This window comes from Salmo salar, chromosome 20, assembly GCF_965601325.2.
Source record: "Salmo salar chromosome 20, fSalSal1, whole genome shotgun sequence".
NCBI classification, from domain to species: domain Eukaryota; kingdom Metazoa; phylum Chordata; class Actinopteri; order Salmoniformes; family Salmonidae; genus Salmo; species Salmo salar.
Genome location: NC_138310.1, coordinates 80,101,481 through 80,389,838, shown reverse-complemented (window position 1 = coordinate 80,389,838; position 288,358 = coordinate 80,101,481). Strand labels below are relative to the sequence as shown.

General features: G+C 48.6%; 1 protein-coding gene and 1 pseudogene across 1 annotated transcript; one reads left to right on the top strand and one right to left on the bottom strand.

Moving 5' to 3' along the window:
• Positions 1–65,768: 65,768 nt before the first annotated feature.
• On the bottom strand, positions 65,769–80,706 carry LOC106581370 (T-lymphocyte activation antigen CD86). The gene is made up of 8 exons (XM_014163387.3): positions 80,479–80,706; positions 77,933–77,964; positions 77,399–77,442; positions 76,163–76,474; positions 75,523–75,804; positions 70,358–70,495; positions 67,052–67,079; positions 65,769–66,905 (listed from the first exon to the last, which is right to left on the bottom strand). The coding sequence occupies exons 1-8, from the start codon at positions 80,485–80,487 to the stop codon at positions 66,869–66,871; spliced, it is 882 nt and encodes a 293-aa protein (XP_014018862.1). The 5' UTR covers positions 80,488–80,706; the 3' UTR covers positions 65,769–66,868.
• A 27,372-nt stretch (positions 80,707–108,078) lies between these two features.
• Positions 108,079–247,168, top strand: LOC106593383 (cytoplasmic dynein 2 heavy chain 1-like; annotated as a pseudogene).
• Positions 247,169–288,358: the final 41,190 nt, after the last annotated feature.

The window sequence follows — 288,358 nt, the reverse complement described above, 5'->3', positions numbered from 1 at the left end:
CTGACATGGTTACTGAGGACATCCTAATGGCCCTGGATACTGACATGGTTACTGAGAAGGACATCCTAATGGTCCTGGATACTGACATGGTTACTGAGAAGGACATCCTAAGGGTCTTGGATACTGACATGGTTAATGAGGACATCCTAATGGCCCTGGATACTGACATGGTTACTGAGATGGACATCCTAATGGTCCTGGATACTGACATGGTTACTGAGAAGGACATCCTAATGGCCCTGGATACTGACATGGTTACTGAGAAGGACATCCTAATGGCCCTGGATACTGACATGGTTACTGAGAAGAACATCCTAATGGCCCTGGATACTGACATGGTTACTGAGAAGGACATCCTAATGGTCCTGGATACTGACATGGTTACTGAGGACATCCTAATGGCCCTGGATACTGACATGGTTACTGAGATGGACATCCTAATGGCCCTGGATACTGACATGGTTACTAAGGACATCCTGATGGCCCTGGATACTGACATGGTTACTGAGAAGGACATCCTAATGGTACTGGATACTGACATGGTTACTGAGGACATCCTAATGACCCTGGATACTGACATGGTTACTGAGAAGGACATCCTAATGGTCCTGGATACTGACATGGTTACTGAGAAGGACATCCTAATGGTCCTGGATACTGACATGGTTACTGAGGACATCCTAATGGTTCTGGATACTGACATGGTTACTGAGGACATCCTAATGGCCCTGGATACTGACATTGTTACTGAGAAGGACATCCTAATGGCCCTGGATACTGACATGGTTACTGAGAAGGACATCCTAATGACCCTGGATACTGACAAGGATATCCTATTGGTCCTGGATACTGACATGGTTACTGAGGACATCCTAATGGTCCTGGATACTGACATGGTTACTGAGGACATCCTAATGACCCTGGATACTGACATGGTTACTGAGAAGGACATCCTAATGGTCCTGGATACTGACATGGTTACTGAGAAGGACATCCTAATGGCCCTGGATACTGACATGGTTACTGAGGACATCCTAATGGTCCTGGATACTGACATGGTTACTGAGGAGGACATCCTAATGGCCCTGGATACTGACATGGTTACTTAGGACATCCTAATGGCCCTGGATACTGCCATGGTTACTGAGAAGGACATCCTAATGGTCCTGGATACTGACATGGTTACTGAGAAGGACATCCTAATGGCCCTGGCTACTGACATGGTTACTGAGAAGGACATCCTAATGGTCCTGGACACTGACATGGTTACTGAGGACATCCTAATGGTCCTGGATACTGACATGGTTACTGAGAAGGACATCCTAATGGTCCTGGATACTGACATGGTTACTGGGAAGGACATCCTAATGGTCCTGGATACTGACATGGTTACTGAGAAGGACATCCTAATGGCCCTGGATACTGACATGGTTACTGAGGAAAATCCTAATGGCCCTGGATACTGACATGGTTACTGAGAAGGACATCCTAATGGCCCTGGATACCGACATGGTTACTGAGGACATCCTAATGACCCTGGATACTGACATGGTTACTGAGAAGGACATCCTAATGGTCCTGGATACTGACATGGTTACTGAAGAAATCCTAATGGTCCTGGATACTGACATGGTTACTGAGGACATCCTAATGACCCTGGATACTGACATGGTTACTGAGAGGGACATCCTAATGGTCCTGGATACTGACATGGTTACTGAGAATGACATCCTAATGGCCCTGGATACTGACATGGTTACTGAGGACATCCTAATGGCCCTGGATACTGACATGGTTACTGAGAAGGACATCCTAATGGTCCTGGATACTGACATGGTTACTGAGAAGGACATCCTAATGGCCCTGGATACTGACATGGTTACTGAGAAGGACATCCTAATGGTCCTGGATACTGACATGGTTACTGAGAAGGACATCCTAATGGCCCTGGATACTGACATGGTTACTGAGAAGGACATCCTAATGGTCCTGGATACTGACATGGTTACTGAGGACATCCTAATGGCCCTGGATACTGACATGGTTACTGAGGACATCCTAATGGCCCTGGATACTGAGATGGTTACTGAGAAGGACATCCTAATGGCCCTGGATACTGACATGGTTACTGAGGACATCCTAATGACCCTGGATACTGACATGGTTACTGAGAAGAACATCCTAATGCTCCTGGATACTGACATGGTTACTGAGAAGGACATCCTAATGGTCCTGGATACTGACATGGTTACTGAGGACATCCTAATGACCCTGGATACTGACATGGTTACTGAGAAGGACATCCTAATGGTCCTGGATACTGACATGGTTACTGAGGACATCCTAATGGGCCTGGATACTGACATGGTTACTAAGGACATCCTAATGGCCCTGGATACTGACATGGTTACTGAGAAGGACATCCTAATGGTCCTGGATACTGACATGGTTACTGAGAAGGACATCCTAATGGTCCTGGATACTGACATGGTTACTGTGAAGGACATCCTAATGACCCTGGATACTGACATGGTTACTGAGAAGGACATCCTAATGGTCCTGGATACTGACATGGTTACTGAGAAGGACATCCTAATGGCCCTGGATACTGACATGGTTACTGAGAAGGACATCCTAATGGCCCTGGATACTGACATGGTTACTGAGAAGGACATCCTAATGCTCCTGGATACTGACATGGTTACTGAGAAGGACATCCTAATGGCCCTGGATACTGACATGGTTACTGAGAAGGACATCCTAATGGCCCTGGATACTGACATGGTTACTGAGAAGAACATCCTAATGGCCCTGGATACTGACATGGTTATTGAGGACATCCTAATGGCCTTGGATACTGACATGGTTACTGAGAAGGACATCCTAATGATCCTGGATACTGACATGGTTAATGAGGACATCTTAATGGTCCCGGATACTGACATGGTTACTGAGAAGGACATCCTAATGGTCCTGGATACTGACATGGTTACTGAGAAGAACATCCTAATGGCCCTGGATACTGACATGGTTACTGAGAAGGACATCCTAATGGTCCTGGATACTGAAATGGTTACTGAGGACATCCTAATGGTCCTGGATACTGACATGGTTACTGAGAAGGACATCCTAATGGCCCTGGATACTGACATGGTTACTGAGGACATCCTAATGGTCCTGGATACTGACATGGTTACTGAGAAGGACATCCTAATGGCCCTGGATACTGACATGGTTACTGAGAAGGACATCCTAATGACCCTGGATACTGACATGGTTACTGAGAAGGACATCCTAATGGTCCTGGATACTGACATGGTTACTGAGAAGGACATCCTAATGGTCCTGGATACTGACATGGTTACTGAGAAGGACATCCTAAGGGTCTTGGATACTGACATGGTTAATGAGGACATCCTAATGGCCCTGGATACTGACATGGTTACTGAGATGGACATCCTAATGGCCCTGGATACTGACATGGTTACTAAGGACATCCTGATGGCCCTGGATACTGACATGGTTACTGAGGACATCCTAATGGTCCTGGATACTGACATGGTTACTGAGGACATCCTAATGGCCCTGGATACTGACATGGTTACTGAGAAGGACATCCTAATGGTCCTGGATACTGACATGGTTACTGAGAAGGACATCCTGATGGCCCTGGATACTGACATGGTTACTGAGAAGGACATCCTAATGGCCCTGGATACTGACATGGTTACTGAGAAGGACATCCTAATGACCCTGGATACTGACATGGTTACTGAGAAGGACATCCTAATGGCCCTGGATACTGACATGGTTTCTGAGAAGGACATCCTAATGGTCCTGGATACTGACATGGTTACTGAGAAGGACATCCTAATGGCCCTGGATACTGACATGGTTACTGAGAAGGACATCCTAATGACCCTGGATACTGACATGGTTACTGAGAAGGACATCCTAATGGTCCTGGATACTGACATGGTTACTGAGAAGGACATCCTAATGGCCCTGGATACTGACATGGTTACTGATAAGGACATCCTAATGACCCTGGATACTGACATGGTTACTGAGAAGGACATTCTAATGGTCCTGGATACTGACATGGTTACTGAGAAGCACATTCTAATGGTCCTGGATACTGACATGGTTACTGAGAAGGACATCCTAATGACCCTGGATACTGACATGGTTACTGAGAAGGACATCCTAATGGTCCTGGATACTGACATGGTTACTGAGAAGGACATCCTAATGGCCCTGGATACTGACATGGTTACTGAGAATGACATCCTAATGGCCCTGGATACTGCCATGGTTACTGAGAATGACATCCTAATGGTCCTGGATACTGACATGGTTACTGAGAAGGACGTCCTAATGACCCTGGATACTGACATGGTTACTGAGAAGGACATCCTAATGACCCTGGATACTGACATGGTTACTGAGAAGGACATCCTAATGACCCTGGATACTGACATGGTTACTGAGAAGGACATCCTAATGGTCCTGGATACTGACATGGTTACTGAGGACATCCTAATGACCCTGGATACTGACATGGTTACTGAGAAGGACATCCTAATGGCCCTGGATACTGACATGGTTACTGAGAAGGACATCCTGATGGCCCTGGATACTGACATGGTTACTGAGAAGGACATCCTAATGGCCCTGGATACTGACATGGTTACTGAGAAGGACATCCTAATGGTCCTGGATACTGACATGGTTACTGAGAAGGACATCCTAATGGCCCTGGATACTGACATGGTTACTGAGGACATCCTAATGGTCCTGGATACTGACATGGTTACTGAGAAGGACATCCTAATGGCCCTGGATACTGACATGGTTACTGATAAGGACATCCTAATGGCCCTGGATACTGACATGGTTACTGAGAAGGACGTCCTAATGACCCTGGATACTGACATGGTTACTGAGAAGGACATCCTAATGGCCCTGGATACTGACATGGTTACTGAGAAGGACATCCTGATGGCCCTGGATACTGACATGGTTACTGAGAAGGACATCCTAATGGCCCTGGATACTGACATGGTTACTGAGAAGGACATCCTAATGGTCCTGGATACTGACATGGTTACTGAGAAGGACATCCTAATGGCCCTGGATACTGACATGGTTACTGAGGACATCCTAATGGTCCTGGATACTGACATGGTTACTGAGAAGGACATCCTAATGGCCCTGGATACTGACATGGTTACTGATAAGGACATCCTAATGGCCCTGGATACTGACATGGTTACTGAGAAGGACATCCTAATGACCCTGGATACTGACATGGTTACTGAGAAGGACATCCTAATGGTCCTGGATACTGACATGGTTACTGAGAAGCACATTCTAATGGTCCTGGATACTGACATGGTTACTGAGAAGGACATCCTAATGACCCTGGATACTGACATGGTTACTGAGAAGGACATCCTAATGGTCCTGGATACTGACATGGTTACTGAGAAGGACATCCTAATGGCCCTGGATACTGACATGGTTACTGAGAAGGACATCCTAATGGCCCTGGATACTGACATGGTTACTGAGAATGACATCCTAATGGCCCTGGATACTGCCATGGTTACTGAGAAGGACATCCTAATGGTCCTGGATACTGACATGGTTACTGAGGACATCCTAATGACCCTGGATACTGACATGGTTACTGAGAAGGACATCCTAATGGCCCTGGATACTGACATGATTACTGAGAAGGACATCCTAATGGTCCTGGATACTGACATGGTTACTGAGAAGAACATCCTAATGGCCCTGGATACTGACATGGTTACTGAGAAGGACATCCTAATGGCCCTGGATACTGACATGGTTACTGAGAAGGACATCCTAATGGTCCTGGATACTGACATGGTTACTGAGGACATCCTAATGGCCCTGGATACTGACATGGTTACTGAGAAGGACATCCTAATGCTCCTGGATACTGACATGGTTACTGAGGACATCCTAATGGCCCTGGATACTGACATGGTTACTGAGGACATCCTAATGTTCCTGGATACTGACATGGTTACTGAGGACATCCTAATGGCCCTGGATACTGACATGGTTACTGAGATGGACATCCTAATGGCCCTGGATACTGACATGGTTACTAAGGACATCCTGATGGCCCTGGATACTGACATGGTTACTGAGAAGGACATCCTAATGGTACTGGATACTGACATGGTTACTGAGGACATCCTAATGACCCTGGATACTGACATGGTTACTGAGAAGGACATCCTAATGGTCCTGGATACTGACATGGTTACTGAGAAGGACATCCTAATGGCCCTGGATACTGACATGGTTACTGAGGACATCCTAATGGTCCTGGATACTGACATGGTTACTGAGAAGGACATCCTAATGGCCCTGGATACTGACATGGTTACTGAGAAGGACATCCTAATGGCCCTGGATACTGACATGGTTACTGAGGACATCCTAATGGTTCTGGATACTGACATGGTTACTGAGGACATCCTAATGGCCCTGGATACTGACATTGTTACTGAGAAGGACATCCTAATGGCCCTGGATACTGACATGGTTACTGAGAAGGACATCCTAATGACCCTGGATACTGACAAGGACATCCAATTGGTCCTGGATACTGACATGGTTACTGAGGACATCCTAATGGTCCTGGATACTGACATGGTTACTGAGGACATCCTAATGACCCTGGATACTGACATGGTTACTGAGAAGGACATCCTAATGGTCCTGGATACTGACATGGTTACTGAGAAGGACATCCTATTGGCCCTGGATACTGACATGGTTATTGAGGACATCCTAATGGTCCTGGATACTGACATGGTTACTGAGAAGGACATCCTAATGGCCCTGGATACTGACATGGTTACTTAGGACATCCTAATGGTCCTGGATACTGATATGGTTACTGAGAAGGACATCCTAATGGCCCTGGCTACTGACATGGTTACTGAGAAGGACATCCTAATGGTCCTGGACACTGACATGGTTACTGAGGACATCCTAATGGTCCTGGATACTGACATGGTTACTGAGAAGGACATCCTAATGGTCCTGGATACTGACATGGTTACTGGGAAGGACATCCTAATGGTCCTGGATACTGACATAGTTACTGAGAAGGACATCCTAATGACCCTGGATACTGACATGGTTACTGAGGAACATCCTAATGGCCCTGGATACTGACATGGTTACTGAGAAGGACATCCTAATGGCCCTGGATACTGACACGGTTACTGAGAGGGACATCCTAATGGTCCTGGATACTGACATGGTTACTGAGAAGGACATCCTAATGGCCCTGGATACTGACATGGTTACTGAGAAGGACATCCTAATGGCCCTGGATACTGACATGGTTACTGAGGACATCCTAATGGTTCTGGATACTGACATGGTTACTGAGGACATCCTAATGGCCCTGGATACTGACATTGTTACTGAGAAGGACATCCTAATGGCCCTGGATACTGACATGGTTACTGAGAAGGACATCCTAATGACCCTGGATACTGACAAGGACATCCAATTGGTCCTGGATACTGACATGGTTACTGAGGACATCCTAATGGTCCTGGATACTGACATGGTTACTGAGGACATCCTAATGACCCTGGATACTGACATGGTTACTGAGAAGGACATCCTAATGGTCCTGGATACTGACATGGTTACTGAGAAGGACATCCTATTGGCCCTGGATACTGACATGGTTATTGAGGACATCCTAATGGTCCTGGATACTGACATGGTTACTGAGAAGGACATCCTAATGGCCCTGGATACTGACATGGTTACTTAGGACATCCTAATGGTCCTGGATACTGATATGGTTACTGAGAAGGACATCCTAATGGCCCTGGCTACTGACATGGTTACTGAGAAGGACATCCTAATGGTCCTGGACACTGACATGGTTACTGAGGACATCCTAATGGTCCTGGATACTGACATGGTTACTGAGAAGGACATCCTAATGGTCCTGGATACTGACATGGTTACTGGGAAGGACATCCTAATGGTCCTGGATACTGACATAGTTACTGAGAAGGACATCCTAATGACCCTGGATACTGACATGGTTACTGAGGAACATCCTAATGGCCCTGGATACTGACATGGTTACTGAGAAGGACATCCTAATGGCCCTGGATACTGACACGGTTACTGAGAAGGACATCCTAATGGCCCTGGATACCGACATGGTTACTGAGAAGGACATCCTAATGGTCCTGGATACTGACATGGTTACTGAGGACATCCTAATGGTCCTGGATACTGACATGGTTACTGAGGACATCCTAATGACCCTGGATACTGACATGGTTACTGAGAGGGACATCCTAATGGTCCTGGATACTGACATGGTTACTGAGAATGACATCCTAATGGCCCTGGATACTGACATGGTTACTGAGGACATCCTAATGGCCCTGGATACTGACATGGTTACTGAGAAGGACATCCTAATGGCCCTGGATACCGACATGGTTACTGAGAAGGACATCCTAATGGTCCTGGATACTGACATGGTTACTGAGGACATCCTAATGACCCTGGATACTGACATGGTTACTGAGAAGGACATCCTAATGGTCCTGGATACTGACATGGTTACTGAAGAAATCCTAATGGTCCTGGATACTGACATGGTTACTGAGGACATCCTAATGACCCTGGATACTGACATGGTTACTGAGAGGGAAATCCTAACGGTCCTGGATACTGACATGGTTACTGAGAAGGACATCCTAATGGCCCTGGATACTGACATGGTTACTGAGGACATCCTAATGGTCCTGGATACTGACATGGTTACTGAGAAGGACATCCTAATGGTCCTGGATACTGACATGGTTACTGAGGACATCCTAATGGCCCTGGATACTGATATGGTTACTGAGATGGACATCCTAATGGTCCTGGATACTGACATGGTTACTGAGAAGGACATCCTAATGGCCCTGGATACTGACATGGTTACTGAGGACATCCTAATGGTCCTGGATACTGACATGGTTACTGAGAAGGACATCCTAATGGTCCTGGATACTGACATGGTTACTGAGGACATCCTAATGGCCCTGGATACTGATATGGTTACTGAGATGGACATCCTAATGGCCCTGGATACTGACATGGTTACTAAGGACATCCTGTTGGCCCTGGATACTGACATGGTTACTGAGAAGGACATCCTAATGGTCCTGGATACTGACATGGTTACTGAGGACATCCTAATGACCCTGGATACTGACATGGTTACTGAGAAGGAGATCCTAATGCTCCTGGATACTGACATGGTTACTGAGAAGGACATCCTAATGGTCCTGGATACTGACATGGTTACTGAGGACATCCTAATGGTCCTGGATACTGACATGGTTACTGAGGACATCCTAATGACCCTGGATACTGACATGGTTACTGAGAAGGACATCCTAATGGCCCTGGATACTGACATGGTTACTGAGAAGGACATCCTAATGGCCCTGGATACTGACATGGTTACTGAGGACATCCTAATGGTCCTGGATACTGACATGGTTACTGAGAAGGACATCCTAATGGCCCTGGATACTGACATGGTTACTTAGGACATCCTAATGGTCCTGGATACTGACAAGGACATCCTAATGGTCCTGGACACTGACATGGTTACTGAGGACATCCTAATGGTCCTGGATACTGACATGGTTACTGAGAAGGACATCCTAATGGTCCTGGATACTGACATGGTTACTGGGAAGGACATCCTAATGGTCCTGGATACTGACATGGTTACTGAGAAGGACATCCTAATGACCCTGGATACTGACATGGTTACTGAGGAACATCCTAATGGCCCTGGATACTGACATGGTTACTGAGAAGGACATCCTAATGGCCCTGGATACTGACATGGTTACTGAGAAGGACATCCTAATGGTCCTGGATACTGACATGGTTACTGAAGAAATCCTAATGGTCCTGGATACTGACATGGTTACTGAGGACATCCTAATGACCCTGGATACTGACATGGTTACTGAGAGGGACATCCTAATGGTCCTGGATACTGACATGGTTACTGAGAATGACATCCTAATGGCCCTGGATACTGACATGGTTACTGAGGACATCCTAATGGCCCTGGATACTGACATGGTTACTGAGAAGGACATCCTAATGGCCCTGGATACCGACATGGTTACTGAGAAGGACATCCTAATGGTCCTGGATACTGACATGGTTACTGAAGAAATCCTAATGGTCCTGGATACTGACATGGTTACTGAGGACATCCTAATGACCCTGGATACTGACATGGTTACTGAGAGGGACATCCTAATGGTCCTGGATACTGACATGGTTACTGAGAATGACATCCTAATGGCCCTGGATACTGACATGGTTACTGAGGACATCCTAATGGCCCTGGATACTGACATGGTTACTGAGAAGGACATCCTAATGGCCCTGGATACCGACATGGTTACTGAGAAGGACATCCTAATGGTCCTGGATACTGACATGGTTACTGAGGACATCCTAATGACCCTGGATACTGACATGGTTACTGAGAAGGACATCCTAATGGCCCTGGATACTGACATGGTTACTTAGGACATCCTAATGGTCCTGGATACTGATATGGTTACTGAGAAGGACATCCTAATGGCCCTGGATACTGACATGGTTACTGAGAATGACATCCTAATGGCCCTGGATACTGACATGGTTACTGAGGACATCCTAATGGCCCTGGATACTGACATGGTTACTGAGAAGGACATCCTAATGGCCCTGGATACCGACATGGTTACTGAGAAGGACATCCTAATGGTCCTGGATACTGACATGGTTACTGAGGACATCCTAATGACCCTGGATACTGACATGGTTACTGAGAAGGACATCCTAATGGTCCTGGATACTGACATGGTTACTGAAGAAATCCTAATGGTCCTGGATACTGACATGGTTACTGAGGACATCCTAATGACCCTGGATACTGACATGGTTACTGAGAGGGAAATCCTAACGGTCCTGGATACTGACATGGTTACTGAGAAGGACATCCTAATGGCCCTGGATACTGACATGGTTACTGAGGACATCCTAATGGTCCTGGATACTGACATGGTTACTGAGAAGGACATCCTAATGGTCCTGGATACTGACATGGTTACTGAGGACATCCTAATGGCCCTGGATACTGATATGGTTACTGAGATGGACATCCTAATGGTCCTGGATACTGACATGGTTACTGAGAAGGACATCCTAATGGCCCTGGATACTGACATAGTTACTGAGAAGGACATCCTAATGACCCTGGATACTGACATGGTTACTGAGGAACATCCTAATGGCCCTGGATACTGACATGGTTACTGAGAAGGACATCCTAATGGCCCTGGATACTGACACGGTTACTGAGAGGGACATCCTAATGGTCCTGGATACTGACATGGTTACTGAGAAGGACATCCTAATGGCCCTGGATACTGACATGGTTACTGAGAAGGACATCCTAATGGCCCTGGATACTGACATGGTTACTGAGGACATCCTAATGGTTCTGGATACTGACATGGTTACTGAGGACATCCTAATGGCCCTGGATACTGACATTGTTACTGAGAAGGACATCCTAATGGCCCTGGATACTGACATGGTTACTGAGAAGGACATCCTAATGACCCTGGATACTGACAAGGACATCCAATTGGTCCTGGATACTGACATGGTTACTGAGGACATCCTAATGGTCCTGGATACTGACATGGTTACTGAGGACATCCTAATGACCCTGGATACTGACATGGTTACTGAGAAGGACATCCTAATGGTCCTGGATACTGACATGGTTACTGAGAAGGACATCCTATTGGCCCTGGATACTGACATGGTTATTGAGGACATCCTAATGGTCCTGGATACTGACATGGTTACTGAGAAGGACATCCTAATGGCCCTGGATACTGACATGGTTACTTAGGACATCCTAATGGTCCTGGATACTGATATGGTTACTGAGAAGGACATCCTAATGGCCCTGGCTACTGACATGGTTACTGAGAAGGACATCCTAATGGTCCTGGACACTGACATGGTTACTGAGGACATCCTAATGGTCCTGGATACTGACATGGTTACTGAGAAGGACATCCTAATGGTCCTGGATACTGACATGGTTACTGGGAAGGACATCCTAATGGTCCTGGATACTGACATAGTTACTGAGAAGGACATCCTAATGACCCTGGATACTGACATGGTTACTGAGGAACATCCTAATGGCCCTGGATACTGACATGGTTACTGAGAAGGACATCCTAATGGCCCTGGATACTGACACGGTTACTGAGAAGGACATCCTAATGGCCCTGGATACCGACATGGTTACTGAGAAGGACATCCTAATGGTCCTGGATACTGACATGGTTACTGAGGACATCCTAATGGTCCTGGATACTGACATGGTTACTGAGGACATCCTAATGACCCTGGATACTGACATGGTTACTGAGAGGGACATCCTAATGGTCCTGGATACTGACATGGTTACTGAGAATGACATCCTAATGGCCCTGGATACTGACATGGTTACTGAGGACATCCTAATGGCCCTGGATACTGACATGGTTACTGAGAAGGACATCCTAATGGCCCTGGATACCGACATGGTTACTGAGAAGGACATCCTAATGGTCCTGGATACTGACATGGTTACTGAGGACATCCTAATGACCCTGGATACTGACATGGTTACTGAGAAGGACATCCTAATGGTCCTGGATACTGACATGGTTACTGAAGAAATCCTAATGGTCCTGGATACTGACATGGTTACTGAGGACATCCTAATGACCCTGGATACTGACATGGTTACTGAGAGGGAAATCCTAACGGTCCTGGATACTGACATGGTTACTGAGAAGGACATCCTAATGGCCCTGGATACTGACATGGTTACTGAGGACATCCTAATGGTCCTGGATACTGACATGGTTACTGAGAAGGACATCCTAATGGTCCTGGATACTGACATGGTTACTGAGGACATCCTAATGGCCCTGGATACTGATATGGTTACTGAGATGGACATCCTAATGGTCCTGGATACTGACATGGTTACTGAGAAGGACATCCTAATGGCCCTGGATACTGACATGGTTACTGAGGACATCCTAATGGTCCTGGATACTGACATGGTTACTGAGAAGGACATCCTAATGGTCCTGGATACTGACATGGTTACTGAGGACATCCTAATGGCCCTGGATACTGATATGGTTACTGAGATGGACATCCTAATGGCCCTGGATACTGACATGGTTACTAAGGACATCCTGTTGGCCCTGGATACTGACATGGTTACTGAGAAGGACATCCTAATGGTCCTGGATACTGACATGGTTACTGAGGACATCCTAATGACCCTGGATACTGACATGGTTACTGAGAAGGAGATCCTAATGCTCCTGGATACTGACATGGTTACTGAGAAGGACATCCTAATGGTCCTGGATACTGACATGGTTACTGAGGACATCCTAATGGTCCTGGATACTGACATGGTTACTGAGGACATCCTAATGACCCTGGATACTGACATGGTTACTGAGAAGGACATCCTAATGGCCCTGGATACTGACATGGTTACTGAGAAGGACATCCTAATGGCCCTGGATACTGACATGGTTACTGAGGACATCCTAATGGTCCTGGATACTGACATGGTTACTGAGAAGGACATCCTAATGGCCCTGGATACTGACATGGTTACTTAGGACATCCTAATGGTCCTGGATACTGACAAGGACATCCTAATGGTCCTGGACACTGACATGGTTACTGAGGACATCCTAATGGTCCTGGATACTGACATGGTTACTGAGAAGGACATCCTAATGGTCCTGGATACTGACATGGTTACTGGGAAGGACATCCTAATGGTCCTGGATACTGACATGGTTACTGAGAAGGACATCCTAATGACCCTGGATACTGACATGGTTACTGAGGAACATCCTAATGGCCCTGGATACTGACATGGTTACTGAGAAGGACATCCTAATGGCCCTGGATACTGACATGGTTACTGAGAAGGACATCCTAATGGTCCTGGATACTGACATGGTTACTGAAGAAATCCTAATGGTCCTGGATACTGACATGGTTACTGAGGACATCCTAATGACCCTGGATACTGACATGGTTACTGAGAGGGACATCCTAATGGTCCTGGATACTGACATGGTTACTGAGAATGACATCCTAATGGCCCTGGATACTGACATGGTTACTGAGGACATCCTAATGGCCCTGGATACTGACATGGTTACTGAGAAGGACATCCTAATGGCCCTGGATACCGACATGGTTACTGAGAAGGACATCCTAATGGTCCTGGATACTGACATGGTTACTGAAGAAATCCTAATGGTCCTGGATACTGACATGGTTACTGAGGACATCCTAATGACCCTGGATACTGACATGGTTACTGAGAGGGACATCCTAATGGTCCTGGATACTGACATGGTTACTGAGAATGACATCCTAATGGCCCTGGATACTGACATGGTTACTGAGGACATCCTAATGGCCCTGGATACTGACATGGTTACTGAGAAGGACATCCTAATGGCCCTGGATACCGACATGGTTACTGAGAAGGACATCCTAATGGTCCTGGATACTGACATGGTTACTGAGGACATCCTAATGACCCTGGATACTGACATGGTTACTGAGAAGGACATCCTAATGGCCCTGGATACTGACATGGTTACTTAGGACATCCTAATGGTCCTGGATACTGATATGGTTACTGAGAAGGACATCCTAATGGCCCTGGATACTGACATGGTTACTGAGAATGACATCCTAATGGCCCTGGATACTGACATGGTTACTGAGGACATCCTAATGGCCCTGGATACTGACATGGTTACTGAGAAGGACATCCTAATGGCCCTGGATACCGACATGGTTACTGAGAAGGACATCCTAATGGTCCTGGATACTGACATGGTTACTGAGGACATCCTAATGACCCTGGATACTGACATGGTTACTGAGAAGGACATCCTAATGGTCCTGGATACTGACATGGTTACTGAAGAAATCCTAATGGTCCTGGATACTGACATGGTTACTGAGGACATCCTAATGACCCTGGATACTGACATGGTTACTGAGAGGGAAATCCTAACGGTCCTGGATACTGACATGGTTACTGAGAAGGACATCCTAATGGCCCTGGATACTGACATGGTTACTGAGGACATCCTAATGGTCCTGGATACTGACATGGTTACTGAGAAGGACATCCTAATGGTCCTGGATACTGACATGGTTACTGAGGACATCCTAATGGCCCTGGATACTGATATGGTTACTGAGATGGACATCCTAATGGTCCTGGATACTGACATGGTTACTGAGAAGGACATCCTAATGGCCCTGGATACTGACATGGTTACTGAGGACATCCTAATGGTCCTGGATACTGATATGGTTACTGAGAAGGACATCCTAATGGTCCTGGATACTGACATGGTTACTGAGGACATCCTAATGGCCCTGGATACTGATATGGTTACTGAGATGGACATCCTAATGGCCCTGGATACTGACATGGTTACTAAGGACATCCTGTTGGCCCTGGATACTGACATGGTTACTGAGAAGGACATCCTAATGGTCCTGGATACTGACATGGTTACTGAGGACATCCTAATGACCCTGGATACTGACATGGTTACTGAGAAGGAGATCCTAATGCTCCTGGATACTGACATGGTTACTGAGAAGGACATCCTAATGGTCCTGGATACTGACATGGTTACTGAGGACATCCTAATGGTCCTGGATACTGACATGGTTACTGAGGACATCCTAATGACCCTGGATACTGACATGGTTACTGAGAAGGACATCCTAATGGCCCTGGATACTGACATGGTTACTGAGAAGGACATCCTAATGGCCCTGGATACTGACATGGTTACTGAGGACATCCTAATGGTCCTGGATACTGACATGGTTACTGAGAAGGACATCCTAATGGCCCTGGATACTGACATGGTTACTTAGGACATCCTAATGGTCCTGGATACTGACAAGGACATCCTAATGGTCCTGGACACTGACATGGTTACTGAGGACATCCTAATGGTCCTGGATACTGACATGGTTACTGAGAAGGACATCCTAATGGTCCTGGATACTGACATGGTTACTGGGAAGGACATCCTAATGGTCCTGGATACTGACATGGTTACTGACAAGGACATCCTAATGACCCTGGATACTGACATGGTTACTGAGGAACATCCTAATGGCCCTGGATACTGACATGGTTACTGAGAAGGACATCCTAATGGCCCTGGATACTGACATGGTTACTGAGAAGGACATCCTAATGGTCCTGGATACTGACATGGTTACTGAGAGGAAATCCTAATGGTCCTGGATACTGACATGGTTACTGAGGACATCCTAATGACCCTGGATACTGACATGGTTACTGAGAGGGACATCCTAATGGTCCTGGATACTGACATGGTTACTGAGAATGACATCCTAATGGCCCTGGATACTGACATGGTTACTGAGGACATCCTAATGGCCCTGGATACTGACATGGTTACTGAGAAGGACATCCTAATGGCCCTGGATACCGACATGGTTACTGAGAAGGACATCCTAATGGTCCTGGATACTGACATGGTTACTGAGGACATCCTAATGGTCCTGGATACTGACATGGTTACTGAGGACATCCTAATGGCCCTGGATACTGACATGGTTACTGAGAGGGACATCCTAATGGTCCTGGATACTGACATGGTTACTGAGAATGACATCCTAATGGCCCTGGATACTGACATGGTTACTGAGGACATCCTAATGGCCCTGGATACTGACATGGTTACTGAGAAGGACATCCTAATGGCCCTGGATACCGACATGGTTACTGAGAAGGACATCCTAATGGTCCTGGATACTGACATGGTTACTGAGGACATCCTAATGACCCTGGATACTGACATGGTTACTGAGAAGGACATCCTAATGGTCCTGGATACTGACATGGTTACTGAAGAAATCCTAATGGTCCTGGATACTGACATGGTTACTGAGGACATCCTAATGACCCTGGATACTGACATGGTTACTGAGAGGGAAATCCTAACGGTCCTGGATACTGACATGGTTACTGAGAAGGACATCCTAATGGCCCTGGATACTGACATGGTTACTGAGGACATCCTAATGGTCCTGGATACTGACATGGTTACTGAGAAGGACATCCTAATGGTCCTGGATACTGACATGGTTACTGAGGACATCCTAATGGCCCTGGATACTGATATGGTTACTGAGATGGACATCCTAATGGTCCTGGATACTGACATGGTTACTGAGAAGGACATCCTAATGGCCCTGGATACTGACATGGTTACTGAGGACATCCTAATGGTCCTGGATACTGACATGGTTACTGAGAAGGACATCCTAATGGTCCTGGATACTGACATGGTTACTGAGGACATCCTAATGGCCCTGGATACTGATATGGTTACTGAGATGGACATCCTAATGGCCCTGGATACTGACATGGTTACTAAGGACATCCTGTTGGCCCTGGATACTGACATGGTTACTGAGAAGGACATCCTAATGGTCCTGGATACTGACATGGTTACTGAGGACATCCTAATGACCCTGGATACTGACATGGTTACTGAGAAGGAGATCCTAATGCTCCTGGATACTGACATGGTTACTGAGAAGGACATCCTAATGGTCCTGGATACTGACATGGTTACTGAGGACATCCTAATGGTCCTGGATACTGACATGGTTACTGAGGACATCCTAATGACCCTGGATACTGACATGGTTACTGAGAAGGACATCCTAATGGCCCTGGATACTGACATGGTTACTGAGAAGGACATCCTAATGGCCCTGGATACTGACATGGTTACTGAGGACATCCTAATGGTCCTGGATACTGACATGGTTACTGAGAAGGACATCCTAATGGCCCTGGATACTGACATGGTTACTTAGGACATCCTAATGGTCCTGGATACTGACAAGGACATCCTAATGGTCCTGGACACTGACATGGTTACTGAGGACATCCTAATGGTCCTGGATACTGACATGGTTACTGAGAAGGACATCCTAATGGTCCTGGATACTGACATGGTTACTGGGAAGGACATCCTAATGGTCCTGGATACTGACATGGTTACTGAGAAGGACATCCTAATGACCCTGGATACTGACATGGTTACTGAGGAACATCCTAATGGCCCTGGATACTGACATGGTTACTGAGAAGGACATCCTAATGGCCCTGGATACTGACATGGTTACTGAGAAGGACATCCTAATGGTCCTGGATACTGACATGGTTACTGAAGAAATCCTAATGGTCCTGGATACTGACATGGTTACTGAGGACATCCTAATGACCCTGGATACTGACATGGTTACTGAGAGGGACATCCTAATGGTCCTGGATACTGACATGGTTACTGAGAATGACATCCTAATGGCCCTGGATACTGACATGGTTACTGAGGACATCCTAATGGCCCTGGATACTGACATGGTTACTGAGAAGGACATCCTAATGGCCCTGGATACCGACATGGTTACTGAGAAGGACATCCTAATGGTCCTGGATACTGACATGGTTACTGAAGAAATCCTAATGGTCCTGGATACTGACATGGTTACTGAGGACATCCTAATGACCCTGGATACTGACATGGTTACTGAGAGGGACATCCTAATGGTCCTGGATACTGACATGGTTACTGAGAATGACATCCTAATGGCCCTGGATACTGACATGGTTACTGAGGACATCCTAATGGCCCTGGATACTGACATGGTTACTGAGAAGGACATCCTAATGGCCCTGGATACCGACATGGTTACTGAGAAGGACATCCTAATGGTCCTGGATACTGACATGGTTACTGAGGACATCCTAATGACCCTGGATACTGACATGGTTACTGAGAAGGACATCCTAATGGCCCTGGATACTGACATGGTTACTTAGGACATCCTAATGGTCCTGGATACTGATATGGTTACTGAGAAGGACATCCTAATGGCCCTGGATACTGACATGGTTACTGAGAATGACATCCTAATGGCCCTGGATACTGACATGGTTACTGAGGACATCCTAATGGCCCTGGATACTGACATGGTTACTGAGAAGGACATCCTAATGGCCCTGGATACCGACATGGTTACTGAGAAGGACATCCTAATGGTCCTGGATACTGACATGGTTACTGAGGACATCCTAATGACCCTGGATACTGACATGGTTACTGAGAAGGACATCCTAATGGTCCTGGATACTGACATGGTTACTGAAGAAATCCTAATGGTCCTGGATACTGACATGGTTACTGAGGACATCCTAATGACCCTGGATACTGACATGGTTACTGAGAGGGAAATCCTAACGGTCCTGGATACTGACATGGTTACTGAGAAGGACATCCTAATGGCCCTGGATACTGACATGGTTACTGAGGACATCCTAATGGTCCTGGATACTGACATGGTTACTGAGAAGGACATCCTAATGGTCCTGGATACTGACATGGTTACTGAGGACATCCTAATGGCCCTGGATACTGATATGGTTACTGAGATGGACATCCTAATGGTCCTGGATACTGACATGGTTACTGAGAAGGACATCCTAATGGCCCTGGATACTGACATGGTTACTGAGGACATCCTAATGGTCCTGGATACTGATATGGTTACTGAGAAGGACATCCTAATGGTCCTGGATACTGACATGGTTACTGAGGACATCCTAATGGCCCTGGATACTGATATGGTTACTGAGATGGACATCCTAATGGCCCTGGATACTGACATGGTTACTAAGGACATCCTGTTGGCCCTGGATACTGACATGGTTACTGAGAAGGACATCCTAATGGTCCTGGATACTGACATGGTTACTGAGGACATCCTAATGACCCTGGATACTGACATGGTTACTGAGAAGGAGATCCTAATGCTCCTGGATACTGACATGGTTACTGAGAAGGACATCCTAATGGTCCTGGATACTGACATGGTTACTGAGGACATCCTAATGGTCCTGGATACTGACATGGTTACTGAGGACATCCTAATGACCCTGGATACTGACATGGTTACTGAGAAGGACATCCTAATGGCCCTGGATACTGACATGGTTACTGAGAAGGACATCCTAATGGCCCTGGATACTGACATGGTTACTGAGGACATCCTAATGGTCCTGGATACTGACATGGTTACTGAGAAGGACATCCTAATGGCCCTGGATACTGACATGGTTACTTAGGACATCCTAATGGTCCTGGATACTGACAAGGACATCCTAATGGTCCTGGACACTGACATGGTTACTGAGGACATCCTAATGGTCCTGGATACTGACATGGTTACTGAGAAGGACATCCTAATGGTCCTGGATACTGACATGGTTACTGGGAAGGACATCCTAATGGTCCTGGATACTGACATGGTTACTGACAAGGACATCCTAATGACCCTGGATACTGACATGGTTACTGAGGAACATCCTAATGGCCCTGGATACTGACATGGTTACTGAGAAGGACATCCTAATGGCCCTGGATACTGACATGGTTACTGAGAAGGACATCCTAATGGTCCTGGATACTGACATGGTTACTGAAGAAATCCTAATGGTCCTGGATACTGACATGGTTACTGAGGACATCCTAATGACCCTGGATACTGACATGGTTACTGAGAGGGACATCCTAATGGTCCTGGATACTGACATGGTTACTGAGAATGACATCCTAATGGCCCTGGATACTGACATGGTTACTGAGGACATCCTAATGGCCCTGGATACTGACATGGTTACTGAGAAGGACATCCTAATGGCCCTGGATACCGACATGGTTACTGAGAAGGACATCCTAATGGTCCTGGATACTGACATGGTTACTGAAGAAATCCTAATGGTCCTGGATACTGACATGGTTACTGAGGACATCCTAATGACCCTGGATACTGACATGGTTACTGAGAGGGACATCCTAATGGTCCTGGATACTGACATGGTTACTGAGAATGACATCCTAATGGCCCTGGATACTGACATGGTTACTGAGGACATCCTAATGGCCCTGGATACTGACATGGTTACTGAGAAGGACATCCCAATGGCCCTGGATACCGACATGGTTACTGAGAAGGACATCCTAATGGTCCTGGATACTGACATGGTTACTGAGGACATCCTAATGACCCTGGATACTGACATGGTTACTGAGAAGGACATCCTAATGGTCCTGGATACTGACATGGTTACTGAAGAAATCCTAATGGTCCTGGATACTGACATGGTTACTGAGGACATCCTAATGACCCTGGATACTGACATGGCTACTGAGAGGGAAATCCTAACGGTCCTGGATACTGACATGGTTACTGAGAAGGACATCCTAATGGCCCTGGATACTGACATGGTTACTGAGGACATCCTAATGGTCCTGGATACTGACATGGTTACTGAGAAGGACATCCTAATGGTCCTGGATACTGACATGGTTACTGAGGACATCCTAATGGCCCTGGATACTGATATGGTTACTGAGATGGACATCCTAATGGTCCTGGATACTGACATGGTTACTGAGAAGGACATCCTAATGGCCCTGGATACTGACATGGTTACTGAGGACATCCTAATGGTCCTGGATACTGACATGGTTACTGAGAAGGACATCCTAATGGTCCTGGATACTGACATGGTTACTGAGGACATCCTAATGGCCCTGGATACTGATATGGTTACTGAGATGGACATCCTAATGGCCCTGGATACTGACATGGTTACTAAGGACATCCTGTTGGCCCTGGATACTGACATGGTTACTGAGAAGGACATCCTAATGGTCCTGGATACTGACATGGTTACTGAGGACATCCTAATGACCCTGGATACTGACATGGTTACTGAGAAGGAGATCCTAATGCTCCTGGATACTGACATGGTTACTGAGAAGGACATCCTAATGGTCCTGGATACTGACATGGTTACTGAGGACATCCTAATGGTCCTGGATACTGACATGGTTACTGAGGACATCCTAATGACCCTGGATACTGACATGGTTACTGAGAAGGACATCCTAATGGCCCTGGATACTGACATGGTTACTGAGAAGGAAATCCTAATGGCCATGGATACTGACATGGTTACTGAGGACATCCTAATGGTCCTGGATACTGACATGGTTACTGAGAAGGACATCCTAATGGTCCTTGATACTGACATGGTTACTGAGAAGGTCATCCTAATGGCCCTGGATACTGACATGGTTACTGAGGACATCCTAATGGTCCTGGATACTGACATGGTTACTGAGAAGGACATCCTAATGGCCCTGGATACTGACATGGTTACTGAGAAGGACATCCTAATGGTCCTGGATAATGACATGGTTACTTAGGACATCCTAATGGTCCTGGAAACTGATATGGTTACTGAGAAGGACATCCTAATGGCCCTGGCTACTGACATGGTTACTGAGAAGGACATCCTAATGGTCCTGGACACTGACATGGTTACTGAGGACATCCTAATGGTCCTGGATACTGACATGGTTACTGAGAAGGACATCCTAATGGTCCTGGATACTGACATGGTTACTGGGAAGGACATCCTAATGGTCCTGGATACTGACATGGTTACTGAGAAGGACATCCTAATGACCCTGGATACTGACATGGTTACTGAGGAACATCCTAATGGTCCTGGATACTGACATGGTTACTGAGAAGGACATCCTAATGGCCCTGGATACCGACATGGTTACTGAGAAGGACATCCTAATGGTCCTGGATACTGACATGGTTACTGAGGACATCCTAATGACCCTGGATACTGACATGGTTACTGAGAAGGACATCCTAATGGTCCTGGAAACTGACATGGTTACTGAAGAAATCCTAATGGTCCTGGATACTGACATGGTTACTGAGGACATCCTAATGACCCTGGATACTGACATGGTTACTGAGAGGGACATCCTAATGGTCCTGGATACTGACATGGTTACTGAGAATGACATCCTAATGGCCCTGGATACTGACATGGTTACTGAGGACATCCTAATGGCCCTGGATACTGACATGGTTACTGAGAAGGACATCCTAATGGCCCTGGATACCGACATGGATACTGAGAAGGACATCCTAATGGTCCTGGATACTGACATGGTTACTGAGGACATCCTAATGACCCTGGATACTGACATGGTTACTGAGAAGGACATCCTAATGGTCCTGGATACTGACATGGTTACTGAAGAAATCCTAATGGTCCTGGATACTGACATGGTTACTGAGGACATCCTAATGACCCTGGATACTGACATGGTTACTGAGAGGGAAATCCTAACGGTCCTGGATACTGACATGGTTACTGAGAAGGACATCCTAATGGCCCTGGATACTGACATGGTTACTGAGGACATCCTAATGGTCCTGGATACTGACATGGTTACTGAGAAGGACATCCTAATGGTCCTGGATACTGACATGGTTACTGAGGACATCCTAATGGCCCTGGATACTGATATGGTTACTGAGATGGACATCCTAATGGTCCTGGATACTGACATGGTTACTGAGAAAGACATCCTAATGGCCCTGGATACTGACATGGTTACTGAGGACATCCTAATGGTCCTGGATACTGACATGGTTACTGAGAAGGACATCCTAATGGTCCTGGATACTGACATGGTTACTGAGAAGGACATCCTAATGGCCCTGGATACTGATATGGTTACTGAGATGGACATCCTAATGGCCCTGGATACTGACATGGTTACTAAGGACATCCTGTTGGCCCTGGATACTGACATGGTTACTGAGAAGGACATCCTAATGGTCCTGGATACTGACATGGTTACTGAGGACATCCTAATGACCCTGGATACTGACATGGTTACTGAGAAGGAGATCCTAATGCTCCTGGATACTGACATGGTTACTGAGAAGGACATCCTAATGGTTCTGGATACTGACATGGTTACTGAGGACATCCTAATGGTCCTGGATACTGACATGGTTACTGAGGACATCCTAATGGCCCTGGATACTGACATGGTTACTGAGAAGGACATCCTAATGGTCCTGGATACTGACTTGGTTACTGAGAAGGACATCCTAATGGCCCTGGATACTGACATGGTTACTGAGAAGGACATCCTAATGGTCCTGGATAATGACATGGTTACTGAGGACATCCTAATGGTCCTGGATACTGACATGGTTACTGAGAAGGACATCCTAATGGTCCTGGATACTGACATGGTTACTGAGATGGACATCCTAATGGTCCTGGATACTGACATGGTTACTGAGAAGGACATCCTAATGGTCCTGGATACTGACGTGGTTACTGAAGACATCCTAATGGTCCTGGATACTGACATGGTTACTGAGAAGGACATCCTAATGGCCCTGGATACTGACATGGTTACTGAGAAGGACATCCTAATGGTCCTGGATACTGACGTGGTTACTGAGGACATCCTAATGGTCCTGGATACTGACATGGTTACTGAGAAGGACATCCTAATGGCCCTGGATACTGACATGGTTACTGAGAAGGACATCCTAATGGTCCTGGATACTGACATGGTTACTGAGAAGGACATCCTAATGGCCCTGGATACTGACATGGTTACTGAGAAGGACATCCTAATGGTCCTGGATACTGACATGGTTACTGAGGACATCCTAATGGTCCTGGATACTGACATGGTTACTGAGGACATCCTAATGGTCCTGGATACTGACATGGTTACTGAGAAGGACATGCTAATGGTCCTGGATACTGACATGGTTACTGAGAAGGACATCCTAATGCTCCTGGATACTGACATGGTTACTGAGGACATCCTAATGGCCCTGGATACTGACATGGTTACTGAGGACATCCTAATGGCCCTGGATACTGACATGGTTACTGAGAAGGACATCCTAATGGTCCTGGATACTGACATGATTACTGAGAAGGACATCCTAATGGCCCTGGATACTGACATGGTTACTGAGGACATCCTAATGACCCTGGATACTGACATGGTTACTGAGAAGGACATCCTAATGGTCCTGGATACTGACATGGTTACTGAGAAGGACATCCTAATGCTCCTGGATACTGACATGGTTACTGAGAAGGACATCCTAATGGTCCTGGATACTGACATGGTTACTGAGGACATCCTAATGACCCTGGATAATGACATGGTTACTGAGAAGGACATCCTAATGGTCCTGGATACTGACATGGTTACTGAGGACATCCTAATGGCCCTGGATACTGACATGGTTACTAAGGACATCCTAATGGCCCTGGATACTGACATGGTTACTGAGAAGGACATCCTAATGGTCCTGGATACAGACATGGTTACTGAGAAGGACATCCTAATGGTCCTGGATACTGACATGGTTACTGTGAAGGACATCCTAATGACCCTGGATACTGACATGGTTACTGAGAAGGACATCCTAATGGTCCTGGATACAGACATGGTTACTGAGAAGGACATCCTAATGGCCCTGGATACTGACATGGTTACTGAGAAGGACATCCTAATGGCCCTGGATACTGACATGGTTACTGAGGACATCCTAATGGCCCTGGATACTGACATAGTTACTGAGAAGGACATCCTAATGGTCCTGGATACTGACATGGTTACTGAGAAGGACATCCTAATGGCCCTGGATACTGACATGGTTACTGAGAAGAGACATCCTAATGACCCTGGATACTGACATGGTTACTGAGAAGGACATCCTAATGGTCCTGGATACAGACATGGTTACTGAGAAGGACATCCTAATGGCCCTGGATACTGACATGGTTACTGAGAAGGACATCCTAATGGCCCTGGATACTGACATGGTTACTGAGGACATCCTAATGGCCCTGGATACTGACATAGTTACTGAGAAGGACATCCTAATGGTCCTGGATACTGACATGGTTACTGAGAAGGACATCCTAATGGCCCTGGATACTGACATGGTTACTGAGAAGAACATCCTAATGGCCCTGGATACTGACATGGTTACTGAGAAGAACATCCTAATGGCCCTGGATACTGACATGGTTACTGAGAAGGACATCCTAATGGTCCTGGATACTGAAATGGTTACTGAGAAGGACATCCTAATGGTCCTGGATAGTGACATGGTTACTGAGAAGGACATCCTAATGGTCCTGGATACTGACATGGTTACTGAGAAGGACATCCTAATGGTCCTGGATGCTGACGTGGTTACTGAAGACATCCTAATGGTCCTGGATACTGACATGGTTACTGAGAAGGACATCCTAATGGCCCTGGATACTGACATGGTTACTGAGAAGGACATCCTAATGGTCCTGGATACTGACATGGTTACTGAGGACATCCTAATGGTCCTGGATACTGACATGGTTACTGAGGACATCCTAATGGTCCTGGATAGTGACATGGTTACTGAGAAGGACATCCTAATGGCCCTGGATACTGACATGGTTACTGAGAAGGACATCCTAATGGCCCTGGATACTGACATGGTTACTGAGAAGAACATCCTAATGGCCCTGGATACTGACATGGTTACTGAGAAGGACATCCTAATGACCCTGGATACTGACATGGTTACTGAGAAGGACATCCTAATGGTCCTGGATACTGACATGGTTACTGAGAAGGACATCCTAATGGCCCTGGATACTGACATGGTTACTGAGAAGGACATCCTAATGGCCCTGGATACTGACATGGTTACTGAGGACATCCTAATGGCCCTGGATTCTGACGTGGTTACTGAGGACATCCTAATGGTCCTGGATACTGACATGGTTACTGAGAAGGACATGCTAATGGTCCTGGATACTGACATGGTTACTGAAAAGGACATCCTAATGGCCCTGGATACTGACATGGTTACTGAGGACATCCTAATGGCCCTGGATTCTGACGTGGTTACTGAGGACATCCTAATGGTCCTGGATACTGACATGGTTACTGAGAAGGACATGCTAATGGTCCTGGATACTGACATGGTTACTGAGAAGGACATCCTAATGGTCCTGGATACTGACATGGTTACTGAGGACATCCTAATGGCCCTGGATACTGACATGGTTACTGAGGACATCCTAATGGCCCTGGATACTGACATGGTTACTGAGAAGGACATCCTAATTGTCCTGGATACTGACATGGTTACTGAGAAGGACATCCTAATTGCCCTGGATACTGACATGGTTACTGAGAAGGTCATCCTAATGGTCCTGGATAATGACATGGTTACTGAGAAGGACATCCTAATGCTCCTGGATACTGACATGGTTACTGAGAAGGACATCCTAATGGTCCTGGACACTGACATGGTTACTGAGAAGGACATCCTAATGGCCCTGGATACTGACATGGTTACTGAGAAGGACATCCTAATGGTCCTGGATACTGACATGGTTAATGAGGACATCCGAATGGTCCTGGATACTGACATGGTTACTGAGGACATCCTAATGGCCCTGGATACTGACATGGTTACTGAGATGGACATCCTAATGGCCCTGGATACTGACATGGTTACTAAGGACATCCTGATGGCCCTGGATACTGACATGGTTACTGAGAAGGACATCCTAATGGTCCTGGATACTGACATGGTTACTGAGGACATCCTAATGGTCCTGGATACTGACATGGTTACTGAGAAGGACATCCTAATGGTCCTGGATACTGACATGGTTACTGAGGACATCCTAATGGTCCTGGATACTGACATGGTTACTGAGAAGCACATCCTAATGGTCCTGGATACTGACATGGTAACTGAGGACATCCTAATGGCCCTGGATACTGACATGGTTACTGAGGACATCCTAATGGCCCTGGATACTGACATGGTTACTGAGAAAGACATCCTAATGGCCCTGGATACTGACATGGTTACTGAGAAGGACATCCTAATGGCCCTGGATACTGACATGGTTACTGAGAAGGACATCCTAATGGCCCTGGATACTGACATGGTTACTGAGAAGCACATTCTAATGGTCCTGGATACTGACATGGTTACTGAGAAGGACATCCTAATGACCCTGGATACTGACATGGTTACTGAGAAACACATCCTAATGGCCCTGGATACTGACATGGTTACTGAGAAGGACATCCTAATGGTCCTGGATACTGACATGGTTACTGAGAAGGACATCCTAATGGCCCTGGATACTGACATGGTTACTGAGAAGGACATCCTAATGGTCCTGGATACTGACATGGTTACTGAGGACATCCTAATGGCCCTGGATACTGACATGGTTACTGAGAAGGACATCCTAATGGTCCTGGATACTGACATGGTTACTGAGAAGGACATCCTAATGGCCCTGGATACTGACATGGTTACTGAGGACATCCTAATGGCCCTGGATACTGACATGGTTACTGAGAAGGACATCCTAATGGTCCTGGATACTGACATGGTTACTAAGGACATCCTAATGGCCCTGGATACTGACATGGTTACTGAGAAGGACATCCTAATGGCCCTGGATACTGACATGGTTACTGAGGACATCCTAATGACCCTGGATACTGACATGGTTACTGAGAAGGACATCCTAATGCTCCTCCAAAATTGCTCCTCCAATAAGGTAGTTGCGACATATTTCCTATAACTTGCTTACTTACCATTATTTTACTCCTACATTTCTAATTTCTCTTTGGTGTACTCCCATGACATAAAAGTAGCCAGCTGACATTGAGCAGCAGTTAGACAGTTCTATGTGTCAGTGATTATTGTGGATATTTTAGAATCTCTTTTTCACTCTAGGCTTAATGTGATGTAAGGTAGTTCAATCATGACAAATTCAGTGTGTGTTCTGTATAAGTTTTATACCAATGTGCAGTGTCTGTGTGTGTGTTCTGCAGCCTTTTTAAAGTAGTACTGCAATGGTGGTCAATGGTTGTGATGCAGCTAGGTGGCTGTATTAGGGTCTGGTCATGTGTGTACATGTGTGCATTAGCAGGGAGGTCATGGTGGAGTATATGGGGGCCGGTTCTGGTGGGCTGGTCTGGATCAATGTCCAGGGCCGTTTTTTACTCCCAGTCCGTCCCTGGATGGGACTACCAGCTTTTTGTAACCTAGATGGCAACCAGTGGGTCCGTATCCTCTATATCATGTTTCTTGTAGGATGACAATGTCTGTATTTCTGATTTCTTTAGTGAGTCAATGTTCCTGCTCTTTAGGCCAAAGGCAGATGACCTCAGGCCTTGGATATTCCAGGATGAGATAGTGAAGGCTTTGTGTTCCATAAAGTGTCCAATGTTGTTGGTCGTGTGGTTTGGTCTCAGACCAGTAAGAGTGAGCAGAGTCTGCTGAGCATCTGGTACATGCCATTGGCTTGGGCTAGTGTAAGAGGGGGGGTTGGGCCTGTTTGCCCGCTCACGGCCTGGGAGTATGTGTGACTTCCATGTTGAGGCCCTCTTTGCGGGAGTGGGGGGCATGGGGTGAGCAGGAGGGGCATAGGTCTGATCTGAGGGGGCCTAAATGGGGTGTGGCCATGGTTGACTTTGGGGTAGTGTTGATTGGTTGGGGGTTTGGAGGGGGGAGGTTGGGGTCCCTCAGTTCTGGGAGAGTGTCTTGCTGGTCCGGGAGTCTGTTGATTTGTTGCTCCTGTGTGAAGACTTGGGGCTGTGTTTGAGGGCGATGTCCTTTAGGGTCTGGGTGAAGTTGGGTACTGCTGCCTCCCTCTCTCTCTCTCTTTCCCTGTCTCTCCCTCTCCCTGTCTCTCTCTCTCCCTGTATCTCCCTCTCCCTGTCCATCTCTCTATCCCTGTCTCTCCCTCTCCCTCTCCCTGTCTCTCTCTCTCCCTGTATCTCCCTCTCCCTGTCCCTCTCTCTATCCCTGTCTCTCCCTCTCCCTGTCTCTCTCTGTCCCTGTATCTCCCTCTCCCTGTCCCTCTCTCTATCCCTGTCTCTCCCTCTCCCTGTCTCTCTCTCTCCCTGTATCTCCCTCTCCCTGTCCCTCTCTCTCTCCCTGTATCTCTCCCTCTCTCTCTCACACTTATTACAAAATCACAGATTGTATGCATGCACGCACGTACACAAGCGCATGCATGCACACACACACACACACACACACACACACACACACACACACACACACACACACACACACACACACACACACACACACACACACACACACACACACACACACACACACACACACACACACAATGAGGCTCTCTGACATGTCTGTGCCATTCCTCCTGTTCTTATCTGTTTCCTGATCTAAACTCTCTCCAGCCCTGCTGTCAATCACCCAGCCTCCCTTCTGGGCTCCACACGTCCCAACAAACCACGCTGCCATTGGCCCAATGCCACCACTGGCTTCTTTTACAGGTGGGACCCCTGGTGTCTACTGTGTTCAACCTGCTAACACAGACAGAGAGTGCGAGACACAGACAGACAGACAGACAGACAGACAGACAGACAGACAGACAGACAGACAGACAGACAGACAGACAGACAGACAGACAGACAGACAGACAGACAGACAGACAGACAGACAGACAGACAGACAGACATTGAGTGTGTCTACACCACCACAACATGTGTGTTGATCAGAACAGCCTGTAACTCATGAACAGCGTGTTTGAGTTAAGAGCTGCCCTCAGAGTGCTAAGGTCCTGTGAGTGAGAGATACTAGACTGTAGACGTAAGCCACCTCTATATGACTGATCGGGTTTGTGTGTGTGTGTGTGTGTGTGTGTGTGTGTGTGTGTGTGTGTGTGTGTGTGTGTGTGTGTGTGTGTGTGTGTGTGTGTGTGTGTGTGTGTGTGTGTGTGTGTGTGTGTGTGTGTGTGTGTGGGGGGGGAGTAGTCTCACTACTATGAAAGTTCCTAACATTAGAAGATAATTTTTTTCATGTCAGTGTCGTAACAGTGTGTTTATATAACACAAAACAGAGAGTTTATTCTGAAGTCAGCAAGGGAATGAGGTTGTGTGTATAATACGTATGTTTGCATCTGTGTGTATGTGTGTGTGGTAGTGTTTAACTATTCTTGTGGGGACCAGAAGTCCCCACAAGAATAGTAAACAAACAAAAATTGTTCAGTTGGTCCAAGGTCAAATGCTATTTGTATGGGGTTTAGGGTTAAGGTTAGAATTAGTATTAGGGTTAGAATTAGGTTTACGGTTAGGGTAGGGTTAGGTTTAGGGTTAGGGTTAAGGTTAGGTTTTTGGGTTAGGGTTAGGGTAATTTTATGGGTTAGGGTTAGGTTTAGGGTTAAGGTTAGGTTTTTGGGTTAGGGTTAGGGTAATTTTATGGGTTAGGGTTAGGTTTAGGGTTAAGGTTAGGTTTTTGGGTTAGGGTTAGGGTAAGATTATGGGTTAGGGTTAGGTTTAGGGGTTAGGGAAAAATTTGAATGGGACTGAATTGTGTGTCCCCACAAGGGTACATGTACGTGCGTGCATGTGTGTGTGTTTGTGTGTGCGTGTGCGTGAGTGAGCAGGGCTCTGTGTATAGAAGGTTTTATGAGGCTCATAAGGATGAGTCAATTTCACGGTGAGATATACTGTGCTTATATAAACAGGATGAACAAGAGACCCTCTCTCTCTCTTTCTCTCGCTCTCTCTGTGTCTATCACTCTCTCTCTCGCGCTCACGCATGCCCACATTGTCATTGAAGCTAAATCATGCTGGGAAACGGAGTTAAAGCTGTAATTGACACATGAGGGAGAGGTGATAAGGGAGAGAAGGGCAGGGGGAAGGAGTATTGTAGGTTGGAGGGAGAGAAGGGCAGGGGTAGGGTAGGTTGGAGGGAGGGAGGGAGAGAACGGCAGGAGTAGGGTAGGTTGGAGGGAGAGAAGGGCAGGAGTAGGGCAGGTTGGAGGGAGAGAAGGGCAGGAGTAGGGTAGGTTGGAGGGAGAGAAGGGCAGGAGTAGGGTAGGTTGGAGGGAGAGAAGGGCAGGGGTAGGGTAGGTTGGAGGGAGAGAAGGGCAGGAGTAGGGCAGGTTGGAGGGAGAGAAGGGCAGGGGTAGGGCAGGTTGGGGGGAGAGAAGGGCAGGAGTAGGGCAGGTTGGGGGGAGAGAAGGGCAGGAGTAGGGCAGGTTGGAGGGAGAGAAGGGCAGGAGTAGGGCAGGTTGGGGGGAGAGAAGGGCAGGGGTAGGGCAGGTTGGAGGGAGAGAAGGGCAGGAGTATTGTAGGTTGGGAGGAGGGAGAGAAGAACAGGAGTAGGGTAGGTTGGAGGGAGGGAGGGAGAGAAGGGCAGGAGTAGGGCAGGTTGGGGGGAGAGAAGGGCAGGAGTAGGGTAGGTTGGAGGGAGAGAAGGGCAGGAGTATTGTAGGTTGGGAGGAGGGAGAGAAGAACAGGAGTAGGGTAGGTTGGAGGGAGGGAGGGAGAGAAGGGCAGGAGTAGGGCAGGTTGGGGGGAGAGAAGGGCAGGGGTAGGGTAGGTTGGAGGGAGAGAAGGGCAGGAGTAGGGTAGGTTGGAGGGAGAGAAGGGCAGGAGTAGGGTAGGTTGGAGGGAGAGAAGGGCAAGGGTAGGGTAGGTTGGAGGGAGAGAAGGGCAGGAGTAGGGTAGGTTGGAGGGAGGGAGAGAAGGGCAGGAGTAGGGTAGGTTGGAGGGAGGGAGAGAAGGGCAGGAGTAGGGCAGGTTGGAGGGAGAGAAGGGCAGGAGTAGGGCAGGTTGGAGGGAGAGAAGGGCAGGAGTAGGGTAGGTTGGAGGGAGGGAGAGAAGTACAGGAGTAGGGTAGGTTGGAGGGAGGGAGAGAAGGGCAGGAGTAGGGTAGGTTGGAGGGAGGGAGAGAAGGGCAGGAGTAGGGTAGGTTGGAGGGAGAGAACGGCAGGAGTAGGGTAGGTTGGAGGGAGAGAAGGGCAGGAGTAGGGTAGGTTGGATGGAGAGAATGGCAGGAGTAGGGTAGGTTGGAGGGAGGGAGAGAAGGACAGGAGTAGGGTAGGTTGGAGGGAGGGAGAGAAGGGCAGGAGTAGGGTAGGTTGGGGGGAGAGAAGGGCAGGAGTAGGGTAGGTTGGAGGGAGAGAAGAACAGGAGTAGGGTAGGTTGGAGGGAGAGAAGGGCAGGAGTAGGGTAGGTTGGGGGGAGAGAAGAACAGGAGTAGGGTAGGTTGGAGGGAGGGAGAGAAGGGCAGGAGTAGGGTAGGTTGGGGGGAGAGAAGGGCAGGAGTAGGGTAGGTTGGGGGAGAGAAGTGCAGGAGTAGGGTAGGTTGGAGGGAGGGAGGGAGAGAAAGGCAGGAGTAGGGTAGGTAGGAGGGAGGGAGGGAGAGAAGGGCAGGGGGCAGGAGAAGGGTAGATTTATTTAACTAGGCAGGTCAATTAAGAAAATATTATTATTTACAATGACGGCCTACGAAGAGGTAAAAGGTCTCCTGCGGGGACAGGGAATGGAATCAAAAAAAATAAGAACAAAACACACATCACGACAAGAGAGACACCACAACACTACATAAAGAGTGACACCACAACACTACATAAAGAGTGACACCACAACACTACTTAAAGAGAGACACCAAAACACTACATAGAGACACCACAACACCACATGGAGAAACCACAACATTACATGAAGAGTAACACCACAACAACACATAGAGACGACGTAACACTAAATACAGACACCACAACACTACATACAGACACCACAACACTACATAGAGACACCACAACACGACATAAAGAGAGAAACCACAACACTACATAAAGAGAGACACCACAACACGACATAAAGAGAGACACCAAAACACGACATAAAGAGAGACACCAAAACACAACAACATAAGGATAGACACCGCAACACTCCAAAAAGAGAGACACCACCATGCCACATAAAGAGAGACACCACAGCACTAGATGAAGAGAGACACCACAACACTACATGGATGAACCAGAACACTACATAAAGAGAGACACCACAACACTACATGGATGAACCAGAACACTACATAAAGAGAGACACCACAACACTACATGGATGAACCAGAACACTACATAAAGAGAGACACCACAACACTACATGGATGAACCAGAACACTACATAAAGGGAGACACCACAACACTACATGGATGAACCAGAACACTACATAAAGAGAGACACCACAACACTACATGGATGAACCAGAACACTACATAAAGAGAGACACCACAACACTACATGGATGAACCAGAACACTACATAAAGAGAGACACCACAACACTACATGGATGAACCAGAACACTACATAAAGAGAGACACCACAGCACTAGATGAAGAGAGACACCACAACACTACATGGATGAACCAGAACACTACATAAAGAGAGACACCACAACACTACATGGATGAACCAGAACACTACATAAAGAGAGACACCACAACACTACATGGATGAACCAGAACACTACATAAAGAGAGACACCACAACACTACATGGATGAACCAGAACACTACATAAAGGGAGACACCACAACACTACATGGATGAACCAGAACACTACATAAAGAGAGACACCACAACACTACATGGATGAACCAGAACACTACATAAAGGGAGACACCACAACACTACATGGATGAACCAGAACACTACATAAAGAGAGACACCACAACACTACATGGATGAACCAGAACACTACATAAAGGGAGACACCACAACACTACATGGATGAACCAGAACACTACATAAAGAGAGACACCACAACACTACATGGATGAACCAGAACACTACATAAAGAGAGACACCACAACACTACATGGATGAACCAGAACACTACATGAAGCTAGCTAGCTAACGAAGAACAACAAAGAATATCTAGTTAACAGAAGAAAAGAAAGAGAAAATCAGGACAGAAGAAAAAGGATATCAAAGTGAAACAGTTCTCTAAAGACACAGGAGACAATAATACAAGAAACAACACTTCTGTAGCTTGTCAACTATGTGTCTGTCTATCCCTGTTCTCTCCTCTCTGCACAGGCCATACAAACGCTTCACACCGCGTGGCCGCTGCCACTCTAACCTGGTGGTCCCAGCGCGCACGACCCACGTGGAGTTCCAGGTCTCCGGCAGCCTCTGGAACTGCCGGTCTGCAGCCAACAAGGCTGAGTTCATCTCAGCCTATGCTACCCTCCAGTCCCTAGACTTCCTGGCGCTGACGGAAACATGGATTACCACAGATAACACTGCTACTCCTACTGCTCTCTCTTCGTCTGCCCACGTGTTCTCGCATACCCCTAGAGCATCGAGCCAGCGGGGTGGTGGCACTGGAATCCTCATCTCTCCCAAGTGGACATTCTCTCTTTCTCCCCTGACCCATCTGTCTATCTCCTCATTTGAATTCCATGCTGTCACAGTTACCAGCCCTTTCAAGCTTAACATCCTTATCATTTATCGCCCTCCAGGTTCCCTTGGAGAGTTCATCAATGAGCTTGACGCCTTGATAAGTTCCTTTCCTGAGGATGGCTCACCTCTCACAGTTCTGGGTGACTTTAACCTCCCCACGTCTACCTTTGACTCATTCCTCTCTGCCTCCTTCTTTCCACTCCTCTCCTCTTTTGACCTCACCCTCTCACCTTCCCCCCCTACTCACAAGGCAGGCAATACGCTTGACCTCATCTTTACTAGATGCTGTTCTTCCACTAATCTCATTGCAACTCCCCTCCAAATCTCCGACCACTACCTTGTATCCTTTTCCCTCTTGCTCTCATCCAACACTTCTCACTCTGCCCCTATTCGGATGGTATTGCGCCGTCCCAACCTTCGCTCTCTCTCTCCCGCTACTCTCTCCTCTTCCATCCTATCATCTCTTCCCTCTGCTCAAACCTTCTCCAACCTATCTCCTGATTTTGCCTCCTCAACCCTCCTCTCCTCCCTTTCTGCATCCTTTGATTTTCTCTGTCCCCTATCCTCCAGGCCGGCTCGGTCCTCCCCTCCTGCTCCGTGGCTCGACGACTCACTACGAGCTCACAGAACAAGGCTCCGGGCAGCCGAGCGGAAATGGAGGAAAACTCGCCTCCCTGCGGACCTGGCATCCTTTCACTCACTCCTCTCTACATTCTCCTCTTCTGTCTCTGCTGCTAAAGCCACTTTCTACCACTCTAAATTCCAAGCATCTGCCTCTAACCCTAGGAAGCTCTTTGCTACCTTCTCCTCCCTCCTGAATCCTCCTCCCCCTCCCCCCCCTCCTCCCTCTCTGCAGATGACTTCGTCAACCATTTTGAAAAGAAGGTTGACGATATCCGATCCTCGTTTGCTAAGTCAAACGACACCGCTGGTCCTGCTCACACTGCCCTACCCTGTGCTTTGACCTCTTTCTCCCCTCTCTCTCCAGATGAAATCTCGCGTCTTGTGACGGCCGGCCGCCCAACAACCTGCCCACTTGACCCTATCCCCTCCTCTCTTCTCCAGACCATTTCCGGAGACCTTCTCCCCTTCCTCACCTCGCTCATCAACTCATCCTTGACCGCTGGCTACGTCCCTTCCGTCTTCAAGAGAGCGAGAGTTGCACCCCTTCTGAAAAAACCTACACTCGATCCCTCCGATGTCAACAACTACAGACCAGTATCCCTTCTTTCTTTTCTCTCCAAAACTCTTGAACGTGCCGTCCTTGGCCAGCTCTCCTGCTATCTCTCTCAGAATGACCTTCTTGATCCTAATCAGTCAGGTTTCAAGACTGGGCATTCAACTGAGACTGCTCTTCTCTGTGTCACGGAGGCTCTCCGCACTGCTAAAGCTAACTCTATCTCCTCTGCTCTCATCCTTCTAGACCTATCTGCTGCCTTTGATACTGTGAACCATCAGATCCTCCTCTCCACCCTCTCCGAGTTGGGCATCTCCGGCGCGGCCCACGCTTGGATTGCGTCCTACCTGACAGGTCGCTCCTACCAGGTGGCATGGCGAGAATCTGTCTCCGCACCATGCGCTCTCACCACTGGTGTCCCCCAGGGCTCTGTTCTAGGCCCTCTCCTATTCTCGCTATACACCAAGTCACTTGGCTCTGTCATATCCTCACATGGTCTCTCCTATCATTGCTATGCAGACGACACACAATTAATCTTCTCCTTTCCCCCTTCTGATAACCAGGCGGCGAATCGCATCTCTGCATGTCTGTCAGACATATCAGTGTGGATGACGGATCACCAGCTCAAGCTGAACCTTGGCAAGACGGAGCTGCTCTTCCTCCCGGGGAAGGACTGCCCGTTCCATGATCTCGCCATCACGGTTGACAACTCCCTTGTGTCCTCCTCCCAGAGTGCTAAGAACCTTGGCGTGATCCTGGACAACACCCTGTCGTTCTCCACTAACATCAAGGCGGTGACCCGATCCTGTAGGTTCATGCTCTACAACATTCGCAGAGTATGACCCTGCCTCACACAGGAAGCGGCGCAGGTCCTAATCCAGGCACTTGTCATCTCCCGTCTGGATTACTGCAACTCGCTGTTGGCTGGGCTCCCTGCCTGTGCCATTAAACCCCTACAACTCATCCAGAACGCCGCAGCCCGTCTGGTGTTCAACCTTCCCAAGTTCTCTCACGTCACCCCGCTCCTCCGCTCTCTCCACTGGCTTCCAGTTGAAGCTCGCATCCGCTACAAGACCATGGTGATTGCCTACGGAGCTGTGAAGGGAACGGCACCTCCATACCTTCAGGCTCTGATCAGGCCCTACACCCAAACAAGGGCACTGCGTTCATCCACCACTGGCCTGCTGGCCCCCCTACCTCTGAGGAAGCACAGTTCCCGCTCAGCCCAGTCAAAACTGTTCGCTGCTCTGGCACCCCAATGGTGGAACAAGCTCCCTCACGACGCCAGGACAGCGGAGTCAATCACCACCTTCCGGAGACACCTGAAACCCCACCTCTTTAAGGAATACCTAGGATAGGATAAAGTAATCCTTCTAACCCCCCCCCCCCCCCCCCCCCCCTTAAAAGATGTAGATGCACTATTGTAAAGTGGTTGTTCCACTGGATATCATAAGGTGAATGCACCATTTTGTAAGTCGCTCTGGATAAGAGCGTCTGCTAAATGACTTAAATGTAAATGTAAATGTATAAAGGGAGACACCACAACACTACATGGATGAACCAGAACACTACATAAAGAGAGACACCACAACACTACATGGATGAACCAGAACACTACATAAAGAGAGACACCACAACACTACATGGATGAACCAGAACACTACATAAAGGGAGACACCACAACACTACATGGATGAACCAGAACACTACATAAAGGGAGACATCACAACACTACATGGATGAACCAGAACACTACATAAAGGGAGACACCACAACACTACATGGATGAACCAGAACACTACATAAAGGGAGACACCACAACACTACATGGATGAACCAGAACACTACATAAAGAGAGACACCACAACACTACATGGATGAACCAGAACACTACATAAAGAGAGACACCACAACACTACATGGATGAACCAGAACACTACATAAAGAGAGACACCACAACACTACATGGATGAACCAGAACACTACATAAAGAGAGACACCACAACACTACATGGATGAACCAGAACACTACATAAAGGGAGACACCACAACACTACATGGATGAACCAGAACACTACATAAAGAGAGACACCACAACACTACATGGATGAACCAGAACACTACATAAAGAGAGACACCACAACACTACATGGATGAACCAGAACACTACATAAAGAGAGACACCACAACACTACATGGATGAACCAGAACACTACATAAAGAGAGACACCACAACACTACATGGATGAACCAGAACACTACATAAAGAGAGACACCACAACACTACATGGATGAACCAGAACACTACATAAAGAGAGACACCACAACACTACATGGATGAACCAGAACACTACATAAAGGGAGACACCACAACACTACATGGATGAACCAGAACACTACATAAAGAGAGACACCACAACACTACATGGATGAACCAGAACACTACATAAAGGGAGACACCACAACACTACATGGATGAACCAGAACACTACATAAAGAGAGACACCACAACACTACATGGATGAACCAGAACACTACATAAAGGGAGACACCACAACACTACATGGATGAACCAGAACACTACATAAAGAGAGACACCACAACACTACATGGATGAACCAGAACACTACATAAAGAGAGACACCACAACACTACATGGATGAACCAGAACACTACATAAAGAGAGACACCACAACACTACATGGATGAACCAGAACACTACATAAAGAGAGACACCACAACACTACATGGATGAACCAGAACACTACATAAAGAGAGACACCACAACACTACATGGATGAACCAGAACACTACATAAAGGGAGACACCACAACACTACATGGATGAACCAGAACACTACATAAAGGGAGACACCACAACACTACATGGATGAACCAGAACACTACATAAAGAGAGACACCACAACACTACATGGATGAACCAGAACACTACATAAAGAGAGACACCACAACACTACATGGATGAACCAGAACACTACATAAAGAGAGACACCACAACACTACATGGATGAACCAGAACACTACATAAAGGGAGACACCACAACACTACATAAAGAGAGACACCACAACACTGTTTAAACAGAGACACCACAACACTCCGTAATGAGAGATACCACTACGCTACATAAAGGGAGACACTACAACATTCAGACATCAAAACACTACATACAGACACCACAACTCTACACAAAGAGAGACACCACAACACTACATGAAGAGAGTCACCGAAACACTACATAAAGAGAGGCACTTCAGCACTACATATATAGAGACACCACAACACTACACAAAGTAAGACACCACAACACTACGTAAAGAGTGACACCACAACCCTGCATAAATAGAGACACCACAACATTACATACAGACACCACAACTCTACATAAAGAGAGACAACGCTATACGAAGAGAGTCAATGCAAAACTACATAAAGGGAGACACCACAACACTACATAAAGAGAGAAACCACAGCACTACAAAGAAATAGACACCACAACACTACATAAAGAGAGAAACCACAGCACTACAAAGAAATAGACACCACTACACTACATAAAGTATGACACCACAACACTACATAAAGAGAGAAACCACAGCGCTACAAAGAAATAGACACCACAACAATACATAAAGAGAGAAACCACAACTCTACATAAAAAGAGAAACCAAAACACTTTGTAAATAGAGACACCACATCACTACATAAAGAGGTAAACCATAACACTCCATAAGGAGAGACACCACAACACTACATTCAGAGAGAAACTTCAGCACTACATATATAGAGACAACACAGCACTACATAAAGAGAGACACCACAACTCTACATAAAGAGAGAACAAAACACATAAATAGAGACACCACAACACTACATAAAGAGAGGCAACAAAACACTACGTAAAGAGAGACACTGAAACACTACATATATAGAGACACCACACCATTACATACAGACACCACAACATTACATAAAGAGAGAAACCAAAACACTACACAGACACCACAACACTTCATAAACAGAGACAGCACAGCTCTACATAAAAAGAGACACCACAACAATACATCAAGTGAGACACCACAACACTACAGAGAGACACCACAACACTACAGAAAGAGAGACACCACAACACTACATACAGACACCACTACACTACAGAGAGACACCACAACACTACAGAAAGAGAGACACCACAAACACTCCATAATTAAAGACACCACAAACACTCCATAATTAGAGACACCACAACACTACATAAACAGAGACACCACAACACTACACTACAGAGAGACACTACAACACTACATAAAGAGAGACACCACAAACACTCCATAATTAGAGACACCACAACACTACGTAAAAAGAGACACCACAACACTACATAAACAGAAACACCACAACACTACAGAAAGAGAGACACCACAAACACTCCATAATTAGAGACACCACAAACACTCCATAATTAGAGACACCACAACACTACATAAACAGAGACACCACAACACTACATAAAGAGACACACCAAAACACTACTTAACCTCTATGGGCTACTCAACAGCCAGTGTAATCCCGTGGCGCGTTATTCAAATACCTCAAAAATGCAAAAACTTCAATTTTTCAAACATATGACTATTTTACACCATTTTAAAGACAAGACTCTCGTTAATCTAACCACACTGTCCGATTTCAAAAAGGCTTTACAACGAAAGCAAAACATTAGATTATGTCAGCAGAGTACCCAGCCAGAAATAATCAGACACCCATTTTTCAAGCTAGCATATAATGTCACAAAAACCCAGAAGACAGCTAAATGCAGCACTAACCTTTGATGATCTTCATCAGATGACACACCTAGGACATTATGTTATACAATACATGCATGTTTTGTTCAATGAAGTTCATATTTATATCAAAAAACAGCTTTTTACATTAGCATGTGACATTCAGAACTAGCATACCCCACGCAAACTTCCGGTGAATTTACTAAATTACTCACGATAAACGTTCACAAAAAGCATAACAATTATTTTAAGAATTATAGATACAGAACTCCTCTATGCACTCGATATGTCCGATTTTAAAATAGCTTTTCGGTGAAAGCACATTTTGCAATATTCTAAGTAGATAGCCCGGCATCACAGGGCTAGCTATTTAGACACCCAGCAAGTTTAGCACTCACCAAAGTCAGATTTACCATAAAAAAAATGTATTACCTTTGCTGTTCTTCGTCAGAATGCACTCCCAGGACTTCTACTTCAATAACAAATGTTGGTTTAGTCCCAAATAATCCATAGTTATATCCAAATAGCGGCGTTTTGTTCGTGCGTTCAAGACACTATCCGAAAGGGTAAATAAGGGTTACGAGCATGGCGCATTTTGTGACAAAAAAAATCTAAATATTCCATTACCGTACTTCGAAGCATGTCAACCGCTGTTTAAAATCAATTTTTATGCCATTTTTCTCGTAAAAAAGCGATAATATTCCAACCGGGAATCTGCATTTAGGTAAACAGATGAAAGAAAATAAAGCATGGGGTCGACTCGGGCACGCGCCTAAGCCCATAGTACTCTGATTGGCAACTTGCCAAAAGCGATAATGTGTTTCAGCCAGAGGCTGCCTCGATATCGTTCAGCTTTTTCCCGGGCTCTGAGAGCCTATGGGAGCCGTAGGAAGTGTCACGTTAGAGCAAAGATCCTCAGTCTTCAATAAAAAGAGCCAAGATGAACAACAACTTGTCAGACAGGCCACTTCCCATATAGAACTCTCTCAGGTTTTTGCCTGCCATATGAGTTCTGTTATACTCACAGACACCATTCAAACAGTTTTAGAAACTTTAGGGTGTTTTCTATCCAAAGCCAATAATTATATGCATATTCTAGTTACTGGGCAGGAGTAGTAACCAGATTAAATCGGGTACGTTGTTTATCCGGCCGTGTCAATACTGCCCCCTAGCCCTAACAGGTTTTTTAAAGAGTTGCACCACAACACTCCATATATAGAGACACCACGACACTACATACAGACACCCCTAAAATACCTAAAAAGAGACACCTAAACACTACATAAAGAGACACCACAACACTACTTACATAGACACACCAAAACACTAAATAAAAAGAGACACCAAAACACTACATAAAGGGAGACACCACAACATTTAGACATCAAAACACGACATACAGACACCACTAAAACTACATAAAGAGAGACACCACAACACTACATGAAGAGAGTCACCGAAACGCTACATAAAGAGAGGCACTTCAGCACTACATGTATAGAGACACAACAACACTACACAAAGTAAGACACCACAACACTACATGATGAGAGTAACCACAACACTACATAAAGAGAGAAACTTCAGCACTACATGTATAGAGACACCACAACACTACTTAAAGTAAGACACCACAAAATTACATAAAGAGAGACACCACGACACTACTTACAGACACCACAACACTACATACAGACACCCCTAAAATACCTAATAAGAGACACCTAAACACTACATAAAGAGACACCACAACACTACTTACATAGAGACACCACAACATTTAGACATCAAAACACGACATACAGACACCACTAAAACTACATCAAGAGAGGCACTTCAGCACTACATGTATAGAGACACCACAACACAACACAAAATAAGACACCACAACACTACATAAAGAGTGACACCACAACACTGCATAAATAGAGACACCACGACACTACATAGAGACACAACAACACTACATAGAGACACCACTACACTACATAAAGAGAGACAACACTACACGAAGAGAGTCACTGCCACACTACATAAAGAGAGACACAACAACACTACACAGAAACACCAAAACACTACATAAAGAGAGACACAACAACACTACATAGAGACACCACAACACTACATAAAAAGAGACACCACAACACTACATAAAGTAAGACACCACAACAATACATAAAAAGAGACACCACAACAATACATAAAAAGAGACACCACAACACTACATAAAAAGAGACACCACAACACTACATAAAAAGAGACACCACAACACTACATAAAGTAAGACACCACAACAATACATAAAAAGAGACACCACAACACTACATAAAAAGAGACACCACAACACTACATAAAAAGAGACACCACAACAATACATAATGAGAGAAACCACAACACTACATAAAGAGAGACACCACAACAATACATAATGAGAGAAACCACAACAATACATAAAGAGAGACACCACAACAATACATAAAGAGAGACACCACAACACTACATAGAGAGAGACACCACAACACTACATAGAGAGAGACACCACAACACTAAATAAAGTAAGACACCACAACAATACATAAAGAGAGACACCACAACACAACTTCAATAGAAACACCAAAACACTACATAAAGGGAGACACCACAACACCACATGCAGACATCACAAAACTACATAAAGACACAACAACACTACATAAAGAGAGAAACTTCAGCACTACATATATAGAGGCACCACAACACTAGATGAAGAGATACACCACAACACTACATGGAGGAACCAGAACACTACATAAAGAGAGACACCACAACACTACATAAAGACACCACTACACTACATAAAGAGACACACCACCACATTCAGACATCAAAACACTACATACAGACACCACAAAACTATATAAAGAGAGACACCACAACACTACATAAAGAGAGTCACCGAAACACTACATAAAGAGAGTCACCGAAACACTACATAAAGAGAAACCAAAATTCTACATAAAGGGAGACACCACAACACTACATAAAGAAAGACACCACAACACTACATAAAGAGAGACACCACAACACTACATAAAGATAAACACCACAACACCACATGCAGACATCACAAAACAACATAAAGACACCACTACACTACATAAAGTATGACACCACAAAAATACATAAAGAAAGACACCACTACATTACGTAAATAGAGACACCACAACGCTACATAAAGAGAGACACCACAACGCTACATAAAGAGAGACACCACAACACTACGTAAAGAGTTACACCATAACACTCCATATATAAAGACATCACAACATTACATACAGACACAACAACATTACATAAAGTGAGACACCACTACATACAGACACCACTACACTACCGAAAGAGAGACACCACAACACTACATAAAAAGAGACACCACAACGCTACATCAAGTAAAAACCACAACACTACATAAATATAGACACCACAACACTACATAAATATAGACACCACAATACTACATAAAGTAAGACACCACAACAATACACAAATGTAGACACCACAACACTACATATAGTAAGACACCACAACAATATATAAAGAGAGACACCACAACACTACATAAATATAGACACCACAACACAACATAAATATAGACACCACAACACTACATAAATATAGACACCACAATAATACATAAAGTAAGACACCACAACAATACACAAATGTAGACACCACAACACTACATATAGTAAGACACCACAACAATATATAAAGAGAGACACCACAACACTACATAAAGAGAGACACTGCAACACTACATAAATATAGACACCACAACACTACATGGAATAACCACAACACTACATAAAGAGAGACACTGCAACACTACATAAATATAGACACCACAACACTACATGGAATAACCACAACACTACATAAAGAGAGACACCACAACACTACAGAAGGAGAGACACCACAACACTCCATAAAGAGATACTCCATAAGGAGAGACACCACAAATCTAAATAAAGAGAGACACCACAAAACTACATAAATAGAGACACCACAACACTATATAAAGTTATACAACACTACATAATGAGAGACACCAAAACACTACGTAACACCACAACACTCTTTATGTATAGACACCACAAATTGACATACAGACACCGAAACATTACATAATGAGAGACACCACACCACTGCATAAAGAGAGATACCACTACACTATTTAAATAGAGACACCACAACACTACATGAAGAGAGACACCACAGCACTACATATAGTGAGACACCACAACACTACATAAAGTGAGACACCACAACACTACATAAAGTGAGACACCACAACACTACATAAAGAGATACACCACAACACTACGTAAAGAGACATCTCAACACTACATAAAGTGAGACACCACAACACTACATAAAGAGATACACCACAATACTACATAAAGAGACATCTCAATACTACATAAAGAGAGACACCACAACAGTGCATAAAGTGAGACCTAAGACAACACAACTTGGCAGCAACACAACATGACAACAACATGGTAACAACAAAACATGGCAGCAGCACATGGTAGGAGCACAAGCATGTTGCAAACATTGTTAAGCACAGACAACAGCACAAAGGGCAGGAAGGTAGAGACAACAAAACATCACGAGAAGCAGCCACAAGTGTCAGTAAGAGTGTTAATGATTGAGTCTTTGAATGTAGAGATGAAGATGAAACTGTCCAGTTTGAGTGTTTGTTGCAGCTCGTTCCAGTTGCTAGCTGCAGTGAAATGAAAAGAGGAGCGACCCAGGGATGTGTGTGCTTTGGGGACCTTTAACAGAATGTGACTGGCAGAACGGGTGTTGTATGTGGAGGATGAGGGCTGCAGTAGGTATCTCAGATAGGGGGGAGTGAGGCCTAAGAGGGTTTTATAAATAAGCATCAACCAGTGGGTCTTACGCCGGGTCTAAAGAGATGGCAATTTTACAGAGGAATATAGAGTGCAGTGATGTTTCCTATAAGGAGCATTGGTGGCAAATCTGATGGCCAAATGGTAAAGAACATTTTGCTGCTCGAGAGCACCCTTACCTGCCGATCTATAAATGATGTCTCCGTAATCTAGCTAACATGGGTAGGAGGGTCATCTGAAACAGGGTTAGTTTGGCAGCTGGGGTGAAGAGGAACGATTACAATAGAGGAAACCAGGTCTAGATTTAACCTTAGCCTGCATCTTGGATATGTGCTGAGACAAGGACAGTGTACTGTCTAGTCATCTCCCAAGTACTTGTATGAGGTGACTACCTCTAAACCCTTATTTTGGCCCACACACCTGTTGAAAGGACAGTCTCTGCGACAGTGTGAGTGAGTCTGTGCTTCTTCCTGGTCCGTCTCATTGTTCTGGTGTATTCTGGTCTGTCTCAGTATTCTGGTCTGTCTCATTGTTCTGGTGTATCCTGGTCTGTCTCATTGTTCTGGTGTATTCTTGTCCGTCAGTATTCTGGTGTATCCTGGTCTGTCTGTGTTCTGGTGTATCCTGGTCTGTCTGTGTTCTGGTGTATCCTGGTCTGTCTCATTGTTCTGGTGTATCCTGGTCTGTCTGTGTTCTGGTGTATCCTGGTCTGTCTCATTGTTCTGGTGTATTCTGGTCTGTCTGTGTTCTGGTGTATCCTGGCTGGAGGTCAGTCACAAGTTGTAACCAAGGAGAACACCATAACATGAGCAATACCACATACTGTACTGTGGACCTGGGAAGAGCTCTGAAATGGGAGCACACACACACACCAGCTAAGGAGGGGGACTGGATGTGAGTCACAACAAGGCTCACCAGCCCTCGTGATCAGCAGCAGAGAGGTACATTTAGCCTGGGGAAGGAGTTGGGGCCTGTGGGTGTCAGGTGTCTGTTCTGAGGAGGTGTGGGGGATAAGGAATATAACTCCTAAAAGCTGCTCAGCCCCCGCATTCCCCATCTCTCTACCACATGTAGAGTAAGGGATAGTCTTTAACTGATCACTTCCAAACATATCTGACATAGTCCCAGTGGTAACTAGATGAGTGTGTCCAGGCTGGTGTCCATGTCCCTATAGTCCCAGTGGTAACTAGATGAGTTTGTCCAGGCTGGTGTCCATGGCCCTAATGTCCCAGTGGTAACTAGATGAGTGTGTCCAGGCTGGTGTCCATGTCCCTATAGTCCCAGTGGTAACTAAATGACTGTGTCCAGGCTGGTGTCCATGTCCCTATGGTAACTAGATGAGTGTGTCCAGGCTGGTGTCCATGTCCCTATGGTAACTAGATGAGTGTGTCCAGGCTGGTGTCCATGTCCCTATGGTAACTAGATGAGTGTGTCCAGGCTGGTGTCCATGGACCTATAGTCTCAGTGGTAACTAGATGAGTGTGTCCAAGCTGGTGTCCATGGCCCTAAAGTCCCAGTGGTAACTAGATGAGTGTGTCCAAGCTGGTGTCCATGGCCCTAAAGTCCCAGTGGTAACTAGATGAGTGTTTCCAGGCTGGTGTCCATGTCCCTATGGTCCCAGTGGTAACGAGGTGAGTGTGTCCAGGCTGGTGTCCATGGCCCTGTCGTCCCAGTAGTAACTAGATGAGTCCGTGGTGTGCTGGTGTCCATGGTCCTATCGTCCCAGTAGTAACTAGATGAGTCCGTGGTGTGCTGGTGTCCATGGCCCTATCGTCCCAGTAGTAACTGGATGAGTCCGTGGTGTGCTGGTGTCCATGGACCTATCGTCCCAGTAGTAACTGGATGAGTCCGTGGTGTGCTGGTGTCCATGGCCCTATCGTCCAGTAGTAACTAGATGAGTCCGTGGTGTGCTGGTGTCCATGGACCTATCATCCGAGTGGTAACTAGATGAGTCCGTGGTGTGCTGGTGTCCATGGCCCTATCGTCCAGTAGTAACTAGATGAGTCCGTGGTGTGCTGGTGTCCATGGCCCTATCGTCCGAGTGGTAACTAGATGAGTCCGTGGTGTGCTGGTGTCCATGGCCCTATCGTCCAGTAGTAACTGGATGAGTCCGTGGTGTGCTGGTGTCCATGGCCCTATCGTCCAGTAGTAACTAGATGAGTCCGTGGTGTGCTGGTGTCCATGGCCCTATCGTCCAGTAGTAACTAGATGAGTCCGTGGTGTGCTGGTGTCCATGGCCCTATCGTCCAGTAGTAACTAGATGAGTCCGTGGTGTGCTGGTGTCCATGGCCCTATCGTCCAGTAGTAACTAGATGAGTCCGTGGTGTGCTGGTGTCCATGGCCCTATCGTCCAGTAGTAACTAGATGAGTCCGTGGTGTGCTGGTGTCCATGGCCCTATCGTCCCAGTAGTAACTGGATGAGTCCGTGGTGTGCTGGTGTCCATGGCCCTATCGTCCAGTAGTAACTAGATGAGTCCGTGGTGTGCTGGTGTCCATGGCCCTATCGTCCGAGTGGTAACTAGATGAGTCCGTGGTGTGCTGGTGTCCATGGCCCTATCGTCCCAGTAGTAACTAGATGAGTCCGTGGTGTGCTGGTGTCCATGGCCCTATCTTCCAGTAGTAACTAGATGAGTCCGTGGTGTGCTGGTGTCCATGGCCCTATCGTCCAGTAGTAACTAGATGAGTCCGTGGTGTGCTGGTGTCCATGGTCCTACGGGAGCTCTGTTTGATGTATTCATGTATTGATATTTGGCTGACAGCTCAGAATGATTAGACTGCCTGCTATCATTAGGTCAAAGGGATGTCTAACCATTAGGGTGCGTCTTTCCCTGGCAACGCACAACACATCGGTGTGTGTGTATCTGTGTGTACCGTACATTTATACTTGTTCTGACAGTAAATGTAAAGGTCAGGTCTTAGCAGTGTTATTAATAAACAAGGAGATGTGACTCTTATCAACAACTCCTCTGGTTTCCAACATCACACAGACATTGAATCTCCACGCATGACTGTGGGGTTGTCCCAAAGGGTATGTCTGAGAATCTTTGATTGGAAATTTTAGCCCCTCAGCGGTATTCCCATTTGAGTATTCAGATTCTATCTTCATCTCCCTACCCCCCACCTCACCTCTACTCAGATGTGTGTATGCCCTCCTCCCTCCCCCACCTCAGTAGAAAGGTCAAAGGTTAGAAGCCAAAGTGGTGATAAGTACTTCCAAGTCATCTCTATCTCCAAGGGTCAGAATTGTCTTATAGAAACTGTAACATCACTGTTCCTAAAATGGCTGAAACAAATAATCAGTTCAATCATTGTAAGTTCAGTTTACCCAGCTCACTCTTTCTCTCTGTCTATCTTTCCTTCTCTCTGTCTTCAACTCTCTCCTTACTAACACACAAGTATCACATGTACTGTATGTATGTTGTGAAATGCATGGATCTATTTTTAGAGGAATAGAGAACCTTCCCTGATGCTGATCAGATATCAGCCCTGCCCTGAATCAATCTTTTGTCTCCAAGCACAGGGTCTCTCAGCCCTAAACTAATTTAGTTGACATTTGGTATTTGGTATTTTATTAGGATTCACATTAGCTGTTGCGAAAGCAGCAGCTACTCTTCCTGGGGTTCACACAAAACATGAAACATGACATAATACAGTAGATTAATACACAAGAACAGCTCAAGGACAGAACTACATCAATTTAAAAAAGGCACACGTAGCCTACATATCAATACCTTGACACCAGTGCCCCCCACATTGACTCTGTACCGGTTCCCCCTGTATATAGCCCCGCTATTGGTATTTACTGCTGCTCTTTAATTATTTGTTATTCTTATCTCTTACTTTTTGGGGGGTATTTTATGTAAGGTCTATCTATATGTATGTAAGGTCTACACCTGTTGTATTCGGGTATGTGACAAACACAATTTGATTTGATTTAAAATACATTCACACAAACTATCTAGGTCAAATATAGGCGTTGTGCTGTGAGGTGTTGCTTTATCTGTTTTTTGAAACCAGGTTTGATGTTCATTTGAGCAATATGAGATGGAAGGGAGCTCCATGCAATAATGGCTCTTTATAATACTGTACGCTTTCTTGAATTTGTTCTGGATATGGGGACTGTGAAAATACCCCTGGTGGCATGTCTGGTGGGGTAAGTGTGTGTGTCAGAGCTGTGTGTAAGTGGACTACACAAACAATTTGGGATTATCAACATAATTAATGTTTGTTATAAAAAGAAGAAGTGATGCAGTCAGTCTCTCCTCAAGTCTTAGCCAAGAGACACTGACATGCATAGTATTTATATTAACCCTCTGATTACAATGAAGACCAAGACGTGCCACTCTGTTCTGGGCCAGCTGCAGCTTAACTTGGTCTTTCCTTGCAGCACTCAAGCACACGACTGATCAATAATCAAGATAAGGCAAAACTAGAGCCTGCCAGAATTGCTCTTTGGAGTGTGGTGTCAAAAAAGCAAAGTATCTCTTTATTACGGACAGACCTCTCTCCCCACCTTTACAACCATTGAATCCATATGTTTTTATCATGACAGTTTACAATCTAAGGTAACGCCAAGTAATTTAGTGTCCTCAACTTGTTCAACAGCCACAGCATTCATTACTAGATTCAGCTGAGGTGTAGAACTTAAGGAATGATTTGGACCAAATACAATGCTCTTAGTTTTAGAGATGTTCAGGACCAGTTTATTACTGGCCACCCATTCCAAAACAGACTTCAACTCTTTGCTAAGGACTTCATTGACTTAATTATCTGTGTTTGCTGATGTGTATATGGTTGAATAATCAGCATACACACATGCTTTGTTTAATGCCAGTGGTAGGTCAATGGTAAAAATATAAAAGAGTAGAGGGTCTAGAGAGCTGCCCTGCGGAACAACACACTTTACGTGTTTGACATTAGAGAAGCTTCCATTAAAGAAAACCATCTTAGTTCTGTTAGATAGATAGCTCTGAATCCACAATACGGCAGAGGTTGAAAATCCATAACACATATGTTTTCTCAACGGCAGGTTATGGTCAATAATATCAAAGACTGCACTGAACAGCACAGCTCCAACAATCTTCTTACTATCAATTTCTTCCAACCAATCAATCATCAGTCATGTGTGTCAGTGCAATACATGTTGAGTGCCCTTCACTATAAGCATGCTACGAGTTTGTTGTTAATTTGTTTACAGAGAAGTAACATTGTATTTGGTCAAACACTATTTTTTCCAGCAGTTTTCTAAGAGCTGATAGAACCAGTAAAGGCCGCTTTACCACTCTTGAGTAGCGGAATGACTTTGGCTTCCCTCCAGGCTTGAGGACAACGCCTTTCCTCTAAACTCAGATTAAAGATGTGACAGATAGGAGTGGCTATAGATTCAGCTACCATCCTCAGTAGCTTTCCATCCAAGTTGTCAATGCCAGGAGGTTTGTTATTATTGATCGATAACAATAATTGTTCAACCTCTCCCACACTAACTTGACATAATTCAAACTTGCAATGCTTTTTTATGCATGAGTACAATGGCTCACTGTTCGTTGTTGGCATTTGCTGCCTAAGTTTGCCCACTTTGCCAATGAAGTAATCATTAAAATAATTGGCAACCTCACATGATTTTGTGATTAAAAGGATTCACTGCTTTTTTTCTTCTTCCAGTTGTCACCTAAAAACACTTCAATAACACTTGACAATAACTTGACCACTTCAATGGATATTTCTTACTTGGAGAAATCAGCTAGCTCCACCCTCAACTTCCGGACTTGTCTCCGTGCTGCTGTGCAGTTTGTTGCTACTTGGCTACCTGCCAAACTTTGAGTTTTTTACTATTAATACATTTACCAACATCTTCATTTTTTCCTCGCTCAAATTTTTTCATTCAACTTTTTAACCCTGGAAGCTTTATCTGGATATGGTTATACAGGATCTCCACCAGCCCAAAAAGCTAAGTAGTAACATTATGCCATCCAATTGCAGCCTCTGTACTCATAATATGCCGGAAATGTATCGCCTTATGGTGAGGATAGCCGAGCTGCAAGCCCAGCTTCAGATGTAATCATTAGGCAAGGGAAATTTAAGTGTAGGAAAGGATGAAACAGTGTCTGTGCCACCAATAAGTAAAGATAGTAGTATAAATACCCCCGCACCTGCAGCCGGACAATTTTCTCATGGCTACTGGAAAGAAATGCTGTCGGCATGCTCAACTGGAGTCGCTCATTCAGCCGACAGAAACTTTAAAATGGTTCTACCCATCAATCAACGAGTCGGAGTCAGAGGCCGAGCATTCTCAGGCCTCTCTTCCACCCGTTACGGGGTCTGATCTGATGAAGCCTCTTGCCATTAGCTCTGACAAATTGAAAACCCTAGTCATTGGCAAATCCATTACCCACAAAAATAATCATCCAGCTATCATACACTGTGTACCAGGGGGCAGGGCTCCTGACGTAAAGGCTAATCTGGAGATGGTGCTGGCTAAAACTGGTGTAGAGTGTAGAGAGTAAAGGGATATTGTTATCGACGTCGGCACCAACGATGTTAGGATGAAACAGTCAGAGGTCACCAAGTGCAACATAGCTTCAGTGTGTAAATTAGCTACAAAGATGTGTCGGCATTTAGTAATTGTCTCTGGCCTCCTCCCAGTAAGGGGGAGTGATGAGCTCTACAGCAGTCTCACAACTCAATCACTGGCTGAAATTTTTTTTTTTGCCCGTCCCAAAAGATAGAATTTGCCAGATAATTTTCCCTCTTTCTGGGACTCACCCACAAACAGGACCAAGCCTGGCCTGCTGAGGAGTGACATACTCCATCCTAGCTGGGTGCTCTCATCTTATCTATCAACATAGACAGGGCTCTAACTCCTCTAGCTCCACAATGAGATAAGGTGCAGGCCAAGCAGCAGGCTGTTAGCCAGCCTGCCAGCTTAGTGGAGTCTGTGACTAGCACAGTCAGTGTAGTCATTTCAGCTATCCCCATTGAGACAGTGTCTGTGCCTCGATCTAGGTTGAGTAGAACTAAAGATGGCGGTGTTTGCTTTAGAAATCTCACTGGAATAAAGACCTCCTCCCTTATTGAAAGAGACAGGCTGTATGAAATGACGCCGACAGAGATGGTCGCCTCACTTCCCGTTCTTAGGAAACTATGCAGTATTTTCTTTTTTTATGTATTATTTCTTACACTGTTACCCCAGGCAATGTCAATTTACCAACATTACGACCAGGAATATGACTATCCCGAGGCGGATCCTCTGTTTGGACAACCACCCAGGACAATGGATCTGATCCCAGTCGGCGACCCAAAACAACGGCGCTGCAGAAGGCTCCGCAGATGTGCACATCGCTCACCACTCCCGAGTATACTACTCGCCAATGTCCAGTCTCTTGACAAGGTAGATAAAATTCGAGCAAGGGTTACCTTCCAGAGAGACATCAGAGATTGTAACATTCTCTGTTTCCCGGAAACATGGCTCTCTCGGGAAATGTTGTCGGTACAGCCACCAGGCTTCTCCATGCATCACGCCGATAGAGATAAACACCTCTCTGGGAAGGGTAAGAGCAGGGGTGTATTCTTTATGATTAACAACGCATGGTGCAATCATAACAACATACAAGTTCTCAAGTCATTCTGTTCACCCGACCTAGAATTCCTTACAATCAAATGCCGGCCATTTTACCTACCAAGAGAATTCTCGTCAGTTACAGTGGTTCCTCCTTTAAAAGTTGCGAGCTTGCACAGCGGGATTTAGAGGTACCCAGTGTCATGGCTTCATTGCTCCAGACCACCATAAGGGGGTGTTAGAGCACTCATTATGCATTTGGGTCCCAAGGTTTTTATATGACCAATCATGTCGAGTGGTTCCAATGTAAGTTATGTAAGTTGTTATAACATCATAACGAGTCAAGCAAAAAAATTACAATTGAAAGGAATATATGTTAGTTAATGTAGAGACAAACGTTTGTGCATATTTTTTTGTCATAAAGTTAATTTATGAAAATCGCTATTTAGCAAGTTCTGACTAGCTAACATTAGCCAGCTAGCTCATGTTAGGAGAATGAATTTGTAATTCGTGTTGTTTAATGTTTTAGGGACTCCTGAGAAAACCAGCAAACCAGGCTGTCGTCTTGTGAAACAGTGGATGTAAAGAATCTAGCTAGCTAAAGTATTTACTGAAAATTGAATGTACAATTGTGTAAGCTTGCCTTGCAATGCAGCTGAAGTAACATAGCTAGCTAACTATTTACTTGCTTATTATGTAGTGTAGGATAAAAATAACTGTATGCCTATGGATGTGCAGCTAGCTACAGTATGTAGCCGATCTGTGTATGGACCCTAAAACATTAGGTTCTGAACTAATATTCATACCAATCTATGAACCTCAGCTATCACAGTTGTTGTATCAACTTCAAGTCTGAATGGCATTAATGAAGCCTATGGATAGAGTAGAATATAATAACTTTATTGTACCAAGGTTGTAAGTCCTATATACACATGTACTGTTGTTATTACCACACATGAGATTCCCACATGTACTCTTCCTTGGCAAATAAAGGTGCGGTTCAGGTATGAATCTCTGAGACATTCTTTTTCAGTCATATCAAACTCCATTATTTGAATGATGCTGTGTCTGCATGTATGTTTTACATTTATACACTTCAACAGTGTTTACCACTCCTGCTCCTGGGACATCAAGGATTACACATTGTAACTATGCAATAGACTAGAAACATTATTGATTTGTAACTCATATATACAGAAAAAAACATTGGATATCTAACTCCCTTCATCTGCATTAATCTGAGGACACAGGGTAGTATTTCAATGAGATACTTAATTTCAACCAGTCGAGAATGTGAAACGCTTCATTGAAAGAACTTCATTATCCAGGTGTTAAATGCGTAATTGCATTATAATTATGAGAATTGTAATATTATAAATACAAGGTCAAACTGTACCTCAATGCACATATGGTGTGCATTATAAAACGAGGAAGAAAGACGAGGTGGGGAGAGAGGTGTAGAAGACAAAGGGAAAGAGGTAAGAACAGCGGCAGACAGCATATGATTCATGAATTACAGTGCTACCCTTATTCTCTCAGTTCATCACAATTGCGGTGTCTCCTAACCGGCCTTGGGCCCCCAGTTGGCCCGAAGGTTATCTTAAGAGCGGGTGAGGTGGAGATGACGGGACCGGCTTCCTCTCTCACATCAAAACATACCTGCAGACGAGAGAGCTTTATTAAGCCTTGTTTTTTTTATTCTAACACAGTCAGTCATCTTAAATCAGGAGGTGAAATGCAAAACTGACCTTGGATCATTAACTCTGGGACTACTACATCTCTGTCTGTAAGTGAATGTAAAGCATCTCTTTAGTAATACTTCCTGTTGACCCGACCAAGTGACATCACCTATGATCATGCTGTGCCCTCTGTCAGCCAGTTCAGATGTGGGAGGGGTTCACCAAAACAGCTGATATAACCTAGAGGATTTAGGGAGAAGGGGAAGAGGGGTGAAGTGAAGAAGAGAGACTTATTGTGTGTGTGTGGTCTCACCTGGTGTCCACACTAAGTGGCTACAGAGTACTTTATGCTGAAAAACAGACAAATGAGGAGAAACAATAGAAGATAATGTCAATAGAAGATACTGTATGTGACGCAGACACCTAACGGAGTGTACCTGAAACATTTAAATATAGAGGGCTATGTGTCTCACCACTTGATTATTGCAAGGCTAACCCCCAGGGAAATTATGACTTGGCAGCAACAGATAGTCTAGTGAAATGGCTGTGTTTATGTGGTGTAAATCTGAAAATTAGCAGCTGACATCTTAAGGTTTTTTTAATTAATGCATGTGAGACAGGTTCCATGTACAACAAGACAGTCAGAGATAGAGAAAAAGAACACAGAAGAGTTTAATTACCTCTGGTTATGGACACTTTTTGCCAGCAGTAAAGCTTTCACGGCCTGTTCCTCGGACAGTAACATCTGCCAATATCTACATTTTCAACCCCTTGGTCAGCTCTCTCTTAAAGTAAAGAAAACAGCTTATTTTTTTATAGATATGGAAACAATAACTGAGATATGACCGTTCAATCTAAAGCAGCAGATGTCATTTTTAGGATACGTCAATACAGCCCAGTGCTGATTACCTGAGATGCCATCTTCGTAGGTGTCCAGTTTGACATCCTTTGTGTCGAAAAAAAAGTTGCTTTCAGAACAATAATTTTTGATTGAAAATAAAAAAGGTTTTGCTCTCGACAAAAAGGCACAAATGTACCTCCATAGCATATAACAATTTGCCTGTGAATAACCACACCTTCATATAAACGTGCTACTGTGTGCCGAATTCTTGATGCACAACCGAAGATGCTGCCATATCCTGCCAGCACGCCCACAAGCGAGCCACTCAGGAGCAGAATGATGACGCGTGGAAGAGGGAAAAGAATGAGATGGGAACAGCAATTTGTTGCAAGTTGAGGAGGGCTAATAGCTGAACAATGGACTATTCAACCTTTACTAAAGAATAGTCTGATAGCCGAGCTAGGTGTGAACCCCCCCCCCCCCCCCCCCGTCCTATCACAGACCAGATTTGCCCTAACGACCAAGGGGTACTCAATGTAATAAAGTAATGACTTTTCAAATAACTTACCTTACACGTTATGTTAGTTGACAATTTGTTAGCTATGCTGTCCTTACGAACCACATAGCATATCATTACAGCAGTATGTACCGGTATGTTAACTAGCTACCTAACGTTAGTAGTTATACATCAAACTTGCCAGTATATTAACAATAGGCTATCTAACTACCCAACGTTTATTGACTTGATTACTCTCGTCATTCTTAGCTTAGCTAAATGGTATAGTCGTTGTGCTTTCTCAATGGACATTCGGGTGCTTTCGTAAATTCGCTCTGGCTTTCTATAGGCTGGACAATAGAACGAGTCAAAATTCACCCAAGGCTGAAAAACGGCTTAAGAACATTGGCTAAACTGGAATACTAGCGTGAGCCCATTGCAAAGGAATGGAATTGAACGTTCACAGAGCCTGTTTTGACTGGAGTGATGCTTAGAATTCCATTAAAATGTATCCCTTTTTATTTTACCACTACAATCTGCTCGTTGGACGAAACTGGAAAAAAACTACTTGTGTAGAAATTAAACATCTGCACCTCGATGGTGTCAACTGTGCTTATGTCTGCGTAATGAAAAAGTAGGGTCTAGCGATCGATGACAAACGTGCTCGCTGCCCAGACTTACATAATTACAAAGAGGATATTTTCCTGATTAAAAGGGTGCCCATGTAACAGTTTTGCTTCCGTCCCTCTCCTCGCCCCTACCTGGCTCGAACCGGGAACCCTCTGCACACGTAGACAACAGCCACCCTCGAAGCATCATTACCCATCGCTCCTCAAAAGATGCGGCCCTTGCAGAGCAAGGGGAACAACTACTTCAAGGTCTCAGAACGAATGATGTAAACGATTGAAACACTATTAGCACGCACTCCACTAACTAGCTAGCCTTTTCACAATGGTTACGCACGACTTGAAAAAAATCAAAATATACACATTGTGAGATATTGGGCGAAATAGACAGATATGCCTATATCTCCCCCATTGGAAACGATGGGAAGACCGCAGAGTTCCAATATTATATTTGTTGTTTACATTTTGTTGTTTACATTTTAACTATAAAACAACGTGAGCAGGTTCATTGCCAACAATAGCGAAGCAGGCTCTGTGACAGAACAATAAGCTGGGAATAGAATGTTTGGAAGGCGAGTTGGTGCCACGGTGCTCAATAGAAATAATAGGAGCTGGCAAGGTGAAAAATGCACTAAAATAAGACCTGTTTTTTCGCGATTACTTCAGAACGACAGCAAGCAGCTAGGAAATATGGTTATATTATGAAACTGGGCTCCATGGCGGGTGCAATGAACTAGTTTTTATCAGAAAATAACGTTGTTAAAAAATGTATGTGTCCAGCCTAATATCTACACGGATTTCAGAGCACTCTCGTCTGAGTGTACCAAAGCGCAGAATAATTACTTTACGAGCGCTCAACACCCGTTGAATATGGCCGGTGTCAGTAAACGTTGGAAAAAAGTAATTCCATTAAATTGTTTCCAGCAGCACATTTACAGTCACTAACTCTCTGGTTAATACAAAAAATGCCTTACCAGCTCTGCTAGGGCGAGTAAAATGGTCATAGTGGTATCATATGTTTCTGGAAGTAGCTAGCCAACGTTAGCTTGGGTGCTTGACTGCCGTTGTAAGGCCAGAATGCTCACATCAACCCTACTCCTCGGCCCGAACATCCAGTGTGCACTCCGAAAGCGAAGCGGTCTGAATTTACTCTGAATGGAAATACCATAATATTATTCAAATGAATTAAGCCACATTTCTTAAAATCAATCCCATATACTATGTTATTGCAAAAAAGGTTTTAAATTCTCTGGTAATGCCAATACAGAATACTATCAAATGCTTCTCAAAGATGCCCTTTAGTGGTCAAACTAGCAATAACTTGCAGTAACAGAAGAAATGGCTGAGAATTAAATGGCATGCCACAGAATGCTGCAGCAGCACGCAGGGTGTGCCGTAGTATGACAACTTTTAAAGGAAGAACCACTGTATAGTCACAGATGTGTACATTCCTCCTCAAGTGAACACCAAGACAGCCCTCAAGGAACTTCACTGGACTCTATGTAAACTGGAAGCCATATATCCGGAGGCTGCATTTATTGTAGCTGGGGATTTTAACAAAGCAAATTTGAGAACAAGGCTACCTAAATTCTATCAGCATATTGATTGTACGACTTGCAGGGCTGGTACTCTCGATCACTGCTACTCTAACTTCCGCGATGCATACGAAGTCCTCCCCCGCCTTCCCTTCGGCAAATCCGAACACAGCGCCATCTTGCTCGTATGTCTTATTGGCAGAAACTCAAACAGGATCTACTAATGACGAGAACTATTCAACGCTGGTCTGACCAATTGAAAGTCACGCTTCAAGATTGTTTTGATCATGCCAACTTGAATATGTTCCGGGCAGCCTCAGAGAACAACATCGACCTATACGCTGACTCGGTGAGTGAGTTTATAAAGAAGTGCATTGGAGATGTTGTACTCACTGTGACTATTAAAACCTACCCTAACCAGAAACCGTTGAAGGATGGCAGCATTTGTGCAAAACTCAAAGCGCGATCCACCGCATTTAACCATGGAAAGAGGTCTGGAAATATGGCTGAATTTAAACAGTGTAGTTATTCCCTCCGCAAGGCAATCAAACAAGCGAAATGCCGGTACAGGGAAAAGGTGGAGTTGCAATTCAACGGCTCAGACACGAGACATATGTGGCAGGGTCTACAAGAAATCACGTACTACAAAAACAAAAACAGGCACGTCATGGACACCGACGTAACGCTTCCAGACAAATTAAACACCTTCTTTGCCCGCTTTGAGGATAATACAGTGCCACCGTCGCGGCTCACTAACAAAGACTGTGTCCCGCTCTCCTTCTCCATGGCTGAAGTGAGTAAAATATTTTAACTTGTTAACCCTCGCAAGGCTGCTGGCCCAGACGGCATCCCTAGCCGTGTCCTCAGTGCATGCACAGACCAGCTGGCTGGTGTGTTTACGGACATATTAAATCGCTCCTTATCCCAGTCTGTTGTCCCCATATACTCAAGATGGCTACCATTGTTCCTGTACCCAAAAAAGGCTAAGAAAACTGAACTAAATGACTACCGCCCCGTAGCACTTACTTCTGTCATCATGAAGTGCTTTGAGAGTCAAGGATCATATCACCACTACCTTACCGGCTACCCTAGACCCACTTCAGTTTGCATACCACCTAAACAGGTCCAACAGATGACACAATCGCCATCACACTGCACACTGCCCTATCACATCTGGACAAAAATAATACATATGTAAGAATGCTGTTCATTGACTACAGCTCAGCATTCAACACCATAGTACCCTCCAAGCTCATCATCAAGCTGGAGGCCCTGGGTCTCAACCCCGCCCTGTGCAACTGGGTCCTGGTAGGAAACAACATCTCCACTTCACTTACCCGCAACACCCCACAAGGGTGTGTGCTCAGCCATCTCCTGTACTCCCTGTTCACCCATGACTGCGTGGCCATGCACGCCTCCAACTCAATCATCAAGTTTGCAGACGACACAACAGTAGTGGGCCTGATCACCAACAATGATGAGACAGTCTACAGGGAGGAGGTGAGGGCACTCGGAGTGTGGTGTCAGGAAAACAACCGCTCACTCAACGTCAACAAAACAAAGGAGATGATTGTGGACTTCAGGAAACCTCAAAGGAAGTACCCCCTTATCCACATCGAAGGGAAAGCAGTGGAGAATTCCTGGGCGTACACTTGACAGACAAACTGAAATGGTCCACCCACACAGACAGTGTGGTGACGAAGGCTCAACAGCGCCTCTTCAACCTCAGGAGGCAGAAGAAATTTGGCTTGTCACCCCAAACCCTGACAAACTTTTACAGATGCACAATCAAGAGCATCCTGTCAGGCTGTTACGGCAACTGCACCGCTCTCAACTGCAAGGCTCTCCAGAGGGTGGTGCGGTCTGCACAACGCATCACAGGGGGCAAACTACTTGCCCTCCATGACACCTACAGCATCCGATGTCACAGGAAGGCCAAAAAGATCATCAAGGACAACAACCACCAGAGCCACTGCCTGTTCACCCCGCTATCATCCAGAAGGCGAGGTCAGTACAGGTGCATCAAAGCTCAGACTGTCACAGGTGTCGTTGGGTAGAGATGACCAAAACGCAGCAGGAATGTGGATGCTCATCTTGATTATTTATTAAATAAAGTGAACACCAAAAACGAAGAACGACAGTTTAACTGGCTAAAGTAACAGATAACTACCCACAAAAACCCCAGGTGAAAACAAGCTCCTAATATATGACTCACAATCAGGAACAATGACGTACAGCTGTTCCTGATCGGGAGCCACACAAACGACACAGAAATAGACAGACTAGAAAACCATAGAAAACCAACACTAGAACATATACTCAAACCTCAGACTACATAAACCAAACACCCCTTTAATAACACACACAACCCCAACCATACAAAACAAATACCCTTCTGCCACGTCCTGACCAAATTATAATACAATTACTCCCTCTGCTGGTCAGGACATGACACGGACAGAGAGATTGAAAAACAGCTTCTATCTCAAGGCCATCAGACTGCTAAGCAGCAATCACTAACGCAGAGAGGCTGATGCCTACATTGAGACCCAATCACTGGACACTTTAAGAAATGGATCACTAGTCACTTTAAACAATGCCATTTTAAATAATGGTACTTTAATAATGTTTACATATCTTACATTACTCATATCATATCTATATACTGTATTTTATACCATCTATTGCACATTGCCTATGCCGCTCGGCCATCGCTCATCCATGTACTTATTTGTACATATTCTCTTTCACCACTTTTGATTTGTGTTTACTAGGTACTTGTTGGGGAATTTTTAGATTACTTGTTAGATTTTACTGCACTGTCGTAACTAGAAGCACAAGCATTTCGCTACACTCTCATTAACATCTGCTAACCATGACCAATACAATTAGATTTGATTTTGATTTGATTTGATATCTCACTTCTCAAAATAGGGCAACTTAATCTTTGATCCCTCACTTCCAAGGCAGTCATGGTCAATAAACAAATCACTAATAATGTCTTAACTTCTCTAGGGTAGGGGGCAGTATTTTGACGTCCGGATGAAAGGCGTGCCCGTAGTAAACTGCCTGCTACTCAGGCTCAGAAGGTAGGATATGCATATTATTAGTAGATTTGGATAGAAAACACTCTGAAGTTTCTAAAACTGTTTGAAGGATGTCTGTGAGTATAACAGAACTCATATGGCAGGCAAAAACCTGAGAAAAATCCAACGAGGAAGTGTGGAAATCTGAGGTTTGTCGTTCTTCAAGTAAAGCCTTTTTGAAATCGGACAATGTGGTTGGATTAATGAGAAGTGTATCTTTAAAATGGGATATAATAGTTGTATGTTTGAGAAATTTGAGTTATGAGATTTTTGTTGTTTTGAATTTGCCGCCCTGCTATATCACTGGCTGTTGAATAGTGTGTCCCGCGGGTGGGACGCTAGCGTCCAACATACCCCAGAGAGGTTAACTGAAACATGGCTCAAGCCTGATGAATTTACTGTGTTAAATGAGGCCTCTCCTCCTGGTTACACTAATGACCATATCCCCTGTGCATCCCGCAAAAGTGGAGGTGTCGCTAACATTTACGACAGCAAATTTCATTTTACAAAAAGAAAATGACTGAGCTGTCTCTGCCTGACTGGCTCCCCTCTTCTGCTGGGATTCTCTGCCTCTGACCCTGAGTCACTGGCTTACTAATGCTCCTTTATGCCGTCCCTAGGATGGGTGCGTCACGTGAGTGGGTTGAGTCACAGACGGGATCTACCTGTACAGTCTGGCTTGTGCAGTGGAGGAGATGTTATCCTGCCTGGTCGGTCCTGTTCGGAGGTATCGTTGGACGGGACCACAGTGTCCCCTGACCCACCCCTGTCTCAGCCTTCAGTATCTATGCTGCAATTGTCTATGTGCTGGCTATGTGCTGGCTGGGTTTCTGTACAGCACTTTGTGACATCTGCTTTTGAAAAAAGGGCTTTTAAAATACATCTGATTAGTTTGATTGATACAGTAAGATGTTCTCTAAGCATTACAGGATATGGCTTCCTCAACACCTCCCCCATAAGCATTCCTGTCTCTTCTATAGATGTTATATCCTTGTATTGCTACTGCTGTATCATCAAATTAATTATTTATGTGACTCTCAGAAATTGATAATATATGGATAATGGATAATGGATAATATATGAATGTTATCTGATTTGAGCAAGTTACTAATTTAATTAACCTTACTCCTAAGGCTACATATATTAATATGGCCTATTTTCAGCCATTTCCTGGGTAGCTTATCAGAGATAGACATAATATGGAAAAGAGCAAACAAAGCAAAATTAAAAATGTATATATTCATTCAAACTTTTCAAAATAACACATTTTCCAAAACAACAAACCAAGCCCTCCCTCGTTCCGCATTCAACAGGAAATGGTGTGATATTAGCGTCACAAAGGCAGGTCTAATGATTCTGAAGTGGAATAATCTTATTATTATCCAGCCACAGCAGACTGGAGCAGAGGTTGCCTCTATCTAAATGAAAACAGACAGTAAGCTGTGCCAGCTCAGTGGTCTGTAGATGTGTGTAAAATGGAAGGATTTTTCATGGGCTCCACCATCATTACATCAGCTTCCTTCTGACTCCTCTAACTATGCCTGCATGTCTGCAGAAGCAGGCCAAACTGGTTAATTTACTAGTGTTTATGGTTAAACTCAGTTAAACATGGTGTGTGTCTACCAGGAGGATGAGTGGAGGCACTCTGTCTCTATTTCTTTTGTTCTGGTTAGACCAAGGAGGGAGGGAGAGGAAGGAGGGAGGGCAGGAAGGAGGGAAGGAGGGAGAGGAAGGGCAGGCAGGCAGGAGGTAGAGGAAGGAGAGAGGGAGGGCAGGAGGGAGGGTACGGAGGGAGGGAGTTACATTTCTAAAGTCTAAGCAGGTTGGCGTAATTCTGCTGTTTAATGTAGGAGTAGGGTAAAGATAGAGGGAGATGAGAGAAGGGGGTGGGAGCGAGAGAGAAAAAAAAGAGTTATGGAGATGTGGTTTCTCCCTACTGTGTGAGTTGGCTCTGGTCTCAAGGTTTGTGTAAACAATAAGTGGTGTCAGAGTATGCAGACCAGACAGCTCTCTTGTCCCAATACACATGGAAACTATATCTGCTGATTGGAGGCAGTACATTTTGTTCTCTTCTCCTTCCTCTCCTCTCCCATCTTCCCCTTATCTCTTAAATCCTCTCAGAGGCAATCAGGCAAGCTGATTGCAGTAGAGACAAATGTGGAAGAAATGGCATCGAACACAGTGGATCTACACATACAGTAAAACATCCTAAGCATGGATAAGACTGGTTTCTTGGTGATAGCGGATTTACCAATAATAATAATGGTCTCTTCAGTCAGTAGAGTGGCTCAGCATAAATCTGTGGTGAGACTGATATCTGCTGGTGAACACTGATACTGCAATTTGGTGTTGGGGAGTTATACCAATAACAAGGGTTGGGAGTAACTGATTACATGTAATTAGTTACATGTAATCTGACTACAGAAAACAGACGGTAATCAGATACGTTACCAGCTAAAATGTTGTGTAATCAGATTAGATTCTTTTGAAAAACTAGAAAGGATGTTTGCGAAAAAATACATTGATACCTTTGTGTTCTCGATGACATTCAATTCAACATTGAAAAGTGGCGCAGTGTAAGTTTGTTCCACCTGATCGAGTCTGACCATAAGTCAGAGACCCCTATGATGACATACCAAATGCGTTTAATGGATCCTTTTTGCCTTCTATTGGAAGAGTGTCAAACTCATTCCATAGAGTGCCTAGTGTTACGCGGAGTGGAACAGGGGAACCCAAGAGCAGACTCAGACGAGGAGATTGGGATGAAGTAACCAAGGTATTTATTAACATACAGGGGGAAGATGGAGTGCAGGCCAGGTGAAGCTTGGGCAGGTTGCAGGAAACCAGGTGCGGAGGCTGAGAGGGGTTGGAACAGGGTAAGCAGGTCCGGAGGTGGAATCCAAGGGAGCAGTAGAGTGGAGAATCCAGGACAGAGTAGCAGGATGACGTGACGTGGGACTGGAGATAGGAACCAGAGTCAGATCAGGCAGAACTGTAGCAGAGAGGAAACCAGCGTCAGGCAAGGGAAAACAGGCACAACAGGACCTAAACAGCTAGAAACAGACTGAGTGAGCAGTGATTACAATCTGACAGTGTGGAAGTGGCAGGGCTGAGTATTTGTAGAGCTCTTGATTATGGAACAGGTTGCAGCTGGTAGGGATCTGCTCTGACTCCAGCACACCTGTCTCTGCCCACACACACAGAGGGATAGAGCACTGGGGGAGTGGAGGCAGGTCAATGAGACACAGGATGAGCAGTAGAGGGTGTGGCAGGAGCAGATGTAACACCTAGTGTCTGCAGGTTTGAGTTTTTTTACCTTTCAATTAAGACCTATACAACCAGGTGTGGGGTTCCTTACTAATTAGTGACCTTAATTCATCAATCAAGTACTGTACAAGGGAGGAGCAAAAACCCACAGACACTCTGCCCTGTGTGGAATGAGTTTGACACCTGTGTTCTAATGCCTCTTAAGGGAAAAGTAATCCAAATGTAACTGAAAGTAATCAGAATACGTTACTGAGTTTGGGTAAACCAAAAGTTATGTAACTGATTTAGAAAATGGAAACGATTTAGAAAATTCAAAAATATTTGTTAACAGCTTTATCACTTTAATTATATCGAAGCAGAGAAAATACAATATGCACTAGTATAAAGTCGAAAGACATAATTTAACACAAATAACTTATTCATAACTGATGAAAAATAGGATACAAATATTATGTAGCCTTCAAGATTATTTTACATGAGAACAACTTAACATGTCATATAAATATGTAGCATACATATCAAAGATTCACCATTTTGTTTTATCCAGAAATAATCAGTAAAAAATGTTTTATTCATCATCCGTCTTTTGCTGTCTCACTGAACAACCAGCAAATGTTATGTAGTTCCTTAAAACCAGTTCATACTGGCAGTAACATGTGGGGTGGACTCAGTCTTACTGGTAGATGCAGGTATAGAAACTGGAATATAAAATCTTCTCCTGACGGACACATTCACTTCCCCAGTTCATCAGCTCAAATGTACTTCACAAAGCCCTTTTAACATTAGCAAAAACAGCAAGCAATACAGAGGCAGATAATGAAAAACTCCCCAGAAGGCAGGAACCTAGGAAAAACCTAGAGAGGAACCAGGCCCCAAGTCGTGGCCATGTCTGTACTGCGTAAGCTGTGGTTAATACACAGATAGCTTCACAGTTACACAGTTTACAATTGCACATGAGTCAGTTGAATACAGTCAACCCCTGATAAGTGCACGTTAGATAAGTGTACACTCTGTTTAAGTGCAGGTTATTAGTCTTAATCCACATGTATGTTGAATTATACACATTTCCCTGGATAACGCCATGCCTTACAATAGTGCACACATTGAGGACAGTCATTGCATGTCTAGTTCTTCATTGGAACTCAGTCATTTGAACATACTGGTTAAATATTTATACAACTCCCAGTCTTCATCAACATCATGAAAACACCTCTCATGTCCAGCCTGTCCTCCAGCGTGGAGAGGAAAGTTAACCTCAATTTCAACGACGACAAGTCCAGGCAATATTTAGGTCACCTCAGTGATCCCTTCCCCTGGTCCCAACAGAAGGCAGCACTTCAGATTTATAGATATCATATCAATAAAATAACCGTCCATATTCTGTGTTCCAAATGTACAACGTTACAGACTCCAAGTTCCATTAAGAATCTGGGTTCCTACAGGTGAGCTGTGCTCTTCTGTGAAGTAGGAAGAAAGAGAAGAGGAATGAAAAAGTAGATTTTAACAAAACAAACATTTTGTCCAGGTCAGCTGCAGAGGTTATATACACCAAAGTCAAGTTTTTGATCTTGTCTTTGTCTGAGTTTGAGTGAAACATACTCACTCGGCTGGCCTTGCTGCTTCCTCCCCATCTGGAAACACATAATGTATTTATACATGTTGTATTTTTGATATTACCTTTATTTTAACAGGGAAGACATATTGAGAACCAGGTCTCTTTTACATACACACCCTGAATATACACATTATACCTAAACTAATTATATATATATAATATATATATATATATATATACACACACACACACACAACTGGTCAAAAGTTTTAAAACACATACTCATTCAAGGGTTTTTCTTCATAAAATAAATACATTGTAGAATATTAGTGAAGACATCAAAACTATGAAATAACACTTATGGAATCATGTAGTAAACAAAAAAGTGTTAAACAAATCAAAATGTATTTGAGATTTCAGATTCTTCAAATAGCCACCCTTTGCTTTGATAACAGCTTTGCACACTCTTGGCATTCTCTCAACCGGCTTCATGAAGTAGTCACCTGGAATGCATTTCATTTAACAGGTGTGCCTTGTTAAATGTTAATTTGTGTAATTTCTTTCCTTCTTAATGCGTTTGAGCCAATCAGTTGTGTTGTGACAAGGTAGGGGTGTTATACAGACTACAGCTGTATTTTGTAAAATACCAAGTCTATATTATGGCAAGAACAGCTCAAATAAGCAAAGATAAATGACAGTCCATCATTACTTCAAGACATGAAGGTCAGCCAATCTGGAACATTTCAAGAACTTTTGAAAGTTTATTCAAGTTCAGTCGTAAAAACCATCAACCGCTATGGTGAAACTGGCTCTCATGAGGACCACCACAGAAAAGGAAGACCCAGAGTTACCTCTGCTGCAGAGGATAAGTTCGTTAGAGTTACCAGCCTCAAAAATAGCAGCCAGATAAATGCTTCATAGAGTTCAAGTAACAGACACATCAACATCAACTGTTCAGAGGAGACTGCGTGAATCAGGCCTTCATGGTTGAATTGCTGCAAAGAAACCACTACTAAAGGACACCAATAAGAAGAAGAGACTTGCTTGGGCCAAGAAACACGAGCAATGGACATTAGACTGGTGTAAATCTGTCAATTGGTCTGAAGAGTCCATATTTGCGATTTTTGGTTCCAACTACTGTGTTTTTGTGAGATGAAGAGTAGGTGAACGGATGATCTCTGCATGTGTGGTTCCCACCGTGAAGCATGGAGGAGGAGGTGTGATAGTGGGGGTGCTTTGCTGGTGACACTGTCTGTGATTTATTTAGAATTCAAGGCACACTTAACCAGCATGGCTGCTACAGCATTCTGAGGCAATGTGTCGTCTCAACTGGTTTGCGCTTAGTGGGACTATCATTTTGTTTTCAACTGGACAATGACCCAACACACCTCCAGGCTGTGTAAGGGCTATTTGACCAAGAAGGAGAGTGATGGAGTGTTGGATCAGATGACCTGGCCTCCACAATCACCCGACCTCAACCCAATTGAGATGGTTTGGGATGAGTTGGACCGCAGATTTAAGGAAAAGCAGCCAACTAGCGCTCAGCATACATATGTGGAAACTCCTTCAAAACTGTTGGAAAAGCATTTCAGGTGAAGCTGGTTGAGAGAATGCCAAGAGTGTGCAAAGCTGTCATAGGCGAAGGGTGGCTACTTTTAAGAATCTAAAATATATTTTGATTTGTTTAACACTTTTTGGGGTATTACATGATTCCATATGTGTTATTTCATAGTTTTGATAGTAAAAATAAAGAAAAGCCCTTGAATGAGTAGGTGTGTCCAAACCTTTGACTGGTACTGTATATATGTATATATGTATATATGTATATATGTATATATATATATTATATATATATATATATATATATACACAAACACAGTCATGGGAAGCACAGATAAAACATCACAAATCACCCAGAGAAACAGTTAAATTCTTTCACAAATAAGTCCCCAATCAATACTTTAAGTTGTCCAAACTGTACCAGAACATCAAGATGAAATGTATTTTGAATTTTTTTCCAGAAATATGGTTAATCAAAACTAAAAGCAGATTTACCTAGCTCGGTGGAGACCTTAGGAAGCTCAAGAGTTAACCAATCCTGTGAGCAGATTAGGCAACTCAGCTATCTATACTCGAACAGCAAATTTAGATAAGACGGAAGTTTATGAAGTCAGGCCTTGTAAACAAAACGGAGTAATGTAGAGATCTACGGGTCTTTAGCAAAGTCCAGCCAACCTTTTGATACAGGATGCAGTGATGAATATCAAAACTGCCACCTGTAACAAAACGAAGGGCACTGTGGTAGATGGCATCCAAAGGTTTAAGAGTAGTAGCAGCTGTACTTTGATAAATAATATCACTATTATCAAGAACAGATAAAAATATAGACTGAATAATCTGCTTAGAGAAAAGGCACAATCTGTTTCTGTAGAAAAAGGTAACTTTAAATCTTGTTTTACAGCTCATCTATATGTTTTTTAAATGTCAAATCCATATAAATAAAGTTCCTATGTATTTATATGCTGGAATCCGTTTGGTTGGAGAACCATACTTTATTTTGTTTTGCCCGTATTAAGCACAAGTTTTAAATCAGCAATGGATTCCTGCGTAGCTCTAAAATCTGATTCTAGTTGACACAGCCAGTCAGGGAAGTAGCATACATAATACTATCATCCGCATAGATCCGTATACTTCCGGGGCGGCAGCATAGCCTAGTGGTTAGAGCGTTGGACTAGTAACTGAAAAGTTGCAAGATTTAATCCACAAGCCGACAAGGTGCAAATCTGAAAAATTGAAAATAAGAATTTGTTCTTAACTGACTTGCCTTGTTAAATAAATATAGATGTAGTTTAATGTTTAACAGATTGACCAATGGTGTTTATGTAAATACTAAAGAGAACAGGTCCCAAAATCAATCGCTGTTGTAAACCTTTAAGCGCTTCAAGAAAATCAGATTTAACCCCATCAATCACGTTGGCCTGAGTTCTGTCACTAAGTTCTGTCACTAAGATAATCATGAAACCATGAACAGGCATCAGAGCTCAGGCCTATTGAGGACAACTTATTTAATAAAATGGCAAGAACAACAGTATCAACATCTTTTGACAGGTCCACAAACAAAGCAGCACATTTGATTTTAGTGTCTAAAGCACTGACAAGATTATTAACAACGAACGTGGTTGCTGTAATAGTGCTCTGCCCAGGCCTACTGTAAACCCTGATTGGTTTACATTCAGAATACATTTCTCAGATAAAAAAAAGAGCAATGTGATGATGTATAGCAGGTATTTCTATTTTATCGGTCACATTTCCAAGGGCCAATACTGTGTTTTTACACTATTGTAGGTGAGTTACCTTGATCAACTCTGGCTGTCCGAGCCTTCCTTTCCTTGAAGACAAACAGCCCAGTCAGCAGGAAACACAGCAGAGCAATAGTACCAGCCACAACGGCAGAGGTCACATAAACATCAGGAGAGACTGTCTGAGGCCAGCCTATAGTAGATGAAGAGAATAACATGTTGGTTTTCATTTTAAATTGCTTGACATAAATTTATAAAGTTACACATTTCAAGGAAATCCACATCCAAAACGATCTTTTGGTATTTGTTTCATTAGTCCATTGTTGATATAACTTGTGGACTTGTTTACATGCTGTTGTGCGGTTTGTTGCTAACGTTTCTTTGCTACCTGCCAACTTTATGGTTTTTACTTTTTAATTACCGTTTTATATTTTTCCCCTCGCTCTAATTTTTCATTCAAGTTTTTCACCCCGGACATGTTTCTACACGACCTCCACCAGCCGAAGCTAAGTAGTAACATTAACATTATGCCTTCTAATTGCAGTCGTTGTACTCATAATATACAGGAGAACGATCGCCTTATGGCGAGGATAGCTGTGCTGCCAGCCCAGCTTCAGACGCAATCGTTAGGCAAGGGTCATTTAAGTGTAGGAAAGGATAAAACAGCGTCTGTGCCACCAATAAGTACAGATCGTAGTATAAATCCCCTCGCACAGTCCCCACAGCCCCACGATTTTCTCATGGCTTCTGGAAGGAAATGCTGTAGGAATGCTCAACCGGTGTCGCTCATTCAGCCGACAGAGACTTTCAACCAGCAACGAGTCGGAGTCAGAGTCCGAGTCTTCTCTGGTCTCTCCTCCACCCATTACGGGGTCTGAGACGCCGAAGCCTCCCGCCATTAGCTCTGACAAATTGAAAACCCTAGTCATTGGCGACTCCATTACCCGCAGTATTAGACTGGTACACAGTGATCATACACTGTGTACCAGGGGGCAGGGCTACCGACGTGAAGGCTAATCTGAAGATTATGCTAAGGCTAAAACTGGCGAGAGTAGAGAGTATAGGGATATTGTTATCCACGTCGGCACCAAAAATGTTAGGATGAAACAGTCAGAGGTCACCAAGCGCAACATAGCTTCAGCGTGTCAATTAGCTAGAAAGATGTGTTGGCATTTAGGAATTGTCTTTGGCCCCCTCCCAGTGAGTGATAAGCTCTACATCAGAGTCTCACAACTCAATCGCTGGTTGAAATCTGTTTTCTGCCCCTCCCAAAAGATAGAATTTGTAGATAATTGGCCCTCTTTCTGGGACTCTCCCACAAGCAAGCCCAAGCCTGGCCTGCTGAGGAGTGACGGACTCCATCCTAGCTGGAGGGGTGTTCTCATCTTATCTATGAACATAGACAGGACTCTAACTCCTCTAGCTCCACAATGAAATATTGTGCAGGCCAGGCACCAGGCTGTTAGCCACACTGCCAACTTAGTGGAGTCTGCCACTAGCATAGTTACTGTAGTCAGCTCAGCTATCCCCATTGAGACCGTGTCTGTGCCTCGATCTAGGTTGGGCAAAACTTAACATGGCGGTGTTCGCCTTAGCAATCTCACTGGAATAAAGACCTCCATTCCTGTCATTATTGAAAGGGATTGTGTTCTCACATCTCAAAATAGGGCTTCTTAATGTTAGATCCCTCACAAGGCAGTTATAGTCAATGAACTAATCACTGATAATAATCTTGATGTGATTGGCCTGACTGAAACATGGCTTAAGCCTGATGAATTTACTGTCTTAAATGAGGCCTCTCCTCCTGGTTACACTAGTGACCATATCCCCCGCGCATCCCACAAAGGAGGTGTTGCTAACATTTCCGATAGCAAATTTCAATTTACAAAAAAATAAATGACTACGTTTTCATATTTTGAGCTTCTAGTCATGAAATCTATGCTGCCAACTCAATCACTTTTTATATCTACTGTTTACAGGCTTCCTAGGCCGTATGCAGCGTTCCTCACCGAGTTCCTTGAATTCCTATCGCGACCTTGTAGTCATGGCAAATAATATTCACATTTTTGGTGACTTTAATATTCACATGGAAAAGTTCACAGACCCACTCCAAAAGGCTTTTGGAGCCATAATCAACGCAATGGGTTTTGTCCAACATTTCTCCAGACCTACTCACTGCCACAGTAATACTCTGGACCTAGTTTTGTCCCGTGGAATGAATAAATATTTGGGATCTTAATGTTTTTCCTCGTAATCCTGGACTATTGGACCACCATTTTATTACGTTCGCAATTGCAACAAATAATCTGCTTAGACCTCAACCAAGGATCATCAAAAGCCGTGCTATAAATTCTCGGACAACCCAGAGATTCCTAGATGCCCTTCCAGACTCCCTCCACCTACCCAAGAATGTCAGAGTACAAAAATCGGCAATCCACCCAACTGAGGAACTCATTTTAACCTTGCGTAATACCCTAGATGCAGTCACACCCCTAAAATCAAATAACATTTTTCATAAGAAACTAGCTCCCTGGTATACAGAAAATACCCGAGCCCTGAAGAAAGCTTCCAGAAAATTGGAATGGAAATGGCACTACACCAAACAGGAAGTCTTCCGACTAGCTTGGAAAGACAGTACCGTGCAGTATCAGAGCCCTCACTGCTGCTTGAACATCCTATTTTTCCAACTTAACTGAGGAGAATAAGAACAATCCAAAAGAAACTATGTATACTGTCACCAAGCTAACTAAAAGCAGCATTACCCAAGAGCGGATGGCTTTCACTTAAGCAGTGATCAATTCATGAACTTCTTTGACAAAAATATCATGATCATTAGAAAGCAAAACTCCTCTTTAGATCTGCATATTTCTCCAAAGCTCAGTTGTTCTCAGTCTGCACAACACTGCCAGGACCTAGGATCAAGGGAGACACTCAAGTTTTTTAATACTATATCTCTTGACCCATTGATGAAAATAGTCTTGGCCTCTAAAACTTCAAGCTGCATATTGGACCCTATTCCAACTAATCTACTGAAAGAGCTGCTTCCTGTGCTTGGCCCTCCTATGTTGAACATAATAAATGCCTCCCTATCTACCGGATGTGTACCAAACTCACTAAAAGGCAAATGTTTTACTTTCATACTCGGACAAAACAGAGATGCTAGTTCTAGGTTCCAAGAAACAAAGAGATCTTCTGTTAGATCTGACAATTAATCTTGATATTGTACAGGCATCTCAAATAAAACTGTGAAGGACCTCAGCGTTACTCTGGACCCTGATCTCTCTTTTGATGAACATATCAAAAATATTTCAAGGACAGCTTTTTTCCATCTTCGTAACATTGCAAAAATCTGAAACCCTGTCCAAAAATTATGCAGAAAAATGTATCCATGCTTTTGTCACTTCTAGATTAGACTACTGTAATGCTCTACTTTCCAGCTACCTGGATAAAGCACTAAATAAACTTCAGTTAGTGCTAAACACAGCTGCTAGAATCTTGACTAGAACCCAAAAATGTGATCATATTACTCCAATGCTAGAATCTCTACACTGGCTTCGTGTTAAGGCTAGGGCTGATGTCAAGGTGTTACTGCTAACCTACAAAGCATTACATTGGCTTGATCCTATCCATCTTTCCGATTTGGTCCTGCCGTACATACCTACACGTACGCTACAGTCACAAGACGCAGGCCTCTTTACTGTCCCTAGAATATAAGCAAACAGCTGGAGGCAGGACTTTCTCTTATAAAGCTCAATTTTTATGGAATGGTCTGCCTATCCATGTGAGAGACGCAGACTCCGTCTCGACCTTTAAGTCTTTATTGAAGACTCATCTCTTCTGTAGGTCCTATGATTGAGTGTAGTCTGGCCCAGGGGTGTGAAGGTGAACGGAAAGGCACTGGAGCGATGAACCGCCAATGCTGTCTCTGCCTGGCTGGTTCCCCTCTCTCCACTGGGATTCTCTGCCTCTAACCCTATTACGGGGGCTGAGTCACTGGCTTACTGGTACTCTTCCATGCTGTCCCTAGGAGGGGTGCGTCACTTGAGTGGGTTGAGTCACTGCCGTGATCTTCCTGTCCGGGTTGACGCCGTGGAGGAGATCTTTGTGGGCTATACCCGGCCTGATTGAAGATATCCCTCTAGTGGTGTGGGGGCTGTGCTTTGGCAAAGTGGGTGGGGTTGTATCCTGCCTGTTTTGCCCTGTCCAGGGGTACCGTCGGACAGGGCCACAGTGTCTCCATTATTTATGCTGTAAAAGTTTATTTGTCGGCGGGCAAGGGTCAGTCTGTTATAGTTGGAGTGTTTCTCCTGTCTTATCCGGTGTCCTGTGTTAATTTAAGTATGCTCCCTCTAATTCTCTCTCCCCTTTTCTCTCTTTCTCCTCCTCTCTCTCTTTTCTCTCTGGACCTGAGCCCTAGGACCATGACTCAGGACTACCTGGCTTGATGACTCCTTGCTGTCCCCAGTCCACCTGGTCATGCTGTTGCTCCAGTTTCAACTGTTCTGCCTGCGGTTATGGAAAACAGCAGGTCCGGGACATGGTAGCACTTCCAGTGAACAGGTCAGGGCTGTTCACTGGGCGTGCTACCTTGTCCCGGACCTGTTGTTTTGGACTCCCTCTATGCCACACCTGCTGTCTCTATCTCTGAATGATTTACTCCTTTTCATTTACTCCTGAGGTGCTGACCTGTTGCAGCCTCCACAACCACTGTGATTATTATTATCATCTGACCCTGATGGTCATCTATGAACGTTTGAATATCTTGGCCATTTTCTGTTATAATCTCCACCCGGCACAGCCAGAAGAGGACTGGCCACCCCTCACAGCCTGGTTCCTCTCTAGGTTTCTTCCTAGGTTCCGGCCATTCTAGGGAGTTTTTCGTAGCCACTGTGCTTCTACATCTGCATTGCTTGCTGTTTGGGATTTTAGGCTGGGTTTCTGTACAGCACTTTGTGATATCGGCTGATGTAAAAAGGGCTTTATAAATACATTTGATTGACATACTGTAGTCCCAAAATGTTTTGCTTGTCAGCAATCAAGTTCCCAAGTTATGTAACTTTCAAAACACAGACGTCATCCCCGTATGATGCATTTTGCATCGTACATTATGTGATGCAAAATGCATCATAAGGGGATGACTTCTGTATTTGAGATAGTTTATGTTTTTGTGGAGTTTTCCATAAGGACAAAGTGATAGAGACACACTGTCTCAGTACTCACAGACAGTGTGTTCCTGTGAGAGGGCACCCCCTACAGCACAGCTGAGGTTCAGCCGGAGTCCGGAGGAGCAGTTGACGGATATGGAACGGACGACAGAGTACAGCATAGAGACCGGGTCTCTTTCCCCATCATTGCTGTTAATTTCTCTCCAGTGGCTCTGGTTCAGAGGAGGGTTTGTGCTCCACTCAATGTCCCTACGAGGGTAACCACTGTCGGAGGAACACGAAACCAAGCAACTGCCATTGTCACAGGCCACCGTTACAATGGGGATGCTGTAGTTGGCTGTAGAGGGGGAGAGATAGAGATAAAGAGGGAGGAGAGTGGAAAGAAAAGAGACAATGCTGTTATGGACCAATAAGAAGGGATTTTATGTTATCTTAGTTTTACTTCCTGAAAACACAAAGGGCAAAGAAACACTCTCTCTCTCAGAGCTGAGAAAGCCTGTCTAAGCGACAGCTTTCTTTTTGTATTTTATTTTTAGTGAAAGTATCTATGGTTTGGGCTTTTACAAGCACATATCTGACAGCACAAAAAATATGTTCTCTTTCATCCAGAATGCCATGTTTCACATGTGGGAGAATAAAATAGAAAAATGAATTAAACAAACATGGAAAGAGAGTTTGAACTGAGGTAATGTTACCTGTCACATTGAGCCGGATGTTCTCCTGTTTCTGCTTGGTTTGGTATTGAATGTGACACTCATACAGCCCCTCATCTGACAGCAATATATTCCACAGCTTCATTGTTCGCTGTATGTGGTCTACATACGTACGGTTAGTGTACTCCTTAGGGTCTAAGGGCTTATTCGAATGGTAGCCATTAATGAACTGGGAATCATTTCCATTGGAACCAGGTCTCTGTACATACATGAAGACCAGATGGTTCTCCCAGGGGTCTGAGGCACAGGGGATAGTCACAGCCCCGCCCACCTCTCCTATCACCATGGTGACATCTGAGAGAGAGGGAGAGAGGTCAAGGGAGGGATATGCCAGAGAGTTAGGTTGTGGTGTTGTGTGGGTGTGAGGGTAGACATTAGGCAGGGTCTTTTTTGGTGACTTCTGTATTTCAGTTTCACTTCCCAATCTAGCTGACACTTTTGCCCTTTTCTCTCATCCATCTGGTAGATTCCCTTCTACTGAATAGAATACATCATGGTTCAGATACTCTTACTACAAATCAAATCTCATAGAGACAACATACACAAATACACACATACAATGAGTGTACAAAACATTAAGGACACCTTCCTAATATTGAGTTGCCATCAGAACAGCCTCAATTCGTCGGGGCATGAACTCTACAAAGTGTCGAAGCATTCCACAGGGATGCTGGCCCATGTTAACTCCAATGCTTCCCACAGTTGTGTCAGGTAGACTGGATGTCCTTTGGGTGGTGGACCATTCTTGATACACACTGGAAATTGTTGAGCACGAAAATCCCAGGAGCGTTGCAGTTCTTGACAAAAACTGGCACCTACTACCATACCACCGTTCAAAGGCACTTAAATATTTTGTCTTCCCCATTCACCCTCTGAATGCCACACATACACTATCCATGTCTCAATTGCCTCAAGGCTTAAAAAATCCTTCTTTAACCTGGCTCCTCCCCTTCATCTACACTGATTGGTGGATTTAACAAGTGACATCAATAAGGGACATAGCTTTCACCCGGATTCTCCTGGTCAGTCTATGTCATGGAAAGAACAGGTGTTCCTAATGTTTTGTGCACTCAGTGTACATGTAGACACACATGAAGGCCGGCACACACAAACTCAGCCACACATCTTCAACAGTAAAGGTCTGAAAAGATAAAGTCATGGCAGGTAATGGCTTGTTTGTTATGATGTCATGTTTATTTCACTTGGCTCGCCACTTACCTTTACTTCGAAGAAACGGCAGCGATACCAGGAAGAGGACACACCTGTTGGAAACCATAACAGTACAATCAGCCGAGTTCTGTTAGGTGAGATCACTGTTAGTATTACAGTAGCATTCCTATTGTATAATTACATATTAGTCATTTAATAGGATATTTCTTATACTTATTTCCTATTCCCATGAATATTACTGTCCTTTAATTATTGCCACAAAATCCTCTAAGTATGAGACTCCAGCTTTCAGGAAGGTATACTGTACCTGGAAAGCTATAGCACTCAAAGAACAGAAATGATTTCCATTTAATTGGAGTCCCACAGCAGCATGCTCTCTATCAGATACCATCACCACACACACACACACCAATGTAAACAAAGGTGTGAAGAATCCTGACTCTACATAGTGGATAGCAATAACGATGTATGTAAATGAAATTCTATGCAAGTAACCAAGATTTAGAGATATAAATATAGCTCAGTGCACAATCCCGCCATATTAATAATGATCACTCAGTATAATAAGTGAGCGCACCTTACCGAAGTAGCCATCGCACACACATCCCATAGACCTGTAGAAAACACACACACTGTAAGGTCTGTCGTCAGGAATGGACCAAGGCACAGCGGGAATGTGGATACTCATATTTTTAATAAACACGAGTAAAGCATCCACAGGGAAAAAAACTATAAACACAACAGGAACAGTTTTGCAGGCACACAAAACGCAGTGCAAAAACAACTACCCACAACCCCAAAGAAAAACACACATTACTATATAGGACTCCCAATCAAAGGCAACTCAACACACCTGCCTTCAATTGGGAGTCCAACAACCAACTCACACGTAACACAAAATCTCTGCCACGTCCTGACCAAAACTAATACAATTGCTCCCTCTGCTGGTCAGGACGTGACACACACACACACACACACATTAGATCAAACAGCAGCACTCACAACCAATGATCAGCTTTCATACGATCAGATTTATATCATGATGAACACGTTCAGCAATAATGCAGAGTTTTCTTATTAATCCTCAGATAATATGGAGATTTAAAAAAGACGGTATTAAGAAAAATCTTCATTCTATATTTATCATAAAAACAAAATGAATGGGCATTGGGAGAAATTCTGTCTCCGTGGTTAATTGTTTTCTAATATTCAGTCAAGAAAACCCTAAGGGAAATCCCAAGACAAGGGGGTTACTTCAGGAAACGCATTGTTCTCTTTGGGCTACAAGTAGGCAATAAGCACATAATGCTAATGTGTGGGTAGGCCTATGCTCAGAGCCCAGTTTTTCAAAAGTGATCCATGTGGATTTCAGCTATGAGATAGGATTAAATGCATAGAAATAGAATGAATAGAACGGGTTGGTGCTGTACTAGTGCCTCAAGATATTTGTGGTTATGGTTAATGATTCATCTCAGGGATAGGTGGTTAAGGATCGATGCTCAGAGTTGTGGGTTTGACTGACTTAGTGTCAATCTGAAGAAAATCAGTCAAACAATTCCATTACTCAGTTGTGTGTCTTTAAAACATTCTCTTGCAAGTAAGGATTTTATTATGCGTTAACTACTTGAGAATAAAGACATACAACTATTGCATCGATGGAATATGACAGGCCAGAGGAGGGATATGTGCGGGGACAGACTGAGGGAACTACGTAGCTTGTCAGATAAGTTTCTAATTAATAAGCCAAGGGGAATCTCCAGAAATATAGAGCCCCATTGTTATGGTATCAGCTTGTAGGATGAGTTTCATTAATACAGGTTACAGTATCATCAATAGTACAACTGTGTAAATACAAGTGCAGAAAACTAAATATATTGCTAGGTGGTTTCGAGCCCTGAATGCTGATTGGCTGAAAGCCGTGGTTTATCACGGTATGACAATACATGTATTTGTACTGCTCTAATTACATTGGTAACCAGTTCATAACAGCAATAAGTCACCTCGGGGGTTTGTGGTAGTTGGCCAATATACCACGGCTAAGGGCTGTATCCAGGAACTCCGCGTTGCGTTGTGCTTAAGAACAGCCCTTGGCCGTGGTAGATTGGCGCATAACATAAGCATACACGTGTTTACATTCATGGTCCACTGAGCATGTTGCAGACAGTAGTCTCACACCTATAGCCATTCTGACACAGCTCCTTTTATTATGTTGCAGTAAGAGTGAGTCAGAAAGGAGTAGCACTAGAAACGTGCTAAGGGGAAGTTCAAGTTCATATTCAGTGTGCTACTCATATCGCAGTCAACAGAAACTGAAATCCATGGACTTATTATCAAAAGTCGTATTTTTATTTAACTAGGCAAATCAGGTATAAACAAATTATTATTTACAATAACGGCCTACCCTGGCCAAACCCGGGCAACGTTGGACCAATTGTGCGCCGCCCTATGGGACTCCCGATCACGGCCGAATCTGATACAGCCTTTATCAAAACACAAGAGGTTAGAATTTAAGAGTAATCTGACCATATCTAGGTGGAATCCACTGTGTGTAAATGTTTGACTTATCTACGTGATTGACAATGTTTGCAAATAAGCAATTGCTAAAAATATATGATGCACTGTCCATGCAACAATATTATTTTTATTTAAACCACTTTGACAGAGATGATGATAAACGTTTATTTAAAATATATCATATGAAAATATGGCTGTGTTTACACAGGAAGCCCAATTGTGCCAATAACTGGTCTTTTGGCCAATCAGATCAGATCTTTTGCCAATACTTGTAATTTTCTGTCACCTTTGTCTGTAATCTATATCTCTCCAGATACTACTATCAACCCAAGAGAATGAATCAAATCTCTACAGCTATTGCTTAGGTTAATAACCCCGAAACACCAACAGCCTCCATTCATTTAATGATATGATTTACAGTTGTCTGTCTCAGTAAGCAAAACTGAATACCATCTATTCTATTGCATTGTTTAATTAATATGCTTCACCTTAACCAGTGTTGTATTCTCTAAGTAAGGCTACAACAACACTAGTACATCCAAGCCAGTCTGGAAGAGCTGCACATATTTGTAACAGCTTATAAAGCCTACAATGGTGAAAAAAGGCATTCTTACCACGTCCATGCTTTGCCTTTCTTAACAGCCGTAATTGAGTGTGAAGTCGGAGAGATTGGTGTGTGAAGTATTCTCAGCACACGCATGCAGTTCTTCATTCCAAAGCATGCTGGAGGGTGTGGACAGGGGAAGTCGTTTCGCTTTTGTAGATTAATAACCTTTACTACTATGGCAACGTGAGTCATGTTATCAGGATTTGGTCCCTCACCACAGCAGTGTTTGTTCGTAGTTGTGTGTGTGTGTGTGTGTGTGTGTGTGTGTGTGTGTGTGTGTGTGTGTGTGTGTGTGTGTGTGTGTGTGTGTGTGTGTGTGTGTGTGTGTGTGTGTGTCAATGATATATATAAACCCTAGATTACAGAAGCTATGTATTGGCCATTGAGAGTGTTTGAAGCCACCGGTCGGCCATATTGGTCCTCCCTAGTAGAAATAGTCCTCCAAATAAATGAATGGAATTCCACAGTATTTAAATTAAATGTTTCAAGGCCAAAATAACAAGTATTTAAGGATATTTTATTGTTGTAGTGGGGACAGTAACATTATTAATAAAAAAGATAAACTTTTTATTTTTAGCTCACATATAATTTAAAGGTATGCATTAAAGTGCCTGAAATCGAATAAATGTCAAAAACGAATGTAGACATTAATAAATGACTTTCCATAGCTTCCAAAACCAGCTTTTTTGTTTTTACAACTGAGGAGGAGTACCAAGATGGCTGCCTGCTGGCTTCAATACAGCACCCCGTCAGTCACCTAAGGTTTATACACATCATTGTTGTGTGTGCTGAGGGGGTGGGGGTCAGTTAATGTCACAGACAATTGAGACTCTCACTTCCTTATAATTATATGTCACCTAAACTCTACAATAGTCTGAACGCAGTAGTTCGAACTGCAATGGTTATTCGAGAACACAACAACATTAGTGAGAAATGGAACACTGTATCCATGGTGTCCCTGATGAAGGGCGATTCAGAATGGAGAATGTTTTTTGAGCCAGTGGTGTTGCAGGGACACATGTATGTCCCTGGGAATGTCCTGGGGTTTCCTGATTTCCTGTCCTGATGTCAAAGAGAAATGCATGCGCGGCCTCAACATATCCTACTAATATAGAGAAACACTCTTTTCACGCCACTTTGATACCGAAGTGACTTTTCAAGTCAAATCACATTTTATTGGTCACACACACGTATTTAACAGATGTTATTGCGGGTGTAGCAAAATGCTTGTGCTTCTAGTTCCGTCAGTGCAGCAATATCTAACAAGTAATATCTAACAATTTAACAACAAATACCTAATACACACACATCTAAGTAAATTACGGGAATTAAGAATGTATAAATATATGGAAGAACAATGTCAGAGTGTCATACACTAAGATACAGTAGAATAGTATAGAATACAGTATATACATATGAGATGAGTAATGCAGGATATGTAAACATGATTAAAGTGACTAGAGTTCCATTCATTAAAGTGGCCAATGATTTCAGGTCTGTGTATGTAGGCAGCAGCCTCTCTGTGCTAGTGATGACTATTTAACAGTCTCTCTGTCCCCGCTTTGATGCACCTCGCCTTCTGGATGATAGCGGGATAAACAGGCAGTCGCTCGGGTGGTTGTTGTCCTTGATGATTCTTTTGGCCTTCCTGTGACATCGGGTGCTGTAGGTGTCCTGGAGGGCAGGTAGTTTGCCCCTGGTGATGCGTTGTGCTGACTGCTCCACCCTCTGGAGAGCCCTGTGGTTGTGGGCGATGCAGTTGCCGTATCAGGTGGTGATATAGCCTGACATGATGCTGGACTAAACTTTTTAGTAGCAGGTTAGGAGAACTTACGCAGCAGGTTAGAATAATTAATGTTGCAGGTTAGGAGACTGAGGTTAAGGTTAGGAAAAATGCTCTCCTAACCTGCTACGAAAATGACTTTGTATAGACGTGGCGTGAAAAGACTGTGACCTACCTAATATACTGGTTCCACCCTTATCTGGAATAATCAGTGAAGTGAGTAATTCTCTCTGTGGGCTGAAGAAGTGTAGCTTATTTAGTGGAATGATTCTTCTGCTTGGTAGAATTTGAGTCATGTAGATTTTCAGTGTTGCTCCAGCAATAAAACATTCCAAAGACACAACGTTTGGGTGCTGCATACAGCCATACCCCAGCCAGGTGGGTACCAACAGCAGTCTCTGCACCCAGGTCTCAGCTGTAAGCACACATACCCAAGATCTCACACCCCCAAACCAAAACAAATCCCTAACTACTAAAGAATTGTGTCAAGGGTGGGACCTCCTCCTCTCCTCTGTTCACCCCCACCCCTTTTCATTTCCTCCCATCCATTCAGGCAAGAGATACCTGATGATCAGATCAGACCATGCTGACACGGTATGCACCATGAGGGGTAATCTGAGACATGGATAAAGAACATGGTACCACACAAACAGAGGTGTGAGAAACCTCAGTACAAACTTACACACACACACACACACACACACACACACACACACACACACACACACACACACACACACACACACACACACACACACACACACACACACACACACGTTAAAGGAAGTGTGGAGGAGTTCTTACACTGTGGCCGAGGTGTGTGGGAGGAGGTATGAAATAACCAGAAGAATAACTTCAAAAGAAAACAAGCCGTTTCCAATAAAAGGAGGGGATTCTGGCAATCTATTTTTTTAATGGGATTCCCTCAACTTTCAAAAACATTTTAAAAGGAGAAACGGCTCTACTGCTGCCCTCTCTTTGAACATACTGTTACAGTGAATTCGGAAAGTATTCAGACCCGTGACATTTTCCACATTTTGTTACTCTCCAAATACAGGTGTGCCAAGCTTGTAGCATCATTTCCATCCCTAACTATAACATTTTCCGACAAGATAGAATTGCCAAAGGGGGCGGAGTTGCAATCTACTGCAGAGATAGCCTGCAGAGTTCTGTCTTACTATCCAGGTCTGTACCCAAAATTTTTGCGTCTACTTTTAAAAATCCACCTTTCCAAAAACAAGTCTCTCACCGTTGCCGCTTTGCTATAGACCACCCTCTGTCCCCAGCTGTGCCCTGGACACCATATGTGAATTGATTTCCCCCATCTATCTTCAGAGCTCGTGCTGCTAGGTGACCTAAACTGGGACATGCTTAACACCCCGGCCATCCTACAATCTAAGCTTGATGCCCTCAATCTCAATCAAATTATCAATGAACCTACCAGGTACAACCCTAAATCCGTAAACACGGGCACCCTCATAGATTTCATCCTAACCAACTTGCCCTCCAAATACACCTCTGCTGTTTTCAACCAAGATCTCAGCGATCACTGCCTCATTGCCTGCATCTGTAATGGGTCTGCGGTCAAACGACCACCCCTCATCACTGTCAAACGCTTCATTAAAAAATTCAGCGAGCATGCCTTTCTAATCAACTTGGCCCGGGTATCCTGGAAGGATATTGACCTCATTCCGATCAGTAGAGGATTCCTGGTTATTCTTCAAAAGCGCCTTCCTCACCGTCTTAAATAATCATGCCCCATTCAAAAAATGTAGAACCAGGAACAGATATAGCCCTTGTTTCACTCCAGACCTGACTACCATTGACCAGCACAAAAACATCCTGTGGCGTACTGCATTAGCATCGAATAGCCCCCGTGATATGCAACTTTTCAGGGAAGTTAGGAACCAATATACACAGGCAGTTAGGAAAGCTAAGGCTAGCTTTTTCAACCAGAAATGTTCATCCTGTAGCACAAACTCAAAAAAGTTCTGGGACACTGTAAAGTCCATGGAGAATAAGAGCACCTAATCCCAGCTGCCCACTGCATTGAGGCTAGGAAACTCTGTCACCTCCGATAAATCCACTATAAATGAGAATTTCAATAAGCATTTTTCTACGGCTGGCCATGCTTTCCACCTGGCTACCCCTACCCTGGTCAACTGCCCTGCACCCCCCACAGCAACTCGCCCAAGCCTCCTCCATTTCTCCTTCACCCAAATCCAGATAGCTGATGTTTTGAAAGAGCTGAAAAATCTGGACCCCTACAAATCAGCTGGGCTAGACAATCTGGACTCTCTCTTTCTAAAATTATCTGCCGAAATTGTTGCAACCCCTATTACCAGCCTGTTCAACCTCTCTTTAAAAATTGTCTGAGAGTCCCAAAGATTGGAAAGCTGCCGCGATCATCCCCCTCTTCAAAGGGGGAGACACTCTAGACCCAACCTGCTATAGACATATCTATCCTACCCTGCCTTTCTAAGGTCTTCGAAAGCCAAGTTAACAAACAGATTACCGACCATTTCGATTCCCACCGTGCCTTCTCCGCTATGCAATATGGCTTCAGAGCTGGTCATGGGTGCACCTCAGACACGCTAAAGGTCTTAAATGATGTCATAACCGCCATCGATACGAGATTACTGTGCAGCCGTATTCATCGACCTGGCCAAGGCTTTCAACTCTGTCATTCACCACATTCTTATCGGCAGACTCAACAGCCTTGCTTTCTCAAATGACTGCCTCGCCTGGTTCACCAACTACTTCTCTGATAGAGTTCAGTGGGGGTGCCACAGGGTTCAATTCTTGGGCTGACTCTCTTCTCTGTATACATCAATGATGTCGCTCTTGCTGCGGGTGATTCTCTGATCCACCTCTATGCAGACGACACCATTCTGTATACTTCTAGCCCTTCTTTGGACACTGTGTTAAGTTTTAACTAACCTCCAGACGAGCTTCAATGCCAAAAAACTCTCCTTCCGTGGCCTCCAACTGCTCTTAAATGCAAGTAAAACTAAATGCATGCTCTTCAACCGATCGCTGCCCACACCTGCCCGCCCGTCCAGCATCACTACTCTGGACAGTTCTGACTTAGAATATGTCGACAACTACAAATACCTAGGTGTCTGGTTAGACTGTAAACTTTCCTTTGAGAATCACATTAAGCATCTCCAATCCAAAATGAAATCTAGAATCAGCTTTCCTATTTCACAACAAAGCATCTTTCACTCATGCTGCCAAACATACCCTCATAAAACTGACCATCCTACCCATCCTCAACTTCGGCGATGTCATTTACAAAATAGCGTCCAACACTCTACTCAACAAATTGGATGCAGTCTATCACAGTGCCATCTGTTTTGTCACCAAAGTCCCATATTCTACCCACCACTGCGACCTGTACGCTCTCGTTGGTTGGCCCTCGCTTCATACTCGTCGCCAAACCCACTGGCTCCAGGTCATCTACAAGTCTTTGCTAGATAAAGCCCCGTCTTATCTCAGCACACTGGTCACCATAGCAGCACCCACCCATAGCACGCGCTCCAGCAGGTATATCTCACGGGTCACCCCCAAAGCCAATTCCTCCTTTGGCAGCCTTTCCTTCCAGTTCTCTGCTGCCAACTAAAATCATGTGATGCTATAATCAAGGCATTGCATATTGTCAATCTTTCTGAGATATTTATTAAATATTATATTCTAAACTGAACAAAAATATAAATGCAGAAATTTTACATACGCACAAAAAGTTTATTTTGCTAAAGTGTCTACAAGTTTGTTAACTTCTCTAGGGCCAGTGGGACGATTTCGTCCCACCTACGTAACAGCCAGTGGAATCCCGTGGCGTGTTATTCAAATACCTTAGAAATGCTATTACTTCAATTTCTCAAACATATGACTATTTTACAACACATGCATGTTTTGTTCAATCAAGTTCATATTTATATCAAAAACCAGCTTTTTACATTAGCATGTGACGTTCAGAACTAGCATACCCCCCGCAAACTTCCGGTGAATTTACTAAATTACTCACGATAAACGTTCACAAAAAACATAACAATTATTTTAAGAATTATAGATACAGAACTCCTCTATGCACTCGCTATGTCCGATTTTAAAATAGCTTTTCGGTGAAAGCACATTTTGCAATATTCTAAGTAGATAGCCCGGCATCACAGGGCTAGCTATTTAGACACCCACCAAGTTTAGCCCTCACCAAAGTCAGATTTACTATAAGAAAATTTTTATTTCCTTTGCTGTTCTTCGTCAGAATGCACTCCCAGGACTTCTACTTCAATAACAAATGTTGGTTTGGTTCAAAATAATCCATAGTTATATCCAAATAGCGGCGTTTTGTTCGTGCGTTCAAGACACTATCCGAAAGGGTAAAGAAGGGTGATGCGCCCGACGCGTTTCGTGACAAAAAAAATCTAAATATTCCATTACCGTACTTTGAAGCATGTCAACCGCTGTTTAAAATCAATTTTTATGCAATTTTTCTCAGAAAAAAGCGATAATATTCCGACAGGGAATCTGTGTTTTAGTACAAAGAGAGAGAAAATAAAAACATGGGGTCGCCTCGTGCACGCGCCTCAGTCTCATAGTACTCTGACCGACCACTATCCAAACGCGCTAATGTTTTCAGCCAGGGGCTGCCTCGACATCATTCAGCTTTTTCCTGGGTTCTGAGAGCCTATGGGAGCCGTAGGAAGTGTCACGTTACAGCAAAGATCCTAAATTTTCAATAAAAAGAGTCAAGAAGATCAAGGAATGGTCAGAGAGGGCACTTCCTGTACAGAATCTTCTCAGGTTTTTGCCTGCCATATGAGTTCTGTTATACTCACAGACACCATTCAAACAGTTTTAGAAACTTTAGGGTGTTTTCTATCCAAAGCCAATAATTATATGCATATTCTAGTTTCTGGGCAGTAGTAATAACCAGATTAAATACTGCCCCCTAGCCCTAACAGGTTAACATCCCTGTTAGTGAGTATTTCTCCTTTGCCAAGATAATCCATCCACCTGAAAGGTGTGGCATTTCAAGAAGCTGATTAAACAGCATGGTCGTAACACAGGTAGAACTTGTGCTGGGGACAATAAAAGGCAACTTCAAAATGTGCAGTTTTGTCACACAACGCCACAGATGTGTGAAGATGAGTGAGCATGCAATTGGAATGCTGACTACAGGAATGTCTGGCATCATCTCTGTTGATGATGCCCAAAAAAGATATAGATGTACTATTGTAAAGTGGTTGTTCCACTGGATATCATAAGGTGAATGCACCAATTTGTAAGTCGCTCTGGATAAGAGCGTCTGCTAAATGACGTAAATGTAAATGTAAAATTGCATGTTTATTTCTCTACAATAAACATGCAATGTTGTTTTAGAAAATTTGGCAGTATGTCCAAACGGCCTCACAACCACAGACCACGAGTATGGCGTCGTGTGGGTGAGCTGTTTGCTGATTAGTGAACATTGTGAACAGAGTGCCCAATGGTGGTGGTGGGGTAATGGTATGGGCAGGCATCGTCCATGGCCTTCACGCTCACCAGATATGAGCATGTTGTGGATGATCTGAATCTACGTGTACGAGAGCGTGTTCCAGTTCCTGCCAATGTCCAGCAACTTCGCACAGCCAAAAGACAGTACTGTGCAGCCGTCTTCATCGACCTGGCCAAGGCTATTGACTCTGTCAATCACCGTATTCTTATCGGCAGACTCAACAGCCTTGCTTTCTCAAATGACTGCCTCGCCTGGTTCACCAACTACTTCTCAGACAGAGTTCAGTATGTCAAATCGGAGGGCCTTTTGTCCTGACCTCTGGCAGTCTCAATGGGGGTACCACAGGGTTCAATTCTCGGACTGACTCTTTTCTCTGTATATATCAACGATGTCGCTCTTGCTGCGGGTGACTCCCTGATCCACCTCTACGCAGACAATACTATTCTGTATACATCTGTCCCTTCTTTGGACACTGTGTTAAAACCTCTCTTGGATATGTGGGACGCTAGCGTCCCACCCCGCCAACAGCCATTGAAATAGCAGGGCGCCAAATTCAAACAACAAAAATAAATAAAATTCCTCAAACATACAAGTATTATACACTATTTTAAAGATGAACTTATCATAAATCCAACCACAGTGTGCGATTTCAAAAAGGCTTTACGGAGAAAGCATACCTTGCGATTATGTTAGGTCAGCGCCTAATCACAAGAAAACATACAGCCATTTTCCAGCCAAAGAGAGGAGTCACAAAAAGCAGAAATAGAGATAAAATACCTAGGTGTCTGGCTAGACTGTAAACTCTCCTTCCACACCCAAAATTAAATCTATAATCGGCTTCCTATTTAGCAAAAAAGCCTCCTTCGCTCACGCAGCCAAACATACCCTCGTAAAACTGACTATCCTACCGATCCTCGACTTCGGCGATGACATCTACAAAATAGCCTCCAACACTCTACTCTGCGAACTGGATGCAGTCTACCACAGTGCCATCCGTTTTGTCACCAAAGCCCCATTCACCACCCACCACTGCAACCTGTATGCTCTCGTCGGCTGGCCCTCGCTACATATTTATCGACAGACCCACTGGCTCCTGGTTATCTATAAGTCTTTGCTAGGTAAAGCTCCACCTTATCTCAGCTCACTGGTCACGATAACAACACCCACCCGTAGCGCGCGCTCCAGCATGTATATCTCACTGGTCGTCCCCAAAGCCAACACCTTCTTTGGCTGCCTTCCTTCCAGTTCTCTGCAGCCAATGACTGGAATGAATTGCAAAAATCGCTGAAGCTGGAGACTTATATTTCCCTCACTAACTTTAAACATCAGCTATCTGAGCAGCTAACCGATCGCTGCGGCTGTACATAGCCCATCTGTAAATAGCCCATCCAATCTACCTACCTCATCCCCATATTGTTTTCATTTACTTTTCTGCTCTTTTGCACACCAGTATTTATACTTGCACATCATCATCTGCACATCAATCACTCCAGTGTTAATTTGCTAAATTGTAATTACTTCGCTACTATGGCCTATTTATTGCCTTACCTCCTCACACCATTTGCACCCACTCTATACAGATTTTCTTTTTTCTATTGTGTTATTGACTGTACCCTTGTTTATTCCATGTGCAACTCTATGTTGTTGTTTGTGTTGCACTGCTTTGCTTTATCTTGGCCATATCACAGTTGTAAATAGCCTACCTGGTTAAATAAAGGTGAAATATTTCTATTTTTTTTAAATACAAAAATTGAGGAGAAGTGGGACAACATTCCACAGGCCACAATCAACAGCCTGATCAACTCTATGCAAAGGGGATGTGTTGCGCTGCGTGAGGCAAATTGTGGTCACACCAGACACTGACTTGTTTTCTGATATACGGTCATACTTAAAAAAAAAAGTATCTGTGACCAACAGATGCATATCTGATGCATATATCCCATAGATTAGGGTCTCATTAATGTATTTCAATTGAATGATTTCGTAATATGAAATGTACTCAGTAAAATCATTGAAATTGTTGCATGTTGCGATTATATATTTGTTCAGTATTCATTTCCCGGTGGAATAGGTGTTATGGGTCAATGAAGTTGAAATTATGATGAAGTGAAGTTTAGCAGGGTTGTGTCTGTTGCATAGCAACATTTGTGGAGAACACACAGTACCTTTATAGAACAGGTGAATGTTGAAACAATTTTGCCATAATTTTATCCCTTTGGATGGCAAATCATTTTATGTGATAGTAATATTAACTAATTTCTAAGTAAAGTGTATTCTTTGTCTCATAAATATATAAATCCCCATTATTTTGGCTACCATGGCTGGAAGAGATATCAGTAACTTTGAAAGAGGGGTCTCAAAGGAGCATAGGGATTTAAAGGGCGTGTGTGTGTGTTACTTCAGGTAACTGCCAAAACAAAGGAAACACCAACATAAAGTGTCTTAATAGGACGTTGGGCCACGAGCCACCAGAACAGGCTTAATGCGCCTAGGCATAGATTCTAAAATACCAGAGAAATAAAGCAGGCACGATTGGGTAGGCTCTTAACAGCCAATACTGTTGGGGAGAGTTTGCTGGGGCACATAAATTGCTCAGATGCCCCTCACTTTGTGGGTGCAGCAGGCATATCTGGTACGCATATTTTAATATGCTGCAATGGCCTTTGGAGCGTAATATGCATTAATATGTTGTATAAACCTACTTCAGTGGTCGTATTGATGATTTTGAAGTAATTCAAATGTATTGTGTTGTGCAATCCCATGATGCTTTGTACAATTTGAAACTTACACTAATAGCAGTTGGCCTATAGATCTGTCTGGATGTCATCATGCTACAGTAACTAAACTATTTCCATTACTGATGAGAATATCTTCTTCCAGCCATGTTTATTGAGGTTTCTGAAACAGATTTTCCTTGTTAATGTAAAGTGCATGCCATTCAGCATACATAATACACATTGTGGATTAGTTGTTCATTTCCCATGGCGCTGTAAGGTTATCAGGAAAAAGAGCACTTACTGTATCCTACATACCAGGTAAAGGCTTTTCTTATCTGGTACTGATAAAACAATCCTAGATTATAATTGAAATGTAATGTATTTAATTACTGCCCTTTTCCATATGTTTGCCCAAGTGTATGTGTTTGTGTGTGCCTGTGTGCATCTTTGCAAAGTACTAAACCAAAGAAAATGATGATTGACATCTTCCATGCTTTCCATGATACAGTACGGAGAGGAATATATCTTACACTTTGAAGCCTGAAGCGTGTGTCTACAGCTATGTTTGATTTATAATGTTTGTTAACAAGGGTGATATTGCCCTATACACTATTGTTTGTCTTGGCATGTTGCTCTGGCAACTGTGGTGGTTTATTTCTTTACTATCAAATGAGGAGAAACAAACTTATCACACAAGTCAGAGTTATAATTAAACTAAATCTTTAATAATAAGAGCTTTGCAATAGCAATGACTTGTCAACGATTCACAATTTCTAATGATCCGTTGAGAGTGATAGAACAAAAGTACAAAGGTCTTTTATAGCCAAGATACACCACTTTCAACCTACATGACAAACAACAGATACATAGAATGTGTCACAAGGTTAAGACTCCAAACTAGAACCATCTCTGCCTGGTACGGTTATATAGCAGAACCATTAACTCATGTTCTCTGGAACGCTCTTTGGGTTTTATCACCCAAAGACATCATAAATCTCCTGTCAGTGTTATCTCATAGAGGCCCATCCTCAGAACACACACACAATAGTTAACAGAATACTCTATTCTGTCGAATAAAACAACCATTATTATGCAATACAAGCATTATAACATAATCTTGCAATTTCCATGACACAACCCAAGATAGTAGACCCAATAGAAATGGAATGCTTTAACAGCACACCAGCAACTCACATTCTTCCCATTATCCCCGAACTACCTGTAACCATTCATTAAGATTATTTTGAAGTTAATACGAACAGTAATGTCTGTTGACTGTGTTGTTTGTATAAAGAATAGATGTACTGACATGGCCGACTTAAATGCAGAGACCTATTTTCCTGGGGTGCGTTCATTACACAGGTTCTGTTGTAAATGGAAGCAAACAGCAAAAGAACCAAACGGAGAGGGACCTACATGGATTTGTTCAATAGAAACTATAATTTTTGTTGCAAAATGTTTTCCCGTTTGAAGTAAATGGTTTGCGCTGCAAAACGTTTTGCAACAGAAAATGCATAATGAATGCACCCCAGGATAATTGCAGTATGACCTTGTGCTTAGGGTCAACTGAAAAGCACAGTAGTGTGGAAGACACCCCTTGCATTTTCTTCTCTGCCAATTACAGTACATACTGTATGCCTAATAGTTGAATTGAATCCTATGTCTGTAGCCAGCAACAAGCTGTGCTGTGTAGTGTAAGACATGAGGCTAGGGCCCATGTGACATGCCTGGATTATAACCTTTATTTAAAGCTTTTTCAGCAAACTGTCCTCTTTATTTTTATGTCAGATGGTGTCAGCGCTATCCTCAGATGATATGAAAGTTTCTCAAAGGAGCCATGAGTGTACCTTGGCGTGAAATTGTGCTGGTGTTAGTATTGTTTATTGTAGGCTAGGCCTAAAAAAGAAACGTCCTCTCACTGTCAACTGCATTTATTTTCAGCAAACTTAACATGTGTAAATATGTGTATGAACATAACAAGATTCAACAACTGAGACATAAACTGAACAATTTCCTAGGAGCATGTGACTAACAGAAATTGAATAATGTGTCCCTAAACAAAGGGGGGGGGGGGGTAAATATCAAAAGTAACAGTCAGTATCTGGTGTGGCCACCAGCTGCATTCAGTACTGCAGTGGTGCATCTCCTCCTCATGGACTGCACCAGATTTGCCAGTTCTTGCTGTGAGATGTTACCCCACTCTTCCACCAAGGCACCTGCAAGTTCCCGGACATTTCTGGGGGGAATGGCCCTAGCCCTCACCCTCAGATCCAACAGTGCTCAATGGGATTGAGATCCGGGCTCTTCACTGGTCATGGTCGAACACTGACATTCCTGTCTTGCAGGAAATCACGCACAGAACAAGCAGTATGGCTGGTGGCATTGTCATTCTGGAGGGTCATGTCAGGATGAGCCTGCAGGAAGGGTACCACATGAGGGAGGAGGATGTCTTACCTGTAACGCACAGCATTGAGATTGCCTGCAATGACAACAAGCTCAGTCCGATGATGCTGTGACACACCGCCCCAGACCATGACGGACCCTCCACCTCCAAATCGATCCCGCTCCAGAGTACAGGCCTCGGTGTAACGCTCATTCCTTCGACGACGAACGTGAATCCGACCATCACCCCCGGTGAGACAAAACCGCGACTCGTCAGTGAAGAGCACTTTTTGCCAGTCCTGTCTGGTCCAGTGACGGTGGGTTTGTGCCCATAGGCGACGTTGTTGCCAGTGATCTGGTGAGGACCTGCCTTACAACAGGCCTACAAGCCCTCAATCCAGCCTCTCGCAGCCTATTGCGAAAGGTGTGAGCTTTGATGGAGTTTTATCATAAACTGAAAGTACAGCTATCATGCTTGTAAACAAATTATAGTGTTCAAAAACCACATTGATAGATTCAGATTAATTTAACTGACGAAAATACTGTTGTTGAGGTCAGTTCCATATTTTGGGACGTTAGAGGTCAGCATGTGGGAGAAGTGGGAGCTCAGGATGATAGAGCAGTTTCCCACAAGTGGATTTTTCCCAGTCGTATGTGGTAAATTCCCACTTTTCACTTCCTTACAAATTCAGCACATTGTCACATTCATGTCATGTCGAAAACATGTCAGAAACCGAGTTAAATTGAACTTAAGTTATTTGTGTATAGCTTCCAATTGGTTGATTCGGATACTTCCCAAGTGGGAAACCCGGGTATCAAGTCGGAGTAAGCAAGTCGGAAATTTTGGGGTTTCTAACATGACACTTATAACACTTATCCAATTTTTCTGTGAATAATTTTACATTATGTTTTTGGTTGTTGGATCAGTTTGGCTTGTCTCGGTAGGAGGAGGCGGAGCTAAAGCTACAAAAAGGCTGTGTAGACTCACGGTAGACCAGACCATGAGAAGAAACCCTGTGTGTGTGTGTGTGTGTGTGTGTGTGTGTGTGTGTGTGTGTGTGTCATCAACGATTTTGGAATATACTGACAGTAGCATGCTACTGTATGGAAGCTTAATGGGCCTAAACACAGTTAAAGACCAAGTTCATGCCTAGCCTAATGTGTTTGTAATTTTTCATTTTGTTTTGTCCTGCGGTAATACCTGGAACTCCACATTTTGAGGAGTGAAATAAACCAATGGTGACTTCGTACCACTGCCTCCATGCTTTTAAGCCTCCTACCTACTGGGCCAACCTTACAGGCAACAAGAAAATTATCAAACTTTACATTTGAAATATTACAGCTCTTTTTCCTATCAAGTATGCATGCCATTATCAATCATGCTTAAGTAGGAGGGTTGAAATGGTTATTCCATCAAACTTTACTAGAATAGTACACAACGCAGAACATTCAGGTTAAGGGTCAGTGGCCCAAGCCCACAAACAGGAATGTTCCAAGTTCAGACAGAAGGGGAAATCAGATTGCTATGATTTCTAGGAACTTTACTTTTGGTTTATATTTTCATTTGTTGTGCTACTAGTACTGCCCATTGATGTTAAGTAGGCAGCTACAGTAGCTGGAAGTTATTAACATATTATTTCATTGAATGTATTTCATTTGATCTGGGTGCCTACATCACCTGCTAACACCCTCCTGTTCTCCTCAGTCTGTGAAAAACACAGAGAGAAAGAACAACTTGTCAGATGGTGCATTGAAGACTGATGTGTTCCTGTCCTGACTTTTTATAATGCCATTGTAGAAACCCCCCCAAAAGACAGCAGTGGTGTCGCTCTTCATTTCTTGGTTATTCTGTGGTTCATATAAAGACCGCTACAGATTGGTGCCGTGACCCGGATCAACAGATCAGCTGCAGCGTATCGCCAGGGGATCCTTACACAGAACTGGATTGACATCACACGTTTAGAATATTTCAGGGCAAGGTGAACGTTGTACAATACATATAAAGACCGCTACAGATCTCACCCTCATCTTGATATGAAAATTCACAATTCACATTAACCTGTTAGGGCTAGGGGGCAGTATTGACACGGCTGGATAAAAAACATACCCGATTTAATCTGGTTACCACTCCTACCCAGTAACTAGAATATGCATATACTTATTACATATGGATAGAAAACACCCTAAAGTTTCTAAAACTGTTTGAATGGTGTCTGTGAGTATAACAGAACTCAAATGGCAGGTCAAAACCTGAGAGATTCCTTTACAGGAAGTGGCCTGTCTGACCATTTCTTGAACTTCTTTTCCATCTCTATCTTTTACTAAGGATCTCTGCTCTAACGTGACACTTCCCACGTCTTCCATAGGCGCTCAGAGCCCGGGAAAAAACAGAACGTCGTCATTCCAGCCCCAGGCTGAAACACATTATCGCCTTTCTCAAGTGGCCGATCAAGGGACTCTGGGCTTATGCGCGTGACCCGACCGCCCCCGCCTTTGTGATTTTTTCCTCTGTTTGCCGAAAAGGAGATTCCCTGTCGGAATATTATCGCTTTTCTACGAGAAAAATGGCGTAAAAATTGATTTTAAACAGCGGTTGACATGCTTTGAAGTACGGTAATGGAATATTTAGAATTTTATTGTCACGAATTGCGCCATGCGCGCGACACTTCTTTACCATTTCGGATAGTGTCTGGAACGCACGAACAAAACGCCGCTATTCGGATATAACGATGGATTATTTTGGGCCAAACCAACATTTGTTATTGAAGTAGCAGTCCTAGGTGTGCATTCTGACGAAGACAACAAAAGGTAATCAAACTTTTATAATAGTAAATATGATTATGGTGAGTGCTAAACTTGCCGGGTGTCTAAATAGCGAGCCCGTGATGCCTGGGCTATGTACTTAGAATATTGCAAAATGTGCTTTCACCAAAAAGCTATTTTAAAATCGGACATATCGAGTGCATAGAGGAGGTCTGTATCTATAATTCTTAAAATAATTGTTATGCTTTTTGTGAACGTTTATCGTGAGTAATTTAGTAAAATGTTAGCGAATTCCCCGGAAGTTTGCGGGGGGTATGCTAGTTCTGAACGTCACATGCTAATGTAAAAAGCTGGTTTTTGATATAAATATGAACTTGATTGAACAAAACATGCATGTATTGTATAACATAATGTCCTAGGGTTGTCATCTGATGAAGATCATCAAAGGTGAGTGCTGCATTTAGCTGTCTTCTGGGTTTTGGTGACATTATATGCTGGCTTGAAAAATGGGTGTCTGATTATTTCTGGCTTGGTACTCTGCTGACATAATCTAATGTTTTGCTTTCGTTGTAAAGCCTTTTTGAAATCGGACATCGGACGCAAGCGTCCCACCTAGCCCATAGAGGATAAAGCCTGCAAATCATGCAAATATTTAGCTACAGATTGATACACCAGATAACAGGATTTAACCAAATATCTTTGGTATCCATTGCTGGGCGTTACAGGTTATGTGCTGTTTGGTGTAGAATCCCCCCCCACTACAGACCATTCTGGACTTTGACGCTCATCCTCCCACTCCATATCATCAGAACTGACACCCATATTCTTCGTTTTCAACACAGCTCTTTCTTCTCCAACCTTTTCTCCATTTCCTCCATTTCGTCCACACTACTCGCCGCCATTACGACTGTCAGCAGACCCTCCACGTGCTTCTTTTCGCTGCACTTTCCAAGCTCTTCATACTGTGAAATCGATATGAAATAGCTAAGTAACTAACTTCTTTGAGACAAATTTAGCAACACACGAACATAGCATGAACAAATTATTCCAACAATACAAGTTTCACATCAAACAAACTTTGTAGCCATCTTGTTCGACCTGTACGGAGCCAACGTAGCCCAACTTCTCAAAATCAGTCCAGCAATGTGTTTGCCGCAAGCTTGTCTATTTCAAATATTCTCTCATTGATCGAGACAGGTGAGTGTCATCATGACATGCGACACCTTGGAGAGGAGCCACCTGTCTCAATCAATGAGAGAGGATTTGAAATAGACATGATGGGAGCGTACATATTGTTGGATCACTTCATTGATCTAAACATTCATTTATTTTAATAACGCAAACGCCCCACCTGCAACAGGACCCAGATCGAGAACGAACACATTATCGCCAAGTTAAGGTTGGTGGAAAATACTCTGTGCTACACCAAACAGTACCTAACCCGGAACTCCAAGAAATGGATAAGGTTGGTCGATTTAACCCAAAATCTTTGGTTAAATCACATTATCTGGTATCTGTAGATAGCAAATATTATGATTATTATTACCATTAATATTTATCCTGCTGCCAGCCACTTCTACCCGTTCTATTACCTATTTAGATTTTTATATTATTATTACCATTGGCATTGTCACAGTATCCAACGAAGGTGGCGCCCCTCCTCGGTCGGGCAGCGCTCGGCGGTCGTCGTCGCCGGCCTATTAGCTGCCACCGATCTATGTTTCTGTGTCTTTTGGTTTTGTCTGTCTATCCCGCACCTGTTTCGTGTCTGTCATTAGTGGGGGGTTATTTAGTGTGTATTTTCAGTTTGGGTTCTCGTGCGGGATTGTTTATTGTCCACTCAGGACAGTTGTGTGTATGTGTGTATGTGTGTGTGTGTGTGTGTGTGTGTGTGTGTGTGGCCTGTTTCGCTGGCCTGTGTCAGATTTATTGCCGGGCTGCGCCACGTGCGCTTTTTTTCTCGTGTTTATTTTGGGAATGTGTTTTCCCTGGCGGACTTTCTTGAGCGCCCTGTGCCTTTCGGCTATTGTGTTTTTTCCCGTGGCATTAAAACACTGATGCTCCGGCCCTCTGTCTCCTGCGCCTGATTCCACATCTCCACTGGTCCTAGAATTCCGTGACAGGCATTTATCCTGCTACTAGTAACTTTTACCCCTGTTTACATGTACAGTGTCTTCGGAAAGTATTCAGACCCCTTGACTTTTTCCACATTTTGTTACGTTAAATAGTTTTTTTCCCTCATCAATCTGCACACAATACCCCATAATGACAAAGCAAAAACAGGTTTTTAGAAAACTTTACTCAGTATTTTGTTGAAGCAACTTTTTCAGCGATTACAGCCTCGAGTCTTCTTGTGTATCGTCCTTTTATTATCCATTCACAGTGTGTTCTTGTCCTTAAACGTCTTTTTAAAATGTGTGTGATACTGCAACAAATTTCCCCCAAGGGGACAATAAAGGCAGTAAAGTAGAGTGTTCCGGCCCAGATTGACCTCATCAGCCATCTGCTCAGCCATCAGCCATCTGCTCAGCCATCAGCCATCTGACAATGAATCATATCATTGTCATCAGGAAGGGGTGTGTGTGTGTGTATTGACTGTCTCATCCGCCTGTGTGTATCAGGACTACAGTGGTCTGGCTGGTGTGTCAGGCTAACACTGTGGAGCTGGTGGAGGTGAGCAGAGACAGCCTGGATGAAGTATGGAGGCAGAATGACCAAGAACCCTTTCCTGAGACACACATGCTCAGACTCATGGATGTCATTGGTATGCCACACACACACACACACACACACACACACACACACACACACACACACACACACACACACACACACACACACACACACACACACACACACACACACACACACACACACACACACACCCTCTTTGTCCAGTTGGTTTATTATGGTGGTGTTATTGCATTCTTTCAGATGGCCTCCTATGTGTTTCTGACTGCGTGTTTATGTGTGTCAGGTGGTGCGCTGGGCAGGTACGGTGCGCTGGGCAGGTACGGTGCGCTGGGCAGGTACGGTGCGCTGGGCAGGTACGGTGCGCTGGGCAGGTACGGTGCGCTGGGCAGGTACGGTGCGCTGGGCAGGTACAGTGCGCTGGGCAGGTACAGTGCGCTGGGCAGGTACAGTGCGCTGGGCAGGTACGGTGCGCTGGGCAGATACGGTGCGCTGGGCAGATACGGTGCGCAAGAAGCTGATGGGTTTTAAACTTCTTATGGACCCGTTCCTGTCTGTGAGTGATAGCCTGAGAGTGGGCGTGGTCATCTGTGAGCAGTGGGTGTCTGCCTGTGAGTACCTGAGTGTACCGGTGTGGAAGAGATACACCCCTTAACCATGGAATGGAGAAAGCAGCGCCCCCGGGCCCTGCACAGCCTGGCTCAGAGAGTGGACAAGATACACCAGCTGTCAGTCATTCTCAGTGTCATTAACATCATTGTCACAAGTAAATGACTCTCTCTTTCTGAACTCCCTCTTTATATATCCTTTTGGCTGTCACTACACCCCACTTCCCTTTTTTCTTATGTGAGAATGTTCTTGATATGCTATCCTGTGGTTTCTGATGACACTTTACCATATGAGTTAATGACGTGTGTACACTGTCTATTCTATCCTGTGGTTACTGATGACACTTTACCATATGAGTTAATGACGTGTGTACACTGTCTATTCTATCCTGTGGTTACTGATGACACTTTACCATATGAGTTAATGAAGTGTGTACACTGTCTATTCTATCCTGTGGTTACTGATGACACTTTACCATATGAGTTAATGAAGTGTGTACACTGTCTATTCTATCCTGTGGTTACTGATGACACTTTACCATATGAGTTAATGACGTGTGTACACTGTCTATTCTATCCTGTGGTTACTGATGACACTTTACCATATGAGTTAATGAAGTGTGTACACTGTCTATTCTATCCTGTGGTTACTGATGACACTTTACCATATGAGTTAATGACGTGTGTACACTGTCTATTCTATCTTGTGGTTACTGATGACACTTTACCATATGAGTTAATGACGTGTGTACACTGTCTACTCTATCCTGTGGTTACTGATGACACTTTACCATATGAGTTAATGAAGTGTGTACACTGTCTAGTCTAACCTGTGGTTACTGATGAAACTTTACCATCTGACTTAATCAAATCCAATCAAATCAACTGTTAGTCACATGTGCCAAATACAACCTGTGTAGACCTTACAGTGAAATGCTTACTTACAAGCCCTTAACCAACAATGCAGTTTTAAGAAGAAAAAAAATACATCAGTAAAATAACAGTAGTGGGGCTATATACAGAGTGTACCGGTACAGAATCAATGTGGAGGCTATATATAGGGGGACCGGTAAAGTGTCAATGTGGAGGCTATATACAGGGGGTACCGGTACAGAGTCAATGTGGAGGCTATATACAGAGGGTACCGGTACAGAGTCAATGTGGAGGCTATACACAGGTGGTACCTGTACAGAGTCAATGTGGAGGCTATATACAGGGGGACCGGTAAAGTGTCAATGTGGAGGCTATATACAGGGGGTACCGGTACAGAGTCAATGTGGAGGCTATATACAGAGGGTACCGGTACAGAGTCAATGTGGAGGCTATACACAGGTGGTACCTGTACAGAGTCAATGTGGAGGCTATATACAGAGGGTACCGGTACAGAGTCAATGTGGAGGCTATACACAGGTGGTACCTGTACAGAGTCAATGTGGAGGCTATATACAGAGGGTACCGGTAAAGAGTCAATATGGAGGCTACATACAGGGGGTACCGGTACAGAGCCAACTTTATTCACCCACTGGGTCAAACAGCTGTTTTAAACACAAAACATATTCACACAAGCACTGGTATTTAACCCTTTCTCCCTGTGGCTCAGTTGGTAGAGCATGGTGTTTGCAACGCCAGCATGGTGTGTGCAACGCCAGGGTTGTGGGTTCGATTCCCACGGGGGGCCAGTACAAAATAAAATGTATGAAAATGTATGCATTCACTACTGTAAGTCGCTCTGGATAAGAGCGTCTGCTAAATGACAAAAATGTAAAATGTAAAAATGCTGAGCCCCTCCTAACACAACTGTACAGCTAATACACCTATTTTACTAACCATAAGATTAGTGATATATGTTCTTCCTCACTTCATATAACTCAAATGTATACATGCAAATCTCCCAGTGACACCAATCAGTGGAGGCTGCTGACGGGAGGACGGCTGATAATAATACCTGGAATGGAGTCAATGGAATGGCATCAACCACATGGAAACCATGGAAACCACATGTTTGATACTATTCCATTGACTCCATTCCAGGTATTATTATCAGCCGTCCTCCCCTCAGCAGCCTCCACTGACACCAGTGAATGATTGTTGATGTATCTTGTGTGCAGGGGCTTTCCGGCAGTTTAGTTCACATTACAGAGCAACTGTCACATACCTTTTCTCTTTCTCTTTTGTTCTATTTTCTTTGTTCTTGACTTTCCTGTCCCTCTCCCTCCCCATTACTCCCCCTGTTCTCCCCCCTCCAGGTCATACCCAGGACATAGGCAGTTTTGTGACTAAGGCCATGGAGACATCCTCTCGTCCAGAGAGTATTGACTAGATAGGAGAGGCCAAAGCTAGACAGCCAGATACAGGCCCGCAAACCAGAAGTAAGCATCTCACTCTGATGGACTCAATCAATGCTTTAACGTCCTGAACAGTCATAACTACCAGGAAGTTTAAAAAGTCAGGTTTAGTGGGCGGGGAGCTTACATTTATGAGCATGCCTTGACTTACAGCTCTTTGAAATGCCTATGTCAAGCAACCTGGTTGCAGTGACCAGTGTTGCTGTAAAATCATCTCAAGCTAATTTGGTCATACACAAAGCAACTCAAACAATATTGAAAACGCATACATTTTATATGCGTTGAACCGCATCACAAGATAATTCCCAAAACGGGAGATGAATAAAAAAATGAAAAATGAAAAATAATATATATATATATATATATATATATATATATATATATTTTCAATGTGTATATATATATATATATATATATATATATATATATATTTTTTTTTTACATAGACACAGATGAAGACCTGGCTAGCCACTATAGCTAACACCAGACACAGATGAAGACCTGGCTAGCCACTATAGCTAACACCAGACACAGATGAAGACCTGGCTAGCCACTATAGCTAACACCAGACACAGATGAAGACCTGGCTAGCCACTATAGCTAACACCAGACACAGATGAAGACCTGGCTAGCCACTATAGCTAACACCAGATACAGATGAAGACCTGGCTAGCCACTATAGCTAACACCAGACACAGATGAAGACCTGGCTAGCCACTAACTAGCTAACACCAGACACAGATGAAGACCTGGCTAGCCACTAACTAGCTAACACCAGACACAGATGAAGACCTGGCTAGCCACTATAGCTAACACCAGACACAGATGAAGACCTGGCTAGCCACTATAGCTAACACCAGACACAGATGAAGACCTGGCTAGCCACTATAGCTAACACCAGACACAGATGAAGACCTGGCTAGCCACTATAGCTAACACCAGACACAGATGAAGACCTGGCTAGCCACTATAGCTAAAACCAGATACAGATGAAGACCTGGCTAGCCACTAACTAGCTAACACCAGACACAGACGAAGACCTGGCTAGCCACTAACTAGCTAACACCAGACACAGATGAAGACCTGGCTAGCCACTAACTAGATAACACCAGACACAGATGAAGACCTGGCTAGCCACTATAGCTAACACCAGACACAGATGAAGACCTGGCTAGCCACTAACTAGCTAACACCAGACACAGATGAAGACCTGGCTAGCCACTATAGCTAACACCAGACACAGATGAAGACCTGGCTAGCCACTAATTAGCTAACACCAGACACAGATGAAGACCTGGCTAGCCACTATAGCTAACACCAGACACAGATGAAGACCTGGCTAGCCACTATAGCTAACACTAGACACAGATGAAATGGGAAACATATAAGTATCTTTGCCATAGATGAATAGGGTAAACTTTTAATTATATTTGCTGACACAACAGTCACATTTTGGCACCAGTAGAGTAGCTATCTAGCTGTATAAACCCCGCCCCTCTGTAAACACACCTTCCCTATCATTGGTTACAAGGTGTTACTTTTTTAAATTAGGGAAAGAGAATATCATGTTACATTGGTGTATTAAAATGAGAGGTAAGGTGATCTTGTTCCCTTAAAACCTCTAGGGGCTATGTGGGACGCTAGCGTGCCACCCGTGGTGCACCCTATCAACAGCAGGTGCATTTCAAGAGCGGCAAATTTGAAACCAAATAAATGTCAAAATTTTCAAACATACAACTATCTTACACCCTTTGAAAGATAAACATCTCCTTAATCTAACCACGTTGTCCGATTTCAAAAAGGTTTTACGGCGAAAGCATAAAGTTAGATTATGTTAGGAGAGTACATTGACAATAGCTGTGTGTAATGTTTTGTCAATTCAAAGACAGGCGTCACCAAAACCATAAAACCAGCTAAAATGATGCACTAACCTTTAACAATCTCCATCAGATGACACTCCTAGGACATTATGTTAGACAATAAATGCATTTTTAGTTCTATCAAGTTCATATTTATATCCAAAAACAGCGGTTTACTATGGCGTTGATGTTCAGGAAATCGTTTCCCTCCAATAACCGGCAGTCAAGTCAGCACCACAAATTAAATAATTAAAATTAGAAAACATTGGTAAAATATTATATTGTCATTTAAAGAATTATAGATTTACATCTCTTGAACGCAATCAACTTGCCAGATTTAAAAATAACCTTACTGGGAAATCACACTTTGCAATAATCTGTGCACAAACGGCCATGTTGGAGAGATCTAAAATCGAAAATACTATGTAAATAATCCATTACCTTTGATTCTCTTCATCAGATGTCACTTCCAGGAATCCCAGGTCCATAACGAATGTAGTTTTGTTCAAAAAAGCTCATCATTTATGTCCAAAAAGCTCCGTGTTCTTAGCACATGATCTAAGCCAGCCGGACTTCTCGTCATGAACGAGGGGAAAAAATATATTTACGTTCGTTCAAACATGTCAAACGTTGTATAGCATAAATCATTAGTGCCTTTTTTAACCAGAACATGAATAATATTCAAGGTGGACGAATGCATTCTCTTTTATAACGTATTGGAACGAGGGTACCCAACATGACCTCGCGCCAGAGTCTAATGGGCCATCACCGTTCCATGGCTCTTGTTCGGTCAGATCTCACAGTAAAAGACTCAAAACACTTTGTAAAGGCTGGTGACATCTAGTGGAAGCAATAGGAAGTGCCAAAACATTAATCAACCCCTGTGTGTTTCAATGGCATAGGCTTAAAGGTAATTCAACACATCAGGTATCCACTTCCTGTCAGAAAATGTCTCAGGGTTTTGCCTGCCAAATGAGTTCTGTTATACTCACAGACACCATTCAAACAGTTTTAGAAACTTTAGGGTGTTTTCTATCCATATATAATAAGTATATGCATATTCTAGTTACTGGGTAGGATTAGTAACCAGATTAAATCGGGTATGTTTTTTTATCCAGCCGTGAAAATACTGCCCCCTAGCCCCAACAGGTTAATAATGAATCCAAGTGTTTGACATGAGGGGGACCAGTAACTTTATGATCAAACTTTATCAACGTGGAAGAAATAATCATTTGTCATACTTTGGTCATACTTTGAACTGGTTTCCTTCAAATATTCTAACATTTTCATTAAAAACATGATTTTGACTGCTCATGACCTCTAACATAAAATTTGTACTACCACAGTTCTGTAACGTTGCCTTGTATTTGTATTTATTATGGATCCCAATTAGCTGCTGCCTTGGCAAAATTAAGGCAGTTTATACAATTTTAAAAACATAATACATTCACAGACCGTGTGCCCTCAGACCCCTACACCACCACTACCACATATATACAGTACAAAATCCATGTGAACGTGTGTGTATAGTGCGTATGCTATCGTGTGTGTGTGTGTGTGTGTGTGTGTGTGTGTATGCATGTGTCTTTGCCTATGTTTGTGTTGCTTCACAGTCCCAGCTGTTCCATAAGGTGGTTTTTAATCTGGTTTTGACATCTAATTTTACTGCTTTCATGAGTTACTTGATGTGGAATATTGCTCCATGTAGTCATGGCTCTATTTAGTACTGTGCACCTTCCATAGTCTGTTCTGGACTTGGGGATTGTGAAGAGACCTCTTGTGGCATGTCTTGTGGGATATGCATGGGTGTTTGAGATGTGCGCCAGTTGTTCAAACAGACAGCTCAGTGCTTTCTCATAAATACAAGCAGTGATGAAGTAAATCTCTCCTCCACTTTGAGCCAGGAGAGATTGACATGCATATTATTAATATTAGCTCTCTGTGTACATCCAAGGGCCAGCCGTGCTGCCCTGTTCTGAACCAATTGCAATTTTCCTGAGTCCTTTTTTGTGGCACCTGACCACACAACTGAACAGTAGTCCAGGTGCGACAAAACTAGGGCCTGTAGGACCTGCCTTGTTGACAGTGCTGTCAAGAAGGTAGAGCAGCACCTTATCATGGACATGCGTCTACCCATCTTAGCTACTGTTGTATCAATATGTATTGACCATGACAGTTTACATTCCAGGCTTACTCCAAGCAGTTTAGTCACCTCAACTTGCTAATTTCCACATTATTTATTACAAGATTTAGTTGAGGTTTAGGGTTTATTGAATGATTTGTATCAAATACAATGCTTTTTGTTTTAGAAATATTTAGGACTAACTTATTCCTTGCCACCCACTCTGAAACTAACTGCAACTCTTTGTTAAGTGTTGCAGTCATTTCAGTCGCCGTAGTAGCTGACATGAATAGTGTTGAGTCATCCGCATACATAGACACTCTGGCTTTCCTCATAGCCAGTGGCAATTCATTAGTAACAATTGACAAAAGTAAAAGGACCTAGATAGCTGCCTTGGGGAAATCCTGATTCTACCTGGATTATGTTGGAGAGGCTTCCATTAAAGAACACCCTGATCTGTTTCACCTGTCCTTGTTATTGTCTCCACCCCCTCCATGTGTCACTTGTTTTCCCCAGTGTATTTATCCCTGTGTTTCCTGTCTTTCTGTGACAGTTGTGGCGGATGAATCAGAATTAGTTGGGTAACATAGATTATTAAGATGTTTTATTTGCATAATATGCTTATGTGAGATACTTGTCATTAGAATGTAACACTTTGGATAATGAATGTTGGCAGTTGCACTTTTCCCTTAGCTGGGGCTCAGTCACTTGGGGCCCAGAGAGGGGAGAGGTCAGGCTTGTCTTTTACATGTCCCTGGTGCTATGCAGAATATCAGAAAGGGAAGAGGACAGGATGGAACATTGTCTGCATATGTGAATGTGTCTTTACCTATTCTTAAACCATGTGAAGGGATGGCGTGATTAATGGGGAACCAATTACTTGTCTCCACAATGTCTGTGCTCAAGTCACTCCCCTCAGTGAGCTTGTCCAGGAATCGGATCAAGAGGGGTTTACTTGAGATGGGAGTATCTAGAGTTGACAATTGATATATGCCATTGGATGAGTTGGTGTTTTTGTACTATGAAGTACCAGGAACGAGATTAGAACATCGTCTTGGGGACCAAACTGAACGATAATTTATAGCGAATGTAATCTGGCTAAGGGATACTCCTTTCTCAAATATAAAGTCCCTTTGTGAACTGTTTCTAAGATCTGTGGTTCGTCATGTAGGTTGTGAGGGGTGTATCTTGGCTATAAAAGATCTTTGTACTTTTGTGTAGTCACTTTTCAATGGTTCATTAGAGATAGCGCATCACTGAAAGTCAAGGGCTTTTGCAATGCTCTTATTATTAAAGATGTAGTTTAAGTATAACTCTGACTGGTGTGTGAAGTTTGTAACTCTCCTCATTTGGTAATGCAGAAATTAGCCACCACACATTTCGTCTTGTATGTTTCCAAGTCAACCTGCATTTTTCCCATTCGCTTCTTGCCCACTAAACCTTTCCCTAACCCTTCTTGCATTCTCCTTTTTCAAGTCCTCCCGGTTTTGACCCTTGTCCGTTTCTGGACTTTGTACCTGCCTGCCTGACCATTCTGCCTGCCTTGACCATGAGCCTGTCTGCCACTCTGTACCTCCTGGACTCTGATCTGGTTTTTACCTTTTTGCCTGTCCACGACCATTCTCTTGCCTACCCCGTTGAATTAATAAACATTGTAAGACTCCAACCATGTGCCTCCTGTGTCTGCATCTGGGTCTCGCCTTGTGCCTTGATACACCCTCTGTGTTCTGTTAGACAGGTAACTCTTTATCCACAACATAGGAAGGGGTGTAAAGCCATAAGACAAGTTTGCCAGCAGCAGACTATGATCGATAATGTCAAAGGCCGCACTGAAGTCTAACAAAACAGCCCCCACAATCTTTTTATCATTCATTTCTCTCAGGCAATCCTCAGTCATTTGTGTAAGTGCTGTGCTTGTTGATGACCTTAGTGTTGCTTTGATGTTTGTGTGATGTTCCATATATCCAGCCCCAGTTCTGTAATGTTGTCTGAGCGTTGCTGTAATGTTTGTGTGATGTTGTGTTGTGTAGATCCTGCCCCAGTTCCAGGCGGTTCCAGAACCTTCTGCTGAGGGCTTAGCAGGAGGAGGTCTGGACTCTCTGTCCTCCCTCAGGGCCAAGTAGGACAAACTAGAGCTGATGACGGAGAGCCACCAGCTGATGATCAAAGAGCAGGTACACACACAGAGTGCAAACGCACACTTTTGCAAACACTCTTGCACAAACACACACACATAAACACAGATGCTTATTCCCTCATTCCCCCGTTTCTCTCTCTCCTCTAGGTGTAGATGATGCTCGCTGGGACCAGTAATGCTGAGAGTTGTATCCAGGCCTACAGGCTGGAGCTGGACAGGTTCAGGGCTCATTGGGACCAGCTGAAGCCCAGAGACTAGATCATAGAGACGGGAGACCAAGCAGCCCTGCTGGCCTCTGTCCAAACCATCAGAGACAAGAGACAGGAGTTCCAGGAGCTGGAGGTCACACGCACACGCCTGCTGTAGGTTACACACACATACACCAAGTCAACTGTAGTTTCAATCCTTCAGTTTTCTGTGTACTAATGACTGTTTTCACTTGAAGTTGGAGGCTCCAGACTTCTCCCTGGCAGAGGAGACCATCAGAGACATGGAGGAGTACGGCCAGATGTGTTCTCTGTATGAGAACTGGCAGGAGGACTTCTTTGAGAAGGCCAAGGAGGACTAGATCATATTCAGGTTAGGAGTTTGACATCAGAGAGGTGTCAGGAAAGGTTTAGTGGTTGAATAAACAATGTGCATGTGTGTTTTCAGGAGTAAGACCTACGTGTTTGAGGAGTTCCTGTTCGCGTGACAGGAAAGAATGAGGAAGCTTGAGCAGCACACCAGCATGTCTGTCAAACTACAGAGAGAAGTTGACAAGGTGAGGGGTAGAAAGAGAGAGAGAAAGGTGGAGGATAACCTCCTCTGTCTGTTAACATGTATTCTGTCTATCTGTGTGTATATCAATCACTCAATCACATTTATGTATAACACCCTTTTTACATCAGGAGATGCCTAAAACCCCAAACAGCAAACAATGAAGATGTAGAAGCACGGTGGCTAGTAAAAACTCCCTAGAAAGAAAGGAACCTAGGAAGAAACCTAGAGAGGAACCAGGCTCTGAGGAGTAGCTGTTTTACCTAGTGTTACCGTGTGTGTGTCCAGGTGAGCCTGTGGGAGGTGCGTCTGTCTGATCTAGATGAGTACCTGGTCAGTCTGAATGCCATCCAGAGGCGCTGGGTCTACCTGGAGCCCTTCGTCGGACAGGGGGCTCTGCCCAGGGAACAAGCCCGTTTCAAATGAATCGACGAGGGCTTCAGGCACGCCTGTCCCTGTGTGTGGTTATATTTTTTCTGGTCCATGGTCCATGTTGCACTGTGTGTTTGTGTGTGTGTGTGTGTGTCAGTCATTCAGGTCCATTATGGCTGACATCCAGAGAGACAGCATGGTGACATCTCTGAGCTCTCGGGTCGGTGTCAGAAACTCCCCCATCACCATCTTAGACCAGCTCCAGCGCTGCCTGAAATCCCTCATCGAGTTTCTAGAAGTACCAAACAATCAACTACCAATCAGGAATCAGTAAATTAACACCAATAAATCTTTACCTAAATGGACAACTTTCACCTAGATTCAGCTGGTCAGTCTATGTAATGGAAAGAGCAGGTGTTCATAATGTTTTGTACACTCAGTGTAGAAGTGTATGTCTCTATCCCTTATAGGAGAAGCATTCTGTATTGCTGTGGTTTTACCTGCTGGAGATTCTGGGCCAGGCCACAAATGCCACTGTCATACAGTCACACCTCAAGAAGCTGTTCGTTGATACACACACACAAACACACACACTCTGTCACGATGGTCGTAAGAACTGGACCAAGGCACAGAGTACGTAGCGTTTCACATCTTTATTATAAAGTAAAACTTCAGCAAAATACAAAACAATAAACGAACAAACGAAACATGACGTTCTGGAGTGCTCACAGGCAACTACACGAAAACAAAACAAGATCCCACAAAAGTGTGGAAATGGCTGCCTAAATATGATCCCCAATCAGAGACAACAATAAACAGCTGCCTCTGATTGGGAACCATACCAGGCCAACATAGAAATAGAACAACCTAGATTACCCACCCTAGTCACACCCAGACCAAATCAACATAGAGAATAAAAGGCTCTCTATGGTCAGGGCGTGACACATACACACACAAACACACACACACACACACACACACACACACACACACACACACACACACACACACACACACACACACACACACACACACACACACACACACACACACACACACACACACACACACACACACACACACACACACACCCAAATCCCATTGTCATAGAGTAACAAATATAGAAGGTGTCCTCTGATGAAACTGATGTGTTTGTAATGACAGTGAATATACTGTAACTGTGTTCTCTGTAGGCACCAACATTGTGGACTTGCGTTCTCTAGAGGGAGAGGTGATCCCCCTCAGGAACCTCATTCACATCTCCAACAGCATAAAGGTAGGGGGGTGGAGGAGACACTGGGCAGGAGTAGAAGGTAGGGGGGTGGAGGGGTTAAGGGGCAGGAGTAGAAGGTAGGGGGGTGGAGGGGTCAAGGGGCAGGAGTACAAGGTAAGGGGTGGAGGGGTCAAGGGGCAGTAGTAGAAAGTATGTGGGTAGAGGGGTCAAGGGCCAGGAGTAGAAGGTATGGGGTGGAGGGGTCAAGGGGCAGTAGTAGAAAGTAGGGGGGTGGAGGGGTTAAGGGGCAGGAGTAGAAGGTAGGGGGGTGGAGGGGTTAAGGGGCAGGAGTAGAAGGTAGGGGGGTGGAGGGGTTAAGGCGCAGGAGTAAAAGGTATGGGGGTGGAGGGGTCAAGGGGCAGGAGTAGAAGGTAGGGGGGTGGAGGGGTCAAGGGGCAGGAGTAGAAGGTAGGGGGGTGGAGGGGTCAAGGGGCAGGAGTAGAAGGTAGGGGGGTGGAGGGGTTAAGTGGCAGGAGAAGAAGGTAGGGGGTGGAGGGGTTAAGGGGCAAGAGTAGAAGGTAGGGGGGTGGAGGGGTCAAGGTCCAGGAGTAGAAGGTAGGGGGGTGGAGGGGTCAAGGAGCAGGAGTAGAAGGTAGGGGGGTGGAGGGGTCAAGGGGCAGGAGTAGAAGGTAGGGGGGTGGAGGGGTTAAGTGGCAGGAGTAGAAGGTAGGGGGTGGAGGGGTTAAGGGGCAAGAGTAGAAGGTAGGGGGGTGGAGGGGTTAAGGCGCAGGAGTAAAAGGTATGGGGGTGGAGGGGTCAAGGGGCAGGAGTAGAAGGTAGGGGGGTGGAGGGGTCAAGGGGCAGGAGTAGAAGGTAGGGGGGTGGAGGGGTCAAGGGGCAGGAGTAGAAGGTAGGGGGGTGGAGGGGTTAAGTGGCAGGAGTAGAAGGTAGGGGGTGGAGGGGTTAAGGGGCAAGAGTAGAAGGTAGGGGGGTGGAGGGGTCAAGGTCCAGGAGTAGAAGGTAGGGGGGTGGAGGGGTCAAGGAGCAGGAGTAGAAGGTAGGGGGGTGGAGGGGTCAAGGGCCAGGAGTTTAAAGTAGGAGGTGGAATGGTCAAGGGCCAGGAGTAGAAAGTAGGGGGTGGAGGGGTTAAGGGGCAGGAGTAGAAGGTAGGGGGTGGAGGAGTCAAGGGGCAGGAGTAGAAGGTAGGGGGTGGAGGGGTTAAGGGGCAGGAGTATAAGGTAGGGGGTGGAGGGGTTAAGGGGCAGGAGTAGAAGGTAGGGGGGTGGAGGGGTCAAGGGGCAGGAGTAGAAGGTAGGGGTGGAGGGGTCAAGGGGCAAGAGTAGACGGTAGGGGGGTGGAGGGGTTAAGGGGCAGGAGTAGAAGGTAGGGGGGTGGAGGGGTTAAGGGGCAGGAGTAGAAGGAAGGGGGTGGAGGGGTCAAGGGCCAGGAGTAGAAGGTAGGGGGGTGGAGGGGTCAAGGGGCAGGAGTAGAAGGTAGGGTGGTGGAGGGGTTAAGGGGCAGGAGTAGAAGGTTGGGGGCTGGAGGGGTTAAGGGGCAGGAGTAGAAGGTAGGGGGTGGAGGGGTTAAGGGGCAGGAGTAGAAGGTAGGGGGGTGGAGGGGTCAAGGGGCAGGAGTAGAAGGTAGGGGGGTGGAGGGGTCAAGGGGCAGGAGTAAAAGGTAGGGGGGTGGAGGGGTCATCGGGCATGAGTAGAAGGTAGGGGGGTGGAGGGGTCAAGGGACAGGAGTAGAAGGTAGGGGGGTGGAGGGGTTAAGGGGCAGGAGTAGAAGGAAGGGGGGTGGAGGGGTCAAGGGTCAGGAGTAGAAGGTAGGGGGGTGAAGGGGTCAAGGGTCAGGAGTAGAAAGTAGGAGGTGGAAGGGTCAAAGTCCAGGAGTAGAAGGTATGGGGTGGAGGGGTTAAGGTGCAGGAGTAAAAGGTAGGGGGGTGGAGGGGTCAAGGGGCAGGAGTAGAAGGTAGGGAGGTGGAGGGGTCAAGGGGCAGGAGTAGAAGGTAGGGGGGTGGAGGGGTCAAGGGGCATGAGTAGAAGGTAGGGGGGTGGAGGGGTTAAGGGGCAGGAGTAGAAGGTAGGGGGGTGGAGGGGTTAAGGTGCAAGAGTAGAAGGTAGGGGGTGGAGGGGTCAAGGGCCAGGAGTAGAAGGTAGGGGGGTGGAGGGGTCAAGGGGCAGGAGTAGAAGGTAGGGGGATGGAGGGGTTAAGGGGCAGGAGTAGAAGGTAGGGGGGTGGAGGGGTTAAGGTGCAAGAGTAGAAGGCAGGGGGTGGAGGGGTCAAGGGCCACGAGTAGAAGGTAGGGGGGTGGAGGGGTCAAGGGGCAGGAGTAGAAGGTAGGGGGGTGGAGGGGTTAAGGGGCAGGAGTAGAAGGTAGGGGGGTGGAGGGGTTAAGGTGCAAGAGTAGAAGGTAGGGGGTGGAGGGGTCAAGGGCCAGGAGTAGAAGGAAGGGAGGTGGAGGGGTTAAGGAGCAGGAGTAGAAGGTAGGGGGGTGGAGGGGTCAAGGGGCAGGAGTAGAAGGTAGGGGGGTGGAGGGGTCAAGGGGCAGGAGTAGAAGGTAGGGGGGTGGAGGGGTCAAGGGCCAGGAGTAGAAGGTAGGGGGTTGGAGGGGTCAAGGGGCAGGAGTAGAAGGTAGGGGGGTGGAGGGGTTATGGGGCAGGAGTAGAAGGTAGGGGGGTGGAGGGGTTAAGGTGCAAGAGTAGAAAGTAAGGGGGTGGAGGGGTCAAGTGCCAGGAGTAGAAGGTAGGGGGGTGGAAGGGTCAAGTGCAAGGAGTAGAAAGTAATAGGTGGAGGGGTCAAGGGCCAGGAGTAGAAGGTAGGGGGGTGGAGGGGTCAAGGGGCAGGAGTAGAAGGTAGGGGGGTGGAGGGGTCAAGGGGCAGGAGTAGAAGGTAGGGGGATGGAGGGGTCAAGGGCCAGGAGTAGAAGGTAGGGGGTTGGAGGGGTCATGGGGCAGGAGTAGAAGGTAGGGGGGTGGAGGGGTTAAGGGGCAGGAGTAGAAGGAAGGGGGTGGAGGGGTCAAGGGCCAGGAGTAGAAGGTAGGGGGGTGGAGGGGTTAAGGGGCAGGAGTAGAAGGTAGGGGGGTGGAGGGGTTAAGGTGCAAGAGTAGAAAGTAGGGAAGTGGAGGGGTCAAGTGCCAGGAGTAGAAGGTAGGGGGGGTGGAAGGGTCAAGTGCAAGGAGTAGAAAGTAGGAGGTGGAGGGGTCAAGGGCCAGGAGTAGAAGGTAGGGGGGTGGAGGGGTCAAGGGGCAGGAGTAGAAGGTAGGGGAGTGGAGGGGTCAAGGGCCAGGAGTTTAAAGTAGGAGGTGGAAGGGTCAAGGGCCAGGAGTAGAAGGTAGGGGGGTGGAGGGGTTAAGGGGCAGGAGTAGAAGGTAGGGGTGGAGGGGTTAAGGGGCAGGAGTATAAGGTAGGGGGTGGAGGGGTTAAGGGGCAGGAGTAGAAGGTAGGGGGGTGGAAGGGTTAAGGGGCAAGAGTAGAAGGTAGGGGGGTGGAGGGGTCAAGGGCAGGAGTAGAAGGTAGGGGGGTGGAGGGGTCAAGGGCCCGAAGTTTAAAGTAGGAGGTGGAAGGGTCAAGGGCCAGGAGTAGAAGGTAGGGGGTGGAGGGGTTAAGGGTCAGGAGTAGAAGGAAGGGGGGTGGAAGTGTCAAGGGCCAGGAGTAGAAGGTAGGGGGGTGGAGGGGTTAAGGGGCAAGGAGTAGAAAGTAGGAGGTGGATGGGTCAAGGGCCAGGAGTAGAAGGTAGGGAGGTGGAAGGGTCAAGGGCCAGGAGTAGAAAGTAGGAGGTGGAAGGGTCAAAGTCCAGGAGTAGAAGGTATGGGGTGGAGGGGTTAAGGGGCAGGAGTAAAAGGTAGGGGGGTGGAGGGGTCAAGGGGCAGGCGTAGAAGGTAGGGAGGTGGAGGGGTTAAGGAGCAGGAGTAGAAGGTAGGGGGGTGGAGGTGTCAAGGGCCAGGAGTAGAAGGTAGGGGGGTGGAGGGGTTAAGGGGCAAGGAGTAGAAAGTAGGAAGTGGATGGGTCAAGGGCCAGGAGTAGAAGGTAGGGAGGTGGAAGGGTCAAGGGCCAGGAGTAGAAAGTAGGAGGTGGAAGGGTCAAAGTCCAGGAGTAGAAGGTATGGGGTGGAGGGGTTAAGGGGCAGGAGTAAAAGGTAGGGGGGTGGAGGGGTCAAGGGGCAGGCGTAGAAGGTAGGGAGGTGGAGGGGTCAAGGGCCAGGAGTAGAAGGTAGGGGGGTGGAGGGGTCAAGGGGCAGGAGTAGAAGGTAGGGGAGTGGAGGGGTCAAGGGCCAGGAGTTTAAAGTAGGAGGTGGAAGGGTCAAGGGCCAGGAGTAGAAGGTAGGGGGGTGGAGGGGTTAAGGGGCAGGAGTAGAAGGTAGGGGTGGAGGGGTTAAGGGGCAGGAGTATAAGGTAGGGGGTGGAGGGGTTAAGGGGCAGGAGTAGAAGGTAGGGGGGTGGAAGGGTTAAGGGGCAAGAGTAGAAGGTAGGGGGGTGGAGGGGTCAAGGGCAGGAGTAGAAGGTAGGGGGGTGGAGGGGTCAAGGGCCCGAAGTTTAAAGTAGGAGGTGGAAGGGTCAAGGGCCAGGAGTAGAAGGTAGGGGGTGGAGGGGTTAAGGGTCAGGAGTAGAAGGAAGGGGGGTGGAAGTGTCAAGGGCCAGGAGTAGAAGGTAGGGGGGTGGAGGGGTTAAGGGGCAAGGAGTAGAAAGTAGGAGGTGGATGGGTCAAGGGCCAGGAGTAGAAGGTAGGGAGGTGGAAGGGTCAAGGGCCAGGAGTAGAAAGTAGGAGGTGGAAGGGTCAAAGTCCAGGAGTAGAAGGTATGGGGTGGAGGGGTTAAGGGGCAGGAGTAAAAGGTAGGGGGGTGGAGGGGTCAAGGGGCAGGCGTAGAAGGTAGGGAGGTGGAGGGGTTAAGGAGCAGGAGTAGAAGGTAGGGGGGTGGAGGTGTCAAGGGCCAGGAGTAGAAGGTAGGGGGGTGGAGGGGTTAAGGGGCAAGGAGTAGAAAGTAGGAAGTGGATGGGTCAAGGGCCAGGAGTAGAAGGTAGGGAGGTGGAAGGGTCAAGGGCCAGGAGTAGAAAGTAGGAGGTGGAAGGGTCAAAGTCCAGGAGTAGAAGGTATGGGGTGGAGGGGTTAAGGGGCAGGAGTAAAAGGTAGGGGGGTGGAGGGGTCAAGGGGCAGGCGTAGAAGGTAGGGAGGTGGAGGGGTTAAGGAGCAGGAGTAGAAGGTAGGGGGGTGGAGGGGTCAAGGGGCAGGAGTAGAAGGTAGGGGGGTGGAGGGGTCAAGAGGCAGGAGTAGAAGGTAGGGGGGTGGAGGGGTCAAGGGCCAGGAGTAGAAGGTAGGGGGGTGGAGGGGTCAAGGGGCAGGAGTAGAAGGTAGGGGGGTGGAGGGGTTAAGGGGCAGGAGTAGAAGGTAGGGGGGTGGAAGGGTTAAGGGGCAAGAGTAGAAGGTAGGGGGGTGGAGGGGTCAAAGGCCAGGAGTAGAAGGTAGGGGGGTGGAGGGGTCAATGGGCAGGAGTAGAAGGTAGGGGGGTGGAGGGTTCAAGGGCCCGAAGTTTAAAGTAGGAGGTGGAAGGGTCAAGGGCCAGGAGTAGAAGGTAGGGGGTGGAGGGGTTAAGGGTCAGGAGTAGAAGGAAGGTGGGTGGAGGTGTCAAGGGCCAGGAGTAGAAGGTAGGGGGGTGGAGGGGTTAAGGGGCAGGAGTAGAAGGTAGGGGGGTGGAGGGGTTAAGGTGCAAGAGTAGAAGGAAGGGGGTGGAGGGGTCAAGGGCCACGAGTAGAAGGTAGGGGGGTGGAGGGGTCAAGGGGCAGGAGTAGAAGGTAGGGGGGTGGAGGGGTCAAGGGGCAGGAGTAAAAGGTAGAGGGGTGGAGGGGTCATCGGGCAGGAGTAGAAGGTAGGGGGGTGGAGGGGTCAAGGGACAGGAGTAGAAGGTAGGGGGGTGGAGGGGTTAAGGGGCAGGAGTAGAAGGAAGGGGGGTGGAGGGGTCAAGGGTCAGGAGTAGAAGGTAGGGGGGTGAAGGGGTCAAGGGTCAGGAGTAGAAAGTAGGAGGTGGAAGGGTCAAAGTCCAGGAGTAGAAGGTATGGGGTGGAGGGGTTAAGGGGCAGGAGTAAAAGGTACGGGGGTGGAGGGGTCAAGGGGCAGGAGTAGAAGGTAGGGAGGTGGAGGGGTTAAGGAGCAGGAGTAGAAGGTAGGGGGGTGGAGGGGTCAAGGGGCAGGAGTAGAAGGTAGGGGGGTGGAGGGGTCAAGAGGCAGGAGTAGAAGGTAGGGGGGTGGAGGGGTCAAGGGCCAGGAGTAGAAGGTAGGGGGCTGGAGGGGTCAAGGGGCAGGAGTAGAAGGTAGGGGGGTGGAGGGGTTAAAGGGCAGGAGTAGAAGGTAGGGGGGTGGAAGGGTTAAGGGGCAAGAGTAGAAGGTAGGGGTGTGGAGGGGTCAAGGGCCGGGAGTAGAAGGTAGGGGGGTGGAGGGGTCAATGGGCAGGAGTAGAAGGTAGGGGGGTGGAGGGGTCAAGGGCCCGAAGTTTAAAGTAGGAGGTGGAAGGGTCAAGGGCCAGGAGTAGAAGGTAAGGGGTGGAGGGGTTAAGGGTCAGGAGTAGAAGGAAGGGGGGTGGAGGTGTCAAGGGCCAGGAGTAGAAGGTAGGGGGGTGGAGGGGTTAAGGGGCAAGGAGTAGAAAGTAGGAGGTGGAGGGGTCAAGGGCCAGGAGTAGAAGGTAGGGAGGTGGAAGGGTCAAGGGCCAGGAGTAGAAGGTAGGGGGGTGGAGGGTTCAAGGGCCAGGAGTAGAAGTTAGGGGGGTGGAGGGGTCAAGGGGCAGGAGTAGAAGGTAGGGGGGTGGAGGGGTTAAGGGGCAGGAGTAGAAGGTAGGGGGGTGGAGGGGTTAAGGTGCAAGAGTAGAAGGAAGGGGGTGGAGGGGTCAAGGGCCACGAGTAGAAGGTAGGGGGGTGGAGGGGTCAAGGGGCAGGAGTAGAAGGTAGGGGGGTGGAGGGGTCAAGAGGCAGGAGTAAAAGGTAGAGGGGTGGAGGGGTTATCGGGCAGGAGTAGAAGGTAGGGGGGTGGAGGGGTCAAGGGACAGGAGTAGAAGGTAGGGGGGTGGAGGGGTTAAGGGGCAGGAGTATAAGGTAGGGGGGTGGAGGGGTCAAGGGGCAGGAGTAGAAGGTAGGGGTGGAGGGGTCAAGGGGCAAGAGTAGACGGTAGTGGGGTGGAGGGGTTAAGGGGCAGGAGTAGAAGGTAGGGGGGTGGAGGGGTTAAGGGGCAGGAGTAGAAGGTTGGGGGCTGGAGGGGTTAAGGGGCAGGAGTAGAAGGTAGCGGGTGGAGGGGTTAAGGGGCAGGAGTAGAAGGTAGGGGGGTGGAGGTGTCAAGGGGCAGGAGTAGAAGGTAGGGGGGTGGAGGGGTCAAGGGGCAGGAGTAAAAGGTAGGGGGGTGGAGGGGTCATCGGGCAGGAGTAGAAGGTAGGGGGGTGGAGGGGTCAAGGGACAGGAGTAGAAGGTAGGGGGGTGGAGGGGTTAAGGGGCAGGAGTAGAAGGAAGGGGGGTGGAGGGGTCAAGGGTCAGGAGTAGAAGGTAGGGGGGTGAAGGGGTCAAGGGTCAGGAGTAGAAAGTAGGAGGTGGAAGGGTCAAAGTCCAGGAGTAGAAGGTATGGGGTGGAGGGGTTAAGGGGCAGGAGTAAAAGGTACGGGGGTGGAGGGGTCAAGGGGCAGGAGTAGAAGGTAGGGAGGTGGAGGGGTTAAGGAGCAGGAGTAGAAGGTAGGGGGGTGGAGGGGTCAAGGGGCAGGAGTAGAAGGTAGGGGGGTGGAGGGGTCAAGAGGCAGGAGTAGAAGGTAGGGGGGTGGAGGGGTCAAGGGCCAGGAGTAGAAGGTAGGGGGCTGGAGGGGTCAAGGGGCAGGAGTAGAAGGTAGGGGGGTGGAGGGGTTAAGGGGCAGGAGTAGAAGGTAGGGGGGTGGAAGGGTTAAGGGGCAAGAGTAGAAGGTAGGGGTGTGGAGGGGTCAAGGGCCGGGAGTAGAAGGTAGGGGGGTGGAGGGGTCAATGGGCAGGAGTAGAAGGTAGGGGGGTGGAGGGGTCAAGGGCCCGAAGTTTAAAGTAGGAGGTGGAAGGGTCAAGGGCCAGGAGTAGAAGGTAGGGGGTGGAGGGGTTAAGGGTCAGGAGTAGAAGGAAGGGGGGTGGAGGTGTCAAGGGCCAGGAGTAGAAGGTAGGGGGGTGGAGGGGTTAAGGGGCAAGGAGTAGAAAGTAGGAGGTGGAGGGGTCAAGGGCCAGGAGTAGAAGGTAGGGAGGTGGAAGGGTCAAGGGCCAGGAGTAGAAGGTAGGGGGGTGGAGGGGTCAAGGGCCAGGAGTAGAAGTTAGGGGGGTGGAGGGGTCAAGGGGCAGGAGTAGAAGGTAGGGGGGTGGAGGGGTTAAGGGGCAGGAGTAGAAGGTAGGGGGGTGGAGGGGTTAAGGTGCAAGAGTAGAAGGAAGGGGGTGGAGGGGTCAAGGGCCACGAGTAGAAGGTAGGGGGGTGGAGGGGTCAAGGGGCAGGAGTAGAAGGTAGGGGGGTGGAGGGGTCAAGAGGCAGGAGTAAAAGGTAGAGGGGTGGAGGGGTTATCGGGCAGGAGTAGAAGGTAGGGGGGTGGAGGGGTCAAGGGACAGGAGTAGAAGGTAGGGGGGTGGAGGGGTTAAGGGGCAGGAGTATAAGGTAGGGGGGTGGAGGGGTCAAGGGGCAGGAGTAGAAGGTAGGGGTGGAGGGGTCAAGGGGCAAGAGTAGACGGTAGTGGGGTGGAGGGGTTAAGGGGCAGGAGTAGAAGGTAGGGGGGTGGAGGGGTTAAGGGGCAGGAGTAGAAGGTTGGGGGCTGGAGGGGTTAAGGGGCAGGAGTAGAAGGTAGCGGGTGGAGGGGTTAAGGGGCAGGAGTAGAAGGTAGGGGGGTGGAGGTGTCAAGGGGCAGGAGTAGAAGGTAGGGGGGTGGAGGGGTCAAGGGGCAGGAGTAAAAGGTAGGGGGGTGGAGGGGTCATCGGGCAGGAGTAGAAGGTAGGGGGGTGGAGGGGTCAAGGGACAGGAGTAGAAGGTAGGGGGGTGGAGGGGTTAAGGGGCAGGAGTAGAAGGAAGGGGGGTGGAGGGGTCAAGGGTCAGGAGTAGAAGGTAGGGGGGTGAAGGGGTCAAGGGTCAGGAGTAGAAAGTAGGAGGTGGAAGGGTCAAAGTCCAGGAGTAGAAGGTATGGGGTGGAGGGGTTAAGGGGCAGTAGTAAAAGGTAGGGGGGTGGAGGGGTCAAGGGGCAGGAGTAGAAGGTAGGGAGGTGGAGGGGTTAAGGAGCAGGAGTAGAAGGTAGGGGGGTGGAGGGGTCAAGGGGCAGGAGTAGAAGGTAGGGGGGTGGAGGGGTCAAGAGGCAGGAGTAGAAGGTAGGGGGGTGGAGGGGTCAAGGGCCAGGAGTAGAAGGTAGGGGGGTGGAGGGGTCAAGGGGCAGGAGTAGAAGGTAGGGGGGTGGAGGGGTTAAGGGGAAGGAGTAGAAGGTAGGGGGGTGGAGGGGTTAAGGTGCAAGAGTAGAAGGTAGGGGGTGGAGGGGTCAAGGGCCAGGAGTAGAAGGTAGGGGGGTGGAGGTGTCAAGGGGCAGGAGTAGAAGGTAGGGGGGTGGAGGGGTTAAGGGGCAGGAGTAGAAGGTAGGGGGGTGGAGGGGTTAAGGTGCAAGAGTAGAAGGAAGGGGGTGGAGGGGTCAAGGGCCACGAGTAGAAGGTAGGGGGGTGGAGGGGTCAAGGGGCAGGAGTAGAAGATAGGGGGGTGGAGGGGTTAAGGTGCAGGAGTAGAAGGTAGGGGGGTGGAGGGGTTAAGGTGCAAGAGTAGAAGGTAGGGGGTGGAGGGGTCAAGGGCCAGGAGTAGAAGGAAGGGAGGTGGAGGGGTTAAGGAGCAGGAGTAGAAGGTAGGGGGGTGGAGGGGTCAAGGGGCAGGAGTAGAAGGTAGGGGGGTGGAGGGGTCAAGGGGCAGGAGTAGAAGGTAGGGGGATGGAGGGGTCAAGGGCCAGGAGTAGAAGGTAGGGGGTTGAAGGGGTCATGGGGCAGGAGTAGAAGGTAGGGGGGTGGAGGGGTTAAGGGGCAGGAGTAGAAGGAAGGGGGTGGAGGGGTCAAGGGCCAGGAGTAGAAGGTAGGGGGGTGGAGGGGTTAAGGGGCAGGAGTAGAAGGTAGGGGGGTGGAGGGGTTAAGGTGCAAGAGTAGAAAGTAGGGGGGGTGGAGGGGTCAAGTGCCAGGAGTAGAAGGTAGGGGGGGTGGAAGGGTCAAGTGCAAGGAGTAGAAAGTAGGAGGTGGAGGGGTCAAGGGCCAGGAGTAGAAGGTAGGGGGGTGGAGGGGTCAAGGGGCAGGAGTAGAAGGTAGGGGAGTGGAGGGGTCAAGGGCCAGGAGTTTAAAGTAGGAGGTGGAAGGGTCAAGGGCCAGGAGTAGAAGGTAGGGGGGTGGAGGGGTTAAGGGGCAGGAGTAGAAGGTAGGGGTGGAGGGGTTAAGGGGCAGGAGTATAAGGTAGGGGGGTGGAGGGGTCAAGGGGCAGGAGTAGAAGGTAGGGGTGGAGGGGTCAAGGGGCAAGAGTAGACGGTAGTGGGGTGGAGGGGTTAAGGGGCAGGAGTAGAAGGTAGGGGGGTGGAGGGGTTAAGGGGCAGGAGTAGAAGGTTGGGGGCTGGAGGGGTTAAGGGGCAGGAGTAGAAGGTAGCGGGTGGAGGGGTTAAGGGGCAGGAGTAGAAGGTAGGGGGGTGGAGGGGTCAAGGGGCAGGAGTAGAAGGTAGGGGGGTGGAGGGGTCAAGGGGCAGGAGTAAAAGGTAGGGGGGTGGAGGGGTCAACGGGCAGGAGTAGAAGGTAGGGGGGTGGAGGGGTCAAGGGACAGGAGTAGAAGGTAGGGGGGTGGAGGGGTTAAGGGGCAGGAGTAGAAGGAAGGGGGGTGGAGGGGTCAAGGGTCAGGAGTAGAAGGTAGGGGGGTGAAGGGGTCAAGGGTCAGGAGTAGAAAGTAGGAGGTGGAAGGGTCAAAGTCCAGGAGTAGAAGGTATGGGGTGGAGGGGTTAAGGGGCAGGAGTAAAAGGTAGGGGGGTGGAGGGGTCAAGGGGCAGGAGTAGAAGGTAGGGAGGTGGAGGGGTTAAGGAGCAGGAGTAGAAGGTAGGGGGGTGGAGGGGTCAAGGGGCAGGAGTAGAAGGTAGGGGGGTGGAGGGGTCAAGAGGCAGGAGTAGAAGGTAGGGGGGTGGAGGGGTCAAGGGCCAGGAGTAGAAGGTAGGGGGGTGGAGGGGTCAAGGGGCAGGAGTAGAAGGTAGGGGGGTGGAGGGGTTAAGGGGAAGGAGTAGAAGGTAGGGGGGTGGAGGGGTTAAGGTGCAAGAGTAGAAGGTAGGGGGTGGAGGGGTCAAGGGCCAGGAGTAGAAGGTAGGGGGGTGGAGGTGTCAAGGGGCAGGAGTAGAAGGTAGGGGGGTGGAGGGGTTAAGGGGCAGGAGTAGAAGGTAGGGGGGTGGAGGGGTTAAGGTGCAAGAGTAGAAGGAAGGGGGTGGAGGGGTCAAGGGCCACGAGTAGAAGGTAGGGGGGTGGAGGGGTCAAGGGGCAGGAGTAGAAGATAGGGGGGTGGAGGGGTTAAGGTGCAGGAGTAGAAGGTAGGGGGGTGGAGGGGTTAAGGTGCAAGAGTAGAAGGTAGGGGGTGGAGGGGTCAAGGGCCAGGAGTAGAAGGAAGGGAGGTGGAGGGGTTAAGGAGCAGGAGTAGAAGGTAGGGGGGTGGAGGGGTCAAGGGGCAGGAGTAGAAGGTAGGGGGGTGGAGGGGTCAAGGGGCAGGAGTAGAAGGTAGGGGGATGGAGGGGTCAAGGGCCAGGAGTAGAAGGTAGGGGGTTGAAGGGGTCATGGGGCAGGAGTAGAAGGTAGGGGGGTGGAGGGGTTAAGGGGCAGGAGTAGAAGGAAGGGGGTGGAGGGGTCAAGGGCCAGGAGTAGAAGGTAGGGGGGTGGAGGGGTTAAGGGGCAGGAGTAGAAGGTAGGGGGGTGGAGGGGTTAAGGTGCAATAGTAGAAAGTAGGGGGGTGGAGGGGTCAAGTGCCAGGAGTAGAAGGTAGGGGGGGTGGAAGGGTCAAGTGCAAGGAGTAGAAAGTAGGAGGTGGAGGGGTCAAGGGCCAGGAGTAGAAGGTAGGGGGGTGGAGGGGTCAAGGGGCAGGAGTAGAAGGTAGGGGAGTGGAGGGGTCAAGGGCCAGGAGTTTAAAGTAGGAGGTGGAAGGGTCAAGGGCCAGGAGTAGAAGGTAGGGGGGTGGAGGGGTTAAGGGGCAGGAGTAGAAGGTAGGGGTGGAGGGGTTAAGGGGCAGGAGTATAAGGTAGGGGGGTGGAGGGGTCAAGGGGCAGGAGTAGAAGGTAGGGGTGGAGGGGTCAAGGGGCAAGAGTAGACGGTAGTGGGGTGGAGGGGTTAAGGGGCAGGAGTAGAAGGTAGGGGGGTGGAGGGGTTAAGGGGCAGGAGTAGAAGGTTGGGGGCTGGAGGGGTTAAGGGGCAGGAGTAGAAGGTAGCGGGTGGAGGGGTTAAGGGGCAGGAGTAGAAGGTAGGGGGGTGGAGGGGTCAAGGGGCAGGAGTAGAAGGTAGGGGGGTGGAGGGGTCAAGGGGCAGGAGTAAAAGGTAGGGGGGTGGAGGGGTCAACGGGCAGGAGTAGAAGGTAGGGGGGTGGAGGGGTCAAGGGACAGGAGTAGAAGGTAGGGGGGTGGAGGGGTTAAGGGGCAGGAGTAGAAGGAAGGGGGGTGGAGGGGTCAAGGGTCAGGAGTAGAAGGTAGGGGGGTGAAGGGGTCAAGGGTCAGGAGTAGAAAGTAGGAGGTGGAAGGGTCAAAGTCCAGGAGTAGAAGGTATGGGGTGGAGGGGTTAAGGGGCAGGAGTAAAAGGTAGGGGGGTGGAGGGGTCAAGGGGCAGGAGTAGAAGGTAGGGAGGTGGAGGGGTTAAGGAGCAGGAGTAGAAGGTAGGGGGGTGGAGGGGTCAAGGGGCAGGAGTAGAAGGTAGGGGGGTGGAGGGGTCAAGAGGCAGGAGTAGAAGGTAGGGGGGTGGAGGGGTCAAGGGCCAGGAGTAGAAGGTAGGGGGGTGGAGGGGTCAAGGGGCAGGAGTAGAAGGTAGGGGGGTGGAGGGGTTAAGGGGAAGGAGTAGAAGGTAGGGGGGTGGAGGGGTTAAGGTGCAAGAGTAGAAGGTAGGGGGTGGAGGGGTCAAGGGCCAGGAGTAGAAGGTAGGGGGGTGGAGGTGTCAAGGGGCAGGAGTAGAAGGTAGGGGGGTGGAGGGGTTAAAGGGCAGGAGTAGAAGGTAGGGGGGTGGAGGGGTTAAGGTGCAAGAGTAGAAGGAAGGGGGTGGAGGGGTCAAGGGCCACGAGTAGAAGGTAGGGGGGTGGAGGGGTCAAGGGGCAGGAGTAGAAGATAGGGGGGTGGAGGGGTTAAGGTGCAGGAGTAGAAGGTAGGGGGGTGGAGGGGTTAAGGTGCAAGAGTAGAAGGTAGGGGGTGGAGGGGTCAAGGGCCAGGAGTAGAAGGAAGGGAGGTGGAGGGGTTAAGGAGCAGGAGTAGAAGGTAGGGTGGTGGAGGGGTCAAGGGGCAGGAGTAGAAGGTAGGGGGGTGGAGGGGTCAAGGGGCAGGAGTAGAAGGTAGGGGGATGGAGGGGTCAAGGGCCAGGAGTAGAAGGTAGGGGGTTGGAGGGGTCATGGGGCAGGAGTAGAAGGTATGGGGGTGGAGGGGTTAAGGTGCAAGAGTAGAAAGTAGGGGGGTGGAGGGGTCAAGTGCCAGGAGTAGAAGGAAGGGAGGTGGAGGGGTTAAGGAGCAGGAGTAGAAGGTAGGGGGGTGGAGGGGTCAAGGGGCAGGAGTAGAAGGTAGGGGGGTGGAGGGGTCAAGGGGCAGGAGTAGAAGGTAGGGGGATGGAGGGGTCAAGGGCCAGGAGTAGAAGGTAGGGGGGTGGAGGGGTTAAGGGGCAGGAGTAGAAGGTAGGGGGGTGGAGGGGTTAAGGTGCAAGAGTAGAAAGTAGGGGGGTGGAGGGGTCAAGTGCCAGGAGTAGAAGGTAGGGGGGGTGGAAGGGTCAAGTGCAAGGAGTAGAAAGTAGGAGGTGGAGGGGTCAAGGGCCAGGAGTAGAAGGTAGGGGGGTGGAGGGGTCAAGGGGCAGGAGTAGAAGGTAGGGGAGTGGAGGGGTCAAGGGCCAGGAGTTTAAAGTAGGAGGTGGAAGGGTCAAGGGCCAGGAGTAGAAGGTAGGGGGGTGGAGGGGTTAAGGGGCAGGAGTAGAAGGTAGGGGTGGAGGGGTTAAGGGGCAGGAGTATAAGGTAGGGGGTGGAGGGGTTAAGGGGCAGGAGTAGAAGGTAGGGGGGTGGAGGGGTCAAGGGGCAGGAATAGAAGGTAGGGAGTTGGAGGGGTTAAGGAGCAGGGGTAGAAGGTAGGGGGGGGAGTGGTCAAGGGGCAGGAGTAGAAGGTAAGGGGGGGAAGGGGTCGAAGGGCAGGAGTAGAAGGTAGGGGGGTGGAGGGGTCAAGGGGCAGGAGTGGAAGGTAGGGGGGTGGAGGGGTCAAGGGACAGGAGTAGAAGGTAGGGGGGTGGAGGGGTCAAGGGGCAGGGGTAGAAGGTAGGAGGGTGGAGGGGTTAAGGGGCAGGAGTAGAAGGTAGGGGGTGGAGGGGTTAAGGGTCAGGAGTAGAAGGAAGGGGGGTGGAGGTGTCAAGGGCCAGGAGTAGAAGGTAGGGGGTGGAGGGGTCAAGGGGCAGGGGTAGAAGGTAGGAGGGTGGAGGGGTTAAGGGGCAGGAGTAGAAGGTAGGGGGGTGGAAGGGTTAAGGGGCAAGAGTAGAAGGTAGGGGGGTGGAGGGGTCAAGGGCAGGAGTAGAAGGTAGGGGGGTGGAGGGGTCAAGGGCCCGAAGTTTAAAGTAGGAGGTGGAAGGGTCAAGGGCCAGGAGTAGAAGGTAGGGGGTGGAGGGGTTAAGGGTCAGGAGTAGAAGGAAGGGGGGTGGAGGTGTCAAGGGCCAGGAGTAGAAGGTAGGGGGGTGGAGGGGTTAAGGGGCAAGGAGTAGAAAGTAGGAGGTGGATGGGTCAAGGGCCAGGAGTAGAAGGTAGGGAGGTGGAAGGGTCAAGGGCCAGGAGTAGAAGGTAGGGGGGTGGAGGGGTCAAGGGCCAGGAGTAGAAGGTTGGGGGGTGGAGGGGTCAAGGGGCAGGAGTAGAAGGTAGGGGGGTGGAGGGGTTAAGGGGCAGGAGTAGAAGGTAGGGAGGTGGAGGGGTTAAGGTGCAAGAGTAGAAGGAAGGGGGTGGAGGGGTCAAGGGCCACGAGTAGAAGGTAGGGGGGTGGAGGGGTCAAGGGGCAGGAGTAGAAGGTAGGGGGGTGGAGGGGTTAAGGGGCAGGAGTAGAAGGTAGGGGGGTGGAGGGGTCATCGGGCAGGAGTAGAAGGTAGGGGGGTGGAGGGGTCAAGAGGCAGGAGTAGAAGGTAGGGGGGTGGAGGGGTCAAGGGCCAGGAGTAGAAGGTAGGGGGGTGGAGGGGTCAAGGGGCAGGAGTAGAAGGTAGGGGGGTGGAGGGGTTAAGGGGCAGGAGTAGAAGGTAGGGGGGTGGAAGGGTTAAGGGGCAAGAGTAGAAGGTAGGGGGGTGGAGGGGTCAAGGGCCAGGAGTAGAAGGTAGGGGGGTGGAGGGGTCAATGGGCAGGAGTAGAAGGTAGTGGGGTGGAGGGGTCAAGGGCCCGAAGTTTAAAGTAGGAGGTGGAAGGGTCAAGGGCCAGGAGTAGAAGGTAGGGGGTGGAGGGGTTAAGGGTCAGGAGCAGAAGGAAGGGGGGTGGAGGTGTCAAGGGCCAGGAGTAGAAGGTAGGGGGGTGGAGGGGTTAAGGGGCAAGGAGTAGAAAGTAGGAGGTGGAGGGGTCAAGGGCCAGGAGTAGAAGGTAGGGGGGTGGAGGGGTCAATGGGCAGGAGTAGAAGGTAGGGGGGTGGAGGGGTCAAGGGCCCGAAGTTTAAAGTAGGAGGTGGAAGGGTCAAGGGCCAGGAGTAGAAGGTAGGGGGTGGAGGGGTTAAGGGTCAGGAGTAGAAGGAAGGGGGGTGGAGGTGTCAAGGGCCAGGAGTAGAAGGTAGGGGGGTGGAGGGGTTAAGGGCCAAGGAGTAGAAAGTAGGGGGGTGGAGGGGTCAAGGGCCAGGAGTAGAAGTTAGGGGGGCGGAGGGGTCAAGGGGCAGGAGTAGAAGGTAGGGGGGTGGAGGGGTTAAGGTGCAAGAGTAGAAGGAAGGGGGTGGAGGGGTCAAGGGTCAGGAGTAGAAGGTAGGGGGGTGAAGGGGTCAAGGGTCAGGAGTAGAAAGTAGGAGGTGGAAGGGTCAAAGTCCAGGAGTAGAAGGTATGGGGTGGAGGGGTTAAGGGGCAGGAGTAAAAGGTAGGGGGTGGAGGGGTCAAGGGGCAGGAGTAGAAGGTAGGGAGGTGGAGGGGTTAAGGAGCAGGAGTAGAAGGTAGGGGGGTGGAGGGGTCAAGGGGCAGGAGTAGAACGTAGGGGGGTGGAGGGGTCAAGAGGCAGGAGTAGAAGGTAGGGGGGTGGAGGGGTCAAGGGCCAGGAGTAGAAGGTAGGGGGGTGGAGGGGTCAAGGGGCAGGAGTAGAAGGTAGGGGGGTGGAGGGGTTAAGGGGCAGGAGTAGAATGTAGGGGGGTGGAGGGGTTAAGGTGCAAGAGTAGAAGGTAGGGGGTGGAGGGGTCAAGGGCCAGGAGTAGAAGGTAGGGGGGTGGAGGGGTCAAGGGGCAGGAGTAGAAGGTAGGGGGGTGGAGGGGTCAAGGGCCCGAAGTTTAAAGTAGGAGGTGGAAGGGTCAAGGGCCAGGAGTAGAAGGTAGGGGGTGGAGGGGTTAAGGGTCAGGAGTAGAAGGAAGGGGGGTGGAGGTGTCAAGGGCCAGGAGTAGAAGGTAGGGGGGTGGAGGGGTCAAGGGGCAAGGAGTAGAAGGTAGGGGGCTGGAGGGGTCAAGGGCCAGGAGTAGAAGGTAGGGGGGCGGAGGGGTCAAGGGGCAGGAGTAGAAGGTAGGGGGGTGGAGGGGTTAAGGGGCAGGAGTAGAAGGAAGGGGGTGGAGGGGTCAAGGGCCAGGAGTAGAAGGTAGGGGGGGTGGAGGGGTCAAGGGGCAGGAGTAGAAGGTAGGGGGGTGGAGGGGTCAAGGGGCACGAGTAAAATGTAGAGGGGTGGAGGGGTTATCGGGCAGGAGTAGAAGGTAGGGGGGTGGAGGGGTCAAGGGACAGGAGTAGAAGGTAGAGGGGTGGAGGGGTTAAGGGGCAGGAGTAGAAGGAAGGGGGGTGGAGGGGTCAAGGGTCAGGAGTAGAAGGTAGGGGGGTGAAGGGGTCAAGGGTCAGGAGTAGAAAGTAGGAGGTGGAAGGGTCAAAGTCCAGGAGTAGAAGGTATGGGGTGGAGGGGTTAAGGGGCAGGAGTAAAAGGTAGGGGGGTGGAGGGGTCAAGGGGCAGGAGTAGAAGGTAGGGAGGTGGAGGGGTTAAGGAGCAGGAGTAGAAGGTAGGGGGGTGGAGGGGTCAAGGGGCAGGAGTAGAACGTAGGGGGGTGGAGGGGTCAAGAGGCAGGAGTAGAAGGTAGGGGGGTGGAGGGGTCAAGGGCCAGGAGTAGAAGGTAGGGGGGTGGAGGGGTCAAGGGGCAGGAGTAGAAGGTAGGGGGGTGGAGGGGTTAAGGGGCAGGAGTAGAAGGTAGGGGGGTGGAGGGGTTAAGGGGCAAGAGTAGAAGGTAGGGGGTGGAGGGGTCAAGGGCCAGGAGTAGAAGGTAGGGGGGTGGAGGGGTCAAGGGGCAGGAGTAGAAGGTAGGGGGGTGGAGGGGTTAAGGGGCAGGAGTAGAAGGTAGGGGGGTGGAGGGGTTAAGGTGCAAGAGTAGAAGGAAGGGGGTGGAGGGGTCAAGGGCCACGAGTAGAAGGTAGGGGGGTGAGAGGGGTCAAGGGGCAGGAGTAGAAGGTAGGGAGGTGGAGGGGTTAAGGAGCAGGGGTAGAAGGTAGGGGGGTGGAGGGGTCAAGGGGCAGGAGTGGAAGGTAGGGGGGTGGAGGGGTCAAGAGGCAGGAGTAGAAGGTAGGGGGGTGGAGGGGTCAAGGGCCAGGAGTAGAAGGTAGGGGGGTGGAAGGGTTTAAGGGGCAGGAGTAGAAGGTAGGGGGGTGGAGGGGTCAAGGGCCAGGAGTAGAAGGTAGGGGGGTGGAGGGGTCAAGGGCCCGAAGTTTAAAGTAGGAGGTGGAAGGGTCAAGGGGTGCCAGGAGTAGAAGGTAGGGGGTGGAGGGGTTAAGGGTCAGGAGTAGAAGGAAGGGGGGTGGAGGTGTCAAGGGCCAGGAGTAGAAGGTAGGGGGGTGGAGGGGTTAAGGGGCAAGGAGTAGAAAGTAGGATGTGGATGGGTCAAGGGCCAGGAGTAGAAGGTAGGGAGGTGGAAGAGTCAAGGGCCAGGAGTAGAAGGTAGGGGGGTGGAGGGGTCAAGGGCCAGGAGTAGAAGGTTGGGGGGTGGAGGGGTCAAGGGGCAGGAGTAGAAGGTAGGGGGGTGGAGGGGTCAAGGTGCAAGGAGTAGAAGGTAGGGGGTGGAGGGGTCAAGGGCCAGGAGTAGAAGGTAGGGGGGTGGAGGGGTCAAGGGGCAGGAGTAGAAGGTAGGGGGGTGGAGGGGTTAAGGGGCAGGAGTAGAAGGTAGGGGGGTGGAGGGGTCATCGGGCAGGAGTAGAAGGTAGGGGGGTGGAGGGGTCAAGGGGCAGGAGTAGAAGGTAGGGGGGTGGAGGGGTTAAGGGGCAGGAGTAGAAGGTAGGGGGGTGGAGGGGTCAAGGGGCAGGAGTAGAAGGTAGGGGGGTGAAGGGGTCAAGGGTCAGGAGTAGAAAGTAGGAGGTGGAAGGGTCAAAGTCCAGGAGTAGAAGGTATGGGGTGGAGGGGTTAAGGGGCAGGAGTAAAAGGTAGGGGGGTGGAGGGGTCAAGGGGCAGGAATTAGAAGGTAGGGAGGTGGAGGGGTTAAGGAGCAGGAGTAGAAGGTAGGGGGGTGGAGGGGTCAAGGGGCAGGAGTAGAAGGTAGGGGGGTGGAGGGGTCAAGAGGCAGGAGTAGAAGGTAGGGGGGTGGAGGGGTCAAGGGCCAGGAGTAGAAGGTAGGGGGGTGGAGGGGTCAAGGGGCAGGAGTAGAAGGTAGGGGGGTGGAGGGGTTAAGGGGCAGGAGTAGAAGGTAGGGGGGTGGAAGGGTTAAGGGGCAAGAGTAGAAGGTAGGGGGGTGGAGGGGTCAAGGGCCAGGAGTAGAAGGTAGGGGGGTGGAGGGGTCAATGGGCAGGAGTAGAAGGTAGGGGGGTGGAGGGGTCAAGGGCCCCGAAGTTTAAAGTAGGAGGTGGAAGGGTCAAGGGCCAGGAGTAGAAGGTAGGGGGTGGAGGGGTTAAGGGTCAGGAGTAGAAGGAAGGGGGGTGGAGGTGTCAAGGGCCAGGAGTAGAAGGTAGGGGGGTGGAGGGGTTAAGGGGCAAGGAGTAGAAAGTAGGAGGTGGAGGGGTCAAGGGCCAGGAGTAGAAGGTAGGGAGGTGGAAGGGTCAAGGGCCAGGAGTAGAAGGTAGGGGGGTGGAGGGGTCAAGGGCCAGGAGTAGAAGGTAGGGGGGTGGAGGGGTCAAGGGGCAGGAGTAGAAGGTAGGGGGGTGGAGGGGTTAAGGGGCAGGAGTAGAAGGTAGGGGGGTGGAGGGGTTAAGGTGCAAGAGTAGAAGGAAGGGGGTGGAGGGGTCAAGGGCCACGAGTAGAAGGTAGGGGGGTGGAGGGGTCAAGGGGCAGGAGTAGAAGGTAGGGGGGTGGAGGGTTCAAGGGGCAGGAGTAAAAGGTAGAGGGGTGGAGGGGTCATCGGGCAGGAGTAGAAGGTAGGGGGTGGAGGGGTCAAGGGACAGGAGTAGAAGGTAGGGGGGTGGAGGGGTTAAGGGGCAGGAGTAGAAGGAAGGGGGGGTGGAGGGGTCAAGGGTCAGGAGTAGAAGGTAGGGGGGGTGAAGGGGTCAAGGGTCAGGAGTAGAAAGTAGGAGGTGGAAGGGTCAAAGTCCAGGAGTAGAAGGTATGGGGTGGAGGGGTTAAGGGGGCAGGAGTAAAAGGTAGGGGGGTGGAGAGGTCAAGGGGCAGGAGTAGAAGGTAGGGAGGTGGAGGGGTTAAGGAGCAGGAGTAGAAGGTAGGGGGGTGGAGGGGTCAAGGGGCACGAGTAAAAGGTAGAGGGGTGGAGGGGTTATCGGGCAGGAGTAGAAGGTAGGGGTGTGGTGGGGTCAAGGGACAGGAGTAGAAGGTAGGGGGGTGGAGGGGTTAAGGGGCAAGGAGTAGAAGGTAGGGGGGTGGAGGGGTCAAGGGCCAGGAGTAGAAGGTAGGGGGGTGGAAGGGGTCAAGGGCCAGGAGTAGAAAGTAGGAGGTGGAAGGGTCAAAGTCCAGGAGTAGAAGGTATGGGGTGGAGGGGTTAAGGGGCAGGAGTAAAAGGTAGGGGGGGTGGAGGGGTCAAGGGGCAGGCGTAGAAGGTAGGGGGGGTGGAGGGGTCAAGGGGCAGGAGTAGAAGGTAGGGGGGTGGAGGGGTCAAGAGGTCAGGAGTAGAAGGTAGGGGGGTGGAGGGGTCAAGGGCCAGGAGTAGAAGGTAGGGGGGTGGAGGGGTCAAGGGGCAGGAGTAGAAGGTAGGGGGGTGGAGGGGTTAAGGGGCAGGAGTAGAATGTAGGGGGGTGGAGGGGTTAAGGTGCAAGAGTAGAAGGTAGGGGGTGGAGGGGTCAAGGGCCAGGAGTAGAAGGTAGGGGGGTGGAGGGGTCAAGGGGCAGGAGTAGAAGGTAGGGGGGTGGAGGGGTTAAGGGGCAGGAGTAGAAGGTAGGGAGGTGGAGGGGTTAAGGAGCAGGAGTAGAAGGTAGGGGGGTGGAGGGGTCAAGGGGCAGGAGTAGAAGGTAGGGGGGTGGAGGGGTAAAGAGGCAGGAGTAGAAGGTAGGGGGGTGGAGGGGTCAAGGGCCAGGAGTAGAAGGTAGGGGGGTGGAGGGGTCAAGGGGCAGGAGTAGAAGGTAGGGGTGTGGAGGGGTTAAGGGGCAGGAGTAGAAGGTAGGGGGGTGGAAGGGTTAAGGGGCAAGAGTAGAAGGTAGGGGGGTGGAGGGGGTCAAGGGCCAGGAGTAGAAGGTAGGGGGGTGGAGGGGTCAATGGGCAGGAGTAGAAGGTAGGGGGTTGGAGGGGTCAAGGGCCCGAAGTTTAAAGTAGGAGGTGGAAGGGTCAAGGGCCAGGAGTAGAAGGTAGGGGGTGGAGGGGTTAAGGGTCAGGAGTAGAAGGAAGGGGGGTGGACGGTGTCAAGGGCCAGGAGTAGAAGGTAGGGGGGTGGAGGGGTTAAGGGGCAAGGAGTAGAAAGTAGGAGGTGGAGGGGTCAAGGGCCAGGAGTAGAAGGTAGGGGGGTGGAGGGGTCAATGGGCAGGAGTAGAAGGTAGGGGGGTGGAGGGGTCAAGGGCCAGGAGTAGAAGGTAGGGGAGTGGAGGGGTTAAGGGGCAAGGAGTAGAAAGTAGGAGGTGGAGGGGTCAAGGGCCAGGAGTAGAAGGTAGGGGGGTGGAGGGGTCAATGGGCAGGAGTAGAAGGTAGGGGGTGGAGGGGTCAAGGGCCCGAAGTTTAAAGTAGGAGGTGGAAGGGTCAAGGGCCAGGAGTAGAAGGTAGGGGGTGGAGGGGTTAAGGGTCAGGAGTAGAAGGAAGGGGGGTGGAGGTGTCAAGGGCCAGGAGTAGAAGGTAGGGGGGTGGAGGGGTTAAGGGGCAAGGAGTAGAAAGTAGGAGGTGGAGGGGTCAAGGGCCAGGAGTAGAAGGTAGGGAGGTGGAAGGGTCAAGGGCCAGGAGTAGAAGGTAGGGGGGTGGAGGGGTCAAGGGCCAGGAGTAGAAGGTAGGGGGGTGGAGGGGTCAAGGGGCAGGAGTAGAAGGTAGGGGGGTGGAGGGGTTAAGGGGCAGGAGTAGAAGGTAGGGGGGTGGAGGGGTTAAGGTGCAAGAGTAGAAGGAAGGGGGTGGAGGGGTCAAGGGCCACGAGTAGAAGGTAGGGGGGTGGAGGGGTCAAGGGGCAGGAGTAGAAGGTAGGGGGGGTGGAGGGGTCAAGGGGCAGGAGTAAAAGGTAGAGGGGTGGAGGGGTCATCGGGCAGGAGTAGAAGGTAGGGGGGTGGAGGGGTTAAGGTGCAGGAGTAGAAGGAAGGGGGGGTGGAGGGGTCAAGGGTCAGGAGTAGAAGGTAGGGGGGTGAAGGGGGTCAAGGGTCAGGAGTAGAAAGTAGGAGGTGGAAGGGTCAAAGTCCAGGAGTAGAAGGTATGGGGTGGAGGGGTTAAGGGGCAGGAGTAAAAGGTAGGGGGGTGGAGGGGTCAAGGGGCAGGAGTAGAAGGTAGGGAGGTGGAGGGGTTAAGGAGCAGGAGTAGAAGGTAGGGGGGTGGAGGGGTCAAGGGGCAGGAGTAGAAGGTAGGGGGGTGGAGGGGTCAAGAGGCAGGAGTAGAAGGTAGGGGGGTGGAGGGGTCAAGGGCCAGGAGTAGAAGGTAGGGGGGTGGAGGGGTCAAGGGGCAGGAGTAGAAGGTAGGGGGGTGGAGGGGTTAAGGGGCAGGAGTAGAAGGTCGGGGGGTGGAGGGGTTAAGGGGCAAGAGTAGAAGGTAGGGGGGTGGAGGGGTCAAGGGCCAGGAGTAGAAGGTAGGGGGGTGGAGGGGTCAAGGGGCAGGAGTAGAAGGTAGGGGGGTGGAGGGGTTAAGGGGCAGGAGTAGAAGGTAGGGGGGTGGGAGGGGTTAAGGTGCAAGAGTAGAAGGAAGGGGGTGGAGGGGTCAAGGGCCACGAGTAGAAGGTAGGGGGGTGGAGGGGTCAAGGGGCAGGAGTAGAAGGTAGGGGGGTGGAGGGGTTAAGGGGCAGGAGTAGAAGGTAGGGGGGTGGAGGGGTTAAGGTGCAAGAGTAGAAGGTAGGGGGTGGAGGGGTCAAGGGCCAGGAGTAGAAGGAAGGGAGGTGGAGGGGTTAAGGAGCAGAAGGTAGGGGGGTGGGAGGGGTCAATGGGCAGGAGTAGAAGGTAGGGGGTGGAGGGGTCAAGGGCCCGAAGTTTAAAGTAGGAGGTGGAAGGGTCAAGGGCCAGGAGTAGAAGGTAGGGGGTGGAGGGGTTAAGGGTCAGGAGTAGAAGGAAGGGGGGTGGAGGTGTCAAGGGCCAGGAGTAGAAGGTAGGGGGGTGGAGGGGTTAAGGGGCAAGGAGTAGAAGGTAGGGGGGTGGAGGGGTCAAGGTGCCAGGAGTAGAAGGTAGGGAGGTGGAGGGGTCAAGGGCCAGGAGTAGAAGGTAGGGGGGTGGAGGGGTCAAGGGGCAGGAGTAGAAGGTAGGGGGGTGGAGGGGTCAAGGGGCAGGAGTAGAAGGTAGGGGGGTGGAGGGGTCATGGGGCAGGAGTAGAAGGTAGGGGGGTGGAGGGGTTAAGGTGCAAGAGTAGAAGGAAGGGGGTGGAGGGGTCAAGGGCCACGAGTAGAAGGTAGGGGGTGGAGGGGTCAAGGGGCAGGAGTAGAAGGTAGGGGGTGGAGGGGTCAAGGGCAGGAGTAAAAGGTAGAGGGGTGGAGGGGTCATCGGGCAGGAGTAGAAGGTAGGGGGGTGGAGGGGTTAAGGGGCAGGAGTAGAAGGAAGGGGGGTGGAGGGGTCAAGGGTCAGGAGTAGAAGGTAGGGGGGTGAAGGGGTCAAGGGTCAGGAGTAGAAAGTAGGAGGTGGAAGGGTCAAAGTCCAGGAGTAGAAGGTATGGGGTGGAGGGGTTAAGGGGCAGGAGTAAAAGGTAGGGGGGTGGAGGGGTCAAGGGGCAGGAGTAGAAGGTAGGGAGGTGGAGGGGTTAAGGAGCAGGAGTAGAAGGTAGGGGGGTGGAGGGGTCAAGGGGCAGGAGTAGAAGGTAGGGGGGTGGAGGGGTCAAGAGGCAGGAGTAGAAGGTAGGGGGGTGGAGGGGTCAAGGGCCAGGAGTAGAAGGTAGGGGGGTGGAGGGGTCAAGGGGCAGGAGTAGAAGGTAGGGGGGTGGAGGGGTTAAGGGGCAGGAGTAGAAGGTAGGGGGGTGGAGGGGTTAAGGGGCAAGAGTAGAAGGTAGGGGTGTGGAGGGGTCAAGGGCCGGGAGTAGAAGGTAGGGGGGTGGAGGGGTCAAGGGGCAGGAGTAGAAGGTAGGGGGGTGGAGGGGTTAAGGGGCAGGAGTAGAAGGAAGGGGGTGGAGGGGTCAAGGGCCACGAGTAGAAGGTAGGGGGGTGGAGGGGTCAAGGGGCAGGAGTAGAAGGTAGGGGGGTGGAGGGGTTAAGGGGCAGGAGTAGAAGGTAGGGGGGTGGGAGGGGTTAAGGTGCAAGAGTAGAAGGTAGGGGGTGGAGGGGTCAAGGGCCAGGAGTAGAAGGAAGGGAGGTGGAGGGGTTAAGGAGCAGGAGTAGAAGGTAGGGGGGTGGGAGGGGTCAAGGGGCAGGAGTAGAAGGTAGGGGGTGGAGGGGTCAAGGGGCAGGAGTAGAAGGTAGGGGGGTGGAGGGGTCAAGGGCCAGGAGTAGAAGGTAGCGGGTTGGAGGGGTCAAGGGGCAGGAGTAGAAGGTAGGGGGGTGGAGTGGTTAAGGGGCAAGAGTAGAAGGAAGGGGGTGGAGGGGTCAAGGGCCAGGAGTAGAAGGTAGGGGGTGGAGGGGTCAAGGGGCAGGAGTAGAAGGTAGGGGGGTGGAGGGGTTAAGGGGCAGGAGTAGAAGGTAGGGGGGTGGAGGGGTTAAGGTGCAAGAGTAGAAAGTAGGGGGTGGAGGGGTCAAGTGCCAGGAGTAGAAGGTAGGGGGGTGGAGGGGTTAAGGGGCAGGAGTAGAAGGTAGGGGGGTGGAGGGGTTAAGGGGCAGGAGTAGAAGGTAGGGGGTGGAGGGGTCAAGGGGCAGGCATAGAGGTAGGGTGGAGGGGTCAGGGCAGGAGTAAGGTAGGGAGTTGGAGGGGTTAAGGAGCAGGGGTAGGAGGTAGGGGGGTGGAGTGGTCAGGGAGGTAGAAGGTAGGGAAGGGGTCGAGGGGCAGGAGTAGAAGGTAGGGGGGTGGAGGGGTCAAGGGGCAGGAGTGGAAGGTAGGGGGTGGAGGGGTCAAGGGCCAGGAGTAGAAGGTAGGGGGGTGGAGGGGTCAAGGGGCAGGAGTAGAAGGTAGGGGGGTGGAGGGGTTAAGGGGCAGGAGTAAAAGGTAGGGGGTGGAGGGGTTAAGGGTCAGGAGTAGAAGGAAGGGGGGTGGAGGTGTCAAGGGCCAGGAGTAGAAGGTAGGGGGGTGGAGGGGTCAAGGGGCAGGGGTAGAAGGTAGGGGGTTGGAGGGGTTAAGGGGCAGGAGTAGAAGGTAGGGGGGTGAAAGGGTTAAGGGGCAAGAGTAGAAGGTAGGGGGGTGGAGGGGTCAAGGGCCAGGAGTTTAAAGTAGGAGGTGGAATGGTCAAGGGCCAGGAGTAGAAAGTAGGGGGTGGAGGGGTTAAGGGGCAGGAGTAGAAGGTAGGGGGTGGAGGGGTCAAGGGGCAGGAGTAGAAGGTAGGGGGTGGAGGGGTTAAGGGGCAGGAGTATAAGGTAGGGGGTGGAGGGGTTAAGGGGCAGGGAGTAGAAGGTAGGGGGGTGGAGGGGTCAAGTGGGCAGGAGTAGAAGGTAGGGGGGGTGGAGGGGTCAAGGGCCAGGAGTAGAAGGTAGGGGGGTGGAGGGGTCAAGGGGCAGGAGTAGAAGGTAGGGGTGTGGAGGGGTTAAGGGGCAGGAGTAGAAGGTAGGGGGGTGGAAGGGTTAAGGGGCAAGAGTAGAAGGTAGGGGGGTGGAGGGGTCAAGGGCCAGGAGTAGAAGGTAGGGGGGTGGAGGGGTCAATGGGCAGGAGTAGAAGGTAGGGGGTTGGAGGGGTCAAGGGCCAGGAGTAGAAGGTAGGGGGTGGAGGGGTTAAGGGTCAGGAGTAGAAGGAAGGGGGGTGGAGGTGTCAAGGGCCAGGAGTAGAAGGTAGGGGGGTGGAGGGGTTAAGGGGCAAGGAGTAGAAAGTAGGAGGTGGGAGGGGGTCAAGGGCCAGGAGTAGAAGGTAGGGGGGTGGAGGGGGTCAAGGGGCAGGAGTAGAAGGTAGGGGTGGAGGGTAAGATGAGAGAGAGGTAGGGGGGTGGTGGGGTCAAGGGGCAGGAGTAGAAGGTAGGGGGGTGGAGGGGTCAAGGGCCAGGAGTAGAAGGTAGCGGGTTGGAGGGGTCAAGGGGCAGGAGTAGAAGGTAGGGGGGTGGAGTGGTTAAGGGGGCAAGAGTAGAAGGAAGGGGGTGGAGGGGTCAAGGGCCAGGAGTAGAAGGTAGGGGGGTGGAGGGGTCAAGGGGCAGGAGTAGAAGGTAGGGGGGTGGAGGGGTTAAGGGGCAGGAGTAGAAGGTAGGGGGGTGGAGGGGTTAAGGTGCAAGAGTAGAAAGTAGGGGGGTGGAGGGGTCAAGTGCCAGGAGTAGAAGGTAGGGGGGTGGAGGGGTTAAGGGGCAGGAGTAGAAGGTAGGGGTGGAGGGGTTAAGGGGCAGGAGTATAAGGTAGGGGGTGGAGGGGTTAAGGGGCAGGAGTAGAAGGTAGGGGGGTGGAGGGGTCAAGGGGCAGGCATAGAAGGTAGGGGTGGAGGGGTCAAGGGGCAGGAGTAGAAGGTAGGGAGTTGGAGGGGTTAAGGAGCAGGGGTAGAAGGTAGGGGGGTGGAGTGGTTCAAGGGGCAGGAGTAGAAGGTAGGGGGGGGAAGGGGTCGAGGGGCAGGAGTAGAAGGTAGGGGGGTGGAGGGGTCAAGGGGCAGGAGTGGAAGGTAGGGGGGTGGAGGGGTCAAGGGCCAGGAGTAGAAGGTAGGGGGGTGGAGGGGTCAAGGGGCAGGAGTAGAAGGTAGGGGGGTGGAGGGGTTAAGGGGCAGGAGTAAGAAGGTAGGGGGTGGGAGGGGTTAAGGGTCAGGAGTAGAAGGAAGGGGGGGTGGAGGTGTCAAGGGCCAGGAGTAGAAGGTAGGGGGGTGGAGGGGTCAAGGGGCAGGGGTAGAAGGTTAGGGGGGTGGAGGGGTTAAGGGGCAGGAGTAGAAGGTAGGGGGGTGAAAGGGTTAAGGGGCAAGAGTAGAAGGTAGGGGGGTGGAGGGGTCAAGGGCCAGGAGTTTAAAGTAGGAGGTGGAATGGTCAAGGGCCAGGAGTAGAAAGTAGGGGGTGGAGGGGTTAAGGGGCAGGAGTAGAAGGTAGGGGGTGGAGGGGTCAAGGGGCAGGAGTAGAAGGTAGGGGGTGGAGGGGTTAAGGGGCAGGAGTATAAGGTAGGGGGTGGAGGGGTTAAGGGGCAGGAGTAGAAGGTAGGGGGGTGGAGGGGTCAAGGGCCACGAGTAGAAGGTAGGGGGGTGGAGGGGTCAAGGGGCAGGAGTAGAAGGTAGGGGGGTGGAGGGGTCAAGGGGCAGGAGTAAAAGGTAGAGGGGTGGAGGGGTCATCGGGCAGGAGTAGAAGGTAGGGGGGTGGAGGGGTTAAGGGGCAGGAGTAGAAGGAAGGGGGGTGGAGGGGTCAAGGGTCAGGAGTAGAAGGTAGGGGGGTGAAGGGGTCAAGGGTCAGGAGTAGAAAGTAGGAGGTGGAAGGGTCAAAGTCCAGGAGTAGAAGGTATGGGGTGGAGGGGTTAAGGGCCAGGAGTAAAAGGTAGGGGGGTGGAGGGGTCAAGGGGCAGGAGTAGAAGGTAGGGAGGTGGAGGGGTTAAGGAGCAGGAGTAGAAGGTAGGGGGGTGGAGGGGTCAAGGGGCAGGAGTAGAAGGTAGGGGGGTGGAGGGGTCAAGAGGCAGGAGTAGAAGGTAGGGGGGTGGAGGGGTCAAGGGCCAGGAGTAGAAGGTAGGGGGGTGGAGGGGTCAAGGGGCAGGAGTAGAAGGTAGGGGGGTGGAGGGGTTAAGGGGCAGGAGTAGAATGTAGGGGGGTGGAGGGGTTAAGGTGCAAGAGTAGAAGGTAGGGGGTGGAGGGGTCAAGGGACAGGAGTAGAAGGTAGGGGGGTGGAGGGGTCAAGGGGCAGGAGTAGAAGGTAGGGGGGTGGAGGGGTTAAGGGGCAGGAGTAGAAGGTAGGGGGGTGGAGGGGTTAAGGTGCAAGAGTAGAAGGAAGGGGGTGGAGGGGTCAAGGGCCAGGAGTAGAAGGAAGGGAGGTGGAGGGGTTAAGGAGCAGGAGTAGAAGGTAGGGGTGTGGAGGGGTCAAGGGGCAGGAGTAGAAGGTAGGGGGGTGGAGGGGTCAAGGGGCAGGAGTAGAAGGTAGGGGGGGTGGAGGGGTCAAGGGCCAGGAGTAGAAGGTAGCGGGTTGGAGGGGTCAAGGGGCAGGAGTAGAAGGTAGGGGGGTGGAGTGGTTAAGGGGCAAGAGTAGAAGGAAGGGGGTGGAGGGGTCAAGGGCCAGGAGTAGAAGGTAGGGGGGTGGAGGGGTCAAGGGGCAGGAGTAGAAGGTAGGGGGGTGGAGGGGTTAAGGAGCAGGAGTAGAAGGTAGGGGGGTGGAGGGGTTAAGGTGCAAGAGTAGAAAGTAGGGGGGTGGAGGGGTCAAGTGCCAGGAGTAGAAGGTAGGGGGGTGGAGGGGTTAAGGGGCAGGAGTAGAAGGTAGGGGTGGAGGGGTTAAGGGGCAGGAGTATAAGGTAGGGGGTGGAGGGGTTAAGGGGCAGGAGTAGAAGGTAGGGGGGTGGAGGGGTCAAGGGGCAGGCGTAGAAGGTAGGGGTGGAGGGGTCAAGGGGCAGGAATAGAAGGTAGGGAGTTGGAGGGGTTAAGGAGCAGGGGTAGAAGGTAGGGGGGTGGAGTGGTCAAGGGGCAGGAATAGAAGGTAGGGAGTTGGAGGGGTTAAGGAGCAGGGGTAGAAGGTAGGGGGGTGGAGTGGTCAAGGGGCAGGAGTAGAAGGTAGGGGGGGGAAGGGGTCGAGGGGCAGGAGTAGAAGGTAGGGGGGTGGAGGGGTCAAGGGGCAGGAGTGGAAGGTAGGGGGGTGGAGGGGTCAAGGGCCAGGAGTAGAAGGTAGGGGGGTGGAGGGGTCAAGGGGCAGGAGTAGAAGGTAGGGGGGTGGAGGGGTCAAGGGGCAGGAGTAAAAGGTAGGGGGTGGAGGGGTTAAGGGTCAGGAGTAGAAGGAAGGGGGGTGGAGGTGTCAAGGGCCAGGAGTAGAAGGTAGGGGGGTGGAGGGGTCAAGGGGCAGGGGTAGAAGGTAGGGGGGTGGAGGGGTTAAGGGGCAGGAGTAGAAGGTAGGGGGGTGAAAGGGTTAAGGGGCAAGAGTAGAAGGTAGGGGGGTGGAGGGGTCAAGGGCCAGGAGTTTAAAGTAGGAGGTGGAATGGTCAAGGGCCAGGAGTAGAAAGTAGGGGGTGGAGGGGTTAAGGGGCAGGAGTAGAAGGTAGGGGGTGGAGGGGTCAAGGGGCAGGAGTAGAAGGTAGGGGGTGGAGGGGTAAAGGGGCAGGAGTATAAGGTAGGGGGTGGAGGGGTTAAGGGGCAGGAGTAGAAGGTAGGGGGGTGGAGGGGTCAAGGGGCAGGAGTAGAAGGTAGGGGTGGAGGGGTCAAGGGGCAAGAGTAGACGGTAGGGGGGTGGAGGGGTTAAGGGGCAGGAGTAGAAGGTAGGGGGGTGGAGGGGTTAAGGGGCAGGAGTAGAAGGAAGGGGGTGGAGGGGTCAAGGGCCAGGAGTAGAAGGTAGGGGGGTGGAGGGGTCAAGGGGCAGGAGTAGAAGGTTGGGGGCTGGAGGGGTTAAGGGGCAGGAGTAGAAGGTAGGGGGGTGGAGGGGTCATCGGGCAGGAGTAGAAGGTAGGGGGGTGGAGGGGTCAAGGGACAGGAGTAGAAGGTAGGGGGGTGGAGGGGTTAAGGGGCAGGAGTAGAAGGAAGGGGGGTGGAGGGGTCAAGGGTCAGGAGTAGAAGGTAGGGGGGTGAAGGGGTCAAGGGTCAGGAGTAGAAAGTGGGAGGTGGAAGGGTCAAACTCCAGGAGTAGAAGGTATGGGGTGGAGGGGTTAAGGGGCAGGAGTAAAAGGTAGGGGGGTGGAGGGGTCAAGGGGCAGGAGTAGAAGGTAGGGAGGTGGAGGGGTTAAGGAGCAGGAGTAGAAGGTAGGGGGGTGGAGGGGTCAAGGGGCAGGAGTAGAAGGTAGGGGTGGAGGGGTCAAGGGGCAAGAGTAGACGGTAGGGGGGTGGAGGGGTTAAGGGGCAGGAGTAGAAGGTAGGGGGGTGGAGGGGTTAAGGGGCAGGAGTAGAAGGAAGGGGGTGGAGGGGTCAAGGGCCAGGAGTAGAAGGTAGGGGGGTGGAGGGGTCAAGGGGCAGGAGTAGAAGGTTGGGGGCTGGAGGGGTTAAGGGGCAGGAGTAGAAGGTAGGGGGGTGGAGGGGTCATCGGGCAGGAGTAGAAGGTAGGGGGGTGGAGGGGTCAAGGGACAGGAGTAGAAGGTAGGGGGGTGGAGGGGTTAAGGGGCAGGAGTAGAAGGAAGGGGGGTGGAGGGGTCAAGGGTCAGGAGTAGAAGGTAGGGGGGTGAAGGGGTCAAGGGTCAGGAGTAGAAAGTGGGAGGTGGAAGGGTCAAAGTCCAGGAGTAGAAGGTATGGGGTGGAGGGGTTAAGGGGCAGGAGTAAAAGGTAGGGGGGTGGAGGGGTCAAGGGGCAGGAGTAGAAGGTAGGGAGGTGGAGGGGTTAAGGAGCAGGAGTAGAAGGTAGGGGGGTGGAGGGGTCAAGGGGCAGGAGTAGAAGGTAGGGGGGTGGAGGGGTCAAGAGGCAGGAGTAGAAGGTAGGGGGGTGGAGGGGTCAAGGGCCAGGAGTAGAAGGTAGGGGGGTGGAGGGGTCAATGGGCAGGAGTAGAAGGTAGGGGGGTGGAGGGGTCAAGGGCCCGGAGTTTAAAGTAGGAGGTGGAAGGTCAAGGGCCAGGAGTAGAAGGTAGGGGGTGGAGGGGTTAAGGGTCAGGAGTAGAAGGAAGGGGGGTGGAGGTGTCAAGGGCCAGGAGTAAAAGGTAGGGGGGTGGAGGGGTTAAGGGGCAAGGAGTAGAAAGTAGGAGGTGGAGGGGTCAAGGGCCAGGAGTAGAAGGTAGCGAGGTGGAAGGGTCAAGGGCCAGGAGTAGAAGGTAGGGGGGTGGAGGGGTTAAGGGGCAGGAGTAGAAGGTAGGGGGTGGAGGGGTTAAGGGTCAGGAGTAGAAGGAAGGGGGGTGGAGGTGTCAAGGGCCAGGAGTAGAAGGTAGGGGGGTGGAGGGGTCAAGGGGCAGGGGTAGAAGGTAGGGGGGTGGAGCGGTTAAGGGGCAGGAGTAGAAGGTAGGGGGGTGGAAGGGTTAAGGGGCAAGAGTAGAAGGTAGGGGGGTGGAGGGGTCAAGGGCCAGGAGTAGAAGGTAGGGGGGTGGAGGGGTCAATGGGCAGGAGTAGAAGGTAGGGGGGTGGAGGGGTCAAGGGCCCGGAGTTTAAAGTAGGAGGTGGAAGGTCAAGGGCCAGGAGTAGAAGGTAGGGGGTGGAGGGGTTAAGGGCCAGGAGTAGAAGGTAGGGGGGTGGAGGGGTCAAGGGGCAGGAGTAGAAGGTAGGGGGGTGGAGGGGTTAAGGGGCAGGAGTAGAAGGTAGGGGGTGGAGGGGTCAAGGGCCAGGAGTAGAAAGTAGAGGGGTGGAGGGGTTAAGGGGCAGGAGTGGAAGTAGAAGGTTGGGGTGTGGAGGGGTCAAGGGCCAGGAGTTTAAAGTAGGAGGTGGAAGGGTTAAGGGGCAGGAGTAAAAGGTAGGGGGGTGGAGGGGTCAAGGGGCAGGAATAGAAGGTAGGGGGGTGTAGGGGTTAAGGGGCAGGAGTAGAAGGTAGGGGGGTGGAGGGGTTAAGGGGCAGGAGTAGAAGGTGGAGGGGTTAAGGGGCAGGAGTAGAAGGTAGGGGGGTGGAGGGGTTAAGGGGCAGGAGTAGAAGGTAGGGGGGTGGAGGGGTTAAGGGGCAGGAGTAGAAGGTAGGGGGGTGGAGGGGTCAAGGGGCAGGAGTAGAAGGTAGGGGGGTGGAGGGGTTAAGGGGCAGGAGTAGAAGGTAGGGGGGTGGAGGGGTTAAGGTGCAAGAGTAGAAGGAAGGGGGTGGAGGGGTCAAGGGCCACGAGTAGAAGGTAGGGGGGTGGAGGGGTCAAGGGGCAGGAGTAGAAGGTAGGGAGGTGGAGGGGTTAAGGAGCAGGAGTAGAAGGTAGGGGGGTGGAGGGGTCAAGGGGCAGGAGTAGAAGGTAGGGGGGTGGAGGGGTCAAGAGGCAGGAGTAGAAGGTAGGGGGGTGGAGGGGTCAAGGGCCAGGAGTAGAAGGTAGGGGGGTGGAGGGGTCAAGGGGCAGGAGTAGAAGGTAGGGGTGTGGAGGGGTTAAGGGGCAGGAGTAGAAGGTAGGGGGGTGGAAGGGTTAAGGGGCAAGAGTAGAAGGTAGGGGGGTGGAGGGGTCAAGGGCCAGGAGTAGAAGGTAGGGGGGTGGAGGGGTCAATGGGCAGGAGTAGAAGGTAGGGGGTTGGAGGGGTCAAGGGCCCGAAGTTTAAAGTAGGAGGTGGAAGGGTCAAGGGCCAGGAGTAGAAGGTAGGGGGGTGGAGGTGTCAAGGGGCAGGAGTAGAAGGTAGGGGGGTGGAGGGGTCAAGGGGCAGGAGTAAAAGGTAGGGGGGTGGAGGTGTCAAGGGGCAGGAGTAGAAGGTAGGGGGGTGGAGGGGTCAAGGGGCAGGAGTAAAAGGTAGAGGGGTGGAGGGGTCATCGGGCAGGAGTAGAAGGTAGGGGGGTGGAGGGGTCAAGGGACAGGAGTAGAAGGTAGGGGGGTGGAGGTGTCAAGGTGCAGGAGTAGAAGGTAGGGGGGTGGAGGGGTCAAGGGGCAGGAGTAAAAGGTAGAGGGGTGGAGGGGTCATCGGGCAGGAGTAGAAGGTAGGGGGGTGGAGGCGTCAAGGGACAGGAGTAGAAGATAGGGGGGTGGAGGGGTTAAGGGGCAGGAGTAGAAGGAAGGGGGGTGGAGGGGTCAAGGGTCAGGAGTAGAAGGTAGGGGGGTGAAGGGGTCAAGGGTCAGGAGTAGAAAGTAGGAGGTGGAAGGGTCAAAGTCCAGGAGTAGAAGGTATGGGGTGGAGGGGTTAAGGGGCAGGAGTAAAAGGTAGGGGGGTGGAGGGGTCAAGGGGCAGGAGTAGAAGGTAGGGAGGTGGAGGGGTTAAGGAGCAGGAGTAGAAGGTAGGGGGGTGGAGGGGTCAAGGGGCAGGAGTAGAAGGTAGGGGGGTGGAGGGGTCAAGAGGCAGGATTAGAAGGTAGGGGGGTGGAGGGGTCAAGGGCCAGGAGTAGAAGTTAGGGGGGTGGAGGGGTCAAGGGGCAGGAGTAGAAGATAAGGGGGTGGAGGGGTTAAGGGGCAGGAGTAGAATGTAGGGGGGTGGAGGGGTTAAGGGACAGGAGTAGAAGGTAGGGGGGTGGAGGGGTCAAGGGGCAGGAGTAGAAGGTAGGGGGGTGGAGGGGTTAAGGGGCAGGGGTAGAAGGTAGGGGGGTGGAGGGGTTAAGGTGCAAGAGTAGAAGGAAGGGGGTGGAGGGGTCAAGGGCCACGAGTAGAAGGTAGGGGGGTGGAGGGGTCAAGGGGCAGGAGTAGAAGGTAGGGGGGTGGAGGGGTTAAGGGGCAGGAGTAGAAGGTAGGGGGGTGGAGGGGTTAAGGTGCAAGAGTAGAAGGTAGGGGGTGGAGGGGTCAAGGGGCAAGAGTAGAAGGAAGGGGGTGGAGGGGTCAAGGGCCAGGAGTAGAAGGTAGGGGGGTGGAGGGGTTAAGGAGCAGGAGTAGAAGGTAGGGGGGTGGAGGGGTCAAGGGGCAGGAGTAGAAGGTAGGGGGGTGGAGGGGTCAAGGGGCAGGAGTAGAAGGTAGGGGGGTGGAGGTGTCAAGGGCCAGGAGTAGAAGGTAGCGGGTTGGAGGGGTCAAGGGGCAGGAGTAGAAGGTAGGGGGGTGGAGTGGTTAAGGGGCAAGAGTAGAAGGAAGGGGGTGGAGGGGTCAAGGGCCAGGAGTAGAAGGTAGGGGGGTGGAGGGGTCAAGGGGCAGGAGTAGAAGGTAGGGGGGTGGAGGGGTTAAGGGGCAGGAGTAGAAGGTAGGGGGGTGGAGGGGTTAAGGTGCAAGAGTAGAAAGTAGGGGGGTGGAGGGGTCAAGTGCCAGGAGTAGAAGGTAGGGGGGTGGAGGGGTTAAGGGGCAGGAGTAGAAGGTAGGGGTGGAGGGGTTAAGGGGCAGGAGTATAAGGTAGGGGGTGGAGGGGTTAAGGGGCAGGAGTAGAAGGTAGGGGGGTGGAGGGGTCAAGGGGCAGGCGTAGAAGGTAGGGGTGGAGGGGTCAAGGGGCAGGAATAGAAGGTAGGGAGTTGGAGGGGTTAAGGAGCAGGGGTAGAAGGTAGGGGGGTGGAGTGGTCAAGGGGCAGGAGTAGAAGGTAGGGGGGGGAAGGGGTCGAGGGGCAGGAGTAGAAGGTAGGGGGGTGGAGGGGTCAAGGGGCAGGAGTAGAAGGAAGGGGGTGGAGGGGTCAAGGGCCAGGAGTAGAAGGTAGGGGGGTGGAGGGGTCAAGGGGCAGGAGTAGAAGGTTGGGGGCTGGAGGGGTTAAGGGGCAGGAGTAGAAGGTAGGGGGGTAGAGGGGTCATCGGGCAGGAGTAGAAGGTAGGGGGTTGGAGGGGTCAAGGGACAGGAGTAGAAGGTAGGGGGGTGGAGGGGTTAAGGGGCAGGAGTAGAAGGAAGGGGGGTGGAGGGGTCAAGGGTCAGGAGTAGAAGGTAGGGGGGTGAAGGGGTCAAGGGTCAGGAGTAGAAATTGGGAGGTGGAAGGGTCAAAGTCCAGGAGTAGAAGGTATGGGGTGGAGGGGTTAAGGGGCAGGAGTAAAAGGTAGGGGGGTGGAGGGGTCAAGGGGCAGGAGTAGAAGGTAGGGAGGTGGAGGGGTTAAGGAGCAGGAGTAGAAGGTAGGGGGGTGGAGGGGTCAAGGGGCAGGAGTAGAAGGTAGGGAGGTGGAGGGGTCAAGAGGCAGGAGTAGAAGGTAGGGGGGTGGAGGGGTCAAGGGCCAGGAGTAGAAGGTAGGGGGGTGGAGGGGTCAATGGGCAGGAGTAGAAGGTAGGGGGGTGGAGGGGTCAAGGGCCCGGAGTTTAAAGTAGGAGGTGGAAGGTCAAGGGCCAGGAGTAGAAGGTAGGGGGTGGAGGGGTTAAGGGTCAGGAGTAGAAGGAAGGGGGGTGGAGGTGTCAAGGGCCAGGAGTAAAAGGTAGGGGGGTGGAGGGGTTAAGGGGCAAGGAGTAGAAAGTAGGAGGTGGAGGGGTCAAGGGCCAGGAGTAGAAGGTAGCGAGGTGGAAGGGTCAAGGGCCAGGAGTAGAAGGTAGGGGGGTGGAGGGGTTAAGGGGCAGGAGTAGAAGGTAGGGGGTGGAGGGGTTAAGGGTCAGGAGTAGAAGGAAGGGGGGTGGAGGTGTCAAGGGCCAGGAGTAGAAGGTAGGGGGGTGGAGGGGTCAAGGGGCAGGGGTAGAAGGTAGGGGGGTGGAGCGGTTAAGGGGCAGGAGTAGAAGGTAGGGGGGTGGAAGGGTTAAGTGTCAGGAGTAGAAGGAAGGGGGGTGGAGGGGTCAAGGGCCAGGAGTAGAAGGTAGGGGGGTGGAGGGGTCAAGGGGCAGGAGTAGAAGGTAGGGGGGTGGAGGGGTTAAGGGGCAGGAATAGAAGGTAGGGGGGGAAGGGGTCGAGGGGCAGGAGTAGAAGGTAGGGGGGTGGAGGGGTCAAGGGGCAGGAGTGGAAGGTAGGGGGGTGGAAGGGTCAAGGGGCAGGAGTAGAAGGTAGGGGGGTGGAGGGGTCAAGGGGCAGGAGTAGAAGGTAGGGAGGTGGAGGGGTTAAGGGGCAGGAGTAGAAGGTAGGGGGGTGGAGGGGTCAAGGGGCAGGAGTAGAAGGTAGGGGGGTGGAGGGGTCAAGGGGCAGGAGTAGAAGGTAGGGGGGTGGAGGGGTTAAGGGGCAGGAGTAGAAGGTACGGGGGTGGAAGGGTTAAGGGGCAAGAGTAGAAGGTAGGGGGGTGGAGGGGTCAAGGGCCAGGAGTAGAAGGTAGGGGGGTGGAGGGGTCAAGGGCAAGGAGTAGAAAGTAGGAGGTGGAAGGGTTAAGGGGCAGGAATAAAAGGTAGGGGGGTGGAGGGGTCAAGGGGCAGGAGTAGAAGGTAGGGGGGTGGAGGGGTCAAGGGGCAGGAGTAAAAGGTAGGCGGGTGGAGGGGTCATCGGGCAGGAGTAGAAGGTAGGGGGGTGGAGGGGTCAAGGGACAATAGTAGAAGGTAGGGGGGTGGAGGGGTTAAGGGGCAGGAGTAGAAGGAAGGGGGTGGAGGGGTCAAGGGACAGGAGTAGAAGGTAGGGGGGTGGAGGGGTCAAGGGTCAGGAGTAGAAAGTAAGAGGTGGAAGGGTCAAGGGCCAGGAGTAGAAGGTACGGGGTGGAGGGGTTAAGGGGCAGGAGTAAAAGGTAGGGGGGTGGAGGGGTCAAGGGGCAGGAGTAGAAGGTAGGGAGGTGGAGGGGTCAAGGGGCAGGAGTAGAAGGTAGGGGGGTGGAGGGGTCAAGGGGCAGGAGTAGAAGGTAGGGAGGTGGAGGGGTCAAGGGCCAGGAGTAGAAGGTGGAGGGGTTAAGGGGCATGAGTAGAAGGTAGGGGGGTGGAGGGGTCAAGGGGCAGGAGTAGAAGGTAGGGGGGTGGAGGGGTCAAGGGCCAGGAGTAGAAGGTGGAGGGGTTAAGGGGCAGGAGTAGAAGGTAGGGGGGTGGAGGGGTCAAGGGGCAGGAGTAGAAGGTAGGGGGGTGGAGGGGTCAAGGGGCAGGAGTAGAAGGTAGGGGGTTGGAGGGGTCAAGGGGCAGGAGTAGAAGGTAGAGGGGTGGAGGGGTTAAGGGGCAGGAGTAGAAGGTAGGGGGGTGGAGGGGTTAAGGGGCAGGAGTAGAAGGTAGGGGGGTGGAGGGGTTAAGGGGCAGGAGTAGAAGGTAGGGGGGTGGAGGGGTCAAGGGCCAGGAGTTTAAAGTAGGAGGTGGAAGGGTCAAGGGCCAGGAGTAGAAGGTATGGGGGTGGAGGGGTCAAAGGCCAGGATTAGAAGGTTGGGGGGTGGAGGGGTCAAGGGGCAGGAGTAGAAGGTAGGGGGGTGGAGGGGTTAAGGGGCAGGAGTAGAAGGTAGGGGTGGAGGGGTTAAGGGGCAGGAGTATAAGGTAGGGGGTGGAGGGGTTAAGGGGCAGGAGTAGAAGGTAGGGGGGTGGAGGGGTCAAGGGGCAGGAGTAGAAGGTAGGGGTGGAGGGGTCAAGGGGCAGGAATAGAAGGTAGGGAGTTGGAGGGGTTAAGGAGCAGGGGTAGAAGGTAGGGGGGTGGAGGGGTCAAGGGGCAGGAGTAGAAGGTAGGGGGGGGAAGGGGTCGAGGGGCAGGAGTAGAAGGTAGGGGGGTGGAGGGGTCAAGGGGCAGGAGTGGAAGGTAGGGGGTGGAGGGGTCAAGGGCCAGGAGTAGAAGGTAGGGGGGTGGAGGGGTTAAGGGGCAGGAGTAGAAGGTAGGGGGTGGAGGGGTTAAGGGTCAGGAGTAGAAGGAAGGGGGGTAGAGGGGTCAAGGGCCAGGAGTAGAAGGTAGGGGGGTGGAGGGGTCAAGGGGCAGGAGTAGAAGGTAGGGAGGTGGAGGGGTTACGGAGCAGGAGTAGAAGGTAGGGGGGTGGAGGGGTCAAGGGGCAGGAGTAGAAGGTAGGGGGGTGGAGGGGTCAAGGGGCAGGAGCAGAAGGTATGGGGTGGAGGGGTTAAGAGGCAGGAGTAAAAGGTAGGGGGGTGGAGGGGTCAAGGGGCAGGAGTAGAAGGTAGGGGGGTGGAGGGGTCAAGGGCCAGGAGTAGAAGGTGGAGGGGTTAAGGGGCAGGAGTAGAAGGTAGGGGGGTGGAGGGGTCAAGGGGCAGGAGTAGAAGGTAGGGGGGTGGAGGGGTCAAGGGGCAGGAGTAGAAGGTAGGGGGTTGGAGGGGTCAAGGGGCAGGAGTAGAAGGTAGGGGGGTGGAGGGGTAAAGGGGCAGGAGTAGAAGGAAGGGGGTGGAGGGGTCAAGGGCCAGGAGTAGAAGGTAGGGGGGTGGAGGGGTCAAGGGGCAGGAGTAGAAGGTAGGGGGGTGGAGGGGTTAAGGGGCAGGAGTAGAAGGTAGGGGGGGGGAGTGGTTAAGGGGCAGGAGTAGAAAGTAGGGGGGTGGAGGGGTCAAGGGCCAGGAGTAGAAGGTAGGGGGGTGGAAGGGTCAAGTGCAAGGAGTAGAAAGTAGGAGGTGGAGGGGTCAAGGGCCAGGAGTAGAAGGTAGGGGGGTGGAGGGGTCAAGGGGCAGGAGTAGAAGGTAGGGGGGTGGAGGGGTCAAGGGCCAGGAGTTTAAAGTAGGAGGTGGAAGGGTCAAGGGCCAGGAGTAGAAGGTATGGGGGTGGAGGGGTCAAGGGCCAGGAGTAGAAAGTAGGAGGTGGAGGGGTCAAGGGGCAGGAGTAGAAGGTAGGGGGGTGGAGGGGTAAAGGGGCAGGAGTAGAAGGAAGGGGGTGGAGGGGTCAAGGGCCAGGAGTAGAAGGTAGGGGGATGGAGGGGTCAAGGGGCAGGAGTAGAAGGTAGGGGGGTGGAGGGGTTAAGGGGCAGGAGTAGAAGGTAGGGGGGTGGAGGGGTTAAGGGGCAGGAGTAGAAAGTAGGGGGGTGGAGGGGTCAAGGGCCAGGAGTAGAAGGTAGGGGGGTGGAAGGGTCAAGTGCACGGAGTAGAAAGTAGGGGGGTGGAGGGGTCAAGGGGCAGGAGTAGAAGGTAGGGGGTTGGAGGGGTCAAGGGGCAGGAGTAGAAGGTAGGGGGGTGGAGGGGTAAAGGGGCAGGAGTAGAAGGAAGGGGGTGGAGGGGTCAAGGGCCAGGAGTAGAAGGTAGGGGGGTGGAGGGGTCAAGGGGCAGGAGTAGAAGGTAGGGGGGTGGAGGGGTTAAGGGGCAGGAGTAGAAGGTAGGGGGGGGGAGTGGTTAAGGGGCAGGAGTAGAAAGTAGGGGGGTGGAGGGGTCAAGGGCCAGGAGTAGAAGGTAGGGGGGTGGAAGGGTCAAGTGCAAGGAGTAGAAAGTAGGAGGTGGAGGGGTCAAGGGCCAGGAGTAGAAGGTAGGGGGGTGGAGGGGTCAAGGGGCAGGAGTAGAAGGTAGGGGGGTGGAGGGGTCAAGGGCCAGGAGTTTAAAGTAGGAGGTGGAAGGGTCAAGGGCCAGGAGTAGAAGGTATGGGGGTGGAGGGGTCAAGGGCCAGGAGTAGAAAGTAGGAGGTGGAGGGGTCAAGGGGCAGGAGTAGAAGGTAGGGGGGTGGAGGGGTAAAGGGGCAGGAGTAGAAGGAAGGGGGTGGAGGGGTCAAGGGCCAGGAGTAGAAGGTAGGGGGATGGAGGGGTCAAGGGGCAGGAGTAGAAGGTAGGGGGGTGGAGGGGTTAAGGGGCAGGAGTAGAAGGTAGGGGGGTGGAGGGGTTAAGGGGCAGGAGTAGAAAGTAGGGGGGTGGAGGGGTCAAGGGCCAGGAGTAGAAGGTAGGGGGGTGGAAGGGTCAAGTGCAAGGAGTAGAAAGTAGGAGGTGGAGGGGTCAAGGGCCAGGAGTAGAAGGTAGGGGGTGGAGGGGTCAAGGGGCAGGAGTAGAAGGTAGGGGGGTGGAGGGGTCAAGGGCCAGGAGTTTAAAGTAGGAGGTGGAAGGGTCAAGGGCCAGGAGTAGAAGGTATGGGGGTGGAGGGGTCAAGGGCCAGGAGTAGAAAGTAGGAGGTGGAGGGGTCAAGGGGCAGGAGTAGAAGGTAGGGGGGTGGAGGGGTAAAGGGGCAGGAGTAGAAGGAAGGGGGTGGAGGGGTCAAGGGCCAGGAGTAGAAGGTAGGGGGGTGGAGGGGTCAAGGGGCAGGAGTAGAAGGTAGGGAGGTGGAGGGGTTAAGGGGCAGGAGTAGAAGGTAGGGGGGTGGAGGGGTCAAGGGCCAGGAGTAGAAGGTAGGGGGGTGGAGGGGTCAAGGGGCAGGAGTAGAAGGTAGGGGGGTGGAGGGGTCAAGGGGCAGGAGTAGAAGGTAGGGAGGTGGAGGGGTTACGGAGCAGGAGTAGAAGGTAGGGGGGTGGAGGGGTCAAGGGGCAGGAGTAGAAGGTAGGGGGGTGGAGGGGTCAAGGGGCAGGAGTAGAAGGTATGGGGTGGAGGGGTTAAGAGGCAGGAGTAAAAGGTAGGGGGGTGGAGGGGTCAAGGGGCAGGAGTAGAAGGTAGGGGTGGAGGGGTCAAGGGGCAGGAATAGAAGGTAGGGAGTTGGAGGGGTTAAGGAGCAGGGGTAGAAGGTAGGGGGGTGGAGGGGTCAAGGGGCAGGAGTAGAAGGTAGGGGGGGGAAGGGGTCGAAGGGCAGGAGTAGAAGGTAGGGGGGTGGAGGGGTCAAGGGGCAGGAGTGGAAGGTAGGGGGTGGAGGGGTCAAGGGCCAGGAGTAGAAGGTAGGGGGGTGGAGGGGTTAAGGGGCAGGAGTAGAAGGTAGGGGGTGGAGGGGTTAAGGGTCAGGAGTAGAAGGAAGGGGGGTAGAGGGGTCAAGGGCCAGGAGTAGAAGGTAGGGGGGTGGAGGGGTCAAGGGGCAGGAGTAGAAGGTAGGGGGGTGGAGGGGTCAAGGGGCAGGAGTAGAAGGTAGGGAGGTGGAGGGGTTACGGAGCAGGAGTAGAAGGTAGGGGGGTGGAGGGGTCAAGGGGCAGGAGTAGAAGGTAGGGGGGTGGAGGGGTCAAGGGGCAGGAGTAGAAGGTATGGGGTGGAGGGGTTAAGAGGCAGGAGTAAAAGGTAGGGGGGTGGAGGGGTCAAGGGGCAGGAGTAGAAGGTAGGGGGGTGGAGGGGTCAAGGGCCAGGAGTAGAAGGTGGAGGGGTTAAGGGGCAGGAGTAGAAGGTAGGGGGGTGGAGGGGTCAAGGGGCAGGAGTAGAAGGTAGGGGGGTGGAGGGGTCAAGGGGCAGGAGTAGAAGGTAGGGGGTTGGAGGGGTCAAGGGGCAGGAGTAGAAGGTAGGGGGGTGGAGGGGTAAAGGGGCAGGAGTAGAAGGAAGGGGGTGGAGGGGTCAAGGGCCAGGAGTAGAAGGTAGGGGGGTGGAGGGGTCAAGGGGCAGGAGTAGAAGGTAGGGGGGTGGAGGGGTTAAGGGGCAGGAGTAGAAGGTAGGGGGGGGGAGTGGTTAAGGGGCAGGAGTAGAAAGTAGGGGGGTGGAGGGGTCAAGGGCCAGGAGTAGAAGGTAGGGGGGTGGAAGGGTCAAGTGCAAGGAGTAGAAAGTAGGAGGTGGAGGGGTCAAGGGCCAGGAGTAGAAGGTAGGGGGGTGGAGGGGTCAAGGGGCAGGAGTAGAAGGTAGGGGGGTGGAGGGGTCAAGGGCCAGGAGTTTAAAGTAGGAGGTGGAAGGGTCAAGGGCCAGGAGTAGAAGGTATGGGGGTGGAGGGGTCAAGGGCCAGGAGTAGAAAGTAGGAGGTGGAGGGGTCAAGGGGCAGGAGTAGAAGGTAGGGGGGTGGAGGGGTAAAGGGGCAGGAGTAGAAGGAAGGGGGTGGAGGGGTCAAGGGCCAGGAGTAGAAGGTAGGGGGATGGAGGGGTCAAGGGGCAGGAGTAGAAGGTAGGGGGGTGGAGGGGTTAAGGGGCAGGAGTAGAAGGTAGGGGGGTGGAGGGGTTAAGGGGCAGGAGTAGAAAGTAGGGGGGTGGAGGGGTCAAGGGCCAGGAGTAGAAGGTAGGGGGGTGGAAGGGTCAAGTGCAAGGAGTAGAAAGTAGGAGGTGGAGGGGTCAAGGGCCAGGAGTAGAAGGTAGGGGGGTGGAGGGGTCAAGGGGCAGGAGTAGAAGGTAGGGGGGTGGAGAGGTCAAGGGCCAGGAGTTTAAAGTAGGAGGTGGAAGGGTCAAGGGCCAGGAGTAGAAGGTATGGGGGTGGAGGGGTCAAGGGCCAGGAGTAGAAAGTAGGAGGTGGAGGGGTCAAAGGCCAGGAGTAGAAGGTAGGGGGGTGGAGGGGTTAAGGGGCAGGAGTAGAAGGTAAGGGTGGAGGGGTTAAGGGGCAGGAGTATAAGGTAGGGGGTGGAGGGGTTAAGGGGCAGGAGTAGAAGGTAGGGGGGTGGAGGGGTCAAGGGGCAGGAGTAGAAGGTAGGGGTGGAGGGGTCAAGGGGCAGGAATAGAAGGTAGGGAGTTGGAGGGGTTAAGGAGCAGGGGTAGAAGGTAGGGGGGTGGAGGGGTCAAGGGGCAGGAGTAGAAGGTAGGGGGGTGGAGGGGTCAAGGGGCAGGAGTGGAAGGTAGGGGGGTGGAGGGGTTAAGGGGCAGGAGTAGAAGGTAGGGGGTGGAGGGGTCAAGGGCCAGGAGTAGAAGGTAGGGGGGTGGAGGGGTTAAGGTGCAGGAGTAGAAGTAGAAGGTTGGGGGGTGGAGGGGTGGAGGGGTCAAGGGCCAGGAGTTTAAAGAAAGAGGTGGAAGGGTTAAGGGGCAGGAGTAAAAGGTAGGGGGGTGGAGGGGTCAAGGGGCAGGAGTAGAAGGTAGGGAGTTGGAGTGGTTAAGGGGCAGGAGTAGAAGGTAGGGGGGTGGAGGGGTCAAGGGGCAGGAGTAGAAGGTAGGGGGGTGGAGGGGTTAAGGGGCAGGAGTAGAAGGTAGGGGGGTGGAGGGGTCAAGGGCCAGGAGTTTAAAGTAGGAGGTGGAAGGGTCAAGGGCCAGGAGTAGAAGGTATGGGGGTGGAGGGGTCAAAGGCCAGGAGTAGAAGGTTGGGGGGTGGAGGGGTCAAGGGGCAGGAGTAGAAGGTAGGGGGGTGGAGGGGTTAAGGGGCAGGAGTAGAAGGTAGGGGTGGAGGGGTTAAGGGGCAGGAGTATAAGGTAGGGGGTGGAGGGGTTAAGGGGCAGGAGTAGAAGGTAGGGGGGTGGAGGGGTCAAGGGGCAGGAGTAGAAGGTAGGGGGGTGGAGGGGTCAAGGGCCAGGAGTAGAAGGTAGGGGGGTGGAAGGGTCAAGTGCAAGGAGTAGAAAGTAGGAGGTGGAGGGGTCAAGGGCCAGGAGTAGAAGGTAGGGGGGTGGAGGGGTCAAGGGGCAGGAGTAGAAGGTAGGGGGGTGGAGGGGTCAAGGGCCAGGAGTTTAAAGTAGGAGGTGGAAGGGTCAAGGGCCAGGAGTAGAAGGTATGGGGGTGGAGGGGTCAAGGGCCAGGAGTAGAAAGTAGGAGGTGGAGGGGTCAAGGGGCAGGAGTAGAAGGTAGGGGGGTGGAGGGGTAAAGGGGCAGGAGTAGAAGGAAGGGGGTGGAGGGGTCAAGGGCCAGGAGTAGAAGGTAGGGGGGTGGAGGGGTCAAGGGGCAGGAGTAGAAGGTAGGGGGGTGGAGGGGTTAAGGGGCAGGAGTAGAAGGTAGGGGGGTGGAGGGGTTAAGGGGCAGGAGTAGAAAGTAGGGGGGTGGAGGGGTCAAGGGCCAGGAGTAGAAGGTAGGGGGGTGGAAGGGTCAAGTGCAAGGAGTAGAAAGTAGGAGGTGGAGGGGTCAAGGGCCAGGAGTAGAAGGTAGGGGGGTGGAGGGGTCAAGGGGCAGGAGTAGAAGGTAGGGGGGTGGAGAGGTCAAGGGCCAGGAGTTTAAAGTAGGAGGTGGAAGGGTCAAGGGCCAGGAGTAGAAGGTATGGGGGTGGAGGGGTCAAGGGCCAGGAGTAGAAAGTAGGAGGTGGAGGGGTCAAAGGCCAGGAGTAGAAGGTAGGGGGGTGGAGGGGTTAAGGGGCAGGAGTAGAAGGTAGGGGTGGAGGGGTTAAGGGGCAGGAGTATAAGGTAGGGGGTGGAGGGGTTAAGGGGCAGGAGTAGAAGGTAGGGGGGTGGAGGGGTCAAGGGGCAGGAGTAGAAGGTAGGGGTGGAGGGGTCAAGGGGCAGGAGTAGAAGGTAGGGAGGTGGAGGGGTTAAGGAGCAGGAGTAGAAGGTAGGGGGGTGGAGGGGTCAAGGGGCAGGAGTAGAAGGTAGGGGGGTGGAGGGGTCAAGGGGCAGGAGTAGAAGGTAGGGGGGTGGAGGGGTTAAGGGGCAGGAGTAGAAGGTAGGGGGTGGAGGGGTCAAGGGCCAGGAGTAGAAGGTAGGGGGGTGGAGGGGTTAAGGGGCAGGAGTAGAAGTAGAAGGTTGGGGGGTGGAGGGGTGGTGGGGTCAAGGGCCAGGAGTTTAAAGAAAGAGGTGGAAGGGTTAAGGGGCAGGAGTAAAAGGTAGGGGGGTGGAGGGGTCAAGGGGCAGGAGTAGAAGGTAGGGAGGTGGAGGGGTTAAGGGGCAGGAGTAGAAGGTAGGGGGGTGGAGGGGTCAAGGGGCAGGAGTAGAAGGTAGGGGGCTGGAGGGGTCAAGGGCCAGGAGTAGAAGGTAGGGAGGTGGAGGGGTCAAGGGGCAGGAGTAGAAGGTAGGGGGGTGGAGGGGTTAAGGGGCAGGAGTAGAAGGTAGGGGGTGGAGGGGTCAAGGGCCAGGAGTAGAAGGTAGGGGGTGGAGGGGTCAAGGGGCAGGAGTAGAAGGTAGGGGGGTGGAGGGGTTAAGGGGCAGGAGTAGAAGGTAGGGGGGTGGAGGGGTTAAGGTGCAAGAGTAGAAGGTAGGGGGGTGGAGGGGTCAAGGGCCAGGAGTAGAAGGTAGGGGGGTGGAGGGGTCAAGGGGCAGGAGTAGAAGGTAGGGGGGTGGGGGTGTTAAGGGGCAGGAGTAGAAGGTAGGGGGGTGGAGGGGTTAAGGGGCAAGAGTAGAAGGTAGGGGGGTGGAGGGGTCAAGGGGCAGGAGTAGAAGGTAGGGGGGTGGAGGGGTTAAGGGGCAGGAGTAGAAGGAAGGGGGTGGAGGGGTTAAGGGGCAGGAGTAGAAGGTAGGGGGGTTAAGGGGTCAAGGGGCAGGAATAGAAGGTAGGGAGGTGGAGGGGTTAAGGAGCAGGGGTAGAAGGTAGGGGGGTGGAGGGGTCAAGGGGCAGGAGTGGAAGGTAGGGGGCTGGAGGGGTCAAGGGCCAGGAGTAGAAGGTAGGGGGTGGAGGGTTTAAGGGTCAGGAGTAGAAGGAAGGGGGGTGGAGGGGTCAAGGGCCAGGACTAGAAGGTAGGGGGGTGGAGGGGTGAAGGGGCAGGAGTAGAAGGTAGGGGGGTGGAGGTGTTAAGGGGCAGGAGTAGAAGGTAGGGGGGTGGAGGGGTTAAGGGGCAAGAGTAGAAGGTAGGGGGGTGGAAGGGTCAAGTGCAAGGAGTAGAAAGTAGGAGGTGGAGGGGTCAAGGTCCAGGAGTAGAAGGTAGGGGGGTGGAGGGGTCAAGGGCCAGGAGTAGAAGGTAGGGGGGTGGAGGGGTCAAGGGCCAGGAGTAGAAGGTAGGGGGGTGGAGGGGTCAAGGGGCAGGAGTAGAAGGTAGGTGTGGAGGGGTTAAGGGGCAGGAGTATAAGGTAGGGGGTGGAGGGGTTAAGGGGCAGGAGTAGAAGGTAGGGGGGTGGAGGGGTCAAGGGGCAGGAGTAGAAGGTAGGGGTGGAGGGGTCAAGGGGCAGGAGTAGAAGGTAGGGGTGGAGGGGTTAAGGGGCAGGAGTAGAAGGTAGGGGGGTGGAGGGGTCAAGGGGCAGGAATAGAAGGTAGGGAGGTGGAGGGGTTAAGGAGCAGGAGTAGAAGGTAGGGTGTTGGAGGGGTCAAGGGGCAGGAGTGGAAGGTAGGGGGGTGGAGGGGTCAAGGGCCAGGAGTAGAAGGTAGGGGGGTGGAGGGGTCAAGGGGCAGGAGTAGAAGGTAGGGGGGTGGAGGGGTTAAGGGGCAGGAGTAGAAGGTAGGGGGGTGGAGGGGTTAAGGGTCAGGAGTAGAAGGAAGGGGGGTGGAGGGGTCAAGGGCCAGGAGTAGAAGGTAGGGGGGTGGAGGGGTCAAGGGGCAGGAGTAGAAGGTAGGGGGGTGGAGGGGTTAAGGGGCAAGAGTAGAAGGTAGGTTGGTGGAGGGGTTAAGGGGCAGGAGTAGAAGTAGAAGGTTGGGAGGTGGAGGGGTCAAGGGCCAGGAGTTTAAAGTAGGAGGTGGAAGGGTTAAGGGGCAGGAGTAGAAGGTAGGGGGGTGGAGGGGTAAAGGGCCAGGAGTAGAAAGTAGGAGGTGGAGGGGTTAAGGGGCAGGAGTAGAAGGTAGGGGGGTGGAGGGGTCAAGGGCCAGGAGTAGAAGGTAGGGGGGTGGAGGGGTCAAGGGGCAGGAGTAGAAGGTTGGGGGGTGGAGGGGTTAAGGGGCAGGAGTAGAAGGTAGGGGGTGGAGTGGTCAAGGGCCAGGAGTAGAAGGTAGGGGGTGGAGGGGTTAAGGGGCAGGAGTAGAAGTAGAAGGTTGGGAGGTGGAGGGGTCAAGGGCCAGGAGTTTAAAGTAGGAGGTGGAAGGGTCAAGGGCCAAGAGTAGAAGGTATGGGGGTGGAGGGGTCAAGGGCCAGGAGTAGAAAGTAGGAGGTGGAGGGGTCAAAGGCCAGGAGTAGAAGGTAGGGGGGTGGAGGGGTTAAGGGGCAGGAGTAGAAGGTAGGGGTGGAGGGGTTAAGGGGCAGGAGTATAAGGTAGGGGGTGGAGGGGTTAAGGGGCAGGAGTAGAAGGTAGGGGGTGGAGGGGTCAAGGGGCAGGAGTAGAAGGTAGGGGTGGAGGGGTCAAGGGGCAGGAATAGAAGGTAGGGAGTTGGAGGGGTTAAGGAGCAGGGGTAGAAGGTAGGGGGTGGAGGGGTCAAGGGGCAGGAGTAGAAGGTAGGGGGGTGGAGGGGTCAAGGGGCAGGAGTGGAAGGTAGGGGGGTGGAGGGGTTAAGGGGCAGGAGTAGAAGGTAGGGGGTGGAGGGGTCAAGGGCCAGGAGTAGAAGGTAGGGGGGTGGAGGGGTTAAGGTGCAGGAGTAGAAGTAGAAGGTTGGGGGGTGGAGGGGTGGTGGGGTCAAGGGCCAGGAGTTTAAAGAAAGAGGTGGAAGGGTTAAGGGGCAGGAGTAAAAGGTAGGGGGGTGGAGGGGTCAAGGGGCAGGAGTAGAAGGTAGGGAGTTGGAGTGGTTAAGGGGCAGGAGTAGAAGGTAGGGGGGTGGAGGGGTCAAGGGGCAGGAGTAGAAGGTAAGGGGCTGGAGGGGTCAAGGGCCAGGACTAGAAGGTAGGGGGGTGGAGGGGTCAAGGGGCAGGAGTAGAAGGTAGGGGGGTGGAGGTGTTAAGGGGCAGGAGTAGAAGGAAGGGGGGTGGAGGGGTCAAGGGCCAGGAGTAGAAGGTAGGGGGGTGGAGGGGTCAAGGGGCAGGAGTAGAAGGTAGGGGGGTGGAGGTGTTAAGGGGCAGGAGTAGAAGGTAGGGGGGTGGAGGGGTTAAGGGGCAAGAGTAGAAGGTAGGTTGGTGGAGGGGTTAAGGGGCAGGAGTAGAAGTAGAAGGTTGGGAGGTGGAGGGGTCAAGGGCCAGGAGTTTAAAGTAGGAGGTGGAAGGGTTAAGGGGCAGGAGTAGAAGGTAGGGGGGTGGAGGGGTAAAGGGCCAGGAGTAGAAAGTAGGAGGTGGAGGGGTTAAGGGGCAGGAGTAGAAGGTAGGGGGGTGGAGGGGTCAAGGGCCAGGAGTAGAAGGTAGGGGGGTGGAGGGGTCAAGGGGCAGGAGTAGAAGGTTGGGGGGTGGAGGGGTTAAGGGGCAGGAGTAGAAGGTAGGGGGTGGAGTGGTCAAGGGCCAGGAGTAGAAGGTAGGGGGTGGAGGGGTTAAGGGGCAGGAGTAGAAGTAGAAGGTTGGGAGGTGGAGGGGTCAAGGGCCAGGAGTTTAAAGTAGGAGGTGGAAGGGTCAAGGGCCAAGAGTAGAAGGTATGGGGGTGGAGGGGTCAAGGGCCAGGAGTAGAAAGTAGGAGGTGGAGGGGTCAAAGGCCAGGAGTAGAAGGTAGGGGGGTGGAGGGGTTAAGGGGCAGGAGTAGAAGGTAGGGGTGGAGGGGTTAAGGGGCAGGAGTATAAGGTAGGGGGTGGAGGGGTTAAGGGGCAGGAGTAGAAGGTAGGGGGGTGGAGGGGTCAAGGGGCAGGAGTAGAAGGTAGGGGTGGAGGGGTCAAGGGGCAGGAATAGAAGGTAGGGAGTTGGAGGGGTTAAGGAGCAGGGGTAGAAGGTAGGGGGTGGAGGGGTCAAGGGGCAGGAGTAGAAGGTAGGGGGGTGGAGGGGTCAAGGGGCAGGAGTGGAAGGTAGGGGGGTGGAGGGGTTAAGGGGCAGGAGTAGAAGGTAGGGGGTGGAGGGGTCAAGGGCCAGGAGTAGAAGGTAGGGGGGTGGAGGGGTTAAGGTGCAGGAGTAGAAGTAGAAGGTTGGGGGGTGGAGGGGTGGTGGGGTCAAGGGCCAGGAGTTTAAAGAAAGAGGTGGAAGGGTTAAGGGGCAGGAGTAAAAGGTAGGGGGGTGGAGGGGTCAAGGGGCAGGAGTAGAAGGTAGGGAGTTGGAGTGGTTAAGGGGCAGGAGTAGAAGGTAGGGGGGTGGAGGGGTCAAGGGGCAGGAGTAGAAGGTAAGGGGCTGGAGGGGTCAAGGGCCAGGAATAGAAGGTAGGGGGGTGGAGGAGTCAAGGGGCAGGAGTAGAAGGTAGGGTGGTGGAGGGGTTAAGGGGCAGGAGTAGAAGGAAGGGGTTGGAGGGGTCAAGGGCCAGGAGTAGAAGGTAGGGGGTGGAGGGGTCAAGGGGCAGGAGTAGAAGGTAGGGGGGTGGAGGGGTTAAGGTGCAGGAGTAGAGGTAGCGGTGTGGAGGGGTTTAGGTGCAAGAGTAGAAGGTAGGGGGGTGGAGGGGTCAAGGGCCAGGACTAGAAGGTAGGGGGGTGGAGGGGTCAAGGGGCAGGAGTAGAAGGTAGGGGGGTGGAGGTGTTAAGGGGCAGGAGTAGAAGGTAGGGGGGTGGAGGGGTTAAGGGGCAAGAGTAGAAGGTACGGGGGTGGAGGGGTCAAGGGGCAGGAGTAGAAGGTAGGGGGGTGGAGGGGTTAAGGGGCAGGAGTAGAAGGAAGGGGGTGGAGGGGTTAAGGGGCAGGAGTAGAAGGTAGGGGGGTTAAGGGGTCAAGGGGCAGGAATAGAAGGTAGGGAGGTGGAGGGGTTAAGGAGCAGGGGTAGAAGGTAGGGGGGTGGAGGGGTCAAGGGGCAGGAGTGGAAGGTAGGGGGCTGGAGGGGTCAAGGGCCAGGAGTAGAAGGTAGGGGGGTGGAGGGTTTAAGGGTCAGGAGTAGAAGGAAGGGGGGTGGAGGGGTCAAGGGCCAGGACTAGAAGGTAGGGGGGTGGAGGGGTCAAGGGGCAGGAGTAGAAGGTAGGGGGGTGGAGGTGTTAAGGGGCAGGAGTAGAAGGTAGGGGGGTGGAGGGGTTAAGGGGCAAGAGTAGAAGGTAGGGGGGTGGAAGGGTCAAGTGCAAGGAGTAGAAAGTAGGAGGTGGAGGGGTCAAGGTCCAGGAGTAGAAGGTAGGGGGGTGGAGGGGTCAAGGGCCAGGAGTAGAAGGTAGGGGGGTGGAGGGGTCAAGGGCCAGGAGTAGAAGGTAGGGGGGTGGAGGGGTCAAGGGGCAGGAGTAGAAGGTAGGTGTGGAGGGGTTAAGGGGCAGGAGTATAAGGTAGGGGGTGGAGGGGTTAAGGGGCAGGAGTAGAAGGTAGGGGGGTGGAGGGGTCAAGGGGCAGGAGTAGAAGGTAGGGGTGGAGGGGTCAAGGGGCAGGAGTAGAAGGTAGGGGTGGAGGGGTTAAGGGGCAGGAGTAGAAGGTAGGGGGGTGGAGGGGTCAAGGGGCAGGAATAGAAGGTAGGGAGGTGGAGGGGTTAAGGAGCAGGAGTAGAAGGTAGGGTGTTGGAGGGGTCAAGGGGCAGGAGTGGAAGGTAGGGGGGTGGAGGGGTCAAGGGCCAGGAGTAGAAGGTAGGGGGGTGGAGGGGTCAAGGGGCAGGAGTAGAAGGTAGGGGGGTGGAGGGGTTAAGGGGCAGGAGTAGAAGGTAGGGGGGTGGAGGGGTTAAGGGTCAGGAGTAGAAGGAAGGGGGGTGGAGGGGTCAAGGGCCAGGAGTAGAAGGTAGGGGGGTGGAGGGGTCAAGGGGCAGGAGTAGAAGGTAGGGGGGTGGAGGTGTTAAGGGGCAGGAGTAGAAGATAGGGGGGTGGAGGGGTTAAGGGGCAAGAGTAGAAGGTAGGTTGGTGGAGGGGTTAAGGGGCAGGAGTAGAAGTAGAAGGTTGGGAGGTGGAGGGGTCAAGGGCCAGGACTAGAAGGTAGGGGGGTGGAGGGGTCAAGGGGCAGGAGTAGAAGGTAGGGGGGTGGAGGGGTCAAGGGCCAGGAGTAGAAGGTAGGGGGGTGGAGGGGTCAAGGGCCAGGAGTAGAAGGTAGGGGGGTGGAGGGGTCAAGGGGCAGGAGTAGAAGGTAGGTGTGGAGGGGTTAAGGGGCAGGAGTATAAGGTAGGGGGTGGAGGGGTTAAGGGGCAGGAGTAGAAGGTAGGGGGGTGGAGGGGTCAAGGGGCAGGAGTAGAAGGTAGGGGTGGAGGGGTCAAGGGGCAGGAGTAGAAGGTAGGGGTGGAGGGGTTAAGGGGCAGGAGTAGAAGGTAGGGGGGTGGAGGGGTCAAGGGGCAGGAATAGAAGGTAGGGAGGTGGAGGGGTTAAGGAGCAGGAGTAGAAGGTAGGGTGTTGGAGGGGTCAAGGGGCAGGAGTGGAAGGTAGGGGGGTGGAGGGGTCAAGGGCCAGGAGTAGAAGGTAGGGGGGTGGAGGGGTCAAGGGGCAGGAGTAGAAGGTAGGGGGGTGGAGGGGTTAAGGGGCAGGAGTAGAAGGTAGGGGGGTGGAGGGGTTAAGGGTCAGGAGAAGAAGGAAGGGGGGTGGAGGGGTCAAGGGCCAGGAGTAGAAGGTAGGGGGGTGGAGGGGTCAAGGGGCAGGAGTAGAAGGTAGGGGGGTGGAGGTGTTAAGGGGCAGGAGTAGAAGATAGGGGGGTGGAGGGGTTAAGGGGCAAGAGTAGAAGGTAGGTTGGTGGAGGGGTTAAGGGGCAGGAGTAGAAGTAGAAGGTTGGGAGGTGGAGGGGTCAAGGGCCAGGACTAGAAGGTAGGGGGGTGGAGGGGTCAAGGGGCAGGAGTAGAAGGTAGGGGGGTGGAGGTGTTAAGGGGCAGGAGTAGAAGGTAGGGGGGTGGAGGGGTTAAGGGGCAAGAGTAGAAGGTAGGGGGGTGGAGGGGTCAAGGGGCAGGAGTAGAAGGTAGGGGGGTGGAGGGGTTAAGGGGCAGGAGTAGAAGGAAGGGGGTGGAGGGGTTAAGGGGCAGGAGTAGAAGGTAGGGGGGTTAAGGGGTCAAGGGGCAGGAATAGAAGGTAGGGAGGTGGAGGGGTTAAGGAGCAGGGGTAGAAGGTAGGGGGGTGGAGGGGTCAAGGGGCAGGAGTGGAAGGTAGGGGGCTGGAGGGGTCAAGGGCCAGGAGTAGAAGGTAGGGGGGTGGAGGGTTTAAGGGTCAGGAGTAGAAGGAAGGGGGGTGGAGGGGTCAAGGGCCAGGACTAGAAGGTAGGGGGGTGGAGGGGTCAAGGGGCAGGAGTAGAAGGTAGGGGGGTGGAGGTGTTAAGGGGCAGGAGTAGAAGGTAGGGGGGTGGAGGGGTTAAGGGGCAAGAGTAGAAGGTAGGGGGGTGGAAGGGTCAAGTGCAAGGAGTAGAAAGTAGGAGGTGGAGGGGTCAAGGTCCAGGAGTAGAAGGTAGGGGGGTGGAGGGGTCAAGGGCCAGGAGTAGAAGGTAGGGGGGTGGAGGGGTCAAGGGCCAGGAGTAGAAGGTAGGGGGGTGGAGGGGTCAAGGGGCAGGAGTAGAAGGTAGGTGTGGAGGGGTTAAGGGGCAGGAGTATAAGGTAGGGGGTGGAGGGGTTAAGGGGCAGGAGTAGAAGGTAGGGGGGTGGAGGGGTCAAGGGGCAGGAGTAGAAGGTAGGGGTGGAGGGGTCAAGGGGCAGGAGTAGAAGGTAGGGGTGGAGGGGTTAAGGGGCAGGAGTAGAAGGTAGGGGGGTGGAGGGGTCAAGGGGCAGGAATAGAAGGTAGGGAGGTGGAGGGGTTAAGGAGCAGGAGTAGAAGGTAGGGTGTTGGAGGGGTCAAGGGGCAGGAGTGGAAGGTAGGGGGGTGGAGGGGTCAAGGGCCAGGAGTAGAAGGTAGGGGGGTGGAGGGGTCAAGGGGCAGGAGTAGAAGGTAGGGGGGTGGAGGGGTTAAGGGGCAGGAGTAGAAGGTAGGGGGGTGGAGGGGTTAAGGGTCAGGAGTAGAAGGAAGGGGGGTGGAGGGGTCAAGGGCCAGGAGTAGAAGGTAGGGGGGTGGAGGGGTCAAGGGGCAGGAGTAGAAGGTAGGGGGGTGGAGGTGTTAAGGGGCAGGAGTAGAAGGTAGGGGGGTGGAGGGGTTAAGGGGCAAGAGTAGAAGGTAGGTTGGTGGAGGGGTTAAGGGGCAGGAGTAGAAGTAGAAGGTTGGGAGGTGGAGGGGTCAAGGGCCAGGAGTTTAAAGTAGGAGGTGGAAGGGTTAAGGGGCAGGAGTAGAAGGTAGGGGGGTGGAGGGGTAAAGGGCCAGGAGTAGAAAGTAGGAGGTGGAGGGGTTAAGGGGCAGGAGTAGAAGGTAGGGGGGTGGAGGGGTCAAGGGCCAGGAGTAGAAGGTAGGGGGGTGGAGGGGTCAAGGGGCAGGAGTAGAAGGTTGGGGGGTGGAGGGGTTAAGGGGCAGGAGTAGAAGGTAGGGGGTGGAGTGGTCAAGGGCCAGGAGTAGAAGGTAGGGGGTGGAGGGGTTAAGGGGCAGGAGTAGAAGTAGAAGGTTGGGAGGTGGAGGGGTCAAGGGCCAGGAGTTTAAAGTAGGAGGTGGAAGGGTTAAGGGGCAGGAGTAAAAGGTAGGGGGGTGGAGGGGTCAAGGGGCAGGAGTAGAAGGTAGGGAGGTGGAGTGGTTAAGGGGCAGGAGTAGAAGGTAGGGGGGTGGAGGTGTCAAGGGGCAGGAGTAGAAGGTAGGGGGCTGGAGGGGTCAAGGGCCAGGAATAGAAGGTAGGGGGGTGGAGGGGTCAAGGGCAAGGAGTAGAAGGTAGGGGGGTGGAGGGGTCAATGGGCAGGAGTAGAAGGTAGGGGGGTGGAGGGGTCAAGGGCCAGGAGTAGAAAGTAGGAGGTGGAGAGGTCAAGGGCCAGGAGTAGAAGGTAGGGGGGTGGAGGGGTCAAGGGGCAGGAGTAGAAGGTAGGGGGGTGGAGGGGTTAAGGGGCAGGAGTAGAAGGTAGGGGGTGGAGGGGTCAAGGGCCAGGAGTAGAAGGTAGGGGGGTGGAGGGGTTAAGGGGCAGGAGTAGAAGTAGAAGGTTGGGGGGTGGAGGGGTCAAGGGCCAGGAGTTTAAAGTAGGAGGTGGAAGGGTTAAGGGGCAGGAGTACAAAAGGTAGGGGGGTGGCGGGGTCAAGGGGCAGGAGTAGAAGGTAGGGGGTGGAGGGGTCAAGGGGCAGGAGTAGAAGGTAGGGGGTGGAGGGGTTAAGGGGCAGGAGTAGAAGGTTGGGGGGTGGAGGGGTCAAGGGCCAGGAGTTTAAAGTAGGAGGTGGAAGGGTTAAGGGGCAGGAGTAAAAGGTAGGGGGGTGGAGAGGTCAAGGGGCAGGAGTAGAAGGTAAGGGGTGGAGGGGTCAAGGGGCAGGAGTAGAAGGTAAGGGGGTGGAGGGGTTAAGGGGCAGGAGTAGAAGGTAGGGGGGTGGAGGGGTCAAGGGCCAGGAGTAGAAGGAAGGGGGATGGAGGGGTCAAGGGCCAGGAGTAGAAGGTAGGGGGGTGGAGGGGTCAAGGGGCAGGAGTAGAAGGTAGGGGGTGGATGGGTTAAGGGGCAGGAGTAGAAGGTAGGGGGCTGGAGGGGTTAAGGGACAAGAGTAGAAGGTAGGGGGGTGGAGGGGTCAAGGGCCAGGAGTAGAAGGTAGGGGGGTGGAGGGGTCAAGGGCCAGGAGTAGAAGGTAGGGGGGTGGAGGGGTCAAGGGCCAGGAGTTTAAAGTAGGAGGTGGAAGGGTTAAGGGGCAGGAGTAAAAGGTAGGGGGGTGGAGGGGTCAAGGGGCAGGAGTAGAAGGTAGGGAGGTGGAGTGGTTAAGGGGCAGGAGTAGAAAGTAGGGGGGGTGGAGGGGTCAAGGGGCAGGAGAAGAAGGTAGGGGGGTGGAGGGGACAAGGTCCAGGAATAGAAGGTAGGGGGGTGGAGGGGTTAAGGGGCAGGAGTAAAAGGTAGGGGGGTGGAGGGGTCAAGGGGCAGGAGTAGAAGGTGGAGGGGTTAAGGGGCAGGAGTAAAAGGTAGGGGGGTGGAGGGGTCAAGGGGCAGGAGTAGAAGGTAGGGGGGTGGAGGGGTCAAGGGGCAGGAGTAGAAGGTAGGGGGGTGGAGGGGTTAAGGGGCAGGAGTAGAAGGAAGGGGGGTGGAGGGGTCAAGGGCCAGGAGTAGAAGGTAGGGGGGTGGAGGGGTCAAGGGGCAGGAGTAGAAGGTAGGGGGGTGGAGGGGTTAAGAGGCAGGAGTAGAAGGTAGGGGGGTGGAGGGGTTAAGGGGCAAGAGTAGAAGGTAGGGGGGTGGAGGGGTCAAGGGCCAGGAGTAGAAGGTAGGGGGTTGGAGGGGTCAAGGGCAAGGAGTAGAAAGTAGGAGGTGGAGGGGTCAAGGGCCAGGAGTAGAAGGTAGGGGGGTGGAGGGGTCAATGGGCAGGAGTAGAAGGTAGGTGGTGGAGGGGTCAAGGGCCAGGAGTTTAAAGTAGGAGGTGGAAGGGTCAAGGGCCAGGAGTAGAAGGTAGGGGGGTGGAGGGGTTAAGGGGCTGGAGTAGAAGGTAGAAGGTGGAAGGGTCAAAGGCCAGGAGTAAAAGGTAGGGGGTGGAGGGGTCAAGGGCCAGGATTAGAAAGTTGGAGGTGGAGAGGTCAAGGGCCAGGAGTAGAAGGTAGGGGGGTGGAGGGGTCAAGGGGCAGGAGTAGAAGGTAGGGGGGTGGAGGGGTTAAGGGGCAGGAGTAGAAGGTAGGGGGTGGAGGGGTGGAGGGGTCAAGGGCCAGGAGTAGAAGGTAGGGGGGTGGAGGGGTCAAGGGGCAGGAGTAGAAGGTAGGGGGGTGGAGGGGTTAAGAGGCAGGAGTAGAAGGTAGGGGGGTGGAGGGGTTAAGGGGAAAGAGTAGAAAGTAGGAGGTGGAGGGGTCAAGGGCCAGGAGTAGAAGGTAGGGGGTGGAGGGGTCAAGGGGCAGGAGTAGAAGTAGAAGGTTGGGGGGTGGAGGGGTCAAGGGCCAGGAGTTTAAAGTAGGAGGTGGAAGGGTTAAGGGGCAGGAGTAGAAGGTAGGGGGGTGGAGGGGTTAAGGGGCAGGAGTAGAAGTAGAAGGTTGGGGGGTGGAGGGGTCAAGGGCCAGGAGTAGAATTTAGGGGGGTGGAGGGGTTAAGGGGCAGGACTAGAGGGTAGGGTTTGGAGGGGTTAAGTGGCAGGAGTAGAAGGTAGGGGGTGGAGGGGTCAAGGGGCAGGAGTAGAAGGTAGGGGGGTGGAGGGGTCAAGGGGCTGGAGTAGAAGGTAGGAGGTGGAAGGGTCAAGGGCCAGGAGTAGAAGGTAGGGGGGTGGAGGGGTCAAGGGGCAGGAGTAGAAGGTAGGGGGGTGGAGGGGTTAAGGGGCAGGAGTAGAAGGTAGGGGGTGGAGGGGTGGAGGGGTCAAGGGCCAGGAGTAGAAGGTAGGGGGGTGGAGGGGTTAAGGGGCAGGAGTAGAAGGAAGGGGGGTGGAGGGGTCAAGGGCCAGGAGTAGAAGGTAGGGGGGTGGAGGGGTCAAGGGGCAGGAGTAGAAGGTAGGGTGGTGGAGGGGTTAAGAGGCAGGAGTAGAAGGTAGGGGGGTGGAGGGGTTAAGGGGCAAGAGTAGAAGGTAGGGGGGTGGAGGGGTCAAGGGCCAGGAGTAGAAGGTAGGGGGGTGGAGGGGTCAATGGGCAGGAGTAGAAGGTAGGGGGTGGAGGGGTCAAGGGCCAGGAGTTTAAAGTAGGAGGTGGAAGGGTCAAGGGTCAGGAGTAGAAGGTAGGGGGGTGGAGGGGTCAATGGGCAGGAGTAGAAGGTAGGGGGGTGGAGGGGTTAAGGGGCAGGAGTAGAAGGTAGGGGGTGGAGGGGTCAAGGGCCAGGAGTAGAAGGTAGGGGGGTGGAGGGGTTAAGGGGCAGGAGTAGAAGTAGAAGGTTGGGGGGTGGAGGGGTCAAGGGCCAGGAGTTTAAAGTAGGAAGTGGAAGGGTTAAGGGGCAAGAGTAAAAGGTAGGGGGGTGGAGGGGTCAAGGGGCAGGAGAAGAAGGTAGGGAGGTGGAGTGGTTAAGGGGCAGGAGTAAAAGGTAGGGGGGTGGAGGTGTCGAGGGCCAGGAGTAGAAGGTAGGGGGGTGGAGGGGTCAAGCGGCAGGAAGTAGAAGGTAGGGGGGTGGAGGGGTCAAGGGGCAGGAGTAGAAGGTAGGGGGGTGGAGGGGTCAAGGGCCAGGAATAGAAGGTAGGGGGGTGGAGGGGTCAAGGGGCAGGAGTAGAAGGTAGGGGGGTGGAGGGTTTAAGGGGCAGGAGTAAAAGGTAGGGGGGTGGAGGTGTCGAGGGCCAGGAGTAGAAGGTAGGGGGGTGGAGGGGTCAAGGGGCAGGAGTAGAATTTAGGGGGGTGGAGGGGTTAAGGGGCAGGACTAGAGGGTAGGGTTTGGAGGGGTTAAGTGGCAGGAGTAGAAGGTAGGGGGTGGAGGGGTCAAGGGGCAGGAGTAGAAGGTAGGGGGGTGGAGGGGTCAAGGGGCAGGGGTAGAAGGTAGGAGGTGGAGGGGTTAAGGGGCAGGAGTAGAAGGTAGGGGGTGGAGGGGTCAAGGGGCAGGAGTAGAAGGTAGGGGGTGTAGGGGTTAAAGGGCAGGAGTAGAGGGTAGGGGGGTGGAGGGGTTAAGGGGCAGGAGTAGAAGGTAGGGGGGTGGAGGGGTCAAGGGTCAGGAGTAGAAGGTAGGGGGTGGAGGGGTTAAGGTGCAGGAGTAGAGGGTAGGGGGGTGGAGGGGTCAAGGGGCAGGAGTAGAAGGTAGGGGGGTGGAGGGGTTTAGGGGCAGGAGTAGAAGGTAGGGGTGGAGGGGTTTAGGGGCAGGAGTAGAAGGTAGGGGTGTGGAGGGGTTTAGGGGCAGGAGTAGAAGGTAGGGGTGGAGGGGTTTAGGGGCAGGAGTAGAAGGTAGGGGTGTGGAGGGGTTAAGGGGCAGGAGTAGAGGGTAGGGGGGTGGAGGAATCAAGGGGCAGGAGTTGAAGGTAGGTGGGTGGAGGGGTCAAGGGCCAGGAGTAGAAGGTAGGGGGTGGAGGGGTCGAGGGGTAAAGGGCCAGGAGTAGAAGGTAGGGGGGTGGAGGGGTCAAGGATTAGGAGTAGAAGGTAGGGGATACTGTAGGGTGTAACTCAATCACACAAATTCATTATATAGCTCCTTCATAATGTGTGTGTGTGTGTGTGTGTGTGTGTGTGTGTGTGTGTGTGTGTGTGTGTGTGTGTGTGTGTGTGTGTGTGTGTGTGTGTGGAGGGGTCAAGGGCCAGGAGTTTAAAGTAGGAAGTGGAAGGGTTAAGGGGCAAGAGTAAAAGGTAGGGGGGTGGAGGGGTCAAGGGGCAGGAGAAGAAGGTAGGGAGGTGGAGTGGTTAAGGGGCAGGAGTAAAAGGTAGGGGGGTGGAGGTGTCGAGGGCCAGGAGTAGAAGGTAGGGGGGTGGAGGGGTCAAGCGGCAGGAAGTAGAAGGTAGGGGGGTGGAGGGGTCAAGGGGCAGGAGTAGAAGGTAGGGGGGTGGAGGGGTCAAGGGCAAGGAATAGAAGGTAGGGGGGTGGAGGGGTCAAGGGGCAGGAGTAGAAGGTAGGGGGGTGGAGGGGTTAAGGGGCAGGAGTAAAAGGTAGGGGGGTGGAGGTGTCGAGGGCCAGGAGTAGAAGGTAGGGGGGTGGAGGGGTCAAGGGGCAGGAGTAGAATTTAGGGGGGTGGAGGGGTTAAGGGGCAGGACTAGAGGGTAGGGTTTGGAGGGGTTAAGTGGCAGGAGTAGAAGGTAGGGGGGTGGAGGTGTCAAGGGGCAGGAGTAGAAGGTAGGAGGTGGAGGGGTTAAGGGGCAGGAGTAGAAGGTAGGGGGTGGAGGGGTCAAGGGGCAGGAGTAGAAGGTAGGGGGTGTAGGGGTTAAAGGGCAGGAGTAGAGGGTAGGGGGGTGGAGGGGTTAAGGGGCAGGAGTAGAAGGTAGGGGGGTGGAGGGGTTAAGGGCCAGGAGTAGAAGGTAGAGGGTGGAGGGGTTAAGGGGCAGGAGTAGAAGGTAGTAGAATGTAGGGGTGTGGAGGGGTTAAGGGGCAGGAGTAGAGGGTAGGGGGGTGGAGGAATCAAGGGGCAGGAGTTGAAGGTAGGTGGGTGGAGGGGTCAAGGGCCAGGAGTAGAAGGTAGGGGGTGGAGGGGTCGAGGGGTAAAGGGCCAGGAGTAGAAGGTAGGGGGGTGGAGGGGTCAAGGATTAGGAGTAGAAGGTAGGGGATACTGTAGGGTGTAACTCAATCACACAAATTGATTATATAGCTCCTTCATAATGTGTGTGTGTGTGTGTGTGTGTGTGTGTGTGTGTGTGTGTGTGTGTGTGTGTGTGTGTGTGTGTGTGTGTGTGTGTGTGTGTGTGTGTGTGTGTGTGTGTGTGTGTGTGTGTGTGTGTGTGTGTGTGTGTGTGTGTGTGTGTGTGTGTGTGTGTGTGTTCCAGGTATGGCTGGGGGAGTCTGTTGAGATGAAGGAAACTGAAGCAGCTGCTATATGAGTGTGTCTGCCAGGAGGATAGGATAGGTGGACCCGTCCTGCTACCCATCTCAGGTATGATTTATTACTCACTTATGCTGTGTCTTATTCTGTTTCTCCTATATGACTCCTGCCTGACTCATGTATCTCCTGTTGTAGATCCTGTGTAACTCCTGCCTGACTCATGTATCTCCTGTTGTAGATCCTGTGTAACTCCTGTCTGACTCCTAATCGACTCCTGATTGACTCCTGTCTGAATCCTGATTGACTGCTGTCTGACTCCTGATTGACTGCTGTCTGACTCCTGATTGACTGCTGTCTGACTCCTGATTGACTGCTGTCTGAATCCTGATTGACTCCTGTCTGAATCCTGATTGGCTCCTGTCTGAATCCTGATTGACTCCTCTCTGACTCCTGATTGACTGCTGTCTGACTCCTGATTGACTTCTGTCTGACTCCTGATTGACTGCTGTCTGACTCCTGATTGACTCCTGTCTGACTCCTGATTGACTGCTGTCTGACTTCTGATTGACTGCTGTCTGACTCCTGATTGACTCCTGTCTGAATCCTGATTGACTGCTTTCTGACTCCTGATTGACTCCTGTCTGACTCCTGTCTGACTCCTGATTGACTCCTGATTGACTCCTGTCTGACTCCTGATTGACTCCTTTCTGACTCCCGTCTGACTGCTGTCTGACTACTGATTGACTCCTGTCTGAATCCTGATTGACTGCTGTCTGACTCCTGATTGACTCCTGTCTGACTCCTGATTGACTCCTGTCTGACTCCTGATTGACTCCTTTCTGACTCCCGTCTGACTGCTGTCTGACTACTGATTGACTGCTGTCTGACTCCTGATTGACTGTTGTCTGACTCCTGATTAACTCCTGTCTGACTCCTGATTGACTCCCGTCTGACTTCTGTGTCTCTGGATGCAGATCCTGCGCAGAGCAGATCCAGTTCACTGAGGAGGCGGAGCTATTTACTCAGCTAGAGCACCACACCTCCATAGACACCAGCTCTGAGGTGATGGGAAACACAGGTGTGTGTGTGTGTGTGTGTGTGTGTGTGTGTGTGTGTGTGTGTGTGTGTGTGTGTGTGTGTGTGTGTGTGTGTGTGTGGTTGCGTGTTGTTAAAGTAGCTCATAGCATGCCTTAGCGCTATCTGTTGTTAATTATGCTACTGTAATCACAGACTGCTGTTTTATTTACCAAGTGTCAAGTCAGATAACCAGTAAATGTGTCTCTCCCCAGCTCCCCATGCTAAAGAGGTCAGATCACCAGTAAATGTGTCTCTCCCCAGCTCCCCATGCTAAAGAGGTCAGATCACCAGTAAATGTGTCTCTCCCCAGCTCCCCATGCTAAAGAGGTCAGATCACCAGTAAATGTGTCTCTCCCCAGCTCCCCATGCTAAAGAGGTCAGATCACCAGTAAATGTGTCTCTCCCCAGCTCCCCATGCTAAAGAGGTCAGATCACCAGTAAATGTGTTTCTCCCCAGCTCCTCATGCTAAAGAGGTCAGATCACCAGTAAATGTGTCTCTCCCCAGCTCCCTCATGCTAAAGAGGCTTGCTAAGAGGCTGCAGTAATAACTGTCAGTCTAATCTAATGGCCGGCCCCTAATGAATAGCTACATAAACCAGCTTCTGTGGGGACCGGCTGGGGAGGAGAAGCTCTCTGACTGAGGGAGAGGCCACGGTGATGTGGGGACCAGCTGGGGAGGAGAAGCTCTCTGACTGAGGGAGAGGCCACGGTGATGTGGGGACCGGCTGGGGAGGAGAAGCTCTCTGACTGAGGGAGAGGCCACGGTGATGTGGGGACCGGCTGGGGAGGAGAAGCTCTCTGACTGAGGGAGAGGCCACGGTGATAAGGCCTAAGCATTAGATACAGTCCTGGGGGAGACATGACTAGGGCCAGATCTAAAAGGATCTTCTCAATACCGTAACGGTATTATCAACAACCACATCTGAGCTGCAACGAGTCTGGGCCTACATAGCTCTGATCAGAATCGTTGAACTCTATGGGTAAAAGGGAGAGATTTTGAGACATAGGGTCTGTGTTGGTGGTTTGCTTCTCCCTTATAGAGTCAAGTGTGTTGAAGCTGAAGCTGATCTTGAACATCGTCCATAACATCAGTGTGGGTAAGCAGATTTGTGAGACTTGGGTGAGCAGCCCTGATGCCTGGGCTTGGAGGAAACGGCACCGTTTCTACGTCAGCAACGACAAACGCTACTCCATACAAATGGTTGACGCTCACTTCAGCTACACATACAAGTAGCAGGTACCAAAACCTCTACACAGATACAGTTCTGACTGCAGGAAACACCTCATCTACACACATACACGTCGAAATGACAGTTCTACACACTTCAGGACCAGGCAACAGTTCATCTACAATGCTATACAGTACTGCACCATTGGGGGGCGATGTTCACCCAGCGATAAGGACCCCTCTCTGAATGACTCAATTAGCCCTGCAACACTGTGTGTGCTGCAGTCTCTCTGCAAAGTCTGCCTCAACACACTGTCATCCTCTCTCTCTCTCTCTCTCTCTCTCTCCCTGTCACTTTCTCCATCCCTACATCCTCTCCCCTATCTCTCCCTGTGTAATGCGGCTAAGCTGGTCCACACCCTCATGACTGATCAGTGTTATCTGACCCAGGTCATGATGATGGGTTTGGGAGGAAACCCCTATGGCCCTGCTGGCACCGACATAAATAAATGATGCATAAATTAATAAAATATAGATAAATAAATAAAGGGTAAATAAATAAAGGATGGGTAAATAAATAATAGATAAATAAATAAAGGGTAAATAAATAAAGAATAGATAAACAAATAAAGGATAGATAATAAGGGATGGATAACTAAATAAATACATTAATTAATAAAGGATAGATAAATAAATAAAGGATAGATAAATGAAAAAAAGGATGAATAAATAAAGTAAATAAATAAAGGATAGATAAATAAATAAAGTAAATGAATGAATAAATGGTGTGTTGAAGTGTATAGATGTGAAGTCTATGGGACATACCTTTGTGGGGTTGTTGACGTGTGGGGCTTGGGGCTGCTTTGATGAGTTCAACCTCCTGGAGGAGGCTGTGCTGTCTAGAGTGTCCATGCAGATACAGTCCATCCAGAACTGAAGAAGCACAGGACCAGCTGTGAACACACACACACACACACACACACACACACACACACACACACACACACACACACACACTTTCTCTGTCTGTCTGTCTCTCTCTCTCTCTCTTTCTCCCTCTGTCTCTATCTCTTCCGCCCGCCCTCCTCTGTCTGTCTGTCTGTCTGTCTGTCTGTCTGTCTGTCTGTCTGTCTGTCTGTCTGTCTGTCTGTCTGTCTGTCTGTCTGTCTGTCTGTCTGTCTGTCTGTCTGTCTGTCTGTCTGTCTGTCTGTCTGTCTGTCTGTCTGTCTGTCTGTCTGTCTGTCTCTCTCTCTCCCGCCCGCCTCTGTCTCTCTGTCTCTCTGTCTCTCTCTCTCCCGCCCGCCCGCCTCTGTCTCTCCCGCCCGCTGCCCTCTGTCTGTCTCTCTCTCTCCCGCCCGCCCTCCTCTGTCTCTCTGTCTTTCTGTCTCTCTCTCCCGCCCGCTGCCCTCTGTCTGTCTGTCTCTCTCTCTCCCGCCCGCCCTCCTCTGTCTCTCTATCTCTCTCTCTCTCTCTCAATTCAATTCAAGGGGCTTTATTGGCATGGGAAACATCTGTTAACATTGCCAAAGCAAGTGAAGTAGATAAAATACAAAAGTGAAATAAACAATACAAATGAACAGTAAACATTACACTCACAGAAGTTCCAAAAGAATAAAGACATTACAAATGTTATATTATGTATATATACACACACTGTTGTAACGATGTGCAAATGGTTGAAGTACAAAAGGGAAAATAAATAAGCATAAATATGGGTTGTATTCACAATGGTGTTTGTTCTTCACTGGTTGCCCTTTTCTTGTGGCAACAGGTCACAAATCTTGCTGTTGTGATGGCACACTGAGGTATTTCATCCAAAAGATATGGGATTTTATCAAAATCTGTAACGGTTGTCGTCTGGAATAGAGGACTAAAACGCAGCAGGAATGTGGATGCTCATCTTGTATTTATTTTAAAATAAAGAGAACACCAAAATAACAAAAACGAAGAACTCACGAACAACAAAACAGTCTTGTCAGGCTCACACAGGCAAAACAAGAAACAATCTCCCACAAACACTTAACCAAACACATACCCATATATAGGACTCTCAATCAGAGGCAACTAGAAAACACCTGCCTCCAATTGAGAGTCCAACCCCAATAAACTAGACATCGAAATACAAAAGACTAGAGACCACATAGAAATACAAACCTAGAACATAACCCCAAAACCCGGAAATAATAAATCAAACACCCTACTACATAAAACACCACCCCGAACCACAAACAAAATACCCTCTGCCACGTCCTGACCAAACTATAATAACAAATAACCCTTATACTGGTCAGGACGTGACAGTACCCCCCCCCCCCCCCTAAAGGTGCAGACCCCGGATGCACCTCATAAAAAAAAACAAAAAAAAAACAACAACAACAAAAAATCCCCCTAAACGAAAGGGAGGGAAGGGAGGGTGGCTGCCGACGGCACTGTGCTACACCCCCCCTCCCCAACCCACCTATACAGGAGGTGGTTCTGGCTCCGGCCTACTGTCCTCCAGAATGCAGACAGACTTGCTCAGTTTCGGGCCGTAGGCAGACTCCCATCGTTCCGGATCGTAGGCAGACCTCTTCCGTTCCACACTGTAGACAGACTCATTCGATACACAGTTAATCATATTTAGTTCCGGATCGTCAACAGACTTACTCAGTTCCGGGTTGCTGATAGACTCCCTTGGTTCCGGGTCATAGGCAGACTCACCCGGTTCTGGGTCACAGGCAGACCCCTTCGGTTCCAGGTCGCAGGCAGACCCCTTCGGTTCTGGGTCGCAGGCAGATTCCCTCGGTCCCGGGTCGCAGGCCGACTCCCTCGGTTCCGGGTCACAGGCAGACCCTTTTGGTTCCGGGTCACAGGCAGGCTCCTTCGGTTCCGGGTCACAGGCAGACTCCCTTGGTTCCGGGTCGCAGGCAGACTCCCTCGGTTCCGGACTAGACACTGTTGCCGGATACTCTGGACTGCACACTGGTGCCGGATACTCTGGACTGCACACCGTTGCCGGATACTCTGGACTGCACACCGTTGCCGGATACTCTGGACTGCACACCGGTGCCGGATACTCTGGACTGCACACCGGTGCCGGATACTCTGGACTGCACACCGTTGCGGATACTCTGGACTGCACACCGTTGCCGGATACTCTGGACTGCACACCGTTGCCGGATACTCTGGACTGCACACCATTGCCGGATACTCTGGACTGCACACTATTGCCGAACTCTCGAGGCTGGGCTGACGCACTGGAAGCCTGATGCGTGGTGCTGGTACTGGAGGTATCAGCCTGGGAACACGCACCTCAGGGCTAGTGCTGGGAGCGGGAACAGGACGAGTCAGACTGGGCTGACACACTGGAAGCCTGATGCGTGGTGCTGGTACTGGAGGTATCAGCCTGGGGACACGCACCTCAGGGCTAGTGCTGGGAGCGGGAACAGGCCGAGTCGGACTGGGTTGACGCACTGGAAGCCTGATGCGTGGTGCTGGTACTGGAGGTATCAGCCTGGGAACACGCACCTCAGGGCTAGTGCGGGGAGCGGGAACAGGACGAGTCGGACAGGGCTGACGCACTGGACGGTAGAGGCGTACTGGCGGTCTCGAGTGCAGAACTGGCATCGCTCTTACTGGCTGGATGCCCACTTCCCCCTGGCAAATGCGGGGCGCTGGTACTGCACGTACCGGCCCAAAAATACTTGGCCTCGCCACAGTACCCATTACCCCGAAGCACGGGACCTGTCCAGTCACTGACCTCGCCCAGCCAAACTACCCATGTGCCACCCCCCAATTTTTTTATTTGGGCTGCCTCTCGGGCTTAAACGCCAGTCGTGTTCCCCTGTAGCGTTCCCTGTCATCGCTCCACTTCCTCCATGGACCTTCTCCGGCCATAATCTCCTCCCAAGTCCACTTCTCACGATCGTCCATATCAAAGTCCATTTTCTCAGCGTTCCTCCTCTCCTTCTTCCGCTGCTTGGTCTTGTTGTGGTGGGAGATTCTGTAACGGTTGTCGTCTGGAATAGAGGACCAAAACGCAGCAGGAATGTGGATGCTCATCTTGTATTTATTTTAAAATAAAGAGAACACCAAAATAACAAAAACGAAGAACTCACGAACAACAAAACAGTCTTGTCAGGCTCACACAGGCAATAAAGAGAGAGAGAAAGAGAGAGACAGAGAGACACACTGACAGTCTCTCTCTATCTGTCTGTCTCTCTCTGTCTCTCCCGCCCGCCCTCTCTCTCTCTCTCTTTCTCTTTCTCTCTCTGTTTCTCTGTCTCTTTGTCTCTCTCTTTCTCTATCACCTCCCTCTCTATCACCAATGTTGAACCCGGCTGGTAAGGGTTATGGAGGGAGACAGCAGCTAGCTGACAACTTGAAGCAGCTGGTCATGTCCCGAACAGACATCGAGCTCATCGCTGAGGTCATCCTCTACTCAGATGGCTTCAAAGACGAAGAGATACTGGGACGCAAGATGGTCACCATCTTCAACCTCGCCAGGTGTGTGTGTCTTTGTGTTATTTTTTTCTTATTTTAAAAGGATAGTGCAACATTTTGACAGCCTTTGCAACTTACCTAGAGTCAGATTAACTCATGGATAACATTTGTATGTCTCTGTGTGCAGTAAACGTTCTTCAAACTGCACGCAGAGACAAATCGTATGCATGAGTCCATCTGACTAGAAAAGAGGCTTGATTACTAAAATCTCCCACTATCCCTTTAATATGTCTCTATCTGTTTGTAGGGAGATGTGTTGTGCCACATTTTGTTATCATACAGCCTTATTCTAAAATTGATTAAATTGTTTTTTCCCCTCATCAATCTACACACAATACCCCTTAATTACAAAGCAAAAACAGGTTTTTGAAATTTTTGCAAATTTATAAAATAAAAACAAACTGAAACATCACATTTACATAAGAATTCAGACCCTTTACACAGTAATTTGTTTTTGCACCTTTGGCAGTGATTACAGACTCAAGTTTTCTTGGGTATGATGCTACAAGCTTGGTACACCTGTATTTGGGGAGTTTCTACCATTCTTCTCTGCAGATTCTCTCAAGCTCTGTCAAATTGGATGGGGAGTGTCGCTGCACAGCTATTTTCAGATCTCTGATGTTCGATCGGGTTCAAGACTGGGCTCCGACTGGGCCACTCAAGGACATTCAGAAACTTGTCCCGAAACAACTCCTGCATTGTCTTGGCTGTGTGCTTAGGGTTGTTGTCCTGTTGGAAGGTGGACCTTCCCCCCAGTCTGAGGTCCTGAGCACTTTGGAGCAGGTTTTCATCAAGGATCTCTCAGTACTTTGCTCCGTTCATCTTTCCCTTGATCCTGACTAGTCTCCCAGTCACTGCCGCTGAAAAACATCCCCACAGCATGATGCTGCCAACACCATGCTTCACCGAACGGATGGTGCCAGGTTTCCTCCAGACGTGACTGCCAGGTTTCCTCCAGTCTGGCCACTCTGCCATAAAGGCCTGATTGGTGGAGTGCTGCAGAGATGATTGTCCTTCTGGGAGGTTCTCCCATCTTCACAGAGGAACTCTGGAGCTCTGTCAGAGTGACCATTGGGTTCTTGGTCACCTCCCTGACCAAGGCCCTTCTCCCCCGATTGCTCAGTTTAGCCTGGATGCCAGCTCCAGGAAGAATCTTGGTGTTTCCAATCTTCTTCCATTTAAGAATGATGGTGGCCATTGTGTTCTTGGGGACCTTCAATGCTGCAGACATTTTTTGGTACCCTTCCCCAGATCTGTGCCTCGACACAATCCTGTCTCGGAGCTCTCTGGAAAATTCCTTCTATCTCATGGCTTGGTTTTTGCTCTGACATGCACTGTCAACTGTGGGACCTTACAGTGGGGGAAAAAGTATTTGATCCCCTGCTGATTTTGTACATTTTCCCACTGACAAAGAAATGACCAGTCTATAATTTTAATGGTAGGTTTATTTGAACAGTGAGAGACAGAATAACAACAAAAAATCCAGAAAAACACGTCAAAAATGTTATAAATTGATTTGCATTTTAATGAGGGAAATAAGTATTTGACCCCCTCTCAATCAGAAAGATTTCTGGCTCCCAGGTGTCTTTTATTCAGGTAACGAGCTGAGATTAGGAGCACACTCTTAAAGGGAGTGCTCCTAACCGCAGCTTGTTACCTGTATAAAAGACACCTGTCCACAGAAGCAATCAATCAATCAGATTCCAAACTCTCCACCATGGCCAAGACCAAAGAGCTCTCCAAGGATGTCAGGGACAAGATTGTAGACCTACACAAGGCTGGAATGGGCTACAAGACCATCACCAAGCAGCTTGGTGAGAAGGTGACAACATTTGGTGCGATTATTCGCAAATGGAAGAAACACAAAAGAACTGTCAATCTCCCTCGGGCTGGGGCTCCATGCAAGATCTCACCTCGTGGGGTTGTAATGATCATGAGAACGGTGAGGAATCAGCCCAGAACTACACGGGAGGATCTTGTCAATGATCTCAAGGCAGCTGGGACCATAGTCACCAAGAAAACAATTGGTAACACACTACGCCATGAAGGACTGAAATCCTGCAGCCCTCGCAAGGTCCCCCTGCTCAAGAATACATGAACAAGCCCGTCTGAAGTTTACCAATAAACATCTTCATGATTCAGAGGACAACTGGTGAAAGTGTTGTGGTCAGATGAGACCAAAATGGAGCTCTTTGGCATCAACTCAACTCGCCGTGTTTGAAGGAGGAGGAATGCTGCCTATGACCCCAAGAACACCATCTCCACCGTCAAACATGGAGGTGGAAACATTATGCTTTGGGGGTGTTTTTCTGCTAAGGGGACAGGACAACTTCACCACATCAAAGGGACGACGGACGGGGCCATGTACCGTCAAATCTTGGGTGAGAACCTCCTTCCCTCAGCCAGGGCATTGAAAATGGGTCGTGGATGGGTATTCCAGCATGGCAATGACCCAAAACACATGGCCAAGGCAAGAAAGGAGTGGCTCAAGAAGAAGCATATTAAGGTCCTGGAGTGGCCTAGCCAGTCTCCAGACCTTAATCCCATAGAAAATCTGTGGAGGGAGCTGAAGGTTCGAGTTGCCAAACTTCAGCTTGGAGAAGATCTGACTTGGAGAAGATCTGCAAAGAGGAGTGGGACAAAATCCCTCCTGAGATGTGTGCAAACCTGGTGGCCAACTACAAGAAACGTCTGACCTCTGTGATTGCCAACAAGGGTTTTGCCACCAAGTACTAAGTCATGTTTTGCAGACGGGTCAAATACTTATTTCCCTCATTAAAATGCAAATCATTTAATAAAATTTTTGATATGCGTTTTTCTGGATTTTTTTGTTGTTATTCTGTCTCTCACTGTTCAAATAAACCTACCATTAAAATTATAGACTGATCATTTCTTTGTAAGTGGGCAAACGTACAAAATCAGCAGGGGATCAAATACTTTTTTCCCCCACTGTATATAGACAGGTGTTTCTTTCCAAATCATGTCCAATCAATTTAATTGACCACAAGTGGACTCCCATCAAGTTGTAGAAATATCTCAATTTTGAGTCTCATAGCAAATGGTCTGAATACCTATGTAAATAAGATTTTTTTATTTTTTTATCATAAATTTGCAAAAATGTCTAAAATCCTGTTTTCACTTTGTCATAATGGGGTATTGTGTTTTTGTTTTAAATGAATCATTTTTAGAATAAGGCTGTAACAAAATGTAGAAAAGGTCAAGGGGTCTGAATACTTTCCGAATGCACTGTATGTATCTATGTCTTAGCGTGTAACATGTATGGACTGTGTGTATGGAGCTGTTGACTGCCCAGCAGCACAATGGCTGGGGCTATTAAGGGCTCTTAAGACAGTGCTGAGAGGCTGTGGCAGTCTGCTGCAGCAGCAGAGGAGGAGTGAGGCCAAGAACAAGAGTAAGACGCCCTAAACTGACACTTACTCCCCACTCCAACAACACATCCCTAATAGCCAAATACCCCCCTAAACTTTCATCAGTGGGCTCTCTTGCCTCTCTGTCCTTTTGCCATTTTCCTCAAACAATGGTCTTAGTTGAGTTGTTTTCTTCCCCTCTTCCCTCTTTGCCTCTTCCTCTCTCCCCCCCTCTCTCTGACCTCTCCTTGCCTCCCCCTTGATGCCTGGTTGTCCATATCTCTCTGATCCCCGGTTGATCTCTCTGTTTCCTTCTCCACCGCTCTCTCTCTCTCTCTCTCTCTCTCTCTCTCTCTCTCTCTCTCTCTCTCGCTCTCTCTCGCTCTCTCTCGCTTTCTCGCTCTCTCTCTCTCTCATTCCCTCGTTTATTCTATTTGTCAGACAGCACGTTTGTCCCTGGGGCTTGCTCTGTTTGCTCCATCTATTGTCAGGTCAAATGTTCCAGTGAAAAACCAGCTCTGCTTCTGTGCTTCTAGTGCCAGCAGCTTTAGAGAGGAGAACAAAGGTATTGATGAACTCTAAATCATGACACGGGTCGTAATTAGCACATGTATAACGCTGCTGATGTAGCTAGTAGAGACACAGTGTATCAGAATAACAAAGAAACAAGTTAACTTTTATACAAATTAACTCCTCTCTCCCCTATACCCCCTCTCTATCTATGTGTCCTCCAGTCAAGGAGGGGGGTCTGGGGGTGCAGGCATTGAGGTTGAACACCATGTCCAAGCTGACAGTTGCAGACAGCAGCAGGTTTGATGCCCTTGTCCAAGACGTGTTCCCTGGGGTGGTCTTCACTGACGTGGAGGACAATACCCTCAGCAACGCCCTGCAGGCCATCTACGAGGAGGCACGCCTCAAATTCATACCCAGTCAGGTGGGGGACAATAGCCGTGTGTGTGTTTGTGACCGTGTGTTTGTGGGACACTCCCTATAGATGAGGAAAACTCTGGTCTGGAGTTGTATTAGCTATTTAGTCGAGAGTATAGATGAAAGGATGGAGGGAGGGAGGGAGGGAGGGAGGGAGGGAGGGAGGGAGGGAGGGAGGGAGGGAGGGAGGGAGGGAGGGGAGTGGTGGTTGTAGGTCCCAGGAGGGCAGGTAAATCTACAGTTATGTTCTAGTCATGTTCTAGTCATGTTCCAACCCCCATCTTCTGTCTGTAGTGATGAGGACACAGATGTGAGTGTGTTGGTCAAGTCGTGGCTGAAGGGTCAGCCTGATGAGTGTCGCAGTAACCTGGAGAACTGGATGAGAGACTACTTCCACAGAGGCCTGGCCTCGGTGCTTAAACATACTGATACTGCCCTCTACTGGTTGTAATCAATAGCATTAACTGGATTTATGTAGCCAAGTGGCGTTTTACCGCAAATATACTCTAGCCTATCAGAGTTTTACCCCAAACATACTCTAGCCAAATGGAGTTTTACCCCAAATATACTCATGCCAAGTGGCGTTTTACCCCAAACAAACTCTAGCCAAATGGAGTTTTACCCCAAATATACTCTAGCCAAGTGGAGTTTTACTGCAAATATACTCTAGCCAATCAGAGTTTTACCCCAAATATACTCTAGCCAATCAGAGTTTTACCCGAAATATGCTGTAGTGGATTGGATATCTTGTGTTCATAACTGTTACTCTTCTGACTCTCTCTCCCTTGCTGTCTCTCTTCTCTCCCTTGCTCTCTCTCTCTCTCTCTCTCTCTCTCTCTCAATGTCAGAATGACTTTGTGGTGTAGACCAGTCTGGTCGGGACAGTGTCAGTTTGTGGTAAATCTCATAAGAGGGCTGGGCGGGAACCTCGAATCATGACAGGACTTCACCAAGGAGGTGAGACGAGGTGGTCAATCCATCCATTTATCTACCCATTCATCCATTCATCCGTCAATCCATCTATTTATCTATCCACTCATCCGTTCATCCGTCAATCCATCCATTTATCTATCCATTCATCCGTTCATCCGTCAATCCATCCATTTATCTATCCATCCATCCATTTATTCATTCCTTCATTCATCCATCCGTTCATCCATGTAATAAGGGTCGTCTTAAAGGAGACCAAAATGTGGCGTGTGAAGTGCTCATATTACTTTTAATGAAAACACTTAGCAAAAATAACAAAACGACCAACAACAGTCCTGTCAGGTACAAACAACAAAACGGAAAACAACCACCCACAACCCCAAAGGAAAAACAAGCTGCCTAAGTATGGCTTCCAATCAGAGACAACGAAAGACACCTGCCTTTGATTGGAAACCATACCCGGCCGAACATGAAAACCAACACATAGAAAATGACAACTAGAACCAACCCACATAGAAACAGAAAACCCAAAATACATACAAAACAAACCCCCCTGCCACGCCCTGACCATACTACTATGGCAAATGACATCTTTCACTGGTCAGGACGTGACAATCCATCCATTTATATATCCATCCATCCATATGTTCATCCATCCATCCATCCATCCATTCATTTATCCATTTATTTATTCATTCATCCATCCATCATCCATTTATTTATATATCCATCCATCCATTTATATATCCATCCATCCATTTATATAGCCATCCATCATCCATTTATTTATATATCCATCCATCCATTTATATATCCATCCATCTGTTCATCCATTCATCCATCCATTTATATATCCATTTATCCATTCATTCATTCATTCATTCATTCATTCATTCATTCATTCATTCATTCATTCATTCATCCATCCATCCATCCATTCATTCATTCATTCATTCATTCATTCATTCATTCATTCATTCATTCATTCATCCATCCATCCATCCATCCATCCATCCATCCATCCATTTATTTATATATCATCCATTAATTTATCCATCCATCCATTTATCCATTCATTCATCCATCCATCCATCCATTAATCAATTAATCAACTAATCACCAGGCTACCAACTGCCTAGCCAGTTGTAGCTCAATCTTGGGTGCAATGATCACGTTCCCACACTGACTGACTGTGTGGAGGCTCATTGATTTAACGTTACATCAACCTACATGCTACAATAGTAAAGTTATAAATTATATAGCTGTCGGCTATATTAGCCACAACATACCGTTCTTTGTTGCGCTTCAAATGTCAAACAAAGTTGGAAATTGTTGCGCCTCTTTCTGTAATTTTCTTCCTGCATGTTTCGCAAGTTGCAATCCGTTTTTTGTTGATACAGCGTCGTCTTTATATCCGAAAATAATAATTTGGGGTATCATCTTTCCAAGGGCTCCATCTGAATTCACTCGCCGACGTTCCTCTGCACTGCCACGCACAACTTTTTCTCAGCTAGCACAATTTGATTGGCTGCTGTCCGATTCAAACTGTAATCCGTTAAATGAAGAGTTGATGCGCTGCACACTTTTTTAAATATTTGGGCTTGGGGAGGGTATCAAGTCAGGTCGAGTCAAAAGGCTCAAGTCCAAGTCAAGTCTCGAGTCATTGGTGTTAAAGTCAAAGTCGAGTTGCAAGTCATCATATTTGCGACTCGAGTCTGACTGGAGTCCAAGTCATGTGACTCGTGTCCACACCTCTGCTAATCACCATCCTCACCATCGTGTGTGTGTGTGTGTGTGTGTGTGTGTGTGTGTGTGTGTGTGTGTGTGTGTGTGTGTGTGTGTGTGTGTGTGTGTGTGTGTGTGTGTACTGCCGGTGCTAGGCGGGGCTAGAGAGAGTCCTCCTGACCTGAGGAAGCCCCTGGACTCCTTCTATGACCCTGATTCTGTGTACACTCTGGAACGTCCTGACGGACTCAGCTTAGAAGAGTTTACACACTCCCCATCACCCAGAACCCAATACATGCAGAGAGGACTGCATTGCTTCTCCCACTGGCTCTCCTCCCAACACAGACAACCCTGCAAGGGGTACACACACACACACACACACACACACACACACACACACACACACACACAGAGGATGTTTAATACACTTGAATCAGAGTGTGTTAAATGCACACAATCTTCTCACTATTCAGGGAGAACTGTATGACAAACACCCTCCTCTCACTATTCAGGGAGAACTGTATGACAAACACCCTCCTCTCACTATTCAGGGAGAACTGTATGACAAACACCCTCCTCTCACTATTCAGGGAGAACTGTATGACAAACACCCTCCTCTCACTATTCAGGGAGAACTGTATGACAAACACCCTCCTCTCACTATTCAGGGAGAACTGTATGACAAACACCCTCCTCTCACTATTCAGGGAGAACTGTATGACAAACACCCTCCTCTCACTATTCAGGGAGAACTGTATGACAAACACACTAATGCCTCCAGGAATGTTTTATTTAAGGCGTGACCTTTTTTAGAATAGCACAGCGGGCTGAGGGGCAGGCGGGGGGGCTGAGACTTGTTGAATGTACAGTCATTCCTGTCATCCACGGGCACCCAGAAAAGGGAGGGCATATCTTATTGGCTTTTACACTTCACTTGAGCCCCCCCCCCCCCCATGAAAAACAAACACACACACAACCCTAATCTCGCGGAAAGGTCATGGCGCCATGGAAACGCTTGTGTCATCCCTGTCTGATGAAAAAAACATCTAATTAATTTCCACTGCTGCCTTCAGACAAACACACACACACACACACACACACACACACACACACACACACACACACACACACACACACACACCACACACACACACACACACTTACTTCCCAATTATCCTATCTCAGTTTGCACCATCACAAAATGTCCCCCCTTGCCCTGAGCTCTGTCTCACAAACTCAGTTAAACAGAACCCTGCGGCATCAACACTTTTCAATACAGAGTAAATTCTCCTCCCTCCCTCCCCCCTCCTCTCTTCTCTCCTATCTTCTCTCCTCTCTCTTCTCCCCTCTCCCCTCTCTCCTCTCCCCTCTCTCCTCTCTCCTCTCTCCTCTCTCCTCTCTCTGCCTCTGTCATCCCTACTTCATCCTCTGATATCAAACCTCCGTCATGACTAATATACTCCTTCAATGTTATGGTCTCTGTATGGTCTGGCTTGTAATTTTTGGCATTCGGCCTAATTTCTGCCTACTGTGTGTGTGTGTGTGTGTGTGTTCTCCTCCAGTATGCTGCAGCACTATGCGTTCTCTCGGCTGCGTTCCACCCAGGTAGCGGTGGTCCACTGTAGCGCCCAGACCTCGTCTAATCACGTCCTCCAGAAGCTCAGTCAGACCTGTCTGCTGCTCAGTTCCAACACGGGACGGGCCTACAGACCCAAACACTGTGAGAACTTAGTCCTCTACCTCAAAGACATCAACCTGCCCAAGCTTGACAAGTGTGGCACCAGCAACCTCATAGCCTTCTTACAGCAGGTACACTACAATACAGTGCAATACACTAAAATATAATATAATACAGCATCATGCAGTACAATACAATATATTACACTAGAATACAATATAATACAGTACAATGCTCTAGAATACAATGCAATAGAGTACAATACACTAGAATACAATACAATAGTACAATACAGTACAGCATTGTACAATACAGTAATGAACAATACAGTACAATACAGTACAATACAGTACAACAAAACATAACACAACCTCACTCAATGCAATGCAACATAACACAATAATGAAATCATTTTTTTCTTGATCGACGTGTCAGACAGAAACGAGTCAAGCTCTCATAACGTGACAGAGTTCTCCTCTCTCCACCTTGTGTGTTCTAGGTGTTCATGACGTACCATGGGTTCTATAATGAGAACCTGGACTGTGGGTCTGGAGAACATCCAGGTGGTGTGGGACGACTCACATCTACCTCCCGCTTCACCTCCAAAGTATGCATCTGCACCATGGAGTGAGTATGGATACACACACACACACACCACACACACACACACACACACACACACACACACACACACACACACACACACACACACACACACACACACACACACACACACACACACACACACACACACACACACACACACACACACACACACACACACACACACACACACACACACACACACACAGCTCTTAACTTAAGCCCTAAACTTAAAATAGCCTTTCTCCTCATGGGGACATGGGAAATATCCCCACGAGGGAGAATTTGGGGGATTTTTGGGCCCCACAAGGATAGAAGAACCAATCCACACACATTCTCAGCCACTCTCTCCTCTCTAGTTATCCAGACAGGGAGCAGCTCCAGACCATCTACTCAGCGTACCTGTAGCCTGTTCTCCAGAAGAGCCTTGGGAGCCAGGCAGCCTGGGCCAACACTTGGAACACACCAGCTAGCAGGGTCTCTGGTACAGGTCTACGAACAGGTGTGTGTGTTTGTGCTGTCTCAGATGAGTTCATGTGTTATCAGAGTAAAGCTTCAGCTTTAAGCTGCTCTAGTCTTTCCAAGCAGCAGCTTTAGATTAAACTGTTCTTATCACAGCACTTACTTACTGCCTTATATCTAATCCTCACTCTTAGAGAGGCAAATCTAAACCACACACACACACACACACAATACATCCACTTATTACGCAGGTGTGTGTGTGTTTGTGTGCGTGCCTAACTCTCTGATCCTCTGGTCTCAGGTGAAGGCAAAGTTCACGGTGGCTGACCACAGCCACTACCTGTTTACTCTGTGTGTCCGAACCCAGTGGGTGCTCAGCCTGCTGCGATACGACATGACCGCAGGTGAGACCACAGGGTTAAAATCAGCTCTCTTATAGTCCACTGGAACCCCTAGTCAGACCACAGGGTTAAAATCAGCTCTCTTATAGTCCACTGGAACCTCTAGTCAGACCACAGGGTTAAAAGCAGCTCTCTTATAGTCCACTGGAACCCCTAGTCAGACCACAGGATTAAAATCAGCTCTCTTATAGTCTACTGGAACCCCTAGTCAGACCACAGGGTTAAAATCAGCTCTCTCACAGTCCACTGGAACCCCTAGTCAGACCACAGGGTTAAAATCAGCTCTCTTATAGTCCACTGGAACCGCTAGTCAGACCACAGGGTTAAAATCAGCTCTCTCACAGTCCACTGGAACCCCTAGTCAGACCACAGGGTTAAAATCAGCTCTCTCACAGTCCACTGGAACCCCTAGTCAGACCACAGGGATAAAATCAGATCTCTTATAGTCCACTGAAACCCCTAGTCAGACCACAGGGTTAAAATCAGCTCTCTTATAGTTCACTGAAACCCTTAGTCAGACAAAAGGGTTAAAATCAGCTCTCTCACAGTCCACTGGAACCCCTAGTCAGACCATAGGGTTAAAATCAGCTCTCTTATAGTCCACTGGAACCTCTAGTCAGATCACTCTGTTAAAATCAGCTCTCTTATAGTCCACTGGAACCCCTAGTCAGACCACAGGGTTAAAATCAGATCTCTCACAGTCCACTGGATCCCCTAGTCAGACCACAGGGTTAAAATCAGCTCTCTTATAGTCCACTGGAACCTCTAGTCAGATCACAGGGTTAAAATCAGCTCTCTTATAGTCCACTGGAACCCCTAGTCAGACCACAGGGTTAAAATCAGCTCTCTTATAGTCCACTGGAACCCCTAGTCAGACCACAGGATTAAAATCAGCTCTCTTATAGTCCACTGGAACCTCTAGTCAGATCACTGGGTTAAAATCAGCTCTCTTATAGTCCACTGGAACCCCTAGTCAGACCACAGGGTTAAAATCAGATCTCTTATAGTCCACTGAAACCCCTAGTCAGACCACAGGGTTAACATCAGCTCTCTTATAGTTCACTGAAACACCTAGTCAGACAAAAGGGTTAAAATCAGCTCTCTCACAGTCCACTGGAACCCCTAGTCAGACCACAGGGTTAAAATCAGCTCTCTTATAGTCCACTGGAACCCCTAGTCAGACCACAGGGTTAAAATCAGCTCTCTTATAGTCCACTGAAACCCCTAGTCAGACCACAGGGTTAAAATCAGCTCTCTCACAGTACACTGGAACCCCTAGTCAGAACACAGGGTTAAAATCAGCTCTCTTATAGTCCACTGGAACCCCTAGTCAGACCACAGGGTTAAAATCAGCTCTCTTATAGTCCACTGGAATCCCTAGTCAGACCACAGGGTTAAAATCAGCTCTCTCACAGTCCACTGGAACCCCTAGTCAGACCACAGGGTTAAAATCAGCTCTCTTATAGTCCACTGGAACCTCTAGTCAGACCACAGGGTTAAAATCAGCTCTCTCACAGTCCACTGGAACCCCTAGTCAGACCACAGGGTTAAAATCAGCTCTCTTATAGTCAACTGGAACCTCTAGTCAGACCAAAGGGTTAAAATCAGCTCTCTCACAGTCCACTGGAACCCCTAGTCAGACCACAGGGATAAAATCAGATCTCTTATAGTCCACTGAAACCCCTAGTCAGACCACAGGGTTAAAATCAGCTCTCTTATAGTTCACTGAAACCCTTAGTCAGACAAAAGGGTTCAAATCAGCTCTCTCACAGTCCACTGGAACCCCTAGTCAGACCATAGGGTTAAAATCAGCTCTCTTATAGTCCACTGGAACCTCTAGTCAGATCACAGGGTTAAAATCAGCTCTCTTATAGTTCACTGAAACCCCTAGTCAGACCACAGGGTTAAAATCAGCTCTCTTATAGTTCACTGAAAGCCCTAGTCAGACAAAAGGGTTAAAATCAGCTCTCTCACAGTCCACTGGAACCCCTAGTCAGACCACAGGGTTAAAATCAGCTCTCTTATAGTCCACTGGAACCTCTAGTCAGATCACAGGGTTAAAATCAGCTCTCTTATAGTCCACTGGAACCCCTAGTCAGACCACAGGGTTAAAATCAGCTCTCTTATAGTCCACTGAAACCCCTAGTCAGACCACAGGGTTAAAATCAGCTCTCTTATAGTCCACTGGAACCTGTAGTCAGATCACAGGGTTAAAATCAGCTCTCTCACAGTCCACTGGAACCCCTAGTCAGACCACAGGGTTAAAATCAGCTCTCTCACAGTCCACTGGAACCCCTAGTCAGACCACAGGGTTAAAATCAGCTCTCTTATAGTCCACTGGAACCCCTAGTCAGACCACAGGGTTAAAATCAGCTCTCTTATAGTCCACTGGAACCCCTAGTCAGACCACAGGGTTAAAATCAGCTCTCTCACAGTCCACTGGAACCTCTAGTCAGACCACAGGGTTAAAATCAGCTCTCTCACAGTCCACTGGAACCCCTAGTCAGACCACAGGGTTAAAATCAGCTCTCTTATAGTCCACTGGAACCCCTAGTCAGACCACAGGGTTAAAATCAGCTCTCTTATAGTCCACTGAAACCCCTAGTCAGACCACAGGGTTAAAATCAGCTCTCTCACAGTCCACTGGAACCCCTAGTCAGACCACAGGGTTAAAATCAGCTCTCTTATAGTCCACTGGAACCCCTAGTCAGACCACAGGGTTAAAATCAGCTCTCTTATAGTCCACTGGAACCCCTAGTCAGACCACAGGGTTAAAATCAGCTCTCTTATAGTCCACTGGAACCCCTAGTCAGACCACAGGGTTAAAATCAGCTCTCTTATAGTCCACTGGAACCCCTAGTCAGACCACAGGGTTAAAATCAGCTCTCTTATAGTCCACTGGAACCCCTAGTCAGACCACAGGGTTAAAATCAGCTCTCTTATAGTCCACTGGAACCCCTAGTCAGACCACAGGGTTAAAATCAGCTCTCTTATAGTCCACTGGAACCTCTAGTCAGATCACAGGGTTAAAATCAGCTCTCTTATAGTCCACTGGAACCCCTAGTCAGACCACAGGGTTAAAATCAGCTCTCTTATAGTCCACTGAAACCCCTAGTCAGACCACAGGGTTAAAATCAGCTCTCTTATAGTCCACTGGAACCTGTAGTCAGATCACAGGGTTAAAATCAGCTCTCTTATAGTTCACTGAAACCCCTAGTCAGACCACAGTGTTAAAATCAGCTCTCTCACAGTCCACTGGAACCCCTAGTCAGACCACAGGGTTAAAATCAGCTCTCTTATAGTCCACTGGAACCTCTAGTCAGACCACAGGGTTAAAATCAGCTCTCTCACAGTCCACTGGAACCCCTAGTCAGACCACAGGGTTAAAATCAGCTCTCTTATAGTCCACTGGAACCCCTAGTCAGACCACAGGGTTAAAATCAGCTCTCTCACAGTCCACTGGAACCCCTAGTCAGACCACAGGGTTAAAATCAGCTCTCTTATAGTCCACTGGAACCTCTAGTCAGACCACAGGGTTAAAATCAGCTCTCTCACAGTCCACTGGAACCCCTAGTCAGACCACAGGGTTAAAATCAGCTCTCTCACAGTCCACTGGAACCCCTAGTCAGACCACAGGGTTAAAATCAGCTCTCTTATAGTCCACTGGAACCCCTAGTCAGACCACAGGGTTAAAATCAGCTCTCTTATAGTCCACTGGAACCCCTAGTCAGACCACAGGGTTAAAATCAGCTCTCTCACAGTCCACTGGAACCCCTAGTCAGACCACAGGGTTAAAATCAGCTCTCTCACAGTCCACTGGAACCCCTAGTCAGACCACAGGGTTAAAATCAGCTCTCTTATAGTCCACTGGAACCCCTAGTCAGACCACAGGGTTAAAATCAGCTCTCTTATAGTCCACTGAAACCCCTAGTCAGACCACAGGGTTAAAATCAGCTCTCTCACAGTCCACTGGAACCCCTAGTCAGACCACAGGGTTAAAATCAGCTCTCTTATAGTCCACTGGAACCCCTAGTCAGACCACAGGGTTAAAATCAGCTCTCTTATAGTCCACTGGAACCCCTAGTCAGACCACAGGGTTAAAATCAGCTCTCTTATAGTCCACTGGAACCCCTAGTCAGACCACAGGGTTAAAATCAGCTCTCTTATAGTCCACTGGAACCCCTAGTCAGACCACAGGGTTAAAATCAGCTCTCTTATAGTCCACTGGAACCCCTAGTCAGACCACAGGGTTAAAATCAGCTCTCTTATAGTCCACTGGAACCCCTAGTCAGACCACAGGGTTAAAATCAGCTCTCTCACAGTCCACTGGAACCCCTAGTCAGACCACAGGGTTAAAATCAGCTCTCTTATAGTCCACTGGAACCTCTAGTCAGACCACAGGGTTAAAATCAGCTCTCTCACAGTCCACTGGAACCCCTAGTCAGACCACAGGGTTAAAATCAGCTCTCTTATAGTCCACTGGAACCCCTAGTCAGACCACAGGGTTAAAATCAGCTCTCTCACAGTCCACTGGAACCCCTAGTCAGACCACAGGGTTAAAATCAGCTCTCTTATAGTCCACTGGAACCCCTAGTCAGACCACAGGGTTAAAATCAGCTCTCTTATAGTCCACTGGAACCCCTAGTCAGACCACAGGGTTAAAATCAGCTCTCTTATAGTCCACTGGAACCCCTAGTCAGACCACAGGGTTAAAATCAGCTCTCTTATAGTCCACTGGAACCCCTAGTCAGACCACAGGGTTAAAATCAGCTCTCTTATAGTCCACTGGAACCTCTAGTCAGACCACAGGGTTAAAATCAGCTCTCTTATAGTCCACTGGAACCCCTAGTCAGACCACAGGGTTAAAATCAGCTCTCTTATAGTCCACTGGAACCCCTAGTCAGACCACAGGGTTAAAATCAGCTCTCTTATAGTCCACTGGAACCTCTAGTCAGACCACAGGGTTAAAATCAGCTCTCTTATAGTCCACTGGAACCCCTAGTCAGACCACAGGGTTAAAATCAGCTCTCTCACAGTCCACTGGAACCCCTAGTCAGACCACAGGGTTAAAATCAGCTTTCTTATAGTCCACTGGAACCCCTAGTCAGACAACAGGGTTAAAATCAGCTCTCTCACAGTCCACTGGAACCCCTAGTCAGACCACAGGGTTAAAATCAGCTCTCTTATAGTCCACTGGAACCTCTAGTCAGACCACAGGGTTAAAATCAGCTCTCTCACAGTCCACTGGAACCCCTAGTCAGACCACAGGGTTAAAATCAGCTCTCTCACAGTCCACTGGAACCCCTAGTCAGACCACAGGGTTAAAATCAGCTCTCTTATAGTCCACTGGAACCCCTAGTCAGACCACAGGGTTAAAATCAGCTCTCTTATAGTCCACTGGAACCCCTAGTCAGACCACAGGGTTAAAATCAGCTCTCTTATAGTCCACTGGAACCCCTAGTCAGACCACAGGGTTAAAATCAGCTCTCTTATAGTCCACTGGAACCTCTAGTCAGACCACAGGGTTAAAATCAGCTCTCTTATAGTCCACTGGAACCCCTAGTCAGACCACAGGGTTAAAATCAGCTCTCTCACAGTCCACTGGAACCTCTAGTCAGATCACAGGGTTAAAATCAGCTCTCTTATAGTCCACTGGAACCTCTAGTCAGACCACAGTGTTAAAATCAGCTCTCTCACAGTCCACTGGAACCCCTAGTCAGACCACAGGGTTAAAATCAGCTCTCTTATAGTCCACTGGAACCTCTAGTCAGACCACAGGGTTAAAATCAGCTCTCTTATAGTCCACTGGAACCCCTAGTCAGACCACAGGGTTAAAATCAGCTCTCTCACAGTCCACTGGAACCCCTAGTCAGACCACAGGGTTAAAATCAGCTCTCTCACAGTCCACTGGAACCCCTAGTCAGACCACAGGGTTAAAATCAGCTCTCTCACAGTCCACTGGAACCCCTAGTCAGACCACAGGGTTAAAATCAGCTCTCTTATAGTCCACTGGAACCCCTAGTCAGACCACAGGGTTAAAATCAGCTCTCTTATAGTTCACTGAAACCCCTAGTCAGACCACAGGGTTAAAATCAGCTCTCTCACAGTCCACTGGAACCCCTAGTCAGACCACAGGGTTAAAATCAGCTCTCTTATAGTCCACTGGAACCTCTAGTCAGACCACAGGGTTAAAATCAGCTCTCTCACAGTCCACTGGAACCCCTAGTCAGACCACAGGGTTAAAATCAGCTCTCTTATAGTCCACTGGAACCCCTAGTCAGACCACAGGGTTAAAATCAGCTCTCTTATAGTCCACTGGAACCTCTAGTCAGACCACAGGGTTAAAATCAGCTCTCTTATAGTCCACTGGAACCCCTAGTCAGACCACAGGGTTAAAATCAGCTCTCTTATAGTCCACTGAAACCCCTAGTCAGACCACAGGGTTAAAATCAGCTCTCTTATAGTCCACTGGAACCTCTAGTCAGACCACAGGGTTAAAATCAGCTCTCTTATAGTCCACTGGAACCCCTAGTCAGACCACAGGGTTAAAATCAGCTCTCTTATAGTCCACTGGAACCCCTAGTCAGACCACAGGGTTAAAATCAGCTCTCTCATAGTCCACTGGAACCTCTAGTCAGACCACAGGGTTAAAATCAGCTCTCTTATAGTCCACTGGAACCCCTAGTCAGACCACAGGGTTAAAATCAGCTCTCTCACAGTCCACTGGAACCCCTAGTCAGACCACAGGGTTAAAATCAGCTCTCTTATAGTCCACTGGAACCTCTAGTCAGACCACAGGGTTAAAATCAGCTCTCTCACAGTCCACTGGAACCCCTAGTCAGACCACAGGGTTAAAATCAGCTCTCTCACAGTCCACTGGAACCCCTAGTCAGACCACAGGGTTAAAATCAGCTCTCTTATAGTCCACTGGAACCCCTAGTCAGACCACAGGGTTAAAATCAGCTCTCTTATAGTCCACTGGAACCCCTAGTCAGACCACAGGGTTAAAATCAGCTCTCTTATAGTCCACTGGAACCCCTAGTCAGACCACAGGGTTAAAATCAGCTCTCTTATAGTCCACTGAAACCCCTAGTCAGACCACAGGGTTAAAATCAGCTCTCTCACAGTCCACTGGAACCCCTAGTCAGACCACAGGGTTAAAATCAGCTCTCTCACAGTCCACTGGAACCCCTAGTCAGACCACAGGGTTAAAATCAGCTCTCTTATAGTCCACTGGAACCCCTAGTCAGACCACAGGGTTAAAATCAGCTCTCTTATAGTCCACTGGAACCCCTAGTCAGACCACAGGGTTAAAATCAGCTCTCTTATAGTCCACTGGAACCCCTAGTCAGACCACAGGGTTAAAATCAGCTCTCTTATAGTCCACTGGAACCCCTAGTCAGACCACAGGGTTAAAATCAGCTCTCTTATAGTCCACTGGAACCCCTAGTCAGACCACAGGGTTAAAATCAGCTCTCTTATAGTCCACTGGAACCCCTAGTCAGACCACAGGGTTAAAATCAGCTCTCTTATAGTCCACTGGAACCCCTAGTCAGACCACAGGGTTAAAATCAGCTCTCTTATAGTCCACTGGAACCCCTAGTCAGACACAGGGTTAAAATCAGCTCTCTTATAGTCCACTGGAACCCCTAGTCAGACCACAGGGTTAAAATCAGCTCTCTTATAGTCCACTGGAACCCCTAGTCAGACCACAGGGTTAAAATCAGCTCTCTTATAGTCCACTGGAACCCCTAGTCAGACCACAGGGTTAAAATCAGCTCTCTTATAGTCCACTGGAACCCCTAGTCAGACCACAGGGTTAAAATCAGCTCTCTTATAGTCCACTGGAACCTCTAGTCAGATCACAGGGTTAAAATCAGCTCTCTTATAGTCCACTGGAACCCCTAGTCAGACCACAGGGTTAAAATCAGCTCTCTTATAGTCCACTGAAACACCTAGTCAGACCACAGGGTTAAAATCAGCTCTCTTATAGTCCACTGGAACCCCTAGTCAGACCACAGGGTTAAAATCAGCTCTCTCACAGTCCACTGGAACCCCTAGTCAGACCACAGGGTTAAAATCACCTAGTCAGACCACAGGGTTAAAATCAGCTCTCTATAGTCCACTGGAACCTCTAGTCAGACCACAGGGTTAAAATCAGCTCTCTAATAGTCCACTGGAACCTCTAGTCAGACCACAGGGTTAAAATCAGCTCTCTAATAGTCCACTGGAACCTCTAGTCAGACCACAGGGTTAAAATCAGCTCTCTCACAGTCCACTGGAACCCCTAGTCAGACCACAGGGTTAAAATCAGCTCTCTCACAGTCCACTGGAACCCCTAGTCAGACCACAGGGTTAAAATCAGCTCTCTCACAGTCCACTGGAACCTCTAGTCAGACCACAGGGTTAAAATCAGCTCTCTTATAGTCCACTGGAACCCCTAGTCAGACCACAGGGTTAAAATCAGCTCTCTTATAGTCCACTGGAACCCCTAGTCAGACCACAGGGTTAAAATCAGCTCTCTTATAGTCCACTGAAACCCCTAGTCAGACCACAGGGTTAAAATCAGCTCTCTTATAGTCCACTGGAACCCCTAGTCAGACCAAAGGGTTAAAATCAGCTCTCTCACAGTCCACTGGAACCCCTAGTCAGACCACAGGGTTAAAATCAGCTCTCTCATAGTCCACTGGAACCCCTAGTCAGACCACAGGGTTAAAATCAGCTCTCTTATAGTCCACTGGAACCCCTAGTCAGACCACAGGGTTAAAATCAGCTCTCTTATAGTCCACTGGAACCTCTAGTCAGATCACTCGGTTAAAATCAGCTCTCTTATAGTCCACTGGAACCCCTAGTCAGACCACAGGGTTAAAATCAGCTCTCTTATAGTCCACTGGAACCCTTAGTCAGACCACAGGGTTAAAATCAGCTCTCTTATAGTTCACTGAAACCCCTAGTCAGACAAAAGGGTTAAAATCAGCTCTCTCACAGTCCACTGGAACCCCTAGTCAGACCACAGGGTTAAAATCAGCTCTCTTATAGTCCACTGGAACCCCTAGTCAGACCACAGGGTTAAAATCAGCTCTCTTATAGTCCACTGGAACCCCTAGTCAGACCACAGGGTTAAAATCAGCTCTCTTATAGTCCACTGGAACCCCTAGTCAGACCACAGGGTTAAAATCAGCTCTCTTATAGTCCACTGGAACCCCTAGTCAGACCACAGGGTTAAAATCAGCTCTCTTATAGTCCACTGGAACCCCTAGTCAGACCACAGGGTTAAAATCAGCTCTCTTATAGTTCACTGAAACCCCTAGTCAGACAAAAGGGTTAAAATCAGCTCTCTCACAGTCCACTGGAACCACTAGTCAGACCACAGGGTTAAAATCAGCTCTCTCACAGTCCACTGGAACCCCTAGTCAGACAAAGGGGTTAAAATCAGCTCTCTCACAGTCCACTGGAACCCCTAGTCAGACCACAGGGTTAAAATCAGCTCTCTTATAGTCCACTGGAACCTCTAGTCAGATCACAGGGTTAAAATCAGCTCTCTTATAGTCCACTGGAACCCCTAGTCAGACCACAGGGTTAAAATCAGCTCTCTTATAGTCCACTGGAACCCCTAGTCAGACCACAGGGTTAAAATCAGCTCTCTCACAGTCCACTGGAACCCCTAGTCAGACCACAGGGTTAAAATCAGCTCTCTCACAGTCCACTGGAACCCCTAGTCAGACCACAGGGTTAAAATCAGCTCTCTCACAGTCCACTGGAACCCCTAGTCAGACCACAGGGTTAAAATCAGCTCTCTCACAGTCCACTGGAACCCCTAGTCAGACCACAGGGTTAAAATCAGCTCTCTTATAGTCCACTGGAAACTCTAGTCAGACCACAGGGTTAAAATCAGCTCTCTCACAGTCCACTGGAACCCCTAGTCAGACCACAGGGTTAAAATCAGCTCTCTCACAGTCCACTGGAACCCCTAGTCAGACCACAGGGTTAAAATCAGCTCTCTCACAGTCCACTGGAACCCCTAGTCAGACACAGGGTTAAAATCAGCTCTCTTATAGTCCACTGGAACCCCTAGTCAGACCACAGGGTTAAAATCAGCTCTCTTATAGTCCACTGGAACCTCTAGTCAGACCACAGGGTTAAAATCAGCTCTCTCACAGTCCACTGGAACCTCTAGTCAGACCACAGGGTTAAAATCAGCTCTCTCACAGTCCACTGGAACCCCTAGTCAGACCACAGGGTTAAAATCAGCTCTCTTATAGTCCACTGGAACCCCTAGTCAGACCACAGGGTTAAAATCAGCTCTCTTATAGTCCACTGGAACCCCTAGTCAGACCACAGGGTTAAAATCAGCTCTCTTATAGTCCACTGGAACCCCTAGTCAGACCACAGGGTTAAAATCAGCTCTCTCACAGTCCACTGGAACCCCTAGTCAGACCACAGGGTTAAAATCAGCTCTCTCACAGTCCACTGGAACCCCTAGTCAGACCACAGGGTTAAAATCAGCTCTCTTATAGTCCACTGGAACCTCTAGTCAGACCACAGGGTTAAAATCAGCTCTCTTATAGTCCACTGGAACCCCTAGTCAGACCACAGGGTTAAAATCAGCTCTCTTATAGTCCACTGGAACCCCTAGTCAGACCACAGGGTTAAAATCAGCTCTCTTATAGTCCACTGGAACCCCTAGTCAGACCACAGGGTTAAAATCAGCTCTCTCACAGTCCACTGGAACCCCTAGTCAGACCACAGGGTTAAAATCAGCTCTCTTATAGTCCACTGGAACCCCTAGTCAGACCACAGGGTTAAAATCAGCTCTCTTATAGTCCACTGGAACCTCTAGTCAGACCACAGGGTTAAAATCAGCTCTCTCACAGTCCACTGGAACCCCTAGTCAGACCACAGGGTGAAAATCAGCTCTCTTATAGTCCACTGGAACCCCTAGTCAGACCACAGGGTTAAAATCAGCTCTCTTATAGTCCACTGGAACCTCTAGTCAGACCACAGGGTTAAAATCAGCTCTCTTATAGTCCACTGGAACCCCTAGTCAGACCACAGGGTTAAAATCAGCTCTCTTATAGTCCACTGGAACCCCTAGTCAGACCACAGGGTTAAAATCAGCTCTCTTATAGTCCACTGGAACCCCTAGTCAGACCACAGGGTTAAAATCAGCTCTCTCACAGTCCACTGGAACCCCTAGTCAGACCACAGGGTTAAAATCAGCTCTCTCACAGTCCACTGGAACCCCTAGTCAGACCACAGGGTTAAAATCAGCTCTCTTATAGTCCACTGGAACCCCTAGTCAGACCACAGGGTTAAAATCAGCTCTCTTATAGTCCACTGGAACCCCTAGTCAGACCACAGGGTTAAAATCAGCTCTCTTATAGTCCACTGGAACCTCTAGTCAGACCACAGGGTTAAAATCAGCTCTCTTATAGTCCACTGGAACCCCTAGTCAGACCACAGGGTTAAAATCAGCTCTCTTATAGTCCACTGAAACCCCTAGTCAGACCACAGGGTTAAAATCAGCTCTCTTATAGTCCACTGAAACCCCTAGTCAGACCACAGGGTTAAAATCAGCTCTCTCACAGTCCACTGGAACCCCTAGTCAGACCACAGGGTTAAAATCAGCTCTCTTATAGTCCACTGGAACCCCTAGTCAGACCACAGGGTTAAAATCAGCTCTCTTATAGTCCACTGGAACCCCTAGTCAGACCACAGGGTTAAAATCAGCTCTCTTATAGTCCACTGGAACCTCTAGTCAGACCACAGGGTTAAAATCAGCTCTCTCACAGTCCACTGGAACCCCTAGTCAGACCACAGGGTTAAAATCAGCTCTCTTATAGTCCACTGGAACCCCTAGTCAGACCACAGGGTTAAAATCAGCTCTCTTATAGTCCACTGGAACCCCTAGTCAGACCACAGGGTTAAAATCAGCTCTCTCACAGTCCACTGGAACCCCTAGTCAGACCACAGGGTTAAAATCAGCTCTCTTATAGTCCACTGGAACCTCTAGTCAGACCACAGGGTTAAAATCAGCTCTCTCACAGTCCACTGGAACCCCTAGTCAGACCACAGGGTTAAAATCAGCTCTCTCACAGTCCACTGGAACCCCTAGTCAGACCACAGGGTTAAAATCAGCTCTCTTATAGTCCACTGGAACCCCTAGTCAGACCACAGGGTTAAAATCAGCTCTCTTATAGTCCACTGGAACCCCTAGTCAGACCACAGGGTTAAAATCAGCTCTCTTATAGTCCACTGGAACCCCTAGTCAGACCACAGGGTTAAAATCAGCTCTCTCACAGTCCACTGGAACCTCTAGTCAGACCACAGGGTTAAAATCAGCTCTCTCACAGTCCACTGGAACCCCTAGTCAGACCACAGGGTTAAAATCAGCTCTCTTATAGTCCACTGGAACCCCTAGTCAGACCACAGGGTTAAAATCAGCTCTCTTATAGTCCACTGAAACCTCTAGTCAGACCACAGGGTTAAAATCAGCTCTCTCACAGTCCACTGGAACCCCTAGTCAGACCACAGGGTTAAAATCAGCTCTCTCACAGTCCACTGGAACCCCTAGTCAGACCACAGGGTTAAAATCAGCTCTCTTATAGTCCACTGGAACCTCTAGTCAGACCACAGGGTTAAAATCAGCTCTCTCACAGTCCACTGGAACCCCTAGTCAGACCACAGGGTTAAAATCAGCTCTCTTATAGTCCACTGGAACCCCTAGTCAGACCACAGGGTTAAAATCAGCTCTCTCACAGTCCACTGGAACCTCTAGTCAGACCACAGGGTTAAAATCAGCTCTCTCACAGTCCACTGGAACCCCTAGTCAGACCACAGGGTTAAAATCAGCTCTCTCACAGTCCACTGGAACCCCTAGTCAGACCACAGGGTTAAAATCAGCTCTCTCATAGTCCACTGGAACCCCTAGTCAGACCACAGGGTTAAAATCAGCTCTCTTATAGTCCACTGGAACCCCTAGTCAGACCACAGGGTTAAAATCAGCTCTCTTATAGTCCACTGGAACCCCTAGTCAGACCACAGGGTTAAAATCAGCTCTCTTATAGTCCACTGGAACCCCTAGTCAGACCACAGGGTTAAAATCAGCTCTCTTATAGTCCACTGGAACCCCTAGTCAGACCACAGGGTTAAAATCAGCTCTCTCACAGTCCACTGGAACCCCTAGTCAGACCACAGGGTTAAAATCAGCTCTCTTATAGTCCACTGGAACCCCTAGTCAGACCACAGGGTTAAAATCAGCTCTCTCACAGTCCACTGGAACCCCTAGTCAGACCACAGGGTTAAAATCAGCTCTCTCACAGTCCACTGGAACCCCTAGTCAGACCACAGGGTTAAAATCAGCTCTCTTATAGTCCACTGGAACCTCTAGTCAGACCACAGGGTTAAAATCAGCTCTCTTATAGTCCACTGGAACCCCTAGTCAGACCACAGGGTTAAAATCAGCTCTCTTATAGTCCACTGAAACCCCTAGTCAGACCACAGGGTTAAAATCAGCTCTCTCACAGTCCACTGGAACCCCTAGTCAGACCACAGGGTTAAAATCAGCTCTCTCACAGTCCACTGGAACCCCTAGTCAGACCACAGGGTTAAAATCAGCTCTCTCACAGTCCACTGGAACCCCTAGTCAGACCACAGGGTTAAAATCAGCTCTCTCACAGTCCACTGGAACCCCTAGTCAGACCACAGGGTTAAAATCAGCTCTCTTATAGTCCACTGGAACCTCTAGTCAGACCACAGGGTTAAAATCAGCTCTCTCACAGTCCACTGGAACCCCTAGTCAGACCACAGGGTTAAAATCAGCTCTCTCACAGTCCACTGGAACCCCTAGTCAGACCACAGGGTTAAAATCAGCTCTCTTATAGTCCACTGGAACCCCTAGTCAGACCACAGGGTTAAAATCAGCTCTCTTATAGTCCACTGGAACCCCTAGTCAGACCACAGGGTTAAAATCAGCTCTCTTATAGTCCACTGGAACCCCTAGTCAGACCACAGGGTTAAAATCAGCTCTCTTACAGTCCACTGGAACCCCTAGTCAGACCACAGGGTTAAAATCAGCTCTCTCACAGTCCACTGGAACCCCTAGTCAGACCACAGGGTTAAAATCAGCTCTCTCACAGTCCACTGGAACCCCTAGTCAGACCACAGGGTTAAAATCAGCTCTCTCACAGTCCACTGGAACCCCTAGTCAGACCACAGGGTTAAAATCAGCTCTCTCACAGTCCACTGGAACCTCTAGTCAGACCACAGGGTTAAAATCAGCTCTCTTATAGTCCACTGGAACCCCTAGTCAGACCACAGGGTTAAAATCAGCTCTCTCACAGTCCACTGGAACCCCTAGTCAGACCACAGGGTTAAAATCAGCTCTCTCATAGTCCACTGGAACCCCTAGTCAGACCACAGGGTTAAAATCAGCTCTCTCACAGTCCACTGGAACCCCTAGTCAGACCACAGGGTTAAAATCAGCTCTCTCACAGTCCACTGGAACCCCTAGTCAGACCACAGGGTTAAAATCAGCTCTCTTATAGTCCACTGGAAACCTCTAGTCAGACCACAGGGTTAAAATCAGCTCTCTCACAGTCCACTGGAACCCCTAGTCAGACCACAGGGTTAAAATCAGCTCTCTCACAGTCCACTGGAACCCCTAGTCAGACCACAGGGTTAAAATCAGCTCTCTTATAGTCCACTGGAACCTCTAGTCAGACCACAGGGTTAAAATCAGCTCTCTCACAGTCCACTGGAACCCCTAGTCAGACCACAGGGTTAAAATCAGCTCTCTTATAGTCCACTGGAACCCCTAGTCAGACCACAGGGTTAAAATCAGCTCTCTCACAGTCCACTGGAACCTCTAGTCAGACCACAGGGTTAAAATCAGCTCTCTCACAGTCCACTGGAACCCCTAGTCAGACCACAGGGTTAAAATCAGCTCTCTCACAGTCCACTGGAACCCCTAGTCAGACCACAGGGTTAAAATCAGCTCTCTCACAGTCCACTGGAACCCCTAGTCAGACCACAGGGTTAAAATCAGCTCTCTCATAGTCCACTGGAACCCCTAGTCAGACCACAGGGTTAAAATCAGCTCTCTCACAGTCCACTGGAACCCCTAGTCAGACCACAGGGTTAAAATCAGCTCTCTTATAGTCCACTGGAACCTCTAGTCAGACCACAGGGTTAAAATCAGCTCTCTCACAGTCCACTGGAACCCCTAGTCAGACCACAGGGTTAAAATCAGCTCTCTCACAGTCCACTGGAACCCCTAGTCAGACCACAGGGTTAAAATCAGCTCTCTTATAGTCCACTGGAAACTCTAGTCAGACCACAGGGTTAAAATCAGCTCTCTCACAGTGCACTGGAACCCCTAGTCAGACCACAGGGTGAAAATCAGCTCTCTCACAGTCCACTGGAACCCCTAGTCAGACCACAGGGTTAAAATCAGCTTTCTTATAGTCCACTGGAACCTCTAGTCAGACCACAGGGTTAAAATCAGCTCTCTCACAGTCCACTGGAACCCCTAGTCAGACCACAGGGTTAAAAGCAGCTCTCTTATAGTCCACTGGAACCCCTAGTCAGACCACAGGGTTAAAATCAGCTCTCTCACAGTCCACTGGAACCTCTAGTCAGACCACAGGGTTAAAATCAGCTCTCTCACAGTCCACTGGAACCCCTAGTCAGACCACAGGGTTAAAATCAGCTCTCTCACAGTCCACTGGAACCCCTAGTCAGACCACAGGGTTAAAATCAGCTCTCTCACAGTCCACTGGAACCCCTAGTCAGACCACAGGGTTAAAATCAGCTCTCTTATAGTCCACTGGAACCCCTAGTCAGACCACAGGGTTAAAATCAGCTCTCTCACAGTCCACTGGAACCCCTAGTCAGACCACAGGGTTAAAATCAGCTCTCTCACAGTCCACTGGAACCCCTAGTCAGACCACAGGGTTAAAATCAGCTCTCTTATAGTCCACTGGAACCCCTAGTCAGACCACAGGGTTAAAATCAGCTCTCTCACAGTCCACTGGAACCCCTAGTCAGACCACAGGGTTAAAATCAGCTCTCTTATAGTCCACTGGAACCCCTAGTCAGACCACAGGGTTAAAATCAGCTCTCTCACAGTCCACTGGAACCCCTAGTCAGACCACAGGGTTAAAATCAGCTCTCTCACAGTCCACTGGAACCCCTAGTCAGACCACAGGGTTAAAATCAGCTCTCTCACAGTCCACTGGAACCCCTAGTCAGACCACAGGGTTAAAATCAGCTCTCTCACAGTCCACTGGAACCCCTAGTCAGACCACAGGGTTAAAATCAGCTCTCTTATAGTCCACTGGAAACTCTAGTCAGACCACAGGGTTAAAATCAGCTCTCTCACAGTCCACTGGAACCCCTAGTCAGACCACAGGGTTAAAATCAGCTCTCTCACAGTCCACTGGAACCCCTAGTCAGACCACAGGGTTAAAATCAGCTCTCTTATAGTCCACTGGAACCTCTAGTCAGACCACAGGGTTAAAATCAGCTCTCTCACAGTCCACTGGAACCCCTAGTCAGACCACAGGGTTAAAATCAGCTCTCTTATAGTCCACTGGAACCCCTAGTCAGACCACAGGGTTAAAATCAGCTCTCTCACAGTCCACTGGAACCTCTAGTCAGACCACAGGGTTAAAATCAGCTCTCTCACAGTCCACTGGAACCTCTAGTCAGACCACAGGGTTAAAATCAGCTCTCTCACAGTCCACTGGAACCCCTAGTCAGACCACAGGGTTAAAAGCAGCTCTCTCACAGTCCACTGGAACCCCTAGTCAGACCACAGGGTTAAAATCAGCTCTCTCATAGTCCACTGGAAACTCTAGTCAGACCACAGGGTTAAAATCAGCTCTCTCACAGTCCACTGGAACCCCTAGTCAGACCACAGGGTTAAAATCAGCTCTCTCACAGTCCACTGGAACCCCTAGTCAGACCACAGGGTTAAAATCAGCTCTCTTATAGTCCACTGGAAACTCTAGTCAGACCACAGGGTTAAAATCAGCTCTCTCACAGTGCACTGGAACCCCTAGTCAGACCACAGGGTGAAAATCAGCTCTCTCACAGTCCACTGGAACCCCTAGTCAGACCACAGGGTTAAAATCAGCTTTCTTATAGTCCACTGGAACCTCTAGTCAGACCACAGGGTTAAAATCAGCTCTCTCACAGTCCACTGGAACCCCTAGTCAGACCACAGGGTTAAAATCAGCTCTCTTATAGTCCACTGTAACCCCTAGTCAGACCACAGGGTTAAAATCAGCTCTCTCACAGTCCACTGGAACCTCTAGTCAGACCACAGGGTTAAAATCAGCTCTCTCACAGTCCACTGGAACCCCTAGTCAGACCACAGGGTTAAAATCAGCTCTCTCACAGTCCACTGGAACCCCTAGTCAGACCACAGGGTTAAAATCAGCTCTCTCACAGTCCACTGGAACCCCTAGTCAGACCACAGGGTTAAAATCAGCTCTCTCATAGTCCACTGGAACCCCTAGTCAGACCACAGGGTTAAAATCAGCTCTCTCACAGTCCACTGGAACCCCTAGTCAGACCACAGGGTTAAAATCAGCTCTCTCACAGTCCACTGGAACCCCTAGTCAGACCACAGGGTTAAAATCAGCTCTCTTATAGTCCACTGGAACCCCTAGTCAGACCACAGGGTTAAAATCAGCTCTCTCACAGTCCACTGGAACCCCTAGTCAGACCACAGGGTTAAAATCAGCTCTCTCACAGTCCACTGGAACCCCTAGTCAGACCACAGGGTTAAAATCAGCTCTCTTATAGTCCACTGGAAACTCTAGTCAGACCACAGGGTTAAAATCAGCTCTCTCACAGTGCACTGGAACCCCTAGTCAGACCACAGGGTGAAAATCAGCTCTCTCACAGTCCACTGGAACCCCTAGTCAGACCACAGGGTTAAAATCAGCTTTCTTATAGTCCACTGGAACCTCTAGTCAGACCACAGGGTTAAAATCAGCTCTCTCACAGTCCACTGGAACCCCTAGTCAGACCACAGGGTTAAAAGCAGCTCTCTTATAGTCCACTGGAACCCCTAGTCAGACCACAGGGTTAAAATCAGCTCTCTCACAGTCCACTGGAACCTCTAGTCAGACCACAGGGTTAAAATCAGCTCTCTCACAGTCCACTGGAACCCCTAGTCAGACCACAGGGTTAAAATCAGCTCTCTCACAGTCCACTGGAACCCCTAGTCAGACCACAGGGTTAAAATCAGCTCTCTCACAGTCCACTGGAACCCCTAGTCAGACCACAGGGTTAAAATCAGCTCTCTCATAGTCCACTGGAAACTCTAGTCAGACCACAGGGTTAAAATCAGCTCTCTCACAGTCCACTGGAACCCCTAGTCAGACCACAGGGTTAAAATCAGCTCTCTCACAGTCCACTGGAACCCCTAGTCAGACCACAGGGTTAAAATCAGCTCTCTTATAGTCCACTGGAAACTCTAGTCAGACCACAGGGTTAAAATCAGCTCTCTCACAGTGCACTGGAACCCCTAGTCAGACCACAGGGTTAAAATCAGCTCTCTCACAGTCCACTGGAACCCCTAGTCAGACCACAGGGTTAAAATCAGCTCTCTTATAGTCCACTGGAACCTCTAGTCAGACCACAGGGTTAAAATCAGCTCTCTCACAGTCCACTGGAACCCCTAGTCAGACCACAGGGTTAAAAGCAGCTCTCTCACAGTCCACTGGAACCCCTAGTCAGACCACAGGGTTAAAATCAGCTCTCTCATAGTCCACTGGAACCTCTAGTCAGACCACAGGGTTAAAATCAGCTCTCTCACAGTCCACTGGAACCCCTAGTCAGACCACAGGGTTAAAATCAGCTCTCTCACAGTCCACTGGAACCCCTAGTCAGACCACAGGGTTAAAATCAGCTCTCTTATAGTCCACTGGAAACTCTAGTCAGACCACAGGGTTAAAATCAGCTCTCTCACAGTCCACTGGAACCCCTAGTCAGACCACAGGGTTAAAATCAGCTCTCTCACAGTCCACTGGAACCCCTAGTCAGACCACAGGGTTAAAATCAGCTCTCTTATAGTCCACTGGAACCTCTAGTCAGACCACAGGGTTAAAATCAGCTCTCTCACAGTCCACTGGAACCCCTAGTCAGACCACAGGGTTAAAATCAGCTCTCTCACAGTCCACTGGAACCCCTAGTCAGACCACAGGGTTAAAATCAGCTCTCTCACAGTCCACTGGAACCCCTAGTCAGACCACAGGGTTAAAATCAGCTCTCTCACAGTCCACTGGAACCCCTAGTCAGACCACAGGGTTAAAATCAGCTCTCTTATAGTCCACTGGAACCCCTAGTCAGACCACAGGGTTAAAATCAGCTCTCTTATAGTCCACTGGAACCTCTAGTCAGACCACAGGGTTAAAATCAGCTCTCTCACAGTCCACTGGAACCCCTAGTCAGACCACAGGGTTAAAATCAGCTCTCTTATAGTCCACTGGAAACTCTAGTCAGACCACAGGGTTAAAATCAGCTCTCTCACAGTCCACTGGAACCCCTAGTCAGACCACAGGGTTAAAATCAGCTCTCTCACAGTCCACTGGAACCCCTAGTCAGACCACAGGGTTAAAATCAGCTCTCTTATAGTCCACTGGAACCTCTAGTCAGACCACAGGGTTAAAATCAGCTCTCTCACAGTCCACTGGAACCCCTAGTCAGACCACAGGGTTAAAATCAGCTCTCTCACAGTCCACTGGAACCCCTAGTCAGACCACAGGGTTAAAATCAGCTCTCTCACAGTCCACTGGAACCCCTAGTCAGACCACAGGGTTAAAATCAGCTCTCTCACAGTCCACTGGAACCCCTAGTCAGACCACAGGGTTAAAATCAGCTCTCTCACAGTCCACTGGAACCCCTAGTCAGACCACAGGGTTAAAATCAGCTTCTTATAGTCCACTGGAACCTCTAGTCAGACCACAGGGTTAAAATCAGCTCTCTCACAGTCCACTGGAACCCCTAGTCAGACCACAGGGTTAAAAGCAGCTCTCTTATAGTCCACTGAACCCCTAGTCAGACCACAGGGTTAAAATCAGCTCTCTCACAGTCCACTGGAACCTCTAGTCAGACCACAGGGTTAAAATCAGCTCTCTCACAGTCCACTGGAACCCCTAGTCAGACCACAGGGTTAAAATCAGCTCTCTCACAGTCCACTGGAACCCCTAGTCAGACCACAGGGTTAAAATCAGCTCTCTCACAGTCCACTGGAACCCCTAGTCAGACCACAGGGTTAAAATCAGCTCTCTTATAGTCCACTGGAACCTCTAGTCAGACCACAGGGTTAAAATCAGCTCTCTCACAGTCCACTGGAACCCCTAGTCAGACCACAGGGTTAAAAGCAGCTCTCTTATAGTCCACTGTAACCCCTTGTCAGACCACAGGGTTAAAATCAGCTCTCTCACAGTCCACTGGAACCTCTAGTCAGACCAAAGGGTTAAAATCAGCTCTCTCACAGTCCACTGGAACCTCTAGTCAGACCACAGGGTTAAAATCAGCTCTCTCACAGTCCACTGGAACCCCTAGTCAGACCACAGGGTTAAAAGCAGCTCTCTCACAGTCCACTGGAACCCCTAGTCAGACCACAGGGTTAAAATCAGCTCTCTCATAGTCCACTGGAAACTCTAGTCAGACCACAGGGTTAAAATCAGCTCTCTCACAGTCCACTGGAACCCCTAGTCAGACCACAGGGTTAAAATCAGCTCTCTCACAGTCCACTGGAACCCCTAGTCAGACCACAGGGTTAAAATCAGCTCTCTCACAGTCCACTGGAACCCCTAGTCAGACCACAGGGTTAAAATCAGCTCTCTCACAGTCCACTGGAACCCCTAGTCAGACCACAGGGTTAAAATCAGCTCTCTTATAGTCCACTGGAAACTCTAGTCAGACCACAGGGTTAAAATCAGCTCTCTCACAGTGCACTGGAACCCCTAGTCAGACCACAGGGTGAAAATCAGCTCTCTCACAGTCCACTGGAACCCCTAGTCAGACCACAGGGTTAAAATCAGCTTTCTTATAGTCCACTGGAACCTCTAGTCAGACCACAGGGTTAAAATCAGCTCTCTCACAGTCCACTGGAACCCCTAGTCAGACCACAGGGTTAAAAGCAGCTCTCTTATAGTCCACTGTAACCCCTTGTCAGACCACAGGGTTAAAATCAGCTCTCTCACAGTCCACTGGAACCTCTAGTCAGACCAAAGGGTTAAAATCAGCTCTCTCACAGTCCACTGGAACCCCTAGTCAGACCACAGGGTTAAAAGCAGCTCTCTCACAGTCCACTGGAACCCCTAGTCAGACCACAGGGTTAAAATCAGCTCTCTCACAGTCCACTGGAACCCCTAGTCAGACCACAGGGTTAAAACTCTAGCTCTCTCAGACCACAGGGTTAAAATCAGCTCTCTCACAGTCCACTGGAACCCCTAGTCAGACCACAGGGTTAAAATCAGCTCTCTCACAGTCCACTGGAACCCCTAGTCAGACCACAGGGTTAAAATCAGCTCTCTTATAGTCCACTGGAAACTCTAGTCAGACCACAGGGTTAAAATCAGCTCTCTCACAGTGCACTGGAACCCCTAGTCAGACCACAGGGTGAAAATCAGCTCTCTCACAGTCCACTGGAACCCCTAGTCAGACCACAGGGTTAAAATCAGCTTTCTTATAGTCCACTGGAACCTCTAGTCAGACCACAGGGTTAAAATCAGCTCTCTCACAGTCCACTGGAACCCCTAGTCAGACCACAGGGTTAAAAGCAGCTCTCTCACAGTCCACTGGAACCCCTAGTCAGACCACAGGGTTAAAATCAGCTCTCTCATAGTCCACTGGAAACTCTAGTCAGACCACAGGGTTAAAATCAGCTCTCTCACAGTCCACTGGAACCCCTAGTCAGACCACAGGGTTAAAATCAGCTCTCTCACAGTCCACTGGAACCCCTAGTCAGACCACAGGGTTAAAATCAGCTCTCTTATAGTCCACTGGAAACTCTAGTCAGACCACAGGGTTAAAATCAGCTCTCTCACAGTGCACTGGAACCCCTAGTCAGACCACAGGGTGAAAATCAGCTCTCTCACAGTCCACTGGAACCCCTAGTCAGACCACAGGGTTAAAATCAGCTTTCTTATAGTCCACTGGAACCTCTAGTCAGACCACAGGGTTAAAATCAGCTCTCTCACAGTCCACTGGAACCCCTAGTCAGACCACAGGGTTAAAATCAGCTCTCTCACAGTCCACTGGAACCTCTAGTCAGACCACAGGGTTAAAATCAGCTCTCTCACAGTCCACTGGAACCCCTAGTCAGACCACAGGGTTAAAAGCAGCTCTCTCACAGTCCACTGGAACCCCTAGTCAGACCACAGGGTTAAAATCAGCTCTCTCATAGTCCACTGGAACCTCTAGTCAGACCACAGGGTTAAAATCAGCTCTCTCACAGTCCACTGGAACCCCTAGTCAGACCACAGGGTTAAAATCAGCTCTCTCACAGTCCACTGGAACCCCTAGTCAGACCACAGGGTTAAAATCAGCTCTCTTATAGTCCACTGGAAACTCTAGTCAGACCACAGGGTTAAAATCAGCTCTCTCACAGTGCACTGGAACCCCTAGTCAGACCACAGGGTGAAAATCAGCTCTCTCACAGTCCACTGGAACCCCTAGTCAGACCACAGGGTTAAAATCAGCTTTCTTATAGTCCACTGGAACCTCTAGTCAGACCACAGGGTTAAAATCAGCTCTCTCACAGTCCACTGGAACCCCTAGTCAGACCACAGGGTTAAAATCAGCTCTCTCACAGTCCACTGGAACCCCTAGTCAGACCACAGGGTTAAAATCAGCTCTCTCACAGTCCACTGGAACCCCTAGTCAGACCACAGGGTTAAAATCAGCTCTCTCACAGTCCACTGGAACCCCTAGTCAGACCACAGGGTTAAAATCAGCTCTCTCACAGTCCACTGGAACCCCTAGTCAGACCACAGGGTTAAAATCAGCTTTCTTATAGTCCACTGGAACCTCTAGTCAGACCACAGGGTTAAAATCAGCTCTCTCACAGTCCACTGGAACCCCTAGTCAGACCACAGGGTTAAAAGCAGCTCTCTTATAGTCCACTGTAACCCCTAGTCAGACCACAGGGTTAAAATCAGCTCTCTCACAGTCCACTGGAACCTCTAGTCAGACCAAAGGGTTAAAATCAGCTCTCTCACAGTCCACTGGAACCTCTAGTCAGACCACAGGGTTAAAATCAGCTCTCTCACAGTCCACTGGAACCCCTAGTCAGACCACAGGGTTAAAAGCAGCTCTCTCACAGTCCACTGGAACCCCTAGTCAGACCACAGGGTTAAAATCAGCTCTCTCATAGTCCACTGGAAACTCTAGTCAGACCACAGGGTTAAAATCAGCTCTCTCACAGTCCACTGGAACCCCTAGTCAGACCACAGGGTTAAAATCAGCTCTCTCACAGTCCACTGGAACCCCTAGTCAGACCACAGGGTTAAAATCAGCTCTCTTATAGTCCACTGGAAACTCTAGTCAGACCACAGGGTTAAAATCAGCTCTCTCACAGTCCACTGGAACCCCTAGTCAGACCACAGGGTTAAAATCAGCTCTCTCACAGTCCACTGGAACCCCTAGTCAGACCACAGGGTTAAAATCAGCTCTCTTATAGTCCACTGGAACCTCTAGTCAGACCACAGGGTTAAAATCAGCTCTCTCACAGTCCACTGGAACCCCTAGTCAGACCACAGGGTTAAAATCAGCTCTCTCACAGTCCACTGGAACCCCTAGTCAGACCACAGGGTTAAAATCAGCTCTCTTATAGTCCACTGGAACCTCTAGTCAGACCACAGGGTTAAAATCAGCTCTCTCACAGTCCACTGGAACCCCTAGTCAGACCACAGGGTTAAAATCAGCTCTCTCACAGTCCACTGGAACCTCTAGTCAGACCACAGGGTTAAAATCAGCTCTCTCACAGTCCACTGGAACCCCTAGTCAGACCACAGGGTTAAAAGCAGCTCTCTCACAGTCCACTGGAACCCCTAGTCAGACCACAGGGTTAAAATCAGCTCTCTCATAGTCCACTGGAACCTCTAGTCAGACCACAGGGTTAAAATCAGCTCTCTCACAGTCCACTGGAACCCCTAGTCAGACCACAGGGTTAAAATCAGCTCTCTCACAGTCCACTGGAACCCCTAGTCAGACCACAGGGTTAAAATCAGCTCTCTTATAGTCCACTGGAAACTCTAGTCAGACCACAGGGTTAAAATCAGCTCTCTCACAGTGCACTGGAACCCCTAGTCAGACCACAGGGTGAAAATCAGCTCTCTCACAGTCCACTGGAACCCCTAGTCAGACCACAGGGTTAAAATCAGCTTTCTTATAGTCCACTGGAACCTCTAGTCAGACCACAGGGTTAAAATCAGCTCTCTCACAGTCCACTGGAACCCCTAGTCAGACCACAGGGTTAAAATCAGCTCTCTCACAGTCCACTGGAACCCCTAGTCAGACCACAGGGTTAAAATCAGCTCTCTCACAGTCCACTGGAACCCCTAGTCAGACCACAGGGTTAAAAGCAGCTCTCTCACAGTCCACTGGAACCCCTAGTCAGACCACAGGGTTAAAATCAGCTCTCTCATAGTCCACTGGAACCTCTAGTCAGACCACAGGGTTAAAATCAGCTCTCTCACAGTCCACTGGAACCCCTAGTCAGACCACAGGGTTAAAATCAGCTCTCTCACAGTCCACTGGAACCCCTAGTCAGACCACAGGGTTAAAATCAGCTCTCTTATAGTCCACTGGAACCCCTAGTCAGACCACAGGGTTAAAATCAGCTCTCTCACAGTCCACTGGAACCCCTAGTCAGACCACAGGGTTAAAAGCAGCTCTCTCACAGTCCACTGGAACCCCTAGTCAGACCACAGGGTTAAAATCAGCTCTCTCATAGTCCACTGGAACCTCTAGTCAGACCACAGGGTTAAAATCAGCTCTCTCACAGTCCACTGGAACCCCTAGTCAGACCACAGGGTTAAAATCAGCTCTCTTATAGTCCACTGGAAACTCTAGTCAGACCACAGGGTTAAAATCAGCTCTCTCACAGTGCACTGGAACCCCTAGTCAGACCACAGGGTGAAAATCAGCTCTCTCACAGTCCACTGGAACCCCTAGTCAGACCACAGGGTTAAAATCAGCTTTCTTATAGTCCACTGGAACCTCTAGTCAGACCACAGGGTTAAAATCAGCTCTCTCACAGTCCACTGGAACCCCTAGTCAGACCACAGGGTTAAAAGCAGCTCTCTTATAGTCCACTGTAACCCCTTGTCAGACCACAGGGTTAAAATCAGCTCTCTCACAGTCCACTGGAACCTCTAGTCAGACCAAAGGGTTAAAATCAGCTCTCTCACAGTCCACTGGAACCCCTAGTCAGACCACAGGGTTAAAAGCAGCTCTCTCACAGTCCACTGGAACCCCTAGTCAGACCACAGGGTTAAAATCAGCTCTCTCATAGTCCACTGGAAACTCTAGTCAGACCACAGGGTTAAAATCAGCTCTCTCACAGTCCACTGGAACCCCTAGTCAGACCACAGGGTTAAAATCAGCTCTCTCACAGTCCACTGGAACCCCTAGTCAGACCACAGGGTTAAAATCAGCTCTCTTATAGTCCACTGGAACCTCTAGTCAGACCACAGGGTTAAAATCAGCTCTCTCACAGTCCACTGGAACCCCTAGTCAGACCACAGGGTTAAAATCAGCTCTCTCACAGTCCACTGGAACCTCTAGTCAGACCACAGGGTTAAAATCAGCTCTCTCACAGTCCACTGGAACCCCTAGTCAGACCACAGGGTTAAAAGCAGCTCTCTCACAGTCCACTGGAACCCCTAGTCAGACCACAGGGTTAAAATCAGCTCTCTCATAGTCCACTGGAAACTCTAGTCAGACCACAGGGTTAAAATCAGCTCTCTCACAGTCCACTGGAACCCCTAGTCAGACCACAGGGTTAAAATCAGCTCTCTCACAGTCCACTGGAACCCCTAGTCAGACCACAGGGTTAAAATCAGCTCTCTTATAGTCCACTGGAAACTCTAGTCAGACCACAGGGTTAAAATCAGCTCTCTCACAGTGCACTGGAACCCCTAGTCAGACCACAGGGTGAAAATCAGCTCTCTCACAGTCCACTGGAACCCCTAGTCAGACCACAGGGTTAAAATCAGCTTTCTTATAGTCCACTGGAACCTCTAGTCAGACCACAGGGTTAAAATCAGCTCTCTCACAGTCCACTGGAACCCCTAGTCAGACCACAGGGTTAAAAGCAGCTCTCTCACAGTCCACTGGAACCCCTAGTCAGACCACAGGGTTAAAATCAGCTCTCTCACAGTCCACTGGAACCCCTAGTCAGACCACAGGGTTAAAATCAGCTCTCTCACAGTCCACTGGAACCCCTAGTCAGACCACAGGGTTAAAATCAGCTCTCTCACAGTCCACTGGAACCCCTAGTCAGACCACAGGGTTAAAATCAGCTCTCTTATAGTCCACTGGAACCTCTAGTCAGACCACAGGGTTAAAATCAGCTCTCTCACAGTCCACTGGAACCCCTAGTCAGACCACAGGGTTAAAATCAGCTCTCTCACAGTCCACTGGAACCCCTAGTCAGACCACAGGGTTAAAATCAGCTCTCTCACAGTCCACTGGAACCCCTAGTCAGACCACAGGGTTAAAAGCAGCTCTCTCACAGTCCACTGGAACCCCTAGTCAGACCACAGGGTTAAAATCAGCTCTCTCATAGTCCACTGGAACCTCTAGTCAGACCACAGGGTTAAAATCAGCTCTCTCACAGTCCACTGGAACCCCTAGTCAGACCACAGGGTTAAAATCAGCTCTCTTATAGTCCACTGGAAACTCTAGTCAGACCACAGGGTTAAAATCAGCTCTCTCACAGTGCACTGGAACCCCTAGTCAGACCACAGGGTGAAAATCAGCTCTCTCACAGTCCACTGGAACCCCTAGTCAGACCACAGGGTTAAAATCAGCTTTCTTATAGTCCACTGGAACCTCTAGTCAGACCACAGGGTTAAAATCAGCTCTCTCACAGTCCACTGGAACCCCTAGTCAGACCACAGGGTTAAAAGCAGCTCTCTTATAGTCCACTGTAACCCCTAGTCAGACCACAGGGTTAAAATCAGCTCTCTCACAGTCCACTGGAACCTCTAGTCAGACCAAAGGGTTAAAATCAGCTCTCTCACAGTCCACTGGAACCTCTAGTCAGACCACAGGGTTAAAATCAGCTCTCTCACAGTCCACTGGAACCCCTAGTCAGACCACAGGGTTAAAAGCAGCTCTCTCACAGTCCACTGGAACCCCTAGTCAGACCACAGGGTTAAAATCAGCTCTCTCATAGTCCACTGGAAACTCTAGTCAGACCACAGGGTTAAAATCAGCTCTCTCACAGTCCACTGGAACCCCTAGTCAGACCACAGGGTTAAAATCAGCTCTCTCACAGTCCACTGGAACCCCTAGTCAGACCACAGGGTTAAAATCAGCTCTCTTATAGTCCACTGGAACCTCTAGTCAGACCACAGGGTTAAAATCAGCTCTCTCACAGTCCACTGGAACCCCTAGTCAGACCACAGGGTTAAAATCAGCTCTCTCACAGTCCACTGGAACCCCTAGTCAGACCACAGGGTTAAAATCAGCTCTCTCACAGTCCACTGGAACCCCTAGTCAGACCACAGGGTTAAAATCAGCTCTCTCACAGTCCACTGGAACCCCTAGTCAGACCACAGGGTTAAAATCAGCTCTCTTATAGTCCACTGGAAACTCTAGTCAGACCACAGGGTTAAAATCAGCTCTCTCACAGTCCACTGGAACCCCTAGTCAGACCACAGGGTTAAAATCAGCTCTCTCACAGTCCACTGGAACCCCTAGTCAGACCACAGGGTTAAAATCAGCTCTCTCACAGTCCACTGGAACCCCTAGTCAGACCACAGGGTTAAAATCAGCTCTCTCACAGTCCACTGGAACCTCTAGTCAGACCACAGGGTTAAAATCAGCTCTCTCACAGTCCACTGGAACCCCTAGTCAGACCACAGGGTTAAAATCAGCTCTCTCACAGTCCACTGGAACCCCTAGTCAGACCACAGGGTTAAAATCAGCTCTCTAAGTCACTGGAACCTAGTCAGACCACAGGGTTAAAATCAGCTCTCTCACAGTCCACTGGAACCCCTAGTCAGACCACAGGGTTAAAATCAGCTCTCTCACAGTCCACTGGAACCCCTAGTCAGACCACAGGGTTAAAATCAGCTCTCTAAGTCCACTGGAACCCTAGTCAGACCACAGGGTTAAAATCAGCTCTCTCACAGTCCACTGGAACCCCTAGTCAGACCACAGGGTTAAAAGCAGCTCTCTCACAGTCCACTGGAACCCCTAGTCAGACCACAGGGTTAAAATCAGCTCTCTCATAGTCCACTGGAAACTCTAGTCAGACCACAGGGTTAAAATCAGCTCTCTCACAGTCCACTGGAACCCCTAGTCAGACCACAGGGTTAAAATCAGCTCTCTTATAGTCCACTGGAAACTCTAGTCAGACCACAGGGTTAAAATCAGCTCTCTCACAGTGCACTGGAACCCCTAGTCAGACCACAGGGTGAAAATCAGCTCTCTCACAGTCCACTGGAACCCCTAGTCAGACCACAGGGTTAAAATCAGCTTTCTTATAGTCCACTGGAACCTCTAGTCAGACCACAGGGTTAAAATCAGCTCTCTCACAGTCCACTGGAACCCCTAGTCAGACCACAGGGTTAAAAGCAGCTCTCTTATAGTCCACTGTAACCCCTAGTCAGACCACAGGGTTAAAATCAGCTCTCTCACAGTCCACTGGAACCTCTAGTCAGACCAAAGGGTTAAAATCAGCTCTCTCACAGTCCACTGGAACCTCTAGTCAGACCACAGGGTTAAAATCAGCTCTCTCACAGTCCACTGGAACCCCTAGTCAGACCACAGGGTTAAAAGCAGCTCTCTCACAGTCCACTGGAACCCCTAGTCAGACCACAGGGTTAAAATCAGCTCTCTCATAGTCCACTGGAAACTCTAGTCAGACCACAGGGTTAAAATCAGCTCTCTCACAGTCCACTGGAACCCCTAGTCAGACCACAGGGTTAAAATCAGCTCTCTCACAGTCCACTGGAACCCCTAGTCAGACCACAGGGTTAAAATCAGCTCTCTTATAGTCCACTGGAACCCCTAGTCAGACCACAGGGTTAAAATCAGCTCTCTCACAGTCCACTGGAACCCCTAGTCAGACCACAGGGTTAAAATCAGCTCTCTCACAGTCCACTGGAACCTCTAGTCAGACCACAGGGTTAAAATCAGCTCTCTCACAGTCCACTGGAACCCCTAGTCAGACCACAGGGTTAAAATCAGCTCTCTCACAGTCCACTGGAACCCCTAGTCAGACCACAGGGTTAAAATCAGCTCTCTTATAGTCCACTGGAAACTCTAGTCAGACCACAGGGTTAAAATCAGCTCTCTCACAGTCCACTGGAACCCCTAGTCAGACCACAGGGTTAAAATCAGCTCTCTCACAGTCCACTGGAACCCCTAGTCAGACCACAGGGTTAAAATCAGCTCTCTCATAGTCCACTGGAAACTCTAGTCAGACCACAGGGTTAAAATCAGCTCTCTCACAGTCCACTGGAACCCCTAGTCAGACCACAGGGTTAAAATCAGCTCTCTCACAGTCCACTGGAACCCCTAGTCAGACCACAGGGTTAAAATCAGCTCTCTTATAGTCCACTGGAACCTCTAGTCAGACCACAGGGTTAAAATCAGCTCTCTCACAGTGCACTGGAACCCCTAGTCAGACCACAGGGTGAAAATCAGCTCTCTCACAGTCCACTGGAACCCCTAGTCAGACCACAGGGTTAAAATCAGCTTTCTTATAGTCCACTGGAACCTCTAGTCAGACCACAGGGTTAAAATCAGCTCTCTCACAGTCCACTGGAACCCCTAGTCAGACCACAGGGTTAAAAGCAGCTCTCTTATAGTCCACTGTAACCCCTAGTCAGACCACAGGGTTAAAATCAGCTCTCTCACAGTCCACTGGAACCTCTAGTCAGACCAAAGGGTTAAAATCAGCTCTCTCACAGTCCACTGGAACCTCTAGTCAGACCACAGGGTTAAAATCAGCTCTCTCACAGTCCACTGGAACCCCTAGTCAGACCACAGGGTTAAAAGCAGCTCTCTCACAGTCCACTGGAACCCCTAGTCAGACCACAGGGTTAAAATCAGCTCTCTCATAGTCCACTGGAAACTCTAGTCAGACCACAGGGTTAAAATCAGCTCTCTCACAGTCCACTGGAACCCCTAGTCAGACCACAGGGTTAAAATCAGCTCTCTCACAGTCCACTGGAACCCCTAGTCAGACCACAGGGTTAAAATCAGCTCTCTTATAGTCCACTGGAACCTCTAGTCAGACCACAGGGTTAAAATCAGCTCTCTCACAGTCCACTGGAACCTCTAGTCAGACCACAGGGTTAAAATCAGCTCTCTCACAGTCCACTGGAACCCCTAGTCAGACCACAGGGTTAAAATCAGCTCTCTCACAGTCCACTGGAACCCCTAGTCAGACCACAGGGTTAAAATCAGCTCTCTCACAGTCCACTGGAACCCCTAGTCAGACCACAGGGTTAAAATCAGCTCTCTTATAGTCCACTGGAAACTCTAGTCAGACCACAGGGTTAAAATCAGCTCTCTCACAGTCCACTGGAACCCCTAGTCAGACCACAGGGTTAAAAGCAGCTCTCTCACAGTCCACTGGAACCCCTAGTCAGACCACAGGGTTAAAATCAGCTCTCTCAAGTCCACTGGAAACTCTAGTCAGACCACAGGGTTAAAATCAGCTTTCTTATAGTCCACTGGAACCTCTAGTCAGACCACAGGGTTAAAATCAGCTCTCTCACAGTCCACTGGAACCCCTAGTCAGACCACAGGGTTAAAAGCAGCTCTCTTATAGTCCACTGTAACCCCTAGTCAGACCACAGGGTTAAAATCAGCTCTCTCACAGTCCACTGGAACCTCTAGTCAGACCACAGGGTTAAAATCAGCTCTCTCACAGTCCACTGGAACCCCTAGTCAGACCACAGGGTTAAAAGCAGCTCTCTCACAGTCCACTGGAACCCCTAGTCAGACCACAGGGTTAAAATCAGCTCTCTCATAGTCCACTGGAACCCCTAGTCAGACCACAGGGTTAAAATCAGCTCTCTCACAGTCCACTGGAACCCCTAGTCAGACCACAGGGTTAAAATCAGCTCTCTTATAGTCCACTGGAAACTCTAGTCAGACCACAGGGTTAAAATCAGCTCTCTCACAGTGCACTGGAACCCCTAGTCAGACCACAGGGTGAAAATCAGCTCTCTCACAGTCCACTGGAACCCCTAGTCAGACCACAGGGTTAAAATCAGCTTTCTTATAGTCCACTGGAACCTCTAGTCAGACCACAGGGTTAAAATCAGCTCTCTCACAGTCCACTGGAACCCCTAGTCAGACCACAGGGTTAAAAGCAGCTCTCTTATAGTCCACTGTAACCCCTAGTCAGACCACAGGGTTAAAATCAGCTCTCTCACAGTCCACTGGAACCTCTAGTCAGACCAAAGGGTTAAAATCAGCTCTCTCACAGTCCACTGGAACCTCTAGTCAGACCACAGGGTTAAAATCAGCTCTCTCACAGTCCACTGGAACCCCTAGTCAGACCACAGGGTTAAAAGCAGCTCTCTCACAGTCCACTGGAACCCCTAGTCAGACCACAGGGTTAAAATCAGCTCTCTCATAGTCCACTGGAAACTCTAGTCAGACCACAGGGTTAAAATCAGCTCTCTCACAGTCCACTGGAACCCCTAGTCAGACCACAGGGTTAAAATCAGCTCTCTCACAGTCCACTGGAACCCCTAGTCAGACCACAGGGTTAAAAGCAGCTCTCTTATAGTCCACTGTAACCCCTAGTCAGACCACAGGGTTAAAATCAGCTCTCTCACAGTCCACTGGAACCTCTAGTCAGACCAAAGGGTTAAAATCAGCTCTCTCACAGTCCACTGGAACCTCTAGTCAGACCACAGGGTTAAAATCAGCTCTCTCACAGTCCACTGGAACCCCTAGTCAGACCACAGGGTTAAAAGCAGCTCTCTCACAGTCCACTGGAACCCCTAGTCAGACCACAGGGTTAAAATCAGCTCTCTCATAGTCCACTGGAAACTCTAGTCAGACCACAGGGTTAAAATCAGCTCTCTCACAGTCCACTGGAACCCCTAGTCAGACCACAGGGTTAAAATCAGCTCTCTCACAGTCCACTGGAACCCCTAGTCAGACCACAGGGTTAAAATCAGCTCTCTCATAGTCCACTGGAAACTCTAGTCAGACCACAGGGTTAAAATCAGCTCTCTTATAGTCCACTGGAACCTCTAGTCAGACCACAGGGTTAAAATCAGCTCTCTCACAGTCCACTGGAACCCCTAGTCAGACCACAGGGTTAAAAGCAGCTCTCTTATAGTCCACTGTAACCCCTAGTCAGACCACAGGGTTAAAATCAGCTCTCTCACAGTCCACTGGAACCTCTAGTCAGACCAAAGGGTTAAAATCAGCTCTCTCACAGTCCACTGGAACCCCTAGTCAGACCACAGGGTTAAAATCAGCTCTCTCACAGTCCACTGGAACCCCTAGTCAGACCACAGGGTTAAAATCAGCTCTCTCACAGTCCACTGGAACCCCTAGTCAGACCACAGGGTTAAAATCAGCTCTCTCACAGTCCACTGGAACCCCTAGTCAGACCACAGGGTTAAAATCAGCTCTCTCACAGTCCACTGGAACCCCTAGTCAGACCACAGGGTTAAAATCAGCTCTCTTATAGTCCACTGGAAACTCTAGTCAGACCACAGGGTTAAAATCAGCTCTCTCACAGTGCACTGGAACCCCTAGTCAGACCACAGGGTGAAAATCAGCTCTCTCACAGTCCACTGGAACCCCTAGTCAGACCACAGGGTTAAAATCAGCTTTCTTATAGTCCACTGGAACCTCTAGTCAGACCACAGGGTTAAAATCAGCTCTCTCACAGTCCACTGGAACCCCTAGTCAGACCACAGGGTTAAAAGCAGCTCTCTTATAGTCCACTGTAACCCCTAGTCAGACCACAGGGTTAAAATCAGCTCTCTCACAGTCCACTGGAACCTCTAGTCAGACCAAAGGGTTAAAATCAGCTCTCTCACAGTCCACTGGAACCTCTAGTCAGACCACAGGGTTAAAATCAGCTCTCTCACAGTCCACTGGAACCCCTAGTCAGACCACAGGGTTAAAATCAGCTCTCTCACAGTCCACTGGAACCCCTAGTCAGACCACAGGGTTAAAATCAGCTCTCTCATAGTCCACTGGAAACTCTAGTCAGACCACAGGGTTAAAATCAGCTCTCTCACAGTCCACTGGAACCCCTAGTCAGACCACAGGGTTAAAATCAGCTCTCTCACAGTCCACTGGAACCCCTAGTCAGACCACAGGGTTAAAAGCAGCTCTCTTATAGTCCACTGGAACCCCTAGTCAGACCACAGGGTTAAAATCAGCTCTCTCACAGTCCACTGGAACCCCTAGTCAGACCACAGGGTTAAAATCAGCTCTCTCACAGTCCACTGGAACCTCTAGTCAGACCACAGGGTTAAAATCAGCTCTCTCACAGTCCACTGGAACCCCTAGTCAGACCACAGGGTTAAAAGCAGCTCTCTCACAGTCCACTGGAACCCCTAGTCAGACCACAGGGTTAAAATCAGCTCTCTCATAGTCCACTGGAAACTCTAGTCAGACCACAGGGTTAAAATCAGCTCTCTCACAGTCCACTGGAACCCCTAGTCAGACCACAGGGTTAAAATCAGCTCTCTCACAGTCCACTGGAACCCCTAGTCAGACCACAGGGTTAAAATCAGCTCTCTTATAGTCCACTGGAAACTCTAGTCAGACCACAGGGTTAAAATCAGCTCTCTCACAGTGCACTGGAACCCCTAGTCAGACCACAGGGTGAAAATCAGCTCTCTCACAGTCCACTGGAACCCCTAGTCAGACCACAGGGTTAAAATCAGCTTTCTTATAGTCCACTGGAACCTCTAGTCAGACCACAGGGTTAAAATCAGCTCTCTCACAGTCCACTGGAACCCCTAGTCAGACCACAGGGTTAAAAGCAGCTCTCTTATAGTCCACTGTAACCCCTAGTCAGACCACAGGGTTAAAATCAGCTCTCTCACAGTCCACTGGAACCTCTAGTCAGACCAAAGGGTTAAAATCAGCTCTCTCACAGTCCACTGGAACCTCTAGTCAGACCACAGGGTTAAAATCAGCTCTCTCACAGTCCACTGGAACCCCTAGTCAGACCACAGGGTTAAAATCAGCTCTCTCACAGTCCACTGGAACCCCTAGTCAGACCACAGGGTTAAAATCAGCTCTCTCACAGTCCACTGGAACCCCTAGTCAGACCACAGGGTTAAAATCAGCTCTCTCACAGTCCACTGGAACCCCTAGTCAGACCACAGGGTTAAAATCAGCTCTCTCATAGTCCACTGGAACCCCTAGTCAGACCACAGGGTTAAAATCAGCTCTCTCACAGTCCACTGGAACCCCTAGTCAGACCACAGGGTTAAAATCAGCTCTCTCACAGTCCACTGGAACCCCTAGTCAGACCACAGGGTTAAAAGCAGCTCTCTTATAGTCCACTGGAACCCCTAGTCAGACCACAGGGTTAAAATCAGCTCTCTCACAGTCCACTGGAACCCCTAGTCAGACCACAGGGTGAAAATCAGCTCTCTCACAGTCCACTGGAACCCCTAGTCAGACCACAGGGTTAAAATCAGCTCTCTCATAGTCCACTGGAAACTCTAGTCAGACCACAGGGTTAAAATCAGCTCTCTCACAGTCCACTGGAACCCCTAGTCAGACCACAGGGTTAAAATCAGCTCTCTCACAGTCCACTGGAACCCCTAGTCAGACCACAGGGTTAAAAGCAGCTCTCTTATAGTCCACTGAACCCCTAGTCAGACCACAGGGAACGCTCCTCACGTCACGGACCCAGTCAGCCGGGTTAAAATCAGCTCTCTCACAGTCCACTGGAACCTCTAGTCAGACCACAGGGTTAAAATCAGCTCTCTCACAGTCCACTGGAACCCCTAGTCAGACCACAGGGTTAAAAGCAGCTCTCTCACAGTCCACTGGAACCCCTAGTCAGACCACAGGGTTAAAATCAGCTCTCTCATAGTCCACTGGAAACTCTAGTCAGACCACAGGGTTAAAATCAGCTCTCTCACAGTCCACTGGAACCCCTAGTCAGACCACAGGGTTAAAATCAGCTCTCTCACAGTCCACTGGAACCCCTAGTCAGACCACAGGGTTAAAATCAGCTCTCTTATAGTCCACTGGAAACTCTAGTCAGACCACAGGGTTAAAATCAGCTCTCTCACAGTGCACTGGAACCCCTAGTCAGACCACAGGGTGAAAATCAGCTCTCTCACAGTCCACTGGAACCCCTAGTCAGACCACAGGGTTAAAATCAGCTTTCTTATAGTCCACTGGAACCTCTAGTCAGACCACAGGGTTAAAATCAGCTCTCTCACAGTCCACTGGAACCCCTAGTCAGACCACAGGGTTAAAATCAGCTCTCTCACAGTCCACTGGAACCCCTAGTCAGACCACAGGGTTAAAATCAGCTCTCTCACAGTCCACTGGAACCCCTAGTCAGACCACAGGGTTAAAATCAGCTCTCTCACAGTCCACTGGAACCCCTAGTCAGACCACAGGGTTAAAAGCAGCTCTCTCACAGTCCACTGGAACCCCTAGTCAGACCACAGGGTTAAAATCAGCTCTCTCATAGTCCACTGGAAACTCTAGTCAGACCACAGGGTTAAAATCAGCTCTCTCACAGTCCACTGGAACCCCTAGTCAGACCACAGGGTTAAAATCAGCTCTCTCACAGTCCACTGGAACCCCTAGTCAGACCACAGGGTTAAAATCAGCTCTCTTATAGTCCACTGGAAACTCTAGTCAGACCACAGGGTTAAAATCAGCTCTCTCACAGTGCACTGGAACCCCTAGTCAGACCACAGGGTGAAAATCAGCTCTCTCACAGTCCACTGGAACCCCTAGTCAGACCACAGGGTTAAAATCAGCTTTCTCACAGTCCACTGGAACCCCTAGTCAGACCACAGGGTTAAAAGCAGCTCTCTTATAGTCCACTGTAACCCCTAGTCAGACCACAGGGTTAAAATCAGCTCTCTTATAGTCAACTGGAACCTCTAGTCAGACCAAAGGGTTAAAATCAGCTCTCTCACAGTCCACTGGAACCTCTAGTCAGACCACAGGGTTAAAATCAGCTCTCTCACAGTCCACTGGAACCCCTAGTCAGAGCACAGGGTTAAAATCAGCTCTCTCACTGTCCACTGGAACCCCTAGTCAGACCACAGGGTGAAAATCAGCTCTCTCACAGTCCACTGGAACCCCTAGTCAGACCACAGGGTTAAAATCAGCTCTCTTATAGTCCACTGGAAACTCTAGTCAGACCACAGGGTTAAAATCAGCTCTCTCACAGTCCACTGGAACCCCTAGTCAGACCACAGGGTTAAAATCAGCTCTCTCACAGTCCACTGGAACCCCTAGTCAGACCACAGGGTTAAAAGCAGCTCTCTTATAGTCCACTGGAACCCCTAGTCAGACCACAGGGTTAAAAGCAGCTCTCTTATAGTCCACTGGAACCCCTAGTCAGACCACATTGTTAAAATCAGCTCTCTCACAGTCCACTGGAACCCCTAGTCAGACCACAGGGTTAAAATCAGCTTTCTTATAGTCCACTGGAACCTCTAGTCAGACCACAGGGTTAAAATCAGCTCTCTCACAGTCCACTGGAACCCCTAGTCAGACCACAGGGTTAAAATCAGCTCTCTCACAGTCCACTGGAACCCCTAGTCAGACCACAGGGTTAAAAGCAGCTCTCTTATAGTCCACTGGAACCCCTAGTCAGACCACAGGATTAAAATCAGCTTTCTTATAGTCCACTGGAACCTCTAGTCAGACCACAGGGTTAAAATCAGCTCTCTCACAGTCCACTGGAACCCCTAGTCAGACCACAGGGTTAAAATCAGCTCTCTCACAGTCCACTGGAACCCCTAGTCAGACCACAGGGTTAAAATCAGCTCTCTTATAGTCCACTGGAAACTCTAGTCAGACCACAGGGTTAAAATCAGCTCTCTCACAGTCCACTGGAAGCCCTAGTCAGACCACAGGGTTAAAATCAGCTCTCTTATAGTCCACTGGAACCTCTAGTCAGACCACAGGGTTAAAATCAGCTCTCTCACAGTCCACTGGAACCCCTAGTCAGACCACAGGGTTAAAATCAGCTCTCTCACAGTCCACTGGAACCCCTAGTCAGACCACAGGGTTAAAATCAGCTCTCTCACAGTCCACTGGAACCCCTAGTCAGACCACAGGGTTAAAATCAGCTCTCTTATAGTCCACTGGAAACTCTAGTCAGACCACAGGGTTAAAATCAGCTCTCTCACAGTCCACTGGAACCCCTAGTCAGACCACAGGGTTAAAATCAGCTCTCTCACAGTCCACTGGAACCCCTAGTCAGACCACAGGGTTAAAAGCAGCTCTCTTATAGTCCACTGGAACCCCTAGTCAGACCACAGGGTTAAAATCAGCTCTCTCACAGTCCACTGGAACCCCTAGTCAGACCACAGGGTGAAAATCAGCTCTCTCACAGTCCACTGGAACCCCTAGTCAGACCACAGGGTTAAAATCAGCTTTCTTATAGTCCACTGGAACCTCTAGTCAGACCACAGGGTTAAAATCAGCTCTCTCACAGTCCACTGGAACCCCTAGTCAGACCACAGGGTTAAAATCAGCTCTCTCACAGTCCACTGGAACCCCTAGTCAGACCACAGGGTTAAAATCAGCTCTCTTATAGTCCACTGGAAACTCTAGTCAGACCACAGGGTTAAAATCAGCTCTCTCACAGTCCACTGGAACCCCAAGTCAGACCACAGGGTTAAAATCAGCTTTCTTATAGTCCACTGGAACCTCTAGTCAGACCACAGGGTTAAAATCAGCTCTCTCACAGTCCACTGGAACCCCTAGTCAGACCACAGGGTTAAAATCAGCTCTCTCACAGTCCACTGGAACCCCTAGTCAGACCACAGGGTTAAAATCAGCTCTCTTATAGTCCACTGGAAACTCTAGTCAGACCACAGGGTTAAAATCAGCTCTCTCACAGTCCACTGGAACCCCTAGTCAGACCACAGGGTTAAAATCAGCTCTCTCACAGTCCACTGGAACCCCTAGTCAGACCACAGGGTTAAAAGCAGCTCTCTTATAGTCCACTGGAACCCCTAGTCAGACCACAGGGTTAAAATCAGCTCTCTCACAGTCCACTGGAACCCCTAGTCAGACCACAGGGTGAAAATCAGCTCTCTCACAGTCCACTGGAACCCCTAGTCAGACCACAGGGTTAAAATCAGCTCTCTTATAGTCCACTGGAAACTCTAGTCATTCCACAGGGTTAAAATCAGCTCTCTCACAGTCCACTGGAACCCCTAGTCAGACCACAGGGTTAAAATCAGCTCTCTTATAGTCCACTGGAACCTCTAGTCAGACCACAGGGTTAAAATCAGCTCTCTCACAGTCCACTGGAACCTCTAGTCAGACCACAGGGTTAAATCAACTCTCTCACAGACTCTCACACTCTCTCACACAATATTATTACCCCATCACTGAAAGATAAGACTGTCAGGAACACGTGTGTACGTCCTGTTTCCACTACTATGCCCACAAGCCATTAGAGCCGAGTGGACAAGACCAGGCTCTAAATCAGCCTTGGGGAAAAACATTATCATCAAGCATAATGTTCATTTTCCAAACAGAAGATCATACAACATTATTTACTGATGATCTTCTGAACTTCCCAACACCTTTCTGATTCACTTCAGTCACTTCAAACCATCCTATCTTCATATTTAATTACTGTCCAAAATACTGTCAGACTGATTTGTAATAGACTGTCATAGCCCCAATTTAAAAAGTCAACATTGACCATTGATTACATAACTTTTTTTACATCGTAGGGTCAACAAATGTATGTAAAAATGGGGTCGTGGGCCAAAACAGTTTGGGAACCCTTGTACTACAGCATATTTCTTGAGACCCATTTTGACAGTGCTAGGACATGGAGAAAATGTCTGCAGTACTTAATACTGCTATTTGCATGGCTTTTGTCTGTTGTTGCCGACTTCTCATTGAAAACTTCTCATTATTTGGTAACTGTTTTAACGTTATACTGTACTGGTCATTCTGTTGGATATTTCAGAATATCTTCTGAAAGTCAGTAGTTCTCTCCCTCTCCATGCCTCTTGCATTAACCATCACTTACTTCCTCTCCCCTGTTCTGCTCCCTCTGTCACCCGTCTGTCTCTCTCTTGCTTTTATCATCCACTTCTCTCTGTCCTCCTTCATCTCTCCCTCTGTCATTCTCTCCTTCCCTCCTGCAATGTGTTTGCCCTGTGATAGGGAGTCCAATCAGTATTTTAATTGAAAGCGTTTGCTGACAAACTTATATTTTTTATGACTCATCATTTTTTACTCTCTCTCCCTCCCCCTCCCTCCTGCTGCTTACCTTTTCTACACGGTATGTCACAACTCACTCTCTCATCACTTCAACTCTCTTCTCTGGTGTGTGTGAGTGTGTACACTGAGCTGTCTTGTTGCAGCGTGACTTTTTGCAGTATGGAATAATGTGGTAGTGTACACTGAGCTGTCTCGATGCAGCGTGTCTTTTTGTAGTATGGTATAATATGGTAGTGAGGGCTCTCCAGAGGGCTCTCTATGGTCAGGGTGTGACAGTACCCTCCCCCCCAAAGGTGCAGACTCCGACCGCAAAACCTGAACCTAGATGGGGAGGGTTAGGGTTGGCAACTAGCGTTGGTGGCGGCTCCGGTGCGGGACGTAGTACCCGCTCAGACCGCAGATCCGGCCATGGAGCGGGACTGGACGCCGTGCCTGGACTGGACACTGGCGCAGAGGAAGGCTCCAGCCATGGAGCGGGACTGGACGCCATGCCTGGACTGGGCACCGGCGCAGAGGAAGGCTCCGGCCATGGAGCGGTACTGGACGCCGTGCCTGGACTGGGCACCGGCGCAGAGGAATGCTCCGTCCATGGAGCGGGACTGGACGCGGTGCCTGGACTGGGCACCAGCGCAGAGGAAGGCTCTGGCCATGTAGTGGGACTGGACGCCGTGCCTGGACTGGGCACCGGCGCAGAGGAAGGCTCCGTCCATGGAGCGGGACTGGACGCCGTGCCTGGACTGGGCACCGGCGCAGAGGAACGCTCCGGCCATGGAGCGGGACTGGACGCCGTGCCTGGACTGGGCACCGGCGCAGAGGAAGACTCCGGCCATGGAGCGGGACTGGACGCCGTGCCTGGACTGGGCACCGGCGCAGAGGAAGGCTCCAGCCATGGCACCGGCGCAGGAAGCTCCGGGCCGTGGACCGTCACTGGAGGTTCTGGGCTGTAGACCGTCGCTGGAGACTCAGGGCTGGTGACACACTCTTCAGGGATGTACCGGACTGGGGATCCCCAATTAGAAGCAACGATATTCAGCTGTTTCAATTGGGAAACATACTCACACACCAACATAGAACTATAATAACTAGAAAAAAATCCTAGTCACGCTCTGACCTATTACACCATAGAGAACCCCGAGGGCTCTCTACGGTCAGGGCGTGACAGTTAAATCCACTTCAATCAGTATAGATGAAGGGGGGAGATTAAAGGAGGATTTTCTATCCTTTTAGACAATTGACAGATCAAATCAAATGTATTTATAAAGCCCTTCTCACATCAGCTCATATCTCAAAGTGCTGTACAGAAACCCAGCCTAAAAGCCCAAACAGCAAGCAATGCAGGTGTAGAAGCACGGTGGCTAGGAAAAACTCCCTAGAAAGGCCAGAACCTACGAAGGAACCTAGAAAGGAACCAGGCTATGAGGGGTGGCCAGTCCTCTTCTGGCTGTGCCGGGTGGAGATTATAACAGAACATGGCCAAGATGTTCAAATGTTCATAGATGACCAGCAGGGTCAAATAATAGTAATTACAGTGGTTGTTGAGGGTGCAACAGGTCAGCACCTCAGGAGTAAATGTCAGTTGGCTTTTCATAGCCGATCATTCAGAGCATCTCTACCGCTCCTGCTGTCTCTAGAGAGTTGAAAACAGCAGGTCTGGGACAGGTAGCATCCAGTGAACAGGTCAGGGTTCCATAGCCGCAGGCAGAACAGTTGAAACTGGAGCAGCAGCATGGCCAGGTGGACTGGGGACAGCAAGGAGTCATCAGGCCAGGTAGTCCTGAGGCATGGTCCAAGGGCTCAGGTCCTCCGAGAGAGAAAGAGAGAAAGAGAGAGAGAATTATAGAGAGCATACTTAAATTCACACAGTACACCAGATTAGACAGGAGAAATACTCCAGATATAACTGACCCTAGCCCCCGACACATAAACTACTGCAGCATAAATACTGGAGGCTGAGACAGGAGGGGTTGGGAGACACTGTGGCCCCATCCGACGATACCCCCGGACAGGGCCAAACAGGCAGGATATAACCCCACCCACTTTGCCAAAACACAGCCCCCACACCACTAGAGGGATATCTTCAACCACCAACTTACCATCCCGAGACAAGGCCGAGTATAGATACACACGGATTGTGTATCTGTGCCATTCAGAGGGTGAATGGGAAAGACAAAATATTTAAGTGCGTTTGAATGGGGTATGGTAGTAGGTGTTAGGCGCACCAGTTTCCCATGTGTATCTAGAATGGTCCACCACCCAAAGGACATCCAGCCAACTTGACACAACTGTGGGAAGCATTGGAGTCAACAGGGGCCAGCATCCCTGTGGAATGCTTTCGACACCTTGTAGGGTCCGTGCCCCGATGAATGATGAATTGAAGCTGTTCTGAGGGGAAAGGGGGGAGTGTGGTTGGCAACTCAATATTAGGAAGGTGTTCTTAATGTTTTGTCCACTCAATGTATATGTTTGTATTAACCCCTCCTCTCTGTGTCTGTAGGGAACTGTAATATAACAGTGTTGGAGGTGGTAGCCTATGAGATCAGGAGGCTGTTCAGAGACAGACGGGTCTCCTCTAAAGACATCCATTCCTTCAACAACATCCTCTCCTCTGTTTTACGGCGGGACTGGGGCTCCGACGCACTCGACAACATCCTCTCCTCTGTTATACGACGGGACTGGGGTTCCCACACACTCGACAACATCCTCTCCTCTGTTATACGACGGGACTGGGGCTCCGACGCACTCGACAACATCCTCTCCTCTGTTATACGACGGGACTGGGGTTCCCACGCACTCGACAACATCCTCTCCTCTGTTATACGACGGGACTGGGGTTCCCACGCACTCGACAACATCCTGTCCTCTGTTATACGACGGGACTAGGGTTCCCACGCACTCGACAACATCCTCTCCTCTGTTATACGACGGGACTGGGGTTCCCACGCACTCGACAACATCCTCTCCTCTGTTAAACGACGGGACTGGGGTTCCCACGCACTCGACGACATCCTCTCCTCTGTTAAACAATGGGACTGGGGTTCCCACGCACTCGACAACATGGCAGGTAACACACACACATCTCATTGCTCCTCTCCCTCTGCAGAGTGTATGTGTATACTGTTTGACAGTGGGTTCTCTGTAGTTGGCTTTTCTACTGTAATGTGTTCTGTGTGAAATAGGTTCTGTGTGAAAAGGGATCTGTGTGAAATAGGTTATGTGTGTACTGGCCTGGGCTCTGTCCTATACTGTACTGAGATCAGTGTAATATGTGTGTTGTAGGTGAGGTACTGGCCTGGGCTCTGTCCTATACTGTACTGAGATCAGTGTAATATGTGTGTTGTAGGTGAGGTTCCAGGCCTGTATTCCCCAGAGGAGCTGGAGCCCCTCCTCTCCTCTCTCAAAGATCCTGCATCCCAGGATGGATTCACTGGACCCCACTTCAACTACTTTACCTACTGTGAGAGACTCATCTATCTAGCTACCCATCTACATCTACATGACATTACATTTTAGTCATTTAGCAGATGCTCTTATCCATAGCGACTTACAGGAGCAATTACGGTTAAGTGCCTTGCTCAAGGGCAAATCGAGAGATCTACACCTCCTCCATTCTCTCATCTCCCCTCCCTCCCTCTCTCCTCTCCCTCTCCCCTCCCCTCTCTCCATCCCTCTCCTCCCCCTGTTTATAATGATGCTGTGTTTGTTCTGTAGATGCTGCAGGATCAGATCAATAGATGTCTCTTCCCTCTGAGTTCCTCTGACTAAACTACTGGCCTTTCAGCTGGGGGGTAAACGGACAAGCACAGCAGTACACAGCCATTACCTCACTTTCTATCTTTGTTTCTTTCTATTTGTTTCACTCCCTCTTCATGTATGTCCGTCCGTCCGTCCGTCAGTCCGTCCGTCCGTCCGTCCGTGTCAATTCAATTCTAAAGGCTTTATTGGCATGGGAAACATGTTTACATTGTTCTCTCTCACTCTCTCTCTTTCTTTCTCGCTCTTGCTTTCTGCCTCTCCCTTTCAATCTATCTTTCTCTCTCTCGCTCTCTGTGTCTCTCTGTGTCTCTCTGTCTCTCTCTGTCTCTCCCTTTCAATCTCTCTCTCTCTCTCTCTCTCTCTGCCTTTCAATCTCTTTCTCTCTCTTCCTGTGTCTCTCCCTTTCAATCTCTCTCTTGGACAGATAGTCTGAGAGCATCATGAAGAAGGTGAGAGGAAAGGGTGAGGGATGAGGGGGATGAGAGCATAGAATTATACAGGGTTATACTATTGTGATTTGCTCTGTCCTCCTCCTTCATAACCCATGTTGATGCTGCCCTGTCAGATCCCTGAGAAGCTGCTGGCTAAGGTGGGGGGAGAGGGGGAAAAGAGTGGAGGGGCGAAAGGCCACAAGGCTCAGGTAGAAGAAACCATCCCTGTCACCAGAGTTATAGTCAGTCATAGTCGGACTATACAGGACTAGCTTTAAACTAGCTAGTCCCGCCTAGTCCCTCCTGAATATGTTCTGTCTCGTTTGTGTTGACCCTCCCAGTGTCGGATCAGGGTGATCTGTGTCGCTCCTTCCTGATGATCCATGAGTCTTGTAGAGAGTATGGATCCACACTCAGCCAGTTCGTGGCCTTCCTCCATGTCTACACCTCCATTTACAGCAGTAAACAGAGCCAGCTCACTCTGAAACACCTACAGGTAACACACACACCATGTACTGTACACACACGTAGTATTCACTTAGTGCTCACACACAAACTCCCTGCAGCAGTGTATATGCACATGTTTGTGTTAACTGTTTTGGTTGAAATAGTCTGAGAATTAACATATTGTCATATCATGAGATCTAATTGTGACATCTGATGTGATTGGCTGTGTCCCCCCAGGCGGGCATGTCTAAGCTGAACGAAGCGAACTGAAGGGTTGAAAGTACAGGAAGGATTGAAAGTACAGTTCACTTGATGTGTATACGTGTGCGTGTAGGCTGGAGTGATGTGAGCATTGGTGTAAGCTTGTATGTTTGTGCACAGTTGTTTTCTCTGGCATGAGCTGTCTTTGAGTGTATGTAGCATGACGGGTCTCTTTGACATCTTTTTAAGCCTGCGGTGAACAGACCTGGTTGTCCGAATCACCAACTGCTGAGCAGATTCTAATGATTCTGAGCAGATTCTAATGACAGGTCCTTTCTTTCTCTCTCTTACTCTCTCTCTCTGCCCCCCCCCCCCCCCCCCCCCCCCCCCCCCCCCCCTAAAATCAGTTCAAAGGGCTTTATTGACATTGGAAACTGATAATACACAGAAATGAAATAAACAGTAAAAAACAAAACATCTTGGTTGGAGAACGGACCCCAGACCTCACAACCATAGATGGCATTGGGTTCTATAACTGATTAAAGTGTTTTTAGCCAGATCCTAATTGGTATGTTGAATCTTTTGTTCCTTTTGATGGTGTGGAGGCCCTTCTTGCCTCTCAGATCATTCACAGCTTTGTGGAAGTTACATGTGGCGTTGATGTTTATGCCAAGGTACATATCGTTTTTTGTGTGCTCTAGGACAACGATGTCTAGATGGAATTTGTATCTGTTTAAACCTCAGTTTAAATTTGCGTGTTATGTTCAGTAATGCATTGTCTCAAATAACATCTGGTGAAATTGCAGAGAGCCAAATCAAATTACAGAAATACTCATCATAAACATTGATGAAAGATACAAGTGTTATACATAGGATTAAAGATAAACATCTTGTTAATCCAGCCGCTGTGTCACATTTCAAAAAGGCTTTACGGTGAAAGCACACCATGCAATTATGTTAGGACAGCGCCTAGCCACAAAACACCATACAGACATTTTCCAGCCATGGAGAGGACTCACAAAAGTCAGAAATAGCACTTACCTTTGATGATCTTCATCTGGTGGCACTCCCAGGACTCCATGTTACACAATAAATGTTTGTTTTGTTCGATAATGTCCCTCTTTATGTCCAAAAACCTCAGTTTTGTTGGTGCGTTTAGTTCAGTAATCCAAAGGCACAAAGCGTGCTCTCAATATCCAGACGAAAAGTTTAAAAAGTACAATAAAAGTTCGTAGAAACATGTCAAACCTCAGGTTGAATCAATCCTCAGGTTGTTTTTGTCATAAATAATCAATAATATTTCAACCGGACAAAAGCTTCGTCAACAGAAAAGGAGAAATAAGAAAGGCGCACTCCCGATCACGTGCTGGACTCATGTCTGGAAATTTCCACTGTCCACTCATTGAAAGTGCTGTATCTCCCTCATTTTTCAGAGTAAAAGCCTGAAACAATGCCTAAAGACTGACCACATGTAGAAGAAGCCATAGAGATCGTGAACTGGGTCCTAAGTCTTTGTATGGTGGATAGGCTTTTAATGGAAAAACAGCCTTTCAAAATAATAGTACTTCCTGGATGGATTTTCCTCAGGTTTTCGCCTGCCATATCAATTCTGTTATACTCACAGACATTATTTTAACAGTTTTGGAAACTTCAGAGTGTTTTGTATCCAAATCTACCAATTACATGCATATCCTAGCCTCTGGGCCTGAGTAGCAGGCAGTTTCATTTGGGCACGGTTTTCATCCAAAATTCCGAATGCTGCCCTCTACCCTAGTGAAGTTAATGTGTTTTGCCTGGGCTGGCTGGTGATGTGGCAGTGATAGACTGAGACAGGTGTCCCAACAGGGACTTCCATCTCCTTCAGGCTGACGTTCTGCACCAACTTTTCATCAAAACTTTGTCTGTGTTTACGCCCCTTCTCTCTCCCTGCTGTGCTCTACCGCATAGTGTGTGTACCCTCATAGCCAATATTTTCTCTGTTTCTTCCCCTTTCTCCTTCTCCCTGATGGGTAGATGTGTTGGGGAAAACTCTGTTCCTTAATTAAGATATCTCCCCATCTCTCACTGTGGGGGGTTGAGTCTTCAGTCACAGAGATGAAGGGAGAGCGCTAGAGAGGGAGGGACATCATTTGAGCTGTCGGTGGATGAAGTGTGTGAGTTTGGGGAGTGATAATTAAGAGGCAGATGCATCCCTGTGGGCAGGAACAACTCTCCCACGTAGCTGCAGAAAGGAGATGGAGTTGGAGGGGAGGAGGGATGGGGAGGAATGGAGGTAGAGGAATGGGAAGAGACAGGGAGGATGAGAGGAGAGAATGAAGTAGACATTTTAGATTTTTGGACTCCGATTACTTTTCACTACGAATCGGACTCCCTCCCTCCTCAACACATGTCCCCACATTCACATCCCTGCATTATCTCCAACACACGTCCCCACATTCACATCCCTACATTATCTGTTATTTTACCATGTGAATATTTGTCTCCCCTGGCTGTTTTAAAGGATACTGGATAAACAAACACAAACATAGGGCTTGTTCGTACGGCAACAGCAGAGCTGGCCTACATTTAATCTGGATAAGGCAGAGCATGCTGTAGGGAACATCAAATCACAGACACATTCACACACCTGACCTTTGTTTAACTGGTGTGTGTGTGTGTGTCTGTCACCTGTGTGTGTGTGCATGTGTGTCTGTTAACCTCTCTGGGAAATTTGGGATGCTAGCGTCCCACGCGGGACACACTATTCAACAGCCAGTGAAATGGCAGGGCGGCAAATTCAAAACAACAAAAATCTCATAATTCACATTTCTCAAAAATACAACTATTATATCCCATTTTAACGATACACTTCTCGATAATCCAACCACATTGTCCGATTTCAAAAAGGCTTTACGGCGAAAGCATAACATTAGATTATGTTAGGACAGCGCCGAGACAAGGAAAACCACACAGCCATTTTCCAAGCAAGGAGAGGCGTCACAAAAAAACAGAAATACAGCTAAAATTAATCACTAACCTTTGATGATCTTCATCAGATGGCACTCATAGGACTTCATGTTACACAATACATGTATGTTTTACTCGAATAAAGTTCATATTTATATACAAAAAACCCAATTTTACATTGGCGTGTAATGTTCAGAAATATTTTGCCTCCCAAAACTAAATACTCATCATAAACGTTGATAAAATATTAAACTGTTATTCAAAGATTTATAGATACACTTCTCCTTAATGCAACCGCTGTGTCAGATTTCAAAAAACCTTTACAGCGAAACCACACTTTGCAATAATCTGAGTACAGCGCTCAGACAACAACAACAAGCAATACAGATACCTGCCATTTTGGAGTCATCTAAAATCAGAAATAGCATTATAAATATTCACTTACCTTTGATGATCTTCATCAGAATGCACTCCCAGGAATCTCAGTTCCACAATAAATGGTTGTTTTGTTCGATAAAGTCCATCATTTATGTCCAAATACCTCCTTTTTGTTCACGCGTTTAGTCCAGTACTCCAAATGCAGGAAGCGTGCGCAAAATGTCACGACGAAAAGTCAAAAAAAGTTATAATTACATTCGTAGAAACATGTCAAACGATGTATAGCATCAATCTTTAGGATGTTTTTATCATAAATCTTCAGTAATATTCCAACCGGACAATTCCAATGTCTTCAGAAAAGAAAAGGAACACAGCTAACTCTCATGGGAGTGCGCGCCACTGAACTCATGTCATTCTCTCAGTCATCTGACTCCAGGACCTCTTATACTCTCCCCAGTCACAGTAGAAGCATGAAACAACGTTATAAAGACTGTTGACATCTAGTGGAAGCCTTAGGAAGTGCAAAATTACCCCACAGACACTGTATACTGGATAGGGAATCACTTGAAAAACTACAAACCACTTCCTGGTTGGATTTTTTCTCAGGTTTTTGCCTGCCATATGAGTTCTGTTATGCTCACAGACATCATTCAAACAGTTTTAGAAACTTCAGAGTGTTTTCCATCCAAGTGTACTAATAATATGCTTATCCTACCTTTTGGGCCTGAGTAGCAGGCAGTTTAATTTGGGCACATTATTCATCTGAATTTCCGAATTCTGCCCCTGGTCACTAAGAAGTTAACTGAGTGTGTGTGTGTGTGTGTGTGTGTGTGTGTGTGTGTGTGTGTGTGTGTGTGTGTGTGTGTGTGTGTGTGTGTGTGTGTGTGTGTGTGTGTCTTCTTGCTCCTGTGTGTGTGTGTGTGTGTGTGTGTGTGTCTCCTTAGTGTGTGTGTGTGTGTCTCCTGTGTCTCTCTGTGTGTGCGTGTGTGTCCTTAGTGTTTGTGTGTGTGTGTGTGTGTGTGTGTGTGTATCTGTCTCCTTAGTGTGTGTGTGTGTCTGTCTCCTTAGTGTGTGTGTGTGTGTGTGTGTGTGTGTGTGTGTGTGTGTGTGTGTGTGTGTGTGTGTGTGTGTGTGTGTGTGTGTGTCTGTGTGTGTGTGTGTGTGTGTGTGTGTCCTTAGTGTGTGTGTGTGTGTAGTCCCTGGTGGAAGAGGCTAAGCTGTGGGAAACATCAAGCCAGAGTCTCTATCAGAGATCCACTTCCTCAAGATGCCTCCTGACGTTATTAGAGACATCCTCTAGGGGGTGCTGCGACTCATAGGCATCTTCGACACCTCCTGGGTCAGCATGAAGTGATGAGAGAGGGGGAGGAATGGATAGAGGAGAGGAGAGAGGGAGGGAGGTAGGGAGGGGGGCAGAGTGAGGGGGAGAAAGAGGAAGGGAGTGAACTAGACATTTAGGGAAAGAGAGAGGTTCAGTGTGGGATTTCAAGACAGATATAACTAAGGAGAGAGATAGAACTATAAGGAGTGAGACAGAGAGAGATAGAACTATAAGGAGTGATACAGAGAGATAGAACTATAAGGAGTGATACAGAGAGAGAACTATAAGGAGTGATACAGAGAGAGAGATAGAACTATAAGGAGTGATACAGAGAGAGATAGAACTATAAGGAGTGATACAGAGAGAGATAGAACTATAAGATAGATACAGAGAGAGATAGAACTATAAGGAGTGATACAGAGAGAGATAGAACTATAAGATCGATACAGAGAGAGATAGAACTATAAGGAGTGATACACAGAGAGATAGAACTATAAGGAGTGATACAGAGAGAGATAGAACTATAAGGAGTGACACAGATACAGAGATAGAACTATAAGGAATGATACAGAGAGAGAGATAAAACTATAAGGAGTGATACAGAGAGAGATATAGAACTATAAGGAGTGATACAGAGAGAAATAGAACTATAAGGAGTGATACAGAGAGAGATAGAACTATAAGATTGATACAGAGAGAGATAGAACCATAAGGAGTGATACAGAGATAGATATAGAACTATAAGGAGTGATACAGAGAGAGAGAGAGAGAGAACCATAAGGAGTGATACAGAGAGAGAGATAGAACCATAAGGAGTGATACAGATACAGAGATAGAACTATAAGGAATGATACAGAGAGAGAGATATAACTATAAGGAGTGATACAAAGAGAGATAGAACTATACAGAGTGATACAGAGAGAGAACTATAAGGAGTGATACAGAGAGACATAACTATAAGGAGTGATACAGAGAGAGAGATAGAACTATAAGGAGTGATTCATAGAGAGATAGAACTATAAGGAGTGATAAAGAGAGAGAGAACTATAAGGAGTGATACAGAGAGAGAGATAGAACTATAAGGAGTGATACAGAGAGAGATAGAACTATAAGGAGTTATACAGAGAGAGATAGAACTATAAGATCGATACAGAGAGAGATAGAACTATAAGGAGTGATACAGAGAGAGATAGAACTATAAGGTGTGATACAGAGAGCGATAGAACTATAAGATCGATACAGAGAGAGATAGAACTATAAGGAGTGATACAGAGAGAGAGAACTATAAGGAGTGATACATAGAGAGATATAACTATAAGGAGTGATACAGAGAGAGATAGAAATATAAGGAGTGATACAGAGAGAGATAGAACTATAAGGAGTGATACAGAGAGAGATAGAACTATAAGATCGATACAGAGAGAGATAGAAAAATAAGGAGTGATATAGAGAGAGATAGAACTATAAGGCATGACAGAGAGAGAGAGAGATAGAACTATAAGGAGTGATACAGAGAGAGATAGAACTATAAGGCATGACACAGAGAGAGAGAGAGAGAACTATAAGGAGAGAGAACTATACAGAGAGAGAGATAGAACTGTAAGGAGTGATACAGAGAGAGAACTATAAGGAGTGATACAGAGAGAAATATAACTATAAGGAGTGATACAGAGAGAGATATAGAACTTTAAGGAGTGATACAGAGATAAATAGAACTATAAGGAGTGATACAGAGAGAGAGATAGAAGAACTATAAGGAGTGATACAGAGCGAGATAGAACTATAAGGAGTGATACAGAGAGAGATAGAACTATAAGGCATGACACAGAGAGAGAGAGATAGAACTATAAGGAGAGAGAACTATACAGAGAGAGAGATAGAACTGTAAGGAGTGATACAGAGAGAGAGATAGAACTATAAGGAGTGATACAGAGAGAGAGAACTATAAGGAGTGATACAGAGAGAGAGAACTATAAGGAGTGATACAGAGAGAAATATAACTATAAGGAGTGATACAGAGAGAGAGATATAACTATAAGGAGTGATACAGAGAGAGATAACTATAAGGAGTGACACAGAGAGAGAGAGAGAACTATAAGGAGTGATACAGAGAGAAATAGAACTATAAGGAGTGATACAGAGAGAGATAGAACTATAATACTGATACAGAGAGAGATAGAACCATAAGGAGTGATACAGAGATAGATATAGAACTATAAGGAGTGATACAGAGAGAGAGAACTATAAGGAGTGATACAGAGAGAGAGATAGAACCATAAGGAGTGATACAGAGAGAGATAGAACTATAAGGAGTGATACAGATACAGAGATAGAACTATAAGGAGTGATACAGAGAGAGAGAGATAGAACTATACAGACTGATACAGAGAGAGAACTATAAGGAGTGATACAGAGAGAGAGATAGAACTATAAGGAGTGATACATAGAACTATAAGGAGTGATACGGAGAGAGAGAACTATAAGGAGTGATACAGAGAGAGAGATAGAACTATAAGGAGTTACACATAGAGAGAGATGTTAGTGCTTTCTGTCAGTGTGTTTGTGTGTCCGTAGTGTATTCTGTCAGTGTGTGTCCGTACTGTATTCTGTCAGTGTGTGTCTGTACTGTATTCTGTCAGTGTGTGTCCGTACTGTATTCTGTCAGTGTGTGTCCGTACTGTATTCTGTCAGTGTGTGTCTGTACTGTATTCTGTCAGTGTGTGTCTGTACTGTATTCTGTCAGTGTGTGTCCGTACTGTATTCTGTCAGTGTGTGTCCGTACTGTATTCTGTCAGTGTGTGTCCGTACTGTATTCTGTCAGTGTGTGTCCGTACTGTATTCTGTCAGTGTGTGTCTGTACTGTATTCTGTCAGTGTGTGTCCGTACTGTATTCTGTCAGTGTGTGTCTGTACTGTATTCTGTCAGTGTGTGTCTGTACTGTATTCTGTCAGTGTGTGTCTGTACTGTATTCTGCCAGTGTGTGTCCGTACTGTATTCTGTCAGTGTGTGTCCGTAGTGTATTCTGCCAGTGTGTGTCCGTACTGTATTCTGTCAGTGTGTGTCTGTACTGTATTCTGTCAGTGTGTGTCCGTACTGTATTCTGTCAGTGTGTGTCTGTACTGTATTCTGTCAGTGTGTGTCTGTACTGTATTCTGTCAGTGTGTGTCTGTACTGTATTCTGTCAGTGTGTGTCTGTACTGTATTCTGCCAGTGTGTGTCCGTACTGTATTCTGTCAGTGTGTGTCCGTAGTGTATTCTGCCAGTGTGTGTCCGTACTGTATTCTGTCAGTGTGTGTCTGTACTGTATTCTGTCAGTGTGTGTCCGTACTGTATTCTGTCAGTGTGTGTCTGTACTGTATTCTGTCAGTGTGTGTCTGTACTGTATTCTGTCAGTGTGTGTCTGTACTGTATTCTGTCAGTGTGTGTCTGTACTGTATTCTGCCAGTGTGTGTCCGTACTGTATTCTGTCAGTGTGTGTCCGTAGTGTATTCTGCCAGTGTGTGTCCGTACTGTATTCTGTCAGTGTGTGTCTGTACTGTATTCTGTCAGTGTGTGTCCGTACTGTATTCTGTCAGTGTGTGTCTGTACTGTATTCTGTCAGTGTGTGTCCGTAGTGTATTCTGCCAGTGTGTGTCCGTACTGTTTTCTGTTTAACGGCTTGTTGCAGTCATTTGTAATAGTCATAAATCTGCAAGCTATTCTAGAGGAAGTGTCTGAGAAAACCTAATCTGCCGTTGATGATGAGTTGTGTTAATTGAGTGAGTGCAGCCGCTCTGAGCAGTGTTAGGAAGTGTGTGTGTGTCATACAGAGTGTGTTAGGATGTATATGACTAATAAACTGGGTGATTTGTCACTGTTAGCTCTTAATTATACTTCGAAGTTTTACTTCAATAACTTCAGGCTGGAATTTGCATTAACTGCCTCATTATCAGATATAACGCTTGGGCCTCTCTCTCTCTCTCTTTTTCTCTCTCTCTCTCTCTCTCTCTCTCTCTCTCTCTCTCTCTCTCTCTCTCTCCCTCTTTCTCCCTCTCTTCTGCTCTCTCTCGCTCTCTCACTCACTCACTCCCTCCATCATTCTCTAGTTTCCTGGCTAAGAGGGGGGTGAGAGAGAGCATAGCCACGTTTGAGGCAAGGAACATCAGTCGTCAGAGTGTGGAGGAGCTGCTGACCAGAAACAAAGCCTCCTTCGACACCAAGGTGAAATAGTTAGCCTAGCAAGTTAGCCTAGCCAGTTAGCCAAGCGCTACAGCTCAAGGTGGAAGTTGTACCTGATCACAGATCTAGGATCAGATTATTCTACTCTTAACCATTAGGGGGATTACTTGTTTGGCCCCTGTTTCAGTGGTTAGGGCAAACTTCTACCTTCTCCCTTAGGGGAGAACAACTAACACTGATGTATATGATGTGATGGTCAACTACTATTAACCTAGCGCTACAGCTACAGGCAGACACCTATGTACCTGTATAGAAGCGGTTAGCTAAAAGCTGTCACGCTGAAGAGATCATTTGAGCCTCCTAAAATAAGCCTCCTTGCTCTTACTCCAGGCTGTGTTGTTGTTGTTGTTGTTGTTGTAGTCAGAATGCTAAGTGTACAAGTGCTGCCTCGGTGAAGGCAAACGTTCAGTACTCACACGTCCTGGAGAGGACCCAGCCACTGGAGAGGGAACAGGTGCACACACACACACCCCCCTCAAGCATCATTTGATATGTGTTGCGTGTTTTGTTTGTGTGTGTGTGTGTGTTCGTATATGTGTGTTTGTGTGTGCAGGAACTTGAGGAAGACAGAGCGTTGGAAGACTAAACTGGAGAGCAGCTCAACTCTGTGGGGCAGAAAGTCAACGAGCTGTCTACTGTCTCACTGATTAACTTTGCTCTGTTGTAGAGACAAGTTACAGGTATACTTGTCTGGCCCTTATTCCTCTCTCTCTCTCACTCCCCCCTCTCTCCTCTCCCCCCTCTCTCTCTCCTCTCTACCCCCCCTCTCTCCCCCATCTCTTGCTGCTCTCTCCTCTCTCTATATCCCTCCTTCCCTCTCTCTCTCATTAGGTTCCAGTCTCGTACTACAGAGGCAGCTAAGCTGGAGGCTGAGATCAGTAAGGCCCAGGAGAACATCCAGGCAGCAGAGCAACTCATACACCAACTGGACGGAGAACACTCACGCTGGAATGCCCAGGTCTGTGTGTGGATGGTGTCTGTGTGTGGATGGTGTCTGTGTGTGGATGATGTATGTGTGTGGATGATGTCTGTGTGTGTGGATGGTGTCTGTGTGTGGATGGTGTCTTTGTGTGTGGATGGTGTCTGTGTGGATGGTGTCTGTGTGTGGATGGTGTCTTTGTGTGTGGATGGTGTCTGTGTGTGGATGGTGTCTGTGTGTGGATGGTGTCTGTGTGTGGATGGTGTCTGTGTGTGGATGGTGTCTGTGTGTGGATGATGTCTGTGTGTGGATGGTGTCTGTGTGTGTGGATGGTGTCTGTGTGTGTGAATGATGTCTGTGTGTGGATGGTGTCTGTGTGTGGATGGTGTCTGTGTGTGTATTCTGTGTTTGTAGAGGGGGTATGTATCCTGCTGTCTCGGTCCCTCCTGGCTGTTTTTACTCCTCTTTCTCCAGCATCTGTCTGCTCTTTAATTAAAGCAATCAATCTCCCACTGTCTCCCTCAGAGACACAGACAGACAGACACACAGACAGACACACGCACACAGACAGACATGCACAAGCACCCTCCCACATAGCAACTACATAAACCCTTTATTTACAATTGTCGTCTATTCTAAAACAAACCACTGTGCGACAAACAATTTTGTTTGTCCATACAGACACACACACACGAAAAACACACACACACACACACATGCAGACACACATGCAGACACACACACACACACATTGTCCCGCTTGCAGTGACTGCTTTACCTGCTGCTCATGTTCCTACACACACTCACCTCTCCACAGTCAGTGTATGACCTCAGGGGGTGGTGGTGTGTTCCTATTGCCCACCGGATGGCCTGGGGTTCCTTTAGCCTCCACACTGAACAGATGTTCTGGCGCTGATCTCTGGGATGGGTCTGTTCTCACACTCTGTTCCTGGGGCAGTTCTACCTGAGCTGCTGTTGATGTAACAACAACACAATCAGCTCACAACTAAATCAGCTCGTCAACAGCCTGCAACTGTTTAGTGTGTGTGTGTGTGTGTGTGTGTGTGTGTGTGTGAGTGTGTGTGTGAGTGTGTGTGTGTGTGTGTGTGTGTGTGTGTGTGTGTGTGTGTGTGTGTGTGTGTGTGTGTGTGTGTGTGTGTGTGAGAGAGTGTGTGTGTGTGTGTGTGTGTGTGTGTGTGTGTGTGTGTGTGTGTGTGTGTGTGTGTGTGTGTGTGTGTGTGTGTGTGTGTGTGTGTGTCAGGTGCCTGAGATCACTGAGGAGTTGGATGCTTTGCCTAAGAGAGCGATGCTGGCAGTAGCCTTCATCACATACCTGTCTACCGCTCCAGAGGACAGGAGACGAAAACGCCTGGAGACATGGAGGAAGGCTTCTGGACTACAGAGTAAGACACACACACATAAACACACACATACACACCAACATACACACCGATACACACATACAAACACACACACACACATACATATACACACACACACACACACACACACACACACACACACACACACACACACACACACACACACACACACACACACACACACACACACACACACACACACACACACACACACACAACCTTTGTCTCTCTCTTTCTATCTTTCTAACTTTTTGTCTTTTTCTCTCTCAATTCATCCTACCTCATTTGCACAAACTGTATATAGACTTTTTCTATTGTATTATTGACTGTATGTTTGTTTATTCCATGTGTAACTCTGTGTTGTTGTTTGTGTCACACTGCTTTGCTTTATCTTGGCCAGGTCGAGAATTTGTTCTCAACTAGCCTACCTGGTTAAATAAAGGTGAAATAAATAAAATAAAACAAAAATGCAGTTTATGGACTTTATTGGCATGGGAACATATGTTTACATTGCTAAAGCAAGTGAAGTAGATAATAAACACAATTTAAATAAACAGTAAAAAAAATATACGCAAACATTACATTACATTACACACAAATTATCAAAAAATAAAGACATGTCAAATGTCATATTATGTGCAAATAGTTAAAGTTGAAAAGGGAAAATAAATAAACATAAATATGGGTTGTATTTACAATTGTGTTTGTTCTTCCCTTGTGGCCCTTTTCTTGTGGCAACAGGTCACAAATCTTGCTGCTGTGATGGAACACTGTGGTATTTCACCCAGTAGATATGACAATTTATCAAAATCGGGTTTGTTTTCAAATTCTTTGTGGGTCTGTGTAATCTGAGGGAAATATGTGTCTCTAATATGGTCATACATTTGGCAGGAGGTTAGGAAGTGCAGCTCAGTTTCCACCTCGTTTTGTGGGCAGTGTGCACATAGCCTGTCTTCTCTTGAGAGCCAGGTCTGCCTACGGTGAGTCTGTACATAGTCAAAGCTTTCCTTAAGTTTGTGTCAGTCACAGTGGTCAGGTATTCTGCCACTGTGTACTTTCTGTTTAGGGCCAAAAAGCATTCTAGTTCGCTCTGTTTTTTTGTTAATTCTTTCCAATGTGTCAAGTAATTATCTTTTTGTTTTCTCATGATTTGGTTGGGTCTAATTGTCTTGCTGTCCTTGGGCTCTGTGGGGTCTGTTTGTGTTTGTGAACAGAGCCCCAGGACCAGCTTGCTTAGGGGACTCTTCTCCATGTTCATCTCTCTGTAAGTGATGGCTTTCTTATGGAAGGTTTGGGAATCACTTCCTTTTAGGTGGTTGTAAAATTTAACGGCTATTTTCTGTATTTTGATAATTACTGGGTATCGCCCTAATTCTGCTCTGCTTGCATTATTTGGTGTTTTATGTTGTACACAGAGGATATTTCTGCAGAATTCTATATGTAGAGTCTCTATTTGGTGTTTGTCCCATTTTGTGAATTCTTGGTTGGTGAGTGGACCCCAGACCTCACAACCATAAAGGGCAATGGGTTCTATAACGGATTCAAGTATTTTTAGCCAGATCCTAATTGGGATGTCAAATTTTACATTCCTTTTGATGGCTTAGAGGGCCCTTCTTGCCTTGGCTCTCAGATCTTTCCCAGCTTTTTGGAAGTTAACTGTGGTGCTGATGTTTAGGCCGAGGTTATGTATCGTTTTCTTGTGTGCTTTTGGGCTACGATGTCTAGATGGAATTTGTATTTGTGGTCATGGCAATTGGACCTTTTTTGGAACATAAGTATTTTTGTCTTACTGAGATTTACTGTCAGGGCCCAGGTCTGACAGAATCTCTGCAGAAGATCTACATAGGTGCTGCTGTAGGTCCTCCTTGGTTGGGGACAGAAGCACCAGATCATCAGCAAACAGTAAACATTTGACTTCAGATTCTAGTAGGGTGAGGCCGGGTGCTGCAGACTGTTCTAGTGCCCTCGCCAATTCGTTGATATATATGTTGAAGAGGATGGGGCTTAAGCTGCAACCCTGTCTCATCTCACGGCCTCGTGGAAAGAAATGTGTGTTTTTTGTTTGCGTACATAGCTTTTATAATGTCGTATGTTTTTCTCCCCATCACCACTTTCCATCAATTACAATAGCAGACCCTTGTGCCAAAGTGAGTAAAAACATTTTTTAAATCAACAAAGCATGAGATGACTTTGCCTTTGTTTTTTTTGTTTTTTTTTATCAATTAGGGTTAGCAGGGTGAATACGTGATCTGTCGTACGATAATTTGGTAAAAAGCCAAATTGCCATTCACTCTCTCTTTTCACTCTGTCTCTCTTTCTCTCTGATTCACCATCTCTTTTCTGTTTTATGAGATATTTGGGAAACTGTGCAGATTATAAAGCACTGGGTAGGTTTGTATTGGTGTGTGTATTCCTCTGTGTTCCTCTACTATGTTTCCTGTTGTGTCATTTTGCACTTGTTGTGTCTATGTGTAGTGTTGTGAAGTGTCTTAGTGGTGTGTTGTGTAGTGTTGTGTAGTGTCTAAGTGTTGTGTTGTGTAGTGTTGTGTAGTGTCTAAGTGTTGTGGTGTGTTGTGTAGTGTTGTGTAGTGTCTAAGTGTTGTGTTGTGTTGTGTAGTGTCTAAGTGTTGTGGTGTGTTGTGTAGTGTTGTGTAGTGTCTAAGTGTTGTGTTGTGTTGTGTAGTGTCTAAGTGTTGTGTTGTGTTGTGTAGTGTAGTGTCTTAGTGTTGTGAAGTGTCTTAGTGGTGTGTTGTGTAGTGTTGTTTAGTGTCTAAGTGTTGTGTTGTGTAGTGTTGTGTAGTGTCTTAGTGGTGTGTTCTGTAGTGTTGTGTAGTGTCTAAGTGTTGTGTTGTGTAGTGTTGTGTAGTGTCTAAGTGTTGTGTTGTGTAGTGTCTAAGTGTTGTGTTGTGTAGTGTTGTGTAGTGTCTAAGTGTTGTGTTGTGTTGTGTAGTGTAGTGTCTTAGTGTTGTGAAGTGTCTTAGTGGTGTGTTGTGTAGTGTTGTTTAGTGTCTAAGTGTTGTGTTGTGTAATGTTGTGTAGTGTCTAAGTGTTGTGTTGTGTAGTGTTGTGTAGTGTCTTAGTGTTGTGTTGTGTAGTGTTGTGTAGTGCAGTGTAGTATTATGTAGTGTAGAGTCTTAATGTTGTAAAGTGTCTTAGTATAGTGCTGTGGAGTGTAGTGTTGTGTAGTGTCTTAGTGTTGTGTAGTGTTGTGTAGTGTCTTAGTGGTGTGTTGTGTAGTGTTGTGTAGTGTCTTAGTGGTGTGTTGTGTAGTGTTGTGTAGTGTCTTAGTGGTGTGTTGTGTCTTAGTGGTGTGTTGTGTAGTGTTGTGTAGTGTCTTAGTGTTGTGTTGTGTAGTGTTGTGTAGTGTCTTAGTGTTGTGTTGTGTAGTGTTGTGTAGTGACTAAGTGTTCTGTAGTTTTGTGTTGTGTAGTGTTGTGTAGTTCTCAGTGTTGTGTTGTGTAGTTCTCAGGGGTGTGTAGTGTTGTGTGGTGTAGTGTCTGAGTGTTGTGTTGTGATTCAGTGTTGTGTTGTGTAGTGAAGTGTTGTGTTGTGTGGTGTAGTGTATCAGTGGTGTGTATGTAGTATCTTAGTGTTGTGTAGTGTCTCAGTGTTGTGTTGTGTTGTGTTGTGTGTTGTGTTGTGTTGTGTAGTGTGTTGTGTAGTGTCTTAGTGTTGTGTGTTGTGTAGTGTCTTAGTGTTGTGTAGGGTTGTGTAGTGTTGTGTAGTGTATCAGTGGTGTGTTGTGTAGTCATGTGTAGTGTTGTGTTGTGTAGTGTAGTGTAGTCATGAGTTGTCATGTGTAGTGTAGTGTTGTGTAGTCTTTTGTAGTGTCATTGTGTAGTGTTGTGTTGTGTAGTGTCCTTTTGCTCTTGTAGTGTCTCAGTGTAGTGTTTTGTTTTGTATTGTTGTGTTGTCTTGTGTAGTATTGTGTTGTGTTGGAGCTGAATTCCCTCCCTGACTGGGATAGTCATCAAATCAAATTTATTTATACAGCCCTTCTTACATCAGCTGATATCTCAAAGTGCTGTATAGAAACCCAGCCTAAAACCCCAAACAGCAAGCAATGCAGCTGTAGAAGCACGGTGGCTAGGAAAAACTCCCTAGAAAGGCCAAAACCTAGGAAGAAACCTAGAAAGGAACCAGGCTATGAGGGGTGGCCAGTCCTCTTCTGGCTGTGCCGGGTGGAGATTATAACAGAACATGGCCAAGATGTTCAAATGTTCATAAATGACCAGGATGGTCAAATAATAGTAATCACAGTGAACAGGTCAGGGTTCCATAGCCGCAGGCAGAACAGTTGAAACTGGAGCAGCAGCACGGCCAGGTGGACTGGGGACAACAAGGAGTCATCATGCCAGGTAGTCCTGAGGCATGGTCCTAGGGCTCAGGTCCTAGGACATGTGTGTAGTGTTGTTGTGTAATGTAATGTAGTGTTGTGTTGTGTAGTGTTGCGTAGTCATGTGTAGTGTTGTTTTGTGTGGTATAGTGTAGTGTTGTGTAGTCATGTGTAGTGTTGTGTTGTGTACACGTGTTGTGTAGTGTTGTGTAGTCATGTGTAGTGTTGTGTTGTGTAGTCATGGGCCTTGTTGTGTTGTGCAGTGTGATGTAGTAATTTGTAGTGTAGTGTTGTGCAGTCATGTGTAGTGTAGTGTTGTGTAGGGTAGTGTTGTGTAGTATTGTGTTGTGTTGGAGCTGAATTCCCTCCCTGACTGGGATAGTCATGCGTGTAGTGTTGTGTTGTGTTGTGTAGTGTTGCGTAGTCATGTGTAGTGTTGTGTTGTGTAGTCGTGTTGTGTTGTGTAGTCATTTGTAGTGTTGTGTGCAGTGTAGTGTTGTGTAGTGTTGTGTAGTCACATGTAGTGTTGTGTTGTGTAGTGTTGTGTAGCCATGTGTAGTGTTGTGTTGTGTAGGTATGTGTTGTGTAGTGTTGTGTAGTCATGTGTAGTGTAGTGTTGTGTAGTCATGTTTAGTGTAGTGTTGTGTAGTGTTGTGTAGCCATGTGTAGTGTCGTGTGGTGTAGTGTTGGGTAGTCATGTGTTTTATATCCAGGTCACGTCCATTGTTCTCATCTCTTTCATTTTATTGTCATTCATCCCTCTCTCCTGTTTGTCTTTCCACTGGCATTGCTGCATTAAGATCAATGCAATCTAGTCACGGGTAAGAACTCACCATCTATATCCCCACCCTACTGCAGGCTGCCTGCAAAACACACACACACAAACACACACACACACACACACAGACAGACAGACACACACACACAGATACACACATGCACAAGAGCCCTCCCACATAGCAACTAAGTAAACTCTGTTACTTGCATTTGTCCTCTGTTGTAACCACTGCAGGGGTGTGGCAACAGAAAGGTTTAGTTTCTTTGCAGAACTTTGTCATTTTGTTCATCCATATTCAAGTACCACTAAGTCTTCTTCAAATCATTGATTTGTTGTCCCAGACTTTGTAATGGTTTTCTCACTAATCATCTTAACCAGTTTTTACATGAAACCTCTAGAGGCACTAAATAGCTACTGTAGACACTAATAAGAGTCCATGAAAAGTAGCTTTTCCTTTTAATTTGGCTATTTTGTTGTTAATCCTATTTTTTGTCCTATAGGGCTTTGGTTGCTTTGTGTGTGTGTCTGTGTGTCTGTGTGTGTGTGTGCGTGCGTGCGTGCGTGCGTGCGTGCGTGCGTGCGTGCGTGCGTGCGTGTGTGTGTGTGTGTGTGTGTGTGTGTGTGTGTGTGTGTGTGTGTGTGTGTGTGTGTGTGTGCATGGCTTCACCAGGCTTTGTCAGTCTTCTGTATGAGCGGCCTTCGCTTTGCAGAGAATTACACTCTGAAAGAAAAGTGCAATCGGTGCTTTTTCACCACACATAGTCTCTGGAGCAATCTGTGGTTGTGGTGTGTAAGAGCTAAGCCTCGTAACTTCTGTCTTTCCCAAAAAACACAGCCTTCAGAAGAACACGTAATAACGGTTTCTGAGTCACCATTTCGTACTGTTCTCCTACATTGTTCTCTAAGTAAGAGACCCACTATGCCGTTGCTCACACTCTCCCTTCTACACCCCCTCTACCCTCACTCTCGCTTCTACACCCCCTCTACCCTCACTCACTCTCACTCCTACACCCTCTCAACCGTCACCTCCCTTCCTGCACCCTCTTAACCGTCACTCTCCCTCCGGCACCCTCTCAACCATCACTCACCCTCCTGCACCCTCTCAACCGTCACTTACCCTCCTGCACCCTCTCAACCATCACTCTCCCTCCTGCACCCTCTCAACCGTCACTCACCCTCCTGCACCCTCTCAACCATCACTCTCCCTCCTACACCCTCTCAACCATCACTCTCCCTCCTACACCCTCTCAACCGTCACTCACCCTCCTGCACCCTCTCAACCGTCACTCACCCTCCGACACCCTCTCAACCATCACTCTCCCTCCTACACCCTCTCAACCATCACTCACCCTCCTGCACCCTCTCAACCGTCACCCACCGTCCTGCACCATCTGAACTGTCACTCTCACTACTCCACCCTCTCAAACACAACTTGCCCTCTCAACCGCCACTCTCCCTCCTGCACCCTCCCAACTTTCACTCTCCCTTCTACACCCTCTCTATCCTCACTCACCCTCCGACACCCTCTCAACCATCACTCTCCCTCCTACACCCTCTCAACCATCACTCTCCCTCCAGCACCCTCTCAACCGTCACTCACCCTCCTGTACCCTCTCAACCGTCACCCTCCTCCTGCACCCTCTCAACCATCACTCACCCTCCTGCACCCTCTCAACCATCACTCTCCCTCCTGCACCCTCTCAACCGTCACTCACCCTCCTGCACCCTCTCAACCATCACTCACCCTCCTGCACCCTCTCAACCGTCACTCACCCTCCTGCACCCTCTCAACCATCACTCACCCTCCTGCACCCTCTCAACCATCACTCACCCTCCTGCACCCTCTCAACCGTCACTCACCCTCCTGCACCCTCTCAACCATCACTCTCCCTCCTGCACCCTCTCAACCATCACTCTCCCTCCTCCTGCACCCTGGCTATGATAGCAGAGGGGTGGTCTGAGTGAAGTGGTCTCTGTAGATGACTCTGTCAAAACTATGGTTGCAAAGCTACTGGTAATTTACCAAAATTACCAGAATCTTCAGTAATTTTGGTAATTAGCGGAAAATGTATGGCAATACATCGTAACTTTGGTATTTTATACTTGAATAACTTAAAAAATGTATTAATATATAGTATTAATTTATTATATCTGTGTCCATATTGTCCATGAGTTTCTAGTAGACAGACCATATGGTTCAAGAGAAAACAGCCTAATTCATGACAAAAGCATCTAATCAACAATGGCATAATTTTTTATTAACTCTGCATCTCTATCAACTTTTGACTTTTTTCACAACTGCCACTAGTTTGACACCAAAACATTGACAACAAATCCATACATTGCCCCGTCTGCACACCCCTTGCAGAGTCTTCACATTTTGTTACCACCTGTTGGGGCTAGGGGGCAGTATTTTCATGGCCGGATGAAAAACGTACCCAATTTGAACAGGTTACTACTTGGCCCAGAAACTAGAATATGCATATTATTAGTAGATTTGGATAGAAAACACTCTGAAGTTTCTAAAACTGTTTGAATGGTGTCTGTGAGTATAACATAACTCATATGGCAGGCAAAAACCTGAGAAAAAGTCAAGCAGGAAGTGAAAAATCTGAGGTTGTAGTTTTTTCAAGTGATTGCCTTGACTGTATACAGTGACTTAGGGTTCATTTTGCACTTCCTAAAGCTTCCACTAGATGTCAACAGTCTTTAGAACGGTGTTTGAAGATTCTATGGTGATTTTGATGGGAATAACAGCACAAGGAAGTAGGTGTCCCATTATAAGGCATGGGCTCAGTCACGCGCAAGGACTTGGGAGCGAGCTGAGTTCATATTCACTCCTAAAGAGAACGGATAGGTCCGGTTGGCATTGTATTCAAGATATATGATAAAAACAACCTAAAGATTGATTCTATACATCGTTTGACATGTTTCTACAAACTGTAGTATAACTTTTTTGACTTTTCGTCTGGATTAAGTAAGCATACGCGTTGTCGATTTAGATAGTGAACCTAACGCGCGAACAAAATTGATTATTTGGACATAAATATGAACTTTATCGAACATTTATTGTGGAGCTGGGGTTCCTGGGAGTGCCTTCTGATGAAGATAATCAAAGGTAAGTGAATATTTATAATGTAATTTCTTAGTTTTATTGACTCCAAGATGGTGGGTTTCTGTTTGCTTGTTATTGGTGTCTTCTGGGCTGTACTCAGATTATTGCAAATTGTGCTTTCGCCGTGAACCTTTTTTGAAATCTGACAAAGCGGTTACATTTAGGAGAAGTGTATCTATAATTCTGTGCATAACACTTCTATATTGATCAAAGTTTATGATGGGTATTTCTGTAATATGTGTGCTCATTATGCTCATTCATCGGAAGGTTTGGAGGGAAAACATTTCTCAACATTACGCGCCAATGTAAAATGCTGTTTTTGGATATAAATATGAACTTTATCAAGCAAAACATACATGTATTGTGTAACATAATGTCCTAGGAGTGTCATCTGATGAAGATCGTCAAAGGTTAGTGCAGAATGTTAGCTGGATTTCTGGTATTTGTGACGCCTGTCCTTGCTAGGAAAATGGCTGTGTGGTTTTTCTTGTGTTGGAACTGTCCTAACATAATCTAATTTTATGCTTTCGCATAAAATGGTGTAAAATAGTTGATTGTTTGAGAAAATGAAATTATGAGATTTTAGCTGTTTTGAATTTGGCGCTCTGATTTTCTACTGGCTGTTGTCAAAATCAATCCCGTTAACGGGATAAGAACGGGAAGGGGTCCCCAAGAAATGAAATCTAAAAATGTAATAAATTAGATGTTTCCCCTACTGATCTACACAACCTACTCCATGTATTCAAATTCATGGAAAAAGTGAATGGAAAAAATACAGAAAAATGTAAAAAAAAAAATATATAAGAAATAATTTAATGTTTTATTATTTTGGAAACCTTTCTATAATATTTAGAGCATGTTACATAGGGAAAAAGATGAATATCTTCCCTTTTTAGATTGAATTTTAAGGCAACAAAATGTGAATATTGTGCAAGTGGTCTGTAGACTCGCTAGTGATTATTGACAGTAAAACATATTTCAGTTTGTAAAAAAGTAAATAAAAAATATTTCATGTTGAAACCCTCATATTAAACACCAATTGTATTCACTAAGTTGATGGTTATTATTTAAAGTAGGTTAATGTTTTACAGTCATTCTATTTATTTTTATATCATCTTATTTAATTATTTCATATATTTTACATGTGATAAAGCCACACAGAGATTATTACAGACACGCTGTCATAATCTGAAGTACCCAAAAAGGCTTGTGATAGATTTAATAAAATCATTGAAAGATACCACAATTCTTGTAGTTTACTGGTAAACTTAGAAAGTTTCCAGTAATATACCCTTCCTTTGCAACCCTAGTCAAAACTGTGATTCTTAGACCCTTTATAAACGATGTCTGGTGTGCTCCCACATCAATTTATTGCAAACACTAAATTAAAGGGTGTTCCACTGGTGTCTGGGGCTGTGTGACATGGATGTTCAGTGTGTCTGTCATAAATTGCCCTCCAAACTGTGATTCTCTATGCTAGGTCTGGTAGAAAGTCAGAGAGCCGACGTGTCAGATGAGTGATTGTCAGCCATGGGAGATTGTAAATAAAGGCATTGCTGTTTACACAGACAGGGCCACCAACATCAACCACACCACTGCTAAAGCATACGTGACTCTACAGAGGGAAAGAGGGAGAGAAAGAGAAAGGATTAATCAAATAATATAGGGGATCATAACGAAGGAGGGATGGGGAAAGATAAACCGAAAGGGCATGGTTTAGAGAGACGAACGGAGAGAAAAGGCTGAAGCAAGACGGCAATAAATAGAGGGAGCCATAGCATAAAAGAGACATTTCATCCCTTTGTCTGGTGTGTACTGCTCAGTGCTCTGAATCCAGACAGCCAATGACAAGCTGGCCAATCATTGTGACAGGTGTGAGAGAGTATGGGGCTGGGTATCAAAGTTTCTCCACAGAGAAGAAACTTCTGCATCGACTTTATTAATCTCTCTCTCTCTCTCTCTCTCTCTCTCTCTCTCTCTCTCTCTCTCATTCCTCATCGACCCCTCCTCTCGGGCAACAGATTGGCTCCATACTCACTTGAATGAGCATTGCATTGAGGTCATCAAGCAGCATGTACAACTGTCAGTCACACTTGTCAGTCAAAAGCTGTCTTAGTCATAATGTAACCAGCTAGATACCAGTTGTGACATCAAACCCGGCATTAGTTCTGTTATCAGAACCCCTCCTCTCTGTGTGTTTTTGTACAAGACCAAAATGTCACGTCTCATCATGTCTCTGGAACTGGCTGTGCGTTTTGGGAAAACTCTGATCATTCAGGAGAAGAACAGAGTGGAGCCGCAACTATACCTGATACTGTCACACACTACGATGACAGGCTGAGTCTACACACAGTGTCATGACAGGCTGAGACTACACACACTATGATGACAGGGTGAGTCTAAACACACTATGATGACAGGCTGAGACTACACACACTGTCATGACAGGCTGAGACTACACACACTGTCATGACAGGCTGAGACTACACACACTGTCATGACAGGCTGAGACTACACACACTGTCATGACAGGCCGAGTCTACACACACTGTCATGACAGGCTGAGACTACACACACTGTCATGACAGGCTGAGACTACACACACTGTCATGACAGGCTGAGACTACACACACTTTGATGACATGCTGAGTCTACACACACTGTCATGACAGGCTGAGACTACACACACTATGATGACAGGGTGAGTCTAAACACACTATGATGACAGGCTGAGACTACACACACTGTCATGACAGGCTGAGACTACACACACTGTCATGACAGGCTGAGACTACACACACTGTCATGACAGGCTGAGACTACACACACTGTCATGACAGGCTGAGACTACACACACTGTCATGACAGGCTGAGACTACACACACTATGATGACAGGCTGAGACTACACACACTGTCATGACAGGCTGAGACTACACACACTGTCATGATAGGCTGAGACTACACACACTGTCATGACAGGCTGAGACTACACACACTGTCATGACAGGCTGAGTCTACACACACTGTCATGACAGGCTGAGACTACACACACTGTCATGACAGGCTGATTCTACACACACTGTCATGACAGGCTGAGACTACACACACTGTCATGACAGGCTGAGACTACACACACTGTCATGACAGGCTGAGACTACACACACTGTCATGACAGGCTGAGACTACACACACTATGATGACAGGCTGAGACTACACACACTGTCATGACAGGCTGAGACTACACACACTGTCATGACAGGCTGAGACTACACACACTGTCATGACAGGCTGAGTCTACACACACTGTCATGACAGGCTGAGACTACACACACTGTCATGACAGGCTGAGACTACACACACTGTCATGACAGGCTGAGACTACACACACTGTCATGACAGGCTGAGACTACACACACTGTCATGACAGGCTGAGACTACACACACTATGATGACAGGCTGAGACTACACACACTGTCATGACAGGCTGAGACTACACACACTGTCATGACAGGCTGAGACTACACACACTGTCATGACAGGCTGAGACTACACACACTGTCATGACAGGCTGAGACTACACACACTGTCATGACAGGCTGAGACTACACACACTATGATGACAGGCTGAGACTACACACACTGTCATGACAGGCTGAGACTACACACACTGTCATGACAGGCTGAGACTACACACACTTTGATGACATGCTGAGTCTACACACACTGTCATGACAGGCTGAGACTACACACACTATGATGACAGGGTGAGTCTAAACACACTATGATGACAGGCTGAGACTACACACACTGTCATGACAGGCTGAGACTACACACACTGTCATGACAGGCTGAGACTACACACAATGTCATGACAGGCTGAGACTACACACACTGTCATGACAGGCTGAGACTACACAAACTGTCATGACAGGCTGAGACTACACACACTATGATGACAGGCTGAGACTACACACACTGTCATGACAGGCTGAGACTACACACACTGTCATGATAGGCTGAGACTACACACACTGTCATGACAGGCTGAGACTACACACACTGTCATGACAGGCTGAGTCTACACACACTGTCATGACAGGCTGAGACTACACACACTGTCATGACAGGGTGAGTCTACACACACTGTCATGACAGGGTGAGTCTACACACACTGTCATGACAGGTTGATTCTACACACACTGTCATGACAGGCTGAGACTACACACACTGTCATGACAGGCTGAGACTACACACACTATGATGACAGGCTGAGACTACACACACTGTCATGACAGGCTGAGACTACACACACTGTCATGACAGGCTGAGACTACACACACTGTCATGACAGGCTGAGACTACACACACTGTCATGACAGGCTGAGACTACACACACTGTCATGACAGGCTGAGACTACACACACTTTGATGACATGCTGAGTCTACACACACTGTCATAACAGGCTGAGACTACACACACTATGATGACAGGGTGAGTCTAAACACACTATGATGACAGGCTGAGACTACACACACTGTAATGACAGGCTGAGACTACACACACTGTCATGACAGGCTGAGACTACACACACTGTCATGACAGGCTGAGACTACACACACTGTCATGACAGGCTGAGTCTACACACACTGTCATGACAGGCTGAGACTACACACACTGTCATGACAGGCTGAGACTACACACACTGTCATGACAGGCTGAGACTACACACACTGTCATGACAGGCTGAGACTACACAAACTGTCATGACAGGCTGAGACTACACACACTATGATGACAGGCTGAGACTACACACACTGTCATGACAGGCTGAGACTACACACACTGTCATGATAGGCTGAGACTACACACACTGTCATGACAGGCTGAGACTACACACACTGTCATGACAGGCTGAGTCTACACACACTGTCATGACAGGCTGAGACTACACACACTGTCATGACAGGCTGAGACTACACACACTGTCATGACAGGGTGAGTCTACACACACTGTCATGACAGGTTGATTCTACACACACTGTCAAGACAGGCTGAGACTACACACACTGTCATGACAGGCTGAGACTACACACAGTCATGACAGGCTGAGACTACACACACTGTCATGACAGGCTGAGACTACACACACTGTCATGACAGGCTGAGACTACACACACTATGATGACAGGCTGAGACTACACACACTGTCATGACAGGCTGAGACTACACACACTGTCATAACAGGCTGAGACTACACACACTGTCATGACAGGCTGAGACTACACACACTGTCATGACAGGCTGAGACTACACACACTGTCATGACAGGCTGAGACTACACACACTTTGATGACATGCTGAGTCTACACACACTGTCATAACAGGCTGAGACTACACACACTATGATGACAGGATGAGTCTAAACACACTATGATGACAGGCTGAGACTACACACACTGTAATGACAGGCTGAGACTACACACACTGTCATGACAGGCTGAGACTACACACACTGTCATGACAGGCTGAGACTACACACACTGTCATGACAGGCTGAGTCTACACACACTGTCATGACAGGCTGAGACTACACACACTGTCATGACAGGCTGAGACTACACACACTGTCATGACAGGCTGAGACTACACACACTGTCATGACAGGCTGAGACTACACACACTGTCATGACAGGCTGAGTCTACACACACTGTCATGACAGGCTGAGACTACACACACTGTCATGACAGGCTGAGACTACACACACTGTCATGACAGGGTGAGTCTACACACACTGTCATGACAGGTTGATTCTACACACACTGTCAAGACAGGCTGAGACTACACACACTGTCATGACAGGCTGAGACTACACACAGTCATGACAGGCTGAGACTACACACACTGTCATGACAGGCTGAGACTACACACACTGTCATGACAGGCTGAGACTACACACACTTTGATGACATGCTGAGTCTACACACACTGTCATAACAGGCTGAGACTACACACACTATGATGACAGGATGAGTCTAAACACACTATGATGACAGGCTGAGACTACACACACTGTCATGACAGGCTGAGACTACACACACTGTCATGACAGGCTGAGACTACACACACTGTCATGACAGGCTGAGACTACACACACTGTCATGACAGGCTGAGACTACACACACTGTCATGACAGGCTGAGACTACACACACTTTGATGACATGCTGAGTCTACACACACTGTCATAACAGGCTGAGACTACACACACTATGATGACAGGATGAGTCTAAACACACTATGATGACAGGCTGAGACTACACACACTGTAATGACAGGCTGAGACTACACACACTGTCATGACAGGCTGAGACTACACACACTGTCATGACAGGCTGAGACTACACACACTGTCATGACAGGCTGAGTCTACACACACTGTCATGACAGGCTGAGACTACACACACTGTCATGACAGGCTGAGACTACACACACTGTCATGACAGGCTGAGACTACACACACTGTCATGACAGGCTGAGACTACACACACTGTCATGACAGGCTGAGTCTACACACACTGTCATGACAGGCTGAGACTACACACACTGTCATGACAGGCTGAGACTACACACACTGTCATGACAGGGTGAGTCTACACACACTGTCATGACAGGTTGATTCTACACACACTGTCAAGACAGGCTGAGACTACACACACTGTCATGACAGGCTGAGACTACACACAGTCATGACAGGCTGAGACTACACACACTGTCATGACAGGCTGAGACTACACACACTGTCATGACAGGCTGAGACTACACACACTATGATGACAGGCTGAGACTACACACACTGTCATGACAGGCTGAGACTACACACACTGTCATGACAGGCTGAGACTACACACACTGTCATGACAGGCTGAGACTACACACACTGTCATGACAGGCTGAGACTACACACACTGTCATGACAGGCTGAGACTACACACACTTTGATGACATGCTGAGTCTACACACACTGTCATAACAGGCTGAGACTACACACACTATGATGACAGGATGAGTCTAAACACACTATGATGACAGGCTGAGACTACACACACTGTAATGACAGGCTGAGACTACACACACTGTCATGACAGGCTGAGACTACACACACTGTCATGACAGGCTGAGACTACACACACTGTCATGACAGGCTGAGTCTACACACACTGTCATGACAGGCTGAGACTACACACACTGTCATGACAGGCTGAGACTACACACACTGTCATGACAGGCTGAGACTACACACACTGTCATGACAGGCTGAGACTACACACACAATGATGACAGGCTGAGACTACACACACTGTCATGACAGGCTGAGACTACACACACTGTCATGACAGGCTGAGAGTACACACACTGTCATGACAGGCTGAGACTACACACACTTTGATGACAGGCTGAGACTACACACACTGTCATGACAGGCTGAGACTACACACACTGTCATGACAGGCTGAGACTACACACACTGTCATGACAGGCTGAGACTACACACACTGTCATGACAGGCTGAGACTACACACACAATGATGACAGGCTGAGACTACACACACTGTCATGACAGGCTGAGACTACACACACTGTCATGACAGGCTGAGACTACACACACTGTCATGACAGGCTGAGACTACACACACTGTCATGACAGGCTGAGACTACACACACTTTGATGACATGCTGAGTCTACACACACTGTCATGACAGGCTGAGACTACACACACTTTGATGACATGCTGAGTCTACACACACTGTCATGACAGGCTGAGACTACACACACTATGATGACAGGGTGAGTCTAAACACACTATGATGACAGGCTGAGACTACACACACTGTCATGACAGGATGAGACTACACACACTTTGATGACATGCAGAGTCTACACAAACGGTGATGACAGGGTGAGTCTACACAAACTGTGATGACAGGGTGAGTCTACACACACTGTGATGACAGGGTGAGGCTACACACTATGATGACAGGGTGAGTCTACAAACACCATGACGACAGGGTGAGTCTACACAAACTGTAATGACAGGGTAAGTCAACACACACCTTGACGACAGGGTGAGTCTACACACAATATGATGACAGGCTGAGTCTACACACACTGTCATGACAGGCTGAGTCTACACACACTGTCATGACAGGCTGAGACTACACACACTGTCATGACAGGCTGAGACTACACACACTGTCATGACAGGCTGAGACTACACACACTGTCATGACAGGCTGAGACTACACAAACTGTCATGACAGGCTGAGACTACACACACTATGATGACAGGCTGAGACTACACAAACTGTCATGACTCGTTGAGACTACACACACTGTCATGACAGGCTGAGACTACACACACTGTCATGACAGGCTGAGACTACACACACTGTCATGACAGGCTGAGACTACACACACTATGATGACAGGCTGAGACTACACACACTGTCATGACAGGCTGAGACTACACACACTGTCATGACAGGCTGAGACTACACACACTGTCATGACAGGCTGAGACTACACACACTGTCATGACAGGCTAAGTCTACACACACTGTCATGACAGGCTGAGACTACACACACTGTCATGACAGGCTGAGACTACACACACTGTCATGACAGGCTGAGACTACACACACTGTCATGACAGGCTGAGACTACACACACTGTCATGACAGGCTGAGAGTACACACACTGTCATGACAGGCTGAGAGTACACACACTGTCATGACAGGCTGAGACTACACACACTTTGATGACAGGCTGAGACTACACACACTGTCATGACAGGCTGAGACTACACACACTGTCATGACAGGCTGAGACTACACACACTGTCATGACAGGCTGAGACTACACACACTGTCATGACAGGCTGAGACTACACACACAATGATGACAGGCTGAGACTACACACACTGTCATGACAGGCTGAGACTACACACACTGTCATGACAGGCTGAGACTACACACACTGTCATGACAGGCTGAGACTACACACACAATGATGACAGGCTGAGACTACACACACTGTCATGACAGGCTGAGACTACACACACTGTCATGACAGGCTGAGAGTACACACACTGTCATGACAGGCTGAGAGTACACACACTGTCATGACAGGCTGAGACTACACACACTTTGATGACAGGCTGAGACTACACACACTGTCATGACAGGCTGAGACTACACACACTGTCATGACAGGCTGAGACTACACACACTGTCATGACAGGCTGAGACTACACACACTGTCATGACAGGCTGAGACTACACACACAATGATGACAGGCTGAGACTACACACACTGTCATGACAGGCTGAGACTACACACACTGTCATGACAGGCTGAGACTACACACACTGTCATGACAGGCTGAGACTACACACACTTTGATGACATGCTGAGTCTACACACACTGTCATGACAGGCTGAGACTACACACACTTTGATGACATGCTGAGTCTACACACACTGTCATGACAGGCTGAGACTACACACACTATGATGACAGGGTGAGTCTAAACACACTATGATGACAGGCTGAGACTACACACACTGTCATGACAGGATGAGACTACACACACTTTGATGACATGCAGAGTCTACACAAACGGTGATGACAGGGTGAGTCTACACAAACTGTGATGACAGGGTGAGTCTACACACACTGTGATGACAGGGTGAGGCTACACACTATGATGACAGGGTGAGTCTACAAACACCATGACGACAGGGTGAGTCTACACAAACTGTAATGACAGGGTAAGTCAACACACACCTTGACGACAGGGTGAGTCTACACACAATATGATGACAGGCTGAGTCTACACACACTGTCATGACAGGCTGAGTCTACACACACTGTCATGACAGGCTGAGACTACACACACTGTCATGACAGGCTGAGACTACACACACTGTCATGACAGGCTGAGACTACACACACTGTCATGACAGGCTGAGACTACACAAACTGTCATGACAGGCTGAGACTACACACACTATGATGACAGGCTGAGACTACACAAACTGTCATGACTCGTTGAGACTACACACACTGTCATGACAGGCTGAGACTACACACACTGTCATGACAGGCTGAGACTACACACACTGTCATGACAGGCTGAGACTACACACACTATGATGACAGGCTGAGACTACACACACTGTCATGACAGGCTGAGACTACACACACTGTCATGACAGGCTGAGACTACACACACTGTCATGACAGGCTGAGACTACACACACTGTCATGACAGGCTGAGACTACACACACTGTCATGACAGGCTAAGTCTACACACACTGTCATGACAGGCTGAGACTACACACACTGTCATGACAGGCTGAGACTACACACACTGTCATGACAGGCTGAGACTACACACACTGTCATGACAGGCTGAGACTACACACACTGTCATGACAGGCTGAGAGTACACACACTGTCATGACAGGCTGAGAGTACACACACTGTCATGACAGGCTGAGACTACACACACTTTGATGACAGGCTGAGACTACACACACTGTCATGACAGGCTGAGACTACACACACTGTCATGACAGGCTGAGACTACACACACTGTCATGACAGGCTGAGACTACACACACTGTCATGACAGGCTGAGACTACACACACAATGATGACAGGCTGAGACTACACACACTGTCATGACAGGCTGAGACTACACACACTGTCATGACAGGCTGAGACTACACACACTGTCATGACAGGCTGAGACTACACACACTTTGATGACATGCTGAGTCTACACACACTGTCATGACAGGCTGAGACTACACACACTATGATGACAGGCTGAGACTACACACACTGTCATGACAGGATGAGACTACACACACTTTGATGACATGCAGAGTCTACACAAACGGTGATGACAGGGTGAGTCTACACAAACTGTCATGACAGGCTGAGTCTACACACACTGTGATGACAGGGTGAGGCTACACACTATGATGACAGGGTGAGTCTACAAACACCATGACGACAGGGTGAGTCTACACAAACTGTAATGACAGGGTAAGTCAACACACACCTTGACGACAGGGTGAGTCTACACACAATATGATGACAGGCTGAGTCTACACACACTGTCATGACAGGCTGAGTCTACACACACTGTCATGACAGGCTGAGACTACACACACTGTCATGACAGGCTGAGACTACACACACTGTCATGACAGGCTGAGACTACACACACTGTCATGACAGGCTGAGACTACACAAACTGTCATGACAGGCTGAGACTACACACACTATGATGACAGGCTGAGACTACACACACTGTCATGACTCGTTGAGACTACACACACTGTCATGATAGGCTGAGACTACACACACTGTCATGACAGGCTGAGACTACACACACTGTCATGACAGGCTGAGACTACACACACTGTCATGACAGGCTGAGTCTACACACACTGTCATGACAGGTTGATTCTACACACACTGTCATGACAGGCTGAGACTACACACACTGTCATGACAGGCTGAGACTACACACAGTCATGACAGGCTGAGACTACACACACTGTCATGACAGGCTGAGACTACACACACTGTCATGACAGGCTGAGACTACACACACTATGATGACAGGCTGAGACTACACACACTGTCATGACAGGCTGAGACTACACACACTGTCATGACAGGCTGAGACTACACACACTGTCATGACAGGCTGAGACTACACACACTGTCATGACAGGCTGAGACTACACACACTGTCATGACAGGCTGAGTCTACACACACTGTCATGACAGGCTGAGACTACACACACTGTCATGACAGGCTGAGACTACACACACTGTCATGACAGGCTGAGACTACACACACTGTCATGACAGGCTGAGACTACACACACTTTGATGACATGCTGAGTCTACACACACTGTCATGACAGGCTGAGACTACACACACTATGATGACAGGGTGAGTATAAACACACTATGATGACAGGCTGAGACTACACACACTGTCATGACAGGCTGAGACTACACACACTGTCATGACAGGCTGAGACTACACACACTGTCATGACAGGCTGAGACTACACACACTATGATGACAGGCTGAGACTACACACACTGTCATGACAGGCTGAGACTACACACACTGTCATGACAGGCTGAGACTACACACACTGTCATGACAGGCTGAGACTACACACACTGTCATGACAGGCTAAGTCTACACACACTGTCATGACAGGCTGAGACTACACACACTGTCATGACAGGCTGAGACTACACACACTGTCATGACAGGCTGAGACTACACACACTTTGATGACAGGCTGAGACTACACACACTGTCATGACAGGCTGAGACTACACACACTGTCATGACAGGCTGAGACTACACACACTGTCATGACAGGCTGAGACTACACACACTGTCATGACAGGCTGAGACTACACACACAATGATGACAGGCTGAGACTACACACACTGTCATGACAGGCTGAGACTACACACACTGTCATGACAGGCTGAGACTACACACACTGTCATGACAGGCTGAGACTACACACACTTTGATGACATGCTGAGTCTACACACACTGTCATGACAGGCTGAGACTACACACACTATGATGACAGGCTGAGACTACACACACTGTCATGACAGGATGAGACTACACACACTTTGATGACATGCAGAGTCTACACAAACGGTGATGACAGGGTGAGTCTACACAAACTGTGATGACAGGGTGAGTCTACACACACTGTGATGACAGGGTGAGGATACACACTATGATGACAGGGTGAGTCTACAAACACCATTACGACAGGGTGAGTCTACACAAACTGTAATGACAGGGTAAGTCAACACACACCTTGACGACAGGGTGAGTCTACACACAATATGATGACAGGCTGAGTCTACACACACTGTCATGACAGGCTGAGTCTACACACACTGTCATGACAGGCTGAGACTACACACACTGTCATGACTCGTTGAGACTACACACACTGTCATGATAGGCTGAGACTACACACACTGTCATGACAGGCTGAGACTACACACACTGTCATGACAGGCTGAGACTACACACACTGTCATGACAGGCTGAGTCTACACACACTGTCATGACAGGCTGAGTCTACACACACTGTCATGACAGGCTGAGACTACACACACTGTCATGACTCGTTGAGACTACACACACTGTCATGATAGGCTGAGACTACACACACTGTCATGACAGGCTGAGACTACACACACTGTCATGACAGGGTGAGACTACACACACTGTCATGACAGGCTGAGTCTACACACACTGTCATGACAGGTTGATTCTACACACACTGTCATGACAGGCTGAGACTACACACACTGTCATGACAGGCTGAGACTACACACAGTCATGACAGGCTGAGACTACACACACTGTCATGACAGGCTGAGACTACACACACTGTCATGACAGGCTGAGACTACACACACTATGATGACAGGCTGAGACTACACACACTGTCATGACAGGCTGAGACTACACACACTGTCATGACAGGCTGAGACTACACACACTGTCATGACAGGCTGAGACTACACACACTGTCATGACAGGCTGAGACTACACACACTGTCATGACAGGCTGAGTCTACACACACTGTCATTACAGGCTGAGACTACACACACTGTCATGACAGGCTGAGACTACACACACTGTCATGACAGGCTGAGACTACACACACTGTCATGACAGGCTGAGACTACACACACTTTGATGACATGCTGAGTCTACACACACTGTCATGACAGGCTGAGACTACACACACTATGATGACAGGGTGAGTATAAACACACTATGATGACAGGCTGAGACTACACACACTGTCATGACAGGCTGAGACTACACACACTGTCATGACAGGCTGAGACTACACACACTGTCATGACAGGCTGAGACTACACACACTATGATGACAGGCTGAGACTACACACACTGTCATGACAGGCTGAGACTACACACACTGTCATGACAGGCTGAGACTACACACACTGTCATGACAGGCTGAGACTACACACACTGTCATGACAGGCTAAGTCTACACACACTGTCATGACAGGCTGAGACTACACACACTGTCATGACAGGCTGAGACTACACACACTGTCATGACAGGCTGAGACTACACACACTGTCATGACAGGCTGAGACTACACACACTGTCATGACAGGCTGAGACTACACACACTATGATGACAGGCTGAGACTACACACACTGTCATGACAGGCTGAGACTACACACACTGTCATGACAGGCTGAGAGTACACACACTGTCATGACAGGCTGAGACTACACACACTTTGATGACATGCTGAGTCTACACACTTTCATGACAGGCTGAGACTACACACACTATGATGACAGTGTGAGTCTAAACACACTATGATGACAGGCTGAGACTACACACACTGTCATGACAGGATGAGACTACACACACTTTGATGACATGCAGAGTCTACACAAACTGTGATGACAGGGTGAGTCTACACAAACTGTGATGACAGGGTGAGTCTACACACACTGTGATGACAGGGTGAGGCTACACACTATGATGACAGGGTGAGTCTACAAAACCATGACGACAGGGTGAGTCTACACAAACTGTAATGACAGGGTAAGTCAACACACACCTTGACGACAGGGTGAGTCTACACACAATATGATGACAGGCTGAGTCTACACACACTGTGATGACAGGGTTAGTCTACACACAATATGATGACAGGCTGAGTCTACACACCATGATGCCAGGGTGAGTTTAGACACACTATAATGACAGGGTGAGTCTACACACACTGTAATGACAGGGTGAGTCCACACACAGTATGATGACAGGGTGAGTCTACACACAGTATGACGAAAGGGTGAGTCTATACACACTATGATGACAGGGTGAGTGAACACACACTATAATGACAGGGTGAGTCTAAACACACCATGATGACAGGGTGAGTAAACACACAGTATGATGACAGGGTGAGTCCACACACACACTATGATGACAGGATGAGACTACACACAGTATAATGACATGGTGAGTTTACACACACTATGATGACAGGGTGAGTCCACACACTTTGGCGACAGGATAAGTCTAAACACACTATGATGACAGGGTGAGTCTAAATATACTACGATGACAGGGTGAGTCTAAATATACTATGATGACAGGGTAAATCTGCACACACAATGATGACAGGGTGAGTCTAAACATACTATGATGACAGGGTAAATCTGCACACACAATGATGACAGGATGAGTCAACACACACTAAATTGACAGGTTTAGTCTACATGCACTTTTAAGACAGGGTGAGTCTAAACACACTGTGATGACAGGGTTAGTCTACACACATTATGATGACAGGGTTAGTCTACACACATTATGATGACAGGGTGAGTCCACACACACTATGATGACAGGGTGAGTCCACACACATTATCATGACAGGGTTAGTCTACACACATTATGATGACAGGGTGAGTCTACACACACTATGATGACAGGGTGAGTCCACACACACTATGATGACAGGGTGAGTCCACACACATTATCATGACAGGGTTAGTCTACACACATTATGATGACAGGGTGAGTCTACACACACAATGATGACAGGGTGAGTCTACACACACTATGATGACAGGATTAGTATACACACACTATGGTGACAGGGTGAGTGTTCACACACTATAATGACAGGGTGAGTCTAAACACTATGATAACAGGGTGAGTCTACAAACTATGATGACAGGGTGAGTCTACACACACTATGATGACAGGATGAGTCTACACACTATGATGACAGTGTGAGTCTATACGAACTATGATGACAGGGTGAGTCAATACACACTATGATGACAGGATGAGTCTACACACTATGATGACAGGGTGAGTCTATACATAGTGTGTGTAGACTCATCCTGTCATCATGGTGTGTGTAGACTCACCCTGTCATCATAGTGTGTTTAGACTTATCCTGTCACCAAAGTGCGTGGACTCACCCTGTCATCATGTTGTGTGTAGACTCACCTTTCATCATATTGTGAACAGATATAGCAAACACTATAATGACAGGATGAGTCCACAAACACTATAATGACGTGTTTAAACTCAGGTACAGGAAGTGCTCATGTTCCAACCGTTCAGCCGTTACCATGGTGTCCAAAGACATCAGACATCCATGAGTCAACTCAGTCTTTAAGACCCATTAAAGCCAGACTCCCCATCAAACTCCATACTCATCACTTATACAACAATTAGTCATGACAATGGTTCATTTCACACTGGTTATTCTTCCTCACTCACATGAACAATGCGTGTTTGTTTTCAAGTTTCAGCTTAAATATGAACATGTCTTGGCCATATCGAACATGAACATGCCATGGTCAAACGAACATGCTATTACCAAATTACACGCTACATGTGTTTTAACACACATTCATTTATTAAAAAGGCAAGAAGGAGAGTTGAAGAGAGTGTGAAGAAGGAGAGTTGAAGAGAGACAGAAGGTGTGGGTTAAATGGTAGTGAATCCATTGGAGGGAAAAGAGGGAGGGAGAAAGAGAGGGAGAGAGACAGAGACAGAGAGGGAGAGAGACAGAGAGGGAGAGAGACAGAGAGGGAGGGAGGGAGACAGAGAGGGAGGGAGACAAAGAAGGAGGGAGACAGAGAGGGAGAGAGACAGGGAGCCAGACAGAGAGGGAGGGAGACAGAGAGGGAGAGAGAGAGTGAGAGAGACAGAGCGTCAGGGAGACGGAGAGGGAGGGAGAAGGAGAGTAATGGAGGGAGACGGAGAGGGAGGGAGACGGAGAGGGAAGGAGACAGAGAGGGAGAGATACAGAGAGGGAGAGAGAGGGAGAGAGACAGAGAGGGAGGGAGACAGACAGAGAGGGAGGGAGACAGAGGGGATAGAGACAGGGAGTGAGAAAGAGAGGAAGAGAGACAGAGAGGGAGAGAGACAGAGAGGGAGAGAGACACAGATGGAGGGAGACAGAGGGGATAGAGACAGGGAGTGAGAAAGAGAGGAAGAGAGACAGAGAGGGAGAGAGACAGACAGAGAGGGAGGGAGACAGACAGAGAGGGAGGGAGACAGACAGAGAGGGAGGGAGACAGACAGAGAGGGAGGGAGACAGACAGAGAGGGAGGGAGACAGACAGAGAGGGAGCGAGACAGAGTGGGAGAGAGACAGAGAGTGTGAAAGAGAGACAGACAAGAGCTGAGCACAGAAACGAGCCCTCTCAGTCAGCTGGTGTTGGACCTCACCAACCAAGCTGACACCAGCAGTGCTTCAAAAGAAAGAATTCAAATAAACAAAATCATGAACCAATCAAAGGACTCATATTTACAACATTGGAAAAACGAAACAAAATCCCAAAGCCGACTAAATTGCTTTATGACCCTAAACAGAGAATATGAATTGGCTGATTATCTCTACTCTGTCAGAGATAGGAAGCAGAGACAGATCCTTACCAAGTACAGGCTGAGTGACCACCGATTGGCAATAGAAACCGGCAGACATAAAAAGACATGGCTACCCAAAGAGGAGCGTGTATGTGGCCACTGCACAACAGGGGAGGTAGAGACAGAGATGCACTTTCTCCTTTACTGTGATAAATATTCCTCACAAAGAGATTCCTTATTCACAGAAATGACTACAATTATTCCAAATTTGAACTTATTAAACCCAGAGGAAAAACTAAAAATACACATGGGTGAAGGAGCAATGGCTGCTCTTGCAGCCAAATATTTATTTGCCTGCCACAGCCTGAGAGACACTGAATAATAACATCTGCATAGTAATCAGTAACTTACTTATTATTACTATTATTGTTATTACTATTATTATTGTTGTTTATCATTCCAAATAGTAGTGGTATGGGTGGTAATGGTAATGATAGCAGTTTAGTGATGGTGGTGGTAGTAGTAGTGGTATGGGTAGTAATGGTAATGATAACAGTTTAGTGATGGTGGTGGTAGTAGTAGTGGTATGGGTAGTAATGGTAATGATAACAGTTTAGTGATGGTGGTGGTAGTAGTAGTGGTATGGGTAGTAATGGTAATGATAACAGTTTAGTGATGGTGGTGGTAGTAGTAGTGGTATGGGTAGTAATGGTAATGATAACAGTTTAGTGATGGTGGTGGTAGTAGTAGTGGTATGGGTAGTAATGGTAATGATAACAGTTTAGTGATGGTGGTGGTAGTAGTAGTGGTATGGGTAGTAATGGTAATGATAACAGTTTAGTGATGGTGGTGGTAGTAGTAGTGGTATGGGTGGTAATGGTAATGATAACAGTTTAGTGATGGTGGTGGTAGTAGTAGTGGTATGGGTGGTAATGGTAATGATAACAGTTTAGTGATGGTGGTGGTAGTAGTAGTGGTATGGGTGGTAATGGTAATGATAACAGTTTAGTGATGGTGGTGGTAGTAGTAGTGGTATGGGTAGTAATGGTAATGATAACAGTTTAGTGATGGTGGTGGTAGTAGTAGTGGTATGGGTAGTAATGGTAATGATAACAGTTTAGTGATGGTGGTGGTAGTAGTAGTGGTATGGGTAGTAATGGTAATGATAACAGTTTAGTGATGGTGGTGGTAGTAGTAGTGGGTATGGGTGAGTAATGGTAATGATAACAGTTTAGTGATGGTGGTGGTGAGTAGTAGTGGTATGGGTAGGTAATGGTAATGATAACAGTTTAGTGATGGTGGTGGTAGGTAGGTGGTAGTGGGTATGGGTGGTAATGGTAATGATAAGCAGTTTAGTGATGGTGGTGGTAGTAGTAGTGGTATGGGTAGTAATGGTAATGATAACAGTTTAGTGATGGTGGTGGTAGTAGTAGTGGTATGGGTAGTAATGGTAATGATAACAGTTTAGTGATGGTGGTGGTAGTAGTAGTGGTATGGGTAGTAATGGTAATGATAACAGTTTAGTGATGGTGGTGGTAGTATGGGTAGGGTAATGGTAATGATAACAGTTTAGTGATGGTGGTGGTAGTAGTAGTGGTATGGGTGGTAATGGTAATGATAACAGTTTAGTGATGGTGGTGGTAGTAGTAGTGGTATGGGTAGTAATGGTAATGATAACAGTTTAGTGATGGTGGTGGTAGTAGTAGTGGTATGGGTAGTAATGGTAATGATAACAGTTTAGTGATGGTGGTGGTAGTAGTAGTGGTATGTGTGGTAATGGTAATGATAGCAGTTTAGTGATGGTGGTGGTAGTATGGGTGGTAATGGTAATGATAACAGTTTAGTGATGGTGGTGGTAGTAGTAGTGGTATGGGTGGTAATGGTAATGATAGCAGTTTAGTGATGGTGGTGGTAGTAGTAGTGCTATGGGTAGTAATGGTAATGATAGCAGTTTAGTGATGATGGTGGTAGTAGTAGTGGTATGGGTGGTAATGGTAATGATAACAGTTTAGTGATGGTGGTAGTAGTAGTAGTGGTATGGGTAGTAATGGTAATGATAGCAGTTTAGTGATGGTGATGGTAGTAGTAGTGGTATGGGTGGTAATGGTAATGATAACAGTTTAGTGATGGTGGTGGTAGTAGTAGTGGTATGGGTGGTAATGGTAATGATAACAGTTTAGTGATGGTGGTGGTAGTAGTAGTGGTATGGGTAGTAATGGTAATGATAACAGTTTAGTGATGGTGGTGGTAGTATGGGTGGTAATGGTAATGATAACAGTTTAGTGATGGTGGTGGTAGTAGTAGTGGTATGGGTAGTAATGGTAATGATAACAGTTTAGTGATGGTGGTGGTAGTATGGGTGGTAATGGTAATGATAACAGTTTAGTGATGGTGGTGGTAGTAGTAGTGGTATGGGTGGTAATGGTAATGATAACAGTTTAGTGATGGTGGTGGTAGTAGTAGTGGTATGGGTAGTAATGGTAATGATAACAGTTTAGTGATGGTGGTGGTAGTATGGGTGGTAATGGTAATGATAACAGTTTAGTGATGGTGGTGGTAGTAGTAGTGGTATGGGTAGTAATGGTAATGATAACAGTTTAGTGATGGTGGTGGTAGTATGGGTGGTAATGGTAATGATAACAGTTTAGTGATGGTGGTGGTAGTAGTAGTGGTATGGGTAGTAATGGTAATGATAACAGTTTAGTGATGGTGGTGGTAGTAGTAGTAGTATGGGTGGTAATGGTAATGATAACAGTTTAGTGATGGTGGTGGTAGTAGTAGTGGTATGGGTAGTAATGGTAATGATAACAGTTTAGTGATGGTGATGGTAGTAGTAGTGGTATGGGTGGTAATGGTAATGATAACAGTTTAGTGATGGTGGTGGTAGTAGTAGTGGTATGGGTGGTAATGGTAATGATAACAGTTTAGTGATGGTGGTGGTAGTAGTAGTGGTATGGGTAGTAATGGTAATGATAACAGTTTAGTGATGGTGGTGGTAGTAGTAGTGGTATGGGTGGTAATGGTAATGATAACAGTTTAGTGATGGTGGTGGTAGTAGTAGTGGTATGGGTGGTAATGGTAATGATAACAGTTTAGTGATGGTGGTGGTAGTAGTAGTGGTATGGGTGGTAATGGTAATGATAACAGTTTAGTGATGGTGGTGGTAGTAGTAGTGGTATGGGTGGTAATGGTAATGATAACAGTTTAGTGATGGTGGTGGTAGTAGTAGTGGTAATGACGATAGTAGTTGTAGTACTGATGTAATGGTGAAGATGACCGTTATTTAGTTATAAGTTAGTTATAGATTCATTTTCCATATTAAGATTTTTACATTTATTACATTACATTCTACTATTGACTGTTACCATTTTACTGTTATTATTTTTGTATTTAATTTTGTATTATTATTTACTACCATTTTATATTATTATTTGTTATTGTTTATAATTTTATGTATATTGTATATTTTATGTATAATTTTATGTATATTGTATACATTGTTGCTTTGGTAATATTGACACAATGTTTTTCATGCCAATAAAGCAGCTTGAATTTGAATTTGAATTTGACAGAGAGTGTGAGAGAGAGACAGAGAGGGAGGGAGACAGAGATGGAGACAGACAGAGAGGGAGGGAGACAGACAGAGAGGGAGGGAGACAGAGAGGGAGAGAGACAGAGAGAGAGAGAGAGAGAGAGAGTGAGAGAGAGAGATAGAGGGAGAGAGACGGAGAGGGAGGGATACCAAGAGGTAGGGAGGCGGAGAGGTAGGGAGACAGAGAGGGAGAGAGACAGAGAGAGAGAGAGACAGATAGGGAGAGAGACAGAGAGGGAGAGAGACAGAGAGTGAGAGAGACAGAGAGGGAGAGTGAGAGAGGGAGAGAGAGAGGTAGGGAGGCGGAGAGGTAGGGAGGCGGAGAAGGAGAGAGACAGAGAGGGAAGGAGACCGAGAGGGAGGGAGACAGAATGAGAGAGGCAGACCAAACAACCTGCACATGTCCTCTACTGTATGCTTATTGTTATTGTTGAATGTATGAATTTTTTTACCCTTGGTTACTGTTGTTACTGTTGTCCCGTTGACAATTTTGATTCTCCTTTTTTTTTTCATATTGTAAATATCCAAAATAAGCTTTGGCAATATGTAAATTGTTACGTCATGCCAATAAAGCAAATTGAATTGAATTGAATTGAAAATTGAGAGGGAGACAGAGACAGAGTGAGAGGGAGACAGAGAGGGAGAGGGAGGGAGAAAGAGTGGGAGGGAGACAGAGGGAGAGAGACAGAGAGGGAGAGAGACAGAGAGGGAGGGAGGGAGACAGAGAGGGAGGGAGACAGAGAGGGAGGGAGAAAGAGAGGGAGAGAGACAGAGAGTGAGAGATACAGAGAGGGAGAGAGACAAAGAGGGAGACAGACAGGGAGGGAGAGGGACAGGGAGGGAGAAAGAGAGGGAGAGAGACAGAGAGTGAGAGATACAGAGAGGGAGAGAGACAAAGAGGGAGAGAGACAGAGAGGGAGAGAGACAGAGAGGGAGAGAGAGAGAGGGAGAGAGACAGAGTGGCAGGGAGAGGGAGGGAGACGGAGAGGGAGGGAGAAGGAGAGGAATGGAGAGAGACGGAGAGGGAGGGAGACGGAGAGGAAGGGAGGCAGAGAGGTAGGGAGACAGAGAGGGAGACAGACAGACAGGGAGAGAGACAGAGCGTGAGGGAGAGAGATAGAAAGGGAGGGAGACAGAGAGGTTGGGAGACAGAGAGGGAGAGAGACAGAGAGTGAGGGTGGGAGATAGAGAAGGAGGAAGGGAGACGGAGAGGTTGGGAGAAGGAGAGGTAGGGAGGCAAACAGAGAGGGAGGGAGGTAGACAGAGTGGCAGAGAGGGAGAGAACAGAGAGGGAGGGAGATAGATAGGGAGGGAGACAGAGAGGGAGGGAGACAGATACAGAGGGAGACAGAGAGTGAGGGAGACAGAGAGACAGAGAAGGAGGGAGACAGAGAGGGAGGGAGAAAGAGAGACAGAGAAGGAGGGAGGGAGACAGAGAGGGAGAGAAACTGAGAGGGAGAGAGACATAGAGGGAAGGAGACAGAGAGGGAAGGAGACAGAGAGGGAGGGAGACAGAGAAGGAGGGAGTTAGACAGAGGGAGATTGAGAGAGACAGAGAGGGAGGGAGACAGAGAGGGAGGGAGACGGAGAGGGAGGGAGAAATTACCCCACCATGAATACCAGTCCCTCCCTCCACACACACACACACACACACACACACACACACACACACACACACACACACACACACACACACACACACACACAGCTAGTCACACTGTTATAGGGACACACACACACACACACACACACACACACACACACACACACACACACACACACACACACACACACACACACACACACACACACACACACACACACACAGCTAGTCACACTGTTATAGACACACACACACACAGCTAGTCACACTGTTATAGACACACACACACACAGCTAGCCACACTGTTATAAGGACACACACACACACACACACACACACGCACACACGCACACAGCTAGCCACACTGTTATAGGGACACACACACACACAGCTAGCCACACTATTATAGACACACACACAGCTAGCCACACTGTTATAGGGAGACACACACACACACACACACACACACACACACACACACACACACACACACACACACACACACACACACACACACACACACACACACACACACACACACACACACACACACAGCTAGCCACGGTAGAAGAGTCTTTATGCAATCCACACACACTTCAAACTATCTTGGCCATGTTCTGTTATAATCTCCACTCGGCACAGCCAGAAGAGGACTGGCCACCCCTCATAGCCTGGTTCCTCTCTTGGTTTCTTCCTAGGTTCTGGCCTTTCTAGGGAGTTTTTCCTAGCCACCGTGCTTCTACATCTGCATTGCTTGCTGTTTGGGGTTTTAGGCTGGGTTTCTGTACAGCACTTTGTGACATCAGCTGATGTAAGAAGGACTTTATAAATACATTTGGTTGATTGATAGAACACACTGTCGTACACATCGATCCAAAGCACCGCCAGGACTCTGTTCACAACGTTGACATCTATACATCAGCAAACCGCTCGCCCACACGACGACATACACACTGTCTGCCATCTGCCTGCTACAGTTGAAACCAGGATTAATCCGTGAAGAGCACAATTGTCCAGCGTGACAGTGGCCATCGAAGGTGAGCATCTGCCCACTAAAGTTGGTTACGACGCGGAACTGCAGTCAGGTCAAGACCCTGGTGAGGATGATGAGCAAGCAAGTGAGCTTCCCTTCTGACAGTTTGTGAAGACATTCTTCAGTAGTGCAAATCCACAGTTTCATCAGCTTTCCGGGTGGCTGGTCTCAGACGATCCCACAGGTGAAGAAGCCGGATGTGGTGGTCCTGGGCTGTCGTGGTTACACGTCGTCTATGGTTGTGATGCCGGGTAGACATACTGCCAAATTCTCTAAAACGACCTTATGGTAGAGAAATTAACGTTCAATTCTCTGGCATCTGCTTTGCTAGACATTCCTGCAGTCAGCATGCCAATTGCACACTCCCTCAAAACTTGAGACATCTGTGGCAATGTGTTGTGTGACAAAACTGCACATTTTAGAATCACCTTTTATTGTCCTCACTACAAGGTGCACCTGTGTAATGAGCATGGTGTTTAATCAGCTTCTTGATGTGCCACACCTGTCAGGTGGATGGATTATCTTGGCAAAGGACAAATGCTCACTAACAGGATGTTAACAAATGTGTGAACAAAATTTGAGAGAAGTACGCGAATGAGACATTTCTGGGATCTTTATTCCAGCTCATCAAACACGGGGCCAACACTTTACATGTTGCGTTTATATTTTTGTTCAGTGTGAACTACTACTATAATATATCTGATTAGATCTGCCTGGACATATTCTGACACACGTCACTGCCATTTCAACACAATCATTCCAATTCCTCATTATGCACAAAATGTCCACTTCTCAGTCCCTTCAGTCAGAACACAACACAATGTCACTTTACCCTGGTTCCCCCTGACTCCTGCTGCCCTCCTCTCGCTATCTCTCGACTCTTCTTTCTCCTTCTATCTCTCTCTCTCTATCTCTCTCTCTCTCTATATATATATATATATATATATATATCTTTCTCTATATGTATATATCTCTCTCATGCCTTTTCTCTTGTGTCTAGACTTTGGCTACAGCTCAGGGGAATGTCCTGGAGAATACGGGGCTGATCGACTCTCTGAACCAGACTAAGTCTAGCAGCAACCTCATAGAATACTCATTGAGGGAGTCACGCCGACTCCAGGCCTCTGTTGACCAAGTACACATACGCATGGGAGCACACACTTCCTCTCACACACAGAGCTGTAAACCTCCTCATCAACCTCCCATAGGGTTTGAACACCTCACCCCAAACTGGTATGTGTGAATGACAGAGGAGAATACATTAACCAATCGCAGGAAAATAGCAGAGTCTGGAGTCAGTCAGGACAGATGGAACACTCAGAGAGGGAGGAGTGAAAGAGAGATGAGACAGAGATGCTCTGGGGTGAGAGAGAGAGAGAGAGAGAGAGAGAGAGAGAGAGAGAGAGAGAGAGAGAGAGAGAGAGAGAGAGAGAGAGAGAGAGAGAGAGAGAGAGAGAGAGAGAGAGAGGGGATTAGAGAAAAGACTGAGTGAGAGAGATTGATTGAGGGAGGCAGGGTGCATGAGAGGGAGAAAGATGGAGAGGCGGAGGAATGGAGAGTGATTAAAGAGAAGAATAAAGTCAGGATGGTGAAACGAAATGGATACTGTGTGTGGGGGAAAGAAAGATGTAGAGAATTCAGAACTTTGTCTGTCTGTCTGTCTGTCTGTCTGTCTGTCTGTCTGTCTGTCTGTCTGTCTGTCTGTCTGTCTTTCTGACAGCCTGTCTATCTGTTTGTCTGTCTGTCTGTTTGTGTGTGTGCTCAATGAGAAGTGTCTAGATCAACTCAATTAACCCTGAGGACATTGAGTCCCACATTATACTTTACAGCTAATTACAGAGAATGGTAATACTAACATCATTCTTTGCCGACAGCAATGTTGCTTTTAATTGTGGGTTTCTTTTGGCCTTTGTAGAGATGTGATGGGGAGTTGATGTGTGCTCAAGTGTGTGTCTGTGTCGGTGCGCGTGTATGTGTAACTCTGTACGGGCATGTGATGAAATATAATTATTCCTCTAGGGGGCAGTGTGTCACCAGTTCTGACTCTTCTCTCCCCTTTATCTCTCTCTCTCTGATTTCCTCCCTTTCACACACGCTACCTCCCCATTGTTTCTCTCACATTCCCCCTCCTATCAGTTTCATCATGTCCTTATCTCTCTCTTGCTCCTTCCTTCTCTCCCCTTTCACTGAATCTCCAATTTCCTATTATTTTCTCACCCTTTCTTGTTCATTCTACCAGATCTCCTCTCCCCTCCCTCTTAATCATCTCCCCTCCCTCCTCTTCCCTCATCTCCCCTCCCTCTTCCTCCTCTCCACTCCCCCCTCCCTCCCTCCCTCCCTTCCTCCCTCCCTCCCTCCTCTTCCCTCTTTCTCATCTTCCTCCTCTCCCCTCACCTCCAGACCCTTCTCCTTTCATCAGACCCTTCTCCTCCCATCAGACCCCTCACCGCTCATCAGACCCTTCTCCTCCCATCAGACCCCTCACCGCTCATCAGACCCTTCTCCTCCCATCAGACCCCTCGCCTCTCATCAGACCCCTCACCTCTCATCAGGCCCCTCACCTCCCATCAGGCTCTTCACCTCCCATCAGACCCCTAACCTCCCATCAGGCCCCTCACCTTCCATCAGGCCCCTCACCTCCCATCAGGCCCCTCACCTCCCTTCAGGCCCCTCACCTCCCATCAGGCCCTTAACCTCCCATCAGACCCCTCACCTCCCATCAGACCCCTCACCTCTCATCAGACCCCTCACCTCCCATCAGGCCCCTCACCTCCCATCAGGCCCCTCACCTCCCTTCAGGCCCCTCACCTCCCATCAGGCCCTTAACCTCCCATCAGACCCCTCACCTCCCATCAGACCCCTCACCTCTCATCAGACCCCTCACCTCCCATCAGGCCCCTCACCTCCCATCTGGCCCCTCACCTCCCATCAGGCCCCTCACCTCCCTTCAGGCCCCTCACCTCCCATCAGGCCCTTAACCTCCCATCAGACCCCTCACCTCCCATCAGACCCCTCACCTCTCATCAGACCCCTCACCTTCCATCAGGCCCCTCACCTCCCATCAGGCCCCTCACCTCCCTTCAGGCCCCTCGCCTCCCATCAGACCCCTCACCTCTCATCAGGCCCTTAACCTCCCATCAGACCCCTCACCTCCCATCAGGCCCCTCACCTCCCATCAGGCCCCTCACCTCCCATCAGGCCCTTAACCTCCCATCAGACCCCTCACCTCCCATCAGACCCCTCACCTCCCATCAGGCCCCTCACCTCCCATCAGACCCTTCTCATCTCATCAGACCCCTCTCCTCTCATCAGACCCCTCACCTCCCATCAGACCCCTCACCTCCCATCAGGCCCCTCACCTCCCATCAGGCCCCTCACCTCCCATCAGGCCCCTAACCTCCCATCAGGCCCCTCACCTCCCATCAGACCCTTCTCATCTCATCAGACCCCTCTCCTCTCATCAGACCCCTCACCTCCCATCAGACCGCTCACCTCCCATCAGACCCATCGCCTCCCATCAGACCCCTCTCCTCCCATCAGACACCTCTCCTCCCATCAGACCCCTCTCCTCCCATCAGACACTTCTCCTCCCATCAGAATCCTCCCCTCCCATCCGACCCCTCCCCTCCCATCAGACCCATCACCTCCCATCAGACCCATCACCTCCCATCAGGGCCCTCTCCTCTCCTCCCATCAGAACCTGCTCCTCCCATCAGACCCTCTCCTCCCTCCTCTATTGCTCCTCTCTTCTCTTCTTATTTCCAGGGACTGGGTGTATTCATGGTAGGGTAATGGGGTCAGGAGGGACTGGGTGTATTCATGGTGGGGTAATGGGTTCAGGAAGGACTGGGTGTATTCATGGTGGGGTAATGGGGTCAGGGGGGACTGGGTGTATTTAAGGTGAGGTAATGGGATCAGGAGGGACTGGTATTCATGGTGGAGTTATGGGATCAAGAGGGACTGGGTGTAATCATGGTGGGGTAATGGGGTCAGGAGGGACTGGTATTCATGGTGGGGTAATGGGACCAGGTGGGACTGATATTCATGGTGGGGTAATGGGATCAGAAGGGACTGGGTGTATTCATGGTGGGGTAATGGGGTCAGGAGGGACTGGAATTCATGGTGGGGTAATGGGACCAGGTGGGACTGGTATTCATGGTGGGGTAATGGGATCAGGAGAGGCTGGGTGTATTTATTGTGGGGTAATGGGATCAGGAGGGACTGGTATTCATGGTGGGGTAATGGGATCAGGAGGGACTGGGTGTATTTATGGTGGGGTAATGGGATAAGGAGGGACTGGTATTCTTGGTGGAGTAATGGGATCAGGAGGGACTGGGTGTATTTATGGTGGGGTAATGGGGTCAGGGGGGACTGGTATTCATGGTGGGGTAATGGGATCAGGAGGGACTGGGTGTATTTATGGTGGGGTAATGGGGTTAGGAGGGACTGGGTGTATTTATGGGATCAGGAGGGACTGGTATTCATGGTGGGGTAATGGGGTCAGGAGGGACTGGGTGTATTTATGGTGGGGTAATGGGGTCAGGAGGGACTGGGTGTATTTATGGGATCAGGAGGGACTGGTATTCATGGTGGGGTAATGGGACCAGGTGGGACTGGTATTCATGCTGGGGTAATGGGATCAAGAGGGACTGGGTGAATTCATGGTGGGGTAATGGGGTCAGGAGGGACTGGGTGTATTTATGGTGAGGTAATGGGATCAGGAGGGACTGGTATTCATGGTGGGGTAATGGGATCAGGAGGGACTGGGTGTATTCATGGTGGGGTAATGGCGTCAGGAGGGACTGGGTGTATTTATCATTTACATGTACATTTAAGTCATTTAGCAGACGCTCTTATCCAGAGCGACTTACAAATTGGTGGATTCAACCTTATGATATCCAGTGGAACAACCACTTTACAATAGTGCATCTAAATCTTTTAAGGGGGGGGGTTAGAAGGATTGTTTTATCCTATCCTAGGTATTCCTTAAAGAGGTGGGGTTTCAGGTGTCTCCGGAAGGTGGTGATTGACTCTGCTGTCCTGGCGTCGTGAGGGAGCTTGTTCCACCATTGGGGTGCCAGAGCAGCGAACAGTTTTGACTGGGCTGAGCGGGAACTGTGCTTCCTCAGAGGTAGGGAGGCGAGCAGGCCAGAGGTGGATGAGCGCAGTGCCCTTGTTTGGGTGTAGGGCCTGATCAGAGCCTGAAGGTACGGAGGTGCCGTTCCCCTCACAGCTCCGTAGGCAAGCACCATGGTCTTGTAGCGGTTGCGAGCTTCAACAGGAAGCCAGTGGAGAGAGCGGAGGAGCGGGGTGACGTGAGAGAACTTGGGAAGGTTGAACACCAGACGGGCTGCGGCATTCTGGATGAGTTGTAGGGGTTTAATGGCACAGGCAGGGAGCCCAGCCAACAGCGAGTTGCAGTAATCCAGACGGGAGATGACAAGTGCCTGGATTAGGACCTGCGCCGCTTCCTGTGTGAGGCAGGGTCATACTCTGCGAATGTTGTAGAGCATGAACCTACAGGATCGGGTCACCGCCTTGATGTTGGTAGAGAACGACAGGGTGTTGTCCAGGGTCACGCCAAGGTTCTTAGCACTCTGGGAGGAGGATACAATGGAGTTGTCAACCGTGATGGCGAGATCATGGAACGGGCAGTCCTTCCCCAGGAGGAAGAGCAGCTCCGTCTTGCCAGGGTTCAGCTTGAGATGGTGATCCGTCATCCACACTGATATGTCTGCCAGACATGCAGAGATGCGATTCGCCACCTGGTTATCAGAAGGGGGAAAGGAGAAGATTAATTGTGTGTCGTCTGCATAGCAATGATAGGAGAGACTATGTGAGGATATGACAGAACCAAGTGACTTGGTGTATAGCGAGAATAGGAGAGGGCCTAGAACAGAGCCCTGGGGGACACCAGTGGTGAGAGCACGTGGTGCGGAGACAGATTCTCGCCACGCCACCTGGTAGGAGCGACCTGTCAGGTAGGACGCAATCCAAGCGTGGGCCGCGCCGGAGATGCCCAACTCGGAGAGGGTGGAGAGGAGGATCTGATGGTTCACCGTATCAAAGGCAGCAGATAGGTCTAGGAGGATGAGAGCAGAGGAGAGAGAGTTAGCTTTAGCAGTGCGGAGAGCCTCCAAGACACAGAGAAGAGCAGTCTCAGTTGAATGACCAGTCTTGAAACCTGACTGATTTGGATCAAGAAGGTAATTCCGAGAGAGATAGCAAGAGAGCTGGCCAAGGACGGCACGTTCAAGAGTTTTGGAGAGAAAAGAAAGAAGGGATACTGGTCTGTAGTTGTTGACTTCGGAGGGATCGAGTGTAGGTTTTTTCAGAAGGGGTGCAACTCTCGCTCTCTTGAAGACGGAAGGGACGTAGCCAGCGGTCAAGGATGAGTTGATGAGCGAGGTGAGGTAAGGGAGAAGGTCTCCGGAAATGGTCTGGAGAAGAGAGGAGGGGATAGGGTCAAGCGGGCAGGTTGTTGGGCGGCCGGCCGTCACAAGACGCGAGATTTCATCTGGAGAGAGAGGGGAGAAAGAGGTCAAAGCACAGCGTAGGGCAGTGTGAGCAGGACCAGCGGTGTCGTTTGACTTATTAAACGAGGATCGGATGTCGTCAACCTTCTTTTCAAAATGGTTGACGAAGTCATCCGCAGAGAGGGAGAAGGGGGGGGAGGGGGAGGAGGATTCAGGAGGGAGGAGAAGGTGGCAAAGAGCTTCCTAGGGTTAGAGGCAGATGCTTGGAATTTAGAGTGGGAGAAAGTGGCTTTAGCAGCAGAGACAGAAGAGGAAAATGTAGAGAGGAGGGAGTGAAAGGATGCCAGGTCCGCAGGGAGGCGAGTTTTCCTCCATTTCCGCTCGGCTGCCCGGAGCCCTGTTCTGTGAGCTCGCAATGAGTCGTCGAGCCACGGAGCAGGAGGGGAGGACCGAGCCGGCCTGGAGGATAGGGGACATAGAGAATCAAAGGATGCAGAAAGGGAGGAGAGGAGGGTTGAGGAGGCAGAATCAGGGGATAGGTTGGAGAAGGTTTGAGCAGAGGGAAGAGATGATAGGATGGAAGAGGAGAGAGTAGCGGGAGAGAGAGAGCGAAGGTTGGGACGGCGCAATACCATCCGAGTAGGGGCAGAGTAAGAAGTGTTGGATGAGAGCGAGAGGGAAAAGGATACAAGGTAGTGGTCGGAGACTTGGAGGGGAGTTGCAATGAGATTAGTGGACGAACAGCATCTAGTAAAGATGAGGTCAAGCGTATTGCCTGCCTTGTGAGTAGGGGGGGAAGGTGAGAGGGTGAGGTCAAAAGAGGAGAGGAGTGGAAAGAAGGAGGCAGAGAGGAATGAGTCAAAGGTAGACGTGGGGAGGTTAACCTCTATGGGCTAGGCGGGACGAATTCGTCCCACCTACGTAACAGCCACTTTAAGCCTGTGGCGCGATTTTCAAAACCTTAAAAATCCTTTTACTTCAATTTCTCAAACATATGACTATTTTACAGCTATTTAAAGACAAGACTCTCGTTAATCTAACCACACTGTCCGATTTCAAAAAGGCTTTACAACGAAAGCAAAACATTAGATTATGTCAGCAGAGTACCAAGCCAGAAATAATCAGACACCCATTTTTCAAGCCAGCATATAATGTCACCAAAACCCAGAAGACAGCTAAATGCAGCACTCACCTTTGATGATCTTCATCAGATGACAACCATAGGACATTATGTTATACAATACATGCATGTTTTGTTCAATCAAGTTCATATTTATATCAAAAACCAGCTTTTTACATTAGCATGTGACGTTCAGAACTAGCATACCCCCGCAAACTTCCGGGGAATTCGCTAACATTTTACTAAATTACTCACTATAAACGTTCACAAAAAGCATAACAATTATTTTAAGAATTATAGATACAGACCTCCTCTATGCACTCGATATGTCCGATTTTAAAATAGCTTTTTGGTGAAAGCACATTTTGCAATATTCTAAGTACATAGCCCAGGCATCACGGGCTAGCTATTTAGACACCCGGCAAGTTTAGCACTCACCATAATCATATTTACTATTATAAAAGTTTGATTACCTTTTGTTGTCTTCGTCAGAATGCACTCCCAGGACTGCTACTTCAATAACAAATGTTGGTTTGGTCCAAAATAATCCATCGTTATATCCGAATAGCGGCGTTTTGTTCGTGCGTTCCAGACACTATCCGAAATGGTAAAGAAGGGTCGCGCGCATGGCGCAATTCGTGACAAAAAAATTCTAAATATTCCATTACCGTACTTCGAAGCATGTCAACCGCTGTTTAAAATCAATTTTTACGCCATTTTTCTCGTAGAAAAGCGATAATATTCCGACAGGGAATCTCATGATCGGCAAACAGAAGAAAAAAATCACAAAGGCGGGGGCGGTCGGGTCACGCGCCTAAGCCCAGTGTCCCTTGATCGGCCACTTGAGAAAGGCGATAATGTGTTTCAGCCTGGGGCTGGGATGATGACATTCTGTTTTTTCCCGGGCTCTGAGCGCCTATGGACGACGTAGGAAGTGTCACGTTAGAGCAGAGATCCTAAGTAAAAGATAGAGATTGAAAAGAAGTTCAAGAAATGGTCAGACAGGCCACTTCCTGTAAAGGAATCTCTCAGGTTTTGACCTGCCATTTGAGTTCTGTTATACTCACAGACACCATTCAAACAGTTTTAGAAACTTTAGGGTGTTTTCTATCCAAAGCCAATAATTATATGCATATTCTAGTTACTGGGCAGGAGTAGTAACCAGATTAAATCGGGTACGTTTTTTATCCAGCCGTGAAAATATTGCCCCCTAGCCATAACAGGTTAAGCTTGAAAGGGCTGGTAACTGTGACAGCATGGAATTCAAATGAGGAGATAGACAGATGGGTCAGGGGAGAAAGAATGTCCACTTGGGAGAGATGAGGATTCCAGTGCCACCACCCCGCTGGCCAGATGCTCTCGGGGTATGCGAGAACACGTGGGCAGACGAGGAGAGAGCAGTAGGAGTAGCAGTGTTATCTGTGGTAATCCATGTTTCCGTCAGTGCCAAGAAGTCTAGGTGCTGGAAGGTAGCATAGGCTGAGATGAACTCTGCCTTGTTGGCCGCAGACCGGCAGTTCCAGAGGCTGCCGGAGACCTGGAACTCCACGTGGGTCGTGCGCGCTGGGACCACCAGGTTAGAGTGGCAGCGGCCACGCGGTGTGAAGCGTTTGTGTGGCCTGTGCAGAGAGGAGAGAACAGGGATAGGCAGACACATAGTTGACAGGCTACAGAAGAGGCTACGCTAATGCAAAGGAGATTGGAATGACAAGTGGGCTACACTTCTCGAATGTTCAGAAAGTTAAGCTTACGTTGCAAAAATTGTATTGACTAAAATGATGAAGATGATACTGTACTGCTGGCTGGTGAAGTAGGCTAGCTAGCAGTGGCTGCGTTGTTGACTTTGTTTGAACGTGTATCTGGCTAGGTAACCTATTTTCGTCGCGGGGGACGAAAATAGCTGGCTAGCTAACCTCGATAATTACTCCAAACTACACAATTATCAAACTATGACAAAGTCAACTAACACTGCACTAGTCAAATCGTTCCGTTGTAATGTATTAGTTTCTACAGTGCTGCTAGTCAGTAAAGGTTGGCTAGCTAGCAGTGGGTTTGATGATGACTAGGTGTGTTGACTAAGTCTGGAGTCTGGACAACGGTGTCGCGTCGCGGCGCGGCTGGCTAGCTAACCTCGATAATTACTCTAAACTGCACAATTATCTTAGATACAAAGACAGCTATGTAGCTAGCTAGCACTACATTAATCAAGTCGTTTCGTTGTAATGTAATAGTTTCTACAGTGCTGCTAGTCAGTAAAGGTTGGCTAGCTAGCAGTGGGTTTGATGATGACTAGGTGTGTTGACTAAGTCTGGAGTCTGGACAACGGCGTCGCGTCGCGGCTGGCTAGCTAACCTCGATAATTACTCTAAACTACACAATTATCTTAGATACAAAGACAGCAAAGACAGCTATGTAGCTAGCTAGCCCTACAATAATCAAGTCGTTCCGTTGTAATGTAATAGTTTCTACAGTGCTGCTAGTCGGTAGAAGTTGGCTAGTTGGCTAGCTAGCAGTGTTGACTAAGTTAGGAGGACGAAAACAGCTGGCTGGCTAGCTAACCTCGATAATTACTCTAAACTACACAATTATCTTTGATACAAAGACGGCTATGTAGCTAGCTAAGAAAAAATTGCTCAGATCAAACAAATCAAACCTTTGTAATGTAATGAAATGTAATATTACCTGTGGAGCGAAGCGAAGTGCGACTACCCGCTCCAAACCCGGAAGAATGGGTTTATGGTGGGGTAATGGGGTCAGGAGGGACTGGGTGTATTTATGGGATCAGGAGGGACTGGTATTCATGGTGGGGTAATGGGATCAGGAGGGACTGGGTGTATTTATGGTGGGGTAATGGGGACTGGGTGTTTTTATGGTGGGGTAATGGGGTCAGGAGGGACTGGTATTCATGGTGGGGTAATGGGGTCAGGAGGGACTGGTATTCATGGTGGGGTAATGGGGTCAGGAGGGACTGGTATTCATGGTGGGGTAATGGGGTCAGGAGGGACTGGGTGTATTCATGGTGGGGTAATGGGGTCAGGAGGGACTGGTATTCATGGTGGGGTAATGGGGTCAGGAGGGACTGGTATTCATGGTGGGGTAATGGGGTCAGGAGGGACTGAAGGGACTGGTATTCATGGTGGGGTAATGGTGTCAGGAGGGACTGGGTGTTTTCATGGTGGGGTAATGGGGTCAGGAGGGCTCTCTACACAGACACACGTATTCCCAGTTGTTGCTAGATATGTATCTTCTCAGCCCACCTCAACCTTCCCATTTTCTGAATTCGCGCGCTGGCTGTTGCTACCGTGACCAGCTGCTGCTGGGCGACATCCCTGGAGATCCCACGGGATTTGGGAATTAGCGCTTTGCCTCTCCACAACGAGAGTTCACACACTGTACAACAGCCTGAGATATTTGTTTTTCAAACTTTGCTCTTGCCCTGTGTGTGTGTGAGTTATGTATGAACTCTGCTTGGCAGATGATCTCAGAGCTCTGGGGGTATAGCTGACCTCTCACCTTGCACCCACCCTTCCAATCAACCACACATAAACACAGCATCTCACACTCCAACAACACGTATAAATGTCTACACAATTATTATTATTTTTAAAACATTTTAGTCATTTAGCAGACACTCTTATCCAGAGTGACTTACAGTAATGAATGCATAAATGTCATACATTTCATTTCATGCATTTTTTTGTACTGGCCCCCCGTGGGAATCGAACCCACAACCCTGGCGTTGCACACACCATGCTCTACTAACTGAGCCACAGGGAAGGCTGATGAATAACCTTTTGGAATATAGCAGACAAAAAAAGAGGGAGGAGAAGGGACAGTGTTGAGGAAAGATACTGGAGTCATACTGGAGTCATACTAGGGTCATACTGGGGTCATATTGGAGTCATTCTGGGGTCATACTGGAGTCATAGAGAATGGATATGAAGGCAGTAAGGGAGTGAGATGAGGAGAGACACTGGGGTCATACTGTGGTCAGAGGTACTGGGGTCAGAGGTACTGGGATCATATAGAATGGATATGAAGGCAGTAAGAGACAGAGATGAGGAGAGATACTGGGGGCATATAGAATGGATATGAAAGCAGTACGAGACAGAGATGAGGAGAGATACTGTGGTCATATAGAATGGATATGAAGGCAGTACGAGACAGAGATGAGGAGAGATGCTGTGGTCATATAGAATGGATATGAAGGAAGTACGAGACAGAGATGAGGAGAGATCCTGGGGGCATATAGAATGGATATGAAGGCAGTACGAGACAGAGATGAGGAGAGATACTGGGGTCATATAGAATGGATATGAAGGCAGTACGAGACAGAGATGAGGAGAGATACTGTGGTGATATAGAATGGATATGAAGGCAGTACGAGACAGAGATGAGGAGAGATACTGGGGTCATAGAGAATGGATTTGAAGGCAGTAAGAGTGAGGAAGAGAGGCCTGGCTGGGGGTCCCTGCTCTTTCTCTCTCCACAGACAGCTGCTCCTTATTTTCTTCCTCTGATCCATCTACCTTGGGACTTTGGTTTTATTGGACAGAACATTGTGTGTGTGTGTGTGTGTGTGTGTGTGTGTGTGTGTGTGTGTGTGTGTGTGTGTGTGTGTGTGTGTGTGTGTGTGTGTGTGTGTGTGTGTGTGTGTGTGTGGTAATTGGACAGAGCAGGCTCTAACCCTGCATCCTCCCCTATGATGAATCCTATCCACACTCTCTCCGACAGCTTTACTGCCGGCCCCCAATCCAGCCTCCACTTCAAGGAGAACTTCAAACATAGGGCTATGTGTGTGTGTTTGAGGAGAATTAGTTCTGTCCGTGCACTGGAGTTGAAGGGGCCCTCAGACGGTCATGTTCCCATTGAGATGTGTTCTGAATGAGAGAGAGAGAGAGAGAGAGAGAGAGAGAGAGAGAGAGAGAGAGAGAGAGAGAGAGAGAGAGAGAGAGAGAGAGAGAGAGAGAGAGGAGAGAGAGAGAGAGAGAGAGAGAGAGAGAGAGAGAGAGAGAGAATCAACAAATTGGTGCGGGCACTAGAAAAGTCTGTAGCACCCGGCCTCAGCCTACTAGAATCTGAAGTCAAATGTCGACTGTTTTCTGATGATCTGGTGCTTCTGTCACCAACAATGGAGGGCCTACAGCAGCACCTAGATATTTTGCACAGATTCTGCCAGACCTGGACCCTGACAGTGAATCTCAGTAAGACCAAAAAAATGGTGTTCCAAAAAAGGTCCAATCGCCAGGACCACAAATACAAATTCCATCTAGACACCGCTGCTCTAGAGAACACAAAAAACTATACATACCTTGGCCTAAACATCAGTGCCACAGGTAACTTCCTCAAAGCTGTGAATGATCTGAGAGACAAGGCAAGAAGGGCATTCATGAGAAAACAAAAAGATAATTACTTGACACATTGGAAAGAATTAACAAAAAACTGAGCAAACTAGAATGCTATTTGGCCCTAAACAGAGAGTACACAGTGGCAGAATACCTGACCACTGTGACTGACACGAACTTACGGAAAACTTTGACTATGTACAGATTCAGTGAGCATAGCCTTGCTATTGAGAAAGGCCGCCGTAGGCAGATATGGCTCTCAAGAGAAGACAGGCTATGTGCATACTGCCCACAAAATGAGGTGGAAACTGAGCTGCACTTCCTAACCTCATGCCCAATGTATGACCATATTAGAGGCACATATTTTCCTCAGATTACACAGATCCACAAAGAATTCGAAAACAAACCCAATTTTGATAAACTCCCATATCTACTGGGTGAAATTCCACAGTGTGCCATCACAGCAGCAAGATTTGTGACCTGTTGCCACAAGAAAAGGTCAACCAGTGAAGAACAAACACCATTGTAAATACAACCCATATATATGCTTATTTATTTTCCCTTGTGTACTTTAACCATTTGTACATCGTTACAACACTGTATATAAACATAATGTGACATTTGTAATGTCTTTATTCTTTTGAAACTTCTGTATGTGTAATGTTTACTGTTAATTTGTATTGTTTATTTCACTTTTTTATATTATCTACCTCACTTGCTTTGGCAATGTTAACACATGTTTCCCATGCCAATAAAGCCCTTGAATTGAATTGAATTGAATTGAATTGAATTGAATTGAACTGAGAGAGAGAGAGAGAGAGAGAGAGAGAGAGAGAAATGGGTTGAGACGTGTTTTCTAAACAGGGGAAGAGAGCAGGAGTATAGGTGGGGAAATAAAGAGACTGGAGAGACAAAAAATGCTGAAAAAGGAATAAGAAAGAGTGAAGAAAAGAGTGGGGAGTGCATTTTGGGGGGGGATTAATTATATGGGGAATAGGGTGAGAAGGTTCCACAAACTATCTTCCATGTTTTTTAAACCTATAACTATCTCTATTTTCTCATTCTCATCCTCAACACTGTGTGAGGTATCCATCCATAAATCAAACTGCCATGAAGGGTACAGAGTGTGTGTGACTCTTGTTTGTTTTACAATGCAACTGACAGCTCTCATCCATCTCTCTATCACCGATCCACAGGAGGCCAGTCTGAAGAGCATAGTGTACGAATATGTCTGCCACTCACTCTTCAATGTAAGAACACACACATACATACACAGCAGTCAAGGACTGGTGATGTACAGAATAAGGCGTCTACTGACAGGGCGGTCGTGTGTGTTTCAAAGGAGGTTGGTGGCACCTTAATTGGGGAGAACGGGATTGTGGTAAGAGCTGGAGTGTAATTAGTGGAATGGTATCAAATATATCAAACACATGGTTTCCATGGTTTCCAGGTGTTTGATGCCATTCCATTTGCTCCGTTCCAACCATTATTATGAGACGTCCTCCCCTTAGGAACCTCCTCTGGTGTGTGTGTGTGTGTGTGTGTGTGTGTGTGTGTGTGTGTGTGTGTGTGTGTGTGTGTGTGTGTGTGTGTGTGTGTGTGTGTGTGTGTGTGTGTGTGTGTGTGTGTGTGTGTGTGTGTGTGTGTGTGTGTGTGTGTGTGTGTATCAGTCGATAGATAAGGCTGGAGGACAGACAGTATCTGCATTAACCACTCAGCTCAGTCCATCTGTTGCCGGCCTCACATTAACATAGAGGAAACACTGGATTACATTACCATGAGGCTAACACTCTCCCTCTGTCCTCTAAGAAAGAGAGGGGAGGGAGAGAGTGCAGGAGAGAGAGGAGATGATGGAGGAGATGGGGGGAGAAAGTGTGGAGGAGAGGGTGGAGGAGATGGGGAGAGAGGGTGGGGAGATGGGGAGAGAGAGTTGTGGAGGAGAGGGTGGAGGAGATGGGGAGAGAGAGTTGTGGAGGAGAGGGTGGAGGAGATGGGGGAGAGAGGGTGGGGGAGATGGGGAGAGAGAGTTGTGGAGGAGAGGGTGGAGGAGATGGGGAGAGAGAAAAAGTGTGGAGGAGTGGGTGGAGGAGATGGGGGAGAGAGGATGGAGGAGATGGGGAGAGAGAGAGAGAGAGTGGAGGAGAGGGTGGAGGAGATGTAGAGCGAGAGAGTGTGGAGGAGTGGGTGGAGGAGATGGGTGAGAGAGATAGGGGAGGAAAGGGTGGAGGACATGGAGGGAGAGAGAGTGTGTGGAGGAGAGGGTGGAGGAGATGGGAGAGAGAGGATGGAGGAGATGGGGAGAGAGATAGGGGAGGAGAGGGTGGAGGACATGGGGGAGAGAGAGAGTGTGGAGGAGTGGGTGGAGGAGATGGGGGAGAGAGATAGGGGAGGAGAGGGTGGAGGACATGGGGGGAGAGAGAGTGAGAGAGGTTGTTAGTAGCTGTGGTTAAGGTGATGTCTGTTGGTGTGACAGGTTCCAGGTGTTGCTGCTGTCTGGTGTGGCTTCTCTCTCCCCACTTCCTGTCAATGTGTCAGTTCTTCTCTCTTTTTCTCGCTCCCTCACTCCCTTTCTCTTCTCTTTTTCCTTCTGTTACTTGATCAGCAATCCACATGCAGACACACCCACCCACACACAGTTAATGACGTATTATCATGAAGGGGAGTTTAATAACAGGCATCCTTTGGTCAAGCAGTTCTCTCTGGTGAATCGCAGCTGAAAATCTTAGACTGAGTAGTCAGGACTGGGGGTAGTGGGTACTGGACCTCTGAAATGCCAGTGTGTGTGTGTGTGTGTGTGTGTGTGTGTGTGTGTGTGTGTGTGTGTGTGTGTGTGTGTGTGTGTGTGTGTGTGTGTGTGTGTGTGTGTGTGTGTGTGTGTGTGTGTGTGGAGAGAGCAGCAACCCTCTGCATGGACATCACGTTGGAGCAGAGGGAATGCTGGGTAACGGCGGAGTGGAAAGGTCAGGCTTTGAGATGAAACGCTCTGAAGTTTTCCTTTTGTTCTCCAACACACACACACACACACACACACACACACACCACACACACCACACACACCACACACACACACACACACACACACACACACACACACACACACACACACACACACACACACACACACACACACACACACACACACACACACACACACACACATGAGAGTAGACAAAAGACACGAGAGTTTGAGTTTTGTTGTAGTTCTGAATACTTAATCTCCTCTGAGAGAAAGAAAGAGAAATACACGAGGCAGGAAGAGATAGACCTTTCCTTTCTAGATAAAGATATGTTTTATTAACGATTTAAAGGGGTAGGAAGAGGAGGGAAGAGGA

Coding starts and splice junctions, on each gene's coding strand:
- LOC106581370 (XM_014163387.3), bottom strand. Junction 77,443..77,932: donor TGTGTGCGATGGCTACTTCG/GTAAGGTGCGCT, acceptor GGTTTCCAACAG/GTGTGTCCTCTTCCTGGTAT. Junction 67,080..70,357: donor GACAGCCAGAGTTGATCAAG/GTAACTCACCTA, acceptor ATGTGTTTCCAG/ATGGGGAGGAAGCAGCAAGG.